The sequence below is a fragment of the Eublepharis macularius genome, chromosome 6 (assembly GCF_028583425.1).
Source record: "Eublepharis macularius isolate TG4126 chromosome 6, MPM_Emac_v1.0, whole genome shotgun sequence".
Lineage (NCBI taxonomy): Eukaryota > Metazoa > Chordata > Lepidosauria > Squamata > Eublepharidae > Eublepharis > Eublepharis macularius.
This window is the reverse complement of record NC_072795.1, coordinates 59,050,260-59,294,673: the sequence shown is the minus strand read 5'-3', so window position 1 is coordinate 59,294,673 and position 244,414 is coordinate 59,050,260. Positions and strand designations below refer to the sequence as shown.

At 41.1% G+C, this 244,414-nt stretch overlaps 4 protein-coding genes across 7 annotated transcripts; 3 read left to right on the top strand and 1 right to left on the bottom strand.

The window, feature by feature from the left end:
* The first annotated feature begins 13,164 nt into the window (after positions 1-13,164).
* SLC35G2 (solute carrier family 35 member G2) lies at positions 13,165-14,400 on the top strand. Its single transcript, XM_054984105.1, has one exon. The coding sequence runs from the start codon at positions 13,165-13,167 to the stop codon at positions 14,398-14,400; it is 1,236 nt and encodes a 411-aa protein (XP_054840080.1).
* Positions 14,401-22,490: 8,090 nt separating this feature from the next.
* NME9 (NME/NM23 family member 9) lies at positions 22,491-47,273 on the top strand. 3 transcript variants are annotated; one of them, XM_054983796.1, is made up of 8 exons: positions 22,491-22,527; positions 26,714-26,750; positions 36,483-36,540; positions 38,709-38,812; positions 41,006-41,077; positions 41,581-41,697; positions 42,950-43,046; positions 46,083-47,273. In XM_054983796.1, the coding sequence occupies exons 2-8, from the start codon at positions 26,718-26,720 to the stop codon at positions 46,085-46,087; spliced, it is 486 nt and encodes a 161-aa protein (XP_054839771.1). In that variant the 5' UTR covers positions 22,491-22,527; positions 26,714-26,717; the 3' UTR covers positions 46,088-47,273. The 3 variants fall into 3 exon arrangements, with proteins under 3 accessions (XP_054839771.1, XP_054839772.1, XP_054839773.1); XM_054983797.1 differs by lacking the exon at positions 22,491-22,527 and adding an exon at positions 29,750-29,799 and having other exon boundaries at positions 26,716-26,750; XM_054983798.1 differs by lacking the exons at positions 22,491-22,527; positions 26,714-26,750 and adding an exon at positions 35,882-35,890.
* Positions 47,274-48,590: 1,317 nt separating this feature from the next.
* VPS8 (VPS8 subunit of CORVET complex) lies at positions 48,591-195,191 on the top strand. 2 transcript variants are annotated; one of them, XM_054982279.1, is made up of 46 exons: positions 48,591-48,697; positions 51,363-51,541; positions 52,315-52,383; positions 52,782-52,912; positions 53,835-53,928; positions 55,996-56,028; positions 56,580-56,634; positions 63,776-63,900; positions 68,034-68,120; positions 68,680-68,747; positions 69,671-69,824; positions 69,927-69,986; positions 70,802-70,909; positions 71,470-71,550; positions 73,571-73,726; positions 76,899-76,973; positions 83,119-83,154; positions 84,641-84,731; positions 85,732-85,778; positions 89,026-89,115; positions 89,518-89,564; positions 89,970-90,192; positions 91,303-91,392; positions 93,975-94,026; positions 101,329-101,371; positions 110,300-110,372; positions 111,766-111,885; positions 114,048-114,119; positions 117,021-117,140; positions 117,471-117,527; positions 120,304-120,386; positions 124,204-124,288; positions 124,604-124,702; positions 130,736-130,825; positions 137,220-137,266; positions 142,723-142,864; positions 143,536-143,625; positions 144,501-144,543; positions 146,864-146,967; positions 147,363-147,444; positions 148,310-148,392; positions 162,945-163,025; positions 169,466-169,635; positions 173,039-173,207; positions 191,787-191,867; positions 193,036-195,191. In XM_054982279.1, the coding sequence occupies exons 2-46, from the start codon at positions 51,380-51,382 to the stop codon at positions 193,183-193,185; spliced, it is 4,218 nt and encodes a 1,405-aa protein (XP_054838254.1). In that variant the 5' UTR covers positions 48,591-48,697; positions 51,363-51,379; the 3' UTR covers positions 193,186-195,191. The 2 variants fall into 2 exon arrangements, with proteins under 2 accessions (XP_054838254.1, XP_054838253.1); XM_054982278.1 differs by having other exon boundaries at positions 73,571-73,741.
* A 3,389-nt stretch (positions 195,192-198,580) lies between these two features.
* Positions 198,581-239,998, bottom strand: C6H3orf70 (chromosome 6 C3orf70 homolog). Its single transcript, XM_054982281.1, has 2 exons — positions 239,749-239,998; positions 198,581-201,922 (listed from the first exon to the last, which is right to left on the bottom strand). Exons 1-2 carry the CDS (start codon positions 239,951-239,953, stop codon positions 201,366-201,368), a joined length of 762 nt encoding a protein of 253 aa, XP_054838256.1. The 5' UTR covers positions 239,954-239,998; the 3' UTR covers positions 198,581-201,365.
* Positions 239,999-244,414: the final 4,416 nt, after the last annotated feature.

Sequence of the window (244,414 nt, the reverse complement as noted above, 5' to 3'; positions counted from 1 at the left end):
ATGAGGTTTAATAATACAGAAAATCATGAAACATTAGAACAAAAATGTTGTTTACAACAATAATTTGTAACTTTATAGTTAATACGGTGGTAGGAACTAAAGACTATATCAAGATTATGAAGATGACTGTTCAGAAACATCTGATTCAGAATACAGCTGCTGATTAATGAAAGTTTGCTGTCAGGAACACGTGTTATGTGCTGTCAAGTCCCCTCTAACCTATGGTAACCATATGAATGAAAGACCATGTATATTTATGAATGAAATTTCCAGTGAGATATAACAAGGAATTTGTGTATTCCGGTGGCTGGCAATGATGATAAATTGTATTGTTATGTATTAAGATTCACTGTTATTTACATCAAGCACTTTGCACTTTAAAATTGTTAAAAAGACTTTTGACTTGTTGATTGTATTTCATGGGTACTAGTGTCTATTAGTTATTTGTTCCACTTTCCTGAGTATTATTTACTTTTTCAGAGACTCTCATCTTTTCATGATGTGACCAAAGTACAATAGCCTAGCCTCAATTTTGTCATTTTAGCTTCTAGGGAGAATTCAGGCTTGGTTTGATCTACAACCCATTTATTGTCTTTTTGGCCATCCATGGTATCTACAAAACTCTTCTTGAGCACCATATTTCACATTAATCAATTTTCTTCCTGTCAGCTTTCTTCATTGTCCAGATTTGACATCCATACATAGTAATAGGGAATACCATAATTTGTATTATCTTGATCATGGTCCCCAGAAAGACATTTTTATCTTTAAGAATCTTTTCTAGTTTCCTCAAAGCTGCTCTTCCAAGTCTGTCTTCTTCTGATTTCTTTGTTGCAGTCTTCCTCTGGCTGATGATTAAGCCAAGGAATAGAAAATCTTGAACAACTTCAATTTCCTCATTGTCAACTTTAAAACTGTGTAATTCCTCAGTAGTCATTGTTTTGGTATTCTTGATATTCAGCTGTAATCCTGCTTTGGCACATTCTACTTTAACCTTCATCAGTAGTCATTTCAAGCCTTTACTATTTTCTGCCAATAACATGGTGTCAGGAACATATTGCTACTATATGGAAAGATCTTCACTTGTCTCTGGTTTATTAATTAAAAGTGTTGGTATTTACCAAGAGAAGCCTAAACAATCTTGGACCAGGCTATCTCAAAGGTCCACTGAAACCTGCCCCATCATATATATGTTGTTGGCCTAAATACTTGCTTTTCAGAGAATAGGCAAGGGCTACCAGAGATGAACCCTTTTCTATGGTAGCACTTCAGCTATGAAATTTCCTCCCAAATCAAGATTGCCTGGCACTTATGCTAACATCTTGGGCAGAGTAATCCTAAACCACGCTGGGGCAGAGGGGTACAGATGTCTGTATAATTTCAATCCAATCCCAAAGGACTTTCAGGAGGGAGATATGTCGACAAATGAGACCAGCCAGGCACAGGCAGCAGAGCATGCTGTCCAGTCTCCACAGAAACTCTAGCAGTTTCCACCAGTCGCATAACAGCTGCTATTGACAGCTCTGTCAGTGGCAGGAAAAGATAGAGCCAATCCCTGGCAGTGATTGCAGCCACCACCTGCCGATACCACTCCCCTCCACTGCAGAGAGCAGATGGACAGGCCTGTGACCACAGCACCCTAACACAGGTACACGACTCAAGAGGCTCCTAACCAACTCATAGGGGACACACAGCCAAGCGGCAAACAAGGTGCCCGCCCTACTGCTGGCAAGGGCCAGACTGACAGCAAAAGCACCACCCACTTGCAAACATCCCCACTCTGAGCCACACACCCCTCTCCTGGAAAAGTGGAAAACAAAAAGGCAGCAGGACCAAGAAATCCTAGACCAGGCTGAAATCATAACCTCTGACACTCAGGACCGGACCCTTAGCCACAAAGCCAGGGGAGGAGATTCCCAAGAGACATGCCAGGAGGGACTAGACGCCCCTCTGCAACTCTGATGTCACCATCAGCCACATGGGGCTAGACAGAGAATATCAAGCAGATCAGCATGGCTCATTGGAAAAGTGCAGGGGTAGCATGCCTGGGGCTCCTGATGTGAACCACACTTGGGCAGTGGGGAGAGGTGAGCTGAAGCCCACAAACAGCAAAAAGGGGAACAGGTTGGCTTAGCTGATGAAGTACCTCAGAGATCCATCATGTTGGCCAATACGTGACTTCACAAGTCCCCCTCCACCACATTCATGGCTGCAGCACCCTTGCATTGACCTTGGTTCTCCTCGACCATGAGTTAACCATCTGCTTGGCTTATCAAAGGCCAGCAGTGCTATGGGCAACTGCAAGACCCCCTTAGAGCCCCCCTCCTCAGGGCAGCCACATACAGGCAACTCTCCAAGTCCTAACTCCCTCCCTGTAGTGTGTCTGATGGTGTAGAAGGGGTTGCTGGGAAGCTAAGTGTGGCTTCCAAGTTGCCACTGGACCAGTGTTCTGTTGTGCAGCAGAACAAAACAGAGGTTCAGTGACACCTGGAAAAGCTTTAGGAGCCACCTTATCATTACCAGCCCCAAGCCAGAGGCCATCCTCTGGGATATGTGAAGGGACAGCTCTATGGGGGAGTGACAGATGGGGGAAGGAGTTGGGGCAGGGAGAGGTGCGAAGCTACTGTCATCCACATGCAAGCAAACAGAGAAGGAGAGAGCAGCGGTACAATGCATACTTTATTGAACTGCCAAATGTGACAGGGATGTCTGGGCACAGGTTGCCAACTCCCTTTTTCTGATGTGACAGCTGTGTCTGTGTGTGGTACTCCTAGGAGCCTTCTAAAGGCAGAGATTTTTTAAAAAAAATTATAACCTTATTTAAGAGAAAAAGAGAATAGAAAGTGCATAAAGAATCTTGAACAAAATACAGAATAATAGATTTAAGCTACAACAGAAAATATAAGCAAGATATATGACGCAACTAAATTACTCTTCTCCCTCTCCTTAATTACGTATACTTAAAATTTTATACTCAACATTCTATATTCAATCATATACATCACATTTTATATTCAACGTTTTTAGTTTTAGTTTTTAGTTTTTAGTTTTAGTTTTAGAACTGATCTATATCCATGTTAATTATTCTTGATTTTTCTTAATTTCCAGCTACGTAGTCAAAGAAATCTCTCCATTTATCCTGGAATTTCTGTGTTGGTCTATTGGGCATATAAGAAATTAATTTAGCCATAGAGGCATATTCATACTATTTATTCATCCATTCAATCACATCTGGACAAAATACTGTTTCCATTTTGCTGCGTATGCAACTCTCGCAGCTGTTACCATATTCTGCTGATCAATTCTATTTCTGGTTGCAGCGTCACAATGAGCGTTTATTGGCAACATCAGTGGTGAGATTGGCAGGCTCAGTCTATTTCTTCATTGAAACCATGTTTTGAGTAGCCCATCTCTTAATATATGGATCCCGTCCTGCTTTTGAATGGATTTCAGTGATTTCTTAAGCCATAAATAATTATGGATGCCTTCTTTAGCATCCATTGTCCAATTTGGTGTGTCTTCTACTCAGATTTATAATTCACTCTGTTATCCAAACCAATGCTGCTGCTTGGCAATACAGTTTGATATTCAGTACTGCCAGTCCTCCCTGTTTTTTGTCATCCTGTAATACTTTAAATCTTATCCTTAGTTTCTTCCCTTTCCATATGAAGTCGTTTATTATTTTCTGCCACTTGTTTAAAGTCTTTTGATATATTGGAACAATTTGAAATAGGAAATTCAATTTTGGTAGTATATTCATTTTAACAGTAGAGATTCTTCCTAGCCATGAAATATACAGTTTTCCCCATCTTTACAGATCTTCAGTTATGTTTGTCCACACTTTTTGATAATTATCCTTACAAATGTTCTCACTTCGTGCTGATACATTTATCCTTAGGTATCATAGCACAGGTGATCATAGCACAGTCCATTATTTTTTCAATCTCTTCTTGTTCCTAAGTAACATTATCTTTTTTTTCTTTTTGTTCAACTTGTATTCAGAGTACTGTTCAAATTTTGTTATTTGTTCCATTACATAAGTCAGAGAGTTGTTTGGATTTGTCACAGATATAACCACATCATCCGCATAGCTTTCTCCTCCTTTATTCCATCAATTCTATGGTCATGCCTAATTGTCACTGCCAAGATTTCCAAGGTAATAATAAACAATAATGGTGATATTGGGCACCCCTGTCATGTTCCTTTTGTTATTTCAATTTTCTCTGTAAACGAAGCATTAACTAGGATTGCAGCTTGCTGGTTGGTGTATATACTTTGCATCCAATTCAAGAACGCAGTCCCTCCATTCATTCTTTGCAGTGCTTTCATAAGAAATTTCCAAGACTCATTATCGAATGCTTTTTCAGCAACTAGAAACATAAATGCAGGTTTTTTGCCCTTCCTTCTTGAATATTCAGTTGTGTTGAGTAGATATCTGATGTTGTCTTTCATGTTTCTCTTCGGGACAAAATCTGTTTGATCTTCATGAATTACTTCTGAGATACAGCTTCTTAATCTTTCTGCCATTATTGTTGTGAATATCTTATAATCCACGTTCAGTAAAGAGATGGGTCTGTATTATTGTGGTATTAATGGATCATTTCCTTCTTTATGTATTAAGGTTATTTTTGCTTCTTGCCACGTTTGTGGTAAGATCTTCCTATCTTATCTCTTCTTCATCATTTTTTGTAGAGGTATAACTAATATATCCTCAAAACAGCCATTAGCCCATCCGGACCTGGAGCCTTTGCTACTTTTACTTTTTTAATTGCAAAATTAATCTCTTGTATTGTTATTGCTTGATTTAGAATATTTCTGTACTCAGCCATAAACTCTTTGATTGGTAAAGGTAAAGGTAGCCCCCTGTGCAAGCACTGAGTCATTACAGACCCATGGGGGGACGTTGCATCACGACGTTTTATTTCTCCATCACTTCTTTTAAGGCTCCTCCTTTATAAAGGTTGGAAAAGAAAGTTTTGATTTGATCTTTCATTTCTTGCTCTTTATAAAGTACTTGATTGCCGTTCCTAATTCCATGTATCCTTCTTTTCTCCCTCTCATTTCTCAAACAGTATGCCAAATATCTTCCAGGTTTGTTTGCAGCTTCAGAAAGTCTTTGTTTTTAAATATTTCAATTTTTCCTGAGTTTCTTCTACCTCCAATAAATCCAGTTGATTCTTTAGCTATTTGATTTCTTTCCATTTGTCTTTAATCCCTTGTTATTTTGTGTTCCTGTTCCAGTTTCTTCAGTTTTTGAGTAGATTATCCATTAGTTCCAACTTTTCTTTTTACTTCTTGGATGCTATTGCTAACAAGGTTCCTCTTATGTAGACTTTACTCTCCCTGCCACCAAGGTGCCTCATGCTCTTTTGGATGGAGCCCCCTCCTATGTTCTCTACTTACTGACTTCATGGGTACGCTGGCTGGAGTTCATGTAGGTGGAAGCTGTGATTAGGGGAGAGGGCTTGACCACTGCCAGAGCTCAGGCAGATTCGTTGTAACTTTGGTTGCCATCCTATGTTCCTCTGGGCCTTTTAGGCAGAGTCATTCATGGAGGGGCAGTCGACTTCTACCATCACATGGGTGCTTATGGGCTATGGCTAGGGTTGCCAGGTCCAGGTTGGGAAATTCCTGGAGATTTTAGGAGTGGAGCCTGGAGAGGGCAGGGTTTGGGGAGGGGAGGAGAGAGGCCTCAGCATGGTATAGTGCCATAGAGTCCACCCTCCAAATCAGCCATTTTCTCCAGGGGAACTGATCTCTGTCACCTGGAGATCAGTTGTAATTCCAGAAATAGAAATAGAAGTTTTATTAATAATTGTAAAGTGTGTTACCAGAACTGCTCTTTATTATAAGGGGAAATTAGCTTTAGCAGTCTGTAACTTAAAATAAGCGCGGATCTTAACCTATGTCTACGGAGGTCCCGATTCCAGACACTCAAGTGAAAAAGAGGCAGACTACAAATAGGTTCCAAACACGTGTATTTAGTGTGGCGTAAGCCTAAACTTGCACAAGCATACAGAGAACACACAAGATCTAAGAAATACAGAGTAGGAAATACAGAGACGTTCGCATTAGCTGGTTCCCAACGATGGTGGGGAATACTCACTTATCCTGAAGCGAAGCAGAGACACAACAGCGAGGTGGCCCAATGCCAGCACTGGAACCACAGGCGGACAGCAAGGAGGTCTGGATAGGGAATGGCCGAGGCACCGAGTGGTCTGGGGGACCAGCTTAAATACCCCAAAACGTACCCTGGGGCTGGTGCTGTACTTGGTGGTTCTCACAGTTTAAAACAAAGGTTCTAATGGGCTACTGAATGGCTTGGATGGGCCACTTTGGTAATCTGATTGCGATAAGTGACACCTCAGGAAGAGGGGACAAAAGAGGGAGGGGGAAATCCAAGTGGGCTGAAAGGATGTTCCAGCGGACAGGGCTTGTCCTGATGTCATCAGCTCTGGAATGCGGAGGTTTCTTTGAGATGCATTCTCTAAGTGCTTGGGATGGTCGGCACTTAGTTCCTTCTCCTGGGCGGCTCCTAAGATATGCAGAGCGGGGCGAGGTACTCTCGCTGCGGACGTGGTGTGCCCGCTTTGCCGAAATGGCTTCCCAAAGCAGTCTTCTTCCCTGGGTCTTCTGGCTGCCTGAGAACATGGATGCCGGCGGGGCATAGCTGGGGCTGGATAGCAGGCTGCCCGGTAGCGAGGGCAAGCTCGGCGACCGGCCCGCGGGAGGCTCCAGGCGGGAACTGACCAGGGAGCGCCTAGCCAGGCTCGCTGGAGGTTTCCCCGGCAGGCGCCCGGCTGCTAGCAGCGGCTTGGGCCCATATGAGGCAGGCTTCCATGGAGGCAGGGGGAAACAGCACACAAAACATAGTCCAAAGCAGGGAACAGGCCCGGTCCGTGGCAGATGGCAATGCAGGCACGGGGCACACTTGTAATAAAGTCCAAACATACACTGGGAAATCCAGATACAGGTCAGGGCAGGGTTGCCCAGAAAAAGAGTCCTTTGTGCAGTTATCCAAACATGGAGTCAGGGAACTACACAGTCTATTGCAGCAGTAAGGCAATTGACACGCAGGCAGGAAACTGACACGTGTATTAACACACACACACGTGCAAAGCAATCGTTGTGTAGCAATAAAACAGCAATGCAGGAAACTTTAACACAGTCCATGGCAGGCCTTAAAGCAGGGGAGGGGGCCTACTTGGCAACAAGTGTGTAGATTGTATTCTTTGAATGTGTTTTTTGTAACATCTAGAGTGGACGTTTGTATGCCCCTGAGGAAGTCTACCCGACGAAAATCTGCGTGAGAATTTGCTGGCCCCAGCTTTTGGGCACAGCATTCGGATCTCCACTTCTTTGTTCTAGTACCTGGAAAAGGAAAAAACTGTTATTGGAATAATAAGGAAGAATAAAACTGTATTGTTATATAGCCATTGACGTACTTACCCTGAGTGGGTCCAGGAGTCTCTCTGTGTGAGGCTCATGCCAGAGGATGTTTTGCTCTTGATGTAACACGGTCATTAGAAGCTATTGCTGTACAAATTTGAGCACGTGTATATATGAATTTGTTTTGTGATTGGATTAATGTAACTGTGCTTCATTATAAGAGAGTGTAGCTCTTTAATTTTTGACTGTGTGTATTTGAGTAATTCCCAGGCGGTTTTCCGCTCCTTGCTTTGTAGTTACGTACACCGGGGATAGCCTCATTTTGGTTTGTACCACCTGGAAGCTGGCAACCCTAGCTACGGCATCTGCTGCAGTTTGGAGCATTCCTCAGCCTGAAGCAGCTTAGGGAGCTGACTACTGTAACTGCTGCTCCACCCCCTGGCCTGCCATTCCCATGCTGGCACAGCGGTTTACACTCCAAGTCTGCCACTGGCGAGTTATGGCAGCCTCACACCAGTGTTAAACTCAGCAGAGTGCCACTAAAAGCTCCACCGGTGTAACTTGGGTTTACAACAACGTAAGTGTATTTTTTTTGGTGTTGGGGCTAGTTGGCTTCCTGAGCATTTTCTGCACTCCCCTTAGGATTGCACTGTTCACCCTAGGATTTTTAGTTCACCCATATTCTTAATTCTTTATCACCAATGTCTCTGCTTTTGTCACTTATATTTTATTGCTTATTTTTTGATTATTGTTTTTTTTTTTGAAAAAAATTTTTTATTGGGTTAGAATCCATTATTTTTACATTACATTCAATTATCCCCAATTTTTCATTTCTAACCCCCTCCCTTTCCCCCCCTTTTATTGACTTCCAACAGCTTTCCAACCCCTTGTCCCTTTTCCCTTACTTCTATTTGATTCCTCTATCTAAAACAAATATATATTCTCCTTTATTCTAAGCAGTACATCCTTAACTATTTTTAATATTCTATACCCAAACTGTAAGTCCTTATTTCCATCTTGGATAAACAATTTATCCCAATTTCTATAATTCAAATATTTCTATAAACCATAAACCATGTAAATCATACATTCATTTAAGTCAAACAATTTAACTTATACTCCATATATTGCTATCTTCTTATAATAATTCAATATAATTCAATATAACTCTCATCATATAGTCAATCAATTTGACTCATCTTTATCCTTAGACATTCAGTTTGGTGCATTATACAGATCTTACCAAAGAAAGAAAATATTATTGGTTACACAATCCTTATATTTAATCCTTATAATTAATTATTTTCTATCAATGTTCTATTTGTTAGCCTTCATATGTCTATATATATATCCATCTATTAATCTAACTGCTTATAGATTCGCTTTTATCTCTTCTCCCCCCCGGTAAAGTCACCCTCCTCTGCACTTTATTATACATCAGTAGTTCTCAAACTGCCACAGTTTTCCTCCCACCTCCCATTTCTTCTCCAAATATTGTTTCAGCTTCTCCCAATCTGTGTTAAACTGCCCTGAGTCCAGATTTCTCAGTTTTCTTGTCATCTTGTCCATTTCAGCCATATACAGCAATTTGTAAATCCAATCTTCAATGGTTGGCACTTCTTGTACTTTCCATTTTTGCGCATACAAAAGTCTAGCCGCTGCCGTCATATAAAATATCAATGTCCTATGACGGGCTGGAATTCCCTCCATTCCCAAGTTTAGTAGCAGGAGTTCTGGGTTCTTATTGATTTGAAATTGTAAAATTTCACTCATTTCCCTTATTATTTCCCCCCAGTACTGCCTAGCTACCTCACACGACCACCACATATGATAGAGGGAGCCCTCATGCTTCCTGCATTTCCAGCATTTATTAGAAATATTCAAATTCCCTAGCGCAATCTTCTTTGGTGTCATGTACCAACGATAAATCATTTTGTAGATGTTCTCTTTAATGCTAGTACATGTCGTTGTCTTCATTGTAGTCTTCCACAAGTATTCCCATGCCTCCATTGTTATTTCTTTGTTAAAATTTATAGCCCATTTCACCATTTGTGTTTTAACTGTCTCATCCTCAGTATACCATTTCAACAGTACTTGGTATACCTTAGATATTCTTTTCTGATCTTCTTTAAGAAGGGTCTGCTCTAGTTCCGAATTCTCTATTCGTATACCTCCCTTTGCAGAGTCCGAATTATATAAGTCTCTGATCTGTCTATACTGGAACCAATCGTAATGAGGTGATAGTTCCTCTTGCGTCTTTATTCTGAGTTTAGATAGTTCAATTCTAGTTATTTCTTTATAAGTTAGACATTGTTGTTCATTATCAACAGCTCTCGGGTCTATCACCTCATATGGAACTACCCACAAAGGAGTTCCTTCTTGTAGATAAATTCTGTACTTCTTCCAGATTGTATATAGACTTCTCCGTATAAAATGATGCAGGAACATCGAGTTGACCTTTACTTTGTCGTGCCATAAGTATGCGTGCCATCCAAATATTTTTTTGTATCCCTCTAGGGCTAATAATTTCTTGTTCTTTAATGTCAACCACTCTTTCAGCCACACTAGGCAGATTGCATCGTGATAGAGTCTCAGATTGGGCAGTTGCATTCCGCCTCTTTCCTATTTTTTGATTATTGTGATGGACAGAACTGACTCCCTCCTCTCCTGAGAAAGCTACAACACCTGTAAAAACAACCACAAATAATAGAATAGGTTTAACTGCCAGCTATCTCTCTGCTGCCTTCTCTCATGAGCTCCAAAAGCTTTCTCCCAGTCTGTCATTTTCTCCAACGGACTCCAACTGTCCCTTGGCTCAGCATTCCACCTCATTGGTTGGTTTCTCAGGAGAGGTGGAGCTGGAGCCAGTCCTGTCCATCACAGTTATTTTACTATGCTTTTTGCATTTATATTTTATAAGATTTTTATTCCTGTAAGCTGCTGAGAGTGCATTTATGGCAGAAGACTATCATGTAAATCACAAATAAATAAAATAAACAAAACATGCAAAACAAGAACATTGTGATGTTTGTGTGCCTAGTCCTAGTTCTGTATTATTAACTCCTGTTTGAATTTTTGTTTGAAAAATTAAGGGTTCACCCAATTTGTATTCTTTTCAAATAGCACATGAACACATGAGAAGGAACTTTGACATGAAGAAATTGTAAGTTATAAGGAAAAGGGGGAAAACCAGAAGATAATAATGGATAAAAATTAGAATTTGATTTGTTTATTTATTAAGGAAGAAAATAGTGTTGGATTTTTACTTGGCTAATACTGGGTAAGCCTTTAAAACCTCTACAATGCAGTTCCTGAGCAGTCTGTTAGTATATATTAGACTATGGTTGAACTACTGCACACTGTACATTTGATGCAGTACCATTTATTTCTGTAAGATTGCAGCAATGGAAATGGGCAATGAGTCATCCCATGAATATTTACTCATTACTTGACAAACAATGAGAGTTTATTCTAAATGTAATTTCTTCTATGTAATGCACTTATTTCTGTCCACTGCTATGCAATATATATATTAGCATTTAAAATGTCTAGCTCATAATGTTGCTAAATCCTGTTCCATGGCTTGTGATTATAGGGTTTCACTTTCTGACACTTTATATTCCTTTCATATAGGAAGCTGATTAAAAATCTGGCTTTGTGACTGAGAACAAGCAATACTCAAGTCACGTATGCCAAGAAAATCATTATCCTTCTGTTTGTTTTTTATTTCATATGCCATTTAAAATATATGCTTTATTGTCAGAATCACTAATAAGAAGCAGATTTATTCCACTCTGTAATTAGTAGTGATGGTACTGTCAAATGCCCTTGAGCTCTACTGAGCATGCTCACTTTTTCTGGTCTGTTCACAGCATTAGATTCTTTGGCTGTAGCCTCTCCTCCCCCTCCCCCCTCCCCCCATTTTCAGTGCCTCTGTGTGCGGATAGAAAGGAGGGTTGCTGAAACAGAATCTACATTATTTCTCCTGCACACACTCTGAATTGATGACATTTGGTTCTGTGTTCCTGGCTACCCAGTACATTTGGATTTACAGGTAGCTATTCCCAATTCTTCTTATTTTCTTTAGATCTAAAAGACAGAAAGGGACGTACTGCTGAATGCTGGAGTACAGCCTTCCATCTTTTAACATCTCTCAGCCTTGGGATATTTTTGTGGCATCTTTTACCCAGAACCTTCTAAATAAAGGTAAAGAAATATATCACCCCTACCCCACTTGCCTTGGCTGTTCACTGCTGCCTTTTGCATGATAAAAGAATGTCTCAGCTGTCACTGAATGTCTGTTTTAGCTGCAGCACTCTTTAATGTGCATTTTGCTGTTTTAAAGTAAATAATGGATGTTACTGGGAGGGGGGAAATCATGGAGCAACTTTTAAAGTCCCCCCCCCCATAGACAAAATTGTAGTGATTCCACTGATTTTATAGTCAGGAATTGTAAAACTGTCGTGTATATCTGAAGGAGCTGTCTTCATTTTACCAAATATTTAGGGTCTGAAATTTCTGCATTTGGCATTCACTAGTTCTAATACTGACAGAAAGGTCAGCATTCTTATATTTATCATCACACTACCTTAACAACTTACTGCTCTTTGTATTTAAACATTAAAGGCAATGTATCTTATGCTGTGCATTTGAAGACTATACAATTAAAAGATGGGGAATGAGGGCAAGGAATTAGTTGGAAGACAAGTTAATCCTTATTTGCATCATAATAAAACTATATTCAAACTGACTTTTAGCTGTTTTAATGGTCATCATTGCTATGATATTCCCAAATAATAATATTTGTTCCTCTTATAAGTTTTGGCCCTTATGTATGGATTGCTATGCCATCAAATAGAATTGACCAGACTGACTTCTGAACCAGTGCAGTATCACATCTATGGCACTGAACTGGACATCCCAAACTAGTTCATAAAATCATAATAACCCAGCAGCACAGGTCAACACTGCAACATCTGTAAAACCAACCATAAATACTGCTGTTGAGTGGCACAGAACTAGGGGGCTTGGGAGTAACTCAGCTGTATCGCTTGCTACAGGCTTTTTAGCCATTACAGAGCCAGCAGAATTACATGCACCTAGTATAGTAATATGGAACATTGATTGAATGAAATCAGTATTAATGGAAAAGAAACTTGCAGGATACTTACGTACTTACAGGCTATTATTGTAAAACAATGATATCTACATATTGCAACTTTTTTGAGAGATATGTTAAGTTACACATCTAGTTCATGACATGCAGATATTGCAAGTTATTTCAATTCTGATTCAAACTGTAATCTGTTAATATTTTATTGAAAGCAAATTATTTATTTAGAACAAGCCATTTGCTTGAACTGCATGCATATAATTTAAAACACAGAGGGGAATTGTGGGGGTTTTCCAGGAGAGGTAAATGTCAAGCCTAATTTTAAACATGTCTTATATGAACAAATGCATTGATGATTATGATGCAGTACAGTGATCTGTAGTCACAACAGATTTGATATTTTTGGCAGTTATATTTGAGCTTGGCTTTCTTCTCAAAGCCAGATCAGCTCACCTAGTAATGTGGTGCTGAAGTTAGGATTACACCATAAGGGGTCTAAATATTGCAACCACACCACTTTGGTTGTTGTGGGTTTTCCGGGCATCGTTCTCCGGCCGTGAAAGCCTTCGACAACACACCACTTTATTTTATTTATTGTATTTTATTGCTGAAGTACTTATATATAAATATTTCTTTACTATCAGTCCTAGTTATCTGACGAAATGGATACATTACCTTCCAAACAATATCCAGTGACAAAACGAGTGAAAATTCACCCCAATACAGTGACAGTGAAATATACCTCCCATTATCCACAACCTGGAGAAGAATATGAAGGAGCTAGTGAAGACAATGATAGCTTTGAAGAAGATAATCCAAAGAGGAGGCTGCTGAGTGATGGACGAAGGAAAGGAAGGTCCTTCTTTGGAACGATTGACATCCCTTCTCAGGCCACACAAAAGACAGACGCCAACAAGAGTGAGCAAGGACAAAGTTTCATGGAAGGAAACATTTTTCAATCCAGAAAGACTTGGGCTGTGCTTTTGGGATCTGCTTTGGCCCACGGTTGTGTAGCCCTGATAACTAGATTAGCTTCTGATCGTTCCAAAGTGCCATCTCTAGAACTGATCTTCATTCGATCTGTCTTACAAGTGTTTTCTGTCTTAGTTGTATGCTATTACCAAGAAGACCCTTTTGGACCAAAAGGCCACAGATTGCGACTGTTTTTCTATGGAGTGTGCAATGTTATTTCCATTTCTTGTGCTTACACATCCTTCTCAATAGTACCTCCAAGCAATGGGACTACAATGTGGAGAGCAACCACCACAGTCTTCAGTGCCATTCTGGCTTTTTTACTAGTAGATGAGCGCATGGCTTGTGTTGATGTAATTACTGTGCTGAGTAGTGTTTTTGGTGTTTGTCTGGTCATGATCCCCAACATCGTTGATGAAGAAAGTTCTCTGCTGAATATCTGGAAGGAGGCCTTTGGTTACACTATGACTGTTTTAGCAGGCGTAACCACTGCTCTCTCCATGATAGTATACAGATCAATTAAAGATGATGTCAGCATGTGGACAGCACTGTTTACCTTTGGTTGGACTGGCACACTGTGGGGAGCTTCTACCATGTTTTTTCTTCAAGAGCCAATTATTCCACTGAATGGAGAAAGCTGGGGCTATCTCATGGGCATCTGTCTGTGTTCCACAGTGGCTTTTCTGGGTGTCTATTATGCCTTGAGCAAATTCCATCCAGCCTTGGTCAGCACAGTACAGCATCTGGAGATTGTGATAGCCATGGTCCTTCAGCTTCTTGTCTTACGCATCTTTCCCAGCATTTATGATATGATTGGGGGAGCTATTATAATAATCAGTGTATTTTTTCTTGCATGTTATAAACTGTCTTGGAAGAAAGTAAAAAGGCAAGATTATCAAGAGATACTGGATTCTTCCATTAAGTGAAGAACACATTGTTGTATTCCGTTCACTGCCATGTACAATTAATATGCATTTATGTGTGTGTCTTTTTGTATAGTGTTGTTGACAGTTATACTACCTTTTCCTGTTTAAAAATAAGAGGCACATCTGCCAAACTATAGCTCAGTGGTGTTCCTCCAGAAATGTCTGTCCTAGATGTAAAAAAAAAATTAATGTGCAATCTGTGAAAATTAGATTTTATTCTTAGCTAGTATATGGGAAGAGCTAGTATTTAATATAGATGGCAGCGTTCCAGGAGACACCTCCAGTAGATTCTAATTTGAATAATCTGAGGTTTGATAGACTAGATAATAGACTGGACAACAGCCTCTGTGTAAAGTAGCCTTTTGCAGGGACCAAGGCAAGGGCTGCGGAAGGAAATAACAAATTAAGTCCTTACAGTGCAGTCCTAAACAGATAGACCCTTCTAGGTATAACCAGGGCTTTTTTTCAGGGGGAACGCGGGGGAACGGAGTTCCAGAACCTCTTGAAAATGGTCACATGGCTGGTGGCCCCGCCCCCTGATCTCCAGACAGAGGGGAGTTTAGATCGCAATCTAGAGGGCAATCTAAACTCCCCTCTGTCTGGAGATCAGGGGGCGGGGCCACCAGCCATGTGACCATTTTCTCTGAGGGCAACCCACTGAGTTCCGCCACCTCTTTTCCCAGAAAAAAAGCCCTGGGTATAACTCTGTTTAGAATTGCACTGTTAGTTTTTCACAACAGAGCACTAGGTCGAATATGGACATTTTTGTAAAGAGCAATGTTTGCTGCTTTAAATGCTCCAGGTATTTAAAAATGTACTTATGGCTCCTACTCGTACTGGTTTGTTGCCTGCTGTTTTGAACTCTGTGGTAATGTACTGGTGGAAATGTGACCTAACAACCTCAAACCATATGCCCAACTTTAGGACTTACTTAGAACTATATAGTATAAGAAGATGTTATTACAGAAAATAATTCAGCAGCAATCATGGACACTAAAAGAAGAAGATGATTGATTGTGATAATCATATATACTACTTGTTCGTAGTATGTAATATTTTATATATAAGAATTTTAACATTTCTGTGCTTATAATAGGTATGATTCCTCTCTGTGTGCAATTTTTATTTGTTATTCTTTTTATTTATTATTGTTTGGATCAAACTTTAAAATTAGATGTTGTACAGTTCCCAGTAGACCAGGAGCACAAAGTCAGTTGCAGTTCAGGTACATCCACAGAACTTCTTTAATGGTAAGCCCTTTCGCTTGCTAAAACTCTAATGCCTGTGAACCATGTTAACAATCTGCCTTACCAAGCATCCTGTTATTTGGTAATTATCTTGTCTATTTTGGTCAGTTCTGGCAATTTTTTAAATGTTATTCTTGTGTGTGTGCGTGTGTGCGTGCGCATACCAAAGCTAGCGTTGTAAACTACCATTTGATGTTCATATGCGAACATTATAAGACAGGATAGAACATTTGAAAGATGAACAGTCTTAATGTTATCCAACAAAATTCATAATTACTGAAACAATTCTGAATTGAGTTGAGGGGAATTTTCTAATCAATGACTTTCAATGACAATAGCAATATCTTTATTTATTTAGAGATTTATATCCTGCTTTGCTCCCCAATGGGGTCCCAAAGCAGCTGACATCATCATTCTCCCCATCTTCATTTTATCTTCACAAAATTCCTGTAAAGTAGATTAGGCTGGCAGAGAGTGACTGGCTCAAGGTCACCCAGGCAAGGTTCAATCACAGAGTGAGGATTTGAACCTGGGTCTCCCAGATCCTAATCTGATACTATAATTACGCTCATCACTATACCCTGCTCTCAGTAGCACACATAGATTAACCACTTTGGAGTGCTTTTTTCCTAAAAAAAACTTCTGGGCCAGACCTGCTCAGAAGCCAGATACAGCCAAAAAGGAAGAGTATTGCAGTACTGAAACTGTCAAAAAAAAGCACTAAGGAGCCCACTGCAACTTTTAAGTAAATAGGGAAGGCCGAAAAGTAAACATGAGCACAAACTTACGGTTGTGGTCCTTATTATATTTCAGTATTCCGCAGGGATGCTCAGCTACTCAGGTTCTTCCAAAGTTGATTTTTTAAAAACAGAAATATTTCCTGTTGTGTGCTGAATATACCCTGAAACTTTAAATGAGATACATATGTACTATATGTATGTACCTGCATATATACTATAGACATAATTGTATGGGTGTACTTTATTTCATTTGGACCCTACCTTTCTCACCAGTGGGAATCTAAAGAAACTTGAATCATTCTCGTCTCCTCCATTTTATCCCTCACAACAACCCTGTAAGGCTGATACAGTGTGACTGGTCCAAGTTTGCCCTTGGTAGAGTGCTTCAGTGGCAGAGTGGGGATTTAGACCTGGGTATCCCGGATGCTAGTCAAATACTCTACCACTACACTAACCAACCATGGTTCATAAGCATACAAAGAGATCATTTAACCTATATATTTGATGATATTGCCTAAACTTGGCCCATGGGAAGAAGGAAAGAATATCTGTGTCCTGGACCAGGGGTCATTTTATAGAAAAAGAGCTGGAGGAACTCATTAGCATAACATATTAGCATAACTCATTAGCATATTCCACACCCTTGACATCGCTGGAAATGTGTCATTAGCATAACTGATTTGCATATGCCACACACCCCTGACATCACCTATCCTAGCTGCTTTGGACCCAATCCTGGCCATTCAGGGCTGAAATTGGGCCCAAAATGGCAAAAAAAGGCTGAAAATGGCTGAAAAGGGGCCCAAAATGGTCAAGATTGGGCCACTGTTGAACAGGAGCGTGATACACCACCCATCAGAGCCCCGATCCGGGCCGTTTTGGCCCCAATCCAGGACAAAACAGGCCCAAAATGGCCAAGAGTCAGGTGGGCAGGGCCACCTGACATGTGACCTATTTGGGGAACTGCAGGAACTGCGTTCCTGTGCATTCCCCCTCGAAATGAGCCCTGTCCTGGACTATTCAGATTCTATTGCTATCATATTATCTTAAAACAAAAAAGGATATGTTTGTCACCAGTGGTGATATTTCTGTCAGTTTTTTAGTACTGTCCTACCCCAGTATTAGGCAAACCACACTTTTCCAGATTTCATCTGTGATATGATGAAAGAATAATATTTGTCTTCTTTACTTAAAGTGGTATAAAAATGCTACATGTTTCTACTATCAGCCAGCAGCCTATGGAAACTGCACAGAAGATTTTATGTGATGAACAAAGGAAGTGAACAACAAAATATGAGGTGAAAAGATCAGAAGACTTGCTTTGCTTATCTATTTCCCTCTTTCCCTGAAAGTCATAGCCAACCTTCTTCATTGGGTGAGGTTGCCACATTTCCCCGTGGAGCAAAGCAGTGTTGGGGGTGGAGGGATTGTAGCTATTAGTCTCACCTTTCCTTCAATCCTGTTGAGGCCAGAAGGATAAGAGGATGCAACCAGGCACCCCTCCATCGTATCTTGATCCATTGTACTCTCCTCCCATTATTTTATTAACCTCTCTAATTTTAATAATTTTATTAACCTCTTTCCAAACTAAACTAATTTTCAACAAAAAATGCTTTACAACAATAGTTTCTAAGGCACACCGACCAGCCTAATAGACATAGTACATTGTCGTAGATGGCAGTGATGTACCAAGCTACAAAAGTTCCACAAAACACATGTTACATTACCAATTCAATTCTTTTCTTAAAATATATTTTATTGTTTATTAAAACAAAAGGGGGAGTATAGAAAAGAAGTGGGGGGAAAGGGACAAGCAAGGCAAATATAAAGCTGTGTGCTGCAAGGATTATTAAAATACAGAGTACAAAAATCATAACCTTTATCAATATTAGATTAGTAATTGGAATAATAATTAAGCCTATTTAGTATATAATTTTCCAAATAAACAACACATGCAAAATTCAAATTGTTATTTTAGTAATTAAAAAAATTAGAATAGAATTTAAAAACTCTTTATTTTGTTATTGCTTCATCTTATCCTTTCCTTTTCTTAACAATAACAATTATTAACAATAAAGCTTATTACTTAACATAACTGGTTATCTTAACCTTTAAGAGTATTAAGATAAAGTATTATTGAAGATTCTGACCTATTTCTATACCTTATCTTAAAAAATGGGGGGGGGGGAATCCTTATTTCCCCTATATTTATCATTACCTTATACTTTACTTAACAATAACAATATTGACTTTTTGCCAATATTTCAATATTATCTACCATACAGTCTATTCTACCAATTATCTTTATATAACTAATTATCTTACAATCAAATTATAAAACATCAATATGCAATCATTTTCAAATGTACAGCCCTAAGACATCTTATAAATTTTATCTGTTATAAGCAAAATATTTTCCCCATTTCTCTTCAATTTCTTTAATTGGCCTTCTATTTATGTAATTCATCAATTTTGCCATCACTGCATATTCTGACATTTTGTCCTTCCAAATTTCCCTGGTTGGGAATTTTCCTTCTTTCCACTTACTTGCCATGGCCACTCTTGCCACCATCTGTAAATACCAAAATAGTTCATGTAGCATTCTGTCAACATTATCTGGTATTATTCCCAAAAACATAGTCTTGGGCTTCATGGCAAAATCAATTTTTAAAATCTTCTGAATCTCAGTGTGTATATCTTTCCAGAATTGTTTACTTTTTTTGCATGTCCACCACATATGAAAGAAAGAACCGTCTGCTTCCTTATTCTTCCAACATGACCCTATATATTTCTTGTCCATTTTTTCAATATCTTTTGGTGTAATGTACCATCTAAAAACATCTTGTACCAATTTTCTCTGAGTGTTTACCTTGCCATAAATGTTATGCCCTTAGTCCATAAATTTTCCCACTGTTGAAATGTTATTTCTTCTCCAAAATTTTGCATCCATTTTAGCATACAAGTTTTAACTTGTTCTGTTTCTGTCTTATTGAAGTAGGAATTTGTAAATTTGGCCCAAGATATGATTCTTTTTCTGCGTGATTATCTTCTCAAAATCAGTAAGATCCCTCAGTTGGCCTCTGTAATGCTTAAGAGCTTCCTTTAATCTGGAGACTGCCTGGAGATATATCAGCCATTTTATTTTCTTTCCTTTGTCACAAATTTCTTGCCATGATTTTATTTTTCCTTGAGAATTTATCATATCTCAATAAGTTATAAAGTCATTAACTTTTCTCTGATTCTTATCACAAAAGGCATCAGTTTGTGATATTGGAGGGTTTATCCTCATTCTTACCGAATCCCAGATTTGAATCAAGCTGCCTCTTATCACATGACTTTTATGTTGTGTCCTTGCTCTTCTCTTCACCCAAAGGTAATTATATAGCCCTTCAAGCAAATCTGCTGCTCCTAATCATATTAATCTGTCTTTAGGGTTTTAATCCAATCTGTAATCCAAACCAACCCAGCTGCTTCATCCCACAGAATACCCTTTCCACTACCCTTTTAAGGCAATGTACTATTTTGCAGAAAGATAAAGTGGAAAGGACACGTCTGCTTAGTCCACATCTGCCATAATGACAGGTGCCACAGGACTCTTCATATACTGTTAAATTTCATCCACACCTTCTCTGGATCTTGATGGAAAGGAGAGAAAATTGAGTAACATCCACACATTGGTGACCCTCATCCAAAATCTCAAGATGATCTCTTTCAGTGGTTTTGTGTAGATCTTAAAACGCATTAGAGATAAGATAACTATAAACCTTATAGTTTATAGTGTTGCCTCACTGATTCATCCTTGTTGTGTATTTTCTGTTTTTATTTTTATTTTTTATGTATTTTAAAGTTTTTAAAATGTACTTTAAAGTTTGTTTTTAATGTTTTTGATTGTTGGCTGCCTTGGGGACCCTATATTTGGTAGAAAGACAACATTGAAATATTTTAAATAAATAAATAATAGTACCCCATAGACCAGTGGCCCAGAGGGCAAGCAGACTTCTCCCAGCAGCATCTGTTGAAAGCTCCCATCCAGAAAGGACTCAAACCAGCCTAGCATAGCACCAACCAGGCCCATCTCTGCCACATGGTTCTAAAAGATTGTTACCCAAAAGGCTACCTGTGTCTGTGTACCCCTTCCCTTAATGAAAACACTCTGAGCATGTCTAGGGTGCCGACCAGAAACCAAAGGGTTAACATAAAGTAGGGCTGTCCTCCTGTGGAGGGTGCTATTGTTGCTACTGAGGGAAATAACAACAGGGAATGGGGGTGGAGGAGAGAGAGAAGCCTGGGCTTGCTGCCTCCAGATAACTCTGCTAACACAGTGGGGAATTAACCAAGCAAAAGCATTTACAATGGGGAATTAACCAGACACAGCACTTAAGGATCCTCTGGTGATGTAGATAAGATGGAAGTGATGCTGGTTGGGAAGGCAGCTCCACTCTTCACCTCCACTGGTCTCATCCCTCTTCCAGCAACACTGCCTCATCTGGTGGAGGTTCACCAGCTAACGGGCTAACCTGCAAGCAAACCTGCTCCTGCTTAGAAGCCCCTTATCTGTTATATTCTAGTGTATGACATTTGCTGCTCCACCATTCTTAGCCTCCCCAGTTGTACGATTGCAGACTCCTGCTTGTACCTGGAGATTTGAGGGTGGAACCTGAGAAGGGCATGGTTTAGGAAGGGAAGGAACCTCAGCTGGGTATGCTGTCATAGAGTCCCCCCCACCCCCGCCAAAGCAGTCATTTTCCCCAGGGGAATTGATTTAGAGATCAGTTGTAATTCAAGGAGAATTCCAGGCCCCGCCTGGAGGTTTGCAACTTTACCCAGTCTCTTGCTCTTCAAATCGGTACGGCTGTTCTCCCCTGAAGCTTGAATTGACTCTCCAAGCACTTACTGATGCTTTAGTCAAATCTCTCTTTAAATATCAATGTTTCATGCAGCTTTCCAACCAAAGTGTTGTCAATTTTTGCATCACATTTTGTTCACATTCCTCCACTGTTCAGTGTTTACATACACACCTTTTCCATCATTGTTGCACTCACCTTCATTTTGACCCACTGACTAAATTGGTCTATGGGGAGCAATGCTTAACTGTTTTCATTTCTAAAACATTGTTCTGCAGAGTCTTTAATGCTTCCCATTTTTTTGTGGTACTAGCATTTATTTAGTGCCTGTTCTGGCCCGTTCTGTGGTGTTCCGGGAGCATTTTGTCAAGGAAAGGGTTAATAAAAATTTGATATTTCCATATTTTCATTTCTAAAATATTGCTCTCCAGCGTTGTTAATGTTTTCCACTGTTTCTTGTGGTACTAGCATTTCTTTAGTGCCCTTTCCAGCCTTTTCTGTGGTGTTCTGGGAGCATTTGGGTAGAGAAAGGGTTAATAAGAGCATGCCAGCTCAGTGTTTTCACTTCTAAAATCTTGTTCTGCAGTGTCTACTGCTTCCCACTGTTTTTTGTGGCAGTAGCTTTTCTTTAGTGCCCCTTCTGGCCTGTTCCAGTAGCATTTTGGCAGGGAAAGGGTTAATAAAAACTTGATATTGCCATGTTTTCATTTCTAAAATATTGTTCTCCAGAGACTTTAACACGTCCCACTGTTGTTTCTGGTACCACTATTTGTTTAAATGCTCGTTCCGGCCCTTTGCAGACTGTTCCGGCTTTTACCCCTTCCCTAAATAAACCACCACCTTGGGAAACGTGGGAACATTTATTGATTTTTCCCAGTTGTTTTGCCGCTTTTGAAGTGCAGACGGTGTTTTTAAGCCTCCATTCTCCAGGAAGCTGTCAAATCCATTCTTTCTTCCTCTTCAGTTCCTTGCCATGTATACATCCCATTCCCTCGAGGTAATTAGAGGGAGAAGAGCGGCCATCTGGTCGCACAGGGAGGGTCCGAAAATCTCAGCCAGGGCAGAGACTAATTCCAAGAGTAGACATGGCGAGGGGATGTAGTTCTACGTGCTGCAGTCCACGAAAGTTTACATTGGAATACAATTTTGTTTAACGTGCCACGCGGGTCCTGTTTATTTGAGGGCGGAGAATAAGGAATGGGGCAAAGCCATTTCCCATTGGACGGTCTTGCTGCCATGGAAACCAGAGACGCTTCGGCCGTTTTGCAAGGGAGGCATTGCTGATCTCGGGAATAGGTATGTTCTGCCCCGCAGCCGGGCAAGGTAGAGTTTTCGCCGGGTCTTAAGAGGAGGAACGGATCGCTTCCTCCGATTATTCTCCTAGCCCCATCCGTAGTCTCTCACCGTTTAAGTATCTCCCCTTTCTTTCCACGGCAGCAAGGACTTGATCTTTGCATCTCTTTCTGTGGTGTGGCCGGCATGTCAAGAGTTCTCTTGTTACTGATCAGTAACCTATGGTATCTCCAACTACATTTTATCTTTTGTGCTGTGTTGAGTGTCCCCCCCCTGCCCAAATGCGTTTTTAGCACAATAAACATGCAAGTTGTTACCCATTTCCCTTTTTGCTTCTGCTAAAAATGTGACCTTGATTTGTGTTACACACCACTATGTTTCCCCAGGCCACCTCTGCTTCTCCTGAATGTGCTACACTGCTCCCTGACTTTTTTAAATGCCTTCCTTCTGTTATCTTCACAGCTGGAGCTCTGTGCCACCACAGCTATATTTGTCCAGCCTCCTCTCCCTTTTGCCCCAACTTCTTCCTCACTCTACCACCCTTTCCATGTTGCCAGAGAAAAGAGTGGTCAACATTTTGAGATCTAGCTTTTGTATGATGAAATATAGCAGAGTCCCATCAGCAAAAACTAAGGGACATCTGCAGAGAATAAACACCTCATATAGCAGAAAAGAGGGACACAAGAGTTTAAGAGAATGCCATAGTTCTGTTGCTGTTGACCTCTGGCTGCAGTCCTCCTCTCTTGGCTCCTTATGTGGAAGCAAAAAAGCATGCACACAGAACTCTGCTTCTTTGGCGCAGAAGCAAAACTCTACTAATTTTACTGTTCTTGTTCAAGGATGTATTTTTATTTTTCTTTAGCATATACTGAGAATGTTACCAAATTATGAATGAATGAATTTATTGTATATGGCCATAGGACTTCACAATCCAAAACCATTAAAAGCAAAAAAATACAAGAATACAGATATAATTATATACATATAAATAAAATTATTATAAAATGCATTTTACCTAAAATGTAAAAGTTAACAACATTGAAACCAATAATTTCTAGCAGCTTATAAGACGATCTATATCAGATGTTTACTTCCCTGGTTGCCACATTTGCCCTTATTTTCCTAGCAGCCAGGGCATAGAGGGCCATCCTGTTCAAAATAAAAGGGTCTATATCTGAAAGTTTAAAATTTAGTGTATCAAAATCAGACAGAAGATGGAGACCAGATAAAATATTCGCAAGAAATTTTCTCCTTGGGTATAGGGGATAGTGTAAAATATAGTGTGGTAAATCTTCAATTGAGGTTCCACAGATACATATACACTGATCAATGGGATTTTTTTGGAATTGCCCAAGTAGCATCTCAGTTGGCATAGACTGGAAGCGTAATGACGTAAATGCTACCCTGAGCTTATAGACTGTGATGTCAGTCAGATAACGCACTCTAGTATGGTCTTTTTTGAAGGTTTTATACTATGGAGCAAATTTTGTTTTACTGATTAAAAATTTATCAATTAGGGCATCCTCTTTGTAAACCCATTCCCTTAAGTCAACATTGCTTCCTGAAGGCTGGAGTAATTCATCTGGGTTTTATCCTTATTTTGCAGCTGGTGATAGCTCAGGTAACTCAAATTACTGAAGGAACCAGGGTCCGTTAGTTGGTATTTTTTCTGCAATTTGAGAATTGCTAAATGTGCACGTGCTCTGATTGAAGGGAGATCAAGTTCTGCCCTTAGCAAGGCTGCTGGTGTCCCTTTTGGTAGAGCTAGAACATGAACATGAAATTTTCTCATGAAAATTTTTTGAATTATTTCCAAATTGCTAAGTGTTGGTTCCTTCCATCCCCAGATCTCAATTCCATACAGTTAATGAGTAATGACCTTGGAAACAAAAAGCTTTGTGGCCGGTGGTATCAAGAAACCACCCTTAGAACAGTAAAATCTCATTATTGCTCCTATTGTCTTGAGCACTGAGGCTTTTATAAGCTTTATATGGGCATCCCATTTCAGGGTCTCACTAAAAGTTAGACCTAGATACTTATAGATGTTACCTAATTAATGAAATCTTAGTTGATAAATTGTCTGAGTTTTAATCAATTCAATGAATTAATAAACTCTGCATATATTTGCACACGAATATAAGACTATTACTTATTTATCTATGTAAAATTTTTGTAAGCCAACTTTCCACCCAAAAGAGTCCCTAAGACAGTAAACATTAAAACATCAAAAATTTAAAACAGCATTTTGAAATATTTTAAATTTAAAACATTTAAAATAGCATTAAAACAATTCAATAAATATAGCCACACAAACATACAACACAAAGAACGGGGAAGATGGCTAACAACAATGTATTGTCGAAGGCTTTCACGGCCGGAGAACAATGGTTGTTGTGGGTTTTCCGGGCTGTATTGCCGTGGTCTTGGCATTGTAGTTCCTGACGCAATCAAACCCAGGATGAATCAAACAACCAAGGAAAAACAGTCTCCTACAGGAAAAGTGTTTTTGCCATATATCAAAGGAATTACCGATCAGATGGGAAAGCTTATGAAAAAGCATAACCTTCAAGCAGTATTCAGACCCACCCGAAAAATACAACAGATGCTACGATCAGCAAAAGACAGTAGAGACCCCCTCACCTCTGCAGGAGTATACCGTATACCCTGCAGCTGTGGACAAGTTTACATCGGGACCACAAAGCGTAGCATCCAGACAAGAATAAAAGAACATGAAAGATACTGCAGACTTGGACAACCTGAAAAATCAGCAGTGGCTGAACATAGCCTAACTCAAACAGGGCACAGTATCTTATTCCAGGACACCAAAATACTGGACAACACTTCCAGCTACTTTGTCAGACTGCACAGGGAAGCCATTGAAATTCACAAGCATAAGCAAAACTTCAACAGGAAAGAAGAAACCTTAAGAATGAACAGAGCATGGTTTCCAGTTCTGAAAAACACCAGGCTAACAAAACATTCTATCCCCGACAATAGCCCTGCAGAGAAGATTAGCACATCAGGTACCAATCCATATGCAAAAGAACCTCCTCAGGATACAGTGAAGCCTCCCGCCATTAGCATTCCACACCCTGGGAAACTCTTACAGGATGACTCAGCTCAACCCCACCTCTCCTGAGTAGATACAAATGACCTACATCTTTTCCACACTGTGACACTGAGAGATCTCTGTCTTTTGGTGCTACACCTCTGAAGATGCCAGCCACAGCTGCTGGCGAAACGTCAGGAACTACAATGCCAAGACCACGGCAATACAGCCCGGAAAACCCACAACAACCATGGCTAACAACAATTTGGCAGTATACCAAACCAAACAAAAAAGTCTTCACCCACTGGTGGAAGACAGCAATAGAGGGGAAGGGATGAATCTCCCTGTGAGTTACAAAGTTTTGGTGCCACAACTGAGAAAGCCCTTCTACAGGTTGCCAGCTGTCTCACCTCATGTGTCAAGGGCTTCTGAAACAGAGCCTCTGAAGGTGACCTGTGTGAACAGGTAGATACATATGGGAGAAGGCAATCCTTAAGACTAATTCTCATTAAAAAGAATACTTGTGTTGCAGTAACTGTTTTAGAGGAAGCATTCCTTGCTGTCTGACACAGAAGGGAGAATAAATACACATAAATGCCACCCACAGTTTTTGTAGCATCTGAATTAAAAATAATTTAACACTTTAAAATAATATGGGGGGGGGGAAGTGGCCCTAGTAGGGTTTTCATGGCAAGGGACTAACAGAGGTGCTTTGCCACTGCCTGTCTCTGCAACCCTGGTCTTCCTTGGAGTTCTCCCATCCAAATACTAAGTAAGGCTGACCCTACCTAGCTTCCGAGATCTGATGAAACTGGGCTTGCCTGGGCTATCCAGGTTAGGGTAAAATAATGTGTGTGTGTGTGTGTGTATAATTAATTAATTAAAATACTGTTTACTTAATTGGGGCATTTCTAGTCAATAAAAGATTGCTAATTGGTTAATTTAAACAATGAATTAAATCTCACACACTTACAGCTATTCGAGATAGTGTGACATATACTGCCTGTAATAGCTACTGCAATAGTGTTTAAATTATCAAATGACATTGTTGGTGTTGTGTACCACTGATGATATTTATGTGGTATTTTAGATTGTTTTATAATATTATGTAGCAACATGGTGTTTTTTTTTTTTTGACAGAACAATGGTGAGCAGGAAGAAAGAATTACCTTTGCAGGTCAGTAAGAAAAGCAAATATTCCCCGCACCGATGTCTATCTTGGTAGTATGGAGAGGGTGAATTTTGTTCAAGGTTGCATCAAATAATGCTGATGAAACAGGGGAGAGAGCCAGTATAGTATTGGACTGGAAATCTGGGTCCAAATTCCAGCTCACACACAAAGTTTACTGGATGACATTGGGCCTGTTGTTAATCTACTTTATGACATTGTGAGGAACATGTATGCTGTACTGAGATCTTTGGTAGAATGCAGGATAAACTTGTAACAAATAATAATTTTTAAATCTATAGCCCCTTCTGCACTCCAAACTTACTCCTCATTTTTCAGACAGTCAAGCTGAAACCAATGCAATCGGCTTGGCCGTATTTCCTCCATATCTTTCCCATGTAATGGTGGAGTTGCTTTATTTATTTTGTTCTGTACTCAAATAAATCCGAATTGAAGCGCGCTGGTGCTGTTGTCACCAATGGCATCATTGCTGGCATCACAGTGCTTGTCCTTTAATTTTTTTTCATTGGTGAAATGCCGAAGGGGCCCCTATTTCAAGAATTTCTCCCGCTCAGCTCCCTCTTCGTTTATCTGATTGGCTGATTCAGGCTCTGTTCTTCCTCATACAATATTCCAACTCCTACAGACACAGCAAAATGAGAGTAATTAAAGCAATGAAAGCTATGGGGAATCCTGCACCTCCTGCACACTTGCAAACTTTTGGTGTTTCTGTCCAGTGCTGGGTTTAGAAAAAAAAAAGAAAAAGGAGAGGGAGAGGGAGAGGGAAGGCAGGAGTGGGAGGGATGGAAAGAAGGGAAGAGGGAGTGGTTGGATAGATAAGAGTGGCCAATCACAAAGAAGTGGGCTGGTGGGGGGAGGGGGAGAGGAAGTAACTGTCACTGTGTGATATATATTGTAGAATAAGGTAGCATGAGAACCAGAGGCTCAATGTTGAGATGAACAATAATTACAAAGCTACTATTCCATGATTGTTTGTTTTCAGATAAACATTAAATAACCTTCTTAAAGAGGCTATTTAGCCAAATTAATGTAATAATTAGTTGAAACATATTGGCTGATGTAGTGCTACAGTTGGACTTTGCTTCTCTGGAGAGTGGCCAATATAATCATGGTGATATTTTCTGCATTAAAATATGGTTAATATTTGAATATGTATCTATATATAGTGCACATGTTCATTAACAAAGCATATTTGAGGAAGCCTCTTCAAATAAGACTCTGCAGGAATATATTTGTGAAGGCTTTTTTTTAAAAAAATGAATCCATATTGGATATAATCTCTCTAAATCCTGCCATCAAGTGGCCAGAAAAAGCAAATGATTATTTCAATTCTACTAAGTATTTACATTAAAGTAGACCTATTGAGTTCACTGGAAATACTCTCATCTGACTCTACAGAAGTGCTTTGCTGTAAATAAATCATGGTACTATGCCAGTTAAAAGTTTTGAGGTTCATTGTTTTGTTCAGACTCACAAGAGTAATGTACATTAAACCTACGTAAACATGCTTACTGAGAAATAAGTGCCCTTGAGCAGTAATTTCTAGAACAGTGCTTCCAAAGAGCCTAGAACTGACTCTCCCTTATGCTTACAACTGCTGTTATTCTCTGTGCCATCCCAAGGGGATATTCAGTCTGCAATCCTAAGAACACTTCCCTGGGAGTAAACCCCATCGAATAAAATATGGCTTACTTCTGAGTAGACCCACTTAGGCTTGCTCTCTCAGTCCTGTTCAGGCCGATTACAGGCTTTCTCTGTTTCTTCTCCAATCTTTGTTATACTCTGCCAGAGCAAGTTAGAACAGTACCTTGCCTGGTGGCTTTCAGGAAATCTTGTAAAGCAGTCTATTTTTAAAAGACTTTCTGTTGACCTCTAAACAAATTTATTAATTCTGTTTTAACTACTGATAACTTAGCTCTTGTGAGGTTTTGTTACTGGGAAGTGGTATATTTGTATATTTTTGTATATTTGTATATTTTTGTTCTCTTAATTGTTTTAGATGTGTCATGGTGGTATATATATTTTAAGCTGCCTTGGGCCTTTATGAGAAAGACAAAGGAAAATAATTAACATAAATAAATACATTTAGGATTGTTGAATGGATTGAAGGACAATTAAAGTGAACCTACACTAACACAGAAGTATGGTTCACTTACTGAAATTTATTTATGAAGATAATTTACACAGATCCATTCAAGCCATTGCTTACATAGCAGCTTGTGAATCTTCCAGAATCACCTTTTATATGAGATAGTTCTGTAGTGTAGCTTTACACATTTTTTCTCAAAAGTAATCCCACAGAGTCCATTATGAATAGCACTGCAATTTTACAACTTCCATGTAACACAGTATGGAGGATGACATAATCTGCTCTGTGAAGAGATCAATATAGTATTTTACCTTGCTTTACAATGTTACGCAGATAGGAGAGCTGCAATGTAAGGTAGCGGTCTCAAAGAGAGAGGGACAATAGACTATATGCTACTATCTAATATCTTTTGCTCTTTAGTTATGATCGTACTGAGGATCGTACTATGTGGTTTAATATGTTAGTCTTAGAATTGCTATTTGCTAATACTGTGTTTCAGCATTTCTTCAACTCTGTGTATTAGATTTCAACTAATTTTTAAGACATGGCAGAGGAGTTAGCCATGTTAGTCTGTAGTAGCAAAATAGTAGAGTCCAGTAGCACCTTTAAGACTACAGTAAAGTTGGTTAGTCTCAAAGGTGCTACTGGACTCCTTACTATTTTGGTACTAATTTTAAAGCTTTGCAGATTTGCATTTATATATCCTATCACACTGTTTATTGAAATATCCTTTAAATTGACTGAGAGCCAGTTTGGTGTAGGACTCTCAAATTTTAATACTGATGTAATCCGCTCTGAGCCCGTTCATGGAGAGAGCAGATTATAAATTTAATCAACCAATACCTGAATTTCTGAGTTTAGTTTTGCACCCCTATTAATCAATCAAATCTCTTTTCAGAAGGAATGCTTGACCACTCCTCTATTTGAACTGCATTTCGTTTGCAAACTGTAAGCAGGACTCTCAAAACTTTGAACAATATTTAAATTGTTTTTCAGACATTTGAAATTGGTCAAAAATGTTTTGAGTGTGTACTTTTGTGTGTGTACATCCCCAATGCATCATCATCTTTGTTATAAGTTAAAAAAGCAGCTTAGAAGATATGTTTAATTTCTGCAGCAAGGGAAAGTAGCCGTGTCCATTTTGCCTGGCTGACTCAATGCCACTCACTCCAGGTTGCAAATATTATTTTTATTTATTTGTTTTATTAAATTTATATTCCACTCTCCCCGCAAGTGGACTCAGAGCAGAGCACAGGCAGTAATAAATACAATAAATACAGAGAGCATAAATTAGATTAAAACATATCAGTCAGTACAATAAAGTCTAAAACAGACAGTCACGCCCATATTGCAAGACACATTCGTGGGGCATACTTTGTGCATATGTGTTGGGTAACTCAGCTGTGATTGTGTCTGGATCGCAGTTACCTTGTTATGGCTGTCTCCCTTCTCCATCCATTTTCACCAGACAGGAGAAAATCTAAAGTGGTGCTTTTCTTGTTTATCTTTCTGGTGTTTTAGTCTTGCCCAATTTGACTCCCTGTTTGACTCCCAAAGTTGAACATGCTTGTGTTCATCTGTATTAATTGGATTTACATATTCTTGCTCTGCGGGCAGGGAATTGTATTCTGATCCAGAGAGTTCTGAGCCTGCACCAGCATGATGAATGCTGCTGGCTAATGAATGTGACCAACAGCACAGAAAACAAGCAGCATATTACACACACTACAGAATTTATTTTAAATGGCATATGACCTGCCCATGATAATTCTAGGATATAATCTTAAAAAGCCTGTAAATTGTGAGCATACATTAACAGTGACTTCCCAGCTAGCTGCACATAGGAACAGATACTTAAAGCAACAGATAGGACATAAGGTAAGATAATGGTGAAGTCTATGGTCCCTAACTTGTTAGTGAAACAATCTGAGACCCCCTCCCTATGATATAGCCCTTCTGTCTGTCTGTCTGTCTGCCTGCCTGCCTGCCTGCCTGTCTGTTAGACTTATAGTCCACTCTCCCCACAATGCAGGCTCAGAGCGGATCACAACCTGATTAAAACACAATACAATATACAATAAATAACATACAGCTAAAAGCAAAAATTTAAACAGACAGTGGATTTCACAGTCCTGCAAGAGTAAAAGAGTATCTGGGTAAAAAGCCCTTTTGAATAATTCAGTTTTGCATCGTTTATGGAAAGCCAGGAGAGTGAGGGCCCTCCTCCCCTCCTTGGGCAGGCCATTCCACATGGTAGGGGGCTACCACAGAGAATGCACATATGCAGGCAGCTGTTGATTTTGCCCATGTGCAGAGTGGCACCTGCTGGAGACCCTGTTCAGATGAATGAAGCTACTGTGGAGGAACACGGGGGGAGAGGTGGTCCCATAGGTATGCTGGACCAAGGCCATGAAGAGCTTTGTATGTGATAACCAGTATCTTAAACTGAGCATGGTAAGTGATAGGTAGCCAGTGAGATGACTGCAGGATGGGAGTGATATTCATGTTCTTGCTTGCTCCTGATAGCAGTTGAACCACAGTGTTTTGCACCAACTGGAGTCTCCTAGTTAACTTAGACGGGAGATCTAAATATAGTGCATTACAGTAGTCAAGTCTTGATGCTACCATAGCATGGATCCAGGTTGGCCATGTCGAGGTAGGAAGCCATCTTCCAAGCTAGAGTGAGGTTGTAGAAAGCGTTTTTTTTTTGGCTGCCTTGTTTTTCTAGTAGTTGTGCTGGATCCAGTATAACCCTTAGACTCTTAACTGAATCTGCAAGGGTCACATGAACTCCATTGAAAGTAGAGAGTACAATGACCTTCAAGATCTCTGCCTTCCCAACAAGTATCACTTCCATCTTGTCTGGGTTCAATTTCTATTTGTTCATTTTCAGCCATTTGACCACAGCTGTCAGGCAGCGACCCAAAATTTCTACTGCATCTTGTGGGGACCTGATAGTGAGATACAGAGTTGGGTGTCATTGATGACATCCCATTCCATAGCTGCGAATGAGTTCTCCTAAAGCCTTTATGCAGAGGTTTAATAATGTGGGAGATAAGATTGCACCCTGTGGAGCCCCGCGTGATAGTTCCCATTCTGGAGATAGCTGATCTCCAACAGCAACCCTCTGAGTCCATTCCATGAGAAACTATTTAAACCAGTCCAAGGCACATCTTTTAATGCCCACTTCTGCCTCTACATGCCACAACAGGATGGTGTGGTCTACTGTGTCAAAGGCTGCAGATAGATCCAAGAGGAGCAATAAGGAGGCATGGCCTTTGTCTATATTCAGATGGAGATCATCTACTAAGGCTATTAGGGCCATCTCTGTCCCATGACCTGTCTGAATCCAGACTGAAAAGGGTCCAGAGTGCTGGAGTTATCCAAGAAGATCTGGAGTTGGTCAGCTATTGCTCTCTCAATCACTTTGCCCAGAAAAGGCATATTAAAGACTGGGTGATAATTGGCCACATAATTTTTGTTGATGGTTTTTTAATTAGTGGACAGGGAGACATGCCCTGAGTTAGCAATTGATTTACAATAGACCTCAGTGGTTCATTTATGTGGTCTTTACTTGATTTTAACAACCAAGATGGGCAAGGATCCAGTGCACTAGTGGCTTTCATAGATGGCAGGATCCTGTTAAGATCTGTCATTGTAACTGGTTCAAGGCAGCCCATATGTGATCCAGACATTTCTTCCATCTTCTCTGTATTACAGCTAGCATCTAGATCAGAGCATATCCATGCTATTTTATCAATAAAAAACTTAGCAAAGGCCTCACAGTGAATTGCCTTTTCTTGAGACTGTAAAGGTTCAGATTTAGAGGTTAGAAAGTATTGGGATACCTTTAAAAATAGGAATGGTTGTGAACTAACTTTAACTTTAATTGAATTTTTATACCGCCCATCTCCCAAAGGACTCAGGGCGGTGTACAGCAAAAATAAAACATACAAATATAAAACAATAAGAATATAAAATATAAACATATTAAATAGTTTAACTCAGAAACAGGACAACTCAATTAAAACACATTTAGGCCAGCCCCGCTTGTTGGAATAATAACGTCTTAAGGGCATGGCGAAAGGTGTGTAGGTCAGGGACCATACGTATCTCCGGGGGCAATTCATTCCAGAGGGCAGGTGCCCTGACAGAGAAGGCTCTCCCCCTGGGGGTCACCAGCCGACATTGTTTGACCGATGGCACCCTGAGGAGGCCCTCTCTGTGGGAGCGTACCGGCCTGTGGGAGGCTATTGGTAGCAGCAGGCGGTCTCGTAAATACCTAGGCCCTAAGCCATGGAACACTCTAAAGATGGTAGCCAGCACCTTGAAGTGCACCCGGAAGACCACCGGAAGCCAAAGCAGCTCGCGCAGGAGAGGTGTTACGTGGGCGCGCCGAGTTGCTCCCATAATCACCCGCGCGGCCGCATTCTGCACTAATTGCAGCCTCTGGGAGGTCCTCAAGGGGAGCCCCATATAGAGAGTGTTACAGTAGTCCAGATGGGAGGAAACGAGGGCATGGGTGACTGTGCGCAAGGCGTCCCGATCCAGAAAGGGATGCAACTGGTGAACCAGGCGAACCTGATAAAAAGCCCCCCTGGCCACGGCCGACACATGATCTTCTAATGACAGCCGCGCATCCAGGAGGACACCCAAGTTGCGAACCCTCTCTGTGGGGGCCAAAATCTCGCCCCCGATAGTCAGCAATGGAACCAGCTGGCTATAACGGGGCGCCGGAAACCACAGCCACTCAGTCTTGGAAAGGTTGAGTCTGAGCCTGCTTCTCCCCATCCAGATCCGCACGGCCTCTAGGCACCGGGACATCACGTTAAGGGCATCATTGGGGTGATCCAGGGTAGAGATGTACAACTGAGTATCATCAGCATACTGATGGTACTTTACCCCAAAACCACGGATGATCTCACCCAGCAGCTTCACATAGATGTTAAACAGAAGGGGCGAGAGGACCGACCCCTGCGGCACCCCACAAGTGAGGTGCCTCTGGGTCGACCTCTGCCCCCCTGTCAGCAAAAACTGCGAGCGGTCAGAGAGGAAGGAGGAGAACCATCGCAACACAGTGCCCCCCACTCCCAGCCCCTCCAACCGCCGCAGCATGATACCATGGTCAATGGTGTCAAAAGCCGCTGAGAGGTCTAATAGGACCAGGACAGAGGAGCAACCCCTGTCCCGAGCCCTCCAGAGATCATCAACCAATGCGATCAATGCCGTTTCCGTACTGTGCCCAGGCCTGAAGCCCGACTGATACGGATCCAAATAGACATCTTCCTCCAGATGCTGGGGAAGTTGTTGCGCCACCACACTCTCAACAACCTTCGCCACAAAACGAAGGTTAGAGACTGGACGATAGTTTGCTAATACAGCCGGATCCAGGGAAGGCTTCTTGAGGAGGGGCCTCACCAACACCTCTTTTAGGGCCGTTGGGAAGAAACCCTCTCGCAAAGAAGCATTAATAATTCCCTGGAGCCAGCCTCGTGTGACCTCCCGGGAGGCCACCACCAGCCAGGAGGGACATGGGTCCAATAAACATGTAGCAGCGCTAAGCCTACCCAGTATCCTGTCCATGTCCTCGGGAGTCACAGGGTCAAAGTCTTCCCAGATGACCTTCACAAGACCCACCTCTGTCCCCCCATCTATACCCACCCAGTCAGAGTCCAGACCCTCCCAAATCTGAGCGATCTTGTCGTGCAGATATTGGACAAAATCCTCAGCCCTGCCCTGCAAAGGGTCTTCCCACTTTCCCTGGTGAAGTAGGGAGTGGGTCACCCTAAACAGGGCGGCCGGGCGATTATCTGCGGACGCGATCAAAGCAGAAAAATAATTGGATTTCGCCGCCTTTATCACCCCTAGGTAGGTCTTACTATAAGACCGTACCAGTGTCCGGTCAGCTAACGTAATGGTTGCCAAGAAATAACCTTTCTTTGCCCCTTTCAGTTCTGCTTCATAGGTCCTCCAGTTAGTTCTGTTACACACTCTATCAGCTTCCACGTGAGTGTTCCACCAGTGTCTCTCTAGGCATCTTCCAACCCAATTTAGGTCAGCCAGCTCCATGGTAAATCATGGGGCTGGCTTCCATCCCAAGGGCTGTAGGGGTCAACAAGGAGCAGTGGTGTCAATAGCTTTAAGGAGCTTCACGTTCCACGCTCCTACAGCAGCGTCCATAGAACATATGTCTGGAATTCTAAAATCTCCCAAGACATTTTGGAATCTAGAAGGATCCATGAGCCTTTGTGTGCAAATCATTTTCGCTGGAACCCCCCCCCCCCCATTTTCTGGGATGTTGGGGCCATATTCACTTTTGCCTTCAGTAGATGATGGTCTGACCACAGTTCAGGCCAAATCTCCAAAACTGATACAAGGCTTTCCCTCAAAGGCTCAGTACAAAATATTAAATCCAAGGTATGGCTTATTTCATGTGTAGGACCTGTCACTATTTGAGAGAAACCCAGGGTTGCCAGGGAAGCTATAAATTCTGGGTTGGACCTGATTTGGAACACTCAGCATAGATGTTGAAGTCCCCCAGAACAATAAGTCTAGGTGTCTCCAACATGATATCTGCTAGCAGTTCTGCTAATTCAGAAAGGGTGCTTATTGGGGAGCCGGGCAGTCTGTAAACAAGAAGGATAGCAAATCTTTAATCCCAGAGACAGGAGCATACAGTCAATACCAGCTATAGCTTGTGCTGGAAGTCTGCGGAAACTGAAGGACTCACGAAGAATAATAGCAACCTTTCCTCTCTGGCTACCATAGCGAGGTTGGTGTAGAACCACATAGCTGGGGGAGTTAGTTGGGACAGACAGACCATGTTGTTTTCCTGCAGCTGTGTCTCTGTTAGGCAAGCCACATCAATTTCCTCTTTATGCAATATCTCAGTAATGCATGCAACCTTCTTCCTAACAGATCGGGTATTGCATCATATTAATGTGGTGGTGGTGATGGAAGTGGCCCCATTGTTGGCAGGTGGAACGCTAGAGAGGTTAGATAAACAGCGAGTATTGTTGCTTGATACTGGTCGCCTTTGGTAAGTCCCACCCCCATATCTACCAGCACCCATCTGCACTTGAATAGTAAAGTCACCAGACATTTTGTTCCAAGGGAGAAAGCTCAGGAGTGTAACCCACAACCACATATTCAAATATCAAACATATTGGAGGCCTCAGCTCAGACAACATAGGGCTACAACCATGGTATATTTAAGCAAGCAGTGTCCAGCAGGTGTTGCATACATCCCAGAAGCAGTACATAAACAGTGGAGCTCTTCCTATGTTCTTATGTCTTCTCATGTCCTCCACCTCATGCAAGTGATATCTGTCCCCCAGCTGCACACCCCAGGCTAAAAGCCACGGACCAAAGGCCCTTATGCACTTGCCCTTCAACTCATGCCTCCTGCACGAGGCCCTTGTTAAATAGCCATCCCAAGAACCAGAAAATACTGCAAATCAACGAGGCTCTCAGTTAAAGTGCTGAACTTGACACAAACAAAATAGACATTGCAATCAAGGCATATTAGAATGTCAATTGCATTTTTGCCAAGTTCTCAGGATCTCTGCTTTTCAGAGAGTAAGGCTGTTTTGCATTGTTGAACTATTTCTTGTTGTTTAATTTACACACAGATGGTTGTCAATAATCAGGAACTTTGGGAAGAGGTCCTATGTTCCAGAGGACTGATAGGTAAGCCTTTTGCCACAAATATAACAGAGCCCATCTCCCATGCTGCTACTCAGAGGTATTAATATATACTGACAATATATAGATCAGGTTAGAAGATGAAATAGTGAAGAAATGTTGATTCTTTTGTACTTTCTAGCTCAATGATACTGTTATCAGTTTGATATTATTATCTAATCTTAACTGAAACACTTTTCCTTTAGTTATGAACCAAAAGGCTGATCTACACATTGTATAAGGAGGCTACCAAAATTAGCATACTAGCAGCAACAAAAAGTACAAAGTAGCATAATCCACGGGTCTTATTCCTTTACCAAAGCATCTTTTTGAACCATTTTGTTCCTGACCTGCCCTATTATCTGTGTTAAAAACCCTCCTGAATAACTCAAGTTTTGCATAGTTTGCAGAAAGCCAGGAGAATGGGATCCGTCTTAACCTTACCAGGCAAGCCGTTCCATAAGGTGGGGGAACACTACTGAGAATGAACATGTACAGGAAGTTGCTGATTTTGCCCATTGCAGGGTGGCATCTACAGAAGGCTCTGCTCTAGTGAGCAAAACTGCCATGGCGGAGCATAGGGGAATGGTAGCCCTGCAGATAAGGGTTCAAGACCTTGTATGTGATAACTAATATCTTGAATTGAACCTAGTAACTGATGGGCAGCCAGTGGAATGACTGCAGAATGAGGCTAATATGCACAGTCCACCTAGCTCCTAATAATAACCGAGCTGTGGTACTCTGCACCAACTTCACCAACAGCAACTACCACATGGGTCTATAACATGTAGGCCAGCCTTTCAACTAAGTCCAGATGGCAGCTTTCATAACTCCATTCAGGGAAACCTCTTTGCCATTCAGCTGCAACACACAAGGAGCATTTTTGGAGAAATATTGGCAATCAGGAATCTTCCTGCAGTACCACATGCTGTCTCTAAAACTATCATACCTATCCCCCGAGCACTAGCAAAAACTTTTCACAAGAGAGATTTATAGAGTTGTTTTGGAAGATTCAGTGAAGTTACAAGACATTGGTAATCATATGATCGAAGGACCACATAAATCAGTCATTGATGTCTATCATAAATCAACCACTGACTCAGGACACCTTCCCTTACCCACTCAAAGAGGTGGTCATCCATCTCCTGCTTTAAAAAATGTCTCTGCAGAAAAGTGATATGGCTGCTTATTGCCCTATCTCTAACTTGCCCTTTCTGGGCAAGGTAATTGAAAAAGCAGTCATGGATCAACTTCTTGGATAACTCAGGTGCTCTGGATGCTTTTCAGTCTGGCTTCAGGCCAGGGTATGTAACAGAGGCAGCACTGGTGACTTTAGTTGGTGACCTCCATCTGATTGTAGACAATGGCCAAGCCTCTGTGTTGCTCCTACTGGATTTATCCGCTGCCTTTGATACAGCAGACCATGCTATCTTGTTGAAACATTTGGAGGCTGAAGTAGGTACCAGGATATGTGCCTTGAATTGGTTTACATCATTTCTTATGTATGGACTGGACTCAAAGGGTTGCCATTAGAGAGCAGTTATCATCATTATGGGATTTATCCTGTGGGGTTCCATAGGACAGTCTTATCTCCCATGCTATTCAGTATCTGTGTAAAGCCTTTAAGAGAAATCATTCATAGTTTTGGAATTGGATGCCATGACTATACTAATGACACCCAGCTCTATATCTCTATCAAAATCTTTTGGGGATGTGGTAGATGTCTTGAGCCACAGTCTGACTGTGGTTAAATAGCCGAGAATGAACAAATTGAAACTGAACTCTGACAAGATGGAGGGAATGCTGGCTAGGAAGACTGAGGTCTTGAAGGCCATTGTGCTTCCCACTTTTGAGGGGTTTGGCTGACCTTTGCTGATTTGGTCAGGAACCTAGTAGTTATATAGGACCCCGCATTACTACTGGAGAAACACATTAATGGAGCTGCAAAAAATGCTTTCTTCCATTTAGCCTGGAAGATGAGAAAAGTGGACTGTAAATACATAAACAAATAACAATAACATTTATTATGTGTGGCATAATCCTAAGAACAGAATTGAATTGAATAGACCTGAGTAGGATTCTGAGAAGACCTGCTTAGGACGGCATTGTAAATGTGGTATGCTCTGACATGTGGCAATTTGGAATCCTCCTGAGACAGTTTGATCTCTTTGCAGTGGTAGATGTTTATCAGTGCTGGTGCGGCCCATGTAAAACCGTAATCAGCCTCTTCAGGAAAATAAGAAATGAGCATGGGGATGACCTTCTGCATTTTGCTGTGGTAAGAGGTAGCTTCAAATGTATAAAGTATATCAGTGAAAGGGTACATGTGCTTCTGCGTTGCATGAATGAGCGCTTCCCCAGCACATTGATCCAGTCTTCACAGGTCTATAACATGTTGTACAACAACACTTTGGATCACTGAAGCTCCTGCCATCCCCACCAGGATAAATATTATTGCCAGCATTGATAAACGAAAGACCAGAGTTTGGAGGGAGTAGACATGACATTTTAATTGGAGTCACAGGCCAAACTTTGCAAACTGTGGAGAGGCAGAGTATAGGAGACGCCGTTTCCCTCTCTATAATCCACTCTCAGTGACCAAAAAAAAGTCTGGAGGACCTGATGATCTCTTGTGTGCCATCCCTTCTTATGCTACCATCTTTCCCCTACAAAGTAAGGAGCACTATTGTTTGTTTGTTTGTTTTCGATTTATATTCTGCCCTCTCCACACCAGCAGGCTCAGGGCAGATTACAAACACGTACAAGTTAAAATACATAAGACAATTAATATAAGTTAAAAACCATAAAAACATCAAAAATTACACAATTTAAAATACATATAAACATGAACATAGCAGCACAAAATCCAACCGACCAAACCATAACTGTCTCCAGAGCATTTTAGCGGTAAAGGAGATTACTAAATGGGGGTATTGGTAGTAGGGAGGGCCTATTCCACCATCAACCAGCCGGGGGGGGGGTCCACCTAACACCGCCCATATGCCTGGCGGAACAGCTCTGTCTTGCAGGCTTGGCAGAAAGATAACCAATCCTGCTGGGCCTTGGTCTCATTAGACAGAGCGTTCCACCAGACTGGGGCCAGGACCGAAAAAGCCCTGGCCTTGGTTGATGCCAGGCAGGCCTCCCTGGGAACAGGGACCTTTAGCAGATGTTTCTCACTAGAGTGAAGAGTCCTCTGGGGTTCATATGGGGAGAAGTGGTCCCACAGATACGCCGGTCCCAGTCCACATAGGGCTTTATAGGTTCGTACCAAAAGCTCGAACCTGATTCGGTACTCCACCGGTAACCAGTGCAGCTGATGCAGTGCCAGCATTATATGCTCACGCATCGGCAATCCTGTGATAACATGCGCCACTGCATTCTGCACCAGCTGTCTATAACATGTTGTACATGTTTAGCAGCTAGCACACTACACATACTAGCTTTATTAATTGGGTTGGATCATATACACTGCCATCAGAGGGCATGGGCAAGAGATGGATTTTTTTCACCTTCCCTTTCTCCAATAGTCACCTGTGAGTGACTGTCAAGAAAGCAATATTGGGTAAAAAGCTACACAACATAGTTGCCTGCAGTGAGGAGGAAGTGAACAAAATCCTCCTCTTTCCTTCTTTTACCAGCACATCCTCTTATGCTTGTGAAAATCTTTTTAAACTAGCAGAAAGTAGTAATAGAATCCAACCTATTATATCCAATGATGATGATCATAAACAGTAGAATTTATTTGGGTGTACCTCTAATATAAAGGTAAAGGTAAAGGGCATACCTCTAGTATGCTCTGGGTTAAACTGTGCTGAGAGCACATCTACTACTAGATGGGGTTTCTATTGCATTAAATTGTCATGACCTTCCTCAAAGAATCTTAGGTATTATGAATTCTCCCTAGAAGCTAAAATGATGACACTGAAGCTATCGTACTTTGGTCACATCATGAGAAGACAAGACTCACTGGAAAAGACAATAATGCTAGGAAAAGAGGAAAACCCAAAATGAGATGGCTGGACAATAAAGGAAGCCACATTCTCCAGTTTGCAAGATCTGAGCTAGCAAGTCTGTTAATGATAGGACATTTTGAAGATCTTTCATTCATAGGGTCACTATAAGTTGAAAGTGACTTGACAGTACATAACACACACACACACAGTTAGAGATATCTCTCTGTGATCTTTGTTAGAAACCACTATCTCAGTTTCACAGAGCTATAATTCACAGGGGTCCCTGGGAAAAGGAAATTACTGTTAATTTAGTTTTAGCTTGTAGAGAAGGTTTGTGCAAGTATCACACAAATGAGTTAAAGTAACATTTAAATGGACAAAGATTCTGAAGCATAATAAACAGCAAGTATTAAACACTGGGTGGGAAATAGCTCTGTCTTACTTAAATGGTACCCCTGTAGTCACAATGTGAACATTTGCTTTGAATAAACTATGATGTTTATTTTTTTATTTAGGCTGAAGTAGATTCAATCGATGCCCTAGAGAAATATCATGGGAAATGTGAGCCTACATTTCTGTTTTATGCTGTAAGTTAGTACCAAATTCTGACTTCACATTTGCAATTTGGAAATTCTTTCTAAGAACTTGTGTTCATTTTAAACATGATTAATTTAAGATTTGACTTGCGGATGATAATTCAAATCCTGGTTTGCCTTGATCAATGCTGGTCTTATCAACTTTGCTCTTTCCCTGTCTCACCTGAAGATTCCTGACTGGTATTTTTCATTATGGTGATGGCAGCCTTGGGGAACAAGCAAGGATTAAACTAAAATGGTCATATTCATACATCATGCAAAACCATAATTAAGACTAATTGTGGCTAATAAATCAATTTCAAGGCATGATTTCTGATGATGTATCCTGTCTCTGACTAACCACATTTAGAGGAGTTGACAGTCACATTGATTAATTTAATTAGCCCATGATTGTGCATGACATCTGAACTGAGCCCATGATTGTGCACTGACATCTGAACTGTTGGCATGAATTATATTTGTAAGTAAAATTGGTTATTTCTGCTTCCTTTCAGGGAGGAGAGTTAGTAGCGGTTGTAAGAGGAGCAAATGCACCATTGCTACAGAAAACTATTGTGGAGCAGCTAGAAGCAGAAAGGAAGGTTTTGGATCATGGGGCAGAGAGAGTGGTGGTAATGTAATCCCTAGACACTTTTTAGATTGTATTAATTTTCAAGTTGTGCTTGTGTAAGATGCTAACTTAACCCCAACAAATCTTTTTATTTAGAGCCAGAAGTAGAAGTTTCAAGCACATCCTAAGCCTTATGAACTAAGGCTGAGAAAGTCTGCATAGCTCTTAAAGTGGTCGGTCCATTCTTGGTTTCTGCAGGAATAAATGTTCTCTGCCTCCAGAAATGTCCAAAAGGAGATAATGCACCTGAGTGTTGAGCCCCAAATCTTCTTAACAGTACAAGGGCTATCAATTTTACTTTTTAAAAAGTAAATGAAAGTGCTCAGTTTGTTTTAAGACACATGTATCCTGCACTCTCCAAAGTTTGCCCCAAATCTGTGCGGAATTTTGCACATACTAAATCATGGCAGTGAAATGACTCTTGTCATACAACTAGAAATCACAGTGCAGGACATCATAAGCTCAGGAATGTTGGGTTTATTTAAAAAGTTGTGCAATGACAAAAACCTTTTATACCTATGGAGATCTATCATGTCCTTCTCTGGAGATTCTCCACAAACAGTAAATGTAGCATGTGTAGCTTCTTCTTCTTCTACAAAACAAAACAAGTTCCCAGATAAAACTGTAAAACTTTTACATTGTGGTGCACCAATGAAGATGAACAACAAACATTTATTAACAGACTATAAAAGGTGCAACACAGTAAAGGTTTAGTATGAAATTCTTTGGTAAGAATGTACAACCTACTCTCAACTCTTCCCACTAGGAGTAAAGGCATTGAAACTGAGCATTAGTTACCAAACACAACCACTAAGGGGAGATCGGATTCTTTTTTCCCCAGACGGGGTTCCTCAGCATTCAAGAGTCAACTGTAACCTTTTTGCCACAGCTGACAAGCTTACTATTCAAGTACCACTCAGAGAGAGTCTGGTTATAGAACCTGTACATGGAAAGTTAGAGTTGATGGGACTTTAACAGGATGTTTATTTCACTAAAACAAGTTTCCTTCCTATCCAGTGGCGTTCCAGGGGCTGGCAATCACTTCAATTTGCATAAGGCATAATTAACTTAAGGCTTAAATCACAAGGATTGGTTCAGAGTCCTGGAGAATAGGCAGGACTTTGGGGGTGATTGCCACAGTGTCACATTCTGAAAGGTTAAAACCATCTGTTACTAAAAATGGCCATAGACAGTTACTAAGACCGTTTCCTAAAATGGTCAGTAAAGAGCATCTCTCATCTTACCAATGACAGATCCAGGATGAAGCCTTTCTTCAGGAAGAAGAAAATACTGCTGTGGAAGAAGAGGGGGAAGATGAAGAGGAAAATGAGGGTGAAGAAGACAAAGCAGGTTGTGGGTCTGCTCAGTGCCATGGCCAGCGTTACTATTATTTCAATTTTCTTGGTACACGACAGCGAGAGCATTCCATAACTTGGGATTTTGTCATTGTTCTCCAGGGGTGGAGTGGAATGTTAAAGCAGCCCTGTAGGAAGCAGAGCCATGTGGTCCCTGTGATGCTTCCAGCACTGTGATGCCAGCTTGACATCAAATTTGTCTTTTAGGAAGACTCTTAAACTCAGGCCTTTTCCTCATGACAGTGCTTTCCTGTTGAACCCCTGGTGTTGCCACAGCTGCTGATGCAGTGCAGTGGCAATGGGGCTTCCAGATGGCAGCTTTCTCCACATTTTCCCTGCCCCTGTCCCCATGGTGGTAATTCCTCACCCCTCCTGAGGTAATTTTTTTTAAAGCTGGTGACAGACACACTGATAGATATTATACTGATATGTCAATAGCTGATTTTAAACAAAACTTTTAAAAGTCCCCAGGTGACATGCAGGGTGAACGATTGCTACTGCAGAAGCTAGGGCAGGGGAAATGGCTACTGTATGAGCAGGACTGGGAGAATCCAGACATTTCCCGCACACAGCAGCCAGCCTACCACAATGTTGTAGGGAACCAGGAAAAAGGTCCACTTCCCAACAGCATCAAAATAATCTATGTGGAAATGGCCTCAAATGCATTATCCAGAACATCTGAGGGAATGCCTATTGTCACGTCCCTTGCTTATTGAGGTCAGGAAAGAGGGCCTAGTTTCCATTTCCATCTTGGCACCACTGACTGAAAGCCTTGCTATATTTGTTCAAAAGACTTCTTTGTAGAGTCTTTCTACATGAGACATCCTACACAAGGATGCCCAAGTGAAGGGAGATACAATGTTAAGCAGGAAGCATAGTTTAAAGACAGAGCCAAAGGGTCTGTCAGTTTCACCTCTCTACACTAGGATAGTTTAAAAAGATAAAGCTAGCAGAGAGTGCTCCTCAGAGGCTTTGTTAATTTCATCTTCCAGTCCTGAAGGAGCTGTGAAATTGACAGAGCCTTCCCAGAGGTGAAATCAAAAAGAGTCCAGTAGCACCTTTAAGACTAACCAATTTTATTTTATTGTAGCATAAGCTTTCGAGAATCAAGTTCTCTTCATCAGATGCCTGATCTGAACTGGTCAAATACAGAAGAGGAGGGGAGGGGAAATAAGGGGACATATATCACATCAAGAGGACAGGGTGCAATTAGTGTGAAGGCAATCAAAACATTCCTTTGCTTGTAAATGTAAACATCTCCTTTTGGTGTGGAGTCAGTTTGCCGTGTTAGTTAACCGCAGTGAAGGTATCCAATTCCTATATTCCCAGAGGTGAAGATCAAATTAACAAACCCTCTGAGGAGCCATCTCTGCCAGCTAAACTACCTTTCTGTAGAGAGGTGAAAATGACAGAGCCTTGGGCTCTATCTTTTTAAACTACCCTTTCTGGCATCTCCTTCACTTGAGCATCAGCATTTTTTTTATTATTATCATGTTTTAAATTATCATGTTGTACACTCGTTTCTGATAATCAATAGGCTTTGGTTCAGGTGAGTTTCTCCTAACAGTTCCAAAAAGTCAAAGATACGTGTCTCTCTACACGAGACATCTTATATGTCTCATGCAGAGAGACACGTATCTTTGACTTTTTGGAACTGTTAGGAGAAACTCACCTGAGCCAAAGCCTATTGATTGTCAGAAACTAGTGTAAAACATGATAATTTTTTGAAAAGCCAAACATTTAATGCAATCCAGTGTAATCATATGCAGAATTACTTTAGTCTATGTGCATTAATTTCAGTGGTCTTAGACTGGAGTAAGCCTGCATTGGTTTGTGCTGTTAGTATATTTGCTTTTATTAAATTTTACCAAAATGTCATTTTATTTTTTTTCAAAATTCTGACACTGAATACATGGGTCTAATTAAACTTGGCTCCAATGATGTAAAAACTGCCTTGGAGACAGATGGTGTTTCCTGGCAATCATCTGCTCGCTACTCTGCCACCCCAGCCTGCCTCCAGAGGTTGCCCATGGCTAATATCTCATGCATGATGGATCTTGTGTCTCTTACTCCATAGTTATTGAATTTTTTAAAAAACATCCTATGACAAGGTAGCTAATCTTATATATGAAATCAAGTGTTTTGTTTATTTACTTCATTTATCGTCTACTTTTATTGTTGAGACTCAAGGCAAACATATGCAAAAAATATAAAATACTGATTTAAAAGATTAATTACTGAGCATGTGACTTTGTTAAATTCAGATGTGTCACATACTGACTTCTGTAAGTAGTCAAGCACTTTGAATGGGGTAGACTAGGAAGTTAAAATGGCCCTGGAACAAGCCAAGCTGAGTGGCCCCTGTTGCACAACAAGCTGGTGCTGCAAGTTCAGTCCGCTCAGCAGGACCAACAATGGGCATTGGCTCACTGATGGCCTTCCCCCACAAACAGGAGACAGTGCAGGAGGAAGCAATTGGTGAACTGACAACAGTCATTGCCATTGAAGGGCCCAAGCCAAGGGGCCTCCAAGGCACTGGAAGAGTCACTGGAGCTTGGCTCTGCATGCTTCTTGCCACCAATGGCCTTCTAGGGCAGCTGCCCACTGGGAAATTTCCCTGAAGTCTACCCCTGACTTTAAACATTAAAAGACTTTGTGGGGCCTGTTTTTGCAAAGAAAGGAGTCTTTCAGCATCAATGTATTTAATGCAAGGGAGGAGCAAGTTGAAGGCACTGGTCTAGGCTCCGGTACTAGTAACCTTGGCTTCCCTTCCTTACAATATGTTTGGGCGGGGGGGCAGTCTGTCTTTGCTATAATTTGAGTTCCAGTGTCATCAGATGCTGAGTGTAAAAAATTATGTACAGACTGAAAGTGAATGAGTATTCCATTTTACTGTCATCCAAATTGCTCCAAAGGCTGAAATTACAACTTTACGATTTAAAAATCAAACAAATATTGTTCCTTTGATTTTGCTTTCAATATTTACATTGCTTTCTTCTTATGGTAATTTCTTCCTCTCTTTTCTTTCTAGATTAAATCATTTGGATTGGCTTTCCAGCTGCCATTGGAAGATGATGAAAAATGTTACTTTTTTTGTTAGAGGCAAAAAGAAGGATAAAATTGTTGGCAACTTATTGTCAAAAAGGGGAAACTGTGTTTCAGGTAGAGGCAGTCTTTTTGTGTCAAAATTCATGTTACTAAGGAAACAGTCCTAAACAGGTCTCCTTGGAAGTAAATCCCACTTTATTCGATTTAAATTATGGCTTTTCTACTCCCAGGAATATAACAACAATATCACTTAATATTACTCAATTAAGTAGCCTTAATAATACAATATCACCATTAAGCACAATATATTAGTCTTCTCAGTACTGCTACAGGTATCTGAGAAACTACCTTATGCCAAATTTATGCCTTATTTATTTGTACAATTCCAGGAGGTGTAATTTGGTTAATTGTTGGCTTTGAACCTACTGTGAGGCATAGGATGCATACCTGGTATCTCCAAGGCTTTGCTGAACTCAGTAATGTTATTTGTTCCATTGTAATGTTTGCTTAAGAGTAATAAGGCTCTTACTGGCAATCTCCAGCAGATCTTTCCATGGTGAGGTGGGTGGTGGGTGGGGTGGAATTCACCGGTACTGAGTACTGGCACTTTTTTTTGAAGACTCTCCCAAGTCCTGATCCTTATGTGCCAGTGTGCCACTCTCAGCCAGAGAGAGAGAATGGATCCTCAGGAACCATCTCTAGGCCGAAAAAAGAATTGGTAGAAACTAGCACAACCTTATATATGAGTTCTGACACCTTTAAAAACTATGTTGAGGTAATCTAAAACAGAACAGAACTGAGTTAGCAATTTTGCAAACCTTTAGGATATCAAATAACAAAACGTTTGTGGCAGCCATCTTTAACCCTATCATAATATTACAGTTAATCTCAGTTTATAACATGTACAGTTATTATCTAACTGTAGTAGAGGCTGAAATATTGATCTAAATCTAAATTATGAACTGTCATCTTGGATTCCAGTATGGCAGCTACATTCAAATTGGCAATATGACTTTTCTGATGCAGGTAGAAAACTTGTGACTGAAATCTTGATAATGAGTTGACATGACAAAAAGATTCAGGGGACATTGTTGATCACTTTATGTGCTACTAGTATAACATTAAACTATGTATATGCATCTGATTACTGCTTTAATAAAGAAATTTAAATATATATGTTGTTTTCTTTAAGCTATCTGACCATAGTAGAAAGCCACAGTATGCTTTATAAACCATACATTTATTTATACCACACTTTTCTCTCCAATAGAAACTGAAAGCAGTTTACATCATTCTCCTCTTCTCCATATTATTCTCACAATGAGGTAGATTAGGCTGAGTGAGTGAGACTGGCCCAAGGTCCCCCAGCAAGCTTTCATAGCAGAGTTGGGATTCAATGCTGGCTCTCCCTCATCCTAATCTGATATACCTAACTACTACACCACACTGGCTTGTAAGGATTCCTTTGACCAGAAAAGATTAATCCCTAACACTGCAGTCCTTTTTCTGGGAGTAAACCTCACTGAACAGAGTGGCAGAATTGTGACAGGTTTTTAACAGTGCAATCCTAAACAGAGTGACATTCTTCAAAGACTGTTGACATCATTGGATTTAGAATGCTGAAACTGTTTAGGACTGCAGCGCAATTTTATGCAGTTATTACTGTCCATTAAAGTCAATGGTGTAACATTGTATAGTATTGTATAGTTACCACACAATCCTATGTGAACTCAGAAGTAATTTCCACTGTATCCAGTGGAGCTTAGTCACAGGTGAGTTTGCATAGGATTGCCCTGTTGGTCCCGTCATACAGGAACTTTGCTGTTCAGAGGTTGCTATTCCAAACACAGGAAGGATGAAGTCTCTCTGAATTTAATGGGATTAGTTTCTAACCATACGTTTATAGGATTGCACTGATACATTCTTACCGAACACAGCCTTCCTAAGAATTCTAGTCAAATGTACTCAGTGGGGCTTACTCTCAGGAAAGTGTTCTTTGGATTGCACTGTAAATAGCATTAAAGGGATTGATCAAAGCGTATCGCGCCATTTGCGGCTGGAATACGCCGCACAGTCTTGAAACCTCTAGTAGGGTTTTTGTTTTCTAGTTTTGGGTTTTTTATTCCATTTCAACATAGGTACATTTTACCTTCGATTTTAGCTTTCCATTTCTAAGGCGAGGAATGACGAAGGAACGAAGATAAAAAACCTGGTTTTATTAATACATTTTAAAAAAACATATTATTCAATAAATTATGTTTACAGAGCATTTAACACTGCACGCAACCCCTCCCAGCTTTTCGCCAGTCAAAATCCCAAGGAAATTGAACCACGACGAAAACAAGGCGCTCTGCGCAATTTCCGGAGTTCATTTTACTCCGGAGCCAGAAGGGGGCGCGACGAAGTCTAAAGCTTAGTGGCGAAGCGCGCGCGCGGTCTCTTTAAGCAGACGCCGGGCCAAGAGGCTGCGTTGGTTCGGGCGGAAGTAAATGGTTGAGGCTGGAAGATCCCGAGGGTGAGGGCGGCTGGATTCTGGGGTTGCTAAGACGCCTCAGGGATGTAGCCGGGTGGGCTCCGTCTGCGTCTTTTCTTGATCAGGTATGAGCTCGAGGGGGCCGGGGAGCTTCGAGCGAGCCCCGTCTTGCTTAGCTTGACTGAGTTATGGTTTGTGGAGCTCCTCTTTGGTACAGCCAGCCTCCTGTCAGAGGCCAGACAGCAATTTTCTGGCTCTGTTGGTTTATCTTAAAAAGTGCTTTTGTACACGTATATATAAAATTCCCGAAACTGTGCATCATTGTGTGAGGTGGGTTACCATAATTAATATTTCTTATTGTCGGTATCTTTATACTGCGTTTCTCCCCAATGGGGATCTCAACGGCTTATGAGTTAGGGACCCTAGACTTCATCACTATATTGCCTTACATATTATCTGCTGCTTTAAATATGTACTCCTGTGTACCACCTGTGCTCCATGTTGTCTAATGTTAGGCCTAGAATTGATTATGTTCTGCTTTAGTATTTTTTCTACTCTGTATTGGATTCTTGTTACTACTATGTCTTTTAAACTTGTGTCTATTTACCCTATGGTATTGTTTATGAAATGTCCTTGATACTGTATTGAAATGTACTTGATATGGATTGTACTAACCTCATACTGTGTAATCCGCCTTGAGTCTCAGTGAGAAGGGCGGACTATAAATGACATTAATAAAATAAAATAAATAAAATACGAAAATTCAGTTTATTAATTTGCAGTTTAAAAACAAAACAAAAAAAAAACCCTTGCAAATAGCAATGTACACCCTGGAGTGGTCTTAGATCTGCTGGACCCTCACTTGGTGTATTTTCTATTTTTTATAATAAAGTTTTATTTAAAATTTTAAATTTGATTATAAAAACATACAAAAGAAAAAAAAGATATATCTCTAAAAGATAAAGCAAAGGAAGAAAAGAGCAAACGAGGGGGGAAAAAGAAAAAATATTATATGAATAGGAATACATACCAATTTTCTCTTTGAAGAGGTATAGCGATATTATGTATTATATACTAACTCTAAAATTACCATAAGTAACTCCTCCTCCTTTCAATCTTCTTTCCTTCTCCCTAATCTTTGAAAGAACAAATTATTAGGTCATCTCTTTCTGTTTCTTGCAAAAAGTCTATAAGGGGACTCCAGATAATCTCATACTTGTCTAGTGTCTTTTCCCTGATCTAAGATGTCAGTTTAGCCATCTCAGCATAGTCCATCATTTTCTCCAGCCACTCTTCTACTATAGGTAATACTGTAGCTTTCCATTTTTGAACAACCCTCACTTGGTGTCTCAGGCTGTGGGTTAAGAGCCTAGAGCGCTTTGGTCTGTGCCTTTGGCCTTGCCAGGCTAAATATTTGCTAATAGTGGAGGAGCAATGCTTCAGTCCAGATTTTATTCAGCTGTCATAAAGATACTGATATGGGTTGAGAGTGGCAGGACATCTTTGCCTGTCAGTCTAATGTGTGTCTCGTTTTGTTCATGTAACTTGCACCCTGTTGTTACTCCAGGGTCAGGGCTACCACTCTGCTGTCCTGGAGCATTAAAATGCCTCTTTATGTTTGTTACAATGCTTATATAGAGAGAAGGATGTCAGGCTGTCGGACTTCCTATAAATCCATGCATGAAACCCAACCCATCTTTCCAGCCCAGACTTTGGCATAACTCCTAAGTCCTCCTCCACTATTGAAGTTACAGCTGTGTTCACGCATTCCCTCTTTTCAGCTCTTCCTTGTTGTTTGTGTGTATGTGTGGAAAACATTTAAAATTGTGCTTATACTTTGCTCCTAATCAAATTAAATGCCACACAGGAAAGTTGATCTGCAATTGCATTTCAGTCTCCCTGTAATTAACAACTCAAGAGTGATTTGGGTTTGAATAAGTTTAAGCAATTTTAGATTGTAAGAGCCCTGTTTTCCTGCAATTATTCTGTAAAATGCCAGATGCATTGATAACATTATATATAGATAATATTAGGTCTTATATTTACTGGTAGGTACAGTAGCATATATCCATTTAGTGCATATTCTCACAGCTTCTTGGGAGCAGGCTTGATGTGCATCCTGTGACAGAGTTCTGAAAAACTGTGATGGCTGTCATCCTATTTAAACTGGAGAATCAGGATTGCATTGTGGACAGCTGCAATGTGTTGGTGGCTATTGGAAGTGTATGCTTAGAGTGGAATGTGGGAATCTGTATCCAGCCATGTACTGATGGGGGAAGGTGATGCTGAGATGGGGGAAGGGAGTTAGTTAGGTTGTGAGATAGCTGGGGGGAAATGAGTTGATGGAGTTGTTCCATTTCAGTTTGTGCATTTCAGTTCATGCTGATCGCCTGTCCATTAATAAAAGAGATGGGTCTCCTTAAGAGACTAGAATGGACTGTACAGTCCATACAGCTACCTTCTGAGATATGCCTCTGCTGACACCCAGGAAAATATACCTATTTTCCTTTACATACTTCTGATTTAACAATGAAGGACTGAGCTGAGAGCGTAAGAAACTACCATATAGAAATATTCTGGCTGTTAAATTAGGGGCTTTTAGTCACAAAGAGTGATCCATTCACTTACAGTCTGAACATTTATTTGCTGCAGGCTTTCTGAAGTGACAGTATAGGCTTCAGTAGGGTAGATATGGTATGTCAGTTGATGCATAGCAATTACAAGTATGTGGGCCCTGAAAGTAGACATGCTTTAAATCTCCTTTCTTCTATGAACATTCTCATTTTAAAGAGGTGGGGACAGGCGAGATGGAAGATGAAACAAAGATGGAGGGTCAGAACCTTGATCCAGACCACGGCTCTTGCTCTGTGACAGATGAATTAAGTCAGCAGCTCTTGAGCCAAGAAGCCTCTTCTCCAAAGCTGTCTGTGGTTGAACTGAGCAAGGAACTGGACTCCAAGAGTGATCTAGTAAGAATTAAGTTAATTCCATTTTTGTTTGGGGAGAAAAAGTATTCTCAGTGTGTGACTGTCCTGTACTTTTCACAGCTCCTTTTGTACTATATACCTGCTTTTTCTATTGCCTATTTGTCAGATACGCTAGTTTCAGGTTAATAACATTGTAAGTGTGCATGCTAAAGTAAATTTATGTAGGAATATTCTTTGTGATCTTCAGACAGTTTGATCAGATTATAGATATGAAAAATCTCTAACCTCAGAGGTATGCAATCATTTTTTGTAAAACACTTCCTCTGCATTCCCCTGCTTATAGGATGGTTTTCCAGTGCTGCTGATCAGTATGATCAGTAAAATAAATACAATTTATTTTTATTAAAATATTTGTATGCTGCTTTTGTACCCAAAATAGGGACATCAAGGTGGAGAACATTAAAACACTAAAAAGAAATTAAAACATTTTGAACTTAAAGGATAATTTAAAATGATTAAAAAAACCAATTCAATAAACACACACACAACACAAAAAAAGCGAGGAGGCCAATAACAGTGTTTGGCATGTCAGACAAAACAAAATAGCCCTGATTTGTGAGGGTATACTATATGTGCAGTAACAGAAGACTTTCATCATCATCAAACTGGTTATCTTTCATATATTGTATTTTTTGTGCTATAATTCATACTTGGAATGTTTCTGAAAAATTTAATATATTAAAACTAAAAACTGCATGGCATATTTAATTGTGAAAGCCTGTGAAAGATTTTAATACGTTTTCTTCTTCATCTAGATCGATGACAAGGAGTTTGATATTCCCCAGGTTGATACTCCCCCAACACTGGAAAGTATTTTAAATGAGGTGAGTTGACAAAGGCACAGAAATTACCCCTTTCTCATATTATGCCAAGAGATTCGAAAGAAGATGCCCAAATCAACTGCGCATTCACTTCTTTTTGCTTCCTGTAACATAAAGCTCCTCTCAAATTGCATTAGTAAATGAGACTATATTCTTATGACAAACCCTAAAAACCAGTTTGTGAATCAGCATTGCAGGGCATTTTTTTTTGTTTCTGACATTTTGTAAACTTCAGGTATATTTTATGCAGACCGAGAGGTCTTTCTAATTGAGGACTGTCTTCCTGCGCTGCATTTACCACTGTGCCTTACCTATAGGTAATAAATTGTGGCAATGCTTGCTGCTGGAAGTAGCTTAACATGTCATGGAGTGACTAAGAAGCTGTATATTTTCTCTCTCAGACAGATGATGAAGAGGAGCCTTTTGTTCTTGAAGATCCTTGTCTTCTAAACATAGATAATATTGACACCCACTCCTATGATACCTCTTCTGTTGCTAGCTCTGACAGTGGGGATAGGACTCACTTGAAAAGGTGACTAATTTGGCAAATGCCTTTATATAGCAGTTTAGCGATACAGGCTTAGATGGAAATCGTTTTTAGGATTGGTGAGCACATCCTGAAATTTATGAATCAGATGGTAGCCATTTATAAGAGAAATATAAATCTTTTATTTATTGTTTGAAGTGGGCAAGGCCAGCTGGATAAGAGAAACAACATGGAATATAAAGCTATTGCAGCAGCATGGACTGCACACATTTTTCTTCTGTCTTTAAGCAATATATTTCTGAGTTTAGGACTATAAGAAGGATCAGGATCTGTTATTTCATTAGCCTGATGCTTTGAATGGTTAAGATGTAGTATTTCTTTTGACTTCATTTTTATGCTTTAACTAAGTCCTAGGTTTTTCTATTGATGATCCTCCAGGTTAATAATTGAATAATATTAAGATCATCTGTGTGAGGAACTGATCTAATTACTCAGATAAAATATAGCCTTCCTTTTTACTGATGTGTGCTCATTTAATCTTTGTTTTAAATGTCTTTATCAGTTGATAGAAAAGATTATTTTTATTTTCTACTTGGGCTTAAACTTTTTTCTATATATTTAATATTTAGGCAAAAAGCAATATGGCACCTTCAGAGTATGGTATGGTAAGGCTTCTGTCAACTTGCATACTTTACATTGGCCTGGTGCCTAAGTGCTTGGATGTAAATCTGAAATGGTGTTTCTGCAATTACTTTGAGCACTTCTCTTTGGCTGAACAAAGGGGTTTATTTAAATAAGATGCAGGGTTTTGCTAGGTGTTTCAATTCCTTTGTCCTGTTTGTATGCTTGCAAAGAAGTTTAATAGCTCTCTGTCAAAATACTGGGGCATGTTGCATCTTATTTGGTTGTACATACATGCAGAGTGAAGTATGATTATATTCCAATATATCCTTCTTTCTTTACAAAGGAAGAAGAAGCATCACGATTCTTTCTCTGTCCATGGATCAGTAATACGGCTGTCACTTTTGAAAGGAATTTCTGCACAAATAGCATCTGCAGCAGTAAGCTTGTTTTTCTTTTCTTTTTCAGAATTGTTTATTGTGGCAGATGGACAACATAGCCATACACGTTTCCAGAGGGGCAGTAGCTCAATTTCAGAGCATATGCTTTGCATGCATAAGGCCCCAGGCATTTTAGCTAAAGTATCTCTAATACTGATATTAGGAAAGACCTGTATCTAAAACTTTGGAGAACTATTTCAGGTGGAATAGTTTTGAGCTAGATGGTCCAATTATATGACTTCTTAGGCTCTCATATGCTTCCCTAAATGTTTTAGCTGGAATAGCTAGCTTTGGCACTAGCTATTACTAGTGTAATCTTTGGAAGAGACTCCTTAGGTGTGAAAAATGTTGATGTATGCTATTGAGATTTAGCTCTTTCTCCTTTATAAAGTCAACTTTCGTTAATGTCTGTCTGTGATGCCTCTGTGGCCAAGGGGCCCATCCCCCAGAGGTGTTCCATTGTATCCACGTTGTCAAAGATGAGTCAACAGCAATACTCAAGAGATGCTGAGGTTGTTCTTTTTAATGATTAGCTCAGTTCTAGCCAGAGGTTTCTAAGGTTAACTGTTGCCCTTTAGCTGCGCTTGTTTGCCCCCTAATACCTTCTTTCCCCCAGGTTTATAGGTCTGGTTCCCCTGCGGAGGTCTTTCACCTAGTCTTGGTTGTTTCTAGCTCTGGCTACTGCCTCTTCTGGCTTGGCCACAGCTGGCAATAGTTAGCACCCCCCCAGGCCTGGCCAACAAGTAGTTGTGGCTACTTTGCCAAGAATGCCACCTTCAGGGAAGTCCTGTGTTCCTACCCACTGTAGAGAACTCAAGCCAGGCTGGCTGTAGCATGATGATTACGTAGTTGGGCTACTAAGCAGCACTTTGCTGATTCAAATCTCACTACTGCCATGAGCTCAGTAGGTGGCCTTGGGTAAGCCACTCCTCTCAGTCCCAGCTCCTCAGTTGCATAGTGGAGATAATAACACTTAGTTTGTTCAGCACTCTGAGTGGGCACTAATCAGAAGAGCAGTATACAAATGAACTGTTGTTATTATCACTCTTGTTCCTAGCTGGTGCCAGCCAGGTACTTCTCCCCTTGCCTCCCTCAGGTGGACAGTTTTAATCCTCCTGGATCTGCCAATTTCTTGCTGCATTATGCCTATTCATGAGTAGGCCTTTTCTTCCAAGGAGAACTTTGCCCTTGAGTAGGTCATTTCTCCTGTCTTCTCCTGGCATGCTCTTACTGGCCCTCTGTGTGCTTCTTTCTGCCCTGTTACAGGGCTGCTGGCATGCTTTGGACAGTGCCTATGTTCCACCCCTTCTCCCCTAGGGCTCAGGTGTCCAGGGTTATGATGACACTGTATTATTGAAAGCAGTGCAAAGGAAGAGTTATTGGAAGTCACTGAACATTCAGTGTGATGCTGAGGCTAAAACAGGCAACTTCTTGTTTCATTAGGAAGGATCTAATTAGTTTTTGTAAAATAATAGCAAGATCATTGTGCCAGTTACTATATTAACATGGCTGTGTACTTGAAACGCTTGTTCACAGTGCCCTGCGGTCCAGATGAGTTTCTACTACTTTGAGAAGTCTGAAAAAACAGGTTATTGGAGCAGACTGGGTTTGCTTTTAACTAAAAATGCTGAATCCAGGTCGAGAGTGCAGTGGAAGAACAAGTTTGATTCCACATCTGAATCCCTAATTCTGCAGTTACTTGTTTGCTTGACCTGGGCCCTATTAGTGATGCATCTACAGCTTTGTGCTTGGGATATTTTAAGTTCATGGGCAAAGCAAAATCCACTCTTGAGTATCCAGTCATAGCCACTTGGGTTCTCTCAATCCTTAATGGTACTTCAGAGTATGTTTAAGTTCAAGTTTTTGTTAATGAGAGCTGTCTATCAAAAAAGATGAACAAGACAAGCACATAGCCCAAAGAGGGTGAACTTCAAATAGCAAGTTGGGAAGCCTTGGAATATATCTGGCATGCAGATGACTATTTATTACACGTTTAAGAAAACCTAACCAGCTGTTATTTGCATTTTTGAAGCATTATTTGATTTCATAATATATTCTCTCTTCCAGGCCAAGGTGGATGCTGGTTTACCCACTGCAATAGTAAGTGTATAAAGAGTTAGAGAATATCTTGTGATTATTATTAATGCTTGTTCTAATTTTCAAATGCTTTATTCAGTGCTCTGATTGTATTCAGTTCTATTATGTTTTGTGTGCCTTATTTTTTCCAAAGCTATTTAATTCCATCTTCTGCTTACTCTGTACTGACAGAAATAAAACTGTACCCAAAGCTTTGGATACAATTAATGGGGCCATAGTAGCCTGCTGTAAACAATATTGAAAGAACTTCTAAGGAAAAAATCAAAAAGTCTTGATACAATATAATCCAATTACCTGTTCCTGCGATAAGATTACTAGGATCAATTTGTGTAGTTCTGTTTGTGGAATAATCTTTAGACCCTCTGTGTTGGAGCAACTGTCTGTGGCTTGGCTACTTTGAAAGCTTACTCCTTTTGTTAATATAATTTAATCTCTTTCTGATACCCATTTTGTTGACTCAGTGTCATTACCCATTCCTTGTATTTGGGTATTGATAGATGCTTAAAAGCCATGAGAACACTTTTCAACCTGAATCTTTTCTCTGTTTTGTTTAGGCAGCATCAAGTCTCATAGCAGTAGGAACATCCCATGGGCTAGCGTTGATATTTGGTATGTATGTATATTCAGGATTAAGAGTTATTTGGAATTTAATTTCTATGGTGTGTTCTATATGTTACTGTATATTAGGGTATATTAGGGTGTATTAGGGTGTGTATATATATGTGTGTGTGTGTGTGTGTGTGTGTGTGTTTGTATTGTATTGTATTGTATTGTATTGTATTGTATTGTATTGTATTGTATTTTGCTATTTAAAACTTCTGAAACTGGCCAAGTTGTACTGTAGACTTAGTAGGAAATACAAGTAACTAACTTTTGTAACTGTTCCAGCTACTTATTTAACATCACATTGGCTTGGAGACTTTCTGTATTTAAAAAGGCTTTTGTCTACATGCCAAAAAAGAATGTGCCATTTTTATCTCCTATTGTTGAAAAAATTATATGTACCATTCCAAGCAGAAATGTGTTGGCCTCTTGCTGAATAAATATATTTTGTTGGAAATAACAGTGGATTGGATACAGTCAGCTTTTTCATTCCATCTCACCTACTATGTGTTCTTACTAGAATTCTCATCTTACATGGCTTTTATCCATGCCATCTTAGGATCCCCAGCATAGCATTTTGGGTGGTTTAAAGGGATCCATTCTCTTTTGGCCAGTGGAAAAGCTGGTCGAATCCAACCCAATATGTTGTTTGTTATTTCTGTCTCCTCTTATTTCTTCCATATTGATTTCTGGCTTTTTTTCTCTCTTGACTTTGTTTCCCTCGTGGACTGAGAAGGCAAAGGTATAGTACTGCTGCATTGTGCATGTAGCCTGCATGAACAGCTCCACATTTCAAAGTGTGCTATAGTGATGATCTGAAATGATTTGTATTCAAGCTGCATATGTTCTCAAGTGTTCTATAGGCTATGGTTATCTGTTAAGTAGATACAGTGTTTGAGACTATTCCTTGTGCTAGAAGTCAACAAAAGAAGATGAAAATTTTCCCATGGCCTCTAGTACAAGACATTTTACAGTTCTTGCAAGAGGTGCTATGCTTGACCTAGGCAGACATTTGCATTGACTTAAGTAGTCAGGCAGTGTCAATAGTGAAGTGTCTTATTTTCTTTTTGTGAAGGAATGGCAGTAGCTAGTTCAAATAAGTGTGGTGACTATCTGGACAGCACTGCCATGGTTAAATCAGTTTTCTAGCTTGGTGTGTGCGCGTGTATATGTGTGTGTGTGTGAGAGAGAGAGATGCAGCAGAATTCTGTCTTTAAAGACCTACCAAAGATAATAGAGTCTTCAGGGTGCTACTGCACTCCAATTTGGTTCTATTATCCTTTTGTTACTGTATTAGAAATCATCTTAGCAAGCATCACATTTTCTCTAGTATCCAATACTGGCAATCCATCTCATTTACTTGTTTAGGATATCTGATTTAGACAGTTCAGACAGAGTTTCCTCTACTGGTGACCATAATCTTCTGCAGCATGATATAATTAAAGTAAAATGCTTTTCTGTTCAGTTGAGTTAAGCAGAAATCAGTGGAACTAAAAATACTTAATTTTAGTTGGGTTATATCCCTGTATATCTTGCAACATAGCAGGGATTTGCAGTGGAAGAAAGCATGCAGAACATCATCAGAATATAATACATACTAGTTCTGCTTCTGGCAACCATGTCTCACAGAAAAGTGTGCATGTGACTTAATTCTAATTTATTATTAAAGTTAATCCTAATAGCACATGTTAAGTATTGGAAGTCTTCATGATAAAGACTCTACAGGGTTTCTAATTGCTGAGCTCTGTTAAAGCTTGCTGAGCCTTAAGCCAATAATGGAATGAGAGTGGGGCGGTGGTAGAATCTATGCAGTGAGCTTGAATCATTCCTCTGTGAGGACCATTAGGTATGATGCAGTCTATTTTTCCACTTTTGGTGGACAGATGAGTACTGGCCATAGAGGCCACTATGGAATTTGTTCATTAATGAAGTGGAGGAGTCAGACTGGATGGAGATATAGGTAGTGTGCACAGGTGGGGATGGTGAGCACAGATAGTCTACATATATTCTGCTTTTTGGTTCTAAACCCTTTCTAAAACTGCTATAATAAATCTCAAACACAAATGTGCATGTAACAGTTGGTTGGCCCTTATTTAAATCTTTTTAAATAGAGCAGAAGACCTCTGACTTGTGTAGATATCTTCATGTGACAGAGTATTTGTCTGGGTTGTATATTGTGTGAGAGAGTATTTTCATGATCATACTGCAAAACTGCTGGTGTGTCAGAAGTCGTTCCTGTTGAAAAAAAGCCTTGATTTCTACTAGTATGATAATTGAGTGTGTCAGTGTAATTGGGTTTAGTTTTTATTTTAATAAAGTATTATAAATGCTTATTATAGGAAGGTCTGGTCTCATGTGAAAGCATACTATCTTTCTTGCATATAGGACACAAGAAAAATAAAATCTTTTTTTTCTGATACTGGTGCAAGTATAATTGATAAGGTTTCTAAACTAATGGTGGGTGGAAAGTCTAATAAGTGTAGATATGTGATGCAACTACATAATGGAGAAATACTAAAGAAAATGTTGATTGTAATCAAATGTGCACACTCTTATTAACAAAGCTGTTAAGAGTGTTTTACAAAGATTTTTTTCCTTCGGGAGGCAATGGCTTCCTGAAGCTCCCATGTCTGTGGGAGAGACAACACAGCTGTTTTTTATCGGCTGGAGAGTTAATTTCCATCCGTTCATCACTCTTGATAGAGAGTGATCGGAAGATACCCATTTGTGCCTCATTTGGTCAGTTCAATGGAAGGATTTACTGCCTGGGCCATGTTGGGGCAGTGTCTGAATGTTGAACAGCTGAGATCGCTGAAGCTGCGCTGGAGTGAAAGATGACCACCTCCCATTCTTAACCTACTAAATTTTCTCACTGAATTTCTAACTACAGTCTGGAACCTGTGACACAGAATGAAGTTTATATGGCTTGGGTGAAAAACAGTCTCTCGTCTAATTTGGATGTGCTTTCTATGTTGAAAAATAAGAATTAAAGGAAATGAATATACGAAGGAGTTTATACTGGAAAAAAGAAAGATTTAAATGGATATAAGGTGACTCTGCTGCGTCTGATGAAGGCTATGTTTAGTCTTGGCAAGTGTAAAAATTTGGCTTGGAGAAGGCGAAAAGCAAGGTGAAGGAGAATAACTTTGAAAGGAGATAAGCTGGGGAAACAGCATAACTCACACTGGAAAGTCTCGGTCTCTTTTTTCCTGAAACTATTTTACATTCCTGACTATAAAACTCTGGCTTAATAAAATTCCATCCTGGATATGAGAAATAACACTATTGGACTTTTATGCATCAAAATAATTTGACTTTACTGGAGTTTGAGAAGGAATTTACTTTGTGGGAGCAAAGAAAGAAAAGCTGAAGGTATTAGGCAAAGAAAGGTCAAGGTATTTGCTGGCTTTTTATAGATATATATACCCAAAGAGTGGAAATGGAATGCACAGGTTTATACCAGATTTGCAACCCAAAATAAATTTAACAAGAGAAGTCATAGTTCAGGTTGTGAAGAAGGTTATTATAAAAATGGAGATTTTTTGGATCATCCTGGAAAAAGTGGGAAGAAAAAGGAATATCCTAGACCAGAAGAGGAATAAGAATAGAACAGTTATGAGGAGTTGAGCAAAGAACTTTGAGCAGAAATAAATAATGGATGAAAGGAAAACATGTGGGCCCCAAATTTATTGTGTTAAATTCCTAAGGAGAACTCCCTGTAAAATTATCGATGGTATATACTTTTAGATAGAATAATAAAAAGGACTAAAAGTATATAAATTAAAGATTGGAAAGGGGAATGGAAGGAAGGATTATTTTATTATTCTTGGTGGAGTAGAGTGGTACCAAAATGAAAAAAATTGGCTATAATTATATAATGCTAATGAGAATTTGAAAGATCAATTTATAGTCTAGACTGGAGTTTTATATGTTGGGAAATACGGATAAAAATTTGGAAAAAGAGTATGTTTTTTTAAATGTCATATGGGGAAATATTGAAATGGTTTATTTACTGTCAGTGGAGGGAATGGATTCGAAAGATGTGGGTTTTAGTTGAGACAGCCAAACTCATAGTTATAAAGAGAGATAAAAATATTGTTTATATACATTGCAAATTGGAAACCCTTGATGACTCTCTGCAAATGAAGAAGAAAAATGAACTAATGATTGGTGTAAGTAAGAATAAGGAGCTGGGATGTTAAGGAGATGAGATTACACACACACACACACACATGAAAAACATATAACACACACATATAAAAAGAAATTAGACCACAAGCTTATTGATGTGAAAAGGCTGAAGTGTCGTAGAGGAAAAACTGTAATAACTAAATAATACAACTATTAAGCTAGTTTTGTCTTTATTTCTGTTAGTATGTGTAGGCCATTGTAGGCCTTTATTAGTTATATGCTTTTTTCCTTTCTGTACTATTGTTTTAACTTTTTCACAATAAAATAAAAATTGTAACAAAAAAAGATTTTTTTTCCTGCAGGGAGTCTAGATGTAGCGTTAGTTTAAATCTCTAGTAGCTGAAAACAGGGATTTGTTGTTTGGTAACATTAATTTAACAGCGGCTGTTCTGTAGCCATCATCTTTTGTGTATGGTTTCATATACATATTTCCTTTTTATGCCTGTATAAGTGTCACACTAAGATGTAGGTCTAAGTGTGTCATTAGTACTTATAGAAATTTCATGTGTAGTAAGTGAATAGTAAATGCCAGTCATTTGACCTTAAGTGCTCTCTAATATTCTGTAAGAGAATCTGGTCAAGATTGGAAGAATCTATTAGCCTTGCACAAGAGACATGTGCTCGTCTGATGGAATGTTTGACTGTCATTTCTTGGAATGGATGATTTCAGTGAAAAATCACAAATTGTCTTGAAACTCCCCTCACAAGAAGAATTTGCCACATTGCAAGAAGGGCTGCTGTATGAGTTAAAAACCAGCCTAGGGTCTTACTTAAAGGTTTTAGTTTAAGTGATCATAGAACTAGTTTTATAGCTCTTTGCATTTGAGTTTCTGAATAAATGGAAGCATAGCTTATACAAGAATTAACTAAGATGCAAGATGCTCACAATGTGTGAGTGCCTGAACTGCAAAATGTGTGTGTGTTGTGTGTGTGTGTTTCCATGGATTGATGCTGCAACTTGTTGAAAAGCGCATAATATGCTGCCCAGTTCCTTCTCCTCTGTTGTTTTGGCTTAATCCAGCAAACTGAGATGCACTTTCTGCTGTTCAGTCTGCTTTGGGTCAGCCTGCTTCTTCTTTCCTCAGCCATGGCTCACGCCTATTGGTTACTTCCAGCCAAAGCTGGCTTCAGATGTTTGGGTCCTGAGCAAGTGATATACATAGATTCCCTTCATACATAATGCATGCTGCTTCTGCTGGACAGGCTAAGGCATACTTGCTCTTATACTCCCCCTTCCACCACCCTTTTTTCTTGCTGCAAAACTGGGCTGGCTGGTCTGGGTCTCATTTCTCCTCTCCCAGGATGACACTAGTGATGGTCCAGTTGAAGGAGCAGAGGCAGGAAGGAATAAGCCCCAGGCTAGCCTGCCCAGCTTTTGTGTGTGCGTGTGCGCGCGCGCTCAGAACATCACATCTTTGTTGTAGATTGGGTAAGAGCCATAGCACATGCTCTTTGGGCATATTGTTTGTCCAATATTGGTAGTCAGTTGTAGGAGTTCCACTTGATAGTAGATTCCATGCTGATTCATGGCCCCTGATAGATGCCTGATCATGCTGATCACTGGCACTGGACATGATTCTGGTTCTGTTGTTGTGCAGTTCTGGTACAAGATTGGTTTTTATTCTGATCTTTCATTTTTTTTTTTTGCTGCTACTAATTTTTCTCTCACTTAAGAACATAATACAGGAGGTGCTATGCTGAATCAGACTAGCAGTTCATCTACTCAGCATTATGTCTCTTAATGTGACCAAGCCGCTGCCCTAGAGGACCAATGAACGGCATAGAGGCCAAGGCCTTCCCATCATGTTACCTTCTAGCACTGGTATTCAGAGGTTTACTGCTTCTGGATTTGAAGGTTCACTTTAGTCATTTGACTAGTAGCTCTTGATGGACCTATTTCCATGAATCTGTCTAATCCTCCTTTTTAAAGCCCTCTGTGCAACTGCCAACTCTACATCCATTGATAGTAAATTCATGATTTAATTACTTATTGAGTGAAGAAGTACTTACTTATTTTTTCCTCTGCTTCATCTTCTTCTTCTCTCAGCATTATTTCCCCCAATTTTTCATTGCCAAAGTTGACTAGATGCAGCAGGGCTTTTTTTCAGTGGGAACGCGGTGGAGGGCAATCTAAACTCCCCTCTGTCTGGAGATCAGGGGGCGGGGCCACCGGCCATGTGACCATTTTCACCACGGGCAATTTTAAACTTTAAAAAAATCCCCCCTTGTTCCAGCTGATCCAAAGTGACGTCATTGTGCGGTCTTGAGTTCTACCACCTCTTTTCCCCAAAAAAAAGCCCTGAGATGCAGTGTTTAGTGCTGTTTTTTTCTCTCCTCTCTTTTTTCTTCTTTGACTTGCTGACTTCCTCTTCTCTTATCTATAGCTCTTGCTGACCTTTTTCTTTTTTGGCTCTCATGTATGTATGTCTTTGTTCACTCTACCAGGCTCAGTGTCTGTCCTCCGGATTCCATCACCTTGTGTTTCTTGGTTTCTGTTGCTCCTGTAGTTCTTTCATTATTTGTTCTTTTTTATCTTTCAGCTTGGGAGAAGGGAAAAAGTGTGTGTGGTAGGGTTGCCAGCTTCAAATTGGGAAATTCCTGGAGATCTGGGGGGTAAAACCTGGAGAAAGTGGGGTTTGGGGAGGGAAAGGACCTTGGCATGGCATAATTCCATAGAGTCCACCCCAAAAGTAGCCATTTTCTCCAGGTGAACTGATCTCTGTGGCCTGGAGACCAGTTGTAATTCCGGGAGATCTCCAGCCACTACCTGGAGGCTGGCAACCCTAGTGTGTTGTATCTTTCTGACACTCCAGGCCATGGTTGGGAGGACTGGGAATGTGGCATCTGAAGTGAGCCAATTCAAGATATATAGAATTACTGTTGTTTGCAGGGCAGAGGTTCTGATCTTCTGTTGGTCCCATAAACATAATGTTAACTAAACTTGCCTCTTGTTTAGATCCCAACCAGGCTCTTCGGCTTTGTTTGGGCAGTACTGCAGTTGGAGCACAGTATGGAGCCGTATCTGCTCTTAGTATCAACAACGATTGTTCAAGACTTCTGTGTGGTTTCGCAAAGGGACAGGTAATACTAAAATGTAGTGTGATCTTGTTCATGATTACTTTGAAAACAATTCCAAGAAGTTCAATGGCACTTGGTGCTGGATAACTATGCATTTTCTATGGTCAGTTCTTATTTGCTCAGTTAATTTGATAATGGCTTCTCTCCATTTCTAGTGTACTTTGTCTGCCAACAGCCTATTATAGGAAGAGTGTTATCTAGGGGATGTAAGGGAAGGCATGTAGGTACCCCTGGAAGAAAAAAGGATCATGTGGTTTCTTTTAGTTCTCCCATCACCATAATCTCGTATGTGATATCTAAACTGGGCCATTCTTATGCTTACAAGGCGGTTGTAAGGGGCATACTAATGGACTTAAATGGTAGAGCAAGAAAGAAGAAAGAGGAGAAAAGACAAGAGATTGAGGAGAAAATAAAAGCCAAAGAAACACAGCTAAAAAAGAGACCAGGGAAAAAGAAGGTATACCAGGAAATTAAAATACTTCAAGAACAGCTAACAGCAATGAGCAATAAAGAATTGGAGTGGAATCTCAAAAGACTGAATCAAAAAGCGTTTGAGGGTGCTAATAAACCTGGGAAGTACCTGGCATGGCAATTGAAGAAGAAAAGGGAAAAGAAGATAATAAATAAAATTTGCGAAGATAACAAAACGTATTTGGAGCAGGCTACCATTAGTAGAGCCTTTTATAAATTTTACGCTAAGCTGTATAATAAAAAAGAAGTAAACAAAGAATCAATAGCGTCATATTTGGAGGAAACCAAACTTCCAGAAATCTCGGAAGCTTGGAGAAATAAGTTGAATAGTGAAGTAACTGACGAGGAAATAAGTAAGGCAATACAATCTGCAAATCTAGGAAAGGCGCCAGGGCCAGATGGACTTACGGCTAAATTCTATAAGACAATGGCTAATGAACTGGCACCATTCCTAAAAGAGGTGATGAATGGGGTTTTAAGGGATCAAAGGATTCCAGAAACTTGGAGTGAAGCGAATATATCATTGATCCCAAAAGAGGGCCAAGACCTGACTAATGTGAAAAATTATAGACCTATATCGCTACTCAACAATGACTACAAAATTTTTGCGAAGATATTGGCGGAGAGATTGAAGGGGTGGCTCTCGGAAGTCATAGAGGAGGAACAAGCAGGCTTTTTGCCAGACAGACAAATAAGAGACAACTTAAGGACAGTGATCAATGCTATTGAATATTATGACAAGCGTTGTGACAAAGAGGTTGGTTTCTTCTTTGTTGACGCTGAAAAAGCGTTTGACAATTTAAACTGGGACTTTATGTTTGCCACTATGGAAAAGCTACAATTGGGAGAAAGATTCATCAGAGCAATTAAGGAAATTTATAGAGACCAGACTGCAGCAATTGTGGTGAATGATGAATTGACCAAGAAATTGACGATAAGTAAAGGAACAAGACAAGGTTGCCCGTTATCTCCATTGTTGTTCATTTTAGTATTGGAGATTCTGATGATACAAATACGTCAAGATGATGAAATTCGTGGAATAAAAATAAAGGACTATTCATACAAGGTCAGAGCATTTGCGGATGACATAATGTTAATTGTAGAGGACCCATTGGAGAACATGCCAAGAGTGATAGATAAGATCAAGGAGTTTGGAGACTTGGCAGGTTTCTTCATTAACAAAAAGAAGTCAAAGATATTATGCAAAAATATGACTAAGCAGAAACAACAATTGTTAATGGAAACAACGGATTGTGAAGTAACAAGTAAAGTGAAATATTTGGGAGTCGAATTAACTGCAAAGAACATAGATCTATTCAAAAACAATTATGAAAAACTATGGACTCAGATAGAGAGAGACTTGATTAAATGGAATAGATTGAATTTGTCGTGGTTGGGTAGGATTGCAGCAGTTAAGATGAATGTGTTACCAAGAGTAATGTTTTTGCTACAGACAATACCAATCATCAGAGACTCCAAACAATTTGAAAAATGGCAGAGGAAAATATCAGATTTTGTTTGGGCAGGCAAGAAGCCTCGAGTGAAAGTGAAAGTTTTACAAGATGCAAAGGAAAGAGGCGGAATGCAACTGCCCAATCTGAGACTTTATCATGATGCAATCTGCCTAGTTTGGTTGAAAGAATGGATGACATTAAAGAACAAGAAACTATTAGCCCTAGAGGGATATAAAAAAATATTTGGATGGCACGCATATTTATGGCATGACAAAGTAAAGGTCAACTCGATGTTCCTGCATCACTTTGTTCGGAGAAGTCTATACATAATCTGGAAGAAGTACAGAATTTATCTACAAGAAGGAACCCCTTTGTGGGTGGTTCCATATGAGGTGATAGACCCGAGAGCTGTTGATAATGAACAACAATGTTTAACGTATAAAGAAATAACTAAAACTGAAGCATCCAAACTTAGAATAAAGACACAAGAGGAACTATCACCTAACTACGATTGGTTCCAGTATAGACAGATCAGAGACTTATATAATTCGGACTCTGTAAAGGGAGGTATACGAATAGAGAATTCGGAACTAGAGCAGACCCTTCTTAAAGAAGATAAGAAAAGAATATCCAAGGTATACCAAGTACTGTTGAAGTGGTATACCGAGGATGAGATAGTTAAAACACAAATGGTGAAATGGGCTATAAACTTTAATAAAGAAATAACAATGGAGGCATGGGAATACTTGTGGAAAACTACAATGAAGACAACGACATGTATTAATATCAAAGAGAACATTCATAAAATGATCTATCGTTGGTACATGACACCAAAGAAGATTGCGCTAGGGAATTTGAATACTTCTAATAAATGCTGGAAATGTAAGAAGCATGAGGGCTCCCTCTATCATATGTGGTGGTCGTGTGAGGTAGCCAGGCAGTACTGGGGGGAAATAATAAGAGAAATGAGTGAAATTTTACAATTTCAAATTAATAAGAACCCAGAACTCCTGCTACTGAACTTGGGAATGGAGGGAATTCCAGTCCAACACAGGACGTTGATATTTTATATGACAGCAGCAGCTAGACTTTTGTATGCGCAAAAATGGAAAGTACAAGAAGTGCCAACTATGGAAGATTGGACTTACAAATTGCTGTATATGGCTGAAATGGACAAGATGACAAGAAAATTGAGAGATCTGGACTCAGGGCAGTTCAACACAGACTGGGAGAAGCTGAAACAATACCTGGAGAAGAAATGGGAGGTGGGAGGAAAACTGTGGCAGTTTGAGAACTACTGAAGTATTGAAGTAGAGGGGGGAGACTTTACCGGGGGGAGAAGAGATAAATGTGAATTAATAAGCAGTCAGATTAATAGATTGACATATATATAGATATATGTAGGTTAACAAACAGAACATAGAGAAAATAATTAATTATAAGGACTAAATATAAGGAGCGATTAACTAACAATATTTTCTTTTTTTTTCTGACAAGTTTTGTACCAAACTGAATGTCTGAAGATATAGATGGGTCAAATTGATTGACTACGTGAGGAGAGATATATAGAACTATTATAAAAAGATAGAATGAGTAATATATATAGAGAATAAGTCAAATTGTTTGATATAAACGAATGTATGATCTATATGGTTTATGATATATAGAAATACCTGAAATTGAAAAATTGGGATAAATTGTTTATCTAAGATAGAAACAAAGGCTTACAGTTTGGGCATATAATGTTAAAAATAGTTAAGGATGTACTGCTTAGAATATTGGAGAATATATATTTGTTTTAGATAGAGGAAGCTAATAAAAGTAAGGGAAAGGGGACAAAGGGTTGGAAAGCTGTTGGAAGTCAACAAAAAGGGGGGGGGGGAAAGGGAGGGGGTTAGAGATGAAAAAATTGGGGAAAATTGAATGTAAATGTGGAAATAATGGATTCTAACCCAATAAAAATTTTTCAAAAAAAAAAAATAAACTGGGCCATTCTTTTCCTGCAATGCTGTTCAAGATACAGTGTTAAAGGTTTTTAGATTTTGTACATTAATCAAATGTGAGATGCCTTCTGTGCCCAAGAACATAAGAAACGGGAGCCTTATGCATTCAGTTATGCTTGATTGCTTGTGAGGGTGTTTGGCAAATCTCTCATAATTATCCACATACATTGGAAACTTGTACTAAAAAATTAATAATCTTTACCTGTAGATTACCATGTGGGATCTAGCCAGTGGAAAGCTTTTGAGATCAATAACAGATGCTCATCCTCCAGGAACAGCAATATTACACATTAAGGTAATAAATGTTCACCTGCTTTGCTTAATGAATTGTATCTAAAAAATTACACATTTTGTTACGAGAAAACCCGTACTGTGTGGTCTTACTGATGAGAATAAAATGTGTATATGTGTGTGTGATTCTTTAATTACGTGGTGTTTGCGTTGAAAGAGGAGTACTTGAATATTTTATAGGGTTGTAGAGAAGAAAGATGCTGGGTTGGATCCTGTGGATCAATTTCACTAATGGCAGAACTATTCTCTGATATAAGGAACCTTCCACAGGCACAAGAAGGCTCTTCTATGTTGAAAAACTTCTTGCACTGGAAAAAAGCTCTGCCATTAGCAGAAATACAGGATCCTTCCTACTAGTGTGAGGAAGTATGAATAAGGCCAGTGGGTCTTAGGAAATGGAGAAGTAGAGAGTAATGGGCAGATAATATAGTTTTGGCAAACAGGAGAGGGGCATGATTGGTAGAAGGATATTGAAAAATGTTGTGGGAGGGACTTTGTTTTTACCATGCAGTTTGGTAGTTTTGTGAACATTTTCATAAGAGAAAAATTAATGTTCTGTTCAGTTTACAGATGACCCAACTCTTGCAATTTGCAACGACAGCGGAGGTTCAGTTTTTGAGCTGTCATTCAAGTAAGATTATCTCTGTTTATTGTTAGAGGAGCACAATTTCAAAAATTAAATCCTTAGAATTAAACATTTTATAAGTAGTAAACCCTGAGATGCAGTATTTCAAATACAATGGTTTGTTCAAGATTTCAATATTAATGGGAAGGAAAAGCCCAAACAAATTGTTCCAATAGAGAGATAGTTCTCTGTAATTTTGATAATCCTTTTCTTAATTACTGATCGACTTAAGAGAGTGCCTGGTATTCAAAGACTGAGGAACAGTTGTTTGTAAAATCTCACCTTAAAAGGTTCATTGTTTGTACATGTATAGAAATGCTGTCTGTAAAGACCTAAATGCTAGGAACATGCTAATATTATATGGATATATGTCTCTTACGTATTGATTAGGTAATTCTTGAAGTGGTCCTGCATTAGATTCCTTGACCTCTGCTCCCTACGGTGCTTGCAACTCTGATGTCATGCAAAGCATCACTGTTCACACTAGAACAACAGTTTTGGTACATGACTTTTCTGTGCATTTTTTAGCATATGCTGTGGTGATTGAGGGTATGGAGTTGTTTAGCATTCCAATCTGTCCCATCCTGAAATGAAGGGCATCTCTATAAACAAGTACAAATTATTTCTAGGAGTGTTTCTTTGCAGCCCAGATTGAAATTTGCTCCTATCTTAGCTAATTTTTTGGCAGCCTAGTTTTCACTAGTTGCCTCCTGCTATCAACTGGGGACACTTCTCAGAGTTACTGTGGAAGGGGAAAAAATTGTAAGTTTGCCTGTCAAGTATCATTGGTATTGGGTTTGAACATGCAATTCCTTCCAAGAACAGAATGCAGCACACTTAATTACTCAATTTTGCAGTTCTTTTTTCTAAACATGTAAGTGCAGTGGCACATTGCTAACTCTTTACTAAACTGTGTGCTTTGTTCTCAGGAGAGTTATGGGGGTACGAACATGCGAGTCACGCTGTTTGTTTAGTGGTTCCAAAGGAGAAGTTTGCTGCATTGAGCCATTGCATGCAAAGACTGAACTGAGAGACCATCCTATTACCCAATACTCTCTGCTGGCAATGGCTTCTTTAACAAAGGTGACTTGCTTTTTATAAAGCTAACCTTTATTAAAATAAACATGAAAAATATATCCTGAAACACAAGATGTAAAATATTACTACTTTATCTTTGTACTGCAGATTCTTGTAATTGGATTGAAACCGTCTTTGAAAGTGTGGATGACTTTTCCATATGGCCGTGTGAGTAATTTGATGAACTTGTCCTTTTTGGTTCAAAGCATTGTGATAATGAATGAGGGAATATTAAGGAAAACATTAATTTGGAAGTGAAGAGCAGTCTTCCATAGGCCTACAGAAACTTTAGTTAATTATTATATGTAGTTCTTGCTGAACTGCACTAAAGCGTAGACCATTGAACAACCATACTATATTAAATTAATTCTTGAGTTGGTCCAGATCCATCTAATGTGGCATACCTTATTCAGCCCTTTATTCTGCTTGCGGTGTACTATAATTTAGAAGATTATTTATGTATTTAATAGAGAGTCGATTTCTGTCTTTAAAGGCCCCTGATTAATTGTCTGCTCCTGTGTGAAGTTATATGGCTGTTAAAATCAGTGGGCTTAAAGATGTCTGTCTCTGTGTGGAACTGGGCTGGTTATGAAGTAAGTTGCAAACTGAACCATATGTATTTTGTATTTTATTCCATTTATATGGAATAATAGTTTTACAGTGTTAGATGCCTGTTATAGAGCAATGCTTCGCTGCTAGTTGAATGAGCAAGCTTTCAGAAACCTTTCTTCAATTTATTTTGTCTATTAAGCGTTCAAAATTATATGAAAAAACAAAAATATACCGGGTTAATTTTACAATTGCATTTGAAATTGAACTATTATGATTTTTAACCACCTACCATATGGGCTTTACTTTAAAAGCCCATTTATGGTGAGAGTGGACTATACATTTAATAAATAAAAATTACTATCTAGTATTTTCTGCATTTGGTGCTTTTTTTCTGAACCTCATAGAAGCATCTGATATCTTTTATTCTCTAGATGGACCCTTCCAGTGTTCCGCTGCTGGCTTGGCATTTTGTTGCAGTGCAGACATCTGTGAATCCTGTGCTTGCCTTCTGTCGAGGAGACGTTGTTCACTTTCTTCTAGTAAGGTTCATGTTCCCTATCAACTTGGAGGTTTACTTTTTAAATGAATGACCAAAGCTCTAGAGGAACATAAAACTGACATATGGACACAGCTGTGACATAAGTCTTTCTGCTTGTCTGTTGAAAAAGGCACAATGTGTCTCTTTTATTTATCCAAGAAGCTCAGGGCTGCATTCATAGTTCTCCCCTTCTCCATTTTATCATTGCAACTGTCACCTTGGATTAGGCAGAGAGATATGAGTAACTGGTATGAAGTGACCTTTGTGGTAGAGGTGTGATTTGAGGCCAGATCTTGCCAGTTCTAGGCCCATATTCTGCTTCACATACTATCTCTGGTATTTCTTGAGTATTTCAGTATGAGTACAGTTCTGTTTGCTATCTTAATATAGATTATGGTGCATTTGAATTGCTGCTTTCTACATCTTATAGCTTGTATGATTATTCAAGTTCCTTTGCTGTCAAAAGACTAATAAATTAGTCCATCTCCATCATGGAAAGCAGAACATTTTTGTCTGCTAGGGAAGGGTCAAAATAATACACTGTCTTAATTCCATTATCAGGTAAAGAGAGATGAATCTGGAGCAATTCATGTTACAAAGCAAAAGCAACTGCACCTGCATTATGATCTCATCAATTTTACTGTGAGTGATTATACTATTTTAATTCAAGTAGGAAATTGTAATATTTTGTGGTTTGTATTCCTCAGCTTTAATGGGATATAATTCTTTATAGAAAACTACTTGAAAAAGGAACCCTTTGTATGTTTTTACAATTCTTACTTGCTAACATTTCTGAAATGTCTCATATTTCACTGTGAGCTCTTGTGTAAACACACCATGTGATGATCTCTTTTTTTATTAAATAAGAATTTTATTAAAGCAAAGAAATGGAAGTAAAGTAAGTGCATAATATAAAAATTATACAGATTCTAAATTAGACATTAAATTGAAAGTTATACAACCAATAAACATATAAACAATATAGGTATAATAGCTTTGGGAGTAAAACAAACAATACATTCCTTAAACCTAACTCCATAACATTTCTCCTTCTCTCTCCCGTGTCATCTGCACATAGGAGAATCAATATTTTTCAATCCCCCAAGAATGGTGGAAAGAACTCAGGGCCTGATAGACATGAAATAATATTGTTTCAATACAGATTGAAGTGCAAAAGTGTTTGACCCCTTGAGTAATCTCCTTTGTTAGTGTCTGAAAGGTCTACCTTAACTCTAGCAGATATATTGGAATGAAATTCTCGAATCAGGAACAATAGGTGTTTTTTAACCAATACTAGTACCTGCTAGTTTCACCCTGTGTTGGTGCCAATCTACAGAGTCTAAGGCAGCAGTTAGATCCGCGCACACTGCAAATATGGCCTTGGTGGGGCCCTTAATACTCTGTTGAGCCGGCTGGTAAGAGTCAGGCAAGTGATCAGTACACCTATGCCTTTCCTGAACTCTGCTTGTTCAGAATGGATAGCATTATTGGAGGTTTCTGAGGCCTCCAGTTTGCACAGCAAAATTTTGCTGTACAACTTGGAGCCTATGTCAAGCAAGCTAATTGGTTGATAGTTTGATTTGCAGTGCTTTTTAAATACTGGGAGTATAATACTTAGCTTCCACAGTGAGGGAAAAACACCAGTTAGATTGATCTGAATAAACAACTTAACTAAGATGGGCGCTCACCAGTCAGGAAACAACTCAGGAGGGATCCGGTCCTCACCAGGGGACTTTCCAGAGGAGAGAAAGGAAATGAAGCCTCTTGTTTCAGACACTGAGATGAGCAGCCATTGTGGTGAGGTAGATAGATCTAAAAGTGGTGTATGCCCCACTGCCTCATTCTCCAGAATGCAGGGAGAGGTGAATACCCAGCCCCAGTGAGCATGCAAGTCTTTACTGAGATCTGAATTTCTAGGAAAGTGTGTGGGGGGGGGGCAGGGGGAGGTTGCCTAAATTGAAGAAAACAAGTTTCCAGAATTGGGACTCCCTTTTTTCCTGGGCCGCCAGGCCTAGTTACTGCCATTGCAATTTCTGACGCCATTAAGTGTTTTGAAGGCTTAACCCAACTCCTCAAACTTCTGCTCTCTATTAACAGATCCCCTAAAATAACAACTCATCTTGGCAGAGGGTGGTTTGACCAGGAATGTAGAACTGCCAGGGAAGAGCTTATTACACTATACTCAACAGATTTGTCACCCTAAGGAAGGGAACGTCTATCAGTCATCTCATCTCTTTAAGACCTGATTATAAGAAGATCTTTAGGCAGAAAAAGCCTGGCTTTGCTAAATTGCAATGGCAGGAACTACTTTCTAAGGCAAACTGAAAGAAATTATTTGAAGGAAGTTTAGGGAGAAAATTATCTACATATATAAACAATGAAAACATATTTATGTGAAAAGTATTTGTTCTCATTCTGATGATCATAGTTAAATGATCCCCAGGAAATACTACAGCTGACCTCTTTTCCTTCCCCCGCCCCCCCATCCCCATGTGTCTCTCTCTCCGCCTGCAGCCTGCACAGAATGTTAGCTATAAACTGCCATTAGCTGCAGTACTCAAAACTAGGTTTTTAAGGGCTCATTTGATATACTTATTTGATCTTATAATATTATATGAGGTTTGTGCATATGAATTGCTTGTCTTTTGCTTGATTTTCCTAGTGGATAAACTCTCGCACAGTTGTGCTTCTGGATAGCGTGGAAAAACTGCATGTGATAGATCGTCAGACACAGGAGGAGCTTGAGACCGTGGAGGTTTCAGAAGTTCAGTTAGTTTACAACAGCAGCCATTTCAAATCTCTGGCAACAGGAGGCAATGTCAGCCAAGCACTGGTACTGCGGAATGAGATGTGTGGTTGATGCATGAATCACTAGTTGTTTTGGATGCAGAGGAGTTAGCTGTGTTAGTCTGTAGTAGCAAAATCAAAAAGAGTCCAGTAGCACCTTTAAGACTAACCAACTTTATTGTAGCATAAACTTTCGAGAATCACAGTTCTCTTCATCAGATGCATCTGACGAAGAGAACTGTGATTCTCGAAAGCTTACGCTACAATAAAGTTGGTTAGTCTTAAAGGTGCTACTGGACTCTTTTTGTAGTTGTTTTGGTAATCCTTTCTATCTGAAATCTGGTGTGCCCAGAAATTTCAACTAAATAAGAGCTTTAAAATAATTATCATACAATTGCTTTTGGGATACAATAGATTTTTGTATTTTCTGTATGGCACAGCTGCTTGAAATGTCATCAGGCATGTAGCACAATGTGCTGCTGCATTATATAATCCTTACCTACCAACATCTTCCTAAGGTCAACTTGATTGGCAAACAATTTTTCAGATCTTGGCTAGCATCCATATGTAATACAGAGTTGTACAGTCCTTTGAGAAATTTGAGAAAAGTCCTTTATTGTAATATTGAATACACTTTGATTTGCATCCATGATAATAATAATAGGCATGCTGTCTGTTCACTTTTAGGAACTCTGTTCAAATCTTACGGCCTCCATGTCACATGCCATATCAGCCATAACACTTGAAAGTCATTGGCCATGTGGATTCCTCCTCATTATGTTTGTTGTCCTGATCTTATGGAGAATCTCTGTGCTAGCACTAGCTGTCAGGGATATGTGGCAATGGCATGGAAATTCTCTGTGCAAATGGGACTATGTACAGAGAAAATGGTTTTTAAATGTTGCAGCATCCATGTGGAATCACCTTTTTATGTGCAATTGCACATAGCAACTAGAATATTTTAACTGGGCTTGGTAACTGTGAAATAAACAGGAACAGCTGATAGTACTGGAAGTTATGGTAGGGCCTCCCAGCTCAAATTCTTTGTGTCCAAAATGGGCAACAGGGGTGTTCAGTCAAGGTTACATTGTATTTTTCCAAAGCTTATATTATTCTGAGTTTTTGTGAGTCACAGCTCACTTCACTATTTGAAGAAGTGAGCTGTGACTCACAAAAGCTCATACCCTACCATAAATTTTGTTAGTCTTATAGATGTTACTGGACTCTTACTCTTTTCTACTGCTACAGACAGACAAACGCAGCTACCCATCTTGATATGAAGCTTATAGACATAGATGCTACTGTGACAGGGAGAGGTACATAGAAAGTTCATCTTTTACTTTACATTCATGAACTCTTCAATCCACCTCAAAATACTTTAAAGCAATTCTGCCATTGTCCTTTGCTTATATATCTTAGAAACTGAGGGGAACCTTTGTAGCTTATAATTTCCAGCTGTTATTTTGCCAGACTTTTAAATTTAGTCTAGGGAGGTACAAGTGAAATGAAGCTGGGAATATTGTGTTCTGAGTGTTACGAAAACAGATGGAATTCCTTGCCAATACAAGTGACATAATCTTCTAGTATCTTTGACTACTCGTTTTTTTCATATTTTATAAACTGGAAAAAAAATCTAGTTTCTGTACTGTAAATAATAAGACAGAAATATATCCAGTTTGTTTAATAAGTATATGTTGAGCTGCCTTATTGAACCCAATTGCTTTATTGTAATGGCTAAGTTTGGCTAACATTTTCAAATGTGAATGAATGTTAAGGATTGAAACTTCTGGTTTACTTTGTATAATAAAGTCACAGAGAGAGAGAGAGAGAGAGAGAAATGGCTGAATATTTGTTTTTGTATTTATGTTATTTCATTGCATGGTATTCCTTATACATGTTTTCATTGGAAATATTATTTGGAAATATGAATTGGAAATATTATTATAATGGTTGTTGTGGGTTTTCCGGGCTGTATTGCCGTGGTCTTGGCATTGTAGTTCCTGACGTTTCGCCAGCAGCTGTGGCTGGCATCTTCAGAGGTGTAGCACCAAAAGACAGAGATCTCTCAGTGTCACAGTGTGGAAAAGATGTAGGTCATTTATATCTACTCAGGAGGGGTGGGGTTGAGCTGAGACATCCTGTAAGAGTTTCCCAGGGTGTGGAATGCTAATGGCGGGAGGCTTCACTGTATCCTGAGGAGGTTCTTTTGCATATGGATTGGTACTTGATGTGCTAATCTTCTCTGCAGGGCTATTGTCGGGGATAGAATGTTTTGTTAGCCTGGTGTTTTTCAGAACTGGAAACCATGCTCTGTTCATTCTTAAGGTTTCTTCTTTCCTGTTGAAGTTTTGCTTATGCTTGTGAATTTCAATGGCTTCCCTGTGCAGTCTGACAAAGTAGTTGGAAGTGTTGTCCAGTATTTTGGTGTCCTGGAATAAGATACTGTGCCCTGTTTGAGTTAGGCTATGTTCAGCCACTGCTGATTTTTCAGGTTGTCCAAGTCTGCAGTGTCTTTCATGTTCTTTTATTCTTGTCTGGATGCTACGCTTTGTGGTCCCGATGTAAACTTGTCCACAGCTGCAGGGTATACGGTATACTCCTGCAGAGGTGAGGGGGTCTCTACTGTCTTTTGCTGATCGTAGCATCTGTTGTATTTTTCGGGTGGGTCTGAATACTGCTTGAAGGTTATGCTTTTTCATAAGCTTTCCCATCTGATCAGTACTGATCAGTAATATATGGCAAAAACACTTTTCCTGTAGGAGACTGTTTTTCCTTGGTTGTTTGATTCATCCTGGGTTTGATTGCTCTTCGGATTTCATTTCTGGAGTAGCCATTTGCCTGAAGTGCGTGATTTAGATGATTAATTTCCTCATTGAGAAAGTGCGGCTCACATATCCGTCTTGCACGATCCACTAATGTTTTCATTATGCCTCTTTTCTGTCGGGGGTGGTGATTGGAGTTTTTGTGTAAGTACCGATCAGTGTGAGTTGGTTTCCTGTAGAGATCTCTGTCTTTTGGTGCTACACCTCTGAAGATGCCAGCCACAGCTGCTGGCGAAACGTCAGGAACTACAATGCCAAGACCACGGCAATACAGCCCGGAAAACCCACAACAACCATCGTTCTCCGGCCGTGAAAGCCTTCGACAATACACAATATTATTATAGTTCTAATATACTAAATAAAAATATTTATTTTTCATAGGCATTGGTGGGAGAAAAGGCTTGTTACCAGTCAATCAGCAATTGTGGTGGTCAGATCTTTTATTTAGGTACAAAGGTACGTCAGGCTTGTCTATTTTTCTGTTATCTCTAATGTTATTGTTAGAGTTGTCTGTTTAGATGTTTTAACTGATTATCTGCTTATTGACTGATTGAGTGATTACATTTAAATGTTGTGAAAGCAATAGGTACTACTTTGAAATACTGAAGGACACATGGAAAATTCTAACATTATCTAACAAATAGTATCTTCCGTTTATAGAAAGCTGTTGTTGTTGAATTAGACAGTACATGATTGGTACATCTTAATGCTTGGAATTTAGTATTAACTTGCTAATATAATAAATATAAATTTGCTTTTCCTCCCTGAACTGTACTAGAATTGATGTTTTTTCTACTGCTATTATCAGAAAGTTTTTATTAGCTACTTTGAGAAATGCAATCTTGTTGCAGTTGTAGCATTTTCTTTTACTTCAGATCACAGACTTTCACCAAGATGGTACTTTTAGTGTTAGTCCTAAGAGTTGGAAAGGTCTTGTTATTACTTTGTGGTCTCTGAACATCATATGGATGGGCTTTGCACTTGTGTGGAGCTTTGATTCAAAAACTTCTGAAGTTAATTTTCTCTCCAGAGATGCCTTTTCTGAGGGCTAGGTATTTTTTTCGACAACACTACAAACAAATCTGTTATTGTCATGTCTTCTTGCCTTTATACTACTTTTCAATCATCATCATTCTCCTATCTTCTTGGGTAGTTTTCTGTGGCACCCTGGTTCCTGTTGTTCAGAAGGGAGCTTTCAGAAAGTGTCCCCAGTGTACAGGGAAGATACCTTTGACCTCAAGTGATGCTCACAGTGCATGCATTGCTATGGGGATGGGGTGCTGTCTTTGGCAGTTACACCCTCAGTTGGCCTTATTCATCACAAGAAAGATACCTCCTTACCAACTGTTTGAAGCTACTGGCATGTACAGGTCACTCTGTATCTTTCTGCCCGGGGAGCAAGCAATGTAGTGAGGTGGCTGCAGACTATACAACCACCATGCTGTATAAACAAGGTGGCAGTGCATCTAGCCTGCTGCCTGTGATAAAGATGCATCAAGCACATCTACCCAGTTGCCAGTCACATGGCAGGTAAAATCGATGCCTTGATGGATTCTCTCAGCTACACAGGGATAGCTGCCCATGAGTGATACTTACCTACAGTGTTCCTTCTCTGGGACACACCAGAGGATAATCTCTTCACCTCCCCCAAAACAACAAGTGCTCCAATACAGGCATTGGTCATTGCTCCCTGGGAAATAATTTGTCCTTCAGTGGATAGGATACTAGTTCTGTCCTGCTCATCCCTCTCATACCCATAGTCATCAGTAAGGCAGGCAAGTACCACACAAATGACATCCTAATCACTCCCTATTAGTCAAGACAACTTTGTTTATCACTGTTCTCCATCTATCCAAGGAGCACTGTCTTCAGGTGCCCTAGGAAGATACTACTGAACATGAGGAAACCATCCATCAGCATGACCTGTGAGTGCAAATGGAAGCACTTCACTTTGCTTGCCTCAGCATAGGGATGAGATCCATCCATCTGTCCAGTAATTTTCATCCTAGAGCGCCTGCTACACTGATCTTTGGGATTGGCATGGTCAATTCTCAAAGACCATATAGTTGCCATCTCAGCCTTATGGCCTCTCATTCAAGGTTATTCTTCACCCAACCTCTGGTGAAGAAATCCCTCAAGATCCTCATAAGGCTGCAATCTCTTATAACACTGACAGCTATGTGGGACCTTTAAGTGGTGCTCATTAAAGTCATGGGCAAAGCATTTCAACCCTTAGCTGTATGCAAGAAGAGCCAATGAATTCTGCACTCTGTGCTTTGACACTCGCTACCCCCAGACAGAATAGCCCTGTGTCTAGACACTGCCTTTTCTGCCTAAGGGGGTTCTAGCTTTTATCTGAGCCATAAGAATATAAGAGGAGCCATACTGGATTTGACCAGTGGTCAATCTCATCCATCTACCACGACTCTAGGGTCTCCCTCTCTTTTGGTCTTAGAAAGTTCTGACCCCATTAGCATAGGCTTGAAGTTGAAATTTTTTGATCCAGTGTGCATCACCTTACACTTACCTACACTGAACTTCATTTGCCACATGGTTGCCTACTCACCCAATTTGTAGCGATCCTGTTGGACCTCTTCACAGTTGACCTTGGTTTTCACCATCCTGAATAATTTTGTGCCATCTGCAGCCTCGGCCACTACACTGTCTCCGCCCCTCCCTTCCAGATAATTTATAAACAAATTAAATAGCGCTGATCCCAGATCTCCTCCCTGATAGCTGAGAGAGATCTGCAATTCTTTGACCTTCCTCTCAGGATAGAATTACTTCCTTTAGGAAAGTTAGTGGTCTGTTCCTATGCTTCTTGGGCCCAAATAAAGTGCAAAGAGTGTCTTCCCAGCAGTTCAGCCTTTGGGTCACAGATACCATCAAATTCTACTGTGAACTGATCCACAGACCTATTACTGGGATACTAAGCTCATTCCACAAGAATTGTTCCTGAACCCTCAGACTTCAGCAGAATAGCTGCCTGTGCCCAGCCTTCTACCTTTATGAGGTACTGTGCTTTTGACAACAAAGCCAAAGCAGACACAAGGTTGTGCTCGAGGATCTTTTCCTAGATGCACCTTTCCCTGCCTCCAGATTGTTCAGCTTGCCAGTCCACACTCATCAGTGTGATGCACAGGAACCACAAAAGTAAAAACGGGTTAATGACCAGCATTCTCTGAGTGGTCATATGTGCATTCACACAACCTTTTCACCTTACCTGCAAAAGGTGCTATTAACTTGCTGTGGTGTACCTTACATTTGGAACAGATTCTGTAAGAATGCATGACAGCACAGTTACAGCTGCGTCTCTAAGGGCAGAATACTTTTTTGCTTAAGAGGTAGCTCTAGAAGTTCTGTAATCTAAGCTCTGCACAGGTGCAAAGCCTATCAGTGTGAATGCACAAATGACTACTGGAAGAACAGCAGTTAGAGGTAAACAAACTGTTTTTCTCTTATGATAGCCTGCCAGGTGTCATTCTGGCCATGTGCCTGTTCATAAGAACCACTGTGGTAAGTAATATGGATAGTGATGAATTAAATAATTCCTAAGGGAAATGTTCTTGTTTACTTGGAAGGAATTTGTCAGCCCTAGAGAGGCTCCCTGTTTCTGCCAGAAGTAATAACTTCTGTGTTGAAAAGAGCTACACGCTTATTGCTTGTTAGTCTTCACTTGCAAATGATTCCCAGAAGGACAGGCTACCCTTCTTCCCAAAAAGGCAGAAAAAGCGTTTTATTTTTTGGTTTAGAGTCCAGGGCCCGGGGCTACCAGGTCAGTACCAGAGTCAGAGAACTGCTGTAGCGTAGTGGTAGGTGGCTGGGCTTTGAATCAGCACTCTGCTGGTTTGACTCCCATGACTGCCATGAGCTCAGCAGGCAGCCTTGGGTAAGCCCCTCCTCTCAACCTCAGCTCCTCAGCTGTATTGTGGGTTAATAGTAAAACTGATTTTGTTCACTGCTCTGAGTTGGGCGCTATTCTGTCTGGAAGGGTAGTGTATAAGCTTGTTGTTGTTGATTTCCTCCTTATGAAGAACAAACATACAGACAGGCATAATCATCCATACTTTAGATTCTGGAAATAAATGTAAGTCACTTTATTCAGAGTGTCAGGGCTTGCCGCCGCTGCCGCTGGGCGTGGCACTGGGCGGTCTGCTCCTGACGTCACAGGGGGGCCAGGGATTCTGCAGGACCCTGCTCTGTGGAAGGAGGGGCGGTATACCTCACCCAGACTCCCTCTCAGTCCACTCGCTGGCCTGCTCAACCTGGCCTGCTTACCCTCTGCGTCCTCCTTCATCTCCTCCTTCCAGAACTCTCCTCCAAACCTCCACCCTTGCATCTTACTGCTCTCACTCCACATCATCACTCCTCACTCACACCCACCACCACAGGGCTCTTCCCAGCCAGCTTTTATAGGGCTTCCTTCTACTGCCCCACCCCTCTTCCAGCCTGGCCTTGGGCTGCACCAAGCAGTTGCAGCTGGGGTAGCTGATCTGGCCCCACTGACCAGCACCAGCTGTGCCTTGTTCTCTGGCTGCCCAGCCTCCCTGCCTTGGCTGATTGCTGAAGGCATGTCCAGCTGCAGTCCCCTGGCTAGCAGCCCAGCCTCCCTGGCAGAGCTGATGGCTGAAGGTGGGTCCAGCTGCGGCTCCTTGGCTGGTTGCCCAGGGCTTCCTGCAGAGTGCCTCCAATAGCCCCACCTGGAGTGGCTTGGCTTTTGGCAACTCCTGGGCCAGGCTACTATTTTCTAGCTGGGGCATGGCTTTGGGTTGTTGGGGCTGCTGCTGCTTCTCCTCCTCAGGTAAGGTCTTTGGGTGGGTGACTGCTGGGCTCCCAATCCCTCTGCCCTTGCCCCCTTCCGCCTTGCCTAGCCCCCTTTCCCTCCCTAGGGGAGTGGGACTCGCTGGCCTCTCTCTGTCTCCCCCTGCCTCCTGAGGCCCTGGGCTTTTGCCCCTTGCCCCTGGCACCGGCAGGTTCTGGCTCCATTTGCCTGTGGGAGGGGTTGACCTGCTGTCCCCCAGCTGCCCCCTCTGCCTGCCAGTCAGACCGGTTGACCTGCTGTCAGCTGGCTGACCAGTTGACCTGCTGCCTGCTGGCTGCCCCCTCTGTTTGCCCGTCAGCCCGGCTGACCCGCTGTTCCCTCCTACCAAGTCTGGGGGCTGGGACCCAGACCCCGGACACAGAGGACCATCTGGAAGAACAGGAAGATTAAGTAAATCTTTCTTGCAGATGTCCCATGGCATTGCAAGTCCATATTTTCAAGCTATTTGCTTCATGGGTTATAAGTAGTATAACAGATGTCTTTTGATCCATAGGCCATAAAATGTATAGTGCTGCCTGCTTACCTGCAACAGTTGTACGGGTATAATGACTCCAAATCCCTAGATACTTGATTCTTATCAAATGGCTGGTTTCACTGAGTAAATGATCTCTGTAGCACCTGCTAAAAGGTCAAAATGGTTTCTTGTGTGTTCAGAAAACTAAATAGAGGCTGGAAAGCCAAAGCCAAATCTAAATCCAATTTATTACAGCAAAAGCCAGCAATATAAAACAATACGATTACAAGCAATAAATCAATATTATCAATACAGGAAAACCACAGGCATAAAGGGATAAGAGTGAGAATGGAATAACAATAATGAAAATAGAAAAAAATTAATGATGTTTTTTCCACTAAGAGAAGTTTACGTTTTCTGATAGCTAAAGAGCAGAATTTGGCCACAGCATAGGTTACTGAGCTCTGAGAATCTTATAAAAGAAATTTGCGCAGAACTTCTGGTCTAAATTCCAAATAGGATTGCAAAGGGATGAATTTAGACAAAAGAGGTAGTATGAGGCGAGACCGTTCTTCACAATAAAATTCACAGAATAAAAGTATGTGAGTAACCGATTCCACCATATTGTCCATGCATGGACATAAGCGCTCATGCATTGGTATCTGCCAGAATTTGCCGTACAATACAGCTGAAGGCAATGCCTCAAACCGGGCTCTAGAAAATGCCCATCTGTAGGACTCATGGGTAATACTGGATAAATATGGGGCAGCTGAAAAATTAGGCCAAGATTTTAAGCACCTGAAGTTCTTGGGAAGTGAAGCTTCTTCATTTTGAAGTTCAATATCAAGAAGCCTCTGAGTAATAGCTGTTTTTGCCATATTCAGGGTTCCATTAAAAAGATCTTCAGGATTTAGGCCAATTTGCTTGATCTTGTTAAAGATTTGTGTGAACCAAGGTGGATAAGGGTTCGCAGCTAGGAGATGAGTTATCATTCCCTTTGGATTATAATGAATTTTCAGCCAGAGGAATATTGCCTGTTCCCATACTTTTAGGCTGGAAAGCTCCATTCCATGAGCTGAGCTCTGCTGATGGTTTTCTGTATCCAGCCGTGTTTGAAATCACTGGTTTAAGCTGTACTGCTTTGTTGCTTGTCATTATTACTTACTATTTTATTTATTAAAAACATTTCTTAGCCACCTTTCTATCATGCAAGAACGGCGGCTTATAATATAAGCCATTATGTTTGCATCCTTACAGGAGTCCTTAACTATTTCTAGTAGGCACTTTAACTCTGTTTTCACCTTTCTGCCTTCTTCTGCTTTCAGTCTGTTCATGTGATGACTTTGAGGAGCTGGAGAGAAGTAAGTTATGGATGCTTATTACAATGCTAAGCTTTATCACTTGATGTAAACAGAAATGTTGTTTCAAGACTAAATATAAAGATTATTTTTGAAAATTCTCACTGTTTTTAAGTGTAATATTTTGACCAATACAACAAACTACATGCCTTTCTAAAAGAAGACTCTTTTGTCTGCATTCTGTTTAAACATCTTCTTGTTTTCTTGCACTGCAATGTCCACTTCCACTTGGTTCTGTACAGAGGAGTGTAAGAAGATGGAAACTTCCAAAGAAGGCAGGAATTGCTAACTGGAATACCTTTTGCTAGCAAGATTCATTACAATGGAATGGGCTGAGTGCCAAACTAGAATCTGCGGAACCCAGGTTCTAATCCTCACTCTGTTTGCTGGGTGACTCTGGGTTAGTCATACACTCTGTCAGCAAAATCTGCCTCACATGATGGTAGTAAGGAGAGGGGAATGATATTGTAAGTCACTTTAGGCCACCTTTGAGAAGAAAGGTGTGGCAAAATGAAGAAAATAAATAATATGAATTGACCGTGGAATAGTTCTTTGTTCATTGTTAATTTTATTAGAGAATGGCAGTTTGTAACTGTGCTGTAACAGTCATAATGAGGCAGTTATATAATCAAGTGTTGTTGTGATTCTGTAACAGTTGTCTGGAGTAATTGTTGTTGCCCTTTTTTAATGAAAGGTTGATGGTTTTGATTACATTAATTGGACTCAAGCTTCGGTTTTTTAAGGAATGATTAGCCTGGCGGATGTAGGTATGCCTCTGAGAAAGGCCAGTGATGTTTTCCTTAGTTCAGACCAAGCAGTCTGGAAGTTCATAGTTACAACTCCTATGCTAAACACTTTGTTGGTATCATGATGATCCCCTTTGACCAACCCTCCAACCAGGCCAGTGGCTCAGACCTGTAAGAAAAGCCTGAGGACCAGCAGGGTCAGAGGAAAAACGTGAGGACCAGCAGGGTCAGGATGGGCCTGGTGCTGCAGAGGCACCAGCTGACCAAGCGCCAGCAATGCCAGAGACCACTCTGCTAGAACCTAGAAGTGAAGCAATGGCCTACCATGCCCCAACAGCACCAGAGGCCACCACCCTACCAGAACCTGCAAGTTCCTTGCTGTCTTCCTCAGAGATGACTACTGGGCTTCTGCCAGGCAGAACCCAAACCAGGGCCCATAGCCCCTGTGGATCATCTCCCACTCCACAGGAAAGGCAGCAGAGAAGGGCCCAGCCAGAGGTGGCGCAAAGGAGGTGGAAGATGAGGCTGGCAGTGTGCCACTTCTCTGCAGATTAGGCTTGAGTGACCTGCTTTGCTGGATCAAGTGGTCCATTAGGCATAAGCCATGTGTTCCAGCTCTGGCCAAGTGACTGACTGACACCTGACGAGTCCAACTGACCAGGCGCAGGACAATTAGCAAGCTCAGTTCTCATTGAATAACATTTGTCTGTATTCTTGCTTAAACTGTGATAACTTTTTTTTAGCGAATAGATCATCTTCTGAAACAAGAATGCCTTAATGAAGCCTTGGCACTTGCTTGGTCCTTTCATGAAGGAAAAGCCAAGGCTGTTGTAGGTAAGTTTATTATCCTGATGCTGAACCATCCAAATATATTGTCATGTGGATAACTTTTAAAAATCCCTCCTCCTTTTATTACAGGGAAAGTGTGTAGATTTGGCGCTACATTCATAAAGGTCTATCTAATCCACCACCCTCTTTCCAACAGTGACTAGTCAGATGATTCAGGGAAGCTAAAATGGGATTCAGAGAGGGATGTACTACCTCTGAAAATGGAGATTCCAGTTAGCTCCAGTTAGTAGACTTTAAGAGCTCAGTCTTCCATGAATTTGTCTAATCCACTTTTAAAGACATCTAAGCCAGTGGTGATTGCTATCTTCTATGGCAATGTGCCATGAATGCTATTATGCATAACTCTCCTTTTTCCATACTAAGCACAATTTTATAAATGTTTTTAATTTTGTGAACCATAATAGAGGTTTATAAAATAAAGCATGGTATGGAGAAAGTGGATAGAAATAATTTTTCTCTAGCCTGTATAATCAAGTGTCTTTCTGAAGTTTGTCATTGCCTGGTTCAGTACGTCAGTTTGTCTACCCAGTGTGATATAGTGTCTAGGTTGTCAGACTAGGGTCTGAGAGACCCAAGTTCAAATCTCATGAAACTCACTGGGTGAACTTGAGCCGGTCACTCTCTCTGCACAACCTATCTCATTGGACAGTTGTGAGGATAAAAGGGGGGAGAGAACAATGTCCCTGAGCTCCTTGAATCTCAATGTCGTATATTTGAGTTGTAGAAGGTAAAATGAGATTCTGCATGAGTGTGGTCAGTGTTCAAGCTCACTAGGCTACTTTTGTAGACATGACTCTGTGCATGTTGTAATGTTACTATGAATAGGGCTGCTCTTAAGTATTTTTAAACTTGCTTTGATATGGTGTTATGTGACTTTACAGGAAGTAGAGGGAACAGAAAAATTGTCATGAGATACAAGATTCTTTTCATTTCCTGGTCATGAAAAGAAAGTGGTATTCTTAATTTTTTAAAAATTTTTCAACAGGTTTGTCTGGGGATGAACACAAACGAAAGGCTGTTGTTGCAGACAGAGTAAGTCTTTTTCCTCCTTCCTCATGACTCCTGCAGCTGACCCTTGGCACATGTCTGAGTAGCTACACTTTGAAATGATAACTTTTAACCTTAAAAACGTGACCTATTGATGCGTAGGCCCCTCCTCCTGCTTGCAGTGTCCCTCTACATATTCACCCATGTTGGCACAGGCTGACATGCATGTATTCTTTGTGGTGGCCTCCACTTTATGGAAGTGGCCTTCTGCAAATGATGCAAAACTGAATTATTCAAGGTTTTTTTTTATTTAGATAGGAAGTCTGTGCTGTAAGGAAGTGGTCTCATAGAGATCCATCAGTAAAGGGATAGGGAGGGACCACAGACTTTTCTACTATTGCTGTAAATATTGCTGGACCATAGACCATACTATTGCTATAAGTATGATCCTATAAGTATTGTCACGTTCTGCCAGGGCCTTGCTGGGGCCAAGGGTGTGTGCACCCTCCAGATGTGTGGAGGGTGTGTGCACCCTCTGTTTTCAGTCCTGGCCCCAACCTGGTGGAACTCTCTGTTGGGAGACACTCAGGCCCACCAAGACCTTATATCTTTTCTGCAGGACTGTAAGACAGGGCTGTTCCACCAGGCATACGATTGAGGCTAGCCTTTGATTGTTTTAGGAGCCTCCCTAGTGGGAGGCTCCTAATCATCACCCCCCCCCCATAAATGCAGTCATTAGAATATTATTAACTTTGGCCCCCACCCACCCCCTTGTGTTTACATTATGATTGGGGAAATTGGAGGGGGACACCATTTTGAGATGCTGTTCTATGGATTCGTGTTTTTGGATTTTTAAATGTATTTATATGTTTTTAAATGTTACTGAGCACTTTATTGTACCCCTCCCTGAGCCTGTTCACGGGGAGGGAGGGCTAAAAATCGAATGAATAAATGAATGAATGAGTCTTGGCGTGGTCAGGTTTGGGGTAGACCTCTGAATATTGGGAGGAGGGGGATTATACCTCACCCTCACACCCTCTCATCCTCTGGTTCAACTGGCTCAACCACCTCCTCTGTTCTCTCTCCGCTCTCTTCTCCACTCCTCTCCTAGTCTCCTTCCTGTCTCCTTGCTCTTTCCCTTATCTTCTCCTCCGAAACACTCCAAACCCTCCACCCAACCTTCCCTGTTGAGCCTGTCTTTATAGGATCTTCTTGGGGTGTCCCCACCCTTTTCAATGGCCCCGGCCCTATCAGGTGGCATTCCTCCATCCCTGTGGTGATTGCCAGTGCTGCTGGCTTGTCTAGGTGTCTCTGGGGAATTTCTGTCCTGGCCCCTCCCTTCACCCTCATACCCTGCCCTTAGCATGGGGCAGGCTGGGCCACTCCAGCTGGCTCAACCTGACCTTCATTCTCCCAGGGTGGCTGCCTTGGCTTCCTGAAGCTGCACTGTCCTTGCAGTGGGCTGGCCCAGTGTGTGGAGCTTGCCAGGTGAGTGGGTGGTACCTTCCCACCTGCCGTGGTGTGCAGAGGTGGTCTGCACTGCCAGGAGAGTGTCCACCTGCTCGGGGTAGCACCATGCAGCCTGGGTTCTGGCAGGCTCTGTGGGTTGTGCCTGGCCCCGTTCTCCACCACTGTTGCTGCTGCAAGGGTGTCCTCTGAGCCTCCACTACTGGTGGCTGGCTCTCTGCTGGTTGGCACTGCTTCTCCCCCCATTCTGTGTGGCTACACTGCCTCCTCAATCTCCTCCTTGGCTTCAGCTCGGTCCCCGCTGACATCTCTGGGTACCAAATGCTCAGGCTTGGGTAAGTCCAGGGGGAGTGGGTGGCCATACCCAGACAAGTATGATCAAGCCTGAATTCTCCTTAGAAGCTAAAATGACAAAACTGAGGCTATTGTACTTTGGTCACAACATGAGAAGACAAGATTCTCTGGAAAAGTCAATAATGGTAGGGAAAGTGGAGGGCAGTAGGAAAAAAGGAAGACCTAGATGGCTTGACTCAATAAAGGAAGCCACATCCTCCAGTTTGCAAGATCTGAGCAAGTCTGTTAACGACAGGACATTTTGGAGGTCTTTCATTCATAGGATTGCCATAGGTTGGAGGTGGTTTGACGGGACATAATACACACACATAATCCTACTGAGTTGTTTCTATGTTGTTTAATATGTCAGTCATAGAATTACTTATGCTCTGTTTCAGCATTTCCTCAGCTCTATATTGGATTTCTGCAGGTTTTTAAATCTTTGCAAATTTTCACATATATACCCTTTACATGTTTTATTGAAATGTCTTTGATATTGACTTTACAGACTCACGCTGTGTAATCTGCCTTGAGTCTAAGTGATAAAGGCTAACTATAAATAGCATAAATAAATAAACATAAATAAAAAAGATTTGTATGTACGTACATATGTACATATGTATGTACATAGGCTCCATCCCTGTGAGGGGGAATATTTGTTCCCAATAGTTCCCCAACATGGAGATGTGAGTATATGTGCATAGACTCCGTACTCCATAGAGCAGTTGGAGGGTGGTTAGTGAACTTGGTAGTTAATGAGGATGGACGCCCTGCGTGTTGCCAGTCTTGTTTAATGTTCATTGCCCTGTAGTGTGCAGAATGCTTGTAAAATGCTCCATTAACATATCAGTATTAAAGTTAAATCTTGATAGTCTCCCAAATATATTTAGGAGTTGAACACGAAGGTAAGTTGAACTTGGCTTACATCCTCAGAATTACAAAATTAAAAACTAAAACCAGTACGTCTTTTCTAGAGACGCCTGGGAACTTGCTTTAGTGCTGCTTTGAGTATTTTTGATTTCAGGATGTGTGCGCGTACTGTGGGTCTTAAAATGCCTGGTATGCAAAGGGCAGCGTATGTTATTTTAGAAAAGGTATAGATTTGGTAAAATGCCAGAAAGCATTTGATTTATGTCTATGATAATTCTCAACCATAACAGCACTGAATGAATTACCCTGAGTATTTTTCTCAGGCTCAAGACATTGCAGTTTGTGGACTGAGGAAATGAAATATATCTATGGCATCAGCTCCCATGGTGGCAGACAACATAGAATGAATCTAGCGAGTGAAAAACACGTGCACAGTTCTTGTCCAGAAAAGCCTTGAAGTATGTAGAAGATGGTAAAAATTGGTATAACAGGCTGCTTCTGAAATCTGATGAGTTGAACTATTTTCACATACTGTCTCTTCTCCCTGTCATAAGCAGCACTTTCCTTTAACGTAAAGCATTTTATAAGCATTCCCTATTACTGTTACCTTCCCCCCTTATAGATGGTTGAAATCCTTATTCAGTATGCTGATCGAACTATGAAGAAATGTCCTGAACAGGGTAAAATCCAAGTGATGGAGCAGTACTTCCAGGTAGAGGACTTCGGAGCATTTTCTTTTTTAAGAGAGAGCTCTTTTTCTGCTTACAATTTAGAGAAAAGCAACTACAGCTTCTGAACAATTTCAACTTATGTTCAAACCACTGTACCAAAATCTTACCCTGCCTAGGTTGCTATCATGCTGCCCTTTGGTATCTCATAACAGTGGCTGGGTAAGTTGTGAGACTAGAAAAAAGGCACTGGAAAGCCCCAGCTGCCTGTTTGGGGATAGTGTTCAATTAATAATTGCTTTTCTAATTTCCTGAACTCTTTTATTTTTTTAGCATAAGACTCATTTTGCTGCTTTTCATGGTACTTGCTATAGCAGTGATGATGACGAGACATCTAATTGTACTTTCAGATTGTCAGTTATCTTTTCTACCTGCTCTTTCCACAGGATATGGTGCCTGTCATTGTTGACTACTGCCTTCTGCTTCAGCGAATGTAAGTGAGAGCTCAAACTTGTGCCTACTGAATTCAAAGAGCTTGCCATCCATACAGACTTCATGAAGGCAGCAACCTATTCAAGTCCTGTGGGCTGCCTTAATGACAAGCAGCAGGTGTTCCAAAAGAAATGTTACACCTGATAGCTGATGATTATGGAATATTTGGGTGTAGGTATCTTGCCTGTCCTGAATCACAGCAGTGCATTTTAAGTTGCTTATTTGCAGAACAGCAGGAGATTAAATGGAAGTTCCTTTAAGATCTTATCTTTTTAGACTTTGAGCCTGAATGCAGAAAATATTGTTCCCTGGTGGTTTTGTTTAGAAGTGAATGATGGCTAAGTACATGAAGTTATGGATGTTCAGTAATATTTCTCTTAACCTGTTGTCATCCTCTCCTTTTTAGGGATCTGTTGTTTAGTCAGATGTATGACAAGATGAGTGAAAATTCTGTGGCAAAAGGTGTCTTTCTGGAATGTCTTGAGCCATACATTTTAAGTGATAAGTTGGTGGGAATCACAGCTCAAATTATGAAAGACTTGCTGCTTCACTTCCAAGATAAAAATTTAATGGCAAACATGGAAGCTTGCATTGTACATATGGACATCACCAGCCTAGATATACAGCAGGTGAGATCAGTATCTTATATTTCAGAACTGTTGTGAATATCTCATTCTGATTGTAGTCCTTAATTAATGCATTCAGCATTTTTAGAGTTATACATTGCATTGTGCTAATGGGTTCAGCAACCTCAGTTTAACATTCTTTGAGTTTTCTAGAATTGGTGAAGAAATCATCTGCAGTAATCCAGCCTACGAGGTGTGCAAATTGGCTCCAGGAACTGCCAAAAAAGCTGGATTTATGCTGATCTGGCATAATCTGGCTTTGCTGATTCCTCAGGCCAAACCCCCAGATCTGATTCAGGGGCTGAACTCTGCTGGATTGGGTTATCCAGCTGCAGCAGGGAACTGCAGGCAGCCACTGCAGACAGTGCCTTCACCAGCCACCTTTTAAACTCTGTAGCTCGGCAAGCCACCTCCCCACCCTTGCTTCAGAGATTCCCCATGGGATTTTCTGGTTCAACATTGGAATTGTATGGTTCGACACTGGAATTCTTTAAGCTTGCAAGGGAGTCAAACTGGAGAATCCCAAGCAAGCAAGAATCCCAAGTGGGCAGAGGGGCTAGCCATGGAGTTTAAAAGCCACTCTCCATAGGAAACAAGAGAGAGTGGCTGGGGGCAGCTTGTTCAGGGACCCATAGAACTGGACCCTGGAGTACAATAGTCTTGAAATTGGGGCTTCTTTAGGGGAACAGTCAGGAGTAGGTTCCCTCCAAATTTGATCAAGTTACCTAAAAATACCCTTGCCCCTGCCCCCTGGCCAGTTACATCCAGGATTCTCTAATCTGATTTGGATTACAGGAATCCTAAATTTTTAAAAAGTGAAATCTAGATACAGATCACATGGAATTTTTTTGGGGTGCACAGTCTTAATCCAGCCTCCATTATCTTTATTAATCCCAGTTCTTAAAGAGTCCAGTATGGCACTTTGAAAAACCCACAAATGTATACAAATACTTGTGTTCAGAAACTTGCACTAGCATGCAAGCTGACTACTTCTGTAGCAAGGAAAGCGGTTTCAGTTCTGTGTATAAGTAGTGGTGAATATTTTCACTCTGAAGCTACCCATTTATAGTTCTTAATGTATCTGTAAATCTCAACACTTTCTTTTGTTCTTAGGTTGTGCTCATGTGTTGGGAAAATCACCTGTATGATGCTATGATCTATGTCTACAACAGCGGAATGAATGATTTTATAACTCCTATGGAGGTATATGCCAATTACCTGGAGTGTCAACCATATTTCAACTAGTATTATATTCAAATAAGGGTTTTTTTTCTACAATCATTGTGATCTGCTACTCAGTAGAACCTGGGTCTTTAAATACTTCATACAGTCCAATTTTGTTCTTCCTCTTTAAGAACATAAGAACGTAAGAGAAGCCATGTTGGATCAGGCCAGTGGCCCACCCAGTCCAACACTCTGTGTCACACAGTGGCCAAAACCCCCCAGGTGTCATCAGGAGGTCTGCCAGTGGGGAAGGGACACTAGAAGCCGTCCCACTGATTGCACCCCCCCACCCCAAACACCAAGAATACAGAGCATCACTGCCCTGGACAGAGAGTTCCATCTATACCTTGTGGCTAATAGCCACTGATGGACCTCTGCTCCATATGTTTATTATGGCTTCTCTTTAATTGCAATTGATCTCTCTCTGAAAAATAACAAATGAATGGGCCTTTGGAAAACATGAACTTATGGTTGCCTGGATTTGCTCTATTGCCAATTCTGTCTTGGTGAATTAATCAACACAGTGTGGGAGTAGATGATATTGTTGCAAGTTTTGCTTTTGGTATTGAGGCAGATATGTTTGAAAAATGATGTGACTCAACATGCTGCAGCCTACACAGTGTAAAGGTCAACTTTTAATTCATGCTGTTTTGAAAGAAAATAGCATGAAAATAATGACACATTTGTAATGGTAAATACCATCCACATAATTTTGTTGACATTTGTTAGGCAGCGAACAAATCTCTTTATCCCTAAAACATAATAATATAATTGCAAGTTCATTATTTCCTCTTTAGACGGAAAGTAAGCAGCATATGGGTTGTTTCTGTGATGATGTCACTTTAACTAGTCATCAGTGTTCTTTTTATTTTGGGGAACATCAAGATACTCAACTAGTTTTATTGTGGGGAAATATGCTTTCTTCTGTGGCTATACTTTAGTGGTCATGGTGGTGAACAGGTTGTTTGATAACCTGGTTTTTGTCTGAATTAACGGTAAAACATTTCTAAAGGACACTGCTAAGTATTATATAAACAATCTGATTCAGTGTTATAGAAAACCCTGACTGTTTTATGTGTCTAGCCACTTAAAGGCTGCTTTACTAATAAAGAATATTTTGTGTGTTGCAGTGTTCAGGTATACCATATGTCACATGCAGTATGCATACATATTTATTTTGGTACATGTACTCTACTTTTGTATTCAGGAAGGGAATATGCAATTGTGTGGGCTACAGTTTTTATTGAGAATAATTTGGCTGTTCCAGCCTGGTCTGTCAGTCAGTGATACTGTGTGATGCTTGCTATTGTGATTATTCGTCCTTTTCGTGTCCGCAGTAATTCCTGTGCTGGTCCTTGCATTTTAATAGCCAGATTGCCCACAGAGACAGCAGTGTATAACAGAAGGAAAGTACTTCTCCCATCTAGATCTTAAAGCTAATAGGCTGTTCGACCAGAAAAAGACAGCAATATAACTAAAAAGTTATTGCTATACAATATTAATTAAAAACCAAACGTGTAATTGCAGCAGCTATATATTTACACACATCTAACTTTATATTAAAATCCAGGTCCGGTAGCAGAGTTATTAAATAATAGTTAGAAGAGCAAACAAGATTCTTATTCCGATGAGGATCTGGAAATTTTCTTCTCAGATCTGAATAAATTACAAAGAAGAAATGCTCAATAGTTTCTACCAAAACTTATCACACATACCCTCTTCCTTTTCTGCGTAGCCAATTCGGTAGAGAGTCAGAATATTGGTAAAAGGGAGCGACTAATTCCACACTGGCCTGCTTTGGGGTAAAAAGGGGAAGGGAGACTTGGAAGGGAGACTCTGCCAGCTGAATAAGATCTAAGGTGTGCTTATGTTTCCCTTCCTGTTACAGGTGTACAGGGAGTGGCCATAGGTTGCAAGCCTTTGGAATGAGCGGAAGGGCAAGAGTCCAAGGGCTCTTAGCCTGTGTTTGCTTGCTTGTGGCTGTGAATGAGCTGGGCCAGCAGATTCGGGATAAGACCAGTGTCTGGGTTTTTCCCTCTTTATTTGAATTGTGCTTTTGCATTTTGTAAGCCATTTTGGGTCTTCATTGGTAAGAAAAGTGGTGTAAAATTATTTAAATAGTGGACTGCTGCTGGACCTATGAGGAAATCAAGGCAAAATTGGCTACAGGAAGATCATTTCATATGATAAATTATATAGAACGTTCAAACTATTTCCCACATGGAAACAATCTCATGTATGAAAGTTTACCATTTGGTTGTGTGAAATGGCCTCGAACCACAAAAAGTCCTTGAAATGAGCTTCATCTCATCATGCCTGAAATAATTTGTACGCGTTGTAATAAAACTGGCACAAGCCTAAAGACCTCCTACTCACTCTGGCCTGTACTTTAATCATCTGGTAACTTTTTCTGTTGGACAACTCCCTTTTCCAAGGTTTTCTCTGTTGTTACTGTCAAATCATTAATATGTATGTGCATAGTCTGCAAAGTCATGAATGATAACAAAGGAAACAACTGGATTAATTTTCTTCCTTTCCCCATTCTTTCAATGTTGTTCCAGAAATTATTCAAGGTCATTGCTCTTCCACTTGCTGCTGGCAAGTCTCTCTCAGGTAATGGATGTCTGATCAATACTTTTTCTGTCACACTAACATTTTGAGGATTTTTTGGAGTATTGTTCACTTCTTAACTGAGAGTGTGTGGGATAATAGGTTTTCTTTTTTCTTATGCTCAGTCTGTTCTCTGATATCCTGTGCCCGCTGGTAATTGGCTTGTTTATTTCACATGAGAGCAATTTTGTCAGGATTTGTATATGAAAATGTTTTTCATGTACAAATTTGTGTGAAATTGCATGTAGTTTACCATAAGCACTGATCCTAAATGCATGTTATCTGCAACAATAGCTGTGGCTTCCCTGTTTGGGTGCATAAGAGATTGTTCTATTGGTAAAATAGGCCCTTCAATCAGTGGGCATGTGGAATTTGGTCAGCTATCCTCAAATGGCTAGAATTAATGAATTAAATAAATAAATATCCATCTTGCAAAGGAGTAAATATACATGAAATAAAGTGTCATTTCACAATTTACATACTGTGTTCTTAAAAATTTCTGCATGAAGTGACCTTACTAATATAAGCCTTCTGAGAAGGTAGTGTAATGTCTGTGTTTTATTGTGTTTGCTATTTATTAAATGTTAAAATAGCAACAGTAGTTCTTTGGCATTGTCAGTCTTGCCTGGAGCATGGGTTTTTCTCATAAACTTTCTCAAATCCTTAACATACAAATACAATGGCTCTTGCACAGTTATCTGTTACAGCAATCTTGAGATTGGCAAACTGCTTTTTATTGTACGGCTATATACAAGTAGTGGCAACACTTCATGTAATTTTATTTCATCTACAATCTTCCTGTGCAGTCCCACACGGGACTGCGCCCATGCAAACCTGCCGACTTCAGAGATTTCTAAAGCTCAAAGCCACCAGGGGGCACCCCTGCCTCTCAGCACGCATGCGCGGCTGTCTTCCCGCCAAAAACGGCCCCTAAGAGGCAGGATGCCCCCGTCGTACCCTCAGTTCCTCTTTTGCCACCGACTCTAGAGGTTCTAGCTTGCTTGTTCCATTTTTTGATTGAAGTGTCTTTCTTCAATGATGTCAGGGAAGGCTTTATTCAAGCGGTGTGTATCTTGCGATTGAAAAATGACCCGTTTGGACGGTCATTCGAACTGCCACTATTGTTTGGGGGAAACCCACAACACACAGGCCTGCAAACACTGTCGTACCTTCACCCTGAAAGCCAGAGCAGAACGTGTGGGTAGATTGCAAGCGTCTTTATGGCAGCGGGCCATGGCCGCTACTAATCCACTGGCCACAGCAAAGATCCCTGCCTCATCTGGATCATCTACCCAACCTGGTCCCGGGTCCTCAGGAGCTAAAACACCACGGTCTCGCTCATCCATGGCCCATTCAGAGTCCTGACCACCATCAGATCAAATTGCTTCGGCCCGGAGTTCCTCAGAACCAGCCATACCTACCTCTTTGAATCCGATTCCATTGGAGTCGAGAATACCTTCGGAACCTCCTTGGAGCCGACATGATGATTCTACAGTTTTGAGGGCTTCAGCCCCGTGAACCCCTCGGAGTGGAACACCTTTGGTGTTGACTACCACTTTGGACCGACAATCCCCTCGGAACCAGAGGAGCGCCACTTTGGATCTGACAACTGCCCCGGAACTATCCGAGCCCAGTCTGGGGAAGAAAAAGAAGAAGAAACATCACTCTTCCAAGCACGACAAGCAGTCCTTGAGAGTGTAATCTCACCTCAACCATCCGCTGAGCGTGGGAGTGAGGTCGGATCCGAACCCCTCAGCAAGAAACATTGGGGATCGGGGGACCATACATCATCCCGCAATACTCCCCACTCCAGGTCCGGGATGGAGGAAGTCGTGATCCTTATAGAAACCGCCCCCTACTCCATCGGGACATGCTGGATCACCTTCTTAAGGCTCCTGGTTGTATCATTTGTCTCAAGAGGGGACAGGGCTCTCCAGACGTAGGGTGAGTCCTTACACTCAGGAGGGACATCCCTTACTCCAGAGATTGTCATTTGCTTGACGACCCAGCTCCCTACCGTCACCACAGGGAGGGCTCTTATTATTCACAACACTTGACCAGAGAATATTCCAGGTCCCCTTCTGTGAGAGCTTATTCCTACGCTGGCTCCAGGCAAACCCCGCTTCTGTCTGAAATGGAGCTTGAGGGGAGTGCCCCTACACCCCAGGTGCAGTGACACACCCCGGTCTGACTCTCCAGAGGGAGTGATTGGTCCATCTGAAGAGGCCTCCCCCATGGATGACTTCCGTACATACAATGAGCTGCTCCAGCACATGGCTAGAGCCTTGGAAATTGACATGGCATCCACAGAACCAAGATCTAAAGATAAGATCCTGCAGCATATTTATTTAGGGTCTATTCCTACTGTCGCCTTCCCAGCGATTGAAGGTTTTGTGGAACTTTTGACTGGCCTGAACTTGAAGCCAGCCTCCACTCCTGCCACCAACAGGAAAGTCTAGAACCTTTATAGAACAAAGGATGATCTCTGCCCACTCCTGTCTGTACATCCTCCTCCTTCTTCACTCGTCACCGAAGAGATGCAAGCCAAGCCTATGCAAGGGTCTCTATCCATCCCCTACGATAAGGAGAGAAGAATAGATGTGATGGGACGGAAGATCTATACTTCTGCCGCTTTTGGCATTAAAATCGCCAATTATGTGGCTATGATGGCAGCTTACCAGCTGTTTCTTTGGAATAAAGTGACTACCTTCATACCTCAGTTGCCTGAGGACCAGAGAGTCTTCCTCAGAGTTATTCAGGAGGAGGCGGTCCGATTATCTCACCATCAAATTAATGTGGGACGAAACATGGTAGATACCTCCACCAGGTCTTTGCTTTTGTCTGTCGTGCTTCGTAGGTTCGCATGGCTGAGAGCTACAGCATTACCGACAGAGATCAAAAATAAAGTTGAGAATCTCCCTTTTGAAGGACAGTCTTTATTTTTGGAAAAGATGGATGAATATTTATCCAAGAAATGAAAGGACAGTTTTATGGCACGTTCGTATAGAGTCCTTCCTCAACAACATCCTTCCAGCAGAGCTCGGTATAGATCCTTCACAAAGAGTCACCAGAATCGCTTCCACCTGTACCAGGGGTATGCCTACCAATCCCAACAACCCTACCAGAGCCAGCAGTTGTCCTTTTCTATAAGGAAGCAAGGCCATAAGAACAAACAGGGAGCTCATCATCAGCAGGCTAAAGAGTAGACCCACTCCCATAAGCAATTCTGACAATTACAGGGCCCTGACCCAATGTTTGGGGTCATGCTGAGTTCTTATTTTTTTGAGTGGTGTAATGTCACCTCTGATGTTTGGGTGTTGCAGATAGTTCAAATTGGTTATAAAGTTGAATTTTTACAGTTACCTTGTCTGCGACTCCCTACTTTCTCTGTTCAAGGATCCCAACCTGGGATACTGGCTGAACTGTCGGCCCTTCTGGAAAAAGGGGCTATTGAGGAGATTACGAATAGTTCCTCACTTTGGGGTTTTTACTCCAATTTGTTTGTTGTGGAGAAAAAGGATGAGAGTCTCCATCCTATCCTGGATCTCCGTGAGTTGAATAAATTCATCTGAGTTCGTAAGTTTAAAATGACCACCTTATAGGCTGACCTAGCCCTGATACTTTCTCAGTCCTGATTCGCAGTCATAGACCTGAAGGATGCTTATTTTCACATTTCAATTTTTCAGGAGCACAAGAAATTCTTACGTTTTACTTATGGGACTTATTTTCCAGTATAGGGTTCTCCCCTTTGGATTATCTACTGCTCCGCAAGTTTTTACAAAATGCATGGCAGTAGCCTATCTGAGAGTCCAAGGGTGTTGTATCTTCCCCTATTTAGATGACTGGCTGCTTGTTGGACATTCAGCTGATGATGTCAACAAGCAAGTTTCCACTACACTATCTACCTGCCTAAAATTAGGCCTGTTCATCAGTCAAAAGAAATTCAAGCTTACCCCTTCCAGAGTTATTCAGTTCATAGGAGCTGTTATTGATGGTGCCCGGGACACAGGGTTCTTACCTTCAGAGAAGGCTCTGAAGATAAAAGCATTGATTAAAAAATTCAAGAGGTGCAGGTTCCAGCTTGCCTGGCTCATTCAAACTTTGTTAGGATATGTGGCCTTTAACACTGCGGTGGTGCCTTTGGCAAGGTTGCATATGCGCCCCTTGCAGCTTTGGTTTACCTCATGTTCTTCGCTGAGAGAGATTCTCAGGACAAGAGATTTAGTATTCCCCGGAAGGTCCTTACTTCCCTAGACTGGTGGGTGGATGATTCTAACCTCTATAAGGGTATTCAGTTTGGTTACAGGCAACCAGATGTTTCTGTAACTACAGACACATCCAACTTAGGTTGGGGTGCCCACCGTGAGGGGTCCTATGCACATGGCGTGTGGGATGATTCTGAATGTCACTAGCATATCAACTTGCTGGAACTGAGGGCAGTGTTATATGTGTTGATTTCATTTACAGATACTGTAAGGAACAAGACTGTCCAGATACTTATGGACAATACAACCACTATGTTTTATATAAACAAATGGGGGCACGGCATCTGTCACTCCGTGCAAGAACTAAATACAAAAGGGCAACTCTGTGCAAGAAAGCAGTGAAAATCTGGAATTGGGCCACAGATCAGTCAATGTGGCTGCAAGTGGTTCATATTCTTGGCATAGACAACACAGTAGCGGATCATCTGAGCAGCTTACAAGTGGACAATCACGAATGGTTCCTGTAGGACACTTACCTACACCCTGTTTTTACCGGGTGGGGTTTTCCTGACATAAATCTGTTTGCCTCTGAGGAAAACTGCAAGACTTCCCGTTATTGTTCCAGAGGCAGCATGGGCCGCGAGTCACTTGGGGACGCGTTTCAACTCAGGTGGTCCAATCGCCTCTTCTACATGTTCCCTCCGATCCCTCTTCTGGCCAGGGTGCTCAGTAAAATCCAGGCAGACGGGAGGTCGGCCATCCTGATAGCCCCATACTGGCTGCGGCAGCATTGGTACCACACTCTCCTAAGGTTGCAAACCCAAGTGTACCATTTTCTGATGAATGGCTTGGAGAGCTTGGAGAGGGGTGTTACACCACAGAGTAGACAAACTCAAACTGACAGCCTGGCTGATACGTAAGGACAGACCTTCTCTGAGGGAGTGACTCGTGCTAGAAAATGCGAGGCGGCTATCTACCCACCAATCGTACACTATTAAATGGAATAAGTTTAGTGTTTGGTGTCATGGGAAGGGTTCAGATCCACAGGCATCTTCAGCAGTTCTCCTGAGAGGTGTTCCACTCCAAGATACCTGCAAAGCAGCGACGTGGGCCTTGGCAGACACGTTTGTCAAGCACTATGCCTTGGACATCCTAGACAGGAAAGAGACGGCAGTGAGTACAGCAGTCCTACAATCGATCTTCCTGTGACAACATTTTGCTGCCTCCATCCAGGTATTTAAGCTTTGTAATCTCCCATATGGGACTGCACAGGAAGACTGTAGATGAAAAACAGTGTTGTACTTACCTGTAACTGTTGTTCATCTAGATCTTCTGTGCAGGCACACATACCCTCCCTCCTTCCCCACTAACACTCTTGGTATTTACCTTGGGATACGGTGGTGAAAGAGGACTGAGGGTACGACAGGAGCGCCCTGCCTCTTAGGGGAAGGGAAGACGACCGCACATGCATGCTGGGAGCCGGGGGCGCCCCCTGGTGGGTTTGAGCTTTAGAAATCTCCAAAGTTGGCAGGCCTGCGCGTACACAGTCCCATGTGTGCCTGCACGGAAGACCTAGATGAACAACAGTTACAGGTAAGCGCAACACTGTTTTCCCACTTAAATAGCAGAGGTATGCACAGTGGAAATGGAGCATCCATATGGCAGTTCCCCCCACACTTTCCTTGTCTCAATCCCCTGAAACTTCCATTTCTTGCTCCCAGCAACACTGGAGAATTTTTTAAGCTTTAAAAAAAATCAGCAATTGACACATCACTGTAATCACATCACATCATTATAACGTTATAATTATCTGTACAATAGATCTCTGAATTCCCACCTTTCATGTTTTGAAAAAGATGTCTGTACCCCTTTCGTTGCAGATATATTTGCCTTTCCTCTTATCTTCACAACAAAAAGGGCTAAAACCTTTTAAAATGAAAGCTGAAAATTCGAAGAATCTAATAGACAGATCATTATAACATTATAATGCTATAGCAATATGTCAATTGCTTACTCTTTTTGAAGCAACCCTCCAGTGTTGGGGGAAATTATGACCTTGGGGAGGATGAGGCAAAGAAAATGGCGTTGATGTGTGTAGAACCTGAAAAAATTCACATTTTCCTGTCCACAAGGCTTACAAACACATTTTGAATGATATTTTTCCAAGAAGATTGTACCAAACTATGCTTGGGAAAGATCTTAGTAAAATGAGAGAAAACAAAATGGACAAGTAGAGGTGACATTCTGTAGATTGTAGGCCAGTGCTGAATGGGGAAGGAGAGCAGAGGGGGGCAAGGCAACAAAAACACAACAGACAACAGTATTGGAGTTGAAAGAGGCCACAGCTTTATTGGTATTACAGCTTGCGGAGCATTGACACTGCATAGGGCACTGATCTGAGCATTGGCTGCTCTGTCTACCAGCCAGTGACCCCCATGCCCCCTCAGACTGCTGCTGAGGGGGAAACCATGGGATGACGGTCTGTGGGATGCCACATGGGTGTACACCCCTGTGTGGATCATCCCCTGCCATCTGAGGCGGATCTGACAGCCCCCGAGCTGGGCATGCACCTGCTGTGCCTCGCTCCCCAGACCCCTTAAGAGGGTCCCTATAATAGGGAAACTGAGCTTGTGGGCCCTGTTTCCCCCAAATGGATTGGTGCCCAAAACCCATCCCACCTGTTCGCTCTAAAGTTGTGACAAAAAGGAGGGCTGGGTGGGATGCCGGCCAAAAGCCAAGTGCTGAGGGGTGGTGGCCAATTCCCGTGACTAGGTCTAGCGGCAGAAGTGCACGGGAGTGCCTCCCAGGCCCTGCGCTTCTCCCACCCCTCACCACAACATGGTGGCTGCCATGCCCTCCCTCCTCACAACCTGCAACCTGGGCCCCCAGGTGAGTCTGGGGTCCAGTGTTTCTCAGGGGAGGACAGTACTACTCTGGCTTGGATGCCAAACTGGAGCAAAATCTCCTATGTGGAAGCAGCCTGATAAATCTGCATTTATTTATTTTGATAAAGCAAAACATGAGCCTTTAATAATTTTGATTTATTTTTTGTTTGTTTGTAAGATAACAATCTTTTTTCCTTTCTTTGTGTTTTTTTTAGATGAGCAGGTCATTATGGGCAACAAGCTTCTTGTTTATATCAGGTATGGTGCTTCTAGCATTATAAGGTAGTTAATTGCTTTGTTTATTGTCTGGAGCCAGAGGCTAGTATGTCACACAGTTAATTGATTTAAACATTATACACTGCTGTTAGGTTTAAATTTCTTTGCTGACATTCCATGAGCCATATCATTCACTAATAGTGCTGTTCTGTACACCCTTCTAATCCCCTCTGCTTCAATGCACTTAGAAGGGTGTAACTCTGCTTAGAATTTAACATTATTTGATCAATAATAAGCAATGATCAAATGCTGAATGGATCCTTACAAGGTTACATACCAGAGGAGGTTACACATAGAGAGATATAGCATGATGGTTTTGATCCAAATGCACGCATTTGCTAGTATAGTAGAAGGTATCAGGTATATAACATGCAAGGTGACCTGCAGCTTGCAAACAGTTTCTTTGCTTAAATTTGAAGGCACTAGGATAGTATAGTAGTTTTGATTTCTCATTAAGTATTATTGCACATGTAATATTGGCTTGCTTGTGAAAAGATTATTGAAGGAGCACATATTTTGTCATAACTTATAGGTTGGTGAAAATAGTGTCCTCATTGAAACTTGTTAAACTACACTTGATCTTAGCCAAAGGGCCAAGAAGCAATGAAGCTTGTTATATATGTGCAAAAATGTTAATGATCAGTATTTCAGGGATGAAAAGCTATGGAGAGTCTTAAAACAAATGGGGGTGCCACAACATCTGGTTATTGTGATGCACAACCTGTACTCTGGACAAGAGGCTAGTGTCAGGACAGAATATGGGGAAACAGAATGGTTTCCAGTTGGCAAAGGTGTCAGATACGGATGCATATTATCTTCCTACCCGCTCAACCTCTATGCAGAGTATATCATAAGGAAAGCTGGATTAGCTCTAGAAGAAGGTAGAGTGAAAATTGGTGAAAGGGGGTGTGTGACTTGGCGCTGAGCATGATGGCAATCTAAAATCTGAGCTCCTCACCTCCTCAAATCTACAAATAAATCAGACTGTCTGCTGAAATCAAATACCAAACTGAAGGGGGGAAAGCCTACAACACTTCAAGATCAAATAACATATTTCCTGATCGGTAGAAGAATATTCTCAAGAAGAAATCTGAAGAGACAAGCACAGAGCTACAGGTGGCAATACACACAAAATGGCCACTGAACATAATGAAGCAGGCCCGATGGAGACAGAATCCACAAAAACAGAGATGATTACAGCAATAGGAGCCATGGAATCCAGAATTCTGGAAATGATGAGATCCTTGATTGAACTGCTGAGAGCTCAATTAGAGCAAATGCAGCTTTCCTCTCAGGAGACAAATCGGAAAGCAGAGCACACCCTCACTCTTGGGCAAACATTACAGGAAGACATCAAAGCCCTACATCATGACAAAGAGGAACTGAATTTTAGGGTACTTCAGGTGGAACTAGATGCTCGGAAATTAAATGTAAAGGCAAATAAATTTCCGGAACAAATGGCAGAAAACAAAGATGTGGCAAAGATAATAGATGAATGGCTCAACACCCAAATACACGCTGGGAAAAATGGAGATGTGATGGTGCTTAGAGCATATAGGGTCAACTATGAATCTTTGAAGAATGGAATTGATAGACATTACAATTCAAATGAGAGATGTTAATCTGAAGCAACAAATACTGATGGAAGCCCAAAAATGGGGGCACTTGTCTATCTACCCAGATTTACTTTGAGAAGCAGTACAGCACCGAAGAAATTTAAAGCCTATCATTATACAACTCCATGCAGCTAATCAATGCTACAAATGGGTAGCAGCGGCCAAGATCCAAGTGCTACATAAAGGAGAGGTGTTTTGGGCAACATACATAGAGTCTGGGCTACACATGCTACAACAGCTTGGCATTCCTGCTTCATCAGAAATAGAACACAAAGGAAGACAAGAGGAAAATAGACAGAGCTCTTTCACCAAAAAAAGTGGCAAAATAATTATCAGAAAAAACACTCCACAAATGGCTTAACCAGGAAGAAAATCAAGTCCGTGGTAAACTCAACTGATAAGTCAGAGGTGGCAAAAATCAAAGTAAAGAAATGAAAATACTATTACAGAATGTGTCTTAACAGAACATCCACATGGGGTGGGGGAGTGGGCTGTCGTCCGGTGCCTTCAGCTTTCACTTAGTAAAGAGATTCACCTTTTAAAAAGTGGGAAATACGGGTATACAACCAACCCATTTTCTCTCGGAGAACTCATCTTAAGGAGAGTGGTTGAATCTTAAAATTCATAACATACAGCTGATATAAATGTATTTGCTATTGGTGTTAATATAAAAATAGGGAAGGGTAGTGTTATAAAAGTTGATTGTTAAGTATTATAAAAGTTAACTATGTGGGGATCGGGGGGAGGGGGGAAGAGGGAGGTGTTTCTTTTTATAATTTAATGAAACTATTACAAATCATTGATATAAACGTATAAACCAAAACTTAATAGATAGTGTAATAGTTGATATTTAGAGTATTGCTAGAAAGTGGGTGTAAGGGGGGAGGTGGGATAGAAGCTAAAGGAAAAAACTGTGACAATTTTAAATTGGGCCTCTGAATACCAACTAAATATATATTTATGGATCTCTATTGATTTAAAACGCAGCGAAGTATAATTAATGAATTGTGTAATAAGTGGGAGGTAAAACTAACACACAGTAAAGAAACAGATCAAATTTCTATAAGGGGGAGGGGTTGGGTAAGGGATTCACTTTTAATTAGATTAGACAAAATTTGATATCCTAACAATCAAATGAACATTCTCATGCACTTAAATGTTCATTTGATTGTTAGGATATCAAATTTTGTTAAGTACTTAGATTTTGATAAACAATTGAATATGTATCTGATAGCTTTTTGAGGCTGATCCAAAAAAGTGGGAAAGAGAGCGGGAGATACAAGTATTCATCTGTTATTTTATCATTAAACCACTAGGTAGAACCATAATGCAACCTTTTACATATAAGTAGTTCAAACAACAAATATTTCACTGATATTAGAGCTCAGTAGAGAACCTAGAATTACATATCCATCTGGCTAGGAACTCAAACTTTATCAAACATCTAATATAAAAACAACATCATACTACATAACAGAGAGATACATTGGGAAGTAAGTTATATCAGGCACCTACTCACTTAGATAGCTAATTTGATTAATTTCCATACAAAATTGAACAATTCATTAAATAGACACAAGACACAATAACAAACAATGGCAGAGGGGATCTCTTGTGTCTCTTATAATGTCCGTGGATTAAACATTGTAGTTAAAGGAAGAGAATTTGGAGCCAAATAGTAAGAATAAATCCAGACATACTTTTATTTCAAGAAACTCACATGAAAACATCTGGGGAACCTCTATTTAAAACTAATAAATTTGAACACCAATTTCAAGTAGCAGGAAATTCCAAATTGAGGGGAATGGCTATTCTGGTAGCTAAAAAATTGAGGTTCAAACCTTCCAAGGTGTTAGCAGAGCCAATAGGAAGATACCTATTTGTAAATGGGCTAATTGAGACAACCCCAATCACACTGGTGACAATATATGCGCCTAACAAGGACCAGATTCTCTTCATCGAGGAAATACTTCAAAAACTAGAAATATTTAAGACTGGAGAGATAATATTAGGGGGAGACCTCAACTGCATTATAGATCATAAAATAGATAGGTCCTCTACACAAAAAGACTAACTTGAGAAAACAAGAACAAACATCCAAATTAAAGGATATACTGACACATTAACAACTCATTGATGTATGGAGGTGTACACATCCTTGAGAAAGGGATTACACGTATTACTTGGCTAGACATGGCACATACATCCGAATAGACTACATACTACTATCAATGTCACTTATAAACAGAATTTCAAAGACTCAGATTGGGTACCAGAATGCAAACTCTTCCTTGTAGAACAAGTTAAAAAAACACACACATGGTCATTAAACAAAACTTTATTAATGAAAGAAACCATATCTGCAGAACATGAGACACAAATTAAAGAATGTTTACAAAACAATCAAATGGGAGCAATATCTTCGGCAATGATATGGGATGCACTGAAGCCTGTGATGAGAGGGTGGCTTATAGCAAAATGCTCACATCTTCTGAAACAAAAGTAAAAAACAAGATTAGACTTAATACAAAACATTTCTAATCTGGAAAAACAACATAAACTGGAAGCAAAAAGTCAGATAAACAATTATTAATGGAATGTAGGAAATTAGAATTGCTATATATGACTAATTCTGAAAAACATACTATACCTTAAACAAAAATTCTGGCAGAAGTCCCCAAAGCAGATGAAAATGTTAGCTAAAAGGGTGTATCAGGAGAAGGCAGCTAAATTGACTACACAACAGGGAATATGCATTATAGTACAGAAAAAAAATTACAAATATTTCTAAACTTGTATAGATCCAAAGAGATTCCAACTACTAACATTGAAAATTACTTTCTGAAACATCCCATGACAAAGATACTATCAGAGGAACATAAAGTCATAATGGAAACACCAACTCGAAAGAGGAGATTAGAGAGGCCATCAAAAACCTGAAATCTAATGAAGCCACAGGACCAGATGGTTTTCCATCTGAATACTATAAAAAATACTCCACACTATTAGCTCAACTGCTAACAGAGGCCTGCAACTACATACTAAATGAAGGAGTCATGCCTCCTTCGTGGGCTCAAGCTGCAGTAATAGTACTGCCAGAACCAGGTAAAGATACTACAGAAGCAGCATCATATAGACCAATCTCACTCCTCAATATGGATTTTAAAATTTTCACAGCCATTATAGCTAAGAGATTAGCTTCATTTATTAAACAATACATAGATCAAGATCAAGCCAGTTTTATGCCTGGATGTGACATTACAGACAATACATATAAGGTTCTCAACATACTAAACCAATGTACTCAGACTAAACAGAAGGGAGCTCTTCTGTCCCTAGATATCCAGAAAGCCTTTGATTCAGTTGAATTTTCTTCTGACAGCTGTGCTAAGGAAAATGGGATTTGGGGGAAAATTCTTAGGGGCAATTAATACCATATATACCACTCCAACAGAAAATTTGTGAATAAAAAATACAACATTGGAAAAGCTCGAGATTAAAAGAGGGACGAGACAGGGGTGTCCCTTGTCTCCACTTCTATTTGTGATAGCACTGGAACCCCTTGCTGACAGAATAAGGGCAACTAAGGAGATTAGAGGAATACAAATCCGAGAGAAAGAGTATAAACTCTCAATGTTTGCAGATGACATATTATCGTTTGTATCACACCCATCTTCTACAATTAGGCACATACAACAGGCCCGGAAGGAAATAGGAGAGATATCAGGCTTACAAGTGAACTTAAAAAAATCGCCACTGATGCCAATTAATTTAGAGGGAGACCAGATTTTGGAAATAAAGAGTACAACTTCTATACACTATCTGAGCATAGAAATACCAAAAAACCTTAGTGACATTCAAAAGCTTAATCATGATAAAGTTATGAAAGACATACAACACCTATTAAACAGATGGCATAAGACAAATCTGACATAGTTAGATAGGTTGCACATGATTAAAATGTTCATGCTTCCCAAACTTATTTTCCTATTTCGAGCTACATCTTAAAATATTGAAGAATTGTCAAAATTGGCAAGAATTGGCAAAAACTCTTTTTAGATTTCTTATGAGCCTACAAGAAACACAGGGTTAATGCTGACACACTACAACAGATCTCTAAATGGAGAGGGCTAGGATTTCCTGATGTGATTAAATATTATAACGCCATTCACCTTTCAAATACAATTAAATTGCTGGAACTAAACCATGTAGTGGGTTGCGCTACAACTTGAATATACTGCACCATATGAAGTACATGAAGCTGTATAGCAAAGAACAGCTGACAGACCCAATAAAATACAATCTAATCAATTTCTAACCCCAACACTGGAGGTCTGGGATGAACGTAGAACAAAATTGCTACTAAACAAATCCAGATTACAAACCTTCCTAAATCAACACTGGTTTCCACCAGGGTTGGGCAATAATTCCTTCCGAGAATGGAGAAGGGCCAAGATCCTGCTACTTCAGGATCTCGCAATCAATTGTAAATTAATGGATAAGGCACTATTAGAGGACAAATTAGGTACATCGATTCCATGCTTTCAATATCTTCAGGTAATGCATATGTGTTCTCAAATAGATTTGCAAAACATTCTTAGGCAACCTCTAACAGACTGTGAGGTAGAAATTAAAAAAGCACAGGAATAAAAATCTTATTTCAGCCATTTATAATGTATTATCTGACTTGAATAAAACATATGCTCACATATCAAGCAAACTGGCAAAAAATCTGTGACACACAACTGACAGAAGCTGACTGGATATCTATTTGGAAAATACCCCCATTTAAATTTCCTATTGTAACTGAAAGTTTACATGCATTCAAAATCATCTCGCACTGGTATGTGACACCTCAAAAATTAACCCACGTCATATCAGCTGCCAGCCCAGCTTGTCGGAAGCGATGTGGTGAGATAGGAGATTACCTTCACTGCTGGCTACACTATCCCAAAGTAGCAAAATTCTGGGAAAGAGTTCTAAATTAAAACACACAGGCATGCATATTCCCCTTTCACCAAATACCTTGCTCCTTAACACATGGGCATTAACAGGAGGTACACAGATTAAGACATGAACTACGCCAATCTTGTTAACAGCTTCCAAAGCAGCCATTGCCACCCACTGGAAAAATGTAAAGGCTCCAGATCTCTCTCTGGCATAAACAAAATGGGACAATTATACTATGGCTGCCGTTACAGACAATCTCTCATGTATAGACCCCCAGGTGACATCAAGAGACTTTATGCCTAGCTGGTACCCAATCTTAGAATACCTAATGAAACAACAAGAAATCCTCCAAAGACTTAAAGATCTAGATCTGTGGTAAATTGGAAGTATATAATTTCTCTATATCACCTCAAAACATGACTATTATCGATATCTCCACTACTAGTTATACACATCCACTTCCACATGCTCATGTACAACAACACATAATAGGAGGGTATTCAGTACAGGAAGATATAATCATTGCTATTTGATCAAATGTGAATTGTAAATATATGTTATTTATGAATGTATGAATGTAGAAAACCTATACTGAATGTAATAATTGTTTATAGATACCTGTCATTGTAAAAGTTATTTGTATCGTTGAGATTTTTAAAACAATAAACAATTTGGAGGGAAAATGGGTGGAAGGAACATTAACAATTTGAGATATGCAAATGACATCACGTTACTGGCAGAAAATAGTGAAGACTTGAAATGGCTACTGATGAATGTTAAAGGAGAAAGGGCCAAAGTAGGATTACAGCTGAACATCAAGAAGACAAAAGTAATAACTACTGAGGAGTTACACAATTTTAAAGCTGACAATGAGGAAATTGAAATTGTTGAAAATTTTCTATTCCTTGGCTCAATCATCAGCCAAAAGGGAAACTGTAATGAAGAAATCAGAAGAAGATTGAGACTTGGAAGAGCGGCTTTGAGGGAGCTAGATAAGATCCTTAAAGATAAAGATATCTCTCTGGGAATGAAGATCAAGATAATCCAAACTATGGTATTCCCTATTACTGTGTATGGATGTGAAAGCTGGATAGTGAAGAAAGCTGACAGGAAGGAAATTGATTCATTTGAAATGTGGTGCTGGAGGAAAGTTTTGCAGATACCATGGACAGCCAAAAAAATAAATAAGTGGGTACTAGATCAAACCAAGCCTGAATTCTCTCTAGAAGCTAAAATGACATTCAACTGAGGCGATTGTACTTTGTTCACATCTTGAGAAGACCTCTGGAAAAGTCAATATTGCTAGGAAAAGTGGAAGGCCTAAAACGAGATGGCTTGACTCAATAAAAGAAGCGATGTCCTCCAGTTTGCAGGATCTGAGCAAGACTGTTAATGATAGGACGTTTTGGAGGTCTTTCCTTCATAGGGTCATCATAGGTCGGAGACGACTTGACACACACATTTCAGGGAATGAACACACACATTTCAGGGAATGAACTTTCTTCTATTGTCTTTGTTTTGTGTTGAATGCATATCTGAAGTATCAAGGGAAATAGTTTCTTTCATATGGAAACGATTCCCCATTGTGAACTTTCCTGTACATACTGAGACCAAGCTTACTTTGCATATGATCATTCAGGCAAGATTGTACTAAAATATGTTTGGGAAACTATGCATTGGCCCTGGGGAACATCCAGAAGATGAATGTTTTGCATGATATATTGTGTGAAAGACACCCCACTGCAGCTTGTAGCGGAACGTGGATCAAAACCTCCACATGGAAACAATCAATGATTGTATATACTAAGGGTCCCCAAGCATTTTGAGTCTGCAGGCACCTTTGGAATTCTAACACAGGGTGGCACAAGTACAAAATGGCTTTTGCATTAGGTGGCGCTAACCACAGAATGTCCAGGAGTGATATCATGCATAACTCTAATAGTAACTCTTCAGCATTTCTGATTGAAGCTCTGTTCAGCAGGATGCCTTTTAAAATGAACATATTGTTTTACAAATATTTTCTTGGATACACACAGCTTGCTTTCAGTCATGCTGAGAATATCCTTTTGCTCTGGTGACAGCTGTTGCTGAAACAACTTTTTAAAAATCTACCAGTCAGAAGCCCTGCTGGCCTCACCCACTTTCTAAATATACTTGGTGAGTGCCAGGATAGGTGATGGTGCTTCTGGTATAAACTACCAGGGGACCCCTGATATAGACTACATTTAGTAAAGTAGGAATGTATAAAGAAATGAAAGTCTTTTCTCAACTACATTTAAATCTGTGGACTGTGGCAACTGTTTGTTTATAATACTATAACTTTGTAGTTTGTATTTTCTCACAGTTGTAGTTTGGCAGGTCGGGCTTATCCATTGGGCAATATTCCTGAGGATCTGGTGCCCTTGGTTAAAAACCAGGTAAGTTAAAATATATTGCAACATGCACTACGGCAATTTGTTTTTTTTCAAAGATGAAAACACTGCATGTGTATTTAAGGAAATATATTATTAAAGGACTTTTTTGCAGTTAATTACTCTTCCCCCCATCACTGATGAATACTAACCATCCACTCTTGCAGTAGCTCTCCAGAGTTTTCTGATCGTAGCTTTCTAGGCTATGAGACTATGGTTACAAATTGAAGAATGTTTTTTCTGAAAGTAAGCCCCACTGTATGAAATAGAACTTACTTCTGTGTAGGCCTGCTTAGGATTGCACCCTGTGTTTCATAATCTAACCAAAAAGGAAAGAAGGAAGTCTGTAGAAATAGAAACAAGCATAGAAAGCAAAGCTAGGAATAAGAACAAATACAAAATACAAAAGCTAGTTTCTTCCCCTTGTAATTTCATTTATGTCTTATTCTTTCTTTCCTTAAGATGATGCACAAGTATAAAAGCTATTGGTGCTGGTAGTCAACCTCATCATATACACTGATTTCTCTTTGGTAATCATTTAATAAGAGTGATAATTTTTTTAAAAATCAGATATCTACATTGGCTTTATGATTATCTTTAAAATAAGTACTTGAGTGCCCCCCTCCATTCCACTGAGAAATAGTAAATCTACCAACTAACTGATATCCTTTCTTGGTTTTGTTATGGGTACCATTAGAATGTAATATCTAAGGTGTATTTATATATGGCTCTTCCTGCATTTGCTGTACAGAGCTTCATTTAAATTTTGGTATGGGGAGAGGGGTGCATATATGTTAGAACATGTTACATTGCACATAGCATATGCAAATCTTAATGTTAATAATACAAGTTTAAACTTAGGGATTACATCACTGGTCTAACCTACATTCTTACTTTTTCAGTTCTTGGCCCATAGTTCACCAGATATTTATGCCCTATTTCCTGTTTTAAATGCAGTTAATGATGTTTTACCTATCTTTTGTTTACTATTATGTCCACATACCAGATTCAGCATATTAGGAAGAGATTCATTTTGTCTAATAAGCTAGAGAAGGCAAATGCCTTTCTGCCCTTTGCCAGAATGCATCATTTGGGAAAACCTGTGGCGATAATCTCTGCTCAAATACCAGCAAGCAGCAATAAATGTCAATAATTGTGAAAATGCGTGTAAAAAACAATGGGATACATTAAACTGAAGTACATCGCTTACTGCTAAGTTGTTGGCCTTGTGCCATGAAATAAATTTCCAGCATAGTAGATAGTTCTTAAGGTGCTGGGCAATATATTGAAAATTCTGTCTTTATACTCCAGAAGGTTTCTAAAATTGATGAATTTAGAACAATTTCTTCATGTTGTTAACTGTTAATTATAGGGAGAGATTATCAATCTTTTGTTGCAGGTCTTTGAATTTCTTATCCGTTTGCACTCTACCGAAGCACCAGTAGATGAAGAAGTTTACCCCTATATACGTACGCTGTTACACTTTGATACTCGGGAGTTTCTGAATGTGCTTGCATTGGTATGTGACAACAGAGCTTCCAAAAAGTGATTATAGAATAAATTCCATTACTTTCTATGTTACATTTATTTTATATTTTCTAAGGCGAGCTTTTTACTAATCTAAAAAAAATCCATGTCATTGCTTTTAATTTTGTCAGTTACAATGCTTGCTAATCTTTAATGGCAAGATTCAAAGTCATTGCAGAATCTAGTTATGATGTAGTATTCCCATCCTTGAGGAACCAGCAGTCCCTTCCACTATTCTTCGAAAGACTTTAAGAAGAAAGGAGATTTGAATTACTGTCATACTTTCTGTGCTGGTAGAGTTTATCTAGTAGTAAACTTCTTAAAACAGTTTAGTCACATTGTATATTGAGTGTAATGAATGCATAAATTAAGTAACTGCCAGATCCTAAACTTTCTGTAATACAAGCACAGGGAGCCATTAAACTGTGAGCCCCTAACCAAAATTCCTGTCTCTGAATACACATTATTATAAAAATAATGTAAATCCTCTGTCAGTAATACATACTGCCAGACAGTTACCAATATGTCCAATACTATGGATTCCTTTACTCTTTTCTGGGTAAAGTATAAGTTATTATACAGCAGAACACATGCTCAGCATATAGTTTTAGAATGGGGATCTCTGCAGAAAGAATTGAGACCATTTCCTGCAATTGCTTCTTCTGGAAGCCAGAGGCTGCCCTGGCTCTAAAAATGGGAAGAGAGAAACAGAAGACTCCCTTTGTTTCCACTTTTCATTTCAGTGTAGATCAGAAGATACATGTGTGAAATTTAGAGATTAAGGTGGCAAGGGCTGATTGGTGGGGGTGAGGCACAGGGGTAAAAGGTGGCATTGTGACTTTAGGCCCTTTCAGATCATTTTACTGGATATCATCTCCTAATCACACTGGTATGCAGAGGCGACACTGCAAATCATGGTTGTTGGTGACTGTTTTGCCTAAGGTGCACTTTGCCATTGCTGACTACAAAGGGAAGAAAACTACTACTTACACTGAGTTCTAAATTATTTCATTCCTATTATTACTCCTTTCATTGTTGCCTCTACTTCCACTTGTATTTGCATCTTGGAAGTAGGGAGGCTGCTATGTAGGAATGAAACTAAAAATCATGGATCATGTAGACAAATTACACCAATACAAGACCAATGTTGTAATATAGCTCAAATGATTGTTACTCTTGAAACAAGCATCTGGAAGAGTAATTGAGTCAATAGGCTTAGAAGGGTATAAGTCTGCTTAGGATTTGCACTGTTAATTACCTCTCAAGTCACTGCTACTAATTAGACATCTCTGTAACAAGTTGTTTATAAAATGCAAAAAAGTTGTATAATGCTACACTGGACAGATACGGCTTCTCTGTTGTGAATAGAATATCAATTAGTGCCAGTGGTCACTCTAGAATCTAGGTCAGCACTTGAGCATGTGGCATTTAGAATCTTATTTGGTAAGTTAAATTTTAAGGACTCTAGATTTTTATATTTGGGGTTTTGCTATTTTTAAGTTGATTCATAAGACCCATCTTCGCCTCCTCTAATATACCCTTATGCCTCACCCTTATGCATCTCATTCCTGACTACAGTGATTCTTGGAAGCATTGCTCGTCTTCTGTTGCTTCTGCCTACCCCTTAGACTGTACAGTTCTGCCTTCAGCATATGCCTGTTCTTAGCTCTTTTTTTATTCTCTTGATATGAACTAATCATTCTTCTGATTCTCAGCTGTGGGCTATCCCGGTCCATTCAAAACCTGTCTCAAACATAATGTCTCTGGGTCTAGTACAAAGCTGTATCATCTTGCATGTATAATCATACTCCATATATGAAAGGGAAAATGACAAATTCATTTCTAAAATTATATAAATGGAAATGTGTTTGCAGCCATGACATTCCAGGTCCCAGTCCTGTAGTTATCCCTTTCCTCTTCAAATCTGTGCATTGGCCCTAGATGATATTTTCATTCAGATACCTGTCAGGTATCTTGGATGCCTCTGAAGAACAAGAGATTTGGCACTGTAAGTCATAGTCACTATTAGAGTGAGGGAATGTAGGAAGTGTTTTATTTTTAATCCATGCTTACTGTTGTATTTTGTTTATTTCATATTATTTTGGGGATAAAATTGTGAGGTGTTGTTTTTCCTCTTTTCCTTCTCTGTAACAGACATTTGAAGACTTTAAGAATGACAAACAAGCTGTGGAGTATCAACAGAGAATTGTGGACATCCTTCTCAAGGTAAGTCCCCCCCCCTTTTTTTGTTTTAGTTGTTCTGAAGTATTTGCTGTGCAGGGACCATGGTAAAGGTGTATCTTTCTGGATTGTATGCAAGCCCTGTCAGTGACTCAGAGTGCTTCCTTTGCTAAGATTTGAGTCCAGTAGCACTTTAAAGACCAACTAGATTTCCAGGGTATGAGCTTTCAAGAGTCAGAGCTCCCTTCATCAGGTACAAGGAATGGAAGCAGGAAGGGGTCCTTATCATCCAGGCAGAGGGTGGGAGGGCTTATTGGAAATCAGAATGTCAGGAAGCTAGCTATAATACATGTTGTAGTTGGCTTTGTAGAGCTGCGAAGTGCAGAAAATTAGCCTCTGTAATGAAAAACCTGTCCTGATTCAACCAAGCAGGATCTATTTTTCCAAATTTGCAGGTAGACTGAATTTCAGCCATCTCCAGTCAAACAATGAAATGTCCTGGCAGATTGAAATGTTCTCCCACTGTTTTTTGGATGTTGTGATTTTTGATATCAGATACTCATCCATTCATTGTTTTGTGAAGAGGCTGATCTGTTTGTCCAATATATAAAGAGTTGAAGGGCACTGTTGACACTGGATGGCATATGTAACATTAGAAGATGAACAAGTGAATGAGCCTGAGATGGTAGAGCTGGTGTTGTTAGGACCAGAGATTGTGTGGTTGGAGTGAATATGGGAGCAGAGTTGGCAACTGACAGCAATGCACTTCCAACATGGACACGAAGTCTTAGATCAAGATGTCAGCTCTGCCCCCATATTCTAACAGGTATGCAGTATGAGCATGTTCTGAGATTCGTTCTTCTACACTTCAGTTAGCAGAGCAAACACTTTGACTGTAGGATCTTGTATATCATGTGCTGTGCTAACCTTATTACCTGAGGACACTAAGGTTTTCTAGACCGGTGTGTCTGAGCTTGTATGCTTCTTTTGTACAACATAGTTCCAGTTTGTCAGATTGTATCAGCAATTCAGCATTGGTGTAGCCAGAAAATGGAGGGTGGTCTTGCTGACAAATTAGATCTGTCTAAATGTTCTCAGCAGGGGAAAGACAGCCTCTGACATAAATTGTCTGAGGGACTTGGAGTAGACTCTAAAAGAGTGGGAGAGAAGAAACAATATGGGAACAAAGAGACAACTGACTATGGCAGTTACTATCACCATATTAACATTTTATGCCATTATAGGGTTAGTAGAAAGTGCACTCTACTGGCTAACATGTTGTATAGGTGATGTACTAGATAAAGCAAGGATGTTGGGTAGATATCATACCTGGCTCCACCCCTTGTTCTCCAGGGATTTTTCAACCTGGAGTTCGTAATTCTAATTTTTATAGGTTGGGAACATTGCAGAAACTGACTCTGTTTTAGATGCCATCATCATCATGTTTAATATGGTCAAAGTCCAGACAGGTAAACTACATACAATATAATTAAAACATACAATCAAGATAAATTGTGCTATTAAAAATCTATGTTTCAGATGCATCCACGGTTTCGAAAATTATTAAGAGATTACTCAGGTCTTGATTAGACTTTAAGAGACAATACTTTATTTTGTTAGTACACTTTTGCCAGTTGTATGTGCATTTATGTTCTCCTTTCCTCTTCCTTTGAAAATAACACTGCAGCCCAGAACATCTCTATTATTTTGGCTTCCTTCCCACTATGATCTTAAGCAAAACAGCAAAAATTTAGAGTGTCCACAGTTCAGCGTTAACTAAGTGATTCGTGTTATTGAGTGCATGTAACAATGTGCTAAGCAAGTTATCCATAGCATTTAACCCATATGGTTAGAAGAAGAGCAGGGGAGAGGTAATGTTCTGCTTACCATATGGGCAAGTATGACACCATTATTATTATTTCATTCATTCATACTCCACCTTTCTCTGCAGGGGGGGACTCAAAGTGGTTTACATCATTCTTCTCTATTTTATTATGTATACATCATTAATAAATTACTGCTTAGATTTATAAAATGCAGCTGAAAGATTCTTTTAGCTTTATGGAGTACTTTATTTTAAACACAGCAATAATGCTGTATGCCTAACAGCAGTGTTTTCAGTGTACAAAATGTGTTGATAACAGCATCATATGCTCAGAAATAACTGAGCATGAGCAAATTGTTTGCAGAAGAGAAAAACTTAAGATGATAAAACCTAGTATAAATCACCCAAGAGAGTGATTTTAAACTCTTGGTTGGTCTTCTAAAAGCTTTAAGTTAAAGTGGGGGGGGGAGGGATAGTGAGAGAAAATAGGAGAGAAACAGAAGGAAAAATCCAGCTTCCTTCCTGTCCACTCTTACTTTTCAGCTAATTATATGAACTACTTGGTTATTTCAGACTGCACAAGCTGTGCAGCTGTTACCTTGCTGATAAATTCAGAACAATGTCAGTGCCCACAACATTCAGACACAGCACACTGTAATATGACTTCTTTTTGCTGATATGACTTTATCTGCTTTCAGTGATAAGGTTTCAGAGACAATGTTTACACCTCGTCTGTGATGAGCTGAATTTAAGTTATGGTGAACATAATGAAAACTACAGATATAGCAATATATTACTTGCCTTTGCAGCAAAAAGACTGCAATGGCAAGTACTGTCATGTGCTTTGCTTGAAATAATGTTTTTGCCTCAAGCTTACATGAACAAAACCCACCATATTAATGATTTAGCATATATTGAAGAGGCATATATTTTTGTAAAATAATTTGTTGGTTGGAATGCTTCTTTATTGATCATATCAGATTTCAGGCTGCTGCACAGCTAGGCATGCATTTTATTTTGGATTCTTGTTACTTGCTGTCTGTTTTCTGTTTCACGTGAGAAAAGTGATAGAATGTGCTAAAATGTGTGAACCTAACAAGTTCACTGCTTTCCCAAACTAGGTAATGGTAGAGAACTCTGATTTTACCCCATCACAAGTTGGATGCCTCTTTACTTTCCTTGCCCGGCAGCTTGCTAAGCCCAACAACACACTGTTTGTGAACAGGACACTATTTGACCAGGTAAAATGGAGAAGCCAGTTGTTTCTAAGCATTATATTATGTGACGCTCTGATAAAACTACACGTTTATGTGCAGTTGGTTGGGATGAAGCATGAGAACTCTAATGGCTATGGTTTTGTAAAGAATAAATGGAGAGGGAACCCAAGAGACACATCGGAGGATTTCCTCAGAAGTTTCCCTTTTTCTCATCTACTCACTAACTGCTCTGTGTTCTGCCCTATTCACATATCATGACATTCATTCTAGGTATTCTAAAGACACCACTATTTTTTGGAAATGTTATAATAGTCCCAATGCATCTTTTATCTAGAGTCCTTCCTCTTTTTCCAGGTCCTCGAATTTCTCTGCAGTCCTGATGATGATTCACGACACTCTGAAAGACAGCAGGTATAAATTCCTAGAGAAATAATTCATGCTATGAGAGTGATGCATGGTAGAGGTGTGCACACACACACATGCCAAATTTGATTGATCCAGATTTCGGGAATACCAAAAAAACACGGTATTCCTGAAATCCAGATAAAAATCTGTAATGCAGTTTGGGTCCCAGGGTCCAATCTTCCTGAAACTTGGAGAGTCTTTAGTGGGCAGTCAGGAGTAGGGTCCATGCAAAATTGTTGGAGTTTGCCTGAAAAACACCACCCAGCCACCTGGATAGTTTTCCCCATAGGGTATAATGACCAGATAAATCTGGGATTCCCTACTCTTCAGGAATCAAACAGCTCCCTCAGACCTAGACTACAGGTCAGTCTATCACTAGTTCGTTCTTAAAGCACCTGAACTGGCTCACTGAAACCAAGATACCCAGAGCAATGCAGCAGCCTGGTTAATTTTTTTACTAAAAGGGAGCTATTTTTCTATTTAACTAGAACACAGAAACACCCGAACCCTTCTTAATTCCTACACAAGCCTCTTAAAGGGAAAACTCTGTTGGACCCTACAAGCTTAAAATTAATTTGTGCTTGTTTAACAAGGCCTACGTTAAAAATTTTTTTTCATAAGTTCACCTAGTTCTCTGAACAACCCACAGGAGCCCCCCAAAGGTCCACTAGTGACAAAAACAATAGTAGCAATAATACCTGCAGTAAAATAACATGCCTCTGACTGGTGAAAAGCAATTCCACTCCCCCCCTCCCAAAAAAACAGAACAAGAACTCTCAACAACAACTAGCAAGCAACTCTCTTGCTTGCCTTTAAACTAGCATACAAGCAACAATGAGAGAAAAAGAGTGCCTCCTAGAAGAATAGTTTGCAGCAAGTAACTAAACAGCAACTGCAACAATTTAGCTAAATCCAGAGTACCCCCTGCCACAATAGAAAAAGCAATTATTACAGATAACCTGTAAGAAAACATTTGTCCCTCCCTTCCCCCGTCTTACTCTCTCTCTCCTAAACATCAGACCAACCCCCTTCCCTCAAAAGACAGGAAAAAACAGTCCATATGACTCTCAACCAGATAGAAGTCTGCCAGGTTCAGGACAGGTCCTCAGGTCATCCTCCACTCCAGGCAGGCCGTGATCCAGAAGATCCAGGCAGGCCAGGCAGTGAATCCAAGGCAGAGAGCAGCTGGAGGCTGAGCAGAATTCACACAGCTTGGTCTCTCCAGTTTCCCTCTGACTCAAAAATGGAGTCTGCTCTGAGCCAGGCTGCTTCAATCCTCTCCTTGCAGATTGAAAAAGGTTGTCTTCCATAGAGAATCCTGATTGGCCAGACTACACTCACTCCCGTCTCTTTCGTACCTCTGCCTCACTCATCCCCTCTGTCTTCCCTTTCCCCCTTGGAAAAGCCCAGGAAGACTCTGGAAGCTGCATTTGCCAGATTAAAATGAATTAACCCAATTTGATCTGGCTATTTTGATTCAACTTCCCAGAGCAGATCTGGGATTCTTTGATCTGAATCGATGTAGCCAGATTTTGCCAAATCAGCATAAATCTGGTTATAAAAGCCAGTTCAGAAAGCCAAATCACATAACCCTAATGCATTGTTAAAGAAGGAATGTAGCTGTTAAGAATGACCTGACTATAGAGTAGGAATGCCGTATTGCAGGGTAAATTTGCTTGTGTGCCAATGCATGAATGCCTTTGCCCATGCATGACCAACATGGTAGAATCGGTCACTCATGTTCTCTTATTCTGCGAACTATATCAAGAGGAAAGGGCTTGTCTTATACTGCCTCTCTTGTCTAAATTTAACCCCTTGCAGTCCTATCTCAACTTTAGACCAGAAATCTTGCGCAACTTCCTTTTAGAAGACACTCAGAGCTCAGTGACTTATGCTGTGGCCAGATTCTGTTCCTTAGCCATTAGGAAACGCAGACTCCTTTTAGCTGAAAATGTGGTATAATTGCTTTTGCCATTTTTTTCTTTTATCTTCATTGTTTTTATTTCATCAATTCTTCCAGCACTAATGCTCTGATCTTATTGTTATGCCCTGATGTAATAACTTATTTTTTATTGCAGATTTGTTTTGTTTTACTGGCTTTTGCTGTAATAATAAATGACTGACTGACAGTAGGAATGCTAAGACTGGTTCTGTAGTACACAGTGAGAAGTTATCAGCAGCTGGAGAGTCAGAGACAATTTAACCATTTATGAATGCAGATAAACAAAATGTGCATATCTATTGTATGAATAGTATTTGAGTATTTGTACAGTGGTGTACATTGGTGATGCTAAAACACAAATGGACAATATGAATGAACAAATATAGCTGGGAATAACATCCGTGCTTACAATTCTGGTCAACCCTGGAAGCTGCACCGCAGCATGATTTTCAGTTAATAGAGCTGCTGCTACTGAGTGTATCTAGAGCTATCTATTGCTGAGTGGTACTAGTTGAGACTGCATGTGAAAATAGCATGTGTGAAAGCTGTCCTGTGAAGAAATCCCCTGAGTGTACAAAGCTAGCATTCCCGGGAAAGAGTTCTAGCCCAGCCTTCTTCCTGGAAATCTGATAAAATCTAAGGATTTTAGTTCAGGAAGGGCAAACGTGCTCTCCCAAGCAAGGGATCTCCTACATAGAACAGTGATAAAGCAATGTCTGGAAGTACTACATTTAGCTTAGGAATTGTAAATGATTTGATATAAGCAGTGGGTTTTTTTGTGCAGAACTGATGGGCTGGAGTCTCTGTTTGATAACACATCTAATGATTTAATGCTCACAGGTTCTTCTAGAATTGCTCCAAGCTGGAGGCATAGTACAGTTTGAAGAGAGCAGACTCATTCAAATGGCAGAGAAAGCTGAATTGTAAGTCTGTTCCTCCCCACACACATTGTTTCCTACAATTTCATTCCTTCAACTATTGTAAGCTACTTCTTTTAAACCACATTTTGTTTCACTGTTGCATTCATGCATGAAAGTAAAATAAACCTAGTTTCATGTGATAGTTTAGATTCTGTCCGATTTTGCACCAACCCTTTGTGGCCCTGGTGAGGCAAGCAGCTAAGAGAATCTTTGATTTCTTACCTGTCAGAGAGTGGGTCTTTTGTTACTCCTAAGGGTAGGGGTATTTTTCCCAACTACAGCTTTATTCTTTTGCCTCTTCCTTGTTGGATAGCTGAGCTTAATTTGGTGCTTAATGAGGATGGGCTTCTTGTTCCTACCCATTTCTTCTAACATGTCTAAAAGCTCCAGTCTGATAAATTTCTGTTGAAGATGGATAGAAGGAACTAGTAAAAGCACATAAAGTGGCTGTTTGGCAGCTGCTTTCAGAAAACAACAGCTCCCAGACTTACCTGGGGGCCCAGGTGGTGGGCAATGCGGGGAAGATGAGCGGGGAGACAGTATGGCAGCTGCCATGTTGTGGAGGGGCAAGGAATGACCAGGGGCCAGGGGAGCACGCCCAGGCACATCCAGTGCAGGCCCCTGGTCTGGGAAGCTGGCCCCTGCCCCTCAGCACTTGGCCCTCCCTTTCATCACAACTTTGGAGTGAGTAGGCTGCGGATTGTGGCATTGGACACCAATCCGTTTGGGGGAAACAGGGCCCTCAGGCTCAGTTCCCCTATTATGGGGATCCCCTTAAGGGGTCTGGGGAGTGAGGAGTGGCCGGTGCATGCCCAGTAGGGGGCTGTCAGTCCGCCTCACTCCCAAGTGTCAGGGGATGATTCACACAGGGGATGATTCACCCACATGGCATCCCACTGACTGTCATTCCATGGTTCCCCCCCTCAGCAGGGGTCTGAGAGGGCATGTGGGTCATCGGCTTGGCAGATGGGTCAGTTGATGCTTGGATCTGTGCCCTATGCGCACCTTTGCTTCCCCGAGCTGTAATCTCAATAAAGTTGTGGCCTCAACCTCTAGCACTGTGTCTGTTTTGTCGCCGTGCCCCCCCCCCCTTAGTACTTGCCTGCAATGAGCTGAATACTATGCTTGTATTCAGGTTGCCTTGCTGTTTGGTGTTAGAACTGGTTTGTCTGCATGCTATATTATATAACCATAATGTGATGTTTTTGGAAAGATCATAGCAAGGCTGGGGTGTGAATATCAAGTGAACAGGAGATTCTGGATCTTCCCAGTCCTTCATGGCTGGAACTCCCTCAAATGCCACTGGAGAGCTTCCCAAGTTTTTTTAAAAATCAATAGTTGACATACTGCTAGAGTGTTATAATGCTATAGTGATATGTCAGTCATCAGTTAATACCCCCCCCCACAAAGGCCTCCAGTAGTATAGGGTGGGTGGCAGTTGCAGGGGGATGGGGCAAGGAAAGTGTAGGTAAACCTGCTATGTGCAACTTTGTACCCAGGGTGTTTAATTGGGAGCTACAGCCAATTGTTGTTGTCTTAAAGTTTGCAGACTACCAATTCTGCAAGCCTTAAGATCTATTTTCTGTTTGATTATAATAGCAGGGCACTTAAAACTCCACAGCAGCAATTGTGTTATAGAGACTAGAACATTTCTATTCTATCTGTAAAGATTTTTTCTTTAGTATTTAAATTGCCTTATTCCAGTATGGTATAGCATTGAGATTGCTGGATTAGGTCTGAGAATACATAGGCTCAAATTTGCACTCAACCAAATGGTGGAACAATCCTAAACAAATTTACCCTCTTCTAAGCCCATTAATTCAGTGGATTATACTTTGGTTGTTCTTGGACCAGTCATTCCTTCCTAGCCTAACCTTACTCAGTGAGTGGTTGTGAAGTAGGTGGAAGGAAAAGAATTATGTGCACTACTCTGAATTCCTTGTAGAAAGAGCAGGTTAAAGATGTGATATATCTGTGCAATATCTTAAATCAGCAAGAAAGAACTGTTTCACAGCTACCACCAAAAATGTCTTAAGAGTAATTGGATACCACCAAATGAACATAAACCATATAAAAGAACTGGTTTGATATCCTTATTTGTTGTTGCTAAAGATTTGGGCTCCCTTTTGTGATCTGCATTTAATCAAGCAGTAAAATGTGAATACAATTTTTATAACAGTGGATAAACTTTTATTGCACAAAATGGGATGCAAGATAAAAATATCAAAACATAGCAATACTGAAACTTTGCTTAGCCAGGAAGTGCTGCAAAGCAGAACATGAATCCATTATTCAAAGTATCTGAATTGAAGATACTTCATGGTTCCACTCATGTCCTGGAGCAATTCCAACATGCCCATGTGTCCTCTAGGCAGACATCAGATAAAGGAATCTCGCACACCTGGTCCCAGCTCTTAAAATAGCACACACACAAACCAAACTAAAACCTCTCACCTTGGTAATCTGATCTGATTTCCAAGCCCACTATTGCTGTAAGCTCATCAGAGGCTAAGAATCATTATTAGCATGAGGCACTGGAGCTGAATACTTGTAAATCCTCCAGGTCGCAATTAACGTTAATGTTTTAATTGGGGATTTCAGTGGAAAGGAGAAATACAAACAAATATGCAACTTGCTCCCTAGGAAACCTGATTAGTGAAAAGTGCAACCAGCAGCTTACCATGTATGACAAGCAAGCCCAGACTTTAAACAACAATGAAAGATGCACATCAGTTAGAACTGACTGGCTTGGTAAACTTTATTGCTTCCAAGTGGAGTTTTGAGTTTTAGGAAAACAGCAACTGGCGATGTCAGGCAGGCAGAGCCGGCGCCCCCATGGAGGCCAGGTAGGCGGTGGCCTCGGGCGCGCGGGCATTGGAGGGGCGCCGGAGGGGGTGTTGGGGCGGAGGCGCGCGCAGCAAAGCTGGTATGACTGGGCTGCAGCTACTGCTGCAGCCAGCCAGCCAGCTCCGTGCTGCCACCGCTGCCGTTGCCGCCACCACCACACACCCCAGCCAGGCGCAGCCTCTGGGCGCCGCCCCAGCAGCGGCTCGCGGCTTGTGCACGCAGCTGGGGTGCGTGGCGGTGACGGCACGGAGCTGGCTGGCTGGCTGCAGCAGCAGCTGTAGCCGGCCATGCCAGCTCCGCTGCATGCTCCTCCACCCCAGCCGGTCGCAGAAGCCGTGAGCTGTTGCTGCGGTGGCGCACAGAGCAGCCTCCGCGCGCCGCCCCAGCGGTGGCTCGCAGCTTCTGCGCTCGGCTGGGGCATGTGGCGGCGGCGGCACGGGCTGGCTGGCTGGCTGTAGCTGCTGCTGCAGCCAGCCACGCCAGCTCCGCTGCGCGCTCCTCTGCCCCAGCCAGGCGCAGAAGCCGTGAGCTGTTGCTGGGGCGGCGCACGGAGCAGCCTCCGTGCGCTGCCCCAGCAGCAGCTTGAAGCTTCTGTGCTCGGGGCTCTGCAAGCTGCCCAGCCCCCCTGCTGCACGTGATGACATCTGCAATGATGTCATCACACAGTCTGTGGCATGCGCGCACGCGCACAGAGCTCGTGCACGCCGCCTCGGGCGCCAGAACCTCTGGCACCGGCCCTGCAGGCAGGACAGAAATAGGCTCAGGCTTACCACAACAGGATAGATAGTGGTTAGGAATGTAAGATGAGTATTTAGCCTTAAAATATTAAGATGGGAAAATAAGTCATGCTACTGACAAAGCTGTTACCTTTTATCTTGTCAGTGCTTGAAAACCTGACAACTCTCTTTACTACATTTGTCACCCGCAAAAAGTAGACATTCTAAAATGAACAAATACATCTGTGTTGTTTCAGCTACCAAATTTGTGAATTTATGTATGAACGTGAACACTGCTACGACAAAATCATTGATTGCTATTTGCGTGATCCATTGAGAAAGGTAAGGGGAAAATAATGCAAAAGAAATTGTGGGGAAAATCCAGATTAATTCTTATTATCCATTCAATATTTATCTCTGTTTTCAGTGGATATGGACACATCTTGGCATGTATGTGTGGGCAAGTTCATTTTCAGAGAGAACGTGGGGGCAGCACCTAAAATGTTTTGTGATACATTTACCATACAAATTTAGTTTATAAATGAACTTCAGCGTACAATGAATAATATGGAAGCTGATCCTCAGATTTATTAGGAAATTGTACCGTCAAATTATGTGCAACATTTTTCATTTCTATCTCTCCTTCCTGCCCTGCAGGAAGAAGTTTTCAGCTATATCCATAATATACTCTCCATTCCTGGGTACAGTACAGAAGAAAAGCAGTCTGTGTGGCAGAAAGCTATGAAACACATTGAGGTATGACTTGAATAGTTAGTTTATCCATGTTAGCATAAAACAAATTTTTCTATAGCTGACCTAAAATTACTATCAAGTAGATTACATTGTATCATCTTATCATATTATTTATAAATTGTATTTTCTGCCCAGAAACACTTTAAGTGATATACAGGATTTAAAATCAGAACTTAAAAGTTTAACATAAAAAGCTTAGTTGACTTAAGGTCAGCTAAAATAATGGTGGCAGCAGCTGGAAGCAGGAACACTCTCAGAACAGATGACACAGTTACTTTGGATTTATAGGTACTAGTTTTACCATAGTGTAAGGAAAGGCTGTAGGTGAGATGATAACTGGTTAGAGACTCCACAGCCACATTGGAGTGATTGGTTATTTTAAAGACGTCCAAGTAATTATATAATCGAAGAAGCAACCTTCCCTTTTAAATCCAGAGTGGTAGCTGTGTGAGTCTGTTGCAGCAAAATAAAATATAATTTCAGTAGCACCTTAAAAGACTCAAAATTTATTCTACCATAAGCTTTTGTGAGTTAGACCATATGTCACCAGATGCATTATTTGCTCAAGCCAGTAGAGGACACAGCTTCTTTTAGCTGACTCTCACTAGTAGAGATGGGCACAAAATGAACCACGGAACAAAAATCCGTACAGAATGGCTGGTTCATTTGCAATGAACCACGCGTTCCATGGGAACGTGTTTTAATGGCACAAGTGCATTTTTCCAGCCGTTCCATGGCTGGTTCAGAGTTTCACAGACCCTGTGCCAGTTTCAGCCCATAGGCTGAACCCAGCACGAGGTCTGTGAAACTAACAGCCCCTGCGCAGGAGAAAGGGGCTGTCAGTTTCACAGACCCCACACTGGGTTCAGCCATGAGGTCTGTGAAACTGACAGCCTTTTCCTGCTGCCCGGGCTGTCAGTTTCACAGACCCCGCACTGGAACTAGTGTGGGGTCTGTAAAACTGACAGCCCGGGCAGCAGGAGAAAGGGGCTGTCAGTTTTACAGACCCCGCGCCGATTCCAGCACGGTGTCAGTTTTACAGACCCCACACCGGTTCCAGTCGGGGTCTGGACTGACAGCCTCTGTGGCTGAACCCAGTGCCCAGGCAGCAGAAGAAAAGGGCTGTCTATTTCAAACGCCCTGTGCCAGCTTTAGCAGCCAGTACAGGGCAGTTGAAACGCCACGAACCATGAACTGGGAAAAGGTCGGAAGTTCATGGTTCGAAGTTCTGTGGAATGCTACAAACCACAAATCATGTGGTTCAGGTTGTTTTTTGTTCGTACCCATGTCTACTCACTAGCCAGAGTAGCTTTCAGTCCAGTTCACACTTGGTTGCCAGTGTTCCACCAAGATACTATCTGGCTTGGAAGCCAATGTTAATGAAAATTGACTGAGACAAGCAAACTTTGATTCTTTCTCTAAATTGGTATTTCCCACAAGCTGAATTCAACAAAGAGATCTTTTCTGTCTGTGAAGCAGATAAAGGAACACTGCAAAGCAAGCAAATTAAGAATCAGGGTTTTTGAAGCTATTCACCATCCAGGACAACTAAATAATCCTGGTTTATCTGCTGTTGATCTGCAAGTTGATTGACAGATTAGCTGACATGATCAGTAGTAAAATCTCTCTCTCATTGTAAACCTCCAAACTAGTCTTCTCCCCTCCTCCCCCGCCACAATGGAGGCATATGAATATTGGAGATCTGTGATTTCATAAGGTCCAGCTTTAACAACTTAGGTGATTTTGATATTTCCAGTGATTGAATCGTTGGATTTTGGTATTAAGAGAGCCAATGTAACAGACACAGCGAATCCAGGACTCCCCAGTTCAAATTAAAAAAAAAGATCTAAATGGCCATTAAGCAGCCATCATCCTCTAGAGTCTACTTATGAAATACACATATTTCCATGTATCCTCAGTTCTTTGGGACACAGTTCTCTATATAAAAGTATACCAAAGTATTGCCTGGAAGTATATGTTAGCCTAATTATTTGGGATATGTCCATGATTGACTTAAGGTTCCATACTAGTGTAGAAGAGCCCTGTTAGTATATAAATTACCCAGAATAGTAAGAAATATATAATAAAATAATTGAAAAAGAAATACTCTGTTGGATCAGTCAGTGACAGAGGTATGCCTCCTGCAAACTGGTGGCATTGTGGAAGCAAGCACTGGTAAGATGATACTAGTCATCAGTGCCACTGAAGGTTGCAACCCCAGTGGCTACTGAAATACTGAGATAGCTGCTGAAGTTTAGCTCTGCTTGTTCCAGGCTGCCAGTGGCCCTCTCGAGTTCCAGCCCACCAGGAAACCTCCTATAATCCCACCTCTGCTAAGGAGGCAAACCTATGAATACGCAGACATAAAAATCTGTTTGCAGGCTTCGCTCGTTCATTCGTTCGTTTGTTCATTCATTGTTGCGATCCTGAGACCAAACATATTAAAAAAAATACATACTTAAAATCCAGGCCTTAAAATCCAGGCCTATTATTGTACTTCTATGCATAGAGGCAATGTGTCTCTTGGCCTACTTGGATTGCCAGTGTGTGTACCTTCCTCATAGAACACACTAAACCAGAAGCCTAATGTGATCAAGAAATGAACATTGAAAAGTACTTGAGGAGTAACATAGTTGTTCTTCAGGTTGCATTACAGCTATGAAAAAACAGTTCATCTCATGATCCCAGAGAAGAGAGAAACCTTATAAACAATCCCAGTTAAGTTCACAGCAAGTCCTGTTGAGGACAGGTAGAAGAAATCATTAACAATAAAAATGGGAAGAGAATATGACTGAGAGAGAAAAAAACTGGCAATAACTTTTAGCTCCTGTTTATGTTCATGTAAGATGAAAAATGGACTGAGTGAATTTGAATTGCGCTTGTAATAGGCTAACAGTAAAATCCTAAGCAGAGTTACCTTTGAAATCAATGGGCTTAGTCTGGAGTAACTCTGCTTAGGATTTCACTGTTTTATATATGTAGCAATCATCCTTATTTCAAGTACTAGTTATGTGTGAGAAGGGCTATCACTAATCTGTAGTAATTTAACAGATGTTAGATGAAGACAAAATAAGCATGAATGGCCAAGATAGGAAAGTGAGAACTTGTATGCACACACACAATTTACAGTGCAATCCTAACCCCCCAGGCTGCACCGTCGCTCATGCGCCAGTGCAAATGGAGCAGCGCTGGACAGCACCCTAATGACTTTTGCAGGAAAGTCCCGCCAGTGTCTGAGCGTGGCAAGGCAAAATGCAGCAGCCCCTGGGAGGTCCCGCCCACCGTTCCCCTGACAACCCTGCTCACACCAGCCAATGGCCACACCCCTCCCCTCACATCCCGGCGAGAGAACAGCAGCAGCGCAGCCAATAGGCCCCCATCAGAGGGCAGGCATCCCTGCCAGGGAGGGGGCAGAGGAGACAGTGAGGGTCCAGATCAACCCCCCCCCCTTGCCTGTCCAGCCCCCATTTCTGATGAGGGCCAGGCCAGTAGCTGCAGCTCAGTGCGCCTGCACATACCCACTTCCACTGCTACCACCAAAAGAAAAAGGTTCCCCCCCCCTGAAAAGTAGGGCCAGACAGTAGGGAGCTGATCTCTGTTGCCTGGAAAGTAGTTGTACTTCCGGGAGATCTCCAGCTACCACCTGGAGACCGGCAACCATAATCAGTCCCCAGATTCCGGAGAAGCAGGTGGGGGGGAGGCGGGGCCGGCAATGAGTGACAGGAACGCTCATTGGGAACCATGTGGGAGGCCGGGAGGCCGTTTGGAAACGGGAATGAAAAGCGCACTCAGACTTGCTGCCACGCAACGGGAACACATAACTGCATCTCTACAAAGCGAGAGCGGGGGCTGGGCCTTGACAGCCATGCCCCCCCCAGAGTGAACTGAGAGACCCTCCCCATGCCAAGCCCATCCCTGCCTCCGCTAACACAACTCCCACCCCCTGGCAGCAGCTTTCCATCTGTACCCCGTCTTCCTGGCTTATCAGATGCCAGCCACTCAGCCTACCAGAGAATGAAAGTCCTCGGTGCCTCCCCCCTCCTCGCAGACATTCCTGGGCCACAGTTCAAGTCCTACTCCTCTGCCTGACGTTACATTGGGGGGTGGAGGGGGGTGGGGAGGCTGAACAGTGTCTGCTTGATACAGTTGAAGGGATGTGCGAGTGGAAATATGTGATGGGGTGTTGGGGGAGGGGCTAAGGCCAAAGTCAGGCACGCAAACACAGATGTTTGTTGATTTCGACTCGTTTTATTAAACTGGAAAAAACACCATTGTTTCTAGGCTGGAAAGGGAGCCAAGGCATTTCACACAGCCCTCCTTCTTGCTCCCAGGGGCAAGGTTGAGATGCGGGCTGTGGTGAGATATTGCTTCCTGGGCTGGATCCGAATGTCACTTGCAGAGGATTGGGGGAGCGGGGCAGGGAGGAGCAGACATGCTTGGGACGTGCCAGCAAGAGAAAGACACACATGTGGGCTTTGCCTCAGTCCACGGCCGAGGCAAACCCCACACTCCAAAATCTGAGAAGATGCACATAGTAGAGAGCAGTAGCGGCAGTGACCAGCTGATGCCAGACCGTCTGGCGAGGATGCACTCTGCCTTGGGGTGCTTTTACCTTTAAGGGAGGAAACAAGCTGGTAGTTACAAACACCTGGTCAAGAGTAGCTTTCTGGGCAACTGCCTCTGGGGCAGGCAGGGACGGCCACCGTCGCCCACTCCCCTGCTGAGCCGCACCTGAAGAGGCTAGTGGTCAGGTGGGTTCAGGTGAAGGAGCAGTTAGCACTAATCAGCGGGACAGGTTCGCCGTCACCCCGTCTCCTCCGTACCTGTCAGCATTCCCTTGTTGCTTAACGAGCTGAAACTTCAGAGTCAGGACACCTGCAAGGAAACAGAAGTGGCTGCTGTTAGTTAGCCAGATATTCCAGACTTTGCCCTTCTTCCCTTCAGCGAGTGCAGTTCTCCCTCTTTTCTTGCGAAGTCCCCAAAGTGCGCGCAGTGCCTGCCACTGTGCGACCCTCTCCCCTGCCTCAAAGTGGCCACGGCACACAGCAAATGGGTAGAGATTCCTGCTATGTGCTCACTTACCTGAGGGGTGTGGGCGGCGCTGGCCGGATGTTTTATAGGGCGCCTTCATGGGTGATTGGGTGCGGGAAGGAGGGCTCGTCCACGCCAGGCGCGCATGCTGATTGGCCCCTGGGATAGTTCTCATCCTATGCTCCTTCGGGCCACGGGGGTGGGGGTGGGCACTCGGAGAGGGGTCCAAGTTTTTGCCGTTCCATGGGCTCCTATGGGCTACGCCTTCTCCTTCCGTGGCGTAGCTCCTTTGCACCGCTGTGGGCGGTCCCGCTTCTGGAAGGGCTTAGGGAGCAAACTAACTCCAGCCCCGCCCTCCTCCCCACCCACCCCTGTGCCGGCGCAGGGCTCTACGCCACTCCTCCGCCTCCGCCTGGCCGCCTCTTGCTTGCACCGGTGCCAGCCCGCCAGTGGTGCAGCGCCTCGTCCCACCGCTGGTGGAAGGCCATTTACGCGCACGTAAGAGCCAGATCCGCTGTCGCAAGCCTTAGTTCAGTTCCTATTCACTTTCCCCGCCCCTGTTAGGATTGCGCTGTAAAAACTTTATCTACAAATCAATTAAATCAAATTGTTTGAATTTGTTGGATTTAGTGGTATTCTAGTCTGAACATAGCTGTGAAAAACTACATTCAGTTGTTTCCAGATAAATTTAATTTCTTTATGTATATTAAGATAGCAACCCAAGCAAATTTGCAACCAAATTAGCTGTTAGTCTACTTGCTTTGTACTCTGAAAATCCACCATTGTAGTGGTTACTTCTTGGTTATTTAACACAAAATTAAGCTTAAACCTTTTGAACAGAAGGTAGTGAGACAATTATGAGAGCTCAAAATGAAAAAAAATGCTGTTCTGGAACATTCTGAATAAGTTATTCTTGAATTTATTCTATATATCAGAAGTTTCTTTGATGCTGTTATGATCTCTTAATGAAAATGCACAGACAATATTTTTTCTTTGTTTGTCTAGGAGCTGCTATCAGTGAGTCCCTCCAAAGCAGCAGATCTGATTTCTGTTCACTTCAGTGACCAAATTGAACAAATCATTCAGAACTTGCAGGTAAAATCTTCAGGCTGATGTGTCTTCTCTTTTGAACAAAAAGGTCAGAGCATGATAGGCTGCAGTGAGGGGAATGGGCAATTGCCTAGAAGTTAAAAACTGTCAAACCATGTTGGGAAAGGGGAGCTTTAAAAGAGATGGTACCCTGCTGATAGGCAGAAATCACTCATGAGCAGTAACAGAATGTCCCACCTCTTGGGTCATCATAATTTTTTTCTGGAGACTGTACCAGTATCTATTAGACTAGTGTGTTGCAGATTGTCAGGCTCTGCCATGGGCGCTGTTATATTGGGTGCTGGCGTGCCTGACCTCGATTCTGGGAAGTCGTCAGGGACCATGCAGGTTCTTGCTCTGTGGAAGGAGGGGGGTTATACATCACCCTTGCTCCCTCAGTCTACTCAACTTGACAGAGTCCCAGCTGCCTCCCCTTGCTCCTCACCTTCCAGAGCCTCCATCCTCCTTGCCTCCTCCAGGCTCACTATTCCTCCTGTCCTTCATTGATCTCCTTCCTTTCAGCTTCTCTCCCAAACTCTATCATGCTCTTACACTACCCACCATGCCCTGTGGGTGGGCTTCCCTTATATCCCTTCACCCATTCCCGGCTCCACCTACCAGCCACACCCCCCAGCACTCTAGCCATGGCCCTGACTGTCCTAGGCAGCCACACCTGGGGCTGCTCTGGGCAGCCACACCTGTGCCTTCTCTGCTGGTTGCCAGGCTTTCTTTGCTGCTTGCCTCAGGCAGCCCTACCTGTGGTTGCTTTGCTCCCAGCCTCACCTGGTCTTTGCTAACCCCTTCTAGCCTGCCCGCAGGTTGGGGTGTGGCTTTGTGCTGTCTTTCCTCCACTGCTGGTAAGGTTGCTGGCTGGCCTACTGATGGCTGGCTGTTTCCTCTTCCTGTGCTTTCTCCCTCTGGTCTGGTCCCCTCCTGGTTGTCCTCACTCTCCCTGCCTGGGCTCCTGACCTCCCACTAGAGGGTGGGGCCCCTCTGTGGCTTGGGTGCTTCCTTCCCCCCTCTGTTGCCAGCTTGTTTGGGACTTGGGTGTCCGTCAGGGCGGCTGGGTAGCTGTCCCCTGGCTGCCTCCCGTCCCCTCCTCTCGGTAAGTCCAGGGGCTGCGCCTCAGTCCCCGGACACAGATGACTACACATTCTGTGAACTCTGGGCTCTAATATGGATCCCAAGATCCTTACCTAATACTGGTTTACATGTGCCAATCATGGCTTCCAGTTATCTTTCACATGTACCTTTTCTTACTCTCTTCATTTGACACACTTTAATCTACTGTCCACATCTTCACCTGTTTACCTTCTGTTATGCTTCTCCCTATTCCTGAAATAACCTCTCTTTTCTTTATATCATTCCTTAATGATTCTGCTTTAGCAAAAAATTTCTTGAGCCACTTCTCTTAATTTTTTGTGCTTTCTCCATAGTCTTCTACTATTTTGTCAGTCCTTGCCTCTCCTCTGTCCCAGTTTGATCAGTTTATTGTAGGATGCAAGTCTTCTAGCCAAGGCTCATGTCATGTTTTTTTGCTATATGGTGCTTAGCATGCAGCCTTGTTATCGTCTGGTATTACTTTCTCAGTTAGCAAAAGCTGTATTAGCAATAATGTGTGTGCATGTGTTTATACAATCTTCTGTATTTGTAACACCTCAGCTAATCAGTGCAGGTAGAAGAGGCATGAGAACTCTTTCACTGTCTGATCCTATTCTGGAGTTAGTCTGTTGAGTTTGATTTTTACCCAAGTAGGTGTATATTAGGAGAATGTTGTTAGTTACATATTAGCTAGCTAGAAGAGGAGGGTCATATTTTGCAGGAAGATATAACAACAACAACAACAACAACAGATTTATATACCGCCATTCAGGATGACTTAACACCCACTCAAAGCAGTTTACAAAGTATGTTGTTATTGATGGTTGTTGGGGGTTTTCCGGGCTGTATTGCCGTGGTCTTGGCATTGTAGTTCCTGACGTTTTGCCAGCAGCTGTGGCTGGCATCTTCAGAGGTGTAGCACCAAAAGACAGAGATCTCTCAGTGTCACAGTGTGGAAAAGATGTAGGTCATTTGTATCTACTCAGGAGGGGTGGGGTTGAGCTGAGTCATTCTGTAAGAGTTTCCCAGGGTGTGGAATGCTAATGGCGGGAGGCTTCACTGTATCCTGAGGAGGTTCTTTTGCATATGGATTGGTGCTTGATGTGCTAATCTTCTCTGCAGGGCTATTGTCGGGTGTGGAGTGTTTTGTTGGCCTGGTGTTTTTCAGAACTGGAGCCCATGCTCTGTTCATTCTTAAGGTTTCTTCTTTCCTGTTGAGGTTTTGCTTATGCTTGTGAATTTCAATGGCTTCCCTGTGCAGTCTGACAAAGTAGTTGGAAGTGTTGTCCAGTATTTTGGTGTCCTGGAATAAGATACTGTGCCCTGTTTGAGTTAGGCTATGTTCAGCCACTGCTGATTTTTCAGGCTGTCCAAGTCTGCAGTGTCTTTCATGTTCTTTTATTCTTGTCTGGATGCTACGCTTTGTGGTCCCGATGTAAACTTGTCCACAGCTGCAGGGTATACGGTATACTCCTGCAGAGGTGAGGGGGTCTCTGCTGTCTTTTGCTGATCGTAGCATCTGTTGTATTTTTCGGGTGGGTCTGAATACTGCTTGAAGGTTATGCTTTTCCATAAGCTTTCCCATCTGATCAGTAATTCCTTTGATATATGGCAAAAACACTTTTCCTGTAGGTGACTGTTTTTCCTTGGTTGTTTGATTCATCCTGGGTTTGATTGCTCTTCGGATTTCATTTCTGGAGTAGCCATTTGCCTGAAGTGCGTGGTTTAGATGATTAATTTCCTCATTGAGAAAGCGCGGCTCACATATCCGTCTTGCACGATCCACTAATGTTTTCATTATGCCTCTTTTCTGTCGGGGGTGGTGATTGGAGTTTTTGTGTAAGTACCGATCAGTGTGAGTTGGTTTCCTGTAGACCTTGTGACCTAACTGAAAGTTTGCTTTGCGGATGACCAAGGTATCCAGGAATGAGAGTTTTCCCTCACTTTCTTTCTCCATTGTGAATTGTATGTTCAGGTGGATGTTGTTGAGATGATTCAAAAACTCCCTCAATTCTTCCTCCCCATGGCTCCAAATGATGAATGTATCATCCACAAAAATCCACAAATTCATCATTTGGAGCCATGGGGAGGAAGAATTGAGGGAGTTTTTGAATCATCTCAACAACATCCACCTGAACATACAATTCACAATGGAGAAAGAAAGTGAGGGAAAACTCTCATTCCTGGATACCTTGGTCATCCGCAAAGCAAACTTTCAGTTAGGTCACAAGGTCTACAGGAAACCAACTCACACTGATCGGTACTTACACAAAAACTCCAATCACCACCCCCGACAGAAAAGAGGCATAATGAAAACATTAGTGGATCGTGCAAGACGGATATGTGAGCCGCGCTTTCTCAATGAGGAAATTAATCATCTAAACCACGCACTTCAGGCAAATGGCTACTCCAGAAATGAAATCCGAAGAGCAATCAAACCCAGGATGAATCAAACAACCAAGGAAAAACAGTCACCTACAGGAAAAGTGTTTTTGCCATATATCAAAGGAATTACTGATCAGATGGGAAAGCTTATGGAAAAGCATAACCTTCAAGCAGTATTCAGACCCACCCGAAAAATACAACAGATGCTACGATCAGCAAAAGACAGCAGAGACCCCCTCACCTCTGCAGGAGTATACCGTATACCCTGCAGCTGTGGACAAGTTTACATCGGGACCACAAAGCGTAGCATCCAGACAAGAATAAAAGAACATGAAAGACACTGCAGACTTGGACAGCCTGAAAAATCAGCAGTGGCTGAACATAGCCTAACTCAAACAGGGCACAGTATCTTATTCCAGGACACCAAAATACTGGACAACACTTCCAACTACTTTGTCAGACTGCACAGGGAAGCCATTGAAATTCACAAGCATAAGCAAAACTTCAACAGGAAAGAAGAAACCTTAAGAATGAACAGAGCATGGGCTCCAGTTCTGAAAAACACCAGGCCAACAAAACACTCCACACTCGACAATAGCCCTGCAAAGAAGATTAGCACATCAAGCACCAATCCATATGCAAAAGAACCTCCTCAGGATACAGTGAAGCCTCCCGCCATTAGCATTCCATACCCTGGGAAACTCTTACAGAATGACTCAGCTCAACCCCACCCCTCCTGAGTAGATACAAATGACCTACATCTTTTCCACACTGTGACACTGAGAGATCTCTGTCTTTTGGTGCTACACCTCTGAAGATGCCAGCCACAGCTGCTGGCGAAACGTCAGGAACTACAATGCCAAGACCACGGCAATACAGCCCGGAAAACCCCCAACAACCATCGTTCTCCGGCCGTGAAAGCCTTCGACAATACATATGTTGTTATTATCCCCACAACAAAACACCCTGTGAGGTGGGTGGGGCTGAGAGAGATAGAAGCTGTGACTGACCCAAGGTCACCCAGCTGGGTTCAAGTGGAGGAGTCAAGAATCAAACCCGGCTCTCCAGATTAGATTCCCGCGCTCTTAACCACTACACCAAACTGGCTCTTCTGGTACTTCTGTTGTTGTTAAAGACCTTGATGCCCCTCATGACATCAAAGGGTCAGCTACTTGTTTGTTCATATGCGGGCCACATTTGCATATAAAACTGGATGGATTAGGGGAGCATCACAAGAGGGAGCTGATCCATCCCATGTTGCCCTCCATCACTTCAGGCACTTATCTCTGCAGTCCAGCTCACTTCACATTTGGGTGCTGGGGTGGGAAGACAGCAGAGCAAAGACAGGTAAGCCAGGGAATGATTCATTTAACTTTGTTTGCACTCTAATCTTCACAACAAAGGATAACTCCCTTCCCTTTTTTATATTTGAGCATGGTAGGTATATGAGCAATGCACATGGCTGCACCTGTTTGTGCCCTAATCATTATGGTTACTTTCTGACCAGACATCAGTACAGAACTTCTGCAATCCATAATCAGAAGATTCTTTTTATAAGTATCCTTTTAAATTATTATTATTGTTTTGTGTATACCACAAACATTCAGCCAAGACAAAGTACCTAACAATGTTCCTCCTAAAATTAATCATACTTTTTAATGAACTTGTCATTCAACCAATGAATCATTTTGGAAACAATAGGAAACTATTTTTGTTGAAGCATTTGGTTCACCATTGTATACCGTTCTGCTCTTAGCCAGGCTTGTGATTGACATCTTTTAAAGCTTTTAAATAGCTTTTTTAAAAATTACAGGAAATGAGGAAGTACTTACTTTGACAATTTGATAAAGCTTGAACTCAGATTTCCCTGCATTTGTGATCACATCAAACATGATCAGAATTTATACCAGACCTTTTATAATCACAAGAATTCATTATTTATCTGTCTCATTCTTTGAGGATTAATATGTACACCCTGCCAGGGCCCACCTGTTCAACCAGGATAACAGTATGTTAGGCATCCTTCACCTCTTTATTTTCTATAGTTCTATAAATCACCAGGTGGATCAGGAGGGTCATGCCCTGACCTGGTATGGGATGTATTTGTAGTGCCAGTACTTTTTATCTAAGGAGAAAATGGGGGCAGGGAAGAGAGAAAGTGAGATGAAAAGGGAAGGGAGAAAGACAAAGAAGAAAAGTGACACAGAGTAAAAAAAAAATTCTCTGGATCCCGCATTGTATGCTGAGGATAATTATAGGTTCTAGGTCTGAAGAGACTAAAGAGAATGCAAGAGAAGTGTTAGTAACCGGTAGCTTTTCATAGTAAATGAGCAGTAGAGCAAGTTTAATAAAGGATATTGTAAAATTCACCATAAGAATATTTAAATCTGTTTTAGCAGCAAGAGATTAAGGTGCTGCAGAGAATCATCAATGCAGAGCCCTGAAATAGAAGCACAGAAGTGCCCCCAAGAACACAATAAAAGGCAAGAGATGTCAGATGAGTATGAAAGACAGCTAATGGAACTTGATGAGTTTTTTAAAGAAAGCATGATATTCAAGTGTTCCATTCTCTTATACATAATTTCAAAGGGTAGTTTTAAGGAGGTATTTAGACAAGAGCAAGAAGGGAACTGAATGTTAGAGCAGAAAATCTAATTGTCAACACATGAAAATTTAAAAGATACACATGGAAGAAATTCAGCTGACAAAAAGTATCACAAAGATATCAAGCAGTGTGACTTGTGTCTCCAACAGTTTTGAATCTATTCTTCTAGGTCACTTTCATTTACATGTATAGTGGTCTAATTTTCTTGGGTTAGTGTTTGTGCAAGGGTGAAAGTCCTGCTTCCATTAAATTTAAAAACATCAGTCTATCAAATACAATGTTATATCTCCTTTTTTTCTTACCTGTTAGGATCAGTGCTTGCTTTTTCAGTTCTTGAAGAGTCTGCTTGACCCAAGGTATGTATCCAGTCTTATTTCCTGAAACTTAACATTTTCATTAGTACCTTCTTGTAGGTGTTAAATAACAGGAAAAAAACTTTGCCTCTGGAGATTGAGGAGATGCACCAAAAGCTTGGAAAGGTGCTGTTAGAGATGAGCAATCCTTATGTCAAGGGGTGTTCTTTTTGCTGGCCTGGGTATAATATGTCCTGTGGCTTTCAAGAAGTGTTGGCTGTAAAGTAGTCTCTATTCCTCATCCATTCAAAATTCCTCTCTAGTATACTAGGCTTTACTAAAGAACAAAGGGGAAGAGAATCTAAAGGCCAGGCTGAATGAACTATTGGGTGATGCTGATAGGCCACATGAGTTTATAAAAATCAAAAAGAGTCCAGTAGCACCTTTAAGACTAACCAATTTTATTGTAGCATAAGCTTTCGAGAATCAAGTTCTCTTTGTCAGATGCATGATCCAAACTGGTCAAATACAGAAGAGGAGGGGAGATAGGGGAGAGAAGGAGACATATATCAGAAGGGGACAGGATGCAATTAGCGGGGAGGCAACCAAAACATTCCTTTGCTAGTAAATGTAAACATCTCCTTTTGGTGTGGAGTCAGTTTGCCGTGTTAGTTTGCAGCAGTAAAAGCGTCCAATTCCTATGTAGTATAAGCCTTCGATAACCACAGCTCTCCCTGCCAGATGCATCTGACAAAGAGAACTGTGGTCCCCGAAAGCCCACACCAGGCATCACTGGGCTCCCCCAGAGCCTGGTGTGGGCTTTCGGGGACCACAGTTCTCTTTGTCAGATGCATCTGGCAGGGAGAGCTGTGGTTATCGAAGGCTTATACTACATAGGAATTGGACGCTTTTACTGCTGCAAACTAACACGGCAAACTGACTCCACACCAAAAGGAGATGTTTACATTTACTAGCAAAGGAATGTTTTGGTTGCCTCCCCGCTAATTGCATCCTGTCCCCTTCTGATATATGTCTCCTTCTCTCCCCTATCTCCCCTCCTCTTCTGTATTTGACCAGTTTGGATCATGCATCTGACAAAGAGAACTTGATTCTCGAAAGCTTATGCTACAATAAAATTGGTTAGTCTTAAAGGTGCTACTGGACTCTTTTTGATTTTGCTACTACAGACTAACATGGCTAACTCCTCTGGATCTATGACCATGAGTTTATGAGAAACTCTTAAGATCATACGTTGATTTATTAGGGTTTTGTATGGGATAAGAAGGCATGGATGTATTTGAAGTTACAGAGTGTGGCTGTGAATAAAGGTATATGGAACTGTCACTGCTGCTATCTCCACGTTCTTTCTCTTCATATGCACTCTTAAGAAAAGAAATCACGCCTGCTGCATATCTGTGATCCTTTTGTTTCTTATAAGAATCCAGTGAAGCTGTATTGATGGCATCCGTGATCCTAGGCTGTTGTTATTATTGCCTCAGCTGGGCTGCTGAAAGCATCAAGTATCTTCTTCTTGTGAAGGAAACAGATTTGTGACATGAAAAGAGATCTTACCTGATCGATCAGAATTTTGTCAGAATTTGATAGTGGTCATCTTCTCTACAGGATGCTATGTTCCACTAGGGACCAATACCCATTTCAAAGAAACATGTTTTAACTTACTTGGCTTTTTAAAAGTAATTTATTTTAAATCTTGTGTTTCTACTGGGCTTTTTACTACATTTGAAGAGCCACATGGTATTAGAAAATGAACATGAGCTTTTCTGGATCATTCTCTTGTTAAGAGTAATTTGGCCTCCTTCTCTCTTTCAGTTCCATGACATCTTATCTCTTAGCTAAGTAATTTTATATATTAAAAAAATCACCTCTTCTTGGGTCTGTCACTTCTGCAATGAGCACAGCAGCAAAAATAGCTTGGGATTTCTGGCATCTTTGATTACTACTTTTTAAAAAAGAAAATCCTTGAAAATATCTTAATTGTTAGAATAACTATTAGATATTGATATTATTGATACTGCTGTCGGTAACTTACAAAATCATTATTTGTACTTCAAACATCAGTTTGCATTTCCTTTCACCTTTCTAGATTTCTCCTAAAAAATCATGTGTGTTAGAGCTTTAAGTGGTAGGTGACAGACTTTTGGAGGAGTGCTGGACAGGTTTGTCAAAACATGAGATGCATGTTGGGGTAAGGGTAATTTTTAAAAATCATGCACACAAAACCAAATTATTCTTGGAAGAATGGAGAGTATCTGGAAGGAACACTTGAAGAACTGTAGATGACAGGAAAGGATTAATGGTACCACACACAAGGGCCACAGCAGTAAGGAGTGGCAGCCTTAGCAGTACTTGGCCTCAAAGGTCTTTTGAGATCATGGTCCAAATCCAATAGCACCTTAAAGACCAATTAGATTTCAAGAGTCAAAGCTCCCTTTGTCAGGTTGCTATGTGAACTGTAATAATGTGTTGTGGTATCTGACAAAGGGAGCTCTGACTCTCAAAAGCTCATTCCTTGGAAATCTAGTTGGTCTTTAAGATGCTATTGGACCCTGGATCCTGCTCTTCGACTATAGATCAACATGGCAACCCATCTGAAGCTGTCTTTTGAGATCATGTTTCTTCTAGAGGAATTTTCTAGTCCATTCATAGATAAGTTTCAGTTTGCTTGTTTGATAAAAATACTTGCTTAAAACTCTGAAGCACAGTGCCCAAGCAAAAGGATTTATTAAAATAAAGACAGCTATAAAAGGTGTTTTAGTCTCACACTCCACAAAGATCCAGACATATTAACTTGTCTGTATTGAAGTCATATAAGATGTAACTTCAGCATTCTAGTGGTTGTCAGGGAGAGATTCCAAGCCAGCATTACTATTGCTGAGCAGAGGCTAATGCTGGGCATGAAGTCTGTGTGCCAAGTGCTAGAATGGCACAATAGCTCAGTCTGATGTAGTACTTCCTTTGTGACAGGAATTTCTAGTTCAGAGAATATTACATTTGAAAAATAGTGAAGGTTGCTACATGAGTTGTAATAACGTGTTTTAGTGGTGCCATTGCTCAGTGCTTGTGGACAAAAGTGCTCCTGGTTCTGCTTATTTCCCAAGGCAATTATACAGCTATATCTCCCCTCCCCCATCCCTCTAGCCTTGTACCTACTTTAGAATAAATCTCTGGCTAAATTAAATGTGCCAGTCTAATCCCCTCTGTAATTCAATTCCCTTTGGTATAGTTACACCACAGAAAGGAATCTAGCCCAATGTGCTGTCACAGAATCAACTGAAACTGGAGACAACAGAATCCTTTCTTTGGGACAGAAACACAGTTTTAATAAAATCTCTGTCTGGGGTGGGAAACAAGGATTTTTGTTTGTACCTCTGCAAATTAAGTATCATTGTGTACAGGGCTTTTTTTCTGGGAAAAGAGGGGGTGGAACTCTCTATCACATTTGCGCGCGCTCCTGGAAATGTGTGATGACATCACTCCCAGAAATGACATCACTCATAGAAGTATCGTCACTCCTGGAAGTGATACCACTTCCCGGAACCCAGCACAATGCATTACGACGAGATAAATGTTAGTAATCCTGGGAAATTACACTATTATGAGAAAGGGGTTTTTTCCCTTTCTGTATCCTCTACAAAAAGTGAAATTTTCTATTCCCTTTCCCAAACATTTCATTTCTTTGGAATCATGTTTTAAAATATGCAAGAAGGAGGGGGCCTCTAAAAATCCAAAACCCATCTCACAAATCTAAATTCTAACAGATTCCCTCTGCCAATGTAGGAAAAAAATCCAAAATTCTTTCTCAAAATTCCACAGAGTCTAATGAATATTGAATTTTCAATTTTTCAGGGAGGGTTTTGCTTTACTGGAGCAATTCAAAATTAGATACTCAACTTTAGCTGCATTAGCTTTATACTTAGTTTAAAATGGCTTTTTTTTGTTGCCTGCCAACTCTACCTTACCAATGGCTAAGCTGTTGTGACATTGTGAAATGCTCATAAATATTCCAGTGTCCCACACAAACAATATTCATAAAAACTTCCCTAACACCCATATGTCCATTGCAATTTCAGTGATGTTAATCAGCTGAGGATGGGGAGAACCATTTGAGTTACAGCTAAGACATAAGAACACCTATATGCTGATGAATATATTGATGAAAGCCTTCTGTGACTTGGACACAACTATCCATTCCTAGCATAAAACTGGAATAACCATAACTGATATTTTAACTAATACAAATAACCGTAACTGATATATTTAACTAACACAGAACCAATCTGCATTCAAAAGCTGTGGGAACCATAACAATGTCAACTTCAGTCAACAAAAGAATGAAAGCAACACATACACACACACACACACATACATGCACAGCCCCACCCACTCCCATGAAAGAAAGCAGAATGAACTCAAAGCAGCACACACACACATCCCCCACACCCCCATGAAAAGAAAGCAGAATGATCTCAAAGCAGCACACATACACACACAGCTCCACCCACCCACTCCCCAATGAAAATAAAACAGAATGAACTCAAAGCAGCACACACATACACAGAAACCCCTGAATGAAATGAAAGCAGAATGAACTCAAAAGCAGCACACATACACCCACAGCCCCACCCACCCACTCCCCCAATGAAAATAAAACAGAATGAACTCAAAGCAGCACACACATACACAGAAACCCATGAATGAAATGAAAGCAGAATGAACTCAAAACAGCTTAGCCTCCTTTGGAGAGACAGTCCCAGCAGCTCTGCTTTCACTCTTACTCACAGAGGAATGAAAAAAAGCAGAATGAACTCAAAGCAGCTTAGCCTTCTCTGCAGAGCCCACGCTGGGTCCCAGCTCTCTCTCTCTCACTCACACAGAAATTAAAAAAAAACAAAATGAACTCAAAGCAGCGTCTACTTGCTCTCTCTCTTTCACTCAAGAAAGCAGAATGAACTCAAAGCAACTGAACCTTCTCTGCAGGGCCCACGGGGCCGAAGGAGGAAGGAATCATGTGGGCAGATTCTAAAGCTGCTGGAACACCATTTCAGAGCGTTCCCCCTCAAAAAAGAGGGGGATTGTTGTGGTGTGTTATCACCACAACAATCACCCTGTGAGATGGGTGGGGCTGAAAGAGCTCTGAGAGTGACTGACCCAGGGTCACTCAGCTGGGTTCAAGCAGAGGAGTGGGGAATCAAACCCAGTTCTCTAGATTACAGTCATTCTGCTCTTAACCACTACACCAAACTGGTTTTGTTTATAAATCCATACACTGATCTGTCCATCTTTTCTCTTACCCTTGGCTCAGCCATTTGGACATGCTAGCCAAAATCCCATGCTTATCCATGCTTCGTAGCAGGCAATGCAAGTCAGTAAAATTATATTCTGGGAATAGAAATAATATGACTTAGCTCTGAGAAGTTTTGTTTGTTGCTTACTCTGTGTACTGCTTTTGCCAAACACCTAACAGCTCCCACGTCTGTTGTGCCATTTGTTGTTTTTAGGGAAGGTATCAATCAAGACTTGCTTCAGCTCTCTCCCTCCATTACTGAACAGTTTATTGAGTTGCTGTGTCAATATAAGCCTGACCAGGTTTTAGAGACTTTACAGTTCTTGGAAGCCTACAGACTGGAAGAGACAGTTCAGGTAAGGCAGAACTTCTTGGATGTGAGACAGAATTGGAAGGAAAATAATTTTGGTGAGGGTCCTTTCCACTCAAGTCAGCCTGATTTAGTTGAGCTGTATGAGTGCCTTAGATCCATAACTGCGCTTGAACCTGAATGAAACTAGAATTCTCAATATTATGCCATTTGCGAAAGTCTTGGGGAACTTTTAGGGCCAAACAATCAACACAAAGACACATGTAACTTACTCTGATTTTTTTTTAAATGAAAAGCAACCCTGGAGGTAGAAATGTGGAAAAGAGGAAGGGTGCATGAAGAAGTGTACTTTATCCTCTTCCTGATGGCCATTTTTCCTCACAAAGATTTCTTCCGTTGGATCAAGTTATGAAGAACTCCATTTAACATATGGTTTGGCCCTTAAACAACACTGTGCCGCATGGTTTTCTTCCTGCTGCTAGGATATATTTCTGAGATCTTAACTGCTTTACTATTAAAGATTTCTTTCTGTTTACCAGCCTTCTCTGTGGCTTAGGGAAACACTTTTTTTCAATCTACAGTGGCAATGATTGGTTATGCCATGTACACCTTCTGTGCTACATGAGGTTGTATGCCAAAATATGCTTTTAAATGCTCCAAAACTCATATTCTAAATGCACACAACTAATTAAAACAATTTTGTGGCGCTTGATTCAGGTTATCCAGAAATATCAGCTGCCTGAAGCTGCTTCTTATCTGCTTGAGAAGAAAGGAGATATTCACGGTGCCTTCTTAGTTATGCTTGAGGTATTGTAGACTTGGTAGTTTACTTTAAAATACTGTGGTTGCTTTTTCTACTCATGCATTCTTTAACTGAATACTTTTATTTTGAAAGTTATTAAAAATACTGTTTTGAGAATGGATAAACTTAGCATATGCCCACATTCCAGAAGACAGTTTGCAGTACTCTTTTTATGCAGAATAGCAAATAGTTTATCATTATCATTATTATAATGAAAGACAGAACATTTTGTCTATGAGGTTATGTTTAAAAATTGGAATCTGAAGCTGTTGTTTTCTACATGAGTCTAGTAAATTACATTGTGTGTATTTTGATTAATTGTATGCAGTTGGATTTGCTTTAACCAAGAGATTTTAACCAAGAGATTATGTTGTGCCTATGATATTGAAGAAAGGATAGTGGAAGCATATGGGAAAATGGATTGTGTGTGCTTGGACTAGAGCAGCATTGATGTGTGTGTTGGCACCACATTAGAGAGGAAACAGAAGGAGCACTCTCACAGAATACAAAAATGAGCTATCAAGTAAAGGAAGGTATATTGTAAACCGCAAAATGAAAACACTACTTGAACCCATGATATGAAAAGTAGCAAGCATACAATTATAAACAATATTCAACATACTGTTAAAAAGTATGCAAATACACATCATTTAATTATGCTAATTTAATTAGTTAGTAAGTGACCCAAAATGGTTAGCTGAAGGAAGAGAAGTAGTTGCCTCATTCAGCTATAGTTAATCCCTCCTGTCACTGGCTCCACAGAATTGGTAAAGCCCTGCAAAAGTCAGGGAAACAGCAAAAAGCTATTTTGGGGAACAGAAATAATTGGTGGTAATTTAAAAAATGAGCTCAACTGATGTGAGTGTATTTTCCCCCCTAGTGGCTACAAAATAAGTTGTTGACACTTACACATGAAGATAAAAGTAAGTTTGAAAGAAATTGTACTTTTTCATGATTTTCATTGAAGAGGCAAAAAAAATCAGAGTTGAAATAGTAATTATTTTATCATCTTTATATTCTTCTGGTAGTCTTAGAGAATGTCCAAACTAGCTCTGCTTTTTGCAGTTTTGTTGCCCTCTCTCCATAAACACACTTCCTTCTTAGTGTTGCCAGTTCTGGCTTGAGAAATTCCTGGAGTTTTGGAGGTGGATACTGAGGAGTGTGGAGTCGGGAGGAGAGGGAGCTCAGTGGAAATGTGGTGCCATGGAGTCTGCACTCTGAAGCTGATCTCTATAGTCTGGAAATCAGTTTTTGTTCCGAAAGAGCTTCAGGCCTCACCTGGAGGCTAGCAACCGCTTTCCTTCTCCTGGGTTAATAGGAATCAGTTGGGGTTTGCAAGAGTTTTGTATTACTGTTAATTTCACTTTTAGAAGCTCCAGTTATAGGCCCAAGTAATTCAGACAAAGGAATAGTGTTTTTCCCCCATGTAGCAGAGGAGTGGGCTATGCCTTCCTCCCTCCACTGTACATTCATAAAGAAGTACCTGACTTACCCATTTATATGGAGACCTACTCCACTTGCTTCCTCTCTCTTCCTCCATCACCAAAACAAAGACTTGGTTTTGTCAGTTTTATGAGCACGCTGACCTCAGGTCCCCACCATGCATATGAATGAGGGTGGAGTGCACAATTCCATAAGTATATAAACCAGGCTGTTATGTATCAAACACCATTATATTAACCTAAAATAAATCACAGGGTTTTTAGAGCAGTTTTCTTGTGTAATTTGTTTAGGGTAGCAAAGAGAAGAACCTGTTTGCAGTTTCCTATAGAATTACCAGTTTTTTGAAAATAATAAACTTGTCCCTTGAGACAAATTGCTCATCAAAATGTATGAGAAAACAATTATTGTCAGAAAAGCTAATGTAGCGGGTTCATATTTTAGATTTTATCTTCAGGCAATCTGTAATAATGCTATTATTGTAAAGTAATCTGATAGGCTTTTCTTTAAGCTGAAAAACCTGAGCCAAATATTCCTTTCCAGATAAATATGGACCAAAACACCTGAGTGTTTTGGTCCATATTTATCTGGAAAGGAATATTTTAAAGTATCTCAGAATCAGCCCATAATATTTCTTGTATTTAATGAAGGGGTAATTGTGCTTGCTGGCATATGAATAACAATGAGAACAACATTTGGTTTATATACTCGATTTATATATTCGATTTATGCTCTTCAGGACAACTAATCACCCACTCAGAGTAATTTACAAAGTATGTTATTATTATCTCCACAACAATCACCCTGTGAGGTGGATGGGGCTGAGAGAGCTCTGGAAGTGCTGTGACTGACCCAAGGTCACCAGCTGGCTTCAAGTGGAGGAGTGGGGAATCAAACCTGGTTCTCCAGATTAGAGTCCCGCCACTTTTAACTAGAGGTGGGCACGAACCGAAATACGAACCAAAATTAAGCACGAACCAGGCCAGTTCGTGGTTCGCAAACCACGGTTCATCAGATCCCATTTCTGACGAACCGTCACAAACTTTTAGGCTAATTTGGTTAATTTTGGTTAATTTTTTTGGTTCGTCACTGCAGACAGCCTGGTGCCAATCAGTTTCCTAGGCAACAGGGGATGGACTTCCTGCAGACCTTCTGCTGACCCAGAAGTGATGATTTTCTGACCTGGATGTGTCGTTGTCATGAACCAAATGAGCCAGTTCATGAACCAGGGGCAGGTTCGTGAAAGTTCATGGTTCGTGAAATTTGATGAGCCACGAACCGCATGGTTTGGTTTTTCCCCAATTCGTGCCCATCTCTACTCTTAACCACTACACCAAACTGGCTCTCATAACTATTAATGCTACTATGGTATGTTTCCTAAAAATCTCTTACCAATAAAAATAAGCTTAGTTATGCCCTATGGATTTTCTTTTCATAGCTTTCATACACAGATGATCTCTGTTGAGTTCCATGTTCCTTCATGTCTAGCCATTCTAGTCAGCATGGCAGAATTGCAGTGAATTGGAATCAAGCAATAACGACATGAATGATCCAACTCACATGGGGAAAGATGCGCAAGACCCTCACACAGTTTTGTGCTATCTTTTCCCAGAAGTTGCTTCCTTTTTTTCCTCCCTCCCATTAAAATATAAAACTTGACCATAGGAAACCTTTTGTAGGTATGCCCTTAACTATGAAATATTTGAAGTTGTAAAATATTAATTTTCAGTAAAGTTGTGTGAGTGCTATGGCATTCTATAGTAAATTGCCATAAAATAAGTGCTGTTTCTTCCTTAAACTTAGAGTCAACAGAATTTCCTTCCTTAAAGAATATTGAAGATACCTTAGCAAAAACAATAGCACTTTGCCAGAGAAATTCACACAATTTGAATCAGCAGCAGCGAGAGGTAAGGTCTGCTGTGCAGTACTCTGTTTTTGTTTACCATGATGTTTGTTAAGTCGTGGCCACACTAGACTTCAGGACAAATGTGTGATTATTGGTGTACAAATCTGGTTCCCTTGTTACCTTTTGTGAAGTCTGAGAGTTTACTTTGTGTTGTAAAATCACAAGGCTCTGAGTTTCCCCACACTAACCCTGCTACTGGTATGTGTTGACCATATTATTTAATTTAGCCCTTCGTTTTGTTATTCCAGAGGTAGTAGCCTATAAGAAACCCAGTGAAGATGAGTACCTCTGTGGAGCTGAAGAAGGGTGTAGGGGGGCGGCGGGGTTGAACAGAGAATTTTGCCATATCAGTGCACAAGCTGGCACTCACTAGACTACCTTTTGGATCTTCTATAGGCACTGTGGTTTCCACTCTTAGAAGCTATGATGTCGCCGCAGAGGTTATCTAATTCTTCTGCGCTGTGCCTTTATTCTGACTGTAAGTATATTGGTCTCTTGTGGCACAGAGGCCTATTGCAATATGACTTGTGTATGTTGTTTTTTCTTTAAGTCAAATAACTGAAGAGGGTAAGAATGTGGGTAGGTTTTCCATTGCATGTCTCCTGAACCTCATAATACACCTTGGTTACTTCTGCCTCTTCCTGTCTCCCATAGTAAAAGTCATGAATTTGAGCTTAGAACATCAGGGTTGTCATTTAAAGATATTTTATGTATGAACAGTTCGGCCCCTTACCTCCCCCCCCCCCCTGGTTTTGCATTCAAAAATTTTAATGTTAAAAAATCCAAAGAAAAATACCTGGATTTTTTAAGAATTTGGTACGATCCTGCAGAAGTTCATCAAAGTAGTAAACTACCTCAATTCACAAACTATGCGGACCAGAGAATGCATTTCTATTAAAGCTGCTAGTGGTTGTTGTGACTAGAGTTATTAATAAGAATTTGTTCCTCTTGGCCATGACTAGAGATGGTAATGAACTAGGAAAATTCCGAACCATGTGGTTTGTAGTTCATAGCGTACCATGAAGTTTCACAAACTTGCCCCAGTTCGCGAACCAGTTCATTTGGTTCATGAAAATGTCACTTCCAGGTCAGCAGAAGGTCTGCAGAGAGCCCATCCTCCCTTTGCCTAGGAAAGTGATTGGTGCCAGGCTGTCTGCAGTGACGAACCGAAATACGAACCAAATGAACCGGGCTAAAATTCATCATGGTTTGTGAGAAATTAGCTCCCATGAACAGCTGGTTCGCGAACCATGAACTGGCCCAGTTCGTGACGAACTTTGGTTTGTATTTTGGTTCATTCCCACCTCTAGCCATGACTCTAATATATTTTTATTTCCCCCCAGTTTTGAAGAATTTGACAATGCAAGTGCTGAACAACATGGCAACTTTCATTGCCCTACCGTTGATTTTGCAGAGAATTCTACAGGTGAGCTGTTGAGACAGGAGAGAATGTATTTATTCAACATACCTTAATTGAACACCTTTATAATTGAACTATGTATGCTATGATACTGCTCATATGCCTGATAAACCCAGTGTATGCTTTTAGGGTTTTATACTTTTAAAAAATACACACATTCATCCTGGAAACTTAATATAATAAAAGGGGGTTTCTAGCTAATGGAGAAAGGTTAATTTTATTGAGACTATATAGTTTCTAATATATAATATATCATTTCGAATAAATAATTTTAATATCTCTATTTTTAAAAGTCCTATTTTGTGCTCAAAATATGAACAGGAATTCATATGGACAGAAATTCATAGGAACACTAACTATACATTATAGGAGAGGTTCCAAGTTTCTTTGATCTGTATGGGAGTAGGAGATGAGTCTGGTTTTCTTTTAAAAGCTAAATCAGGCTGGACAAGCTGCATATGAGGAATGGCTGATGGAGAGAGGCTGCTTTACCCTTACCCCCATTTTCCAACTCAAAATCACCATCCCTAAGCTGCTTTTTCAGGAATGGGGAAAAATTGGTTTTTTCCACTCACAAGAGCATGGAAAAGGTGATTTGAGCAGCGTTTCCCAACCGTTCTTCTTCCAAAGAGCTTCATAGCTTCCCCGATTCTTCACTATTTGGAAAAAAATCCAAAAAGCTCCCTGTACTGTGTAATTTGAGCTTTTCATTTAAACGAAGCCGAAACATATTATCCTAAAAGTTTGCCCACACTATTGTTTATGTTGTATTTAATTTCTTTCTACTTTCCTTAATTGCTTTCCCAGCAATAAATTTTATGTATTTCCTAAAGAAAGCTCTTTCTCTTCAAAGAATTGTATGCTTTTAGGGTTTTATAATTATTTTTCATAATAGTTTTAAGGTTTATGTGAATGTCACTTATCTTTGACTTTTATCCTGGAATGCCAGTTTCAGAATGATAAAAAATGAAATTAAAACAGAACTAAATAATACCAATACCAACTACTAAACACAGGTCAGTCTTTAAAGGAAGTTAAATAAGCAACAGACCAATTCTTCCTGTTTGAAGATGCCTACAGATGACCACTAGGAGATGCTTTGCTATACTACTAGGTTTTGCCTGCTGCAGAGCTGGGGGAGGGAAGTCCTCCTGACTCCTTGCCTTCTTTAAAATAACGTCATAACTGGGGGAGCGATGTAGAATGTTTTTACCTACATAGTGACAACCGGGGAATTTTTACAATAGTTGACCATGATCAAATGACTAGAGTGCCAACCCTAGAATTTTAGTAAAGGTGATTCAGGATATTTTTCATATTAAGGTCCCATTAAGAAATAATGTGTGGGGTCCAAACTCCCTCTTCTACACAAGAAAGTAAGGGAGGGGAGCAGCCTCTGCCAATACTCTCTTTTTACTGCAAACATCTACACTGAATCCTATGCCATTCTTTAGGGTACCTTGGAGGGTAGGGCCATTGAGAGAGAGGTGGGAAAGATCCACGCAGTGAGCAACACTTGTGGTTCTTTGGATCCAACCCATTGTTATATTATTAGTCTATTTAAAGAAGTATGTAAAAAGAAAATGAATTAACTTTTGTTGCACAGATTTTGTTTACAAAATATTGGAGACAAAAATTATAACTAACAGTAGAAGAGCGCATATGTCATCTGTTACACACTATGCTTATGAACAAACTATCTCAAATGCCCCTTTTTTAATTGCAAAAAGTAACTTAAATTACATGCTCTTAGAACAATAGCAGCCATGGCCACTTAGTTTGTTTTGGAATAGTATTAATTAAATGAAAGAAGAAAAACATGAGGCAACAAATGCTAGCTTTAGCTAATCATGTTGTAGTGAAACTGAGGTTTGTATTGTATTATGTGCAACATCCATTGTCTGTTATTTTAATTAAAATCTACTGCAGGATGTCTAAGTTTGCATGTCATACAAGTATTAAGAACTAGTAAATTGGTTTGTTTCTATCTTAAAAGTTAACTTTAACCCATTTACCCATCTCCAAATGTAATTTTGTCAAAGCTTGTGTTGTTTCTTTTTTTATTCAAAAATATTTTATTCCTTCCTGGAGACACAATTTTAAAAGTGGCTCCTTGGCCAAATTATATGTCTTTTTTGTGGTTTCTCCTAATAACAAAAGCTTGTGGGTTTGAATCAAATCATGATTATTTTTAGACTTACCTTCTTTGTGAAGTGTAATTACTCTGTGGTGTACTACAGTTTCTATTTGATTTATAATTCCAAGTCTCATTACATCTGGGCTTTGTAATTTTAGTATAAAGACTGAAGTTGCTATCTAGCATTCCTTTTGTGCTTTGATGAAATGTTGCTGTGAGGATTTTAACTGACACTGTTTTAATTTTATTAAAATTGGCTGCATTTCTCTCCACCTCAGTAATCGCTGTCACTGTGCTTTTCTGTAGTGTTAATGCTTTTCTGTACTGGGGGGAATAAAGATTTTCTTTTAAACCCCTCAGCATTCTTCTTTTTTCCTTCCCTAGTTTCATGCATCATAGACGAAAATAAATTCTGATATTAAAAAAACTTCCCTTCCTATATCAGTATTACCTGCTGTTGGCTATAGTATACAGAGTATATAACAACTTCTCAAACGTATGTTTAGGAACAAAGACTAACAAATTTATTTTCAACTTGAGTTATTGTGGGGGATGGTGGGTGAGTGTAATGAACCTAAGAATGGGCAGCTGTAGGAAAATGATCTCATTGGGTGTGGGTTCAGTAGAATCATTGGTCATGGTCCTGTAATGGGAATGACTGTGCTACAATTCCCTTTGTAAAAATATTTCCTTCATCTTGTTGTGTCTATTTAAATGAAGCTTGTGTGACAGCATGTGTCACATTTCATATGTATAGCACACTAGGTTAGGGCTTTGCTTTCTCTTTGTGCTCTCAGATACTGATGGAAATAATTATTGCTGGCACTTGAATAATATGTCGGATGTACCCAGCAAACATTGTATTGACTCAGCGTGCCCTCTACATGCTCTGAATATAATTTTGTGGGCAGGGAAATAGGTGGATTATCCCTTTGTATTAGGTTCTCAGCAACAGATTGAACTATAATTGTGTCTGAAGGTGTGATTAAATCAAGGGGAAAGCCGCCTTGCTTGTGTCAAAATGCTGTTAACAAGCTTCGTCCATAAAAGATAGAAATACTGAAGTGCTGTTTTCCATAGAAACACCTGGGCCATGATGTCACATCAGCTCTTTACTTACATAATTGAAACTTTATTAAATGTGATTAACGTTAGGCTTTAATTTAAATCTGTCTTACCAGAGGATTTTGTAACATGAATTTAATACAAAGATGAAACATGTCTTATGGGAGATATTAGGGAATCTCTGGGGCATTTAAGTAAAGTTTTGTCCTATTCATTGGCTGATTACTGTCTGAAGAGATATGAAAGGTAAAGCAGTAATTCTTTCTCAATGCTATAATCCCACATGAATGTTTTAAATCAGATAAATTCCAGGTCCTTGCTATATAGGGTGCTCCAGAATAAAGAAATTAAAATTCTTTATTTCTGTATAGTTGTGAGAAAGTCAAAGCTTCACCTAATGATATTTCAAGCATAAAGTAGCTCTTTAATATGATAATGAGCATTCTAAATCTTTTAAAGTAGAACAGGAGGCTCTAAGGACTATGCAGTATGAAAGCTGAAACTGAGGCTATATTGATTTTTATTTCTGTTTCTGTTATCTTTTGAATCATTATTAGGGATATAAAACCTAAAATAGAATCTTCAAACATTCTCATTAGAAAAATTACACTGCTTACCCATTTTCTTTGCAACCGATTTGGTTAGATGTTAGTACAACTAATTCGTCGTCGGTCTTCTGTGCAGTCCCATATTGGGACTGAGCAGGTGTAGGCGGGCCACTGGGAAAGATTCTCAAACTGTCAGACTATAGGAGGCACTCCCCTGTTCAGCATGCATGCATGGAGTCTTCCTGCCAAATGGAACGTTGCCAGGCAGAGCGACCCCCTCATCCCTCAGTTCCTTTTTCACCGCTGCTGAGAAAAGTTCCTGTCTTGATTGCTTGTTGCTATTACTTCTTCCAACTCCTTTTCTTCAACTGTGAACAAAAGATTTATGAAGACAGGCATGTCTCAAAAGGCACTCTTCAAAAAGTGTGCAAAATGTGACACAGAAATGCCACATATGGACAAACACGAACTTTGCCTTCTCTGCCTCAGGGAATCGCATAATGTTTCCATTTGCTGGCACTGTCAGCAATTCACCTCAAAGGCCAGAAATGATCAGGCCACTCGTCTGTAGGCAGTGATGTGAGAAATGGTGCTGTCAGGTTCCATCTACCAAGAATGGACTCGACCTCCGATCTGAATGACTTTCCTCAGTTCCAAAGTCTCATACACTGGAGCCGATGTGGAACCGTTCACCAGTTCCGACTGTACCGACAACTGAATCCTGCATCCCAGGCATCAAAACCTGTCCAATGGCCAAAATGTAAGGCGGAATCCGCTAAGTGCTGATTGCCAGACTGAGCTGAGCACACCACATAAGAACCACCAACAAAAAAATCAAGAGCAAAACCAAAACATCCTCGAAGACCAGCTTCTACCTCCTCACACCGTCATCACCACCACTCGCCAGGAAAGGAGGAGGAAATCATCACGACTCCTTCCACTCCCTTGCCTCCACCCACCCCAAGCTTGCATCATGAGGAGGAAGTGAGCCCAACAGAGAAGTTACACTCTCCCTTTACTATGGATCCATCCGTTCCAAACCCAGTCACCATCTCCCTTGGATTCGGATGAAGGAAACAAAGTGGCCTCCAATTAGATGTTACTTCTGAGTTGGCTTTGGACCCCTCCCCTAAGGAGGCAGTCAGGGAAACAGCATCATCATCTAATGACGACTTTGGCCTATTCTCCGAGCAAATGTTGAGAATGGCAAGAGCTTTAGAACTTGATGTCTCTTCAGCAATGCTGAAGCAAGGTCCTTTAGGCTATCTATACAGACTTGCCAGCATCCCTGGCTTTCCTGCAGTCAAAGACCTTTTGGACATTACCCATGGCATTTGGGAAAAACCAACATTCATACCTGCTACCTCTTGCAAGATTGAAAATTATTATAAACTGAAACAACAGGACTGTGCATTCCTCTTTAACCATCTGTACCTTTCATCACTAGCGACTAAAGAGATCCAATCAAAATATTGTTATGATTCTTACTCCTCACCTGGGGACAAAATGGAATGCAAGCTGGACTCACTAGGAAGAAAAATATATTCTTCTGCAGCCCTTAACTTTTGAAGAGCTAACTACTAAGCCATAATCGGCTCTTACAGTCTATTCTTGTGGGAATGTCTTTCCACCTACATCCATGACCTAGGTGAAGACAGAAATACATTTGTGAGAGTACATCAGGGTGAGGCCACAAGACTGGCAAACAACAAATATTGGCAGGCAAACATGCTGCAGAGTGCTTGGCCAGGTCTATAGCTTTTGCTATCATTTTACGTTACCACTCTTGGCTCCGTTCCACTGCCCTACCACAGAATAAATTCAACAAAATTGAAGTTTTCCCAATTGAGGGTACTTCACACTTTTCTGAAAAAAATGATGACTCCCTGCTGCAAATGAAAAAGAACCACCAGATCATCCACTCTCTTATTGTCCCCCCACAACAGCAGCAACAACATTCATCCAAGTACTGATACCAGAGTAGTTAACTCTACCACCAACGTCCATCAAGGTACTCCTACCAGCCTTACCAACCTCAGAGAGGTTACTCCTCTTACCCTCGTAAGGGAGGGAAGCGGTCTACCAAGCCAAGACCCAGACAACCTCAACCACAGTCTCCAAAGCCCACTCAGGGGTAGAAGCCACTCTTCTGACTGACCGTTCCACAGCCCTCAGATACCTGTTCTTTTATGGACAGATTAGCCCCATTCTAGTCAAGTTGGTGCATGATTACATCTGGCTTTGGGGTTCTCAAAACTTGTTAGCCAGGGTTATTGTTTACGTTTTTCTGAGTTACCCCCATTGTCTCCACTTTCTATTCTGTAATCATAGAGCTACTCTCCAAGGGAGCTATACAAGTAAAGCCCCATGAGATCTCCTCCCAGGATTTTACTCAAGATATTTTCTGGTGAACAAGAAGGATGGTGGATTCAGTCTTATTTTGGATCTACATGATTTGAATATCATGTACATGAATGAAGAAAGGGGTTGGGTTGTAGAAGCGACTGGGGGGGAGGACATGAACATGCTCCCCAACCACAGCCATTTTTCCAATGCAAGCTTTTCATGTCCAGAAGCTGTTTGCCCATGGTGGGAAAAATACACAAACTAAAGTTTTCTTGCCTCTCTGGTCTGTATTTGGAGTCTGTATTTCCATGTGGGGTGGGGGGCATGAATTTTCATTTTAAACTGAGGATCTGAAAACTATATAGCAGAATAACTTGTTTCCAGACCATCTTTTTGACAAATTTAACAACCTCTGAGATGATTCAATTCGCAGCAACAGTACTGAGCTAATCTGCTGCCTTGGCACAGCTGGTTAAGTGTGTGTGTGTGTGTGTGTGTGTGTGTTCTAAGACTAAAAATCCTTATAGGTTAGTTGGTGGAGAATTAAATTTTAGAATCAATAGGTATCGTCAAACAACTGAACAAAAAACCATAAATCACAGAGTTGGGCCATACAGACCTTCTAGTCAAACCCCCTGCCCAATGCAAGATGAGCCTAAAGCATCTCTGTCAAATACTCATTCCGCCTCTTTTTGAAAACTGCCAGTGAAGGGGAACGCACCACCTCCCTAGGCAGCTGATTCCACCTTTGAACTACTCTGACCTTGAAAAAGTTTTTCCTAATATCCAGGTGGTACCTTTCTACATGTAATTTAAGCCCGTTGCTTCAGGTCCTGTCCTCTGCTGCCAGCTGGAACAGCTCCTTGCCCTCCTCCAAATGACAGCCTTTCAAATATTTAAAGAGAGCAATCATGTCCCTCCTCAATCTCCTCTTCTCCAAACTAAACATTCCCAAGGCCCTCAGCCTTTCCTTGTAGGGCTCAGTCTCCAGACCCCTGATCATCCTAATCACTCTCTTCTGCGCCCTCTCAATTTTGTCCACATCCTTTTTGAAGTGAGGCCTCCAGAACTGCACACAGTACTCCAGGTGCAGCCTGACCAAAGCAGTATAGAGAGGGACTATGACCTCCTGTGATTTCGATGCAATGGCCCTTTTGATACAACCCAAGACTAAATTTGCCTTTTTTGCCACCGCATCACACTGACTGCTCATATTTAGTTTACAGTGCACTCTTACCCCAAGATCTCTGGTAAGCTTTGCATAGAAAGCCCAAATTCCATTATGGAAATAATCTTCCTTAGGCTTTTTCTGGTTTTAATTGATCTGTAAGAAGCAAACTACCATCAGTACTTTAGCTCTGATTATTCTTTTCCATCATCAAAAGGTTAAACTACACCACTGCTTAAGCATCATAATCAGATTTCTATTACTTTGGGGGCAAGAGGAAAGTCAACCAGACAAGTAAATTTTTTTCAAGGTTATGATTTCTGGTGAAAAGATCTTTCCAGCTAGCATAGTAGACTTTCCATGGGAGAATAACACAGGAAACTCCAAAAGGCTGAACTTTTTTGCCTCAATCAGGTTCTGCATTGGACTCCTCTGAGGACCTAATTAGATGTTAAAAAATTTATGTGCATGCAGTTATGTGCAGCTGAATGTGTTCTTGTGCATCTTATACTAGACATGATATTGTGGGGAGGATGAACTGCCACCCTGCTGCTGCCTTCACTAAGCACAGTACTCTTTCCTGTCCCCACCTCCCACTGAACAATCCAGACCTTCTGTTATATCAGGATTTGTTGGTCTGGGGGGAGCAGGGAGAGAGGAAAGGACTTGCAGCACATGGGCTGCTTCCTGCCCAAGCCACTTGATAGCACAATGGAGCCATTTGGGGAACACATTCACTGCCCTCCTCTTGTGGGAAGTAGCCCACTGGGAGGGGGACAGCAAAAACAGAAGAAATATTCTTGGTAAAGGCAATTTCAATAGGTACAGGTACACACGTATGGTTATCTGTAACAGTACCCATGTAAAATATAACACCTAGTTAGGCTCTCTGGAAAATTCCTGGATGAGATAGTGTATCATTGTGGAGGGTAGTACTAAGCTTGTCATAGCAGATGTATTTGCTAAGTGTACTTGGCATTAAAATATACTTAGGTGTACATATATGTCACCCGGGAACCTTAGTATCCAAAGACATGTGTACACGTGTGTTGTCCATATGTTTTACATCTTTGCTGCAGAAGACACTGGTGAGTATATGTGTATGTGTGCGTATATATATATATATACACACACACATATATATATAGTGAGACTCAAGACGGATTATAATGTGAGATTAGTACAATCAGCATCAAGGACATTTCCATATAGTATCAAGAAATTTCCATGCAGTGTCAAGGACATTTCCCTAAACAATGTCATAGGATTTTACAAAGACATAGCATTAGCGAGGATCCAATGCAGGGTTGAAGAATTGCTGAAACTGAACATAATCAAGTTCTTAGACTGACATTAGATAACATGAAGCACAGGTAGTATATAGGAGTACATATTCAAAGCAACAGATTATATGCAAGGCAACATAGTGATGAAGTATATGGTCCCTAACTCCTTAGCGAAGTATCTGAGACCCCCTCCCTACAATACTTCCCTCCTATCTGAGTAAAAAGCCTTTTTGAGTAATTTGGTTTTGCATCATTTGCAGAAAGCCAGGAGAGTGGGGGCTCTCCTGACCTCCTCAGGCACTCTTTTCCACAGGGTAGGGGCCACCACAGAGAAAGCCCATGTGTGGGCTGCTGTTGATTTCACCCTTGTGGAGGCTGGCACCTGCAAAAGACCCTGTTCAGATGAGCGAAGCTGCTGTGGAGGGACATAAGGAGAGAGGCGGTCCCATAGCTATGCTGGGCCAAGGCCATAAAGAGCTTTGTATGTAATAACCAATGCCTTGAATTGAGCACGGTAAAACTGATAGGTAGCCAGTGGAGTGACTGTAGGATGGGAGTGATGTTCGTGCTCCTGCTCACTCCTGCTAACAGTCGAGCTGCAGCATTTTGCACTAATTGGAGCATCCTAGTTAACTTAGATGGGAGACCAATGTCTAGTGCATTACGATAGTCAAATTTTGATGTTCCCATTGCATGGATCAAGGTGGCCAGGTTGGCCGTGTCGAGGTAAGAAGCCATCTTCCAGGCTAGAGTGAGATTGTAGTAAGCATTTTTGCAGCTGCCGTAACTTTTTTTCTAGTCGTTGCGCTGGATCCAGTATAACCCCTAGACTTTTAACTGAGTCTGCAAGGGTCAGACGAACTCCATTGAAAGTGGGGAGTACAGTGTCTTTCAAGATGTCTACCTTCCTAACAAGTATCACTTCAGTCTTGTGTGGGTTCAATTTCAATTTGTTATATGCAGGAATCTGGGACCACAGAGCTAAAGCAGGCCTAGTAAGAGAGCTGAGGTGAGAGAGAAGAGCTGAGGGTGGAACTCTTATCACCACCTCTTGAGGGATGTCCTGTAGCTGCACACACTCTTTCATGTATGTCCCTGTGCTTATCAGTGTCCTATTAAAATGATGCCAACTCTGCCATGTTTTCTTTTTCAAAGTGATTTGCATTGGGTTTTTTTACTTTTTATTTTTGAAGATTTTTTGTTTTTATAACAGTAACAATCATAACATTTCAAACACAACATTTCAGCATGAGAAACAAATTATCAACTGTATACAAAGGCAAAGGTGCATATGGTAATTGCATTGATGAATGTCAACTGATAGACCAAAAGTTTTTGATGGTTATTCTCTATATTGATTTAGGTTTTCAAATACTAAAAGGATCAGTTGGATATGGTTTGCAGGGTTTTTTGTCATAGCTGGTCATATAGTCCAAGTTGGTAGGTGATCTTATCCATGAAGAAATAGTCTCAGATTTTATTATGCCATAATATGATTGATGGAAGTTTGGAATTCTTCCACAAGGTGGCTATAGTAGCCTTAGCGGCAGCTAGCACAAAAGCTATAAGGTCCCTTGGTCTTCCTGGTAAGATCATGTTCCAACCAGAGATTAAGTAAAATTAGCTCAGGTTTTAAAGGAACATCACAGCCTGTAGTTTGTTTAATACTTGTTAGTACATTTAACCAAAAGTTTTTTATGAACTTTGCTATTATTGTTTTCAAGTTTTAATAAATTCTCAAAATCAGTTGTTGCATGGGCCAATGCACTTTTCACAATAGGTGGTTAAATAGGTAGTTAACTTGGAGGTATTGAAACTATGGTATCTTGCTGTTGCATTGTTTATTGAATGTCTCAGCAATTGATTCTATTAACTTACAGTGTGTAATCCTCCTTGAGTCTCCGTGAGAAAGTCAGACTATAAATAAAAATAAATTTGAAAGTAATCAAATAATGTCAGTACAACAATAGGGTCTGGAATTAAGCTTGTGCCACCAACTTTAAGGAAGGTTTTCAGTGAATTCTCTGTTTGCAAGGGTGCACTCTGTGTCTTTTAAAATGGTCATGTCACAAATGCTTGATTGACTTAAGAGATGTCTGGAGTGGTCCATACATGCAACACTTTGTACCTGAATTCCTCAGGCCACTGCTTCCTCCCTCATTTCCCCCCTCTTCAATTTGCCTTTTAACCAATGTTCCCTTAATGTGCACAGAGAAAAGTGCCTGAGAAAAGAGAAGCTGTCTCCTTGACAGATAAAAATAGCTTGCTGCATGTCATGGATCACGTACATGCTGTGCTAAGGGCCAGACATCCCAGTTGCTCTCCATAATTTATATGGTGCCTCAGCACGATGCACTTTCTATGCTGCTGCCTTTAAATTATACATACTAAAATAAAATGTACTTATTGAAAACAGATTGTGACCTAAAAAGATACCACTACTTTTGCATAGATGCACTATTGGCATGAACCAGTATTGCCATGTTTCGTTAAAGCTCAGTGGACAAGCAGTCAACAGTGTGGGTGTGTTTATGTGTAAATAAACTAGAGACTGTACAGAGACAGTCCTGTCGGTGATTTTGGCCTTCCTGAGTTTTTGTAGTATTCGTTCATATTTCTTGTAAATTAGGTTCCTTTCTGTTGCTACTCTATCACTCAATTAACACATTTATATACTACCATACAGATTGCAGCTCCTTCTACATCTGATTTTGTAGTGTTACATTAAACCATGAGTGGTAAAGAAAGATACCACAAGAAAGAGGTGTCACTTAGAGGGAGGGTTTTGTGCAGCAACTGCTGTTTTATTTATTTATTTTCATTTATAGTCCGCCTTTCTCACTGGAACTCAAGATGAATGACAAATACAATACAACTATTCAGTCAATCAATAAGTGGATTAAAAATATGTTCACATTTAAGTTTAACAGCAGATATTTGTTCCAAAACAATGTTATATAGTGGAAATGGGACCGAGGAACTAGAAGAGGGGAAAAAACACATTATCCTTTGTAAGAATCACCTCCAGAGATGACCCATTACACTGTAGCTCTGCTCCCTTTACAAGAAAGCCCTTCCAAGCAATATTATTTTGGTGCAAAATGCTAGAAGTGGGGAGCTGTTACTGGAATGGGACTCCTTGTGAGTAGGGGGAAATCAGCAGCAAGGAGGAGGCTGTGCAAGAAGGGCAATAAAGTGGGATACTCCAGCAGTTTTTATGGGGGCCTCTCCTCAAGGAAACTGATGAGACGGGTTCTTCAAAGCAGAGTAATTTTTATTAAAGGGGAAAGCTCACATATACAAGAAGTAACTCACAAGAACACAAGGTTCCTAGGAAAGCAATGGTGAAAGTGAAATAAATTTGAGGGATTTCAGGCGAGAATTACCTATCCAGGAAGTGGAGTGGTCCATGGAGGAAGAGGGCTTTGAATGGCCAGCGTTCTTGACCAGGAGAGCTTAGGGAAGGAGACCCTAAGGGTACAGCGCTTGGATCCGAAGAAGCGTGCGCAATTCAAGGGGGGTGCAAAGCCCTGGTTCTTATAGGGCAAATCAGGTGCTGGGGCGGGAAGGTGCCTTGGCTGTTAGGACAGAGACCTTAAAGGACACCTCCTGGAAATTACAAAGGTTTGGGTACCTTTGATTGGTGCTACCAGGGTGTGACAAAGAAATCAGATTGATTACTCCTGGGGCTTCACAAAGAAATGGTGTTAATTAAATCTTCCCAGAGCTTGGCTAATGAATTTAGAGTTTTGATTAGATGTTCCCAGGAAGGAGTTGATTGATGGCCCTAGATCATAGGATAGGATTTAATGTGAGGAAAGAGGGGAGATTGGAATGTACGGGGTGGTGACTCATGAGCACCTTTATTGTCGAGATAGCACAGTCTATAGCCAGTCATACCCAATCACTTGGTTTTGTATGCACATTCCATGCATGACTCATTCTTCCAGGTGGGATCTGGCAATGCTTTGTTCAGCCAGCTGGCTCTCTAATGTGAATTAAGATGCATCAGATTCAAGGGGCTTATGATTTATATCATAAGCAGCTATTAAAGATGGCGGAGGCCAGGCTGACTGCTCACAGTACTTCCTAACAGGTTGGGGGCTGCCAAAGAGAATGTACGCAAACAGGTATTTGCCAGTTTTATCTGTTTGCAGGGTGGCACCTTCAGGAAGCTTTTCTAAGATAAGCAGAGCTCTTGCAGTGGAACATAATAGGAAAGGTGCTTCTGCAGGTATGTGGGGGCCAATGCTTTTAAGGGCTTTGTAGGTGAAAGCTAGCACCACGAATTGAACCCAGTAACTGATCTGTAACCAATGCTGTGTCTGCAGAAAGCGAGTGATGTGCGGATTCCACACAGTGCCCAATCGTAACTGAGATGCAATGTTCTGTACAACTGGAGGTTCTGAGTTGTTTTTAAAGACAGACTCATGTAGAATATATTCCTTGATTTAAAAGAAAAATGTAAAAGGATTATGGAAGGAAAGCGAGCAGATTGCAGGGAAGCTCAATTAATTCTCTGCTACAATCTTCACTGTGGAAAATGTTGGATGGATTCTCTGGACTGGGCCCATTTATTTCAGGAAGAGCATCTGAAAGACTTAAGAGTACAATCCTGAGCAGAGTCACTTCATTTACTTCACTGGTCCTAGACTGCTCTACTAGGCACAAGTGGCTGGCCTAGAGAATGAGACGGTAAGGTGCGTTAGCTCCTTTTGGTGGAAGTGGTAGGGTGAGAAGCAGCAGTCTGGCAGGGGGTAGCCTCAAGAGAGCTATGCACTCTGTGCTGATTCTGGTCGTCTCCAGTCTGCTGATTTTGGACTGGCAGGTATTGACACAGCCTGTGAGGCTTGAAAGTGTTAGTACTGAATCAGCAGATCTGACACTTGGAAAAACCTTTAATCTGCCACAAAAAGAATGTGTTATCTGCTAATTTTAATTCTGTTAATTACCATATGTTACTGTAATGGTTTCAAGTAGCAGCACAGCCTTCTTTAGCTCATGAATTAGTTAAGATTACCGTGATCTATTCTAGTTTAGATATGCTGTTAGGATATACTTTCCTTCCTAAAACATGGGTTAAAAGAAGATATCTGCCTCTTTTACCCCAAAGATTCAAAGAAAGGAAATTTAAAATGTCTTTTAGTGATACATATAATTAGTCAATCAATCTTACTGTTATTTTAAATTTAGAACTAGTGGAGATTTTGTGTTCTTTCATTTTCACGATGCCTTTTTCTGAAACATTATTGAACTATTTAGCTCCTGTGACCTAACTAAGTAATAATTAAAAGTGAGTCTTACTACCCTGTTCCTAAATCTCTGGAATGTATTTCAATGCTGTGCAGGCTATATGCTTTTTCTGCTTCCACAAGAGTGGCAAACTTAAAATCAAAAGCAGAATTATCAAATGGGAATCCTGCTGGCCTTTTCTCATGAGTCAATGGGCTATTCTGGCCTAATTAAAGCTCACACATGACTAAACTAAAAATGTTTAGAAAATAATTCCAGTAGGCTCTAGGAATGCAGGAGTTTCTGTTCTCCTAGCTGCAAAAGTTTTGCAGTTTTTCTGCAAAAGACGAGAAAACCCTAAGGTTAGCTGAGATGGAATTCTAGAGCATGGTCCCTCCTAAGCAGTCTTCAGCATCATCCCTGTAAGCCCATCAGGCTGTTCTTGTAAGTAATGGAAGATCAGTTGCACTACTATTTTGTGCAGTATTTTGAAGCTGCTCTTGGAGAATTTCAACATTCTGTTTTACTTTAATGACATGGAGATGTTTCTGTTAATCCGTGGAAAACTATATTTAGATGGAGATCTAACCATTGTTTCTCCTGTTTTAACAATTTGAGACCATATATGTGGTTGTACATTTTTGCTCAAATGTATACTATTTTTGGCTTTCTGTCCACCATACCTGCCTTCACCGCTATTAGTGTATGAAGTAAGGTTCTGAATTTGTTGTAATTTGTGTAGGTTAACAGTAGCATTCAATATTATTTTCATACAGGATCCAGTCTATGGTAGAGGAAAACTCGGAGAAATTCAGGGTCTTGTGCTAGGCATGCTGGACAGCTTTAACTATGAGCAGGTAAGTAGAACATGTTTTACCTTGAATTTAGAAAGACTTATACTGCAGAAAATGAGAGAGTATTTTTCCCTTTCCTTCCTTAACAGCCGTCAAAAACTTTGATAAAAGAAGCTGTCTGACATTATTTTCACAAGGTGTCCCTTCTCTGTTTAATTAACCAAAGTACTAAATTATCTAATTAAATACATTTCCACCTGACACCTGGAAAGTATGCGTGATGAATACACATACAAACAAGCAGGTTCCTATTTCCTTAGACATGTCAATACTCTTGTTATGATGGAGCATCATCTGAAGCTGCCTTATACTGAGCCTGGCCATTGGTCTTTCTAGCCCAATACTGGTCTAGTTGGAGGGGCAATGGCCCTTCAGGCACAGGGATCATATCATCCACTACTATCTACACTGGCTGCCCATTTGTTTCTGGCCACAGTTCAAATGGCTGGTTCTTATCTTTAAAGCCCTAAATGGCATGGGGCCAGGATACTTGAAGGACCACCTCCTCCCATATTGTCTATCCCACTACTATGCCCCATAAGCCTTGCTCTGTGCTGCCACTTTCAGAGGTGAGGTGGGTAACAACTAGAGATAAGGTTTTTTCAGTAGTTGTGCCTCACATATAGAATGCCCTTCCCCTTGAGGCTTGCTAGGTGCCTACGTCGCTTGCTTTTCAGCACCAGGCCAAAATGTTTCTATTCACCCAGGCTTTTAATTAAAGAGTTGATCTTTTAACACTTTTTTAGCCTAGAAATTGTTGTTTTATGCTGTCAGTGTTTTTATGTAGGGCTGGGTTTTTAATGCTGGATTTTATTTTTTAATGTTTTGTTTTTATTATTTTTTATTTTGTAAGCCGCCTCAGGCAGAGAGGCTGCATAAAAATGTCTAAATAATTCATTCTTTCACACTGGGTGATTCTGCACTAGTGGTTTTCCGCTGTTCAGCTTCCAAATGACCTCGATTTTTCTTTGTGTTTCCACACGTGGGAAGGCAATCCTAGCAGCAGCTTAAAAGTCACTGCAGGTTTTGTCCATTTTTTTCCCATCCTGCTTTTTCCCGACTTACTTGTCCATTCGCTGCAGATTAGGGATTTTAATCATGCAAAATTCTTTATCCGATGTTCTCCCCACCCTTGCCCTTTTCTCTCGCCCTTTGAATCAACTTAATTTGATTGGCTAATCATGTTTTCTAAGCCACACCTTTCCCTTCCCCTCTTGTTTTTTTTTTTTTTAAATATAAAAACGTGGCAACATTTCTACAAGTCTATGCGGAAACATATCCTGTGTCATGTAATGACCGCTGACCAATAATGGGTCCATTTTTCAATGTGCCAAATTTGATACTTGTTGCTCGCTAACAGCTGACAGCTTCTGAGGCAGAGGGAAAGTGGGGTCATCGGTAACAATTTTCCCTCCAAATGTCAATAACCAATACTCATTCCACGATATTGGCGGGAAATGCTCTGACCTATCAGATGTGTTTGTTTGACGCAACGTTTATATGTAGCAATGTTTGGGAGGGGTGTGTGGAATTTTAAAAAATGAAGAAGATGCACGTCTGTCGACACTTCCCCCGAAAAAAGCAATGAGGAATCGATTTTTATACTGGCAAATTCTGCACGATGGACTTTGAGCATGGTGAAATGAAATGTCAATGCAAAACAAAAGCCTTAATGTAGAATCGGGGAGCGGTGGATTCATATGACTCCACTGCAGCACGACTGCTCAGAAAGTCCGATCAAAATTGATCATGCGGAATCCCCCACTATGTTTGCTTTCATCTGCCTTAAAGGCCTCACAGATTATCAGTTTACAACACAGCAAATGCCCAGTGTTGCTAAACTGCTGATTTAAGAATAACGGGATTACCTGTTTTGGACAGAATTGTGCTGCCTTTGAAAGAGAAGGCTCACAGCTCCTGTATGCTCCTGTAACCTGTTTTGTTTTAACTTTATGATGAAAGTAATGAATACATTTGATGAGCTTTGATTTGTGGGTTGGCTATGAATCTTAAATTAGGATCTTGCTACACTCATTCTTGTTTTGGTAACTTCTACATAGGGAGTTTTGCTCTATGCAGGGAGTTTGAAAACTTAATCTGGCACAGTATTCTACATCCTGTCCTCTGGCAAGGACAAACAATAGGACACATGACATGAATTGGTTTGGGTTAATCTACTTTGGCTTCCAAATCTTCCTGTTCAGAGGTAACCCCATAGGGTTTTCAAGGCATGAGATGAAGAGAGATGGTTTACCATTGCCTTCCTATATGTACTGACCCTGAACTTCCTTAGTGATCTCCCATCCAGTTACTAACAATGACCAACCTGCTCAGCTTAGGTTAGCCTGGGCCATCCAGGCCAAGGCTCAACAGCATTAACTGCATATCTGTAATTGGCTACCTTTCATTCTGCAAAGCTACTCTCTTCCTGGCTAGTAGTTTATTAGAACAAGTATGAGCATGTCCTGATTGTTTCCTGTGCATGTTTGTTTTGAAATAGAAGTAGTTTGATCTCTGCTTTGTCTCAAGTATGTAACAGAGATGTGATTGTTCAGAAACAAATAGTTCCCCTCTCTCTCTTGATTGGGTATTGGAAGTTGCTATCCATATGTTTGTTAAGTTTTTGAATTCTGGTTGTATTTTTGTAGAAGAACCTGGTCACTGTTGCTGAGCCCAAAATAGATTGAAGGAAATGGGAGAAAACAGTTTAGTTCACTTGCATCCATGCTTTCCTGTGGGAGCTTTGAGCATCCACTTCACTCTTTAGACCCATCACCTCTGAGAAATCTCTTTAACATACAAGAAACCATCCATGCAGCTTTCCCTCCAGCAGGGGAAGACCCATGGAGCAATTACACTCAAGCCTCCAGAAGGAATTCTCTTGGACTGTGGAGAGTGTTATGCCTTTGTACAAATCCCTGAGGGTGATGGAGTTTTGCTTTCCTGTAAGTGAGTTTGCCCCAGTTACTGTCTGAAGAGACATGTCAGGTTTACTACATTCCAGTTCCCGAACATTGAAGAACAGTTTCTTTTTTGTGCAATATCTTTGGTTGTTTAGCATGCAGTTTGGAGTTAAGTTGATTCCAGAGAGCTCCTTTCCTCCAGTAATATTGGTGCTAAATTGGAAGAAATTAAGAGTAATTCAAAGAAAATATGTCAGCTAGCAAGATGGGTGTTTTGCAGATTGTGCACTTTAGTTGCTGTCTACTCAAAATCTTTATAGGAAAGTGTTTGTGTGTCCATAATAGCGTGCCAACTGTGATCTTCTCAAGACCTGTTCTCTGAACTTCTTGCAAAGGTGAAAGGGGTATGATGACTAGAGATGGGACTTTTTAAAGTGCTGCCGTGTTGCCTTTGGAATGGTCATCCCCCTTGAAGCTCATCCTGGCTCCTACTCTGTTGTTTTTTAGACACGAGGCCAAAAATTGCTTTTTACCCAGGTTTTCAACTGAAGAGTAAACCACCATCTGTCTTTTAATGCTGCTTTTATGGCCTGCTTCTAGACTTTTTAATGGATACTTTTAGGGGCTGTTCAGTGTTGTTTTATGCTAATTTAACAGCTTGTTTTTAATATTAAGAATTTATGTTGTTGTTTTTAAAATTATTATACTGTATTTTTTTAAATTAGTGAGCTGCCTTGAGCAGGCCTCTGGAAGGTTAACTCTAGCCCACACTATCATTTTTATTGCTTATTTGAAGAGGAACTGTGGATTGGGAGGATGGAATCTCTGAAGTATGACAATATGTGAAACAAAGCAGTTAGAGTAGTGCAAACACCACAAGCACATTACAGTACTAAAAACTATGGACTTCATCGAACAGGACAGCTTAAAAATACTTTGTTGTGTTTCTTGTTAGCAGTATATCTAATTTGCTGTATGGCCTCAAGTGTTGATACTTAAATATGGAGATTGGAGCCATGAACTGGAAAAAAAAAGATCTTTCTACAAATCTGAGAAAAAAGCTCAAGATTTGCAGGAAAATCTGAACACTAAAACAAAAATAAACATTTTTTTTAAAAAAACAAAATAATACTTTTAAATAATACCTTGAAATAAAAACCAAAATAATACCTTGAAATAATACCTTTACCTTTAAGAAAGAAATGCCCCCTGCAGTGGCCAATGTATGAGTTCCTAGGCAACCATGGCCAAAACTATGGCCAACCTTCAAGCTTGGTTTCTGACAATTAGGTGGGAAGGGGCAGTGCCCTTTCCAGGCCTCTTTGGGACTCTGAGGGAGGTTTTGTTGGGTCTAGTTAAGGCAGTAACTATTGGCAGGCCATGCTGCTCACTGCTATTCAACATCAGCCACTGTACTACTATTCAACATCAGCCACTGCATGCAACATCAGCCACTGCATCAGCTCACTACTATTCAGCATCAGCCACTGTGTGTAGCGGCTAGAGTTTCAGACTAGGGTAGGGTTGCCAGGTCCCTTGAGTCCTCCGGCAGGAAACTGGAATCCTAAAACTTACCCTTCAGAGGCTGCTGTGTTTTTTCTCATGTGCACGCTGTGTGCGTGTGCTCCCAGCGTGTGTGATGATGAAGTGACATCATCACACGGGTCAAAGGGCAGCCTGTGAGCGCTCCTGCACTCAGCAAAGGGCTGAATCGCCATCCCCCGCAGGCCCAATTTGGCCTGAAATGGGACCATTGCAGGGCACGGGGGCACATCGCGCCAGGGTGCAGGGGCATGCCACCCAGGGGTGCACTGTGCCACCAAGGGAGGCACGCCCCCCACTGGCCAGGTAAGTGGAGGCGGAGGCAAGGAGGTGGGAGCAGGGGGTCCCCCGCCCCCGGCAAGGGAATGGGAAGCCTAGACTAGGGTCTTGGAGCCCCCATTCTGAATCCCCAGTGTGCTGTAGAAAGTCACTGGGTGACCTTGGGCAGGTCACACCCTGTGTTCTGCTATAATGCCAAGGGCTTTCTCAATGGTGCAAACCCTAACATGCTTTTAATCTGCTTTGTATAGACATAAAGCTGGAATAGCTTAATGATTAAGATGGGAAGTTCCCTGTTCAAATCTTTCATCGCTTGTGAACTCTCAAGGCAGCTTTAGTTAGCAATTCTTCTTTTTGATGTTTATGTATCAGAGGCTTTGCGCCTGTGCAGAACAAATTCAAATAACCTTTTACAGCTAGAAGTTCAAGGGCTTTGCCAATCTCCCTTCATACCCTGTACTATCATGGGACTTGCACCTGATGCAAATGTGACAGAAGGCACTAGAAGGGAAGAGGCTGCCTCAGAGTGGCCAGTGAGGAGCACAGCAAGGCTGATGATATCCAGGTCTAGCCTAAAGTGTGGAGGCTTGGACTCATTCTGAGGCCATGAGCAGCAGTGACACATGCTTCTTGTGCCCAAAGGGAAGACAGAGTGCTTCCTCAGAGGCTCAGTTAATGGGCTGCAGCTATCATCAAGCTCTGCTATGAGCTAGTCCATAAGATACTTCCTGGGATTCTCAGAGCTCATTCTTCGAGAACTGTTGCCACATCTTTGGCCTTAAGCAGAAGGATCTCTTTTCCTGAGCTCTGCAGAGCAGCCAGGTCATCCCTCTTCATAAAGCACTTTGCTCTACATGTCAGAAAGCAGATGCATTCTTCAGCAGGACAGTACTCTGTCCCGACTGCACATGAATCTGCTTTATGTTGGCCAGCTTGTAAGTCTTTACCAATCAATGCTACATTCAGAGACACCAAAGGAGAAAAACAGGATGTAAGGGATGATCGTTGAGTGGTCATGTGATGTTGGCATTCATATAGTCTGCCCTCATTCTCTCTAACAGATGCTTTTAACCCTCTGTGATGTTACTTGGAAGGGGGGGGGGGCTGAGAAGGAAGATGGAACTCCTCCACCTCAGCCATGTGTAATCGAGACTATACCTCTGAGGGAGGAGGATTTTCACTTCTAAAAGTTAGCTCTACAAACTTCCATACGGTAGGTGTGCAGGTACAAAGCCCATCAGAGTGAATGAACAAATGACCATTTGAACATCAGTTATTGGTAAGCACCCTGTTTTTCTCCTATCTTTGTCTCCTTTTTTCCCCTTCCATAATAACATGTAGAAAGCTGTAAGGATTACTGAGAGAAGTATACTCTAAATGGTAGTTGTATTACTTATCATTTTTTTCAACATAATTTTGTTGCTTATGGCTGTCCACTACTGTAAATCCTATACTGTATCATGTTTTTGTCAAATAATTATCTGTAGATTTTATCACATTGTCCATTTTGCTGAAATTGTAATATAGCAGGCAGCTTGGGCCCAGAACAGAAAACTATTGAAGTTGCTACTTCCTCTTAGCTTCATGTTGTTAGAATAGCATATAGTACTATTTCTGTCCTCAGTTAAGCTTCTTGATGTGATGAATTTGCCATATACTATATCAGCAGCATAGTAAGAGATTAAGTAGTATCTATGTATCCTTCTCTTGTTTGTCCAGACTCTTCTTGAGACAACAACTAACCTACTCAACCATGACCTCCACTGGTCTTTACGTAATTTGAGAGCATCTATGGCTAGAGGTCTCAACCCCAAACAAGATTACTGCTGTATTTGTCTTCAGCAATATAAAAGAAGACAAGAGAGTGCTGACCAAATCATTGTCTTCAGGTATGTCTAGACTTAAGTAGATTTTTAACTGTGGGCCTACTACAGTGTTTTTTATGATTATGTCTTTACAAAAGCTTGAAGAAAGAATACCATTTGTGATCTAGTCCAGCATTTCTTAGGTTTTTGCCTTTACTGTTTCCAAAAGACTAATACTATGACACTGAAGAGCTAAATACCCATCTTCCTTAATTCACTGGATTGAGGACCTTACAACCTTATCAATATTTGAATATATGGTATATAAATGACAATTGTGTATGGACTTATTTTTAGATATTTGGAAACCTTTAAGAGAGGCTTATGTGTAGATCTCCTGCTATTGTTGTCATGTTTTTATTTCTATTTTATGTGAGGTTTGTTTTAATGTTTAAAATAAAAAATGTAAAAAGAAAAAAAGAAATAATTTCTTAGACTCTCAGTAGTTGGTGCCATCCCTCGGTGTCTAAGGGGAGGTATCTTGAAAGATTTGGCCAGAATAGTCCTTGAAAGGAGGCAAAGCCCTTCTTTGGTTTCAATAATCTAATTTCTTGTTTTTGTGTGATACGTTTATTTGCCAATTAAATCTTGTGGATAAGAACTTTGTTTCTCTGTGAGAACGTCAAGGTGATGTGTCTGCTCTACAGCAGGGGCCATCCCCTTTCTCTATAATTACCCTAGACAGAACACTCTGTTCTGAGAATTTGTTTGTACTTATCTTTAAAGGTCTTTTAACGGGTTGTTGTTAATGGAGTGACTAATTAAACTGCTATGTGACGTTTTATGACTGAATTTTTTGATTATGATATTTGATCATTATATACCTCTTTTTTTAAAAAGGTGGTTGTTGATTTTTATCTTTTATACCTCACTTTGAAATATGGAAAGAAATAGATGCTTATATAATACAGTTTCTAGGTGTAGATTAAATTATAACAAGTCATACCTATTTATGGCTTTGAAACTCATTGAGCACCTTTTCTGCCAGTAGCCAGCATCTCCATAGAAGATTTTACTTTGGCCAAATTTCTATTAAAATAGATTTATTTGATTTCTTTTAAAAAATTCATTTTAAATTCACTGACATGATAAAAATATTCTGTACTTGAACACTTTTTCAGTCCATCATGGTTAAATTAATGGTTAAGATAATTTTCCTTCAAAAACTTATTTTGAATTCTTGCAATTAGTATGCACCCAAAGTGTTTAAAAGAATGGCAGCATTTAATCTAATATTGTATTGCTGTATGATAAATGAAGGGCTTAGCTCCCCTTGTATTGAATTATATGAGGAAGACATTCATTTAAAAACAATACTGTATTTTGTGGAAAATCCTGCAGAGCTGAAATGGCTAGATATAGAAAAAGAATCTCTTGGGATACAATCCCTTGAGGAGCTACTGTGGGGTATAAAGCAAAGCATGGTCTGTCTGATAACTCACATTCATCAGTTACCCACCTTGTATGGGATTACTTGATATGGCACTTAGCAGCACCAGCTATATTGCAAGTATCCCTCTTTATTAGGCTAATTTTAGATTCAGACCTGAAACTTGTTATTTTAAGGAATGGGGCAAATAAAAAATGAACAGAGTTTTTTTTTTAAAGTTATGTTTAAAAATAATATTTTTTCCAAAAGAAAGTTCTCAGAATGGAAGAGTGGCTTATGTAGCTTATAACAGTTTTTGTTTCTTGGCAGAGACCTGGATTTTTTTGAAAAGCTAATAAAGCATACTTTAAGGGAACTGTTTCATTTTTCTGCTGCTTATTAGGGTTCTGCCACTTGAAGCAGCAGTGGAGAGTGCCCCCAAGTCAGAGTTGACTTATGGTGACCTCTGCTGGGGTTTTCATGGCAAGCGACTAACAGTGGTGATTTGCCATTGCTTGCCTTTGCAACCCTGGTCTTCGTTGGAGGTCTCCCATCCAGTTACTAACCAAGGCTGACCCTGCTTAAATTCTGATGAAATCAGGCTCACCTGGGCTATCCAGGTCAGGATGTCACTTGAAGTACAGGGAAGAAATAGAACGTTTTGGAGAACAGCTGACTTGGAAAATGTGGGATAAAAATCACCTCCACTAACATCAAGTGCCTTAATGTAAGACCTTTAAGACTAACCAACTTTACTGTAGCATAAGCTTTCGAGAACCACAGATCTCTTCGTCAGATGCATGTGACAAAGAGAACTGTGGTTCTCGAAAGCTTATGCTACAGTAAAGTTGGTTAGTCTTAAAGGTGCTACTGGACTCTTCTATTTTACTACTACAGACTAACACGGCTAACTCCTCTGGATCTATGCCTTAATGTAAGAGAATGTTTAAAATGCTAAATCTCTTACTTCATAAATTTAATGGTGCACAGCAACTAATTCTGGAATATTTTGGAGGTATGGTCATGAAGGAAATTTTTACCAGTATGGGGCACTTGTACCAAGGCACAGAAATGCTGGATTGGGCTCGTTTATCATACTGAAAAATTGCTGGATATGTTGTGTAATCATGAACTGTGCAGATGATGATCACATCTCTTCAGAGCATAAGGGCCATGGGTCATGGTGGCTTTCTCTTCAAATCCTCATTACTGTTCTACTGTCCATGAATCAGCTAGCTCAAAACTAGATAACATGGTTTATGTGGTCTTGCATGCTTTGAGATAACCTGATTTATTGAGCTCTAAATGTCTTCAGAGCTTGTATGACTATAGCCTTCTGATACGAATATATGAATACATGTCTGAGAGATAAATATGAATATGTCTGAAGTGATTAAGCCTGATTTCTTGTTAGAGATTGAAGGTATTTTGGCAGTTATAATTACAGAGATTTGGGCACTGTACATGTTAATGCCAGGGAATGAGGCTGCCCTATATTTCTTACTTTTAACTGAAGCACTCAAGCCCTGCCCCAGTATCTCAAATCTGTTCTGCTGATTTTATTTCCCATGGTGCTTTTGTGACAGCTAGGGTTAGATTTTGTAGTCTGCAGACATGGATCATTGATCTTTCCTGCATTCTTCTTCCCCTCAGCAGCTGGAACCTATGACATCTAATAGCCATGCGGGTCAGGAGGCTATAGTTACAAAATCACCTTCTCTCTCTGCTATCAGAAGGATGACGCTGATGAAAGACAGAGAATGATTTCATTTTATTCCCTTCCCCTCCCCACTGCAGCCTCCTGAACTGCATCACTATTAGACCACACAGATTGTGCAACTTCTGGAATAAACTTTCCCAGAGTAGGAAAGGACTTTTGCAGGGGAGGAGGTAGTGGAATATATGAAACATCTGCAACCTGTTAGTGCCTTCCATTGACAGATTGTGGGATCCAGAATGTATTTTGGTAAGTCCTTGGTAAGTATTACCATCTGCTGCAGTATGTATACTTGGCTACATATGTGTATAATGTGTGTAATCTGTTTTTTTTCTCTCCAGCTGTGGTCACTTGTACCACTCTCTCTGTCTCCTAAGTAAGGACTGTGGCATTGATTCAAAGGGACAGATGAAGTGGACTTGTTTTAAATGCAATGCAAATAACAGAAGTGGGAAACTCAATGAGACTTCCTTGGAGATGAAGAAGGGGACCACAGTATCTTTGCCACAGGTAAAGCCAAGGCATTTTCAGCTTGCTTAGAAACTTTGGAGCACTTTTGCAAAACAGGACAAATATTGTGTCATAACTTACCATACTTCTGCTACTTGAAAACTGGTTAAGGCAGTTTCTGTCATGTTTAAGCGGAGCTACTTCTGCATGGTCCATCATCCATGCATATATATCGGGCAAAGAAAGACAAACTCTATCTCCTTTGTTTTGTTTGGAAACTTTCAGCCAACTCTCAGCCAATGACTCCTGACTAGAGGTGTGTGCTAAGAAAATGTCTGTTTCAGTTTTGGATCTGGGGCTTCTAGATGAATTCTGTTGCATTACTGGTTTGTTCTGGTGGGCTGGTGCCCGCTCAGACCTAATCCATTCAGGGGTTTTTGTTTTCATGAGTTTTGGCCCATTGTGCATGTGCAAGGCGAGTGTTAGCCACACACTCGCAGTTGCACGCTGTTCTTTTCAAGAGGGGTTGGGGAAACAAGGCTCTGGGGCAGCTGTTGTTGCACTTAACAGCACCAAAATCACTCAGAACACAGTCCTCTATCTAAATTATTAATTGGCCCATAAAGTTTGAGCACACACGATAACAATGGGGTTCAGTTACAGATCCCAAAGAATGGTTGGGGAAACCCATCAAGGTGAATGTTGGGCGGCTGTGTGTGCACACTGTTCTTTTCAAGGGAGGCTAAGGAAATGAGGCTTTATTCATCCTTAACCAAGCAAAAACTGCAAATTCATTACCAACACTAATCCTCCTTCCCAGCCCAAAAATCCATTTATCCAATGAGTTTCTCCTCAAGCACAAAACACACACACACAACAGCTGACCCTGAAGAAGGTCAGCGGGTGCACACAATGGTAGGAAACTGGCTGGAGTGGCATAGCAATGGCAGCAGGCTGGCACCCAAGCAGGATAGTGCTCCATTGCCAACCAGCACAGTGCTAGCAGAATGAAAAATTCCTGCTTTATGATAGTGCCAATAAGTTACCTTTGCATTATACTGTTGCCTGTTGATGCCATTCCTTCCCACTATGAAGGGCGAATCCTTTTGATACTCAGGAGAAGCCTCCTGCCAGTGGATCTGACTAAGCTCTGTTCGGTTCCTCTGATTTAGGTATGGGCACAAATCAAAACACAAATCAAATTTCGTGATGAATTGGGCTGATTCATGTATTGTGAAAATGTGTTTTGTGGGGCCGCATTTTTCTTGAAATCCACAACTTTTTGGGCCAATTAGTTCAATTTGTGAATGCTTCGTAATGCCAGACAGGCTGGCACCGATCCATTGATTTCCTAGGCAACATAGGCCCAGAATGTCTACAGACCTTTTGTTGCCCTGGAAAGCCCACATAAGCTTGATAGGCAGCTCTCCCTGCCAACCTGAGAGCTGAGCAAAGCTACAAATGACGAATTACATGTGGCGGGTCTGCGCAAGTTTACCTGGGAACTGTAGTTGGAGACTCCTTCCCCTCTCTGTTTCCCTTCTCCATTTTTAAGAACGAGATGGTGGAGTAGCAGTAGCAGTGGCAGCCTCAGCAACTCCTTCTGCCGCTGCTTGCTGCTTACCAGCTTCAGGATCCCTTCCTGACTCTACCTCCTGTCCTCCTGCTGCTCTGATATGCCTTCCCACCCACCCCCGCCCCCAAGCTCCTTGGAGCGGATCCTGAGTGGATCCATTCTGCTCAGCTTTTCCTGTGAGAACTTGAAGGCGGGGGGGGAGGTCATATCAGAGCAGCGGGAGGACAGGAAGGAAAAGTCAGCAAAGAGAGCCTGAAAAGAGCTACTTAGAGGGTAGCTGGAGGAGACCCTGCTGAAGTCTCCCTGCCAGTTTGGCATCTCTGGTTATGAAGAGGGCTGTTGTAGGGCCCTAGGATCTGATAAATCATTTCGTGATTTAGTGAATCATTTCGTGAAACGGGACAATTTCGTGAAAGTTTGTGTTTCATGGTTTGTGGAACACAATGAACCATGAAACTCAGGGTTCATTTTTTCCCCATTTTGTACCCATCTCTACTCTAATTCAACTCTGAAACCAAAGAGTCTGGGAATTTTATATCATCAATTACTATGGCAGGGGAGGGGATTAAGAGAAAGAGAATCCTTAGAGAAGAACATTAGATGTAACCTTCAGGACTCTTCAAATCCTTTGACTGTGTGAATGATTCAACTTTCATGTGACCTGGACTTGAGCAAAACCTTATATCCTGAAGATGTTGTGGGCCTAACTTCATTTCAGAGTGAAGGTATTCATTTTCCATGTTTTCTTCATGTTTCTAAAAGTATTGGCTGGCTGTGCTCTGTTGTAATTAATGCTGGTTTGTTCCTTTGTGATTTCCTTGTTTTCTTGTTAATCTCTTCAGTGAAAAAAACTGAAAGTGATATACAGCAAGTTCTGTAGTTATAGACAGACTAATCAAGTGAAGTCCACCATTTCCCAGTTCTGTGTGATTAAAAGTTGGGGGCCATAACTGTTTGCTCCTTGATGAAGTGTGAACGCTTGTATCCTGGGAATCTTGCTGGTCTTTAAGATGCAACTGGATTTGAGTCTTGCTCTGTTTGCTCTTGAAATGCTCCCCCCCTCCCTCTGCTGCTGCAAAGAAATGTGTGCTTTGGAGTACTCAGGGTGGATGGGAGATACACCATTAAACAACAAAAGTGACCTTTCTACTGGATACTCAAATGGTGATGGTGGCCAGGAGACCCTTTGACCAGCTTTGGCTGATCCCTCCTGTCTTGGCAAGGACTTAGCCACGCTCATCCATACTTTTGTTTGGAACTGATTTTTTTGTCTCTGGCCCTGGCCTGTTACTGTGGACCTGACTCTGGACTACCCCTTTCGACTTGAACCTGTGGGTGTTGTCTAAATTGTGCCTGAACCTTGGAACTATGATTTGGCCTGCTCTGACAACTTGGAAACTTCCCCTGTCTACCGGCTGTGTGAGTCAGTAACCAAGACACCAGTGTCAAACAAGAAAACTTAACAAGCCAGTAATACCAAGGCAGCAGCCAGACCTGGCAATAGCATATGGCTGGCAAGCAACAATGACACAGATACACATACAGTACTGCAGCCTCCCTCCCCCACTCCAGTGACTGGTAAACCTGCAAGATGGGGACAAACAAACTGCTGCAACCTTTAAAATAAGATTTCCAGATATTCCTGAATATATCTGGACTATTTGAGTATGTAAATACCAGTTTATCCAAATATACCAGAATATGGTTGTTGTGGATTTTCCAGGCTATAGCCGTGGTCTTAGTATTGTAGTTCCTGACGTTTCACCAGCAGCTGTGACTGGCATCTTCAGAGGTGTAGCACCAAAAGACAGAGATCTCTCAGTGTCACAGTGTGGAAAAGATGTTGGCAGGTAATTTATATCTACTCAGGAAGGTGGGGTTGGGCTGAGTCATCCTGTAAGAGCTTCCCAGGGTGTGGAATGCTAATGGAGGGAGGCTTCACTGAGGAGGTTCTTTTGCATATGGATTGGTGCTTGATGTGCTAATCTTCTCTGCAGGGCTATTGTCGGGTATAAAGTGTTTTGTTAGCCTGGTGTTTTTCAGGACTGGAAACCATGCTCTATTCATTCTTAAAGTCTCTTCTTTCCTGTTGAAATGGTGCTTATGCTTATGAATTTCAATGGCTTCCCTGTGCAATCTGACGAAGTAGTTGGAAGTATTGTCCAGTATTTCAGTGTCCTGGAATAGGATACTGTGACCTGTTTGAGTTAGACTATGTTCAGCCACTGCTGATTTTTCCGGATGGCCAAGTCTGCAGTGTCTTTCATGTTCTTTTTTTCTTGTCTGGATGCTACGCTGTGTGGTCCCGATGTAAACTTGTCCACAGCTGCAGGGTATGTGGTATACTCCTGCAGAGGTGAGGGGGTCTCTACTGTCTTTAGCTGATTGTTGCATCTGTTGTATTTTTCTGGTGGGTCTGAATACTGCTTGAAGGTTGTGCTTTTTCATAAGCTTTCCCATCTGATCAGTGATTCCTTTGATATATGGCAAAAACACTTTTCCTGTGGGAGACTGTTTTTCCTTGGTTGTTTGATTTATCCTTGGTTTAATTGCTCTTCTGATTTCATTTCTGGAGTAGCCATTTGCTTGAAGTGCGTGGTTTAGATGATTAGTTTCCTCGTTGAGAAAGTGCAGTTCACATATCCGTCTTGCACAGTCTACTAATGTTTTTATTGTGCCTCTTTTCTGTCGAGGGTGGTGATTCGAGTTTATGTGTAAGTACCGATCCATGTGAGTTGGTTTCCTGTAGACCTTGTGACCTAACTGAAAGTTTGCTTTGCGGATGACCAAAGTATCTAGAAATGGAAGTTTCCCCCCAATTTCTTTCTCCATGGTGAATTGTATGTTCAGGTGGATATTGTTGAGGTGGTTTAAAAACTCCATCAATTCTTCCTCACCGTGGCTCCAAATGATAAAGGTATCATCTATGAACCAGAACCAGACTGTAGGTTTGTGGGGTGCTGATTCTAGAGCTGTTTTTTCAAAATGTTCCATGTAGAAGTTTGCTATAAGTGGGCTGAGAGGGCTTCCCATGGCCACCCCATCCATCTGTTCATATAATTCATTATCCCATTGGAAGTAACTGGTTGTCTTTTGGTGCTACACCTCTGAAGATGCCAGTCACAGCTGCTGGCGAAACGTCAGGAACTACAATGCCAAGACCACGGCTATACAGCCCGGAAAATCCACAACAATCGTTCTCTGGCCATGAAAGCCTTTGACTATACCAGAATAAGTTGGATAGATCCAGATATACTGGAATAATTTTGAATAGTTATTTTTCAGGTATATATTTGGTATTCTCAAGCTGAATTTCACACCCCTGAATTTGAGATATGCAGATGACACCACATTGCTAGCAGAAAATAGTGACGACTTGAAATGATTACTGACAAAAGTTAAAGGAGAAAGTGCCAAAGAAGGATTGCATTTGTACATCAAAAAGACAAAAGTATTGACGCTGAGGAATTGCACAACTTTAAGGTTGACAATGAACAAATTGAAATTGTTAACAAATTTCTATTTCGTGGGTCAACCGAAAGGGGGACTGTAACCAAGAAATTAGGGGATTGATACTTGGAAGGGCAGCCATGAAGGAACTAGAAAAGATCCTTAAGGATAAGGATGTGTCACTGGGGATCAAGATAAAGATAATTCATATTATGGTATTCTCCATTACCATATAAGGATGTGAAAGTTGGACACTGAAGAAAGCTGACAGAAAGAAAATTGATTCATTGGAAATGTGGTAGTGGAGGAGAGTTTTACAGATACCATGGATATCCAAAAAGTCAAATAAGTGGGTCAAATCAAGCCTGAATTTTCCTTAGAAGCTAAAATGATTAAACTATAGTACTTTGGTCACATCATGAGAAGACAAGAGTCAATAAAAAAGAAAATAATGCTAAGAAAAGTTGAAGGTAGTAGGAAAAGAGGAAAACCCAACATGAGATGGATTGACTCAATAAGGGGAGCCATGACCTTCACTTTGCAAGACCTGGCTTTTAATGACAGGACGTTTTGGAGGTCATTAATTCATAGGGTTGCCATAAGTTGGAAGTGATTTGCTGGCAGGTAACACACACATAATTTTTTGTTGGTTGTAGTTGGCTAAATGAAACCAAGGTGGACATTTTAAAACCTTAAGATAAATACTAATCGGGCTACTGTTCCCTCTTCTCCATTTCAACCCTTGAGGTGCCTGGGCTTATGAAAATGAATGAACTTTTTATTTTTTAAAGAAGTCCATACACTGGAGTCTTCTTTGAGGGAGGAAATCATGTAAAATAAAATTTTGAGTTTGGGTGTTTGATTCTTTAGAATACTTAGAGAAGAACTGGATTGTTGCTGGAAAATGCCACCAAGCATCTGGGGTATTTTTCATCGTACCATTTCTGCTGTTCTGAAATGAACTGTCAGCTTGAATTTTGAAGTAATGTTGAGATTTAGATGTGAACTGACAGCAACCCAACATACTCTGTTCTTTATCTCTCTGTTCTGTGAGCATCCTTCTCAGTAACCACATTGTAAAAAACAAAGTGTCTGCCAGGGAAATTGGCGGTTTAAAAAACAATATGAGCATTCACTAGATTTGAGAAGTTTTGAGCTTTAAGTGTATTTCTGAGGTTTGCATTCCATCTCTGAGAGGTCATTCATAAGGCTTAAAAATTTCTAGGGCAGTTTTCTCCAGATCTTTTGTTCCATAGGGAAATGTAGCTTCTGTATCCTTTAAAATAACAGGAGCTGGGCTAGTAATATTTGTACTAGGTGCAAGTATAACTTCTTTCTCTGTGGGTTTGATGGGGCTAAATTAGAAACAGAACTTGCAAGACAATGTAAGTTTAAATCAAAACCTTCCAGTATTCAGAACAATACAGCAGGATTTGTATACTTAATCACATGTGCGTAACAGAGAACAGAAATGTGCAGCAGATTGTCTTTGAATTCAGTCATGCAACAGGTTATTGCTTAATAGAACTTTGTGGTGAGCGAAGTTGAACTTTTTTGGTCACCAAGTGCCAAAGTATTTAAATCAGAGGTCCCCAACATGATGCCCATGGACACAGTTGTGCCTGCTGACACCTTTTCTGGTGACTGCCAAGTGTTTTTAGAAAGTGGGTGGGTCCAGGTGGGGCTTTTGCAAAGCATGGCTTCTGATTGACCATTGGAGTATTGATTGGCTGTGCAGATTTCAAAATGGTACACCAGCTCAGAGAAGATGGACCTGGACCTGGGCAGGCTCTAGCATAAGTTCTTCAACATTTCCAGAACTAGTTAGTTCACCCACCCAATAGATTGTTTTTATTTTTGCAGCACTCCTAGGCACCTGTGAGGGAAGTAAACAGAGCAGGCAGCATGTCCTTCATGTTTTCACATTATTCTGGTTGTTTATTAACAAGTCTGCTCCCCTCCCCCCATTGGAAGTTCAGTTTGAGGGATTGAGGATGTCAACTGTAGTCTGGGCAAAGTAAAAGGCGAAAGATTTATGCGATCTGAAGAGAAACCAGAGTTCGAGAACTGTCAACACAGGTCCAGAAAACAGATAAAAAAATTACAAGAAACATTTTCTGGAATTAGAAAGGATATACAAAATGTAAAGACTGAGATCTCAACTGGATTGCAAGAAACAAAAAAAAAGGAAGAAAACAAGCAAAGTATCCAGGAAATCAAAGAACAACATAAAGAACTGAAGGAGTCACAACCAGATTGAAGCATTACAAGCACAGCAGTCATCGTCCCTAACAGATGCTGCTCAAAGGAAAGAGACATTAGAAATCCAACTTAGGAGTAAAAATTTGAGATTTCGTGATATTTCAGAATCAATAGGGGCCTAAGATCTTGAGAATGAATTTCAAAAGCTGATTCAGAATTACATGAAAGTGCAAGGAGACTTTCCAGAGATCGAACAAATCTTCAGGATCAACTCCAAATACGCAATTTGACATAAGTTCCAAAGAGAGATATGAGTCACTTTCTCACATAAGAAAACAAAGGACACCATTCTTCAACTACACAGGAAAGAACCGCTGAAAGTAGAAGGGAAAGAAATACAAATATTTCAAGATCTACCACTAAAAGCAATAAATAAAAAAGAATTTGGGACCCTGACGAAAGTTCTGCAACTGAAAGTAATAAAATACTAGTAAAAGTAGTAGTAGTAAAGTAGTAAAATCCCTTGTGGTTTGGAAATATTCTTGAGTCAAGGCAAAAAAACAGTAACAACAGCTACGGAAACAGAAGATTTGTTACAAAATTTGGACTAGGAGAAAACTGATCAAACATCGAGCTCAGACAACACCAGATCTCTCAGCTAGAGAGAAAGAAGGAGCAATAAGTAAACGGAAGCAGAAAAGGAAGAAAAATGAATGGGTTTAGGATAATCTTGGTCAATATGAATGGATTAAATTCCCTCTCCAAAAGTTCAAGAAATGATTAGACTTCCAGGAAGGAGAGATTTTAATTTTCTGAGACATGAATGGTGTCTTGGATTCCAAAATTGATAGATTGACAAGGTCATGATGAAACCTTCCAAAGTGTGTATTCAACTATATGTCAACCCTGGAAGTAGAAGATGCTTGGAAATGGCTACATAAAAAGGAAAGAGACTATACATTCTTCTCAGACAGGCATCAAACATCCTCCAGAATAGGTATATGTTGGATATCCAAGAGCCTTCTGATAAAGGTAGACAAAGCAGAAATTAATCCAAGGATCATAGCAGACCATAATCCGATATAGTATGTCAAACAGGAAATAAAAAAGATGGAGACTGGACAAAACTCTATTGCTACAGGACGATGTATTGCAAAAACACAGGGAAGAATTGACTGACTATTTTAGAATAAATACTACAAAGGATGCTGATCCAATAACAATTTTGGAAGGTAGCAAAGCCTATGTAAGAGGAACACTGATGGCAATAGTGTCCAAAAAGAAGAAAGTTAAGTTTGAAGTAAAAGACAATTTAACCCAAAAATTGAAAAAATTGGAACAAGACCACAACAGAACAAGGGATAAAGGAAAATGAGAAGAAAATAAGTTGCTAAAGAATCAATTAGATTTATTGGAAGCAGAAGAAATTCAGAAAACACGGAAATTTCTAAAGCAAAGACACTTTGAAGCCACAAATAAACCTGGAAGATACTTAGCATATTGTCTGAGAAAGAAGAGAGAGAAAAGAAGGATACTGGGAGTCAGGGAAGGTAATCAAGTAATCCATAGACAGCAAGAAATGAAAGATCAAATTAGAGTTTTTTTCTCCAATCTCTAAAGAAGAATCAACAATAGAAGAAAGATGGAGAAATATTTACAAGAAACTCCAATTGAAGAATTCATGACTGAATTCAATAACGATACAAGAGATAAATTCTGCAATTAAAAAGCTGAAGGCTGCAAAGCCCCAGGTCCAGATGGATTCATGGCCACTTATTACAAATCCTTTGAGGATATATTGGCTATACCTTTGCAAAAAGTGATGAACGAGATTCAAAGCAAGAAGAACTTACCATGGACCTGGCAAGAAGCTAATATAACTTTAATACATAAAGAGGGAAACGATCCATTAATACTACAATCATATAGGCCTATCTCTTTATTGAATGTGGATTACAAGATATTTACAACAATAATGGCAGAAAGATTAAGAAGATGCATTTCAGAGGTAATTCATGAAGATCAAGCAGACTTCGTCCCGAAGAGGTATATGAAAGGTAACATTAGATATCTCTTCAGTGCAATTTAATATTCAAGAAGAAAAGGCAAAAAAACTGCATTTATGTTTCTAGATGCTGACAAAGCATTTGATAACGTTTCTTGGAAGTTTCTTATGAAAGCATGCAAAGAATGAATTGTGGGAATGAGTTTCTGAATTGGATCCAAAGTATTTACACCAATCAGCAAGCTGCAATTTTAGCAAATGAAGAAAATTGAATAACAAAAGGAACACATCAGGGATGCCCAATATCACCACTATTGTTTATTATTGCACTGGAAATTTTGGCAGTAAGAATCAGACAAGACAGTAAAATTTCTGGAATAAAGGAGGAGAAAGAAATATATAAGATGAAAAGCTATGCAGATGATATGGTCATATCAGTGACGAATTCACATACTTCCCTGATTTATGTAATGGAAAAAATACCAAGATTTGGACAGTATTCTGGATACAAATTGAAAAAAAAAAAGATAATGTTACTTTCAGCAATGACAGAGGAACGTGAAAAGATTGGAAAGATAATGGACTGTGCCATTACTACAACGTCGGTAAAATATTTAGGGATCTGACATTGACAGAGAGGTAGGGGAGAGGCATCTGGCTGCACTGGATGAATACAAATCCCCTGGGCCGGATGGGGTGCACCCAAGAGTGCTGAAAGAACTTTCCAGAGAACTTGCAGAACCCCTGTCCATCATCTTCAAGGCCTCCTGGAGGACTGGGGATGTGCCACAAGATTGGAGAAGAGCGAATGTTATTCCAATCTTTAAGAAAGGGAGGAAGGATGACCCGGGAAACTACAGGCTGGTCAGTCTGACTTCTGTTGCTGGGAAGATATTAGAGCAGATTTTAAAGGGATCAATCTGTAAGCATCTGAAGGACCACTCAGTGATCCGGGGAAGTCAGCATGGTTTTGTTCCTAACAGATCTTGCCAGATCTGTTGACGTGATTTATCTGGATTTCAGTAAAGCTTTTGATAAGGTTCCCCATGACATTCTGATGGGCAAACTGGAAGACTGTGGAGTAGACTATAGGACAGTTCGGTGGATAAGGAACTGGTTGGAGGACCGCACTCAAAGAGTGGTGGTCAACGGTGTTTCATCAGATTGGAGGGAGGTGTCCAGTGGGGTGCCGCAGGGCTCGGTTTTGGGCCCGGTACTTTTCAATATTTTTATCAATGATCTGGATGAAGGAGTGGAAGGGCTGCTCATTAAATTTGCTGATGATACCAAATTGGGAGCGGTAGCAAACACCCAAGAAGATAGAATTAAAATTCAACAAGACCTGAATACTCTGGAGAAGTGGGCAGCTGTGAATAGGATGCAATTCAACAAAGACAAGTGCACAGTATTACATCTGGGCCACAAAAATGAGAAGCACAAATACTGGATGGGGGATACACTTCTGGGCAGTAGTATATGTGAAAGGGATCTTGGGGTAAGAGTGGACTGTAAACTGAATATGAGCAGTCAGTGTGAAGCGGTGGCAAAAAAGGCTAATTCAATCCTGGGTTGTATCAAAGGGGCCATAGCGTCGAAATTGCAGGAGGTCATAGCCCCTCTCTATACTGCCTTGGTCAGGCCACACCTGGAGTATTGTGTGCAGTTCTGGAGGCCTCACTTCAAAAAGGATGTGGACAAAATTGAGAGGGTGCAGAGGAGAGCGACGAGAATGATCAGGGGTCTGGAGACTGAGCCCTACGAGGAAAGACTGAGGGCCTTGGGAATGTTTAGTTTGGAGAAGAGGAGGTTGAGGGGGGACATGATTGCTCTCTTTAAATATTTGAAAGGCTGTCATTTGGAGGAGGGCAAAGAGCTGTTCCAGTTGGCAGCAGAGGGTAGGACGCGAAGCAGTGGGCTAAAACTACATGCACAAAGGTACCGGCTGGATATTAGGAAAAACTTTTTCACGGTCAGAGTAGTTCAAAAGTGGAATCAGCTGCCAAGGGAGGTGGTGAGCTCCCCTCACTGGCAGTTTTCAAGAAGAGGCTGGATGAATACTTGTCAGAGATGCTTTAGGCTGATCCTGCACTGGGCAGGGGGTTGGACTAGATGGTCTGTATGGCCTCTTCGAACTCTATGATTCTATGATTCTATCATCACAAAATAATAAAAATAATAATATTTTATTTATATACCACCCTTCAGGATGACTTAACACCCACTCACAGTGGTTTACAAAGTATATTATTATTATCCCCACAACAAACACCCTTTGAGGTGGGTGGGGCTGAGAGAGCTTCTAGATGCTGTGATACACCCAAGGTCACCCACCTGGCTTCAAGAGGAGGAATGAGGAATCAAACCCAGTTCTCCAGATTAGTCCCGCGCTCTTAACCACTACACCAAACTGGCTCTCAATGAAATGAAAATCTCTATAAAAATAATTACCAAAAAGTTTGAATAAGTATTATTGAAGATTTGCAGAGATGGGAAAAATTAAATTTTTCATGGCTAGGAAGAATCTCAGCTGTCAAAATGAATATTTTACCTAAATTGAACTTTTTATTTCAAATGATTCCAACTTATATAGAACAAAAGATTCTCAACAAGTGGCAGAAAATAATAAATGACTTTATATGGAAAGGAAAGAAACCAAGGAAAAGATTTAAAGTATTTCAGGATGATAAAAACCAAGGAGGACTGGCAGTACTGAATATCAAATTGTATCATCAAGCAATGGCATTAGTTTGGATAACAGATTGGATTATAAATCCAAGTAGCAGAAATGCCAAATTGCAGACAGTGAAGAAGGCATCCGTAATTATTTAATGATCAAGAAATCATAGAAATCTATTCACAAACAGGATGGGATCCATATTATAAGAGATGGATTGCTTAAAATATGTTTTCAATGCAAAAACAGATTCAGTCCACTAATCTCCCCATTGATGTTGCCTGTTAATACTCACTATGACGCAGCCATGAGAAATAGAATTGATCAGCTCAGCTATGAATCAATGATGGATAAAAAAGGAAATATAAAAACCTGGCAAGAAATCTAAGCTCAAGGAAAAAATATTCCATGGCTGATGTATCATCAAACAGTATCAAGACTAAAGGAAAAAACTCTTAAAGAAGGTGGTAGGTTGAGAGAAAAAATGCAGTATGAACTATTAATATCTGGAGATCGGAAGCATCTCTTGGGGAAGATTTACAAAATCTTATTGCAATATCACACAGAAATGGAGCAAGTTAAAACTTGTATGATAAAATGGATGGACAACTTTGGGGAAACTATCCCAATGAACGTATGGAAAAATTTATGGACTAAGGACATAAAATTTACGGATTGTCAGTTACTGAGAGAGAATTGGTATAAAATGTTCTTTAGATGGTACACTACTCCCAAATACATTGCGATAATTAGTAAGGGTTACTAAGTGGACAGTGTTGGAAATGTCAAAGCATGGATGCAACATTTTATCATATGTGGTGGACCTGTAAGAAAACTCGAAAATATTGGATAAAGATACATGAAGAGATACAGAAAATTCTCAAACTTAGATTTGAATTAAATCTGAAAAATATGCTCTTAAATATCCTACCAACTCATGTTAGAAAAGAACAGGGAGATCTTTTCTGTTACATGGTGACATCAGCAAGGGTATTATTTGCAGAAAAATGAAAAACAGATAATTTGACCTGATGTGCTAGAGTGGAGAGATAAGATTCACAAATATGCATCAATGGCTAAACTCACTACCTATCTACATAATAGACCGATAGTCGAATTTTGGGGGAAATGGAAGAATTTCTTTGACTACTTAGGTAGAAATTAATTTCAATTAAGGCGACTTAGTATAAAGACAAGAATTAAAAGAAAAAAAGCTGATATTGTAGTTCATATAGATGAAACTAACCAAGGAGAGGGAAGGAGAAATAGTATGCAAATATATTTAGGCATAGCAAATTTTGAATGTATTCCTTTATTAGTTCAATGTAAGTTTAAGTGTAGTGCTTGTACAGGTCTCAAAACAATTCTGTGTGTACTGTTTATATAAGATTGTATAAGTCTCAACTCAATTTCCAATCCTGGCCGTTCCCACACGGCTTACCTGAACCCGGAACGCTGCGCAGCATGCCGAAAAAAACGTGGATGATCGCGTTTTCTCTTGCGAGTTTTTCGCAATATTGCGCAACATCGCACAAAACTCACAAGAGAAAACGCGATCTTCCACGTTTTTTTCGGCATGCTGCACAGCGTTCCGGGTTCAGGTAAGCCATATGGGAACGGCCCTAGTATTTGTATAATCTTTTATTATGCACTTCCTATTTTCACATTTTCTTTTTAAAATAATTTTTTAAAAAAACAAAACAAAACAAATATAGTTTGGGCAAAGTAAAAAGTTGGGCTATGGCTTCTAGCCATGATGAAGTCCTATCCTGGATTGCCATTTGATTTTTATTAAGGTTTCTCTTATAAAGTTCTACATTGTAGAGCTATGAGCAATATATGGAGGTGATGCAAGACTTTTAATTTAAATGAGCCTTTAGCAGCCTACCCTAAACATATCAAACAGTTCTTGGAGAGGCAGGGTCCAAATAATCCAAGTAAGTAATAGAGATGTATAGCATAGGATATAAAAATGTTTATATCTTAAAAAATATATGAGTGTTCTTACTACTGAACTGAAAACTGGAGAAGACTTGAGCTGGGGGAGATCCTGCAATGCAGCCTTCTCAAGCTTAGCCTAAATAGCCTGGGAATTATCCTGGTTCAGCTGCACCTGCTGTCAAGCATTGAGGCTCCTGAACTGTGCTGTGTTTTGGCCTGGATCCTGTGAAGAAGTATTAGTCTCAGAGCCCTATTCTGGATCTAAGCTAGGATTGCATGCTGCTAGTTTGGCACTTTGCCTCCTTTGTGCTACATTGGCTTGGGCCTTTCACCACTGCTGCTCTTATGGAATGGGAGTGGGTTCTGAGTAGACATGGGCACGAACGAAAAAACTGAACAAGCTGTTGGTTGTTTTTTGCCATCCACGAACAATGAACAGTAATAAAAATGACCCTGTTCACAAACATGTTGGTTGTTCGTGGCCCCTTAAAGATCACTTTAAACTATCAGCTGGCAAGTGGCACGGGGAATTCCCGCCTGCCAGCTGATAGTTTAAAGGGCCCTTTCCTGCCACGTGCAAGGGGCAGGGCCCTTTAAACACCCCACAAACTGACCTTCCCAATGTCCAATACCCACCAAATTTGCAGGGGACATAGTCCTCACTGTCCTCCGAAGACCCCCCCCAAGTTTCAGAGAGATTGCACCATAGAAAAGGCATGATCCATGTGTCCCCCTCCCCTTTGCTGTCATTTTCTCTTCACAGTGGCAAAAACGGGACTGCCTGTTGGAAGGCAGCTACTTTAAGGGGTTACAAACTGACCTTTCCAATGTCCAATACCCACCAAGTTTGCAGGGAACATAGTCCTCACTGTCCTCCGAAGACTCCCCAAGTTTCAGAGATACTGCACCCCGGGAAAGGCCTGATCCATGGGTCATTCCCTTTGTTGTCATTTTCTCTTCACAGTGGCAAAAACGGGACTCTCTGGTGGAAGCTACTTTGAGGGGTTACAAACTGACCTTTCCAATGTCCAATACCCACCAAATTTGCAGGGGACATAGTCCTCACTGTCCTCCGAAGACCCCCCCCCCAAGTTTCAGAGAGATTGCACCATGGAAAAGGCATGATCCATGTACCCCCCCCCCTTTGCTGTCATTTTCTCTTCACAGTGGCAAAAACGGGACTGCCTGTTGGAAGGCAGCTACTTTAAGGGGTTACAAACTGACCTTTCCAATGTCCAATACCCACCAAGTTTGCAGGGGACATAGTCCTCACTGTCCCCTGAAGACCCCCCAAGTTTCAGAGAAATTGCACCCTGGGAAAGGCATGATCCATGGGTCCTTCCCTTTGTTGTCATTTTCTCTTCACAGTGGCAAAAACGGGACTCTCTGCTGGAAGTACTTTGAAGGGTTAAAGCCAGAAGGAAAGCCAGAAGGAGTTCAGACAGAGTTCAGTTCCTACCGTTGCCAGGGGAATTGATTGAAAGGCTCCAGATTGTCTGGCTTAACGAACGGCTGACAAAGGCAACGAATGAGGCTTGCAACGACCACTTGTTCGTTTAGAATGGAGCCTCATGAACAGACAAATGGGCTGTTTGTAGGTTTTTTTCCATTCATAATGCTGTTTGTGCCCATGTCTAGTTCTGAGGAGCTATGGGCCCAGGTTTGCATCCTGCCCAGCAGAGATCTGGGGACCATCTTGGGAGTTGGTGGCAAGGTCTCCTTGCAGGCTCTGGCAGGTACCTTCTGGCACTGCTGGAGCATGGTTGGGAGGTGCCTCTGCAGTGTCAGCCCATCCCTTCAGTCCTCCTGGTTCCCTGGCCTTGGCTCCTGAGGCTCTTCCTATGAGCACTCTGACTCAGAGTCACTGGGTTGGTCAGAGGGGTTCATGACACCAGTGTATGCATGCATGCAAGTTAGGGCATTTATACTCCATACAATGACACAGATGTCAGAATTGCAGCATGGAATAAAAAGCTTTCCTTTAGTTAAAGGAGGAAGTGCCCTGCAGCACTTGTTTCCATGACAACAGGGAAAATTGCCTGCAATATATCAGCTCATCATCCTCAAGAACAATCTGATTGATAGTTACATACAAGTGAAGTAACAGCAAAGAGGAGCAGTTACGTTGCTTTTTTTTGGTGGGATTTTTGTGTGTCTTTGGATAAGAACCAATTACCACTGATCCCTTGTTCTTTCCATTTCCCTGTGTGTCTGTGGCAGGCCTCTGAAGAGAGGGCACTCGTCACAGAGCTGCAGTAGATTTGTAGCCATTATCATTGTTTTGGTAATTTGAAAACTTGCCTGTTTTTTAAAGTGTGACTTGTAACATGCACACATACACGTACACTTTCTCTCTTCCCCCCCCTCCCTTCAGCAATATTATTTTACTTTACATATTTACAATTAAAAATGTAAGAAATGGATGATGGTGTGAAACACGGGACGATAAGCCCTCTAGCCAGAAACTGTAGTTCTTATTCTGTATGGGTGAAGCTCTATTTTTAACCTTGATGAGTTCTTGGCACAGGGTTCTCTTTCCTGAAGAGCAGTATGACACAGGGTTTAGAACAGACCATTTTAATTCAAGAGAGGGTGTTAAACTGGGATTTTACCCAAACTGTAGGACCAGTGAGTTGTGCTGGCAAATCGGATTCCCTCAGACTACTCTGAGGGAATGGGTGTAATAATCACCTTTCCCACAGAAAGACAATGAAGAGGTGAAAGGTGAGAAATGTAAAGATTGCAGCATTCCTTCCCCCAGGAGATGAGATCAATGCCATCCCTACAGATCTTTCCATCCAAACTAAAGATTTCTTTTCTAAAAGACCTTCAGATTGAACTGAAATAGGGGACAGTGCTTGTTGTTTATACTCTAATTAGGGTTGCCAGGTCCCCTTCACCTCCAGGCGGGAGATGGGAGACCTGGCACTTACCCCAGTGGTGCGTGTGCTCCCGGCCTGCAAGATAATGTCACTTCCAGGAAGTGATGTCATCACACAGGTTGTGTGCTGCCCCTGGGCATGCTGCCACGCTCACTGCGGAGCACAGGAGTACTGCCAGGGCCCCAGGACAGGCCTTGGAGTGCTCCTGCGCTCCACAGCAGCCCGATTTGGGTGGGATCCAGGCCAAATTGGACTAAATCCAGGCCAAATCGGGCTGCTGCAGAGCGGGGGAGTGCTGTCGGGGCAGCACAATGGGCCCTGGAGTGCTCCTGTGCTCCACAGCAACCGGATTCAGCCTGGATTGGAAGCACTGCCAGGGCGGCTGCAGACCGCAGGAGGCATGTTCCCCCGCCTTTTCCCTCGCCGGCAAGGTAAGCTGGGGCAGGTGGTGGAGGGTGGGAGCGAGGGATCCCTTGGCACCAGCAGGGGACTGGCAATCCTAACTCTAGTTCAGGAGTCAACAACCGTTTATACTTAAAGAGCCAAGCTACTTTAAAATGCAAGTGATCAACAAAGAACCAAAATTAAAAGGCCATGTGCATAACTGAAAACATACATCTTAATATTACTCATAATTGAAATGTTGATAATCCATACAATTTCTGCAGCCCAAACACTGGCTGTTGCAAATCCTTTATTAAGAAGTAGTGCACACATAGTCTCACAATAAGTAATATATACAGGAGCACCCTCTGCAATTTTTTTAAATGTACTGTGCAAGGTTGGCATTTGGCTATCTGGTTCACCTCTATAATTTCCCTTTTATGCAAACCATCTCTAAGAGGCCCTTTAATCCCATTAAAATCTTTTCTTGCCACTTTGTTATTCTAACATCCCACTTACCCCTTCAAAGGCTTAACTGAAAGATTTCATTTTCTTTTTTGAAAAGCCATATTTGGTTCCATACTGAGCCACAGTTGGCTCTAGAGCTATAGATTGCAGACCTCTATTCTGGGGCCTGTTCATCATTTTTAGCTGTTTTATAATTTTATCTTAAATTGTTTTATATCTTAATTGTTAGCTATCTTGAGGACCCAGGAATGGATGGAGATACATTCAATAAAAACACAATAATAATAATAGTGTGCTTATGTACCATTCTTCTAAACAGGTTAGTGCCCACTTAAAGCAGCAAACAAAGTCAGTGCCATATTATCCCTACAGGGCAGCTGGGGAGCTGGGGCTAAGAAGAGTGAGTGGTTTACCCAAGGCCACCTGCTGAACTCATGGCAGTAGTGTTAGTAGTGAATGGTGTTAGACGACATCTGGATTTTGCAATTCTCTTTCAATTTGGAAGCTTGTTAGTCTGGAAGCATGTTAGTTACATGGCTACATGGACAATTCTTGTCATAGAGTGCTTCAGATATGACAGATATTTCTGGCATGGCATTACATCTCCCACACCACTGAGCAAAGTCCTTGTGCTTTTTTATGTATATGTGTAGGTAAGCAGCCATATTCAGCCATAGTCCTTGCCTGGTTCAGAACTGGAAATGCAAAATATTTAATATAAATTAAAGATACTATAATTATTCTTGCAAGAAGAAGATTCAGCTTTCTGAGGTAACTTGGAGTTACTTTCCAATTTCAGTATGAATAAATCCTTTCCTTTCGGTTAAATTTTTGCCAGGGTGGAAATCAGCAAATGTCTATTTAGCATTAACTGTTTTTGTGGCTTGGGCCAGGGTCAGCATCGGAATATCTGTAGTTTATTTCTACTAAATACAGTTTTCCAGTCCTATTAGTTTTGACTACTACTTCAGCAAGTTTTAATAAAACTTTGGGATATAAAAACCTTAGTTGATATTCATGCTTTGTGTTGGTAACACATTGAAATTTTGTTCCTCAGACCAGTTCAGAGTCCCTTTTGGATCCCCAGCAAGCTCAAGCTTTTGACCAGCTCTGTCGTCTGTATAGAGGGACATCCAGGGTAACATAATTTTATGTCTTGTTTTTAACAATAAATCTTGGAGCAAGCTTTGGTTGTGTTCATTATGCCAACAGTGTTTAAAAAAACAGAAGGGTGATAGTTGCCATTGTATTTATGTTGGCTGGGGAAGGAAGAGTCTTCTCTTCAGAGGCTGTCCTTTCACATACCTGTTGAAGTATGTATGTGCATTATAATTCTTGAACATTTATTTCAGCATGAGAATGATCCTTAGATGCACATTATTCATTGAGAGTTAAGGTGGAGGCAGGTTCATCACACCACCTCATCCTTTCACCCATCTTTCTTCAGCATCTGGCAGTGGCGTAGCGTGGGTTGCCAGCACCTGGAGCAACTTCCAGCAGCAAGTGGCTCCCCTGGCACCACACACGCATGTAAAGTACATGCATGCTGCCGGGACTGCATGATGATATCACTTCCAGGAAGCACACGCAGGGCGCTGCCACCTCCCCAGGAGCGCTCCCACGATTCAGGCCTCTCTCCTCCCCATCTTTTACTGGCAGCCCTCTGCGGCAGTCGCCTGCGCCAGCCTTGCCAGTTCTGCAAGATGGCCAGCTCAGTGCCCAGCAAGCCGGCTGCCCCATTGGCGCAGGGGGTGGCCAGGACGCCGCAGGTGACCTCCCATGGACTCAGCGCAGGCTCTACTCAGTGTAGCGCCCCCTAAAAATTATGCACCTGGGCCAATTGCCTCTCTGCCCCCCCCATGCTATGCCACTGGCATCTGGTCTTTGAGGATCTGTTCTGTTAATGGTGGTACTTTCCTTGTACTAGAGGGAAGGTGCCATTGTTATCAGAATGGATCCATCTCATAATTTGGAACCTTGTGATATCACACAGATTGTTTCCCAAAATTAGGTTGCAGCCAGAAATGCATATAGCTTTTGCTTAGCTACTTGTAACATTCTTCATGTTTCCTTTAAGGAAATGGATTACTGGGTGCCACTTTCAACAGATTAATGCTTTTTTTAAATAGAATTTTCTTTATTTAAACTATAAACAATAAACATAGAGGATAAAAAACCACAACATTCTGAAGACACACTAACAATACATAAACAACAAATTAATGCTTGAAGTGCTCATATATAGGCTTCCATGTGAACTCCATTAGCTATGAAGTACCAAGTGGTGTCTGTCTTTTATTTTGTAGTTGGCTCTTCTAACTGAACTCTCTCGAGATCGTGGTGGTGAAAAACATGGACTCCTCCATGTCTCCCAGGGTGATGCTGCTCTGAACAGCGTCTTTCAGAATGAGACCTTCCAGCTTCACCTCACTCCTCCTCCACTTCTGGACGAGTAATCCATTTGCTAGCATTCCAGAGCAGCAGTAAAGCAATGTGAGAAGTACCTGATGTTACTTTGGTACCACATCCCTGTTGGTGGAACTAACCCAGATCACTCTATATGCAGACTGGAGGCTGCGACAATGCTGAGTCTTTTTAAAAATCATATGTTTTTCCCCTTGTGACTTGCTTAACAAAGCAGAAGGAATATCAAGAAATGTCTTTGGAACTTTGTTTTTTACAGTGGGGTTGGCTGTAAGCTTTGAACGACTTTGTCAAGCCTATGCTTTTCATCACTAGAGTCAAACACATCAGTACACGGGGCAGCTACACTCAGCCTCAGGGTTAGAATGTCTGCAGCTAGAGATTATTTCAGTAATTGGAGGTTATTCCCTTAGAGAACAGAATGAAAGGGGAAACAGTGAACACCCCTTCCAAATTTGACATTTTTCAAACTTCCCCAAATATCTTGTTTAAATTTAGAACAAGCTATGAAACTCCATAGTCAGAACTTCAGTGACAGCTGGTTGAAGGCAAAGCCCAGCCTCTTAAGTGCCAAGGACACTATCTGTGAAAACATTTGCAAAATTACTTTCTGTAGTGTTCCTCCCCTGAGTTCAGCCATCCTGGTAAATACTTGCCCTTCTGACATGGCCTAAATGCAGATTAGGAAAGCATTGCTCATTAGCATCATTAACCAGAGATTCTGCTAACAAAGCATATTGCAATATACGATTCAGCCAACTTGACAGAGACAAATATTTGGTGCCAGCTTGTGTGTGTTCTGAAGTCTGCACTAGTTATGTGCCAGCATTTCCATAGATCTCTCACTGTTCCTAGCAGAGCAAAATAAAATAGAACATTCATCATTACGATGACTGCTGCTGAGGCACTGAGCTGCATGGGAAGTTCTTGTTCATTGTCTCCTACCCCAAACCATATCTATAATTAACTGCACTAAATTAAAAAGATTCCAAGGGGTATTGGTGCATTTCCCCCCCTGTGCAGATCAGCAAGTGCTTGCTGTAAGAATGTGTTGTAGTGCAATTTGAAGGTGAATATCTCTGGTTTCTAAACAGTAAAAGCACAAGCTTCCAAGATGCATCCTAATGTCTTTAACATCTCCAAAAGCTCCTAGTTGGCAATTTCCCACTGCCTGTTGAGGAAGCTTCCTGTTTTTATGAAATCTGGCAGTAAAGAGAATAGAGCTTAAGGGCTATATCAAGGTGAGCAATTTTTCACATGATCTGCTACAGAGATTTGAATGAGTTGAAGACAGTGTGCATCATATTTCCTGATCTCTCATCATTTAGTGTTCCTTTTCATTGTGAGCAGTCTCATCATTTACTCTCTTCCCCAACCTGCTTATTTGCCATCCTGGAACACATCTTCACACTCTCACCTCAATGTCCACCTCCCCTTTTGCTAAGTGTATAGAATTGATTGGGAGTGGAGTTTTACACAAATTTAACATTAACAAAACAGGATAATGGCAGGGAAAACTTCAGAAACTTGCTTCTGTGTTGCCTGTATTGAACAAATTAACATGAAGAAGAAGAAGAACAAAAAAACCAGTTTGTGAAGTTAGAATTCTTGGCTCCCTCTCTTAAGCAACTTTACTGTTTAATTTTCAGTGATCATGTGAATAGTTTCACTGCTTTCCATAAGGATGTGTATTACAAATCTTTACAGTGCAGTCCTAAGCAGAGTGATATCTTTTTAAGTTAATTGAGGTCAAAGGGGTTAGAAGAGTGTAACTCTGTTTAGGATTGCACTGTTAATCTCCTTAAATGATTTAGATGCTCCCACCCTTTCTCTCCCTTCTCAGAATTATTTTGAACAAGGCACCTGTTCCCACAGAACCACTCATGTAAAAATTTCTGGATGGAGCTTGGGTATCTATTGCTGCAAGTTAATAATCTTTCTAGTCTATAGGTGTATGTTTTGGACTGGACAAATTGAGGAAAAATGCACACACACTTTTTATCATCTCTTGTTGCCACTAAATAATTGCTTAAATTAATTTCTGCTCATTATGGTGTTTTTGTTTGCGGCAGTGCATGTGAGAGAGATTAAGTAATTGTCTCTTATCCAAACTTGGGAAGGAAACCTGGAAAAAAGGATGGACAGGATTAAGTTGGAGAAAGGAGAATTGGAACGTGGAGGCAGACTTAACTCTAGGGCAACTAGCAGGGAACAGACTCATTGGGTATATGACAAAAAGGATGAATAAATATGAAGATGAAAATGCTTTCTCGTTTAGTGGGGGAGAAAAGAAAGTTCCTTGAGAGAAGTGGTGAAAGTTTCTCTGTGTACCCCTTCATGCTCAAGCTGTGGGCTTCAGATTATCTTCCTTAGCAAGCCAAACTAGATAATCAAGGCCAGATCATGCCATCCTTCTCATTACTGCTATTAGGACTGGTAGTTTTTAAAGATAATCCTTTACATGTTCTCTGCCCTGAGCTTTAGGTATAACATGGTTTTGTCAGAATGTAATGCAGCTAAACACTACCTGCATAACTAACCCTATCATTTTTAAGCACTGGTAACTGTCAAAATTACCTCCAAAATGGAATGAGTTATATACACGAACAACTTGCTTAACTATACGATTCTGCATTTCTACTGGGAGAACCCAAACTCTGTGGTGCCACTTTCACCTCTAGTCCCTTGTAGAATCATTCAAAATTCTTGATTTTTACTACCTTCAAGCTAGCACATATTGGAAATGCTTTTATTAGTTTTTATTGCATAGCAGAGAGAGTAATCTGGACTCTGCATTCTTTAGGTAATGCATGTTTCTCATGTCCCCTCCTATTTTACTCCTTATGACTGAGTTCTCCCAACTTCTTCTGGCACTTCTTAGATAGTATTTATAGATGCAGTGACAAGTGTATTTCTAATAAAACAAAACCTGCCAAGGAGCTCATAGAAAATAGAGCCTAACAAGGCAACTTTGATTATATATTACAGACTCCTTTGAACATGTCTTTGTTAGATGGAAAAGCCAAATGTTAACATTCGTCTTTGTTTAATGTGTATCATTCTACTTTAAAAAAAAACCCACAGGATAATGAGCAAAGAACTCATCTGTGAATGTTTTGTTCCATTACAGAGAGGAAGAGGAGCAGCAGACAGTTTTACAGATAAAAATAGTAACTTCACTAAGCTGGCCATGGGCTTTTGATAATTGCCATGTTGAAGCAAAGTCCTTTCATAAGAGAATGCTGTATGCTAATGCACAGTTGAAAGATTAGTAAATCTGAATAGGAAAAGTTTCAGGAATTTTTAGATATTAAAAAAACCCTCGAGTGTGGTAGCACAATACCCTTTGAGCTGTTTTGTATGTTTCTGCATTTGAAAGTCCAAGGCTGCCTTTTCCTGCAGTTAAATGAAGCAATCTGCTGTGTTTCTTGAAATACCACATAACAGCTCAGCATCCTGTGGCTACCAGGTTATAAATGTGCATACAGACAAGGTTGAACTCCATCCCAGAATTCCATACCTATGGAGGAAGTGATATGTTCTTAATCTGGATTCTTGTAGGAATTGGGTAATAACATTCTCTACTATGTTCCACAGTATCTTCTTTTGCCTGAACCTGAGTTGTTGATATTTGTTCATTTGGCCAGTTATACAATGGAGTGTAGATAATGGCAGCTAGGTAAAGGACGCTGATGATGTGTACTTCTCTCCATGAGGAATTGCATCCAAGGGTACTAAAAGAACTCACTGATGTAATTTCTGAGCCTCTGTCTGTTATTTTTAAGAATTCTTGGAAAGCAGGTGACAGAAGATTGGAGGCAGACAAATGTCCCCATCTTCAAAAAGGGGAAAAAGGAGGATCCAGGTAATTACTGACCCTTCAGCTTGACATCTATACCTGGAAAAGTTTTAGAACAAATCATCAAATGGTCAATCCTTGAGCATTTAGAAAGGATGGCAGTGATTACTAAGAGCCAGCATGGATTTCTCAAGAACAAGTCATGTCAGACTAACTTTATTTTTTCCAAGAAAGTTACTACCTTGCCGGATCAGGGGAATGCTGTAGACATAGTTTATCTCGATTTCAGTAAGGCTTTTGATAAGGTTCCACACATAATATCCTTGTTGACAAGTTGACAAAATGTTGTTTGCATCCTATTACTGTTAGGTGGATCTGTAATTGTTTGATAGATTGCACCTAAAGAGTGCTTGTTAATGGTTCCTCATCCTCTTGGAGAAGTGACAAATGGAGTGCCTCAAGGATCGGTCCTGGGACCTATTTTGTTCAATATTTTTATAAATAATTTGGATGAAGGAATAGAGGGAATGCTTATTAAATTTGCATATGGTACTAAATTGGGAGGGGTAGCAAATACAGTAGAAGACAGAGTCAGGATACAGGATAATTGGACTAAAACAAAGTGAATTTCAACAGAGATAAATGCAAAGTTCTGCATTCAGGTAGGAAAAATCAAATGCATAATTATAAGATGGGAGAGACTTGTTTTGGCAGTAGTATGTGCAAAAAGGATCTAGGGGTCTTAATAGACCATACACTGAACATGAATCAGCAGTGTGATGTGGTAGCTAAAAAGGCAAATGCGATTTTGGGCTGTATCAACAGAAGTATAGTGTCCAGATCACACAAAGTGATTGTATCACTCTGCTCTAGTTAGACTTCACCTAGAGTATTGTGTTCAGTTTTGAACACCATAATTTCAGGATATATACAAGCTAGAATGTGTCCAGAGGAGGGCAACAAAAATGGTGAGGGGTCTGGAGACCAAGTCCTATGAGGAAAGGTTGAAGGAGCTTGGTATGTTCAGCCTGGAGAGGAGATGACTGAGAGATATGATAACCATCTTCAAGTACTTGAAGGGCTGTCATATAGAGGATAGCACAGAGTTGTTTTCCACTGCCCCAGATGGTCAGACCAGAACCAACAGGTTAAGATCAGTGCCTGCCATTTCAGGTAGCAAGACAAGGAAAGCCCTCTGTCTGAGGTCCTGCATGCTTGATGTTCTAAGAAAGGCAAAAAAGTTCCAGAATGTCGTGTAAGAATTATAATTAGCTACAAATTAAACAAGTTGCCTCTTTAAGCCATTTATTTATTTATTTTGCTTTATTTGCCCTTTCCCCACCTTTCTCCTCAATGGGAATGCAAAGCGGCTTACATCATTATCTCCGCCTCCATTTTAACCTTACAACAATCCTGTGAGGTAGGTTAGGCTGAGAGTGTATGGCTAGCCCAAAATTACCCAACAATCTTCCATGGGAGAGCAGGGATTTGAACCTGAGTCTCCCAGATCCCAGTTCAACTCTCTAATCACTACACCATACTGGTGTGATTTTTACTTCCTTTCCAAAAACAGCACCAGGTGTTATATAGCAAAATGCAGGGTTTTTTCCCCTTGAAGTAGCACAGCGGTGTGGAAAAGAAATGTTTACTCTGTGCTTTTGAAAAAGCAGTCTTCACATTTATTATTTTGTGAGAAATGTACATGAAACATTAGGATACCTTAGAGGGTACTTTGAGACTCAGTGTCTTTACACAGTTGTGTGCTAAGTCATCTTACCATAGCTTACCCAGACAATTGCAGAGAAGCCAGGTTCTATAGGACTTTGCCCCTTGTGCTTAAAGAGTTTTAAATAAAGCAAATTTAAGATATTAATATGGTATACAGCTATTGCTAATTATTAATAGTATATTTAATAAAGTGTGTTCCATAGAAGTCTGTACTGAAATTTTCCCCAGCCCAGTTCCTCAATGCAGAACATACTGGGGCTACTCTTAGCTTTCATTAGATCATGACTGCTAGCCTGTAATTTGCAATTATTCCTACAGTCCCGTCTGCTGTTGCCACAGCTAGAAAAACCTGACTCCTTTTACACACAAGAGGAGAACGAATTGCAAACTAATACAGTCAGATCATAAAATGCATTTCAGATTCCCAGGCACAAGAATGTAACACAATCTTATTTTATGCATTGCCTTCTCTTGTCAAAACTCCAAGAATGCTTAACAGTACAACATCTGAGAAAGAACTTTAATGTGAAAAACAGTACCAATTTTAAAGAAATTGTCATGAACCAGTGTTTTTCTTGAAACATCAGTGGACTGGCCTCCATATCCAGAAGTGCTGAGAATCAGTTATACCTGTTGTTGGGCCAGAAGCAAATTTCTTAGCTCTTTGCTAAGGTATGAATTTTAATATAATTTCTCAGACTGATAAATATCTCCTTTTTTTTCTTCTCAGGGCATTTTAAAAATATTTTAAAGTACAGTATTAGTTTATATAATAATTCATAACACATTGTAATCTAAATACTTTCTAAAAGGTGCCTATGTCAGAGCGTATGAAAAATTAGTAATGTGTTAGGACAGTGCTGAAGAGCAGCATTCTACATCACAGCATAAGATAAGTTAGTACTGAGAGCTACAACTATACATATTTATACGTCCCCATTCTCAAGTCTTATGGAAAATGAACTAACCAAAAGTATTTTAAAAGGGCTGTATTTACTAGTAGAAGCCCTAATATCATAGCAAATCTTCCCAGTTAAAAAGAACATCTCATACAAAGCTTAATCATAAAAGATGCAATGAACTTGTCATGGCAAACTATTGGGGGAAGGACTTGTGTCAATCATTGGAACCTGACTGCCAAACTATACTTGAATTTTCTAAGACACAACATACTGTTCAAAGGGTACCAAGCGTGCAATTATTAGCAGGAAATTACTCCCCAAGGGGTGAACTTGTCTGTGTAAGTCTAAGTTTGAGGCACAAATACACCAGGGGTTTAACAGATTTGTCTGACCACAGTATATTTTTCATCTGTTCCATATCTATTAATTAGATGAAATTGATCAACAGTTGGAGGGACCCAGTGCAAGAAGGAAAAGATTAGACCAATTAGCCACTTCCTTTTCAAGTGCTTTCATTAAATGCTTCCATATTGAGAATGACAGTGCCAACTTTTCTTTTAGCTGGCCACATTAACGACAATGACCCTTAGAAATCTTCGGGTTCACATGGTCTGTCTCCCCCCACACCCATCTCTGACACAGCTTAGAAGTTTCCAGGTATGCAACAAACACCACCTTGTCTTTATGTCATAACAACAAGCTGACACTTGTTTCTTGCCTGCACACTAGGATTACTCTAGCCCTGTTCATACATTACATGAATGCATTACAATCAGAGCACAGCATGTGCTTGACTACTTTGTGCATGCATTAATTCTCACATTATAGCCAACACCTACAAACCTAAATATGTGATTGAAACCCCACGTTTATTCAGGTTTTGGTCCCTAATTTTATTTTCCGTGTACATGCATTGGCTCTTTCTTACAAACAGATGTACACCTGTACATGTATGCAGTAACATGAACAGGGCTAAGATGTTTAGGATGCAGTGACAAACTATGGTTTGCTGCAAATCCAGAAATTTCTAAGCTGTGTACAGAACCCTACAATTTCCAAGGTTTGTTCTTGTAATGACTTAACCTTTTCTGAATATTGCTCAACATAACCTGGTCCACTGGCAGTGATAACAGCCCTCCCTGCACAGATTTCAGCTCAAGCATATCTGCCATTTTCTTGCATTAAAAACAGTGTTCTGAGTATGCAAGGTGCATTGTGCTTATAAAGGAAAACACCATGCTTTACTCTACAGCTGCCAACGCAATGGTGGTGTACATAGGCAATTTAGAAAGGGATACACCAAAGGCAGAGCCTGAGACAAGAGCAGCATGGATTTGGGTCTCCTCCATGACAAACCAAAGTGAATAATGACCTTTTTAAAATTCAGCTCCACTTCCCAGATATATGGCTTAACCTACTGATGTTGTTTTGCACAAAAAGCATTGAAGGCTGAATCCCTGTTCCAAAAGAAAAAAATATCTGAAACCAATTTGTTATTTCACAACTGGGTCCAATCTCTGCAAATTACGTGCCCCTTACTGAGATCAAGCACATTATGTTATTAAGGAATCTGTAGTACCTGACAATTTTTTGAATATACAAAAAAGATTCTTGGAAATTAATTAGTAGAATTAGGATCAAGCAACTGATGCAGAAGTGCCTAATACTGTCATTTGGAGTGGGACAGGAAAAAAAAGACCTGTGAGGAGGGAAAAAGCCAGTATAAATGCTAGAAAACCAGTATTATTTTAAAGTATACCTAGCTAGTCGCCACCTCAGCATTTCACACTGTGGTTTCTATGGTTTCAATCACTTCTAGTTCGCACTGTGAGGGTGACAGGAGGGGACACTCATCCGGTTCCCAGCTACTGTCTGGACTATAATCTTCTTCTGAACTTAGCTCTGCCCCTTCCTCTGTGTCCTCATCACATGACTCCATATAGTGAGCCCCAACTGCATTGATCCCAGAATCCTCAGAACTGGATGGAGAAGAGCAGTGATCTATTTTTGGTGTGTTATTCTCTCTCAAAATTAAGGCATTGCGCGTGGGGGCCTCCGGAGGCTTCATTTTATGGGTGAGAGCAGGAGGCTGCCTCTGCACATAACACATCTTCCCGTTGATGCATTTCACACGGTAATTGTCAATAAAGAGGTCTGAGATTGTGCAGAACCGTGGGGAATCGGGGGGCAATGGTGGCTGGAAGACTGGTGCAAACTTCAAAAAGTGTTCCGTGAGTGAAACAGAGATCTGAATGGTGTTTGTGGTTCCCCGAGGCTGAACAGGTATTTCGGTGCTTGGAAGCAGTTCTACTGGAGTCATAGGCTGATAAACATATTTACCTGTGAAGGACATAAGAAGAGGAGTTAGAAGCCATGGTCTATTGTGTGAAAATAAACTAATTATCCCTCTTCATCAACATTCCGTAAGATTCTCCCAGAGACACGAATACATTCATTTTCTTTTTTGGAAGGCATGGAGTTTTCCCTCTTGCTAGTAATGGATGCTGTTGTGGATTCAGCTGGCAACAGAAGAAATTTAAAAGCAGCAAGCGAAAGGACTTCAAAACTGTGAATACTTCAGGCACTCTGATAATTCAGCTAAGTAAGAAGAAAATTGGATTATGCTGGCTGTAAAATGGACACTCATGCTATACTGAATGGAGAACTGAAAGCACACTAACGAAAAACATGGAAGGAACAGTAAAAATCAAAACTCCAGTGCAAAGAATGAACCACCTGTGGACAATTCAAAAGAGCAATGTTTAGTTCAGATTAAAAGCCTTCTAGAAAGGCGACTTACTAGCAGTTCACAATCAATCTGGTGACTGAAATGTTACAAACATGGAGCACTTAAAAGGACTTTCTGTTCCAATGTCACAATAGTAAACAGTCAAAGAGAATAGTTTATTGTCCTTACCCACAACTAATGGTATCTATTTCAAGAGAACACTTTCCATTCTCTGACCTCTAAGTTCTTTGCACAGTAATGAGCTGGAAAAGTTCTTGGGTAAGCAAAACAAAACAGACATTCCTCCTTTAAGTACCTTCCCCATCTCCATTTCTTATCCCCTCCTGCACAGACTTGCTGCCAGCATTCATTCTTCAAAGGCTCTTAATTGCTAGCTAGAGGCATATGACCTTATAGGATATGAACTTATAGGAATAAATGTCTTGTATTTATCATTTGAATTTCAAGCTCAGCTTTTCAGCTTGCATCAATACAAAATTTTATTTATTTATTTCAAATTTCTATTCTGCCCTCCCCACGAGCGGGCTCAGGGCGGATAACAACATATTAAAACACAATAAAAATTCACAGGAAGGGTTAAGATTTTATACACCCCTTTTTTCAGACCGACGGAGGCACAGCCTTAGCCATATGCCTGGCGAAAATTACTGACAAGTCTCTATTTCCAATAATTTACCAACATTAGCCACAGAAAAGAGTATACTGTATAAATCAAATTGTGCAAATGCTACTCCCAATACTTTTATTTTTACTTACTTCCAAGTAAATTATTTTAGTCGAGATGCAGAAGACCATAAATATAAGTAACTACAAAATAACAGATCCATAAACGAATCCATCTAGCCCCTTAATTAACCATCTGTAGAATGCAGACCATATTCATCCTTTTATGAAACACAATGAAAAACTCATGGCCCTAACTACAAGATACATCATCTGCCATGGGTCCTATCTCCTAGACGTGCAGAGAGTTCCAGGGCCAGAAGTGAATTTCTGGGCATGCGGAGATGCAATTAAGCTTGTGACTGTGGTTTCATGGAGAATGGGCTTACATACTATCCCACCTGTTTCGTTTTTACAACCTGAAATGGTTTTAGGGAGTTACTATTTTCCCTGCAAGAGAAATATGCGTGTAACAATGGTCTCATGTGTCCTCATGGACTATATACAATTTTACCTGCAAGGTCAAATAGCAGCTCTTCGATTCCATTTCAGCAAAGGACAGAAGGTAAAAAGCCCCCTGTCCCTGTGTGTCATGATACCACTCCAAACCAGGTCCCTGCATGCCTGGGAATTCAGTGCTGAGCATGGAACTCCCCAAGCACCTCTAGTAGACAGGACTAGTCTTGGACATGGGGGGAGGGCGACACAAGGACAATGTATAGTGTAATTAGGCCCTCCAGCTACCCTCTCTACAGAGTCTGCTGTTTTCATATAAGGAAGGGTTGAAATAACGCTACAGACATTTACTATGATCACTTGCAACAGATTTCTTACACATTTTACCTTAGTGTACACAGTTTTCATAAAAAATACCTAATATCAATAACTGAGAGCAGCGTGGTATAGTAGTTAAGAGTGCTGGACAAGGATTTGGGAGACCAAGGTTCAAATTCCCACTCTGCTGTGGCAGCTCATTGGGTCACTTTGGGCCACTTAAACATACCCAGCCTAACTTACCTCACAGGCATGTTGTGAGGATAAAATAGAGGAGAACAATGTAAGCTGCTTTGGGTTCCCATAGGGGAGAAAGGCAGGATATACATGAATTAAATATATAACTATATTAATAGCTATTACATCAATAGACAGTAATAAGTATATTAGTTATAACATAAAAATGAGGGTTACCATTACAGCCAAAATAAAATCAAAAGTATTGATTGAGCTTCTTCCTGGGTTAACATGCCAACCGAGGAACTGGTAACAATGCATTTAGCCACTGCAGCTTCAGCAAATCCGATTACAAGCAAAACATAAAGGCCCCATCTACAGTCTGTGCGACTTGGTTTTTCCTTTATAATGTTATCATCCATGGCAGAAGAAAAATGCAGTGAAGTCAAATGCTCTTTAATAAAATTGAGATGCTTGAAAAGCTGCAAAAGTGTTCTGGAGATACGGTTGCCAGGACCCCTGAGGTCCAAGCTGGGGGATGGAGGGGTTCATGGAGGGGCACACATGGTGGTGGGGGGGGGGACTTACTGTGTGCATGCGTTTTGTGAGCAAGCACTCCGGAGCCTTTGTTTTCATGCCAGAAATGACGTCATTCCCAGCATGACAACAAATGGAAGGCCCACCCCACAACAATGAAGGCTCTGGAGCGTGCTGCTGCACCCATTTCCCAATGAATGTCCCTAGGGATAGAGTTGCAAAGTTTTGGTGCCAAGACTGAGAAGGCCCTTTCTTGGGTTGTCACCTGTCTAGCCTCAGATGGTGGGGGCACCCGAAGAAGGACCTCTGAAGATGACTAGAGTGAACAGGTAGGTTCAAATGGGTGAAGGAAGTCCATAAAGAATGCTGGCCCCAAGCCATACAGGGTTTTAAAGGTCACCAGCACCTTGAATTGGGCCCAGAAGCAAATTGGAAGCCAGTGCAGACAGAACAAGAACGGAGTGATATGATCCCTAGGACACACTCAATTCAATATTCTGGCCACAGCATTCTGCACAAATCGTAGCTTCTGGATAGTCTTCAAGGGTTGCCCCATATAGTGTGCACTGCTGTAATCTAATCTAGATGTTAGATTAGATTAAACATCAGATGCTTTCATTCATTGTCTGCTTTTTTTGTTGAGCCTCAAGGCAGATTAGTTATAAAAATAATGCCTTTAAGACACATAATACATACGATGAATCATGCAACAAAACTGGAATTTAGAGACCTATGAATTAAGACAGTATTAATACAAGCCAACAATGCTGTATAAAGGGGGAGAAAAAAGAAAACTGCCTTAAATGTTCATAGGCAATTAAAACGGCAACACAACTACCTTTATAGAAAGTGCTCTACTGCGAATTCCATCCATATTCCATTTATAACCCAAGGGGCTGATACATATCCTGATAACTTTTGAATTTAAATACAGCAACAGCTAACATTTGCTCCTGCAAGCATTTGCTCTTTTATCAAACATACCATTATTTCTCCAAGTTGCATGCATATGGTTCCAAAGTGGTCTTTCCTTCCTGCCAGTTCAGAGTCAGGCCTGCTTAGTACCCACATACAATCAGATATGTATCTCATATGACTCCTGAAAGTTTCATGAAGGCAACTTCTTTTGCTATTCAACTACATTTGTTCAAAAAGTACAGAAAATCAAGAGAGTTCAAGACCGATTAGGAACTACAGTACATACATTGCATGTATGAAAACAGCCACTCTAGCACCTATTTAAAGAATGAGAGAAACGTACTGGCTAAGTGCTGTAATAATAAAGAGAGAATGAGAGAAACAGCCAGTGCTTAATTTCTGACATAAGCAGTTCTGGATCTCAACTTGTACAGAAGATGCACCCTTTGATCTATAAGCACTCTTTCTTAATCGAGCCATTGTTGAGGCAATATAATGACAAGAGAAATACACTCTGCCCTTGTTCAGATGCACTCCCCTTTATTACACTTCATATCTTCATAGTGTTCGAAATATGCTCAAAGTCAGAACATTGGATGAAGCATTGGAAACAGCTTCTGTCAACAAAAGGCTACTTACACTGAACAATTTGTCCCTTATGATAGCAGAAGATATGTTCCAATAGAAAGGTTTAACTATATAGATGTGAATCTCTTGGTTTAAAAGCACCTGCAAGTGCAACATTTCAGAACAGCCCCCCATTCAACCAGTGTGCTAGCCAGGAAAAACATTATTTCCAATGATGCTTTGTATTCGTTTTCTTTTTCAGATGCTAGGGCCTGCAACATTTTAATTACCTAGGGGTGCTTCTCTCTTTCATTTCCTCTATTATTTCAGAAGTGTCTGCTAAGGCTTATGGTTTTGAAGTACCTGACAGACTTGTATGCCAAGTAATATAGACTGTGGGAAGTTATAGGAGGCCAGCAGTATCAGCTCACACCGCCACTTCAGCAGCTTAAGAGAAGATTAAGTGGGGTGTATGACTTTAGAATTAGCCTCCTCTGTTAGAAATTTAAGGAAGAACCAAGAAAATCAAAATTAAATTCTGCAGCTTCCAAAACAATGGATGAGGAAATCCCCCTTCACATTCTGGATTCACAACTTGGGTACAGCATCTGGGCTGTACTCTTCTCTCTCAATGGTTTGATGGGGAAAGAGGAAACCCCAGCACAATCTTGCAAGCATACCTCTCTGAATGTGAGAAGAGATGGAACAAACCATCCATCTTTTCTTTCTGCTCTGGAATTTAAAATCTGGTTAGAAGCAATACAACAGCCAGATTATCAGGGAGAGGCAACAATATGAAAGAAACAGAACAAAAGAGATGCCTGGCAGACTGTGTGTGTGTATGTATGAGGTGGCAACTCATGGCAACTCATAAGGTTTTCAAGGCAAGAAACTGAGGTGGTTTGCCATTGCTTGCCTGTGCACAGACCTTGACCCTTCATACTCTCTCAGCCACAGGGTTGCTGTGAGGATAAAATGGTGGAGAGGAGAATGATGGAAGCTGCTTTGGGTCCCCACTGGGAAAAACGATGCAAATAGATAAACAAATACTAGCCAGGGCTGACTCTGTTTCCAAGATCGAGATTGGTCTAGCCTGGACATCCAGGGAAGACTTTTAACTGGTGCAAAAAATGACAACAGAGAAGCAGTTGCATAGATCTCTCTCAGGAGGAAGATTCACAAATATTGTACAATCACAGAAAGAGTCCTCTGTTGGGTCACCACCACCATCTTACTCTCAGAGAAATGTATCATTTATTATGTGAGCCAAAGGGTCATAGCCTGGAGCTGGGAGAAAGATCTGCGGGCACAGAGAGGGAGAGAGAAATGTGCCCTCTACTATACTCAGAATCCCTTTCCCCCTTTCTGTCTGTTTTCATTGTTTTTCGGACCTTAAGTTGCTTTGGGTTTCCACTGGGGAGAGAGGGAGCAGATCAATGCTTTAATAAATAAAATATAGAAGTTCAGGGTCTTTTCCCCTAGAACCACCAGAATTCAGTTTGCAATGTTTAATTCTACTAAGGGTGAAATTACTATATGTTATAAGGAAAACAAGTTCCCAAACCTTCGTTCGTTGAGATAATTGGGAGGGTAGATGATGGGACATTTGAAAGGGAGAAACAGTGGACTGGAAGGAATGGTTAACTCTTTCCCCACATATTATCCTTCCTTGGTAATTCCTCTCAATAACTTTTAGAATATTTTCTCCAAGACTGGAAGTGTACTCAGCTCAGGGGACAGACTAACTGGAGGGGAGAGAATTTGCAAGAGAAAATTGATAGTAATGGGAAAGCTAAAGGATCCCTCCTTGTCTACTGATTCTCTCCTGTAACCTTCTCCCAATAATTTGTGTTTTGTCTTTTAGACAGCAGAAATGATAAATATAATAGAATGCCTGTAAATGTATAATTGCCATTCTTGAAAAAAGCAGACATTTTCTTGTTGTCACGGCGGGATTCAGCTTCTTTGATACAGTGACTGGTTAAGATATGAAAGGTTTAGAACCACTTTCCTAAACCAAGTGTAGTGACTGCCAGAGATCATTTTGAGAGCATAATGGTACAAAAACAATTCTAAACATTAAATAATTATTCAGTTCTACACATTAGAGGTCTACTGCAGTGCAACATTCTGAGAGGTAATATATTAATTTTGTCCACAAACACTTACAAATAGATTATCATCAGTGAATAACTAATACCTGTTTAGAAAAAAAAAACCCTAAGTACATCTTTATCAAGTAGATTGTAAGTGAATATTATTTGGAAATCATATCGGTAATATTATCTAGACTTAATGCATTTTGTTTAAACTCATGCACTTCTTATGTAATTCAGTATAAAATAAAATAAACTGCCCCTAGGGAATTAAAAACAGCCAAGGTCGTTTTTTTAAAAATGACCAGATGAAAATTCCAGTGGTTTTTTTGATGTTCAAAAGGAACTGTAAACATTAATGGATATAACAGAAGAACATTTATTTCCCAGGCAAATAATAAAGTGCTTTCTATCAGAGCTCGGCTTTTGTTCAGGGAAATGGATTTGCTTTTTTTCCATTAGAAGCAAGCAATTCAATATCACCACTATGGACCACCCACAAGTAGCTAAAAAAATTCTGTGAAAACTTGTACTCAACTGCCACAGGAAATGGGAGTAATAGTTTGTTGTGACAACAAAATGCACTACAATATTGCTAACACGCTATTTCCTAATTTCCAGCACTACAGTCCCCACCCCCTAAGATTAGCTAGACTAATCAGTCTATATGACTTCAGAGAGATGCTTAACCTTTTGGATTACAGTGGGTATACCCATCTATCAGATTTTTAATCTGCCCTGCAGCCAAGCCCTCAGGTTCCTGCTTCCTATCTGATCCCACAACCACACTACAAGATGGGATAGGCTGGAAAAAAGCAATTGGCCAAGATCATCCAAAGAGTATCATGGCTGTGTGGAGATTTGAAAATTTGGGGGGGGGGTCATTTATCAGGATATCTAGTATTGAAAAATTAGAAGCGGGTTCTGAGGTGCCCCCATCCCCAACCTGAAGATCCTCCTGTACTATCACCAAAAAACAAATCAGACCAAAATGTCTGAAGGAAAATAATACTGTGAAGTGTCTCAACAAATGCTTGCAAGAGTCACAGAATCTCATTCCCAACCACCTTTGAGATCAAAAGTGGCATTTTTTAAAGTACCTGTATTTTGAACAGCTCCATAGTTCATAAGACAATAACTTATTTATGCAGGCATCCTTTTAGACTTATTTCTGATGTGTGGTATACATTGTTAATTTTATTTAAATCTCCTGTGTAAGTATTATTCATTATATATGTACTATCATTCCAACATTTAATCAATAAACAGGTTATATACAAACGTGACCCGAATTAGTCACATTTTTAAAAGTCTTTAATACAACTACATACAAAGCTAAGATAACATATCTACTTCCTGGAGAAGAGGCATTCCTCCTGCACTCACATGGGACGAAATGCCCCTTCTATAATAATACTGTATCAGATGCATACATCATATACAAAGTATGCTTTTTTCTTTAGAACAATTATCTTAATCCTTTGCAAATTTATGCCAATTTGATTGAAATTAATACAATTACAGTGCAATCCTAAACACTGTTACACCCTTCAAAGCTCATTGACCTCAATTGACTATCAGATAAGGTTTAACTGGACAACAGCCCCAAGAAGTGTGTGAGGCTTCTCTCTCACGGGCACCCCCACCTGTCTGCCATCCTGCCAGTTTCCCAGACAGGTGTCCTCTGGCCTCAGATGGGCAGGGAAGGGGGTTGCACCGCCTTGTTCCTGCTGCTGCCGCTCCCTGCAATTTCTTCTCGACCTTCCCAGGAACCTGACTTTAAAGGCTCCCCCTTGCCCCACCTCCCTGAGTCTTCTCCCAATCTTCACCCAGCGTTCTGATGACTGACTTGCACAGACGGCAGGCAAGGGAAGTTCCCCAGTTGTCAGAGCAGGTCAGACAACACTCACAGCTTCAAGTCCAAAGAACCATTCCAGAACCAAGTCCACAATTAACAAGCCAAGGTCAGAGATGAGAATCAGTTCTAAACACAAGCAGCAAGGTCAGTAGTAAGTGGATGCATTGCTTCCACACAGCCACACTCCTTCTCTGCTGCTTTTAAGTCTCACACTGCACAGCCACTTGTGCTGCATCATGCACCTGCCAGCTGTCTCAGTCCTGCTCCTGCAAGCACTCATCATCACTGCTGGGATGGTGCTGTGCTGCTAGCCTCCTCTGACGGTGCTTTCAAAGCTCTGGTGATGAGGGGGGAGAGCAGGCAGGTGCCTGGTTCCCTGTTGCCGGACCAGGGATAGGAAGCTGAGGGGCCAATGTGCTGGGCCCTGGCTATGGATCTATATCTGAGCCTTCAGAGACTGCCTCCTCCTGCAGTGTCTCTGCCACTGGCAGTGGATCTGGGTCAGGTTCACTGGCTGCCTCTTCCTCAGAAGAGTTCTCAGTGTGTCTCTGCTCTGCTGGGCTAGGATGGTCTTTCTCTACGGACTGTTTCCCCAGCTGCTTCTTCGGAGGCAGAAGGTTCGATTCCCACAGGAACGCTTTTAAGCGGGCAGCCCTATCATTTCTCACCTTAGGTGTAAATCCCTGGCAGATCGAACAACGGGGAACATTATGACCCTCGCTGAGGCAAAATAAGACAGATCATGGCAATCAGATTGAATCATTTTCGTGTCACAGTGCTGACACTTTTTAAAAAGTGACGACTGAGACATTTTAGAGCAAAAAATCCGAAATCACTATACCAACTGGAAGATCGCTAGAAAGGATCCTCTCTTGACGGAGGCAAAAGAAGCACTGAGGGAATGTCAGGGACGCTCGCCCTAGCAACCGTGTTTTGGCGGGAACGCTGCTGCGCATGCGCAGTACGGGCAAGTTTCCCCTTTAACAGATACTAAGCTAGAAAAATCTCTCCACGGCTGACCTGCGCATGCACAGTCCCAATGTGGGGCTGCACAGAAGGACGATGACAAACTGATAGTTATAATGCTATAACGATAATCAATTGATTTTAAAAAAATGTTCTTGTGCCAGGGGCCAGCCTCCACAGGAAAAATGGTGCCAATGTAGATGCAGCAGATACAGACCTTCCATTTCTACAGGGATGCCACCCTTGGTCTGCTGTGATCTTTCCCAAAACATCACAGCAAAGCAGGTTTGTGAAAGGTCAAAGGAATAGCTGGGAAAACCCAGAAGGTGAATGGAAGGATCATGATGCCAGGGGAAAGTTGGAGGGGGGATAGCATCTAAGCCAGGGTAAACAACCTATGTGTAAGTGATGAACTTTATCTCCCCTAAATTGTGTGGGCAAGTTGCTATCCCCACATGGAAAAAAAATAAGGAAACTTAGTTGGTGAGGTGGTTTTTTTGAGCAGGCAAATTGAAGTTGGGGAGGGGGAGTAAGCATGCCTTTCCCTGGCTTCTGTCAGTCATAGCATCCTGGTACATCCTGGTTAAAAACAAGCATCAGGGAAACTGTATATTATGTAAACCAAAACTCAGCCAAACAGCTACTGAAAAAATGCACATACAGGCTGCAATATCATAAATCTACTATAAAGACAAGATGCATTGCCCCAAAGTAGAACGTAAAGTTCTGTTGCTATGTGATTCCTACACTGCTCTAACAACCCATGGAATGAAGAGATTGGCTGAGTACTTTTGTAGTAACATATGGAATGGGGATGGGTGGGGTAGGTGACACAGTTCTATGGAAGAAAATAAATAATGGGTTTGGTTGAAAGGTTGCTTTCTATTTAGAAAGCAATCTTTCACGGAAGAAAGGCCCTTTCCACACATCCTTAAAGGAATGGCCCACTCACCAAATGCTGGCAGCTTTCCCCCTTTTCCCAGACATCTCCATTTTCAAAATGGTTGTTTGGCTGGCTGTTTGGCTTCCGTTTTTCCAGCACCTTTTCTGGGACTGTGGGCAAGTGCCTATGTCTCCATCCATTGAAGAAAAAAGCCCTTCCTCTGTTGGAAGATTCTCCATTTAACAGAAAGGAACTACTGGATCCAACACAATAGCTTTGTCTTAAACCCCAAAATGTTATCTATGTCTCAAAATGTATGTCTCAACCTTAGACATGTGAAATACATGTGAAGTCCAGACCAAACTTATTCAAGGCAAAAAAAAAAAGACAACACACATTTGAGACATTGGCCGTCGTCACACGGGCATTAATTTAGCGCCAAGATAGCGGCGTATCCCGCAATTTGTGCGATTTATACCGGCTCTCTTCCGCTTACCCCATTCTCTCTGTACCACGCATTCCTACTCTAAATCTCGAACTAATCCGCTACCGTGTGGCTGTCCGTTTACGGAAATGAACCGTTTGTTTCGGGAAAAGTTTTTTTTTTTAATTCACAACTCTTATAGCGCTATAAGGTAGTTGCGCGATAATGTTGAAGTAACACGACAGTCTCCAGCACATTTTCTGAAATGCATATAAGCCCGTCGCCGCCATTAAAAAAATATTTATCTGCCATTTCCTCCCCAATGACCTTCCCTCCCTCCTTGACAATAACCCACAAAAATCCCCCTGCCTATCTTCATATGTGCCTAGGAATCGCCATTTGACAAGTGTTTTTTATATTCCGTTATAGCGCATTAACAAGTTAAGAGCCGTTGATTTTGGCGCGCAATTTGACCGTGAGGGATTTTTTTTAGCTGGCACGCACAGTCAACTTCCGCTTTTACTGTCTCCGAGGGTGAACTGAAATTGCTGTCGTTTGGTTGGTCTTCCGCAGCGTGAGTAACATTGCTGAGGGAAATAAATTTCATCTGTACATGTCATACCATATATTTTTGAGATTCTCTTTTGCTATAAACCCACACTTGATTCTCCCCCCCCCCGCTATGACCTCAGTATGTTAATTTATTTATATTTATATAATTTTATTTATATTTTAATAACTGTTCTGGGATCACTGTATCACAAAGGCACTGAGACTGCACCAATATGTTACGGAAATTGGATAGACGTCAATAATAGGAAAACTGCCGAGCCTTCAAATTGAAGAAAAGTTATTTGCATTTTTAAAAGCAGTGCCACCAAAGGGAACCCCATGTCACTGGAGCTGAAATTTCTTCCCTTTGAATTCCCCCCCCCCAAAAAAGGAAAAGGACCTGTTGTTCAGTTCTGGTCCTGGAAAGGGGTGGCGGGAGCAGGGGGCAGAACAAATGGACTGAACTTCTCACCAAAAAATTGGTGAAGTATGCTTTTTGAAGGTGCCACAAGTCAAGGGCTTTCAGCAACTCAGGGGCTGGGGAGGAGACAGGAGAAGATTAAAAACAACCCTTGCCCCAAATCACAATATACAAAGATGGATGCCTAGAGATTGACTGCTGCCCTTCATGGACTTCATTCCACATAGAACAAAGGAGTCCATCTGTGAAAATGTGAGATTCCACATGTGTATGGTGTACTCTAAAATAATTTTTAGAGTAACACAGAAATTCCACACAAACAGTTATTCTGTTTGCATTTGAAAACAGACACCATTGTGGTATGGTCCCTCCGCCATTTCTCACTAAGGTTGCCAGCTCCGGGTTTGGAAATTCCTGAGGAGTACTTGGTGAAGTGGAAGATGGAATTTTGGGAGGGGAGGAAACTCAGCTAGGGAGATGATTTCGAAGACTCTGATATTAAATGCTGCCATTTTCTGCAGGGGGACTGATTTCTCTCTGCAATTTGAATCTGTATAGGTTATAGCTTATATTTTGGAGATTCACCTTCCAGAACAGCAATGGCTCAGAGTGGGGACAGACTTGTTAAACGTGGTATCTCATGGAGACATAGAGAAATAATGGATCTTCTGCACTTCTGGGGAGAGGAGAAGATCCAAGAGGCCCTAAAGAACACCCATCGAAATCTGGACTACTTCGAAAGAATATCAGAGCAGATGGCAACCCGGGGCCATAGGCGATCGGCTCTGGAGTGCCGCTCCAAAACTAAGACCATGCGGCTAGAATATAAAAAGGTTGTGGCACATAATGGAAGGTCTGGAAATGCACCCATCACTTGTCCATACTACAGAGAGCTGGAAAGCATTCTTCGTGGTGACGCCAGCGTTAAGCCAAAACGACTTGCAAGAAGTATGATTCTACAAGTGATGGGTCAGGTGCGACCTGAACCCTTGGTGCTCCAGGCAGGATCGGAGGAGCTGTTCTCACACGAGCTGGAAACCATCAATGTGGTCGACATCAGGATGTCCTCCCCTTGTCATTCAGGTAACAGTGGTGTGGAAGGGGTGGGGGTAGTGGTGTGCAATCATCCAGGGAAAATCATAACATTTCTCTTCCCTTTTTAAGGGACTAAGCCAGGCAATGTGTCCTCTGCTGTGATTCCATTGCCAAAGTCCACCTGCATGCTTTTGCTGATCAGTGATGCGCTTGAATGGCAGATAATGGAAAAGACAATTTTCATACTGGAAAGGTCAAAAATTTCTAAAAGAAACAATATTCTCTACTTTTCATCTTTTACATCTATTTTCTACTTATCATCTTTTCAAGGAATGCCCAATAACACCGGAGATGAAAACAACAGTGATGTGGAACATGAGCTGGATGTCACACCTGACGGTCTGCTAGAACACGGTTAGTGTGAATGCTTGTGCCAAATACAAAACATTTTAAAGGAAATTCTCATGGTACGCGGTATGGTGTGGCACGGGCAACGTGAAACTCTATATGGAAGCACAAGGCAAAATGGAAATTTGTGGTGTTTGTGATGAAGTTGAAAACAGGGCAACATGCGTGCCCAGCGATAAACCGTGAAAATTTCCAAAGTTAAAATGTAAGTAGACATTCCACAATGTGTTGTGGTTCCATGTGTGACTGGACTAACACGGAGCGTTGACTGCAAACCATGTATGCTGGCACTGATGCATCGATTATTGACATCTATATACACTTTCTGAAAAATACGGTGCCAGTAACAATGTTAGAATTAACACTAAAAGTTGACATAAATTTTTAATTTTGTTTAAGAGACCAGTGATGTCTGCATAAGCGCTCCCACTGATGTGTCTGAAAAGGAAAACAACCGTCCCTCACCTGGTGCAAATTCAGAAGGTAGGTGGCAGATTATGAGGACTGATATCTGAAATAAACACCTCTATTCTGTTCAAATCAGAGCAGGAAGTATTCAACCCTTGGACAAACACAGTGTTGGAGTCCATCAAAGCCACCAAACCTCTGTGGTGCTCTCATCTATAGATATATATTAAAGTGGCTGTTTTTCCGTTTGGTTGCCGATTGAGATGATGGTTGGCAGTGCATGTCTTGGCTGTGTTGTATAATGGCTCTTTGAGAAGCTCATGATTTCGGATGGAAGAATGTTTGGTTCAAAAATGTCATCATCAATTCAATAATGCTGCAGACGCGTGGCCTTTTCAGAGTGAATTTTTGACGCCTCACAAGCATCTCTCCTTGTCATTTCACAACTCCCAGGAGCAAAGGACATGGGTTGAGACAGCTTCGTGAGGTGACACTTGGAGAACAATCTGCCACATCAACCCTCTAAGTGAAAAAACACAACCACACTCTCAATTGCAAACACTGCTGCACCTAACTAATCCTAAATTGATCAGGGGCGGGGGGTGGGCTTTGATTTGAAATCCTTCTTGACCACAGTGACATAGTTGTAAGTTGATGTAACATGCTTCACCATAAGATTACATCGTGTTTGATTTTGTTCCACACCCACCTAAAAATTTCTTTCCCCCCCCCTAATCAGGAACCCCCACAAGGACAATGGTGGAACTGTCGCCTGGAACACGGCTAGCAAGAATCAGGTCTAGGAAAAGGGGTGGATCTGCAATCCACAATGCTGCAGACCGATTTCTGACACAGGCCTCTGAGGAACATCAGGAAGAGATGGAGCATCGCAGGAGGGAACAAGAGGAGACCAGGAAATGGCGTGAAGAGGAGGGACGCCGGCACAATGATTTTCTTCTGGAGACCAGAATGGAGCGCCAAATGTTCCAAGAGGCCTGGTCAGAAAACATTGATGTGATGCGATCATGTGTGGGAACGCTTAGAGAGTTAGGGAACGCCATTACACGTCAACAGCAGCAAGTTTCCCAACAGTTGGTCCCTGTCACTGTGCAGGAGTGCTCCTCTGACTTAGGCAGAAAGGGGGCACCCAAGAGATCTTGTGTGGGAAAAGCAAGGGATCGTTTCACACCATAGGATCACACATTTGGAACCACTGGTCAGTTCTTGTTTACACCAAAGAACGTCCACTTTATTTTCCAGGGCACTGTGTGATCATTGTTATCAAGAAAGAAAAACCACACCAGTCACTGATATGTTCAACCTTTAGGGGGGGGGGGTTCAACTGAAAATGTTTAAATTTGAAAATGTTCCACACATGCACCGTATTTTCTCAAGTCAAGTAAAACTATATACAACGATCAGTCCCATAAAATCATGGGTCCTGGGCCTGTGAAGGCGCAGGGGTGCCGCTCCTTGACCGGTTGCGTTCCCTCCTCTCCATTGCCAGCAGCCTTCGCCCATGCCTTGATACACGGGCCTGCAGAGTTCTCACTTCTGTCTGCAAACTGCTCACTGAAACACAAACATAGAGCACTGTCAAGATCTCAAATGCTTGCTGATGATTTGGGCATTCTATCAAGACAATTACAGTCCTTACCGGAGGCCACAAGTCTGCCTTCCATTGCATGTATCGAGGAAAGGATTGTCTCCAAAGTGGGAGGATCTTGGGTGGGCTGTTGGGTATTGCGGCCGCTTGTGGATGGTCTCTCTAGATCAGTGCCCCGAGCATCACCACCTGCAGTTTCTAGGGAAAAAAAGGGATTCAATTTGATCATTATTTTCAGTGCTTGGTTATCAAAGAACAGGAAACAGTAAAGTTTTTTAAAATGTCAGCTGCTGACTGCCCAGTGTTTGTTGATAATATTGCTTTGTGTGGTGAATATGTTGCAATGTTGTTGAAAGCTCCTTCCTCTTTAAATTTATTCTTTGTAGATGTTCTGTGGTCTTTAATAAAAGATTGATTGTTTCATCAACCACTTGTTGCCTCTATTTAGCCACCTTGGTAAATCATCGTTTGGTTTTTCTTTCAGTGGTGCAGACACCCACCTCCCCTCTGGAGATGTTTTTGAGGATGCAATTTTTAATCATTATTTTTCGGTCTAGATATTTTGTTGTACAGCTTGAAATGAAAGTCACTAAGCTTACCATGTGGATCATCAGTGGATGCTGTGGGAGCGCTTGTTGGCTGCTCCTCCTCAATGACAGGCTCTGTTCTGTCTTGGGAAGCTTCAGGCAGTGATCCTGCCTCATGCTGACTGTCTCTCCCCCTGCGCACAGCTGTAAAGAATTTAGAATGCAGTGGATTAGTTATCATGTCAGTGTAGCTTCTGTCCCTAGTAAGAAAACAATTAATGGTTAGCATGTAAATAGTCATCGCATCCAGGCATCGTATGATAAGAGTGGCATGATTATTTCTCAAGCACTAGGTAACCTTGATAATTGCAGCTGTTGTGTGCATGATAAAGGGTGAATCCAGGATCCCTCATGTTGTGACCTCAAGACTGCAGCACCCGAAAAATATTTAATAATTTTCCAAATATTTATTTGCCATTATAATTTGAAATAATTGCATCCACTGTGTCTGCTCATCTTTCAATCTGAAATGAACACCACAATATCCATGCTTTTTTGTGATTCGGAAGACATCCTGGAGCCTAGCATGGGAGCTTTTCATTTTGCACATAGCACTCCAAGAATTGGCATGCAGGCATTGTCTGTAGACATAAGCAAGTGCAACCATCCCCTTTTCATCATACTCAGGAAAACACTCTGTAGGTTAACCTTTCAAAAAAACAGCCTCATAACGGATTTCCCCATTTGTCACATCTTATTTTCCACTGTGGTCACTCAGCAATCCAACACCACATATAGGACACATAAACTGCACACTAACTATCCAACATATCACAAACTAAAAAGTATAATTGGAAGCTTGACACACTCTCAACCCCCCCCCCCCCCCCAAAAGGCCATTGCACACAGCAAAATTAGATTGACTTACCGGCATGTCGCCTCTCCTGCCAGTTTGGTCTGCCAGCCGCCTCCCAAAGACGCATCATTGTGCCGAAATGTGGTGGTCTCCCACTCTGGCGTGGGATTCCCTGCCAGGACTCCAGAGCGGTGAAAAAATCTCCCTTTGTTCTTTTGAACTTCGAGCGACACTGTTCAGCCGTTCTTTGGAAGCCACGTGCTGTAAGTCGTCGTGACAGCACCACAAAAATTGCCTTTGTGGGTAGGTGGGTGCTGCTCATAAGTCTCTCGACCTTACCACTGCGCAGAATAAGGTCCAGCAGCGCCTCCACCTCATCATCACACCAGAAAGCGCCGCGGCGTCTGGGAGGCATTTTTTTTTTTAGAGAAATGTGTCATAACGAAATAACATTTCTGAGCATGCTCAGTTCAGCCATAACCCGTATTTTGAGCGGGAAAAAATGGGGTCAAGGTTCGTGCCTTAGTGTCACAAGTGAAATTGACATTATTTTCTAGTGTGTCTAACGTATTTTTTTTCTTTGTTCGGTTATACATGTTTTGGGGATTGGAAAATAAATGGGGAAAAAACTATTTTAAAAAGAAAATTCAGGCGGCATGGCGATCTAACGTCCATTTTCTCCCACCTACATTCTGTGCAACATCCCTTGTATTGAACCCCCCCCCCCAACAACAAACAAGCTAGTCTCCGTGAATTGTGTGTTTAAGTGGTGTCTGTACAACTTTTCAAAAAAACCATGAAACAATCAATGTGTTGTCTGAGGCTTTCACGGCCGGAGAACGATGGCTGTTGTGGGTTTTCTGGGCTGTATTGCCGTGGTCTTGCCAAGACCACGGCAAAACAGAACGGAAAACCCACAAGAACCATCGAAACATTCAATTCTCCTGCTGTGAGAGCAGCAAGTAACACTCTCATGCGTGTTCCATTTCCCCTATTCCCGCTGAGATTGGAATCTAAATCCAATCCAAACAGGATTGTTTACTCTGGCAGGAGATTTTACTGTTGACACATCAGCCATTGCAAAAGAAACATTTTCGGGGTGCTCTGAGGGGACAGCAATTTATCAATCATTTTGCTACGATGTTATAACGAAATAAGGTTAAAAAATCAATTTTTGAACCTCCCACCTCTCCAATCTCGGATTACGGAGTGGCTTCTCTAATCCACAATAGTTCAGTTTACCCCTGCTGACCTTTTATTATGAGTCACTTTCCAGTACTCTTTACAAAGCTCCAACGCCAGACACAGTCCCATTCACCATCCTCTTTCATAGTAGGCAGTAATCGGTTTCCTATTCCCTCTTTGATAAAGAAACACATGCAAAATGTCTGTAGGTGATTGCAGTCGAGATTGCGTTCAGCAGGGACACAATTTTTATATTCTGCCACTGAGGGAATTGATAAAATGGGATGATATTGTCTGGTGAAACCGATGTGAGCTCCATACATGCCGTTAACACAGAGCAACCTGGCTTAAACTACTTGAATCTTTGGTGTGCTTTGATAGTTCCCCTCACCGCCACTGAAGCTTTATCATCGGATCAGCATTGACTCTTTCTTCTTATATCCCCCTCTTATATCAACTCATTACTTGTTTCAACAACAATTTCAAGAATCCACCATTGTAAAGGGAGTTCTAGGTCTAGTCATCAAACAACATTGAAAAAAAAGAGTCATAAGAAGAAATCTTTAATGTAACACAACTTCCTATGGAAAAAGGTAACCATCAACATTTTTTTCCCAAAAACAATTTTTTTTTAATAGACAACACATACATGTCACAGTTTCCACAGTGGACATTTCACCGCTGCCTCCTTTGCATGTCCATAAATTTGGCGAGAGCATCCCTGACTTCCTTTCCAGCCTCTAGCAAAGAGTTATTGTTATCCATGTTTTCGGTGTCCTCGGGAGGAACAAACACTGGAGTGGGATCTCTTAGCTCTCCAAGAACCCGCTGCCCCTTGGCCTCGCAGATATTATGAAGGATCACACAGCAAGATATGATTGAAACCAGATTTTCCTCCCTTGCCTTCAGTCTGTACAGCAAGCACTGCCAGCGCCCCTTCAGCCTCCCAAAACATTTTTCGACCTGGTTCCTACACCTGGACAAGCAGCGGTCAAAATAAATCTCTCTTGGTGTTGTTGCAAGCTTGCCATACGGCTTCATGAGCCACGGCCGCATTGGGTATGCCCCATCAGACAGGATGATGGGTGGCACAGACACTCCGTCCAAGTTAAGTGTGGGGTTTCCGGGGACAAACGTGCCGGCATCCATTGCTGCGCAAATGCATGAGTTTTTAAACACAAAGGCGTCATGGTTTTTGCCACTCCAGCCTATCTCCACATCTACAAATCGGCCAGAGTGGTCCACGGTGCCCTGCAGTAGCATAGATGAGAAATTTTTACGATTTCCATACTGTTCTGGGCTCCCGCCGGGTGCACAGATGGGGATGTGGGTGCCATCAATCGCTGCTATGCAGTGCGGAAATCCCATTTTTGCAAATCCATCCATAATCTGAAATACAAAAATATAATGCAGAGAATGTCACCAGTCAAAAGGATTGTTTACTCTGGCAGGAGATTTTACCGTTGACACATCTGCTATTGCAAAAGAAGCAGTATCGCGGTGCTCTGAGGGGACAGCAATTTATCAATCATTTTGATATGACGTAATATCGAAATAAGCCTTTAAAAAAATTTTTTTAAAAGCCTACCTTTCCGATCTCGCCGCCGAGACACACAGTTCTCACAAGAAGTTCAGCTTCTAGTGCATGGCAAACTTCCAGAACAGCTGTTGCCACTGTAGACGGACCCAGTCCAAAGTGGTCCCCAGCGACGCGGTAACAAGCACCTGTGGCCAAAAACCAGAGTGTGACTGCGACACGCTGCTCCACCGTCACAGGTTCCCGCATGTTTGTTCGTTGCCGTTCCAGTCGTGATTGCAGAATGGCAACCAAGTCCCAAAATGTTGCCCTGTCCATCCGGAAACATTCGAGCCACTGTTGGTCGTCCCAAGTTGTCAGGACAACCCGTTCCCACCAGTCCCGACTCCGCTCGCGGACCCAGAATCTGCGTGGAACAGCCATGCTGGCAAGGGCATGCCAGCGTTCGTGAATCCTCCGTCTTCTATCCTTCCCAAAACGCCGGTTGGATGTTGAAGGTGCATCCGAGCACTGGAAAAGAATAGATGCGACTCTTCTCCTACGTTGTATGGATCGCAGGTGTGCTTGGCAAAGGACAATGGTGCTCTGAGAAAGACAGCCTACCAGCTGGGCCACCAACGGAAGCAACATCCTTTGTAGGTCCATGGTTGTCGTTTCTGAGAGTCTCAGAAGACAAGGCAATTCTGGCATCAATTTGGCTATTTACAGGGGTTCAAATTTGGAGAAAAGGTGAATCAGCCAATGTCATCGCTATTTCGTTGGCGGGAAAGCAATTCCACCAATCCTTTCAAAGCGCAAATATTGAACAACATCACGCTGTTATGACGAAATGGTGTTATATCGGAATTAATCGCAATAGTTAAAAAAAAAAGGAAGGGCGAGGGGAGGGACTGCATTGGAGTGCCCGGATGTGAAGAGGGTGTTGATAACGTTCTATATGCGCATTCCCTGGATAGTGAGGCTGGCTGAAAGTGCAAATAAGAGGGGAAAGGAGGTATGTTCCACTCTAATTCCGATAACAGAGAACGCGGTTTTGGACGCTAAAATTGCGAGAAAAGAGCCCGTGTGACGACGGCCATTGTTATAGAGGGGGACATATCAGATATTTAAAGGATATGTATCTAACTAGAATAAATACATCTATGTTAACATCTATATTAACAAAAGGCATATGAAGTTTGAAATGTGAATGTAACAAGGTCTTATTTCTCTTTTTAATATCTGCTGTATTTCCCTCCAGCATTATTATCCATTTGCCCACTGAATCATCCAACAATAAAGTTGTTTAGTTTTAAAGGTGCTACTGGACTCTTTACTATTTTGCGACTACAGACTAATACGGCTAACTCCTCTGGATCAGGTGGTGGTTGGAGATCTTCCAGAATGACAGCCGGTCTCCAGGTGATGGAGATCAGATCCACTGGACAAAACTGCTGTTTTGGAAGCTGAACTCTATGACATTATACCCCACTGAGGTCCCTCATCTCCTCAAACTCTGCCATCCCCCAGGCTCCATCCCCCAAATCTCCATGTATTTCCCAACCTGGAGCGGGCACCCCTGGTTTAAAATGTACATTATAGCCAATTATGATACTAAATAAGAATGTGTATAAAAATTGTCTATTTTGCTAAATGTTTATGATCCATCCTACACTCCTTATTCCCCTTGAAACTAAGGGCAGAACTAAAAATTACTCTGGCAAAGGTAATGATTGCTTGCAATAAGATGAATATGCAGGAACACAAGTGTTTATGGGGAAAAACTGAAGGAAGGGGAGAAGATGAGGTGCTGAACCATTCTCACGCCTGCAAATGCCCTCCCCTGTATAATTTCTGAATTCAGAACCTAGCTAGGGGAGGAAACATTTTAAAAGGTCTGAAAGAATTTTTATGGAAGAACTGCCCAACTAGGGGCGAAAAACACCCTCTGCTCCTGCCTGCCAATTCTCCCTTGTAAGTGCCATCTGTGTGGGCTTTATGAGGAAAGCAAAAGGTTCCCAAATTCCAGACTTCTCGAGCATTCTTTAGTTCTGATATACCTCTTATTACCAAACATATTGTACATGCTATAAGGAAAAACTAGAGGAGACTACAATAAAAAGGGGGGGGAGAAGAAAAATGGAGTGAGGCCTTCCTTGCAGATGTTTCAGGTTTGCCCTTCACCTCTACTCTCCACTTCCAGTATTTCTTCAACTCCTTCAGTTAACAGAGTGCAACTAGATTTTCAATCTGACCATATCAACCATTTTGTAACACTTTGGAAGACTGGCAGCATTTATTTTGGTAGGGAGTTGAAGAAACTGTTTTTCCCAAACACACATTACCCCCCCCCCCACACCCATTGTTACTCCTAAACTTCTGCCAAAGGAAGAAATTGGGACAGGGCCACAATATTGTATTATACTGTATTATAACACTACATATAACCCCTAGTTTTGCAAAATTGTAGTTTCCTACAGCACAGTTAATGACAGTTTGATGGGTAAGTCAGACTCATGTAATAGTGCACAGGTAATGTAGTTTAATGTTTATTGGCTATTTCTGCCTCTGTGTTGTATTGCCTGGTTCTATGTTCCATTTATCTGTCACTTGTTATTCTACCCTTTCTCTAAGGAGCTCATAGCTGCTTACAGGGTTATGCCAGCCTTCATTTCATTCTAACAATAGCCTTACAAGTTAGATGAGACTGAAAGTGGCTGGCCCAAGATTGCCATGGGATATTTATTGCTTAGCAGAGATCTGAAGGCAGGGCTCACCAGTCCAAGTTCAACACTAACCACTATACAACACTGTCTTCTCCTGGATCTACCTTTGAACATATGATATTATGAGTCAGACAGCATGGTTATTTGGGACACCTAACCATATATGTTTACCCACCTTTCTCCAAGAACCTCAGAGAAGTGTACATAGTCCCCCTCCACGTGGTCCTCATAATGACCTTGTGAGGTGGGTTAGGCTGAGAGAGCTACCAACCTAAGGCCATTCAGTGAGTTTAATGGCAAAATGTGGATCTGAAAAATGGATCTTCCCAATTCTTTTTTGCCTCTTGACTCCAACCACTGCACAACATTTAGCTCTCATGTGTTCTAAATGACTCCCAGCCTTCCCAAAAATTACAAGAAGAGTTTCTTGACAATATGAGAACATAGCAACAGTCCTAATGGAGCAAACACAGGTCTAACTAATCCAATATTCTATTCACAGCAGCGACCAGGCAAATATTTTGAAAGTTCCCATACAGGGGAACTTTCAAAGGCACATGAAGGACTTACATATAGTTAACATCATTAACAGCCACAGATGCATACACACCCCTTTTAAAGCCAGTTATGCCAATGACAATCACAATATCCATCTCTATCATGTAACATGCATCCTTTTGCCTATGAGGTGCTTACTGATAATGGCATTATTTTTTTCCTTGCCGACATACAGAAGCATCCCTGTCCAGTAATGCAAATGCCACAACATTTCAAAACACTGGCACAATGTGCAGTATCTCCTTCCTGATAATTCTGAGATTTCCCCCTTCCTTTTTTTTTTTTAAGATTTTTATTGGGTGAGTAAAATTTAATATTACAAATTTTTTGATTAATACCCTCATTTCCATATTCCCCCACCCTTTCCCCTCCCCCCTTTATCTCAGACTTCCAACAGTTTTCCAACCCGCTGTCTAAATCTACTACTTATATCTCTTTTTCCTTTCCTATTCATTCTAATATACTACTAAAATAGATATTATATGTTAAACTATAAAAAACCTAATATCAAATTAACAGTTACAGCATGTTTGTAACTTATCTCTTCTCCTCTTGTAAAGATCGCCCTCTCTTCCCTTCTGCCAAATTAATAGTTATCTAGCACCCACATTTCTCCCTTTACGTCCCACTTCTTTTCCAAATACTGTTTTAGTTTCCCGCAATCATTAAAGAATTCCTCTGGATTCTGTTCTCTCAACTTTCTTGTCATTTTGTCCATTTCTGCCATGTACAGCAATTTTTGTATCCAATTTTCAATAGATGGTACTTCTTTTGTCTTCCACTTCTGAGCGTATAGAATTCTCGCCGCTGTTGTCATGTAAAATAGTAATGTTCTATATTGCCTGGGAATCCCCTCCATATTCAAGTTCAACAACAGCAGTTATGGGTTCTTGTTTATTTGAATTTGTAAAATTGCAGTCATAGCTTCTATAATATCTCCCCAGAACTGCTTTGCTACCTCACAGGTCCACCACATATGATATAATGAACCTTCATGGTTTTTACATTTCCAGCACTTATCTGACATTTTGTTATTCCCATATGCTATTTTCTTCGGCGTTATGTACCATCTATATATCATCTTGTAAACATTTTCTTTAATATTAGTACAAGTCGATATCTTCAATGTATTTTTCCATAAGTGTTCCCATGCCTCCATTGTTATATCTCTATTGCAGTTTATAGCCCACATCACCATCTGGACTTTAACAGTTTTGTCTTCTGTATACCATTTTAACAAGATCTTATAAACTTTAGAAATCTTTTTCTTGCCTTCTTGTAGTATACATTCTTCCAATTCCGAGTTCTTCCATTTAAATCCCGATTTTAACGATCCAAGTCATGTAAGTCTTTAATCTGCCTATATTGGAACCATCCGTAATAAGATACTTCATCTTCTGTTTTAAGATTAATCATATTCTGCTCCATTTTCAACACCTCTTTATATGACACACATTGTTCCCTGTTATAAATTATCCTCGGGTCAATAGCTTCCATTGGCACCACCCATGTCAGGCTATCTTCATCCAAATATTTTTTATATTTTTCCCAAACCGTGAAGAGACTTTGCCTAATATAATCATGCAGAAACATAGAGTCCGCTTTAATTTTATCGTACCATAAGTACGCATGCCAACCAAAAAATTTTTTATATCCTTCGAGAGTTAAGAATTTAAGATTCTCTAACAACATCCATTCTTTAAGCCACACCAAACATATTGCTTCATGGTATAATCTTATATTTGGTAATTGTAATCCCCCTCTTTCTTTGGCATCACATAAAACTTTCATCTTCACTCGAGGCTTCTTCCCTGCCCATACAAAGTCCGATATTTTCCTTTGCCACTGTCAAATTGCTTGTTGTCTTTTATTATTGGTACTGTTTGCAGTAAAAACATAATTCGTGGAAGTACATTCATTTTAATTACTGCTATTCTTCCCAGCCACGACAAATTCAACTTATTCCATTTTATTAAGTCTCTATAAATTTGTTGCCACAGCTTTTCATAATTGTTCTTGAATAAGTCAATATTTTTAGCAGTAAGCTCTATTCCTAAATTTTTTTATTTTGTGTTACCTCACAGTTGGTAATTTCCGTTAATTCTTGTTGTCTTTGTTTCACCATATTCTTACATAATATCTTAGATTTTCTTTTGTTAACATAAAATCCAGCCAAATCACCAAATTCTTTTATCTTATCCAACAATCTTGGCATATTTTGAATTGGATCCTCTATAATAACCATTACATCATCCGCAAAAGCTCTGACTTTGTATGTAAATTCCTTAATCTTCATACCTCTTATGACGTCGTCTTCTCGTATCTGCATCAATAAAATTTCCAATATCAAGACAAACAACAGTGGAGACAATGGGCAACCTTGCCTTGTACCCTTCCGTATTTCCAGTCTCTTGGTTAATTCGTCATTTACTATGATTGCTGCACACTGGTCTTTATATATAGTTCTTACCGCTTGGATGAACTCTTTTCCCATCTGTAACTTCTCCATTGTGGCGAACATAAAATTCCAATTTAAATTGTCAAAAGCCTTCTCTGCATCCACAAAAAAGAAACCAACCTCCTTTTCACAGTGTCTGTCATAGTATTCTATTGCATTTATTACAGTCCTTAGATTGTCTTTAATCTGTCTGTTTGGTAAAAATCCTGCTTGCTCTTCTGCAATAAATTCAGCCAGCCATTCCTTCAGCCTCTCTGCCAATATTTTCGCAAAAATCTTGTAGTCATTATTTAACAGTGATATAGGTCAATAATTTTTTACATTACACGGGTCCTGTTCTTCTTTTGGAATCAGTGATATATTAGCCTCATTCCAGGTTTCCGGAATCTTTTGTTCCTTTAAAATCCCATTCATCACTTTTTTCAGGAAAGGCACCACCTCTTTTGCCATTACTTTATAAAATTTAGCCGTTATTCCATCAGGTCCTGGTGCCTTCCCCAATTTAGTCGACTGTATTGCATCCATAATTTCTGTTTCTGTTATTTCAGCATTTAGTTTTCGCTTCCACTTCTCAGATAGCTTTGGTAAGTCAATTTTGCTCAAATATTGATCAATACTATCCTCCTTTACCACTTTACTCTGATACAATTTGGCATAAAATTTATAAAATGCTCTACTTATGGCTGGATTGATCCATTAACGTCTTATCTTCTTCTATAATCTTAGTTATCACTCTTTTTTCCCTCCTCTTCTTTAATTGCCAAGCTAAATATTTCCCCGGCTTGTTGGCACCCTCAAATGTTTTTTGTTTTAATTTCTTCAATTCCCATTCCAATTCTTTGTTCTCCATTGCTTTTAATTGTTCTTGCAGAATCTTTATCTCCAGGTGTAGTTTCTTTCCCCCCGGTCTTTTCTTTAATTGAGTGTCTTTGATTTTTATCTTTTCCTGAATTTCTTTCCTTTTTTCTTCTTTTCTTTTTTTGTCTCTCGCATTTAAGCCCATTAAGACACCTCTCATTACAGCTTTGTACGTATCCCATACTTTATACGTTGGTACAAATTTATCCAAATTATATTGTATAAAAAATCTGGTTTCTTTCTGTAACAAATCTAAATTGCCCTCCTGTTGCAGTAAATCTTCGTTAATTCTCCATCCAAATTTTTTAATACATTTCCCAAATCTCCACATAACTGGATTGTGATCTGAGCTTACTTTGGGCATAATTTCAACCTCTTTAGTCCATATTGCCAATTCCTTAGAGGCCCAGATCATATAAATTCTCGATAGCGACAAGTGCCTTGCCGAATAATAGGTAAATTGCTTGGCTTTGGAGTTATTTCTTCTCCACACATCCTCCAAATTTTCTTGTTTTTGTATTTCAAAAAAAGATTTTGGCAATAATCCCCGTTTCTTTTGAGTCCCCTTTGTTTTCTTGTCTTCCTGTAAGTTTACCACTCCATTAAAATCCCCTGCCAGGATTATTTGTGAATAAGTCACTCCGTCTAATTGCTTCTGTAATTCTTTACAAAAATTGTCTTTAGCTCCATTTGGTGCATAAATCCCTACTATTAGTGTCTTTTGGGAGTTCCAAATAATTTCCACCGCAAGATATCTGGCTTCAGAGTCACTAAATATCATTTTAGATTGCAGCTCCTCCTTGATATATAACACAACTCCCCTTTTTTTCTGTTTTACCGCAGCGACAAATTCTTTTCCTAATTTGTAATTTTTTAAGTACTTTTGATCTTGTTTTTTAACATGGGTCTCTTGTAAACAAATTATATTACAACGTTGCTTGGATAGCCAATGAAAAATAGTTTTAGGCTTGGAAGGTGAGTTAAGTCCATTTACATTCCATGATATTACTTTACACTCCATAATCAAATTCTGGGTCTTTTAGGTAAGTCTTTGTCATTGTCCAACAAGAACATTTCCATCTCATGCCGCGATCTAATAGTTCTCCTAGTTGCTTGGAATTCAAAACTCAGACCCTCTGGAATCTCCCATCTATATCTTATATTCAACTCTTTCAAAATCTGAGTCAGATTTCTATATTTTTTCCTTTCTATCAGGATTTTTTTAGGTAACTCCTTCATTATTCTCACCTTTTTTCCTCCCATTACCAGTGGGTTTTGAAATTGCTTGCTCACAATATCTTCTTTCATTTTTTTGGTAGTAAACTGCACAATCATATCTCTAGGCAGATTTTTTTGAGCTGCATATCTTGAATTAATTCTGTACGCCACGTCCACATGTCTTACGATCTCTTCCATGGTTTTATTCAAGAATTCTGCTAGTATTTCCGATATCTGTTCTTGGGATACTTTCCCCTCCTCCTCCGGAACGCTACGAAATCTAAGTTGTCTCTCCATATATTTACATTCCATCACCGCCACTCTTTCATTCAAGCCTGTGGTTTCTGCTTTAAATGTAGTGGTTAGCTTCTCCGTCTTTTCTTCCACCTCGTTAACTTTTTGCTGCGTCGTCTGTAGTTCCTTCTTGACCTTGTCGATACTCTTTGTTAACTCCGCCACTTCAGATTTAATTGTCTCCTTGAGATCCTTCATCATCTCTTGTATTACATCTTTTAGTTCTTTGTTGCCTTCAGCCACTTTCTTATCCAAATTATCAAATGCCGACTGCCAGTCCTTTTTCGACATCGTGGGGCTCGATTTGCTCCGCTCCCACGAGTCTGCTCTCTTTTGCAATTCCGTGGCGTAAATATTTAAGTTCCCAAATTAAATTTCTTGTTTTACTAGTATTTTGTCCAAAAGTTAGCGCTTTAACTGTCCAAAATGACGGGCGTCTTTTCTCTATGGTTTTAAATTGAAGCTTTGCCCTTACCCTTCGCCAAGATGGCCCACTTCCGGTTGCAATGAGGGCTTGCCCTTGCCCTCTTTCAAAATGGCGCACTTCCGCTTCTGCCTTTCCCTTCACAGCCGCTCTAGCCTCACATCTCAATGTTTATGACGCACTTCCTGTTCCTTCCCCGTCATCACACCGCTACTTTCTCTCACGATGTTTCTCCGTTCCCACAGTTCGCTATCTCTTTAAACCACAGGTATGTAAATAATAATCCTTTCTTCGCCTCTAATTCTTTTCTAAAAGCTTCTTTTCATACAATTCTTTTACCGGGGTGAACTTAATTAGTCCTTTTAAACTTTCTACTTCAGGTTTCTGCTTGAATTTAAATCCTCTAATCCAATTTCAAACTCGTAGAAGAGATAACGATCTTTACCTTGCCGGGTCTTTTCTGGGTTGTAATAACTGTTTCAGATATTCAGATTAGTCCAAATTAGTTACTGAAGCTTGGGTACGGCGATCCTATGCCAACTTAATGACTCCAAAGCTGCTGCAGAGATTTCTGCCACCCTTCTTAGAGCAGGACATCAAGGCTGGGAGGGAATCCTTTGCGCAGAACCCCCCCTCAGCCGAGATCTACACGCCCTCGGGGTCTCAAGCGTTCTTGCCTGCTCTCCGCCTGAGAGCAGGGGGCCGTGGGCGATCTAGCACCCCACCAGCCCTGACAAACAGCAACTTGGACAGCTCAGCTCCCCATACTGCGTCACACCACCATGATTCCCAAGCCGGAAGTTCACATCAGATTTCCCCCTTCCTATATGCATGACTTTCCAACACTGAATGTCAATGAGTATCATCAAGCTCAGTTAATGCTTGGGGGTCCAAGCTATCAAGGTCTACTAACTGGTACATTCATGGTTCATAATGTTCTACACCCTCTAGTTACAGCAGGAATAGAAATCCATGAAATAATCACAGAACTTTAAGAGTATGATAAGGTTATCTAGTTGAAATCCACGTTTTGCCCAAAGGCAGGATAACAATAATTCTGATCAACTTTTTTTAAAGACCAAGGAAGAAGATTTCACAACCTTACTAAAATAAATCTGCCCTGTTGTCCAATCTCTCGTATTCTTAAGAAGCTTTTCATAATATTTAATGTCAAACTACCCTGAGGTTATGAAATCCCATTGTTTCTTTTCTACCCTTAGTAAAAATCTTTCTGGCACTGTCTTCTTTTCAAAACTGTCTTTGTCAAAAGGGAAAGCTTTCTGAAAGTGAAGGACTTCAAAACCAGTACTTCTGTCTTTCCCTTTTATATTTTTCAGTTGCAACAGTACCCCTGAAATTTATAACACACAAAGAGCTTGTACATATGCCTGCTTTTCAGAATGAGATGGATGTGATGAGAAACCAAAGTACTTCCTCATTCTGAAAGTTTCATCGGACATTAAGATTTCAGACACCAATGTGTGAAACTGCCAAACTACAATCCATGGTTAATTCACATTTCCTCTCTGCTTTGTATTCTACAGAGAAGTTATCTGCTCTCACTTCGGGACTGATTCTACTAACAGCTTTAACAGGATCAAATATGACCTCAATCTGTTTAGTTTAATCACAAGAGAAGAGGCAACTTGATTACAAAACTTTAAGCACCTATCCCAAGAGATGTAATCTGATTGCAGAGGGCCCTTTTAACATATCAAACAAAAATCTGAATACATTCAATGGTTGGAATTTGAAATAATAAAAATTCAAGATGGAAATAAAATGTTGCTTTTTAACATCAATGGTAATTAAGAGAAGAAGAAATGCAGGTGGCACTTTATATTGCAGACTGAACAAAGTGTCACTGGAATTAATCTACAAGTGATTTAGGCTGGCTTTTTCTTAAGTAATAAATTTCCTCAAGTGCATGAGCCACTGGCTGATGCTCCCTGGGCTGGCCTCTATGGTCAGTGTGGTCCCTGTTGACTCTCTTAAGACCAGTAAATCTAAAAAAAAAATCCACTCAAAACAATGCTGCATGTGCAGAACACTGCTGGAATCAAACCCATAGATTTATCTATCCTTATAACATTCCTATGAGGTAAGGTGCTACCTCTATGTCATATGAGACAAGCATAAATACCTGAAGTCCATGAAAACTGAAAGACTGTTCATCAACCAGATCTTATGAAAAATGGCACCTGATTTTAATGAGCTGATTTACTCTGTTATTTAATTTTTTTCACAAGAGATCACTTCCAGTTTGAAGCAAACTGCCAATTAGAACTGAGCCATATTTTCAGCCACATTTTCAGAACTAGAAGTTTACTGTTAGCTGGCATTCCCAAGGTGACCCAGCACTAGTTAAGTCAATATCAGATAATATTTTGGAAAGCTATTTTAGGAGATGCATCATGTGTGTGATGTTGCATCCTGCTGCTTTGCATTTAGAAAAAGACCCTTAATTGAAAAACCTATTACAGAACTCTGAAGCAAAAATCAATGCTCTGTACAAAATTAATCCTTCTGGGTGAAGGCATGAACTGAAGGTTTGATTTTAATCCTTGATATTGTTCCACATCTGTTCACGCTTCCCACTCGAACAATCCAGACCTTCTTTTCCTCATCATAAACATAAAGGAAGCAGGTGTCAGCTGTGAAACAGATCTTTTTCAGAACAATTTACAAAAGTTGATACATGGTAGTTACCATATCGAGTTTGCCTTCCATTGACAAGGACTGTTTTAATATGCTAAAACTCTACAATTTGTTTGTAGCTCTTTGATGGTATGACACAGCTTATTTCACAAATGTTTCCATTATGTAATGAAAAACCTGGTTATATGAATTAGTCTTCCAATAATTATGAAAGAAATAAAAAACATCATTATTTAGTGTTTACAGGAATGACCTGCATATTTATGGCTGATTGCAATTAACTGTATATATTCAGCCCCAACTAAAACAATTCTACTGAATGGATCCCATTTTTAATCTCCATCAACTAAAGGATACAACTACATCTTATAGAGAGTATCATGATCATTTCTCACTTAGAAAAGAGTCCAGTAGCACCTTTAAGACTAACCAACTTTACTGTAGCATAAGCTTTCAAGATTCTCGAAAGCTTATGCTACAGTAAAGTTGGTTAGTCTTAAAGGTGCTACTGGACTCTTTTCTATTTTGCTACTACAGACTAACATGGCTAACTCCTCTGGATCTATTTCTCACTTAATTATTTTTGTTTTATACAATGCAGCTACTGATGGTAGTATAGCAATTTAAAAGGGAAGACCAACACTGCAGGAGGGGAAGACTATGTAAATCTTTTCATCTTGCCCCATTTCCATAGAAAATCATCACTCCCAAACTGGTTTTAGCCTTTTTAGAAAAAACATAGGACATGTACATTTCCCCAGTGAGGGTAAGAGCAGTTTGGGAGTGGTGATTTTCTGCAAAGAGATTAACAGTCCTTTGCCTCCCCTCCCCTCTTCCATCTCATTGCCAGTTTTCCTCTTTAAATTGCAGCAGCAACCCGAGTAGATACATTGCAGGAAATTTTAAAAAGAGACTAAAAGAATCACATTAACTACACACAGCATGTAACTCCATCCTAAATATTTGCCCAAACAGAGGCATTTTATGTTACTCATAGAAAACACTTGGACTTTGGACATTCTCAAGAGATCCACACACATGACAAATTTCAGAAGGTATATTCAGAGAGACAGAAACAGATTTCATGCCCCTCAGTGGCAAAGGGACAAAAAGTTGCCTGAAAACAGGCAGAGGAGCATTCAAAGGTAAACTCACTATCAGAGAATCAGACTACATCTGAAGGTCAGGTGCCAAGGGGAAAAAATCTAAAGATTAGCCATCGTAAGTATGAGCAGAAATCTGGAATGTTCTCACAGACTGCACTGGGCCATCGAAGAGATAGTCTGCATGTCAGTGAGCTCCAATGTGGCACTCACACACCCATTAGCTCCTGCCATGCTTCCTAGAGATAGCCTGCTGCCCAGTTTCCCAACACCTTCCACATTAATTTCTTAACCTTTCCTCCTTTTTTCTCTTTGCTGGCCACCTAATTCACACTCCCTTATTTTTTATTCTTTCCTTTGTTGCCTTTCATACACTTTCCTTGCCCTTTCTCTGACCCCTCTTTCTTTGGAGTCTGTCTGACCTTCACAGATGCTTGAGCTCACAGCTTGGCTTAGTTTGTCTTCATCAGGGGCATGTGTTTGCTTGAAATTACTTCAACACAACCTCTCAAGCATCACAGTTTTGTGACTGGTCCCACTCCCAATGGCAGCAATTTTTCTCAGAATTCTGAAAGTGCCGAAAGGCTCAACAAGGCTGGAGATCTCTGATCTAAAGCACGGAGGGTATAAGCTGTATCAAAGTTTGAACATGTCCAAACGATTATAGGAAACCAGCTAAAATTATCAGGTACTATGTAAGAACAAGTCCTGGTGAGCACCATCTCAATCATTTTGAAAGTTTGTCATAAGTGCATAATCAATGTAAGGCATCCCCATGGAACTCCTACCGTTTAGGCAGTATAGCAGGGCAAGTACTCACATTTGTATTGCCATGCCGAAGTCATCTTTGTGCCTCCCTGTACTTGACCCTGTGATAAAATTCATATTTTTCAGGCTCAAGACTCTGAGGACTGACTTTCTCAGACCGCTCTCCATCTCCAGCCTTCCCAAATATTCCATAGGACTAGACTTTCCATTGTCATGTTCAGAGCTTGCACAACTGCAAGCGCAATCCCCAAACTCATTATTAAAAAATTAAATGCACTTTTTAAAAAAGAAATTGTATTTCTTACTGTTCAAGCAAGAAGGGGAAGGAGGAAGAGTTGGGAGAATTGGTAAATGCCCAGCACCAGAATTCACACTGCATTGCATAATACTATGAAAGCTTTGGTCTTTTGACACATGTATGCAATGCTAAGACAATCAGAAAACATTACCTGTCCATCATAATAGTACAGGAAGATACTATGAATTACTAATCAAACTAATCAGAGTTTCAAGGATTTAAAAAGCCACCCTCAGACCAAGGGAAAGATTCCTTCCCAGCCCCATTTGCCTTGGTCTTGCCATTAAGCCCTTGTCTAAGACCCATTCATGGTACAAGAAAGCTTAAACACTCTAACTATGGAAAAGGTTCCAATCGGTCACAATATTCATCAACTGTTCCCAAGAACTCCAAAGAAAACCAGAGCTCCTGCAGTAATATGCTGTGAAACTTCTCCAAGACACTTGGCAATAAAAAAGGCAACCAAGTGGCTATACAAGATACATTTTCACACAGGCACAGCCCTTGCCCAGGTTACAGCCACATAAGGTCATAAGCTTACAATGGAACTGGATGTTGCCTGTCACAAAAAGGGGGTGGGGAATTTCTTTAATACTAACACTGGGGCCTGTTGAAAGGGCTGTTGAGAAGGGACCAATAGGACTCAGTTCTAGGGGCCCTAGTCATCCATAAGGGGGGGGGTCCATAAAACTATGCAAGACATGTGATTTGTTTTGATGTTGGGCTGAGTTGGGGAGATGTGAGAGGGTACCCAGAAGGAATCTCTGCCTGAGGTGCTGCAATGGCCCTTAGCAGCCCTAACTGTACAGGTGGCAGAAACTGCTAGTTATAGCTATGCCAAAAATAATAGTAAAACTGTTCATACTGTATGTTGAAAATTGCTCTCATTTCCAAAATATTCTTATAAACCAATAATTGGAATCAAAGAAAAATGACAGTAAAATGAATTTTAATCGAATAATCAAATATTGTGGAATCATGCATTTATACCAATTACCCACTTCCCACATCTAGAAATTGCAAGTAATTTGTTAAAAGTATCTTTAATTCACACAATATTCCTGAGGGATACATGCAGACTGATTGTGTTTTAGTGCTAAACTAGTAAGAAGCATTCTGTAGGTCCTACAGTATGGCCTGAAGATCCACAGTGAAGAAGCTTAAAGAAGCAAGATTAATATAACTCTGGCCCAACCCTATTTCTTCATGGAAGCCTGACACACAGTATCAAAATCAAAAAGAGTGGATCTATGACACACAGTATGTGACTTCATTCTACTATTCCAACAATAGGTGCTCAGCTCAGAATGTTCTACAGGATGAATAACTTTTATAAACAAGTCTATTCAGTTGCTTATTTGTCTAGCCAGCTACCATGCCCCTATTTATACTTATGAGATTCATATCCAATACCTTCAATACTAACTCAATTTTTCTACTGATATCTCTGTTTCTACAACATCAGTCACACTCAGAGATGTAGGGTGGAAAAGTTTCCATTCAGAAAAATTCCCAGGGCTTCATTTGTCCATCGACAATTTTCCATTTCTAAAGATTCACTGTTTAATAAAATAACAATAAATGGATAACATTGCTAATACAATTTTAGACAAGCATGGCATGTTCAAAGTTGTAATTAGTTTTTCAGGTGATTATCCCTGGGAATTATATGAGAGAGTATGGGGAAAAAATGGAATCCAGCCCTCAAGTCAGAGTTGACTTATGGCGACTCCTGGTGGGGTTTTCATGGCAACAGCCTAACAAAGGTGATTTGTCATTGCCCACCTCTGCAACCTTGGTCTTTGTTGGAGGTCTCCCATCCAATTACTAACCAAGGCTGACCCTGCTTAGCTTCTGAGATCTGGTAAGATCAGGCCCTCCTGGTCTATCCAGATCACAGCATAAAAACCTATATGTAATGTTCTATTGATCTGTAAACAGTAAAGATGAGAAAACACCATAAATATATATGATAATCCAAACAAAAATCCAAGTTACAAATTTAACTGATTGGCTGTGCAAGTTAAATCAAAATCAAAGCTAAAATTCTTATTTTTGTTTCCTCTTCCACAGTGATACTTTCAGATGGGTAGATGTGTTGGTCTGTAGTAGAAGAGCAAGATTCGGATCCAGTAGCACCTTAAAGACCAACTAGATTTTGAGTCAGAGCTCCCTTTGTCAGATGGGAAATCTAGTTGGTCTTTAAGGTGCTACTGGACCCAAATCTTGCTCTCCCATGGTAAAAGGAATACTGTAATCGCTAAACTGATATGGAACTAACAAGTAAAACCAGCAACACTACAAAAATTGGCAGTGAAAGTGAGGTGCCCCACTGTTAAAACATATGAGTGGACAACTATGTCCATGGCATATCAGTTTGGAGAGTATGCTAAAATTAGTGTGTCAACACTTTAAGTGCCTTTGGCTTTTTTCCTGAAATTTTCACAATGTAAAGGAAGTACATGCTCTATTTTTAACAGCCTTATTGCAATTAAAAATACTTTCCACATAAAGCTCTGAATTTGTTTTAACGTAATGTTTAAAGTGCATATGATTTCCCCCCTAATCAAATATTTCAATTCAAGCATTTGTTCCTTACAGGGCACCTTACTGGATACTTTTAAAACTGTGTGTACTAAACATAAGTAAAAATAAAAATGCTAACACCGATCATGCTCTATTTAGGGCATTGGAAAATTTTCCAATTTTCTGGAACATCCACATCACTGCTCACACTGTTCCGGTTTCCACTGTAAAAATTACCCACAGGTGTCATCAATGTGGCACCCTAAGCATCCTGTGTCACTGGTTCAGCACTGAAAGAAGCCCCTTTTGTAGGAGCTAATAACTTTCTTCTGTGTTGCCTCTGTAACCAGCACTAAATATATAATTCTCCACATCCACTAAATATACTGCTCTGACCTGGATGGCCCAGACTAGTCCGATCTTGTCGTATCTTGGAAGCTAAGAAGAGTCAGCCTTAGTAATTTGATGGGAAACCACCATGGAAGTCCAGCTTAGCTACACAGAGGCATGCAATAGCAAACCATCTCTGTTTGTCTCTTGCCTTGAACATCCTATGGGGTCGCCATAAGTCAGCTGCGCCTTGATGACACTTTACACACACTGTATATATTACTGCAATCAATACAGTTACCATGCAGCTAGTAGATACCTTCCCTTCAAGTGTAGACATATTGTCAAAGAACAGTGCTACATTTTCCAAGGGAAATAATCCAACAGCCAATTCTGATAAACATCTGCTGCACACTTACACCCCTTAGAGAGAAACGTCAAAAAGACAACCCATGAATTTTTAATAGTATACATGCAGTGCTCTAGGAAGTTGCCAACTGGATAGGGAACTGCAGGTTCAGGCAAAAATACGAGAGCATCTGCAATTAATGTTTATGCAAAATCTTGGACTTACAAAAGAGTATTCCGAATTTCAGAAGAGGTACCTAGCCATGTTGTGACTATAGCAGTGCGGGGGTGGGTGAATCTACTCAGCCACTTGATTAGAAGCATCAAGGCAGCAGTTTCAAATAAGCTTAACAGTGTGCTTTATGGACAGGAAACCAAAAACATTTTCAGAAAGCACTTAGTGAACACTGTTGTGTATGACATCATTACAGCTTTAGTAGATCACAGTTCCTAGTAGTAACAGCCTAATTTTGTAGATGCCAGGCAACAAATTATGTACAGGTTAAGGACAGTAGCTAATAGGACATCTAGGAACCATAGCAGGGCTGAGGTGGGTGAAAAAACCTGGTAATGTCAGCCATGTTACCAGTCTCAGGAGAGCAAAAGAGTTATTCACATGTTGATGTATCACTAAGTAGCTAAGATATTTCATCAAAATAACAGTGGACAAGTGCAAGATCACAGCTATGAAAGAATAAGGTTATCAAATGAAAATATAGATTTCAGCAGCCTAGCAATTTTGTCAGGGTCAGGCAGTTTTCTGAAGGAGATAATGATACCACTCTAATGTGTAAAATGAGGTTTGATTTCAAAGCCAGTTGAAAACTATGAAAAATTCTTTCTTAATTTAGTCCTCAAGAGACATGAACTGGGATGTCAGCCCAGAGCACATGACGTTCTGCAAGTGGGGTGAAAAGCCATCGAGATTTGGATGAGAACAACACTACACTCAACCGGAAAACAGAAGTGCCATTTCCCTCCTATAAACAAGCCTCATGTGTCTGTCTTTCGTTTCATGGCTCTAGATAATGAAATGGCCAGAGCTGGTAGCTGGAATGCATTTTGTGACTAGTTCCAGTTAGATGGTAACTGAAGAAGTATCTAATAGATGGTATCTGAAGAAGTGAGCTGTGGCTCACAAAAGTTCATACCCTACCACTAATTTTGTTAGTCTTATAGGTGCTACTAGACTCTTGCTCTTTTCTGCTGCTTACAGACAGAATAACACAGCTACCCATCCAAATAGATAGTGTGAATGTCAGTACAACGACACCCACAAATGGGGGAAGAAGGCTCCACACATACTATTTTGTTATCTATTTTCTGTGCCATGGTTTACTCCACTTCGTGTCAGCTTAGCCTATTAAAGAGCCATATTAATAAACTCAGAGCCTTTAACTTTGGAAGAAAGGGAAAAAAGAGCCAAATAAGCCTTTTACAAACAGTACATTTAAACAAAGCCATATTTCTCACAGCATTTTTGGAAATATTCTTCTAGCATAGACATTAATTCAATTCCTTTCTGAACAGACTGGAAATTAGATACAGAAATTGCATCAGGGAACTTTCTGAGAATTAATTACGAAGAATACTGTTTTTTTAATGCCACAATGGATCAGCCCATCCTGGAAAGCGTATGGTATTTCTCATCAAACCCAGGAGCTTTGTTTTAATTACTAAGATTTATAGTGGTGGAATTATAAACCTTGGTGTAGACTCAAGCAAGACATTTTTAGACATTTCATTGCTTAATAAACGTAAAGGATGGATCGATTTCCTGTCTGAACATCTGTACTTATATATGGAATTTACAACTCCAGCGGTTATAGTAGAGTGAAACCGGAGAGGGGGCTCCTTCCTGTGGCAAAGAAAGAGGATGGAATCATATGAGACGTTTTCTGCCTTCACTCTACACCCAGGGGGAAAAACAGGGGGGATCTGCCTCAGGTTTAGTAGAGAAGGGAGGGGGGATGCACTCCTCTGCCGTCTTCCCAGATTTTACCCACTGGATATCACAAAGCACAGAGCCAGTGCAGCCCTTCTTAGTTCGCCTTCACCAAAAACATGCAAGCGATCTCCCTTCCCCGGGAGGATGGATAAATCTATCCGGCGTTCCGAGCGCCAGGCGATCAGTCACCATCGATCCCGTGTCAAACCTTGCCGCTGGGGAACAAACGCAGAGCCGGCCGGAGAGGGAAGAAAAGGTGGCAAGAGGCCGCCCTCCACAGAAAAAGGCTTCCTTCCGACAGCAGACGGACCAGGACCCGAAAACCAGCCGCAGAGACCTCCCCCGAGGCGGGATGCTCGCCCGGTCGGTTTCGACAGCCAGCAAGCGACCGCGCCAGAAGACTGCACGCCCTCTCTGTTGGCTGCGTCGCGCCCAGCCGGGCATCCTCGCCCCGCAACCGCGTGGCAGGAGCTCCGACGCCCCTCTCGACTGCCCCGATCCCTTCGCCCCGTCCCCCGTACTCACAGTGGCACCAGCCCAGGTGGCAGCACCAGTGCAGGCGGAAGCAGCGGCCGTGGCTGTGCGTGGTGCACAGCGACAGCCCGTCGCAAGGCTGGAAGTCGGGTCTGCCGGCGCAGCTGCGGGCCAGCGCCTGAGCCTCGTCCAGCTTCTCGCTCTTCCCGGCCGGGCCCCCCAGAACAGCGGCGCCCGCCGCCCCGGCCCCGCTCATAGCGCCGCCGCCTCCGCCGCCACCTGCAGCAGCCCGCGTGCACCTCCGCCCAGCCGCTCCCGCTCGCGCGCGCCACAGGCGCAGCAGGGCGGAGAGCAGCGGCCGCCCAGGCGGCGCTCGTCTTGCCAGCCAGAGGGACGCGCCACGGGCCAGCCCAGCCCGGCCGCCGGCCCAGCTCCGCCCCTCCGGCGAGAGAGTGGGCGGGAGCCTGAGCGAGCGACGGGAAGTTTGCTGTGGGGAAGCCTCAGAGGGAAGGGGGAGGGCTGGAGAGGCGTCTCTGGGCTGCGTACCCCTCCCCGGGACGGAAACGCTGGGCACCCCCGCCTCTCTCCGTAGAGCCCGGCGGCCCAACAGCCCTGGGGCGGCGGAAGCAGGCAGGGAGGGGTTGCCCAACCGCCGTCCCCTCCTCACAGTCGGTGGTCAAGGCCTGGGGACTCCCGTTTGTAGGGGAATCGGTTTCCAAGGAATCGCGTTTACGAGGGGAGGGAGACAACCCCCCCCCCCGTTTTAGCAGATAGCCCGCCCCCGCGCGCTGGCAGCCACAGCGAACGCATTGTCGGCCCGCTCCCAGCTCCGGGGCTGCCGCCTGCATCGGGGTGGGGGGGGGGGGTGCGCGGATTTTTTAGATAGCGGCAACCATTTCTCTCTTGGCAACACACTTGCTTCCATCTGGCATTGAACAGCAGCCCCATTCCCTCCATCTCCTTCCCGTCCGGCTCCAGTCTCTCCACGCCCCTCTCGAGAGACCCTGCAGGCTTACAAATCCGCAACGTGACTATGCTCTGCATCTGTTCTATATTTCTCAAGACGTAAAAAATAGCAGCAGGCGTCAGTATGCAAGTGCCTATGGCAGAGCTCCATCCGCTGTGTAAATACATAACAAACGCGGTTGGACTAGAGCAAGCTGGTTTTGCAGACCCTTGGCTATAGTTCCTTGCTCAAATTCACTGGGGATGACATTTCTTTCTCTTTGGATCAGTGGATGGGGGAGCTAAAGGAAGGGAAATTGGAGTTTGCAGAAGAGGCCATATGACAAAAGACTGCTAGTGTATTATTATTACTAAATTGTTATTAACTACTGATTTTTTTGCAGTCTACTACCTATCCTTATGCCCACTGTATCTAGATTTTTTGCACAGCCAAACTACATCCAGTCTACGCATCACTTTGCTCAGACCTAGGAATCCCATTTGCCATTGCCGCCTCATTCCACTAAACAGTTTCCCACTCCTCACCCCCAAACCATCTTGAACAGTGCCTCTTTGCAAGGACAAACAGGTCTTAGGCAAACTCATAAATATACAGTTGCATTGATATCACCCCCCCACCCTGCACAGTTAAAACAACTTTCCACTCACATTCTAGTAAGCAAACACCCACTCTTGAGTATGCTGTTGTGAACCTGAACAGCCTTCTTGGTAAAGTTGAAATTAAGTAAATAAATACATAATTGCCTCCCGTATTTATATCCTCACTTGATGTATGCAAAAGTGTACCAGAATTAGCAAGATGTTAAATCATTGGAAGTAACATAAACAGCTGCTGCATGGGAGTTGCAGTGAAAGATAACCTACAGTAGTGAAGTCTTACAGACCTAACGTTCTTAAAAGTGCACCATGCAGCAAGCTTGATTATCAAAAATAATATTATCAAAAATACTCTATAAGTGCTGGGTGCTCAGATGGATTACAACCATGAATATTAACAAATACTTTGTTCACATCCAAAACTCATAGCAATATATTAATATACGTATGTACATTTCCCATTCAAAACAAAACAATTGAGCGCAAGCCGCCTGCAAGTCCTAGAGTCACCAAAAAAAGTCCTTCCTTGAAAGATTCACAACCGGAAAGCACTCTCTCTTCCTTGTTCTTAACAGCTGCAGATTATTTATTTTATTCAATTTATACCTTGCCCTCCCCACAAATGGGCTCAGGGTGGTTAACAACATTAAAAAATACATTAAAATCACAAAAACAAAATAATTTTTTTAAAAAATCATTAAAATAGTCCAGGAGGAGGCTGTTTAGACAAATATTGGGAGTCCATATACAGGCATAGTAGATGGCCGAGGGCAGCCCCAGCAGAAGTGGTGGTCTTAGATGGAAGAAGGAGGACATCCACGGGCACTTGGCCGAAGGCCCGGTGGAACATCTCCGTTTTACAGGCCCTGTGAAACTGTAACAAGTCCCGCAGGGCCTGGGTCTCCAGCGGGAGAGCGTTCCAACAGGCCAGGGCCAGGGCAGAAAAAGCCCTGGCCCTGGTTGAGGCCAGATGGATGTCCTTTGGGCTGGGGACCAGCAGGAGTTGCTTGTCTGTGGAGCACAACACCCTGCAGGGGACGTAATGAAAGAGGTGGTCCCGCAGGTATGCAGGTCCCAGTCTGTGAAGGGCTTTAAACACCAAGGTTTTATCCAACCCAAGCAGCAGGTTTTATCCAACCCAAGCAGCAGGAGCCGATGCGGCAGCTACCTCCCAGGCGGGAGAATCCACAGGAGGAGACGGGACTCGCAGGGAAGAATTCCACAGCCCCCAAGAAATGCTTAACAGGGTGCTAGCTGTTCTCCTGTTATAGGTTCCTATATCTGAGTTCCCAGTGTGGGTTTGGAGAAGTGAATTATAGCTACGCATATTTGGAGCTGAATATGATTGCCGTCTTTGAACGCCCTTGAAAAAGCTTTCCCCAAACAGTACACTTAAGAACATTGGGTCTGTAAGACTTCACCGCTGTAGGTCGTTATCTTTCACTGATTAGTATACTACACAGTGCCCCTCCTGTACCTCTTGCATGGGAGCTGCAGGCAGATATGATTATTTTCCTTTCTATTCTGCCTTGCAGCTGGTACTTGGTAGAATGGACTCTATGACTATTGATAAGATGGTGCGCAGAAATGTAGAAACCAACACAAAAAGCATAGATAGCTGGAACTTCTTTGAGACTTGTTACTACTTTTACTGTGCTTTCATCTTTATTTATTGATGGCGTTTATGGTACGCCTTTCTCACTGAGACTCAAGGCCGATTACACAGTGTGAGAGTAATACAGTCAGCATCAAGGACAATTCCATAAACAATGCTGCAGGGGAAATAAAGACGAGGTTCCAAAGATGACAGGAATCCAACTGCCCTTGATGACACCTATATTTCTTTCAGGCTAGGGCATCTGTTTCAAGTCATGAGGACCTACGAACTGAACAAATGGAAGTCCAGGAAGATTTTGACCATCTGGTTTTGATGGTGACTTTTCTCACAGGACTTGGGAGACAGGCCTTTCCTTGCTTATAGACTACTGAAATCTAAAGCAGCTTCTTACCAAAAACCTAGTAAACCAAATACTTGGGGGCAATATCATGGGAAGGTTTTGGCCTCAGTTCACCCTTCAAGGCAACTGGTTGGTGATTGTGTAAAACAAGATGCTTGACAAGATGGACCACTGCTTTGATTCAGCAAGGCTCTTTTATGTTCTTAACAATGGGCCACCTAACAAAGACACAAACTGAGGGATCCTGTTCTGGAACAAGCCAAGACGTCAACTCAGGCAATACTATTACAGGACCTAAAAATGTCAGCCATGCATGCCATCTTGGGCTCTTGCTCCAGTGTGATAGATGCCATAATGATTCAACACTGCCTTTCTCTCTACTAGAGATGGGCACGAATTGAATTATGACCCAAAAAAACACATGAACCAGGCCGGTTCGCGAACCAGTGGTTCGTGGAAGCTCATTTCCACGAACTTCCACGAACTGGTCTACTGGTTCATTGGGCTGTATTTAAAGGGGCGGTTTAAATGGCCATTTCTCCAGGAAAATGGCCATATAAACTTTTCCTGCCGCTTGCAAGTGGCAGGTCCCTTTAAACTATCAGCTGGCAGGCGGCAGGGGGGATCCCCCCCCTCGCCGCCTGCCAACTGATAGTTTAAAGGGACCTGCCGCGGCAGGGCCCTTTAAACTGTCCAAACTGCCACTGTGGCAGCCATTTGAGGGGTGAGAAGGCCGTTTTCAGCCTCCTCTGCCACCCTGTGGGCCCACGCAATGGTGGAAGAGGCCGAAAATGGCCTTCCCACCCCTCGCGGGAGAAGAGGGAGGACGCCACACCACAGGGGAAGATAAGCCTGGGGCTGGGGGCTGGGGTTTGGGCAGTTTAAAGGGCCCTGCCACTGATAGGTCCCTTTAAACTATCAGCTAGCAGGTGGCGGGAGGATTATTTTCCCACTGCCTGCCAGCTGATAGTTTAAAGGGACCTGCCACTTGCAAGGCAGGAAAGGGCCCTTTAAACTGTTAAATGCTCCTTGTCCTGCTGCTGCTAAGTGGCCGGAAAGGGGCATTTAATCCCCACAAACCACGAACTGGTTCGTAACTGGCACCAGTTCCGTGCCAGTTCGTGGTTCCTGGTTTGTGAAAACCCAACAACAACAAACCTCATGGTTCGGGTTGGTTTTGGGGGGGGTTCGTGCCC

Bases quoted from the DNA above. Each gene is read 5' to 3' on its own strand.
- C6H3orf70 (XM_054982281.1), bottom strand. From the start codon at position 239,953: ATGAGCGGGGCCGGGGCGGCGGGCGCCGCTGTTCTGGGGGGCCCGGCC. The intron at 201,923-239,748 runs GTGAGTACGGGG...TGTCCTTCACAG, and splicing joins CCACCTGGGCTGGTGCCACT to GTAAATATGTTTATCAGCCT.
- VPS8 (XM_054982278.1), top strand. From the start codon at position 51,380: ATGGAAGATGAAACAAAGATGGAGGGTCAGAACCTTGATCCAGACCAC. The intron at 69,825-69,926 runs GTGACTTGCTTT...TTTGTACTGCAG, and splicing joins CAATGGCTTCTTTAACAAAG to ATTCTTGTAATTGGATTGAA. The intron at 163,026-169,465 runs GTAAGTAGAACA...TTGTTTGTCCAG, and splicing joins ACAGCTTTAACTATGAGCAG to ACTCTTCTTGAGACAACAAC.
- SLC35G2 (XM_054984105.1), top strand. From the start codon at position 13,165: ATGGATACATTACCTTCCAAACAATATCCAGTGACAAAACGAGTGAAA.
- NME9 (XM_054983796.1), top strand. From the start codon at position 26,718: ATGGTGAGCAGGAAGAAAGAATTACCTTTGCAG. The intron at 26,751-36,482 runs GTCAGTAAGAAA...ATTTACACACAG, and splicing joins AGAAAGAATTACCTTTGCAG to ATGGTTGTCAATAATCAGGA. The intron at 41,078-41,580 runs GTAAGTTAGTAC...GCTTCCTTTCAG, and splicing joins CTACATTTCTGTTTTATGCT to GGAGGAGAGTTAGTAGCGGT.